This window comes from Poeciliopsis prolifica, unplaced genomic scaffold (assembly GCF_027474105.1).
Source record: "Poeciliopsis prolifica strain line A6 unplaced genomic scaffold, Auburn_PproV2 SCAFFOLD031, whole genome shotgun sequence".
Lineage (NCBI taxonomy): Eukaryota > Metazoa > Chordata > Actinopteri > Cyprinodontiformes > Poeciliidae > Poeciliopsis > Poeciliopsis prolifica.
The window spans coordinates 80,196-340,330 of NW_026562406.1; the positions used below are offsets into that span (position 1 = coordinate 80,196).

A 260,135-nucleotide genomic window follows, 5' to 3' on the forward strand; every position below is an offset into this window, starting at 1 on the left:
AATATCTTATACACACACACACACACACACACAATATTCTAATCTTAAATATGTTTTCATCAACTGTAAGTAAAAAATTATCATTTAAAGGGAGTAAATGCTTTCAAACATCCTTCTGCTAATGGATGTTCGAATTAATCTATTTAATGTCTTTAACTTGGTGACATTAAATACAATAGTTACAATCCTTTAGACGTGCTAAAGGACTGTTTATCCTTGGACTTCTTAATATTCTCATTTCTTTAAATGGGTCAGAACTTAGAATGTCTTTCCAAGAACAGAATCAGCTGCAGCAAAATGCATCTTCACTGCTTATTGAGCAACATGGTGAGTCTCAGCTGTTCCAGGAAATGACGAAAGCTTTGAAAAAGGAAGAGAATGATTGTGATGTATGTGTGAATAAGGTGGAGTTGTGTGTGTGTTGATATATTGAGCTTTTTAAAGGCTTTCATGGCTTTTTAATGGAGCACATGAATAGCACAACTAGAAAGATAATCAAGCACAAGTTCCTCCTGATGTGCAGCAGCACTGAGAAACAAAGGCATAACGCAGGAGGAAGCTCTACATCAAGTTGAAGGTCATCTGGCTCTAAAGATCTTTTGATCATTAAACAAAGCTAACTTCCTGTTTATCTATTCAGATTGGTTGGAGAGCCACTGTGAACATGAGCGTCCAAGTCTTGAAATTATCCAAGACTTTGATTAGGACACTGGAACTGTATGCTCCGGGTTTCAGAATGGGATGGAAAGTCTCACTGATTTCCTCCAGGATCTCCCATTATTCAGCTCCAGTCTTCCCATTACCATTTGTACCATCGTCACCAGCTGTGATAGGGAAGAAAGAAGCCCACAGCATGACGCTTCCTTTGCCAAGAGGACAGTGTTCAGAAGGAAGTGCCATATAAGTCACTTTTGCATCCAAGGCCAAACGGTTCTGTCGTGGTTTCATCTGACCAGTTTGTTTTTCCACTCGCTGGCTTCATGGTTCTCAGGCTTTTTTCTTAATATTTCTCCATAGACGGCTGGGTTTGTGGTGTGTACAGCTAACAGTGGTCATGTTAAAGCATCATCCCAGCTGAGCTGCTCCGTCACAATTTGCTTCAAGGTGACTAATAAAAGCTTCTCAAGCACTTTGACATGCTAGGAAACATTAGCAAAGCAGCACAATACAACCACTTGGATCAGATTATGGATACATGACTAATTATCAGGCAACATGATGATTTCAACCTAGTAAGATCACTTCATAATCAGTCTTTGATTATGAAGTGATCAAAGACTGATTTCTGATCAGAAATCTCTGCAACATCATTGAGTATACTAGTCAGTTTATGGTATACAGTCTGTGTTTTGTTCAGGAACAAAGAACATTTCCTGATAGTTTGACAAACTGCTGCTTGTAAAGGTTCACTGTAAAAAACAAAAAAGTAGCTGCAATATTTTTGGTTTATTTGGCCTTTTGTGCTGGTATTAATGTTTTCATCATGAATTAATCAAAATGATTAGATGATTTTGATTTTCTTTCAAATCAAAAGTTTGGAAGCACTATAACTATGAGGATGTCACAAAATTGTCATTTCCTGATTGCCTAATTTACAAAATCTCAGGTGACTGGAACCACACCTTAAACAGACACCGTCTCTGTGGTAAATCAGCCAGAATATCAGGAAGAGAATCTCGCTCAACAAACTGGGTTCATTCTGGGCTGGGGGTTCCTGGTTCTGTGGGTTTTAAAATCTCCTGGATCCATTGATCACAAAAGTTGCTAAACAACAGACAGTCAATCGAACATCGGGATATAGAACGACCACCAAAGTCCTCAGAGGCTGAGATGGGTTTCTATCGAAGCGGCTTTATGATCACAGATCAACATGGGCAAAACTTTTCTGTTTTTTTAATTCCTTAACGTTTTGAGTTTTATGGAATCCAATGTTGTTGTTTTTGATTCAACAATAAAATGCAGCTATATTATTGTGATGATTCTTCACAGGAAATATTGTTGGATCTTGACACGGTTTTCGACCGTTTTAACTAGATGTTTCAACATATTGATTTTTCTTAGCACGTCTAAAGGATCATTACTATTAATTTGACGAGCCTCATCTTAGACATAGGCTTCATAGTTATTCTATTGTATATTTAAAATGTACATATTGAGGGAAATTTATTGGCAAGACTCCAACAGCAATAAGATCAATATCCTAACTTATTTCCCAAGACTGATTCACATTTAAGGTTTTGTCTTTCTTAGACCTCCCTTCCCTCTTCCTCAATGTTTACAGTTGTAAATTGGTTTTCTATGTTAAGTCTAAAAACACATTCCTGCGAATCATTTGCACCTTTTCTCTTTTGGACTGAGCAGCCTCCACTACATGTTACTGATTGAGTTAATAAACTGAACTTGGAAATTGTTTTGAGACTTAAAACAACAATAGTTGTCATAAATTGCTGGGGCCTGTGGTTTCTACAGGTCCATTATTAAATATTTTCAGATTCACAACAGTATTTCAATATCAGAAAAAATGTATGATCCCTAAGAGGCGATCATACATTAAATTGAAAAACGCAGAGTTAAACAAAAATATTTCATGATGATACTTGACAGAATTTTAATAAGATTCTGTGTGAGCCAAGCAGATTCAGAGCAGAAGAATGTGAACGTGTTGATACCAAACCTTTACAGTTACTGCACCCAAAAGGACTGCTTTTCATTCCACATATTAAACATGTTGCACCAAAATGTAGTCTGGTTCCTTCATAAAGTCACGGCTTTTACTTTCTCTTCATCTCGAGTGATTTACTTTCCTGGATGGATTCTGTATGATTAATCAAGCTCCCAGCTCTGTTTGTGTTGGTGGGATTTATCCTGCATTACACTCTGACTAATGTTGATCAATGGATTCCTCTGGATTAAAGTCTGAAGAAGACAGTGCAGACATTCTCTAGATAGAGGACAAAATCTGGTAAAACAGACACAGCTCCGATACTGGAGTGACTTCAGAGGTGAGGAATCAGTCTTCACTACAGGGGAGGAAGGCTTTTAGAGGAAAACAACAGCACATACATCTCTGTTAGCCTCGGTTGGGTTATATACTAGATAAGCCAACATGCTCTTCTTATTTTGGAACCATGGATTCAGGTTTGATTGAAGCTTTTTCTTATAAAGACAAACAATGTCGTGGCAAAATTTTACACCAAATCTGTTCCCTTTAAAGCCTGTTGGAAAGTGTATTATGATCTGAGGAATAAACAGCTGGACTTTTTGGACTCCACAATGTATGTTTGGTACAAACATACAAAAGAGCACCAACTACAGAAATCATGGTGGTGGCAGCATCATGCTCTGGGTTGTTCCTCTTTGGACAGAACTGAAAAACCAGTATATAAAAAAAGGAACAATAAAGACAAAATCCTGAAAGAGGAATGACTTAAACTCAGTGTTTTGGCTGTTCTGCAGTTTCCTGGAACTTTGAGATCTGCGGTGCATAGAAGCTGAATGCTGCTTCTCCATGTTTAGTTCTGGTTCTGGGGATGCAGAGTAGAACCAGAACCAGAAGACCAGAGAGGTTCTGGAAGGTTGATCCAACAAACAGCAGATCTTTAATGTATCGTGCTGCTAAGCCGTTCAGTGATTTAACAGAAGCATTTTAAAGTGTTTGAATGATGTTGAGGGAACAGAATTCAACGCTTTCATCAGTGACTTGCTTAACTTGAGAGTCAACAATCTCGTTTCCTGAACGTTGCTAACATTTACACAGCTAACATTAGGTCACAGAGCTGAAACGAGGAGGAGGAAGTTTGCTTCATATGGCTCGATGAAGATCAAAAAGAAGACTGACACTCTTCTGCTGTAAAGACCTTACAGTGCCACACATAAAACATCCTGTTTACTGAAACGCCTCAGTCAGCCGCAGAGAGAGAGAGCGAGAGGCAGAGAGAGAAGACGCACATTAGCCGTATTGTCTTCAGACAATTTGTCTTTGCTGTGACTCTAGGCATGTGTTCAGTGGGTGAGGGTCCGTCCCAGAGAGAAGGAAGAAGTGTCTAACTGCAGCAGACTGAGCCCACTCCAAGTATCTGCTGCATACATCACAATGTGCTGATGACACTGAGAAAAATTATGTGTGGAAATTAGAGTATTAAGTACATAACACGGCTGAGTCACAGCGAGTCAGACTATAGAAAGAAACTGAGAAAAAGAAAAAAAAGCCAAAAAGGGATTTGTGATTAATGTTACCGACTAAACTCCAAAGAGCTTTAGTGTGAAAGACAGCTGACTGGAAGTTTGAATCCGACCACAACGCTCAAGCCGCTTCCTTCCTGAATCCTTGTCTGGAGTCAAGGGTGTATTCAGGCCAGTCGCTTGGGGGTGTGGAGGACGGGGGGTGGCGTTCTTGTCAGTAAGGAATCTGTGACAGGTCCAGAAGGTCCAGGAGGCGTGGCCTTGCCAGGGCAAGCAGCACAACATGCAGGTAGACCACATAAAGCCTGATCAGAGCAAAGATCAGCAGCAGTTTGGACTGCAACAATGACACAGACTCTTCTGTTGTTGGTCGTCTTCCTGAACGCCTCGCTCAGGCCCTCAGGTAAGTGACTGGATACTGTTACCTGTATTCAGCGGCGAGGCTAATTAATAACTAAAGCCTTGCCTTTCAGAATGCAGCTTTCTGATCCTAACAAGTTGTGCTGTAAAGGTTTTGAGGAGGCAGATGATCTGACAAGAATCAAAGGCAGTGATAACTATCCGAGTCAGTCTATACGTTTGTACTTTTAGACAAAACCCAAAGGAGTTTCAGGGCATGACATTAAGTAATAAATAACTCAAGCAGACAGAGAGAGTCAATATTCCCTGAGGTGAGATACTGCCTACCGCATGTCGAAACTTGTTGTTGGGTTTTAGCCTGTGTGTTGCTATCCGATAACTAAGCTGAAAGTAGTAAACGCACATCAATGAAATGCTGTCGGCAGCAGACTTTGTGTGACAACAAAGCCTCAGCCCTCCCAGGTGCTAGCAAATCCTCAGGTAACCGTGACACAGAGAAAGTTAGTGACTAATTTTAAAGCTACTCCGCTCTGGTAGGAAGTACAGAATCTGGAGTTTCCCTGGTTTCTCAAACTGCGTTTCTACCGCAGTCTGCCACAGACTGATATTAATTCTCTTGTGAATTAATATCATTGATACGTCAATTGACATGAGTTCATTGCCTCATGTCCTTTTAGATAGTCTAGACAGAAAAAAAAGAATAACTTCCTGCACACACTACACATTATCAAATATGGTAAGCTCTTACCAGAACAGGTTTAGAGGTAAACGATAAATTTGATCCAAATATTATGCCTATGTCTAAAACCAAAAGCATAAGATGTGGATTAAATTAGAAATGAAAAATTCAGTTAAATCTGAATTTTGGCTGTTTATAAAAGGAACAGCCAATACTCAAGTAGAGAAAATCAGACTTCTCGAAGGAGTCACTATGGGCAGCAGACAGTAGCGATCCCAGTAGACTCAACACATTGTTACAGTAATGGGAAGACAAACCAGTGGTTATAAGATGCTTACATGATATGCCCATAAAAGGAATCTCTCGAATCATTAAAGGGGAAGTATTATGTAATTTACAAGCCAATAGTGACATTTTATAGTGTAATCAAGTAAGTAGGTTACCGTCAATTATTGTAAAAAGTACTGCATATATCAAAGTTAAATCTCTTTAAAGAAATTTAACTTTGTAATTTAACACCTTGAAAGTCAACCACTGTCTCTTTAAAATCTCCTGCTCTTTCAGACACTGCCTTCGGGAAGTCATCACAACATGGTTTCTGTATGAACCCTTTAACAACATTTTTACCAGCATTGAACAGAGAAGTAGCTCGTTTAATGAGATCAGGTGATGAGCAGTTCCACTGGGTGTTTGCTAATTGCTGCTGGCTAGTGTGAAGGAGCTGAGTGGGGAAGCCGCAGAGGAGAGGGTAACTGAGGCGGCTTGGTAGCTTGGAAAGTGCACCTGTGTGGAGGAGCTGTTTGTGACTGTTTTCATGATAAATGTTTTGTTTGGATGAAAAAAAAACCAAAAATCATTTTATTTCTAAAAATATCTTCCTCCCTTATTATATGACATTTTTTCTGGTTTAATAAAAGAACAAAAACCAAGATTTATGTGTAATTTCATCCAATTTTTTATGTTTTTATGAGCTAGGTTGGCCTTCTGATCACTTAACCAAACATTGCTTTAACAGTTACTATGCACATAGTAAATTAGTAGTAATATGTCAATGATTGCCCAAAAGAGTCAATGGAGATCCCATAATTACAGGACAGGTAAGCGTTCGAGCGCCAGTCAGTAAACAGAAGCTTTTTGTGCTAATCTGTACAAACCCTCTATTTGATCAGTGGTTTTATTTCAGTGTTTTGGTTGTTCCAACTGTCGGCCTTAAGACAGGCGATAAGTGTCCGTCTTCTTCACATTGCTTAGTCCTGAATTTCCAACAGCTAATCGCAACATAATTACTGATTAAGGAAACGTCTACCTTTTTAACATGATAGGCACCGTGTAAGTCAGTGAGTGTCTTTTTTTAATCTAAAATAAGTATCTAATAAGACTCAATAATGCTCAATAAAATTAATCATTTTTGATGGAATTGGAAGGAAATTTGGAACCAATATCCAACAATAACAGAACTTTGAATTACTTCATGTACTAAATGTCAAGATGTAGATAGACAGCCTTAATCCTTAATCAAAGTAATAAGATTACTTTGATTAAGTAATCTTATTACTAATAATCAAAGTAACAATCAGGAAATGTAACATCCAAATTACACTGTCTCAGTTTTGCATACGAGTGTGTGGTTTAAAGTCACACAGGAAACTGTGTGACCTTTCAGTCACACAGTGTCTGTGTCTGTGTGACTGAAAGGTTTGGTAGATTATCAGCCCAGACAGAAGGGATAAAGAGATTCTTGCCAGTAGAGATTCCCTCTCAGGAAACTGACAGTATATCAGATTAGTAGACAGTATTTGTTTTAGCTGCACGTGAATCCTTTGTTACAAATGATCAAGCAGGTACAACAGGACCGCTTTTATCGCATTTTAGGCAATAACATTTTTATGTTTACTATTTAAAAACGTGAACTGATTATTTGCTTATTTGCGTCTCTTAACGTATTTCTAATATGTGAAAAAGGATTAAGGGGTTGAATGGAAAATATGCCAATTATTTTAGCCAGTTTATCATTAGAATAATCGATAAGTAAAATAATTTTTGGCTGCAGCCCTAATAATTATGAATGGTTCAATATAAGACGATCGTTACAAGGAACAGGCTAAATATTTAAGGCAGTCCTCTAAAATGTATTTGAGATTAACAGACAGATTAACAAACAATAATTCACTTTCTGTAGTTGTTAGTAGTTATGGGGTGAGGTAGGTACACTGTGGACAAAACGCCAGCTTAGGAAAACACAGACAGCTACAGGTATCGCAAAAATGTATTTAAGTCTTAAAGGTAGTTTATCTTTAACCCATCAAGTTTGTTTTTTGACTGTGGAAGGCGACCAAAGCTGCAAGGATACCATGATACTAATCTGTTGCTATGAAGACTGCAGCTAGCTGGCTAGTTTTTTGGGTTTTTTTCTCATATTCTGTTCCATCCTTGTACGTGATCCTGACAGTACAAAATGCTGTGTTTGCTTGAAAAATTAGGAAAATGGACAAGTGAAAGTAAAAAGAGGGAAGTGAATGCAAAAAGTCGTCTGGAGCAGATAAACAAAACGTATGATTTAAATATTTAAAATCAATCTAGCAAAGACCTGCCAGAAAACCAGGAAAAAATGCTCCTTCCTGCAGTTCATCTGTGTGCCAAGTTAAAGTTACAGCTCTTTGTGAATCACTGTCTGTGTTTGAAAACTGAAGTGTCAAACTAAAGTGGTTACAGCCAAACCCTGAACTAGAGTCTCTATGTCAGCGAGACCACAAACCCCACCACTTTCCTCTTCAAGCTGTGCAACTTTAACAAACAGTTCATGAGAAATCCAGGACAGAGTTTGTCCTCATTCAATACTGTCTTGTGGAAACATTTGGAACATAATACATTCAACCTGCTAGGACAGGGATTGATAGTACATTTAGCGATGTAAAGCATTCGGGTAAGAGACAAATATAATACAGCCACATACTTGCTTTCACCTGATTTGCAAACAGTATTGTCTGGTGTTTTAATAACTTTATATTTTCATACGTTATTTCAAAGTAATTCAACCTATATATCCATTCACCCCCAAATCAACATTCTGGGACCATGTTGGAATCCTAACAGGAAGTTGTGGTTGTTTTGACGCAAACTGATTTGACAGAGGTTTTTGTATATGGGAGTGTTTGTGAGGGTTCAGGTGGATGAAAACTTTTCTGAACCCAATCCCGTATGATATTTGAAACAGCACAGCGTTCGGCTAACACTTCAGATGCTCTTTTACGAGGCTTAGAGTTTTTGATTTACTTTTGATGGCTTGAGGAGAACCTTATCTGTGGTGGGAAGAGATTTGGATATCTATCCGCCGTCTCCTTTTGTGTTCACAGAAAGCCACAATCCAACCTTTGAAGTGGGGAAAGACTATGAGGTGGTTCGACCTGTCAGACTTCATGCAGTAAGGAAAAGAAGCACAGAGGTAGAGCTTCCTACTTGAATTTCATGCAGACTGATTCTTTGGTGTACTTTTACAAGTTCTGAGTGTGGATTTGAGAATGGCAAAAATAAACAGAACGCATCACTTTCCTTTCTCTACCCCCTTCAGTACCTCAGACCAGAGACGATTAAATATGCAATGACTGTTGGAGGAAGAGACATTCAATTACAACTTGAGAAAAATAAGTATGTTCTCACTTCCCTTGTGTGGGTGTGTATGTGTGTGCGTGTCTGTTTGTGGTAACAAAAAAAAAACACCCACACAGTTGTGCAAGTTTTCCTTCACATCTTTTTGTAATAAACATCACATCTCCTCAGAATCAAGGTTAAATTTAAGAAACTATCACATTTCATAAAAGGAACTATTTCAGTTCCTCAAATAGAACAAAGATGACACAGTTTCATTTTTCTCATCATCAGTGAGTTACTAACCCGAGACTACACAGAAACCTATTACCAAGACGATGGAACCCGGGTAACCAGAAACCCACGTGATGTCGTAAGTGGTTTTTTGTTTGTTTTTCTGTAAGTGTTTTTCTGTGTGCATAAGTTTAGATGTACAGGTATTTGGAAAATGAAATTAAAAAGAAATTGATGTTAATTATCTGTCTTGGTCAGGATCACTGTTACTACCATGGACAGATTGTGAATGACAGCGAGTCATCTGCTAGCATCAGTACGTGTGAGGGACTGAGGTAAGCGCCTCACATGTCTATTCGTCATGTTATGTGTGTGAAATGAAAGTGGACGCTTTCAGTTGAACAGGTGCACTAGTTCATGTTAAAATTTTATAGCTGTGTCCAAACCTGTGTCCTTTAAGGCTCAATTTAAATCAAACCTAAATGTATTGAAAAATGTCATGGCATGGGAGAATTTGAAATGGGAAAAAAAAAATGTTTTTCTATCCCAACCAGAAAATTCTGTCATATTGTACTGAATTAGAAAACAGTTGGGACACAAAACCAAAAGATGCTAACGCAGTTAGCCTGGTTAGCACCTGTAGCTTGTGTTTTACTGGTACCTGCTCTCAAAAGAGGACAACTCCTGGGTTCAGGGGTTACTTCCGGACGTCTGCCCAGCGGTACCTGATTGAGCCTCTCTCTGGTGGCGACGAGGGCGACCACGCCGTGACCGCCGTCAACGACGGGAACTTGGCGCCTGCGGTGTGTGGCGTCACAAACACTTCCTGGGAGAATGACGTGGAACCTCCAACAAGCCGGAGCCGCTCGAGAGCCGGGGTTGGTACACGGTCACGTCTCGGTCTCGCCGCCGGGGGGTAAAACGTGACGTTGGGAGGCGGGGATTCAGTCAGAAAAACGTCATAGAAACAACTGCGGTGACGTAAAGCTCCATGGGAAAACTCAAACGTGTTTGACTTTGTTTCAGGGAGTTCCTGTCCTACAGCAGGAGAAATACATTGAACTAGTTCTGGTAGCTGATAATCGAGCGGTAAGCATTTTAATTATTGAAAATGACTAAACCATTCACTCATGTAATATTTGTAAATATATATATATTTCTATGAAAGAGTACATGCAGTTGAAGATTATGACATACTTTCAGATAAAGTAGAGAAAATACATTAAATATAAATGCGTTGACACAACCAGATACAACAAGTCTGGTTGTATTTTTTTTTCATTAGCCAAAAAAACTAAAAAAAAAAAAAAAACTACACTATTAGTAATTTGTACCTCTCCTTTTGTTTATACAAGTTTGCCAGTTTGAATTCTCTCAAAACTAAAATGAGTTTCAAACTTTATCTGCTGACTGTGCAAAATGGCTCCACTAATTCTGTTCCTGGACCTTCATATCAGATTTTATTCATCTTGATTTTTTTAAAAGAGCTTTACAATCCTTCCTTCACTGTTTTAAATGGCAGCTCTGTTAATTAGCATCGTCATTCAATGTTTCCTGTCAGGCAGAGTGCAGCAACAGTTTTTAAAGTCACACACACACACACACACAGTCTTAACTTGGTGGTCAAAACTACAGCTGCCTCTCATGACATGTCTCATTGTGAATCAGCTGCTGGGAAACAGGACGTAACTTTTTTTCTTGTGCAATGCAACCAAATATTGTTTCAGTACATAAAGATGAACAAAGATCTGACCAAGCTGAGACAGAGGATATTTGAAATCGTCAACTTTGTCAACATGGTGAGTCAGTGCTGCTGCTGTCTTTCCTGGGCAAATTCCATAACAAATCATTTTATGGCTCAGCTGATTGATTAGATCATCCAGGCTACTGCTTTTAATCATTTGTCTTTTGTCATATTGGAAAACCTCTGTAGGGCTTGTTGAATGGGAAACTGAACAGTTCACTTTGTTGTTGTTGTTGTTGTTGTTGTGATGACCTGCAGGCATACAAACCCCTGAAGACGTTTATCGCTCTGGTGGGGCTGGAGGTCTGGTCTAACAACGACCAGATCTCTGTGACCAACCCTGCTGGCGCCAACCTGGATGCTTTCAAGGTCTGGAGAAACTCTGAGCTGGTGAAACGGATAAAGCACGACAATGCTCACCTCATCAGGTCTGACTAACCTCTATGAGTACAAGTCATTCTGTCCTTAGTCACCTCAAATGGAGTAACATCCCTTTCTAACTGTGCATGCGTTGTGCAACAGAAAGGACGTTGCATCAAGACAGGTGTATTGTCAAATCAAAATGACCAAAATGTTCAGCTATTTCAGTAACTCAAACAGCTTAACTCATGTATTTGTAGAGACATGAGCTGCAATTTTGCAACAATTTTGCTGGAAACTCACCTCATCCTAACGCAAAAGCTTTTTAACCAAAAAACATGAATTATTTCAAAAGTTGTGTGTTTAAATTAAGTGAATTTATATTCATAATTCCACTTTGCTCAGTGGTAAGCTCAATGGAAATGCAGCAGTAGTTTTTTTTAGCTTTTATTTACATTCTTTTTGATGGTTAAATCGTTATGATTATGGCCTCCCAGTCATAAACATTCAATTTCTGAAATATTGCCAAACCTTCACTCTGTGCCATTGTTTATTATGAAGCAGTTATGAGGCACTGAAACCTGAAACTGCTGCTGCGCAAGTTAAGAAACGGGTTGTTGCTAGCTAACCAAACAGCAAATCAGCTGATGCAACCAACCTTCCTTAACTGGCTAAAGCCTTTCCTCTGCCTACATCCCCCAGAATGCTGCTCGGCTCTGAATCAGAGTTCACTGAAATTATTAACAGTCTATTGAATGTATTTTCTATTGATATTGATTATGTGTATATTTAGCGTTATTATTACGTGACATATACTGTTATTGATTTATTGCCTAGCCCCAGGTTGAGCATTCATGCAGGAATTGATGCAAAAAAGCTATATGCATCTGAGACACTACTTTTTGGGTTTTCATTAGTGATCAATAATAATCATCAAAACTAACATAAATAAAAAATATATTGACTTAAAGCCATGCATTTTTTTATACTTATTACACCTGAGGCAGGGAACACGACTACTGAAATAAATGACCTTTTTAAAAGATATTCTGTTTTATTAAGATGCACTTGAAGGTTCACTTTTAGAAAACTGCAATCTGAACACATCTGAATGTGCTTGATGATGTTAGTTTCCACACGACTCTTGTGCAACGTGTTTCATCACTATGCTAAGGTCTGCTTCAAAACAGCAGCGGTTTCATAATCTGGGCTCCTAAGTTCACATCAGAGAATTTCTGAAAGAACATTGAAGGTATGTCCCAGAAAAAAACTGAATCCATCATAACATCTCTTTTTCAGTGCAGTTATGTTGAAGAGATACGGATAAACCATGCAATAATATGACAATTAGAAACTGTAAACCAGCTGGCAGCCAAACAATGAGCAAGAAATTTCATAACCAAATCATCCATTGGTGAAACTGATGTTTGTCTATATCAAAATGAGTGCAGGAAGTAAAAAAGCAGAATTATAATAATCATATTTCCTTCAGATCTGCATATATTTACTTTTATTCAAATAAAGAAGATGGAACGCAGCCGTGATAGAAAGCCTCATTGTGTCTTTCAGCGGGATCGACTTCGAAGGAGCCACTGTGGGTCTGGCTTACATCGGGACTCTGTGCTCTGACCACTCGGTCGGGGTCGTGCAGGTGAGCTGGAGCCAACTGTGCTAGCAGTCTGTTTTCCTTGAAAAACAGCTCCAAGTTTTCCCTACAGATCATTTGGATCTAATTTGTTTCCAGATTATTGAGACTGTGCTGCTGCGATGGCTGGAAAAAAATTTAATATCGTGACTGGAAAAAAAATGCTTGCCAACCCAGTTATATGAAATCCCAAATAGTTTTCTCCAGCACTTTAATTCTGACTGGATAATTCAGTTGATGATTTGATTTGAAACCAAGCTACTCTATTGCAGTTTGGTTAATATTTCAGCAAAATCTTTCACATGCGGATACAGGAACCTAACTTGTCACAGATGTTTCCTGTGGCTTGCTTTCTTTTTTTTTTCTAACATTAGTGACTGAAAATTTCAAGATGACCACCAGGGTGGTCATGGAAAATAATTTTTTCTCTAAAACTGTCACTTAGATAAATGTGTTTGGTGTCAAAGCACAGCCTACATGCTTTGAACCATAGCAAATATATATTTTCTTGAGCTCTTGTTTCCTTTTTCTTGGGGCCATTTCTTCAAAATAGCTGCCACAGATGTGATGGAGGACAAATGTTTGCATTAATCTGCAGTAGTTATTCCCAGATTACCAAAAATGTAGGTTCACTAATCACCAATATTCTAAACAAGAATAGTTATTGTTCTAATGCTATAACGCTACTCACATAAAAAATATGTATATATATTTAAAATAATAAGGGGAAGCTAATGCTAACCATTAAGGCGACTGTCACATCTTCATCTCCTTGCAAAGTCTTCAGTTTTGGCACATGTTTAAAGTTTTATGAAGATTGCATGTTACCATAGTCAAAAACATGTGAGGCATAAAGTTCACGCAAGTGGGTAAAATGGGTAACATTCTATGAGTAAAGTCTCAAAAATGGCAGCCATCATAAAAAAAATTATTTTTTTTTAAAAATGCCATTATTCTAAAAGTGGTTCAATGGGATTGTGAAAAACACGCGACCTGAGGATGAGCAAGCTAATATTTATACTTATGTTCACACTTGAAAGAATTTTACAGTAATGCGGACACTGCTAGTGGTTAGATTGCAGGTTCTGGGCTCATCTGCGCCTCTATTCGTCTTTAGGATCACACCGACCGAGCCATCGCAGTGGGAGCGACTCTGGCCCATGAGATGGGCCACAACCTGGGCATGAGTCATGACGACTCCAGCGCCTGCTCTTGTTCTGGGGACAGCTGCATCATGGCGGCAGCTCTCAGGTAAGGAGAGGTGGCCAGCTGCCTCAAAGGGTGTGCTTGTTAAAGTAGGTCAGACACCGATTCTGTCAAAGATCGCCTTGTTTACATCCAGTTCTGTCACTGCGCGTGTGTGTGTGTGTATGTGTGTGTGCTGTGAGAAAAAAACAGGGGATTTGCTGTAAACTATAATACAACTGGAGACTGGAACATTTCTTTCCTGATTTGGCAACAGGACTGTAAAGAAAAGATCAGAGTGCTGCAGCTTTAACAGGCTAATTCTGCAGCACCAATTTAAAGTAGATGTGACTTTATACACACCTACTAAAGTACAGTAGATGTGTCTTGGCCGTGGCACTCGGGGAGGCAAGTGTCAGACAAGAACTATACTGCTGTTTTAATATCTTGTGGTACATTATAATTACTAATGAAATAATCAGCAATGTAAAAGTAAACTAGTAGCAATGGAGTCACTCTTTGATAAGAGATGTTTGACATCATACTTCATCATGACGCTCTGGGATCAGAAGACCAGGAAACCAGCCCAACTTCCACTAGATCCTGAATGTGTTGACAGATGAAGCAGAAAGCTGTAAGGTCTGGTCTGCTGATCCACTCTGTAGCTCAGAACTGGGATCCCTCAGGGACGAGTGCTAAGACCATCGTTTTGTAAACTGTAAAGCCAAATTAAGTATTTTTATATTTTATCAAACGTTTTTTGGGTTTTTTTTAACCATATGTTCTATTTTTTTCCAGGCAATCTTGAGGTCTGTGGTGTCTTACTTTAGAAATAAAAAATACCCCCCAAAACTTTGTTTGTTCTCGGCAGCTATAATGTTCCACGGACGTTCAGTAGCTGCAGCTCCGCCAACTATGAGAGGTACCTGACAAATGGTAACCCCAGCTGCATGTTCGACAAGCCAGACTTCAACAGGATCCAGGCTCCAGGAGTCTGTGGGAATGGATTTTTGGAAAAGGGAGAGCAATGCGACTGTGGCTCTGTGCAGGTACAAGAGAACAGCCCTTGATTTAAAATAAGAAACGTTTTAAAAATGGCTTTACTTAAAACTGCTATGCTGCTATTCACAATAAACAGGACATTTCGGATTGTGGTTTAGTCATAGTTTTCTTGGAAAGTTGATTTCCAAATAAGTCAGGGATACTTTGGGATAGATTTCAATTTCATTTGGATGCAAATCCAAAACCTCTGCCAGCAGACACGTGCTTAAACCAAACTAAAAATGTTTTAATGCAAATTAAACTCAAATTTATTGAAAGACAGAAAACGAAGCCTTTGTTTAATACAGATATGATTCAGTCATTGTAAAAATATATCAGAGTTCATTATTGTTGCATTGCAAAAGGGAAGAACAACGTGGGTGTTCTGCAGGCATGTTGTGATGCATTAAGACACAACAGTCCAGGATATGAAGCTTAGAAATGATCTATAGTCTGAAGCTACAGAAAATTCCTGGAAGAAAACCTGGAAACCTCTGCTGGAAACCTCTGCTGCTACAGGGAGCAGCAGAGGTAGACACCTCAATTCAAATGAAAATATTCTGCATGACATGAACACTGACGTTTAGGTTTTATGATCTGGAATCTTCCTGACAAACAAAGACATGTTTCTGTTTTAAAGCCGTTAACAAGCTGGTGATTCTAGGAAACAGGCAGCAGCTGGGCATCTAACTCTCATACTACTTCTTTTTTCCCTCATTACTGTTTGGTCTTTATTTCTTCCAGTTATCACTGCTCACTACTAGACTCTTATTTACTGCTACATTTAAGTCCTCGGAACTGGGCTTCAGTCATTTCAAGGCTGCTGAAAGCCTTTGACACATCAGGTTAAGGTTTCCTATAACGCCACACAGTCGGTTTCACAAAGCAGAACATTCCTTTCAGAGTTCTGCTTGGACCTGTTATCAGCTCTGATGGTATTTACTGGCTACATGTGCAGCATACCTCACGATTACACATGGCTGCGTTCGGTGGCCTGTTGGAGCAGCACTGACGGAGCAGCATGCTGTCAGAAGCCGACACTGCTAACATGAAGACAGGTTTTAAGCGACTCTGACTGGACTGAGAGAGATTTCTGCGAGATTTGTTTCCAGCGTTCTGTACACGACCGGAGTGAAAAGTTCAACGTCGCCACGACTGAACGTTCCCCTAATCGCTCACCGTGATGCAACGCCGCAAAAAATAAGCTACAAACTTTGCAAAATACGACATTGATACAGAATGTGACGGGGTTTAATGCAACGTTTCATATGTGAGATTCTCTGATGCTTCAAGTTGAACACGTTGCTGTTTGCAGGAGTGCACCAACCCATGCTGCAACGCCACCAGCTGCACCCTGACCACAGGCTCGCAATGCGCTGAAGGCGAGTGCTGCCACAACTGCAAGGTGAGTTGACGTCATTCATCACCTGTCAGCCCCACAGCAACGCTCCCTCTGACATCAGCAACATAATTGTTCAGCTCACTACCGTCCTCTTGTGGACGTTTTGAGTTATAACAAATATTTTTTAGAAAATAGTACTTTTTTTTTTAGTAATTTTGCTTTGTGTCGCACTTAAATGTTTCAGATCACATGTCAAACTCGCCAGAACCACGTATGTGGCCTTATTTAAGAACCATTTATTGATATTTTAGCAGGTTATTGATGAGCTTCACCAATAAATTTTGCCACGACCGGCTTTTCAAAGACATTCATGATCTGGATATGGCTGAAAATAAGTTTGACATTCCTGTTTTAGATCATAAAGCAAATTCCAATATGAGACGAAGACAATCTGAGTAATGGTGTGATGAAAAACTGTAGCCGCAACTTTTTCAAATCTATATAGACAAAATATTTTCCTGATTAGAAATGACCCACACATTGGAGCCATCAGATCTGAAATTTAGAAGGCATTTCTAGATGCTTGCTGCACCATTGTTCTTCATTTTGATAAGGTTTACATCGCAAAACATACAGCTTTGCATCCAGCAAACGCCTGAATGCCTTAAATCCACCATCAGCACCAGAGTAGTTGGCGTCGTGTTTTGCGGTAACGGGGTTTGTCCACGCAGATCCAGCCTCGCTCCATCGAGTGCCGCAGGAAGCAGGACGACTGCGACCTGGCGGAGTACTGCGACGGGAAGAGCGCCACCTGTCCCGAGGACGTGTTCACGGTGAACGGGCTGCCGTGCGATACAGGCCTGGGCTACTGCTACAACGGTCAGTGTCCACAGAGGGCAGCGCAGTGCAAGAAGGTTTTCGGCAACAGTAAGCGACTCTGCTTTCGGGCGACGTTCAAAAGTGAGAAGAACAATGACAACGACGCGGTCGGCTGTGAGACGGTTTGATTCTTGTCTGTCCAGGCGCCAATGAGGCTGCTTCGTCTTGCTACAACCACAACACCAGAGGACTTTACTATGCTTTCTGCAGACGCCTCTCCAACACCAACTTTATTCCCTGCCAAAACCAGTGAGTCTCGGAACAATCCTTCTATCATTGTTATCATCCCCAACTCTAGTGATGCACCAAACAAATCTCCAGTAACTCATAGTAGACACAGTTGTTGGTTGAAATAAACTGCTGTTCAGTAAATGCAGTTCAACCGATAACTGGATCTTATCAGTTCTGTCCTACAATGCAGGTCAACCACAATGATGTGGACTCTTCCTGGAGTTCACATCATAAAACAAATATTGCAAAAACAGTTGCATAAATACACAGTTCTACCAGTTTTTCTAGAAAATTTCTGAAATTAAATTCAAAAGTTTCATTTTTTTTGGCAGATATCTACCCCAGTTTTTCCCCATCTACCATGGCCCTATTACAAAATTGAAATGAAACCTCATAGGAATCTGAAAACTGGAGTCGACTGCTAAGTCTGACTGGTGCATCTCTAATTCGTTGAGATATTTCCCATTCTGGGACATTCGTAAACACGAGCCTCTTCTTTCTGTGCAGAGATGTTTTGTGTGGGAAGCTGTTCTGCCAGGACGGCAATGCAAACCCAATCTACGGCCAAATGGTCACAATCGGAAACTGCAAGGCGGCGTTCTTTACCGACTACACCAAAGACTACGGGCAGGTGGATGAAGGCACCATGTGTGGAGAGGGAAAGGTACTCGTTTTTCATTCTGTTTCCGAGTTTTTAGATTTATCATCCTGTGAGCGCAGCAGCTTCAAAGTGTGTGTGTCTGTGTGTTTCCAGGTGTGCAGCCAGAACCAGTGCATGGATCTGGAGAGTGCGTACAGAAACACAAACTGCTCAGCAAAATGCCCCGGCAACGCGGTGAGTACGCGCCAGCGTGATGGCTTTCCCAAACTGTCTTTAGATTGGAGCCACAAACATTGTGCAACCTGCACCAAGCTGGTTGGACCTCTGAGACGGCTTTCTGTCGTCTCAGAGGTCCGATTTAGAGCAACTCCACTACATACTTCAATGACAGCAGCATTTTGCTTTTATTCCATCATTTCAGAAATCATTTAAAAAGAATACATCACCCTCGCCCCCCCCCCCCCCAAGTCTCCATCATCCACAATTTTGTGTTAGTCTTTCATATACAATTCTGATAAAGTTACAGAAATTACGGATTTTTCTGTGGCTCCAGAAAAATAAGAAACTGTTGACAAGTTCAGCTAAACTGGAATAATTTTTTAACTCAATAAGTTCATGATTTAGGGACTTTGGAGTGAAATAGTGTGGTGTGTGTTCATGGTCCAGTGTGTGTGTTCTCTTCAGGTGTGCAATCACAGAGATGAGTGTCAGTGCCTCCCCGGCTGGTTGCCTCCTAACTGCGGAGCAAAGGATGATGCTTTCAGTTCTCTGTCCACCGGTCAGAACCGTCTTCAGGTGTTTCGTCGGCACAATTCCTGGATTCAGATGAACTCATGTCTGATTCCTTCCTGCAGGAGCAGCCGTCGCCATCTCCCTGGCTGTCATTCTGGTGGTCCTCGGCCTGGTTTTCGGGGTTGTGGGGTTCATGTGTAGGAAGAAACACGGTCCAGCCCTGCCAGTGTAAGCGACATTCACACCACAGATGGTTTTATTGTTGCTGTTCGTCGTGATGATGACCAATTCCTTCCTGACAGTTCACACAGGCAGACAAAAGCCCCAGCAGGAAGCAGCTCTGCGCCTCATGTCAACCAGGAATACACCATCAGTCAGCCCAGGCCTCTCAGACAGGTATCACCACGGCATCGTGACGCAGGACTGTACATCAACTGCTCAATATACCACTAACTGTATGGCTCTAATTTTAGGCACCTAAGCCCAAAGGCGCTCCACCTCCTCCACCTCCAGCAGGGAACCAACCCAAACCACCGAGCCAGAACTACGTCGCTGCACGCCAGGTAAACACTTCCTCTGGGACAGCTGCCATGGGGAATTAAGGCCACTGTCGATAGAAAACAAAAGTAGTAAAAAAAAATGTTCAAAGAATCAGAAATTTTGTGAAATTTTCATTTCCTGAAAATTTCCAGAAAAAAAAGTCAAAAATTTCCAGAGCTCAAATTTTGAGATCAAAATCAAATTTGGAAAATGATTAAGTTTTGGTCCAGCTCTTGTTGGAGGACGTCACTTTTCTCTTTCTCTGCCTGGATTTGTGGCCTGAATGCTTCCTCACCAACAATATGAGCTCAAATTCCTTCTGCAGCAGCCTTTTCGTCTTGTGTTTTATGTCTCTGTGCTTCCTGGAAGTGATTGTAGCTCGTCTGAGAGACTCTGAATCAGAAAACTCTTCTCCTGTCAGTAGTTCTCTCTTCATCTCCTTGAGTCTTTTCTGTCCTTGTAACTCAGCTTTTGTTTTCTCCAGTCCTCTTTGCACGTTGAGCAGCTTTTGGTTCTCCTCAAACCATCTTGCTCTGTCCTTTTCCAAAAGAGAGCCAAGTCTCTGGATGTCTCTCTGTAACTCAATGGGAGGCGTTCTGTTCTCAATCCAGCCTTGCAGATTTTGTCCAGCTCTCCAGGCTCCATGCTGGGGTCTCATCTCACCGTTGGACGAATGTGTCCTTTGGTTCAACATGTTTGGACAAAACAATGTTTGTTAAAATCACTTTTGATCCACAAACAATCTCCATGTTCAACTTTGAAAGCGTTTTGTGAAGGTCTGAACTTGTCAGTAGTGCAGCAAGCAATGACCCGAATGTAGAAGTTTCTTACATACATACAGTGATGATGACATCACAAGCATGGCTCTAGTTGTGACATCACAGTTTTCCTTCATCTCTGGAATGATGATGTGAGTGTTTGAGGAATCTACCACACTGACCAACCAACCTCCTCTCCCCACATATTGAAATCAGGCAGGATGAGGGTTATTCAGTGTTATGGTGCCTTGGATTTATTCTTTCTGTCGACTTTTATTCATGGTTGATTTTTGTTGAGGGATTTCATCTTAGGTCAGTTGTCCCGTCTGTTTTTGCTCTTACTTTTTTAGTTTCAGGCAGTTGGTATGATGTGTATCCATGGCAAAGAGGTATTATTTTTACTACTGGGAGATGATAATGCTAGTCATCATCTCAAAAAGCTCAAATAGTGAAGCACTCATCTGTACTCCAACCGCAAACGTCATTAGACTTGAAAAGAAGGCTTTGTGTGTGCAGAGCAGAGACTCTATCCCAACCCGTCACAGTTGCGTCGCAGCTCAAAGCCCCAGTTTGTGAACAAAAATATTCTTGCCCATAATTTGACAGTAAGAGGCACAGATCTGTCTTAAATATTCTGTGAACTAAATTCTGTAGATAAAGCGTTTTGAAACTGCATATTCCCCACTGACAAACCCACTGGATTGGTTGGCAGGTGGCGTCATGTTAAAATGAAAAAAGAATTATGTAAAATGTCTATTATAGATGTAATAACCAGTGACAACACGAACACTGACAGCTTTGTTTAGAAATGAAAAAAAAACTTGTGAAAATCAAAAGTGACCACTAGAGGGCAGCACGAACAGACATAGACACAACACTGGTTCTCATTAACAGCCCAGCTCCACTTATTGCAGCAGGTGTTGTAAATCTCACATTTCTTGCTTTTTTTTTTTTTTTTTTTCCCCCAAACATTCTGTTCTGTCATTAGTCTGGCAACAAGTAACACGTTGCAAATAAATAAATAATCAGCTAAGGCCAAAGAAATGTTTGTAATGCTGAAAACCCAAAAAGAAAAAGAAATCCAGCTAAAGTGTAAATTGAGAGAACTGGTAGTTTGCTGAGGATGAAGCCTATTTGAAAATGACTATTTTAATCACTAACTGAGACAGAAGTCATCCCAACTAACCCAGCCCTGTGTGAGTAACGATTTGTACCCAAAGAATTTGTCAGCTTTGTTTTAGTTCATTGTCACCAAACCTCATTACTGTCAGACTTGGACAATCAATAAATCACTTAAATACCAGCTGCCAGACAACATGACCCAACATAAACATGCTCAGAGAGTTAAAACAGAAAAAGCCACAGGTAACGGAACAGTGACCCAGCAGGGCCGACCACAAGGGGGAGTTGTAGGCGTCTGCTGCCCAACCCCCAGGAAATCATGTTCAGTTCATACAGAGGCATAAATGGTTGTTTTCTTTAAAGCATAAATGTAAATATAATCCCTATATATATAAATGATATGAATTAATCTTTTTTTTAAATTTTTTATTTTTTATCTCAGGCTCTGAGACCCGTACTTCCCCCAAAGGCCTGATGTGGAGCTGCAGCCTGGAGACCTTCCCTCTGGTCTCCAACTGGAGGCAGCTGGCAGGCCACAGGGACAGAGTCCTGTTTTCATCAACTCCAACAGGAAGTACACCTGAACCCCAACAGGAAGTACACCTGAACCCCAACAGGAAGTACAAACTGAACTTGGCACCCTACTATGGATTTCACAGGGATTCACTTGTTTCCTTCTGGCACTTTTATGTACTGTAAAACTGTAACTGTAATTAATGTATATTATGTTGTAACACTGTTGAGACAGAGCTGCTTTTAGCTGCAGTTTTTGTTTCTCTTTGACTCCTGCAGAACCGGCCCGTTTGAAAGCGGCGCGTTGGGCTGCAGTTACTGCATGTTTGCATTTCATGTTCCATATCAAGCCATGACTTTGTGCATAAGAAACTGTGAAATGTTTTTATATTTATATTTTATTTACATTGTCAATGTAATGTGCAAGCAGCGTCGTCGCAAAATAGTTTCTTAGCCCCTGTTTATATCAGAGTCGCCAAATCACCACGTCTGTCGGTGATTTAACTTCATTTCCATGAGAATAAATCATAACATTGGCAGAATGAACCCAGAATACCTAATGCAAGTTGTACATTTGTAATTATTTGACTTTTGTTTCATAATCAAACTGTGTTAAAATAGCAACACTGATGAAACAGGCAGCATTTCATGTGATTGTAATTGTTAAAACTCAACAAATATAATGAATTTGTTGAGTTTTTTATGATTTGTTGAGTTTTTTATGACAACATAAAAAAGTCATGCTTTTTTATGTTGTGGTCTTGGGCTCCATAGGAGATCAAAACCCTGGTGGGGGAACTAAAGAGTAGAGCTGGAGTCGGTACCTATGACCTCAGAATATAGTTTTCAGCATTTAAATCTAAATAGACAGAAAAACTCCTTTCAAGACAAGCATTCAACATAGAGCAGATGTTTTTTCTTTTTTTCTTTTCAACTTTGCCTAAAGGAAAGGTTGAAAAACTATACAAGGACACTAAGGAAAATCAGAGCGTGAACACAAAAATTTGCGAGAGCGTGGAGAAGATATGAACGTTTTGAGTGCAGAGATTAATTCCTGCTTTTCAAATTAAAAACGTACAGCAAACCCCCCCTTATTAACTTCATATTCTAATTCGCAATTTAAAAGTAGTTTATATCTGAAACCAATCTTGTGTATAAAATATAATATTTTTAAATAAAGTGGTGGAAATGTTAGCGTAGCCTGCTATGATCTTTGCTCAGGAAACAGTGGCTGTGTGGCAGAGTTGTCGTCTTGCAATCGGAAGGTTGTAGGTTCGATTCCAGCTTCCTCCTGCCATATGTCGATGTGCCTCTGGGCAAGGCACTTAACCCTAAAATTGCCTACCGGTCTGCGTGTCGGTGTATGAATGTGTGTGTGAATGGGTGAATGTGACTCTAGTGTAAAGCGCTTTGAGTGGTCAAAATGACTGGAAAAGCGCTATATAAGTTCAGTCCATTTACTGATACAAAGGCGGGAAGGAAGAGTCAAAGACGTCAAGACTTTTTGTCGGGAGTGGCCAAAATGAGAGGCTGTAAATCAGAGAGACAGTTCAGGTTTGGACTTGTACTGATGAGAGGAAAACAGCTGTGATAACAACATTACCACAGTCAGTCAAATCAATGTTTAGAATTTATTTTATTTCCCCGCCCCAAAAAGTACATGTACCTAAACAAATTCATGGCCTTGCAGGACATATACAATACAGTTCTTGACCCTTTATTACAGCTAACATAAGATTAGATTTTTTTTTTTTTTCAAAACATTCTTAAAGATATGTTTAAGATCTGACAGGAGTCAGTACACTGTATGGCTCACCCTGGAAAGCCTTAAAAACAATTTCCAACATCACAGATATGAACGTAAACCAAAAAAAAAAAAGAAAAACACTTCATTTCCTGGGAGAAGTCCAGAAATCTAACGAGCCGCACTGCAAAAAATAACATGTTCAACAAATAACTCAAGTTCGAAGTCTTGTGTGACTACAAACTTCCTCGCATACACAGGAGTCCTACACACTTAATGTGTAGAAGAAGAAAAAATAAAAACTTTTCTACATCCATTTCAGTTTTCTAACTGAAATAAAAACATTCCCTGTGAATTTATGGCAAGTTTTTCAAATTATTTTATTTTTTTATGAAACCTGCAAATACCAGAGACTGACTGACAGGTAGGAAGGAAGAAAGGAAAAAAGGAAGGAAGGAAGGACACAAAGGAAGAATGAATAGAAATGACAAAAATGCAGGAGGGCAGGAAGAACTGAAGAAAGGAAGGAAAGACAAAGAGAAATAAAGCAAAAAAAAAAAAAACGAAAAAGGACGATGAAGAAAAGACACTGGCCCAGAATGGTGGAAGGTAACAAGGAGTAAAAAACAGAAAAAAATAGAGATAGAAGGGTGGAAGAAAAGAACGTGAGAAACAAGGAAACTGAAAAATGAGGTTAGGCATAGCAGGAACAGATGAATGACAAGACAGCAAGGAAGGAAGAGTTCAAGGACAAACAGAACAAGGGAGAGAAACAGGAAATAAAGGGAGGAAAGACCAGGAAGTGAAAAGGGAAGGACGTAAAAAAGAAAGGCCTAAAGAAGGGTGGAAGGTCGGAAATGACGCCAGGATGGATGGAGAAAAAGCTAGATAGGAAACAAAAAGGACAGACAAGAAAGAATGAAAGGAAACGAGGAACGAAGGACACCATAATGGACAGAAGGACGGACGTTTGGATAAGGTTTTCTTTTTCCATACTAGTTCTGACCAAATTCCAGAAACAGAAGACTACGTGGGAACCCTGCTGATGCTGCCCTTCGTTTTTGTACTTGCTTAAAAAACAGAAGTCGTCAATTTACAGGATAATAGCAAATCTTCAAGCTTATTTGCACCTATCTTGCTAAAAAAAAAAAAAAAAAAAGACAATGCAGTTACAGCCAGGTGTGTTGGAGCACCAGTTTCTTTAGCAAAAAACGGGTTTTAAAGGGCTGGGAGTGACTGTGACCAGAAGACAGAGTGCCTGAAGAGAGTTAGATCACTGAGGAAAAGGGAAAACACACACACACACACACACACACACACACACACACGCTCACACACACACACACGCGCTCACACACACACACCGGGTGTCTCAGCAGGTGTCGATGGCCCGGCCGAGCTAGAGGGGACGTCGAGTTACTACATCTCTGAATCAGCCGTGCTTGAGATGAGGAAAGTACGGCGGAGGCGCTCCCTCCCTTTTATAGCCGCGTCCCTGCTGAGCAGACTGACTCAGTCCATTGTGTCTGTGTGCGGCGGCGTCAAAGTCGTTTGGCGTTTCCAATCTTCTTCTCCTTCTTGTGCCGGGTTCACGGCTATGAGCTAAAAGGAATCGGCAACCTGTATAATCAACATGAGAACAGTGAAACAAAAGCGGAGCACGCCCCAGTTCTGTTTTTAGAGTCTTCAAATGGAACTTTGAGAGTCAAACTGCAGCGGCGCCGTGGAACACGTTTCCAAACGAAGGAGGCTCGCCAGCGTCCACAGCCTCCGGGAATACATAAATATGTCCTTTTGTACGAGAAAATACAGCTATTGTCCTTTTTTTTTCTTTTTTATGAACAGAAGATGCTTTAAAACAGCTTCTAAACAGCTTCTTTAACTGCCTCTTAATATTCAAGTCTTGGATCCAACAGTAGCTGCGTCTCCATTGACCATGTCATTGCGCAATTTGACATTTTGAAAATAAATTTGCTTAATGGAAGCACAGTAATTTTGAAAAAAAAGAAAAGTTTTTCTATCATAAGTTTTGGTGCAGGGATGACAGGTTTTTTTTGGGGGGGGCGGGGAGGCCAAATCGAAAATTGGTTTATTTTACAAAAAACTCAAACTAAAACGCAGTTTCTGCATCATGAGTCACATCAACACCCGGACGTCGCAAACCACAAAGAAGAAGACAGCAGGAAGTGGTTGGAAGATCGCGACATGGCGTGTTTCTGAATGACTTATTGCGATAATGCATTCATTAACTTAGTCATGTGGCATTTTAATTGCGTTTCTTATTTGATAAAAACGCCACAATTTCGAAATTGTGTTTGTTCCGACGTCAGCGGAACATCGACAAAGTTTTGCGCGCATCAGTAACGGAAACGCAGCTAGTGTGACCAGAGCGGGAAGCATGTTGCAGGAGAACCAATGATGCTTTCAGCTGCCATCAAGGCAACAGCGTATGTAACCGATGGCAACTGTGATCGCACGCAAAGTGTCGGTACTTTGTTTCATTTTACCGACACGTCCTTCACATAAACGTCATTCCTGAACAACAACACCGGAGCCATCTTTGGGAAAAAGACAAAGGAGGGTTTCAGTCTCAGAGTATTAAACGATCATTTACATTAAAATTACATTCAAATGACAGACTTTCAATACCGTATTCAAATTCTGTCGTCAGTTTCTGAAGCTTCAAGCCTTTTTTCCCCACCCGACCTCTTTATGGCAGTCTTTGATTAATTACATCAGGAGCAGGTGTGATGTTCAGAGTAATATTTCTAATATTTCAAAACGATGTGGAGTTGTAGGATTAAAGATTTAAAACATCTTTACCATCTAGCATTAGTTCAGTTCCTGCAGTGATCATGGATTCTATTTTGCAGAATGTAGCCCAAAATGTGTACCATTCAGCCTTCCTGTTATCTGCTCCAAGTGTTGCTCTCTCTCGTTCTCCAGCCTGAAGGAAGAACAGACGCCTCTCTAACTAAAACTGTCATCTTTAAAACAGCTTCTAAAAACCTTGAGTGTTTTCATACCTAATCAACCAAAGTCGCAACACTTGTTGCATTTTCATCGATTGGCGCTCACACTGCACCTTATCAAACCATCTAAACCGTTCAGAAAGCTTTTAACCTCCTTGTCTGCAGTGTTGCTGCACCAAGAGCCTCTGAAACGACACAAAAATCTCTAAAGAATACACCGATCGCGACTTCCTTCTTCACAAAATGTAAACAAAATAAAAGTGGTGTCAGATTGTAGTGGTTTTAGGATTTCTCTTTCAGCTTTGGCAAAAGACCACGAGCCTTTTCTCCGCCTCGCATATTTGCTTTTTTTTTTTTTTTTTTCCAGAATGCCCTGCATTTTACTTTCTACTTTTGGAGCAGTCTCCTATCTGCTTGACATTCAGATATGCATTCAAACCGAACCGAGATCGAGGTCAGCAGGATGACCAGAGTTTGTTTTTCTGGTCGACATCGAAGTTCGACTACGCGTCCACACCTCCCCAAATGAACCGAACTTTATGAAAGAAACGAGATGGAGTTTGATTAAAGAAGACTAAACTGGTGTGAACTTTGTAATGACTTCCACTTTAAATTATAACATTACAACAACCTGGTGAGCATGGTGCATTCACTGATCGGATTAAAGATCAGAATTTTTGAATTTCTGTCTGATCAATAACTAGACAGTGAGGTGAATCAGTGCTCTGTAAAGACCGGAACCAGAGTTCAAGACAGTATTTGTCCCTGTCCCTTATTAAAAACTCAAAACAATAATTTAAAAAAGCTACCATGAAGTGGCTGAAACGCCTACATGACAAGAGCTCTATTTGAATCCATTTGTGAAATTCTCCCTTTTTGTAGTTTCACATGAGTTCAGTCAGTTTACATTTACACAACTGTCTTCAACCATTACTCGCTATTAAATAAAACTAACATATATAAACTTCAATAAATAAGATCAGACTGCCCCGGCAGGCTCATCATTCAGTATGTCACGATTTTTTTTCCTTCATCTCCTTCTCTTTGTTGTTCGAAGTGTTTTCCCAGCACTATGGCCTCCGTCAGATTTTATCCATTGAAGCTGCCGACTCTGTGCTCCACGTGAGCAAAAGGTGGACAGACAGTTTCAGCAGAGGAGACTGACAGACGGACGGACGGACGGGTGGACAGAGACGCACACAGAGCTTGTTTTGGGAGCCGGGAGTGGGTCGGTATGGGTTCTGTGAGGATACAGGACGTCCTGCGCCTCCCTCTATCCGTCGGTGCCGTTCTTGCTGGGGGCGTTGGCGTTCACTGCCGTCCCGTCCGGCTGCTGGCCGTCTTTGCGAGGTGGCATCCTCTCGTTTATCCTGTCCAGGCCTCGGGCCTCTTCGAAGTTGCGGATCTTCCTCGTGGGAGAGAAACCTTGAATGGCTGGAGAACAGACAGGGGGAAAAAGAAATAAAAATGGAACGTGAAGAGAAGTCAGAAAGCCCTTAAGTGCGCTGTATCTTGTTCTGAGAAGCTCAACTAAAAGTGGATCTCAGGAAAACAAAGGACAAAACACGGCTTCTGCTTAGCACAGTACACTGGATCTGTGAACACAACACATGCACAAGTAAAAAAAAAAAAAGGACTACTAGAGTTCAAACACCAGTTGGGACAAACCACAACGACAAAACACTCCACATAACGTAAACTTACGGTCGTGTCCCAAGACGGCCGAGGAAACCAGAGAACATGTGCAAATGAAAAGCAAACCAGAGAGGAAATCTTCAGACAAACTTTCCACATGTGAAGTTTTAAACTTAAGGAAACAAAAGCTCAACTAAGTCCTTCAAAATAGTCTTGATAATATCTGTGATGGCGACATATTTGTTCTGACCTCATTCTTCAGACTAATATGATTCCACAGTCTTAGCCGTTTTCCTTCATTTGAGTTAACTAGCAAGACTGCTATGGGTCAATTCTGGCCTTTGGACCATACATGGTACTCCAGTTAACATTAATTCATATTAAATAAGTAATATGAATTAGTTATTCAAGAAATATGTTCCAATAGTTTTCAATAATAGTCAGATAACATACCAAAGACATATTTCTATTGAAAATGTGGTGAAAGGTGAAAACAAAGAATTGCTGGACAAAACGCTACACTTTTTTTTTATGTAAAAGGAATCCCAATAAAGTAACCAAGAGTTACAAAACAAATTAGGCAAAATAATAATAATAATAATTTGAGTACATGTCTGTGTTGATTTTAAGAGTGGGGTCAAAACCGAACCAAACACCATGGATAGGAACAGAAAGCTAAATCTACATGAAGGTTAACTCAAAGAGCACTTCCTGTTTCAAACTCCTGTGAGCACTTTGAAACAGGAAGCTGCATCTCAATGCTGAGGTATAGCTTTAGATTGTGACCCCGGTGTGTTCTGATGCTACACAGAGCCATCCTATCAATGTGTGCGGCTGACTTTGGTTTGTAACATGAAGCATCCTGAGCGGCAATTCCATTCTGAATGAATTTGATCAAAGTGTTTCTCATGCACTGGCCGTCACTACAGAGCTAATGAGGCGGTCAGCGTAGCAACAGCCAAATGGTGTAACGGGATTAGTTTCTGAAAATATCCCAGGCGGGGATGTCCCTGATCTTATATTAGCCCCGTCTAAGCAGGCTTTTCTCTGTGCAGGGAGCCAAACTTGACCAGAAAACAATATTCAAACAGTAAGAGACTCCTCAGCAACAAGGGGCCAGGCAGGTCTCAAAATTCAATCTACAAACACGGACTCTCTGTAACACAGACTGCTCTTTAGAAAACCAGAGATTTTAATTGGCTATCGTTCCACATGATTATATATGATCATCTGTGACTTTGTTTCCATTGACAAAAATGCATCAAAGCTGGAAAAGATTTAAACCTATCAGCATGTATTGCGATGCATTTTTGTTTGGATTAGAAAAATTTGATAAAGATTAGGTGAATACAGAATGCTTCGATGGGGCAGTAGGAATGTACTTTCTAGCCACATAGTGCCATTTTAAGGCAAAATCAAGTAACAATGTTCCTTTCAGTTGTTATAAGGAACAGTGTATATGTCAAACATGACTTAAAATAAAGTTAGCTTTCCAATTTGACGCCTTAAAATGGAAGCTCTGTCACTTTAAGAAGCTCCTGCTCTTTCAGAGACTCTGCCTTCAGGAAGTCATTATGACAACATTTCTGTTAAGCCGTTTACAAACATTTTTGAGAAACAGTCTCAACAAAATGTGACTTATTTAGTAGATATATAATTTGATGAAAATGTGATCAATTAATTACAGACTCAACTGAATCTTTTAATGAAGTCCCACTACTAGTTTTATCAGACCACATTGACACTGTTTTCAAATGCTGGAATATACTGGTCTATTCACACCAGGGTCTGGGTTACTTAACAATGGAGGGGCTATAATCAGTAAAGTATTTCTTACAGCAATATAATAACTAGCAATTATATTACAAAAAAAGACACAAACAAGGAAGAAAAGTCCACATTTGGGGGGTGCTTCTATCTTCATAGGGTGAAAACCACAAACACAAGACACAGACAAGGGATGCGAGTCACACTGCATACCTTTTGCTTTAGCTGCTTCAATGGTAGCTTTGATATTGGGAGTTTGGGAAGGAGGGGAAAAAAAAACTTGAGTCATCAAAGGTGGCTAAAAACAACACATTCGACAGCAAAATCAAGTATCAAGCCTTTCTGAGACAACGAGGAGGGACAAGAGAGCGGCAGGAGTCGTCTTCAAAACCTCTGAATAAAAAGGGTGTGAGGTCATAGTGAAGACAACTGGGACAATGTTGGTGTTAAAGGGTCACGAGGACTTATGTGAGGAGAGCTGAGGGGGGATTTACCTCAGCTCTAATAGTCGGACTGGGAGGAGATGAGCAGGGCGATGGAGCGGGGCGCTCCTACGTTAGCTCCTGTCTGACAAATCTAATCAGATTTTTTTTTCTTTTAAATCTTCATGTTTTACTGAAAAAAATGAAATAAAAATTGGAAAGAGACTGTGCAACCAGATGAAGTATGACTGAACAAAAAGCTGTACCCAAAACTACTGCAGGTGTCAGGTCACACCTCAAGTCTTGATGCTCAATTCAGATTTATTTTCTAAAATCTTTTCTTTTTTTTTTTGCATGGTCCTTCGTGAATCTAATTAAACTCTAATGAGACTTCTGTGTGACGGCATGTGCCTGCTGTCTGAACCTTATTTATTCCAGAATCTGCAGTAAAAATGGACGATAGTAAAGTTATTCAGCTGTATGGAACTGATGGTATCATCACAAGATCATAAGTTGAAGGAAACAAATAGAAAGAAAGTGAAACGAATAGCAATAACTCTCTGTTGATTGCAGATTCTGTAGTGAAGTTTGTCTGGATGTGCAGTCAGAGCTAGGAGTGGTGGGATAGCGGCGTGTTAATGGCTTTAGTGAATCAGACATCTTTCATAAGTTTATCATTATAATTTTCAATCATTCCATACATCTAACTTCTTCTGATGCAGAATTATGTCTTTTGGCAGTGACGTAAAAGCTGGATAAAATGCGACGTTCAGACTGCAGACACTCATAGCTGGTGGCGTTTACCTGCAGTCTGAACCTTATTTATTACAAAGTCTGCTTTTCTTTGGTGATTTTTTTTATTTAGATATGGCATTAACTGTGGTCTGCTGGATACAGGTTCCTTCGCTGAAGGAGAAAATCAAAGATGAGAAAAGAAATTCTCCCTAGTATTTCACCAGATTAGTGTAAACTAAACATTTGAAACACGAATCTGAGCTTTAAGAAAAAACTGACAATAAACCCTGACGTTGAAGTGCCCTGGCTGCTCTGAAAGCCGTGGTGAGCCGAGCTGACATGGACCGTGGCATTCTGTGAAAGGTCACAACATGTGGTTTCTCCTTCGATCGCTCGGCAGCTTCTGTAAGCTTCCAACATGGCCGATCGTGGCTCCCAGCGTGTCCTCTGGCGGCCCGCACGGAGCACTGGCCTTTAGATCAAAGGGTCACCAACCACTTCCAGGTGACAGGCTGACCCGCAAAAACACGGACAACTCCAAAAAACCCTCCACTGCATGGGGCTTGAAACAAAGTTTAGCCAGCGTTTCTTGTCATTGATCTGGAGTCGTTCAAAGAGGTGAGTGGGGGAAGGAAGCTGGCCTTCAACACACAGCATGTCAAAATAAAACCCTTCATTTTGCTTTTAGCTTCTTTTGCAAACGGGTTCATCTGGTAACTGAGAATCATACCTTTCCTGCCTTTAAGTCTAACTGCGACAAAAAACAAAGGTGTATCAAAACATTCTGAAGTCATTTAAGCAGGTCTAGAATTAATAACGTCAGGAAAGTTTACCAAGTATTTACGACTCTTAGGTTTTTCTGCCTTCAATCATTTTACAACCACAAACTGCTGTATAATAATTAAATGGCAGTTTGGTTCAAGTCTAGACTTTGACTGGACCATCCATGAGTCGTGTCATGTCAAAACGTGGCTATACTTTTTGAAATAGTGAACCTCCTGGTTGTTTAAATAATTTTCTCCTCTACAGGTTCAGCTGGTCGCCCATGTTTTCTCCCTCAGTCTCAATCGTTTCCCACCTCTAATTAGATCAGAAGTCTGCAACTCTAAAGAATCATTTTTACCTTAAAGTCTTCTAATGATGCGTTATTGGAAGACTTTAATAATACATAAGCACCAACTATAAAGTCTTAAAAAAGCCAAACATAAAAAACTCACATAATTAAACACACCATACTTAGCCTGATTGAGGTCAAAGTAAAGTCTGTTGGCTCACCAGCTATATGATACACTAGGGAAAAACTTGATCTATATCAATAAACATTACTTAGTTCTTAAAGGGACCCAAACCCAAATACACAACATTTAGAATCCAATTCTTAAACACGGAACCCAAATGTGTTTCCCTGTCATGTAAATGAGATTAAAAATACATGAAAGTTTGTGGTTGTACTGTGACAAAATGAGGAAAAGCAAAGTTCTTCTGCACTCAACAACATAATTAACACTGATCCTTTTGGTAGGAATACTATTCACATTTTGGTATTTACACTTATTTACTAAGTGACACTGTGAGTGGCTGCCAAGAAATATTCTCCCACATCTAGCAGCAAACACTTGCTATATTAGTACAGATTACATAAACAATATCACAGCTTGAGCCGGGCTGAAGTGGGCTTTGTTAAATAAGGACAAACGCAGGCTTTTCCATTTTCCTCTATCTTTATGCTCACAAGGTTTAAAAAGTATTCAGCCTCCTGGATGTTTAACTCTTTTTACTGATATCACAAATCAAACATGATCAACAAAATGTGTATTTGACAAAAAACAGTTAATGACCAAGTGTGAGACTTTTTGATATGACATTTACCAATCTACCTTGAAGGGTACGTTTCTGCAGCACAGCAGCTAGCTAGTCTGAGTTAGAGTGAACTTACCGCTCTGTAAAGTCTGCTTCCCCCCGGACAGCACTCCCACTGGAAGAGTTCCAGTAGGGGTGAGGCCTTTCAGCGTTAGCACACTCTCACTCTCCTCCCTAAAACCAAGCAAAGAGACACAAAAAGGTCACTTTGCAGTGAAGAAGGATGCAGAAAGACGCAGAGACAGCAGACAGTCCTGAGGTCAAAAAGTCAGTCATCAGGGGTTAATGACCCCTGCACCTCCTCGTAGAAAAGTCACATTGCACTGAAACCAAAAATGCTAACATGTGTCCAGGTTAACTTGTGAAGCTGAAGCAGTGTTTTCAAGGGCTGATTACCAGAGTTTCACAATGATTTTGATTCACATCTCTGCTCTTGCCTTCCCCATTTAAAAATGTTACACATAAAATCTAAGATTTGGATGAATTGTAAAAATCAACCAAAAGTAAAATTTGAACGATCTTCGAATTGGAGCACTCTTGCATGTGCTCTATATAAACGATTGTCGCTGTTGTACATTTTTGGTTCATTTCTGCTAATGTGTTAAAGGCAGAGCTAATTTCTTTTTGTGCTACAGCAATTTTGCTAAGTTTGAAAAAAGTAACTATCTGTTTCCCCTGAATTCATTTTTCCAGATAAATCCTAACACGCACATTTACTTGATTGTTTTGTACGCTTGTGGTGTTGATTATCGACTGCTAAGACTGCAGTTCTGTTTTCTCTGACCAAGCGCTCTGTTTTAACCAGAATAACTTTTTTTCAGACATAGACAATATCTGAACATAAAGACAAAGTAGATGGAAATTAGTTTTTTGTTCTAAATACTTGGAAGTAGAAATATATTTACAAAAAATAATAAAGAAGCATATTATACCAATATATTATAATATGTATATAAAAAAATCAACCTGGGACCAGGAGTTAAAGGCATGTTCCAATTGCACACTTCCTGGTGTGCAATGACAAATTTGATCTCGTTGAGGTTGATGTGTTTTTAACACATGTCCTGACACATAATGGGTTTCATCATGGTTGAAGTTAGCACATTAGCACTAGCTTATGCTATGTACCTCAGTGGTATGGCTCGTTAGCAATAGCGTGACAAATGTTTGTGATTAGTGCTTTAAGGTTAGGGAAACAAACCTTTTAATTAGCACTGCCCACCACTGTCAACAGTGTATTTTAAAGAAACCACAGGACTGATTATGATCCATATCTAGATGCAACAACGTAAAATTTCAAACAAACAAAAGTAAAGCACTGATCGGAGAATCAGACCTGAGAACTGAGAAAACTCGTGCCATTTTTCCCACGGCACGAATCTTGTTCCGGATCACCTCCTTGCGCATTGCCGATGTGCCACCTGGAAACAGTGCAGACAGTGCAACGATTATTTACTCCCCGCTCTAGAGATATTCTGCTTACACCAATTTGTGAGATGAAAACATAGATGAGCGGCCTAAGAGCTGCAGAAGAGCTCTAAAAGATGTCAGGTAAGTTTTGTTTTTAATTTAATCACAAGAAACACTGAACAGTTTCTGTGGTGTTTTTTTTCCTCCTCCAGATAAAACCATCAACTCAGTGCTGACACTTCAAACTCAGCTTTAAAAGGGTCAAAACTGATTTGGCACTAATGACAGAATGGCCATGTCAGCTTCACTAATGAACAACTAAAAGACTGACAGAACCCAAGTAAGGATCTAATAAGTTGTGATGTCACCTAAATCTCTTCTTTTGGGCCAATTTACTGAAGGCTAACAATTGAAATATTACCAGCTTGTTTCCATTCAGGCCAATAGGGAACAAAATGGCCAAATTCAGAGGAAATTGACAGTTTGTTCTGCTGAATGTCATTTTTGTCATTAGGTTACCTTCATACAGGTCATCTCCTTCTGACATGAGCTCATCATCAGAGCAAATGTTTAATACATTCACCAGCATCTCGGTCACTGCGAGAGAAAAGGCAAATTCAGATGTAAATGATTAAAGTTACATTTTTCAACTATAAAATGATGTTTTTTAATCAACAGTGAAATGGATTAAGCTGGAATATTTTGCAACAGCTTTCAGGCAAAACAGAAAATCAATGTCGATGTCCAAAAAGTAACAAAAGTAATCAAAACTAAAACAAATGTCTCAATATGAAAACTTTTAAAAATGTAGTTTTTCACGTTTAAATGCATTTCTTTGCCTCCTCATTTACAAACTCACCTTTCTCTCCAACAAAAGGCAAACTCCATGTGAAGACATCCATGAAGTTGGGCAACCAGTAGGGGTGGGGGGAGCAGTTGAACTGTCGGATGTTCATCACATTGTTCTCATATTTTAATACAGCAGCTGAGATGAACATAAAGTACAGCAGGAGTCAATGCAATGACTAGAATTGAAAAAATAAAGATAAAAAATAAACAACAGGAAAAAGACAAAACAAAAAGAAAAGGTTGAAACCTTTGTTGTTGTAGACGTCTAAATAATTTGGAGCTGAAAAGATTGTGATTAATGATGGGAAGCCCGTAGTCTGGCTTTTTCTGTACATCCTGTACCTGTTGGGGAAAAAACAAGAAAGTCAGATCATCAGTTCACCAAGCCGGAACATTTCACATACTGCTGTAATCTTTTCACATGAAACCGAAACAACTCAATGGGATTTAATGTGAGAAGATAAATAAAAAGCATTTTTTCTGTTTATTAAAAAATAAACAGCTTCTCTTTGCAAAAATGACAAAACGTCTTGAGATAATTAGCAAAAACGGTGAAGCTTTCTTTTTTAAAGGTCATGTAACATTTGTGGATTAAACATACATCTGGATCTGGAGCCTTTAAATGGATTGTAAAGGCTCCAGATCTCTCCTGTAGAGTCTAAAACTGGGCCGTTTATGTTGATTAAGTCTCCTATACACAAATCTCCTCCACCACAAGAGTAGAGCCCAGCATGTGATCAACAGCAGTGAAATCAGACCAAACAGGCATCAGTGTCAGACTGTTCCATACAGGTTATGATGTAAAAGCCACAGACTGGTATTTTAAACTGTTTGGAAATGTTTAGGTAGAATGGATTTTTCAGAAAGGCAAACGGGGTGGAGAGGCTCCTTCAATCCAGTTAAAACTCGCTATTTAGCACCGTCTGATCAGCACAACTATGGTAGCTATTGATGCAGCTTATCTGCTCCATTTAAACTTAAAACTTATGAAAAATCAAGAATGCATACAAATGTATTACTTCACTTGTCAACGTAATACATTTTGCTGGATGATACATTATCCCAGAGGCAGTTACTGTAATGAACAATAATGTTGTTTTGAGATTATCTTCAAGTTATGACAATTGTACAATAATACAGAAACACATTCTCAGATATAAACGTTAAATTTTGATGAACATTTGCCACTGGAATTGGACGACATTTTAAATATACAAAATAAATAAACAAAGTAATAGAAATAAATAAAACAAAACTAGAACATTTCTGCGGAAATTTAAAAGTGTTATGCTTTAACCTAACATTCTGAAGGTGAAAATTAGCAACAATGCTCAGGTGAACTAAAATGTAGTCAATAGCATGTGGAGTATCATTATTATGTTGACTAACATGGACTTACTCCATTTACAGTAGAATGCAGATATGAGTGTAAAATTAGCTCAAAATGGCAACAGATGCAGCGGCTCCCTTTTGGAGATCAACTCGCACATTTTGATATAATTATGCTATTGGTGGGCATGCAGCGGTTTGAGCCACACGAATGTGGTCCTTGCACAAAGTTTTTCACCCTTTTTGTCGCCATGGTAAGTCGAAACACCAAAAGTAAATGTGACAGGTGAATTTGGAAAACTTTTATCATCCAAAAAATGCTGAATCATGCAAATGGAAATTATTGATTATGTGATTATTTATTATGTGATTAATTGATTTATTGTTTATTGTGATAGGCCTGCCTACTACATAAATTAAGGAGTGAAAATATATTTTAAAAGTTTGATTACTTTCTCTCTCCATCTCCATGGAGATGATGAAAGCGGAAGTCTGCACCTCCTTTCAGCTAAATTTGTCCATCCGTTATCAGTGTGTGTTAAAGAAAAGCTGCAACAATTAGCTTGGTAATTGAATATTCTAATGAATTATTCTGATGATTGAGTAATTTGATGAAAAAAAAACTAAAGGAACTGGCTTATTCTAAAGATTTTTCTTTTAATTTTTAATTAAAATGAATTAATAAAATGCCTGATATTGTCACACTTTCAAATTTTTGACTTCCAGACAAGTTTGAAGACCTGCTAATTTTTCTTTCAACTTACAACCAATGCAACACTTTGCACGGCTCTACCACATGTAATCCCTTGTAACACTCTGAAGCTCGAGGTTAACTCGTGACAAAAGGTGAAACAGTGTGAGCGCGTTTCAAAGGCACAGCATAGAACTCACCCTGCATCCTGCGCTTCATGGGCTCTTATTACTGAGAGCAAGTTATTATTTACCAAAAAGTCACAAACTGCTGCGTAGCTGCAAAGGAAGAAAAGAACAAAAGAAAGAAAAGAGGACAACGATGTCATAACATTAAAAAAAAGGTCAAAGCTTTTCACAAATTTAAAAGCATTACATGAAACAACATAATACCGCTTGAAATCAATTACCTGACTGACTCTTTACAGCTGCTAGTTATAAAACATATCCGTATCTCTTGATTATCATATTATAAAAAGAACATAAACTGTTACTTCAGAGCTTTGGAAAAATGATAAGCATATTTTATTCAATATATTTTTTTCTTGTTCAAATTACTGATTTATATCTCTGAAAGTGACTGGTTATGTTTTTACCCAGAAAATGCCACATCTCCAGTCTGTGGCTGACTATTACTGACCCATTTTCACTAAATATACAGAACAAAGTGCATCTGTTGACCTATTTGTGAAGCCCTGCTGAATGTGCATACTTCGTCTGGAACCAACCTTCTTAATAGGTGTGTGCAAAAAATAAAAATAAAAAAATTATTCACATAAGAATTGTACGGAGCTCCTAGAGGGACTTGGAAGGAAAAATGGATTGCAGTGCGCATTGGACACCTTCTCTTTCTGAAGAATGTTTTTTGTTTTTCTGCAATGTTCCATAAAATCACAATTCTCACTTATTAATGTCCCCAAATAGATTTTAAAACATAAAGAAATGAAACAAATTTGCCGTTTGTTGGCCTCCATTTTGTAACTATGTGGGAGCTTCTGATGTTGCCACGCAGACGGTACTGGAACATATGCATTGTGCTGAAAGCACCACAATAAACAAGAAACTACAAAATAAAAAGGAAAAAAAGAGAGGGATTCATCTGGAATCGTCTTCGTTGAAGGCAAACATTTTGATTCATTTTGATTTTTACAGAACCTCCAGAAAGACCGAGCTAGATATGAGGTTTCTCTCGCAAAATGAACATTGGGCACTTCAAGAACACAGCAAATGCTACAGCTGAGCTGAGGTACCCCATATTGTCAGTGGTGGGATGTAACAAAGTAAGGACTTAGTTCCAGTATTTAAGTACATTTTTCATGCATCTAAATTTTTCTTAAGTAGATTTAATAGTGGGTACTTTCGACTTTTACTCCATTACATTTTACAGTGAGTATCTGTACTTTCTACTTCGCTACATTTCATAAAGCGTTGCGTTACACGTTACATCCAAGTCAAATCTCGCCATCTTTGATTTGTTCGTTACTTTGAAAGTCATGACTGTCCGCTGAACCACTGCAAAGCCCCAGAATTTGTCAGATATCCAGATCATTTTAGTCAGGCTCTCCCTGTCCTTCCCGGATTATCTGTCCCACTGTGTCTTTTTTAATGTCAAGGTAATATATGTGCTGTGAATGACGTCAAGTTTCATGTTGCACGGCAACAAACTCCAAACATGAAGAATAATATGGACAGCGCAATAAACGTGAAAACAGCCAAGAACAAACGTGCCCATAAAAGCGTACAACTAAATTTATTAACATATATATATTTATATATATATGTTAATAAATTTATCCAAACTTTTTATCATGCAGGTTTTAAGAAAAAGATTAATCTAATTATCATTTAATACTGTTCAACAGAGGGCTGGGTTGTTTCAGCTCTGATTTTTGTATCCACTGACAAAGTGAATGTGGAGCGTTTATCCAACGCGGTGACAAAAAAAAGTACATACTTTCAATTCTTCTCTGAGTAACGACATAGACTGTCAAAAGGCTAAAACCTATACTGTATCTTTGTGACACTTCGCTAAAGAAAACCTGAGAAAGCAGGGAGTCGTTTTACCAAAGCATTGATTAATATTTAAAACTTAATAGATTGAACAAGACATCTTGTCATTCTGCCTTGCAAAGCAGACGGGGGTAGATCATGAGGATACATCACACTGCCATAGATTAAACCAAAGATCTTTGTGATAATTGTTTTGAATCAAAAATCGATTTGGAAACAAATCGTGAGACAACAACAGATTTGTAGCTTCTTTTTAATGAGTAAACCCAAACTTCAGAAAGCACCTTTTGAAAGTTCATCATCAAAATATCTATCCATTACAGTTTATACCTGGTCTTTTACTAGGTTTTATTTCTTAGAAAAAATGGGTTGTTTATTTCACAAAAAAGCTGTTTAGTGTGCAGCGAAAGAACCAAAATACCTGAAAAAGTACGAGCAGCCTCGGACAGAGTTGTGATTGAAGTGTTCGGATGTCTTTTCGCTGCCGTAGTCCTCACCAGGGTCAGCCCAGATCAGGTCACACATCGGCCCAAACGCTGGTGGCTCTTTAAATCTATCTAACTATTGAACACACATAGATAGATTTGATATATTGGTGGGACTTGGACTGAACAACGATGGGATGGTAGACCACTGACTTTTCTTATGTCGTCTAAGCAGTTGATTTCTGGCGAGAGTCCCCCGTGAACACACAGGAACTGCTGGTTGAGCAGGGCAGCGAGTGGCAGGCAGTCGAAGGCTTCCATGCAGGCGTCATATACCCGCTCAGAGTATTTGATTTTACCTGCCAATAAATACATGACGACAAATCACAGATTACCGATTAGGTCAGGAGGAAGTCGGCCTTTTAGGGAGCAACAGAACCACAGCAATTTGATGTACATGATTAACACTGGAGGTGAAAAAAACTGAATTTGGAAATCTCATTTAGTAACTGACTGTATAACTTTAGGTGACTTTAGGACTGACCACTGCTTTAAATCTAGCTATTTTATAATTTAAATAAATTCTTAAATGTAAGTGAAGTACTTGCCTGCCCCTGTTGCCAGGCAAGTACCTTGTGAATAAATCAATCAAAAGGTTTGTGCCGGTCATGGAAAGTCTGGAAAGTCACTGGATTTCATTTTTCACTTTCAAGTCATGAAATGTAATTTCTCTGGCGTGCATACAGCAACACATCAGAGGTGTCCACATATTCATGTAAATTGTGCAAACTAGCTACTTTGTCCTGCGTGTCAGATGTTTACAGCGTTTCTCAGAGGAGCATCTCTTTAACCACTGGTGTCCAAATTAAAATATTTGCACTCAGTTTAATTTATCATGCAATTAATTGCTTATTGTGACAGACTTACACATCAGCTTTAAGTACATGAAGACAAAACACACACATTCACACACACACACACACACACAGCTGCTGCAGATTGAACTCAGTCGGTGTGCAGCTCTACTGAAAAACAGTGTCATGCTCCGCTGCTTTTCATTCTCCAGCAACATGAAAAGGAAAGTTGTCTCTTCCGTTGGGACGCTCATGCTGATAATCTGTCAAAACTTCAAAACTGTTTATTTATTTACTTAACCAGGTGTGTTGCTTCAGAACAAATTCTCAGCTTCAACAACGACCCAATCAGAAGAAAATGAAAATATCAGCAAACAGAATTCAAACATGCTAGTCCTAGTTAAAGCTTGTTAGCCGATAGGTCAGCAGGTGCCACAATTAACTAGCTACTATGAAGTGGTACGAAGTGTGTAAGAGCACACTAGTTTGCCTAGCCTTGACATGGAGGAAAGTGGTGCACTTACATTCCTGTTTGAAGGTGAAGTACTCGGTGAGGTGCCGGCACTCGTGGTTCCCACGCAAGAGGAAGAGCGTAGTGGGGTGGTTGATCTTAAGCGACCAGAGGTAGAGAACGCACTGCAGAGAGACATGTTGGGAAAGTGGAACAGGGGCATTTTGGGCATCAGGTTCATTGTTATGCTCTGAAGACTAAATATTCAAGACATAGTTATTTATTTGTCAGACACCAGTGGTGAACAAAAACAAATTGTACAATTTCTGCCACCAATAGCTTCAATTCCACTCACCAAGGAGTTGCGGAAATTGAAAATAAATTTGTTCAATAGAAACGATTTAGAGAAAGTTGACGTTTCTCGATAAAAAAAAAAAATAATTGCACTAGAATGAGGTGGTTTTTCAGTCATACCACAACAGATCTATTTCGTAAAACTGCATAGAAAACACTTATCGGATCACACGAGTCACGTGATCTACAGTCGGATGCTACTACTGGCAGAAACGACAAAAAAGGCGACAATGATGGTTTGTTCTGGTTTTCTTTGGACCAATGAGTCCGAAAAGCTGGATCCACCAGAACCCTCATGGCATCGCACAGTTCAGAAAAAGTAGTGTCATTCCAACATGTTGTAACTATGAAATCCCCAAAATGCCACATACGTAGTCGCTGCTACATAAAAGGAGTGAGTCGCTCCAATGCCTGAATAAGACTTTGACGTCTCCTCTGATTGGCTGATAGGATGATGAACGAATTGTGTAATTGTTTATGTCTGCCACTGCCATGATTTTTAATGACTTATCGTATGAGCAAGCTTATTCACGTGATTTTAATTTAATTTCTCATTTAATGGAAACACTGCAATCGCGAAATAGCGACAAAGATATGTGCACATTGTTTCTATTGCCCTTCATACTTTGCCACTAGGACAGTATTTTGTTCTCTACTATAACATTTCACAAGGATGAGTACAGAAATGTTTTTTTGGCCATTCAAGCTTGGCCAACCAGAGTCCTGGTTTCTCGCTTATCTTTGCTTCTCTTCAGCTCAGCCCACAGATTTTCTACAGGTATTAGGTGTGGGAACACAGCAGACAGTTTATTTTGAAAATCTCCCAGCACTTCAAACAGTTCCTGAAGCTTGTCATCAGATACACAAGCCTACAGTGGTTATTTTAACAAAAGTAAAATGTAAACAAATCTGTTCAATTTATTTTAAAAGGGTGACTGTTGCTGCCATAAACAGCCAAAATTGTATGTTGTTTATAGAAATACACTATTGATTAATTTGTAATCAAGTTAATTGCAGGAATGTAATTAATTCCTTAATCTCAAATAATTATATTTCAATCAAAAACTGCAATCAAAAGTAAGCGACATTTTCCATTCCAAAACCATTTTTGTTGATACATTATAGAACAAACATACATGAGCTCATCAACAAAGATATTTATTGTTTTTAATCTGTTTATTTTGATTATTCAACCATCAGATTGGTGCTTAGTGGTGTTATACAAACCCATCTTTTAGGTGTTACTGTGACTTTCTTGAAAACAAATCTATCTTTAGAAATGCCATTAGCATTGGGAACACCTCTGCTGCTGCTCCATGTTTAGCATTGAGATTCTATTTTAGTCTTTAATAACTTCTTTTAGTACAATTCCAACACAACAATAGTCTTTTCCAGTGTCCCCTCTGATGGTTTTGGAAAGAAAAATCGACCCAATGTACCCAGAGAAGCAGCTTTATTATCCATCGCAGAAATGTGCGACTAGAATGTTTTCGGCAGAAACATTTGTATTAATTCTGTTAAAAAATTTAAAAAAAGTTGTGAGTTTCTCAAAATTATCACGTTACAATTTCCATCCCTATCTTTATAAGAAAAGAAAATGAATTTCCCATGCAAGATTGAGTTTTTTCTTAATTTTTCAGAATGAGTGGCTTAAAAGGTGAATTTATCTTAAACCTTCTTCACCTAGAGTGTGAGAGCTGATTTTGTGATGTAAAACATAAAACCTATTTATCCCAGAAGAAACCAAAATATAAGAAAGTCCTGGAAGTCACTACTAAAATAACAAACTTTAATAAATAAATGACAAACAGTTCGAACTACCAACATGTGGAGGCAGGTCTGACCATACAAACAATAATTTGTTGATCTGCCACCAACTCAATTCATATTAGAACCAATAATATGTTTCCTCTCAACACACAAGAGGTCCCAATTAAAAATAAGAAAGAAGAAAATAAAGAAAGAGCAGAGCAACATTTACAATCCAAATGAGGCAGCTTTCTACTCCGAGCTCAGACAAGGCGCCGTTCAATAGCTGCCACTTGTCACTCTCAGCCCACTCCTTTAACATGCACACCAACCAGAGCCAGCTATTAAAGTCGCTGGAACAAGATGCCAAGGAAACAAGAGCCAGCAGGTGTGTACTCACGTAACTGACAATGTTCATAAAAAGGAGAGAGGGGCCTGAGGGGGGGCAGGGTACAACAAGGTTTTCTTTTCATGTCGGTCATAAGGAAGAGAATCGGGAGGGGACGTTTCTGGAAACGTGTTAAGGGGGCTGTGGGCGTGGAGGCATGTGCTTTAATGTGAGATTCTCTGTGTGTGATGCACATCAGCGTTATGTGCAGAGGCAGAGCTAAAAGCTAACAGCAACAGACAAATTCTCAGAGGTTAAAGGGGAATTTTCTCAGTTAAGATAAGAGGAAGAAGAAAAGAGAAAAAAACCAAAGCTCTAACATGCTCTGAATGTTAGACTTTTGGAAAACTGCTGGCCTTCAGCGACAATGCAATGCTCGACGAGACAAAACCGGCTCCTTGTTACCAAGGTAACTGTGTCCTGTAATGCTTCCCACTATATCCATCTTATTAGCGTTCATGTGATGGTGAAGAACACAGCCTTACAGTAAGGAGAAGCTGCCACCTTTCCTCCATGTGGCAACTCTCTAACTCTCTCCTCTCCCTCAGCAGATATCAATGTTACTGCAACGAGTCCCTAATTAGAAGTCAGCTGACCTCGTCTGATGGCAGCATTATGCTGCTAAATGCAGACCAGAGCAACCCTGATCATAATGCCATGGAAACAAACTTGCAGAGTGGGCAACTGGTGACCTTATCAGTGGTAAATGTGACCATTTCCACTTTCATTCCCATTTCTAAAAGGTTTCAGGCAGACCTCGTTGCTAGCCTTAGAAAGACAATGTTTTTTTTGAACAGCAAAAACTAAACCTACACTACAGAAAAATTAGAGACTACCTTATTTAAATTTCATTACCAATGTGTCCTTTAACATAATGCATAGAGCCTATTCATATAAAAAGCATGGCTTAAGCGATCATGATTAATTGATTATAGAAATAACCGTCAAATAATTTATTAATCCATTTATGATTAACTTGGAGTGTATAGACTCAAAAAAGCCCATTTGCTGAAGAGTTGTAATTTTGCCAAAATTGTACAAAAATATACAAATTTTGCATTTAGATACATATTTTTAAAAAAGCACCTTTGTGTATAAATTCTTCCTAGAGAAATCTCGACAAGTGGCAGTTTTAGATTCACCTGGTTCAGATTATGGAATCAAATCTCTTACTGAGCACATTTTGCATCAAATTATTGATCAGTTACTCAAATAATGAACAGATCAGCCCTACAATGAGCTGATGTAAAGTCAAGTAGAAACAGATGAGTTTTCCATATGACAGAAGTTTGTTTTAGTTTCAACAAATGATGAAGCGTTCACGAAAGGACTGCAGACAGAAGTTTCAACCATGGTACAGGAAGGAGGATTCTTGACTAAGAATCCATTTAAATTTGGCAGACAAAAACTGCTTTGAGTTGATTGATATATAATATTAAAGCACACAACTGCTACCTTGATTCACAAAAACTTATGGAACTTATTGATATGCATTGACCCCCTTATGAATTGTAATGTGATTCTAGCTTACCTCGATACTGAAATAACCTCGATCCACATAGTCGCCGAGGAACAGGTACCGCGTGTTACTGGGAGAGCCTCCGACTTCAAACAACTTCATAAGGTCAAAGAACTGTCCGTGGACATCGCCGCACACTGGAAAGACAGAGCAAGCCTTCAGAACTGAATTGTTGTCTTAGGGCCAAAGAGAAGCCCTAAGAGAAGCTTTTCAAAAGGCTTAAAATTTTTTTAAAAAAATAAATAAAAAAATTACTTTAAAAATATGCATTACATTGCTTTTTAAATATGCAATAATAATTTTTTTGTTAAACCTGCCTACTTTTTTAATAGATGTCAACACATTTATTCAACACAATTTGGTGTGAGATGTAGATTTTTAAATGTGCCATTATCAATAATTTACTTAAAAATGGTCTCAAAACAACAATATTATCAGTTATTGCAATAACTTCTGGAATAATTTACCGTCCAGTAAAAGTTGTTATCCTAACAGGCCTACTGCTAAACGAGCGTCACTAATAATTATATATTTCCTATGCACAATTTCAGAAACTATAAGGGAAACACGATAAATTAGCTTAGCCAATGCGTACCAACAATATTCTGCAAGATACTCGTCTTCTTTCACTGTATCATCTTTCTCCAATTGACTTGGATTTCTTCCAACTACCAGCAAGTAAACAACAGTCATTCTACTGCGGCCAGCTTGCTAGATCCAGTGACTTTTCACACACAAAAAACGCAAAACGGGCAAAATCGGAACTGGCTAGTCAGACTTTTTAAACATCGGTGGAGAAACTGCAATTGCTGTTCAAGTTCTTGATAAATTATGTCAACTACAATACAGTGCAGAATGAAACACATTGAAATCAATAAGTCGATAAATGACTGCATGTAAAACACTCTGAAAGTGCTGCTTTTAGAGGAACTGAACTTTGAATCTGTCAGAATCTCCAAAAGCTTTTCAGAGTTTGACACCATCAAACTTCATCAGATGAAAATACATCCCATTACCTCAGATTACACAGATATCTAAAAATCTATCAAATTAAAATTGTCATCCTGAAGTCAAAGTGCACAATACTGCAATCCAAAGCAACGCACTGGAAGCAACATCTGCTTGGATATCACAGTTCAAGAGCCTTCCATTAACTTCCATTAACTCTGCACTACAAGTTAGCTAACCTGGTATTAAATGACCTCTGTGTATCATTATAAGTATTTTATATTTGGTACAATTTTGTTTTGAGAATGAGGCTCCATCTCAGTGAGATTACCAATATAGAAGAAGAAATAAACAGAAATTAATTTGATGCAGATGAACTTTTTCTTTCAAACTTTTGCGCTTTCTTCAATTTCGTTGTAAATGAGACAACAAATATTCACCGACTTGATCTAAAAAGCAGAGCCAAGTCTGCATTTAACTTTTTTATTAAACTTATTTAAATAGCGTGAATAAAGACAGTGACCCAAATCATGTTGCTGTTGCTGAGAATCGTCAATAAAATAGAAATCAGTCGACTCCTCCCTCCGCATCAAAAGAAAGGGACACTTTCTTTTCATGTGGCAAACTTTTAAAAACCCTCTCTATGTTTTAAATGTGACAATTTAAATCCTTCCCCACAAAAATTGCAACTTTATTAGCTTCACTAAAATATTTCATTTGCAGTTTATTGTTCATTATGTAAGTAAAAATATCACTATATTTTGGGGAAAATTAAAAAAGACAAATGTTTTTATTTTGTTCCCCAAAAGCATTTGGGTCACATGGCCAAAAGGTTCAACTGCAGGTCAAAGTTCAGGACCAATTCTAGGTGAGGTTTGTGGCTGTGACATCTTAGACATAAAACTGACATAGACATACCTCTACAAGATCTGAAGCTGCACTTTTCAGATTTATATTGTGTATATTGTGCGTATTTCCATTTCGCACAGTTCTGTCTTTCCATATATAAAATTCAAGAGAAAAACTTCAGAAGGTGTGAATACTTTTACGGCTTTGTGTAAAGTTTGCATCAACCACGTACAGGCTCTGCTCACTGTGCTGCCTTACCTGTTATGGGCGCCTCGACCTCCAGCATGCACTTCTCCTGGCGCAGGATGTTGGCCCCGTCGTTGATAATCTTCAGGGCCACGTCCTCTTCCACGCGGCCCTCTTTCACCAGGTGGTTGCGGAGCAGCTCTGCATTGGGCTTTCCGTCTTCAAACAGTTCTTTTGTCGTTAGCTTATGCTGTGGAGGGTACGGCACAACTGGAGGACAAAGAAAACAGACGTTATTATAGTGAATATGTACAAGGAGACTGCTTTGAGCCCTGAAACAATCCGCAAATTTACAGAGAAATAACAAAGAGTGCATTCTGCTAAAAAAAAAATAAAAAATTACAGTGCCTGTTCATTACTGATGCAGCTTTTTCATGGAAACTCTTAAAACACCTATGCCATTTTTAAAACACTATTAGAAATGCATTAAAAGATGCACATAAACAACTTATTTTATTTCACACAGGAAAATAAACTTTTTATTGCCTAATATGCAAACAATGCATCTGCAGATAAAAGATCAACATGTGAAAAAGTTAAACATTTCTGCTGAAATGAATATCTATACACTGTAGAGCTGATCTCATGATTCATTTTGGATTAATTGATAAATAACTGATAATTGTTAAAATTGTTCTATGCTACATTTGGGCTCTATTAACTCTAGAGCTGCAACTAACAATTATTTTAGTAATAGATTATTCTACTAATCAGTGGGTGATTAAGAAAAAGGTTAAAAGCAAAAGGTTAAAAGCAAAACTAGTTAAATTAGTTGAAAATTATTTCAATAATCGGTATATCACGATTAATGCGATTAATTGTTAATTAACTCTACAAAATTGCAGTTAATCACAGATCGTAATCTGAACTTGATTAAGTTCGAAACTTGAACAAACAATCCAATCCATCAAACTTGTAAAAAAAAAAAAAAAAAAAATTGCACATTTCCATCATAACCGTCCAGAAGTGGAGAGGCAAACACTTCATGTTCCGTCCAGGTGAGGGATGTGAAAAGCATACACACACACAAACTGACCCCATACCCCTGTAAGGTAAGCTGCTCTGCACCACCTACACAATCCTTTTACTGCCATCACAAAGGTCAGCGCCTTCGAAGCTCAGGCCCGAGTGTTTCATGATCAAAAAGCTGTTAAGTGCACAAGTAAAACTGAACAGCCTGACGGAGAAAATTCCAGCGTTGGGATGGCGGTGCACTTACAGCTCCCGCAAAAACAGTAGCTCTCTGCCTCAGAGAGCCACTCAGTGCCTTCTGATAAGAGCTTGTTGACAATTAGAAGGACATTGATTACCTAATGCTCTCCCTCACATGGCAGCAAGATAGAGTCACAAATGCTAAGTGTGTCGTCGTTAGGAGAGTCCAACTCCTGGTTATAAAATAATAGCCACTCTGTGCTTCAACAATGACAGCCGCTTTGTCTGCAGGTTATTCTGGACTCGCCCAAACGAATCAAAGAGAGAGTGAGAGTGTCAGAGAGTGATCCAGGCTCTCTCACTTCTACCACCAGAAACAGTTAGAAGGGATTATAGTGAGAGGCTAATAACAAACCAGACAGCCAAAGCTTTATGCCACTGCTTCATGGCCTGACGTGTGGATGTGGCGATCAGAAATCCTAGAACTACAACAGCTTTCGAAAATCTTTCTCATTCCTGTTGAGCGCTCATTAAAACTTTATGTAACAAACAAGGGCGATGTCATACTGTGTGCATAACATATCTATTTAGAAACAAGCAAAAAAAAATCTAATAAATGACGTGTTCGATGTCCCAATGTGGAGGAGGGTTGGATTTTTCCTTCATTGACACATCGCAGCAGTTAAACTTATTTCAGTACGTATTTTAGCACTGGAAGCGAAAATCATTTTAAAAAGTTGTTCTATGCTACTTTTACTTCTATGCTTTATCTGTAGTATTCAAATTTTAACTACAAGCTCCCCAGTTAATTATAAGCTGTAATAATGCATTGGGACCGTTAAAGAATGCTAGAAAAAATGTGTTTGATTCTACAACAAATTTTGCTGGATAATTAATTGTCCTAGTAATTAATGTGATAAACATTAATATTATTGTTTTAAGACAATTTCTGAATTATATATTGATAATAGCATAATAAAGCAAGTTTTCCGTCTCACAGAACAATACACTTTAACTTTGTGCAGAAAACTTTGCACTGGAACTGGCAGAAATTTAAATATCCAAAACAAAACAACCAAAATCAGAAAATTAAAAAAAAAAGTTAAATGGATTGTGATGCCTTTGTAAACAAAATTGTTAATAAAAAAAAAGCATGAATGAGAAAAATTGAAATGATCAAGCTTATTATAAATTGTCATCTGATTAATTGATTGGTTGCTTAATTCTACAGGCTTATATATTCTCAATTTAATTGAAATAATACCGTTTAAACTATACCAAGAGTGTCATCCAGAACCTGTTCTAGTAGGTAAGTTTAAAAATCCAAAGTATGGAGCAGACATGAAGGGGGCATACTCATGTTTTAAATGATAAATATCTCATTTCCTACTACTTACAGAGTAGTAGGTGGTGGGCCCATCTAAGATCCCAAACCTGCTACAGTTTGTGTGTACCGGGCCACTTCCCCGAACTTAACTAAGATTCTGAAAAGTCTGACAACATTTCTAAATCCAACGAGTTCCATGACACAGATTTATAAAGTTCAAAGGGATAAAACAAAGCAGATGTCCTATGAAATTTTCATCCTTCTTGGGAATTGTTTAACTCAGATCCGGGTTAATTTGCCCCGATTCAACGGAACCTGAAACTTTCACCATGTTGTGACAGTACGAGACAGATAATCTGTGGACTGACCGATCTCCTCCACCTCCTGTGTGTGCTGCTATTGCCATCTGAAGAAATGCAGCATTCCCGACCAAAAGCAACCAATTAGAGCCAGAAGGAAGCTTTTGTGCTAAATTAGCACATTTAGCTAATATGTAGCTAAATATTAGTCAACTCACTATTTCAGGAAAACCATTTATCTGCTTTCATTGGTGGCTATGCTAACTAGCCTTAGCACTCACCATAGGCTTTGCTGAGGGAGTAGCAACACCCGGGTAAGGATGGCAGTGATTAGCTCTGATTAGCTGTTTCTAGTTGGAAGACAGAGGAGCTTGATTTTTGAGACATATTTTTTTGTCCCATACTGTCACAACATAGTGACAGATTTTTTTACATATTTCTATAAATATGTAAAAAAACATATAATTTTTTTCTCTTAATAAAAGTTACATATGCCAGCTTTAATGTGTAGATACTGTATATTAAGTTAGTGAGAAGACATTTTACTTTTAGCTAATCTAATCCTCCTCGTTATTTTACAGTATGACTTGGAATAGAAATCTATCAGATTTTTTTCCACCAGCTCCCACTGCACTGGCCTGCAAACAACCGACCACTGATCCAGGCCGAGCGAGCTGAAAACCAGGGACCGATTTCTGGGTGAGATCTCTGATTACAAGAAACGCAGCATGAATAACAAACTTTACTTCAGCCAGTTTATAGAGGCATTAAAAAAACAGACGGTATTTGCCATCACTGATGGTCAGACCCAACACTCCTGATAATCGAATCAATGTGAACGTCTGCGCAGAGGTCATCCTATGCTACCAAATGTGACACATATTCCAATATCAGCCAGTGCAGATGAGGACTGCTCCATGTGATAAAAGCTGTGCCAGAGAGGCGAGGAACAAGAACAGGAAGGAGAAAAAGAGACACTAAGAATGTTATCTTATCCTCACAGGGTAAATCAAAGTGCAACCTGAAAGCGGCAGTAAGGAGGTTTTAGTGTGGGTGTTTGTCCATAATCAAAGCTGTGTATAAGTGTATAGTTGGCTGGATTCAAGTTCTCTATTGTTGTCATAGTAAACACAGAACATGACACTTTGTCTTTACAGCTGATCTAATAGAGTCCAGGCACTAAACACAGGATTGAAGGCGGTGTTTGACTGAAAGTGAAGGATTACCAGTAACTGATGTTAGTTCGGCCACAGACAGCAGCAGCAGCACGGACCAGGCTTGACTCGCCCGGAGCTGAGGACAAGCTGTCATGTGTTGACCGGTGAGGTATAAATAAACAGTAAGTGCTCCCAGACCTACAAGGCACGGCCACGAAGAGAGCTGTAAGCTGAGGTACAAGCCTTAAGAACAGATTAGGTAAAGCCTCTCTTAGCGAGGGCTTCCAGATCCAAGGGCTGTTTACTTAAAAGCCTCGCCGCACATAATGGGAAAGGACCTGAGCGCACACAAAGCAGGACCTGGAAGGTCTTGAAGAAAGAATGGGGGAACACATCAGGATTGTAAAAAAAAAAACTCAGGCAGACGTTTTCAACAAAAATTTACAAGCGGTCGCAGGAAGTCATTACGCTTGCTGGACTGTAATAATGGGTCTCAATGGCAAAGGACTGAAAACTTAGTCCAACTTAAGTAGATGTGGCCTTCTTGCTGTCCAATAGAAACATCCATCCATTCATTTTCTAACACGCTTATCGCCAGTGGGGTCGCCAAGGGAGCTGGCGCCTATCTCCAGCGGCCGACGGGCGAGACGGGGTCACACTGGATGGATCACTGGTCCATCACAGGGCATCCAATAATAATAGTAATAATAATAACAATCAATTAATTCTGGGTTTATTTGCATGCAGGATCAAGACTTGAAGACATTCCTGCAAAAAATTTCAAAAGTTTACATGATGGCCAAATACACCTTTGTGTGATAGTTCACAACAAAGAAGTGAAGAGAAACGAGAAAAAAAAATCTCATTTCACAATATGATGAACGACTGAACATATGGTTCATCATTTATCGTGAAAAATTTCTAGTCGCAATAAAAATTTTGATTTATCGTGACAGTAAATTTCAGTTATTTAAGGTGAATTAAAACAAAACAAGAAGAAAAACTGTTGCTATTTGTATTTTCGTAATTGTCCTCGCAATAGCGGGACAAAATCCGCCTCGGCCGTAAACACAGACAAGCTTCAGCATCATTAACATGTTCAAATATCAATAAGATGAACCTGTGAGAGGGAGACCAGGTCTACTGACTGAGTTTAAAATCAATCACTGAATACAGTGATAAATCAGTGATGTATTCGTACACTAACCCAAACCCAAATATTACACCATATTGTAGCCATGGTAACACAACAATCAAATGATCAAGATGATTCTTTAAACTTTTACAAAGTAAACTTCCTAATTAATGTACTTTTTTTCTGAGCTGAGTGCATGAAAAAATGCAATGTATTAACACTGTAATTCTCTACAAATGAACGCAACAGGTTTTGAAATATAGTTTATGTTACAATTAAACCATTTCTAGGGTCCGCTGAATGGCTCCTACCACCAGCTACTGAGTTTTCTTTGCCTAGAAAGTTCAGTCTTGTAAAAATAGATCTCAGAGGTGCTAACATCAAAAAATTATATTGAGTTAACCCCTTTGAGCTTTTTTGGTCTATAAATCAGTCTGCAGCCAAGTTGTTGTAGAGGTCAAATATATATTATAGGGCTTAATTAGTAAAATAGCAGCAAATTTGCTTATTTCATAACTTCATAACCAGCGACCTTCTCTCCTCTGGTCTGTTTAACAGCTACTGTCTCAGATCAACTCAGCCCTCCAGGACTGTCAGCAGCAGAAACAGCAACTTTATACTTGTTGGGGAAAATATATTACATTTGCTTTGCATTGCCCCGCATGATGGCAATGATATAGTATGATCCAAATTAAATTATTGATTAATATGGGTTGCTTCTATGTTGTTGTTTGGTGTTTTCTTCTTCAATGTGCCTTTTCTTCACTTTGAGCCCCTGCCCCTCCAAAGATCTCTGCACGGCCCTGCACTCTGTGTTGGGCTGTCAAGTTCAAGGGGTGTGAATAGTTTTGTACGTGTCTGTGTGTGTGTGGGGGGGGGGGGGGGGGGGAGGGGTATGCAGACAGGGTGAACTAAACCACAATTTTCCTCCCCAACACATAACCCAGAAAAAGCTTAAGCTAGCTAAAAACTAATGATCTAACAATATAATAATCAACTATCACCACCCTGACAATGGCTTCTTATTAAAGCCCGTCTGGCCTAATTAGCATGAATGTTGGATGAACTCTTGAGAAGTGCAGACGCGCGCGCGCCACGTCACCACTAGCCCCCCTCCCCTCATCCCCCGGTCTGGCATGACAACAAACGACACGAGGCACAAAGAGGAGACCATCCGCCGCGCGCTGTCCGTCCAGGATAATGTTTTTGACAGCGACATGAGCCAGCCTCTAGAATATGGTGGCTATTGTTTCACAAATCGCCACAATAGGCCGGGCTTGAATTACAAAGATGCGGCTGGGTGGAGATGAATGGAGCGGTACCGCCGCCGGATGAATCATGAAGTCCACTTCAGATTACTCTCATTATCGGTGAATGTATTAGCCTTGAAAGCTAAATCAGCCAGCCTGGGGCGTACTTGCATAGCAGGCTGTGATCTCTAGTGGTTGCGTTTCACTTATTATTATTATTATTATTTTATTTCAGATGGAAATAAACTTATTTTAAATTCGCTTTAGGACGGTTGTGGTGTACAAAATCGAAAACAAGCTGCATGACCCGGGGTTTCCCAACAGCAGCTTACAGCGCTATCTCTCCTCTCCCTCTCCACACTGTGACTGGCCATGTTGGGAACATTGCTCGGGAGATTCTTTCCACAATTAACTCACTCTCTCCCCACTGGCTCACGCTGCAGCATTCCAGTCCTCTGGCAGGACATTCTCCCAGTGCCCCTGCAGACAGACCGGGATGTGGGCTGCGATGGTGTTAAGTAGTGGTACTGGTGAAGGAGGCAGCCTCTGCAGGGGCAGAGATGAATCCTTTCTCTCCTTCTGATCCAAAAACAACAAATGATGGCATGTCTGTTCAAAGTGCCACCACAAGCTGAGCGGGAAGGAACCAGATTTGTTTTGCTAACTGTGATAAGACAGCAAAGATTGCTAAGAAGTTGGTTTGTTTGCTGGACTTTTGTGTGTGTGTGTGTGTGTGTGTGTGTGTGTGTGTGTGTGTGTGTGTGTGTGTGTGTGTGTGTGTGTGTGTGTGTGTGTGTGTTGAGAGAAAAAAGTTCAACAAGGGGAGGGGTGTGGTCATATGATGGCGTATTGGGGCCATTGCAGATAGAAAAAAAGACAAACATGGACATTTCTGAGTTTGAAAAGTGAAAAAAAAATTGTTGGAAAAAACTCTGACATTTTTGCAGGAACTAATGTGAGAAAAAATGTTTGCTGAGTTTCAAAAGCAATTCATTTCAAACTCATTAAAGCTCAGCAATTTTTTTTCTGAGATTAATCTAAAAACTCCTGAGTTGTCTTCAGGCAACTTTTCAAACTCAGAAGTTTCTGAGTTTGTTCTAGAACATTTCTGAGATTAATCCAAAAATTTCAGTTTTTTGTGGAAATGTACTGTACTATTCCTTTTCTATCTACAACGGCTCCAACATCTCGTAGCATGGTCTTGCTAGTCCTCAGAGCCACTTCCACAGTGGCTCTTAATAACGTTGGCAAAAAAAAGTCATAAAGAACTAAGTAATGTTTTTAGGACAGGTTTGAGACTTTCACTAGCCCAGGGGCCCACGTCCTTGTAAATCCGGCCCTGCTCATTACCATGTTCAAACCCAAAGAAACACAACAGCCAGCAGCATAAATTTACTGGCCATCCAAGCCAGATATATGTATAATATCTGTCACTATTAAGGATCTATGAGGAATGCACATTTATCTTTGACTTATTCTTGGTTCTGCTCAGCCCCCTCCTGTCATCCCTCTCTAAATATCACAACAGCATCAGAAAACCCATGAGGTTCTCTTCTGGCCCTTGATTTGGGGGTTTTCTGCCACAAGAGTTTTAGTGGGGCCCCTGGTGAGTAAGTGAGTTTACAGCTGCTATTTGTGCACAGATATTTACCATTACACAATTTTGTTTCCAGGATTCCCGACAGTAATGTGAAATAACCAGAATGTGTTTCAGATTTTTTATTTTTTTTCCACTCCTGCTAAAACAGGAACGTTGTGATATTGCTAACATTTGAATATGACAAATTCCACTTTTGGTTTTCCTGAAGATTTGTTTTTGATTGACCAAATAGTTGGTTCATAATTTATCCCTTCATTTGACATGCATGCTTAAATAGGCGTGGGTTCCCTTACGCATGTTAAGTGATTCATATTCATTTCAAAATTTTACAATTCATTTTGGAGGAAAAAAGTAAGTATTTTTGTTTCATAGCAGAATGTCTCTCTCCCTGTTTCAAACATAAAAACATATTCAACAGATACAAATGTGACTCTTTGAATAAAAAGGTAACAAATAATTAACCATTTATTCTAATGACTGTCAGGCAAAAACATATCAAAGAATGTCAAACATTCCATTTGAAACTTTATAAAAAACATTTTTTAGCATTATTAATAATTTAAGAAGATTTTTATGTTTTGAGGTCGCAGTTTCTATGAAGCCGAAGTGAAAAGTGAAGGACATAAATTTCCTCAGAATGTAAAAGTCTTAGATCTACAACCACGATCACTTGAAAGTTGTCTTGATGCTCTCATGTGAAATTCATTTTAAAATCTTGCCGAACATATTCGAACAACAACCTGCCCCGATTTCACCGACTGACAGATGCAGACCTCTGCGCCTCAACTAAATATTTATACAATTGATCAAATTCATGCCACGGTGAAACATCATTCAGGGCCACAGAAAGAAGAAGAAAATGTGTATCCAAGCAACAGAAAGTAGGAATCACTTTTTTTCTTCTTTTTTCAAACAAGAACAAAAATTTCTCTCCTTCTCATTCGAACAAAGAGTGTAAAGTTTGTCCAGAAGCTACAGGTGGTCTCGCTGTCCATGCGGCAGTGACTCACCTTTGACAAGCCGGTCTGTGGTGGACTGTTTCTCCTTGTCTTTGTCTTTATCCTTCCCTGACATCTCTGCTTCGGCTGGCTGCTGCCTTCAGCGGGGGAGAGAGCTTCGGTTCTGGGTCCGGCTATCCGGCGGCAGAGGCTAGCGCGTCGGTCCGCCCGTCCAGACTTTCGGCTGGGTCAGCGGTACCACTTCAATGTTCGGCGGCTCCTCGCGCGCTCCCCGCCGCCGGCTCCCCTTCGTCTCCTGCTGTAAATTCGCCGACAACCAGACGAGCGTACAGTACTGACGCTGGCGAATGATTAAAGCTTAAAGTCGCGGCTCTGGACTCAATTCTGGGGATGGAACGAGCGAGAAGAAGCAACAATGAAAACGCACGAGGAGCATCGGAGCTGCGGGGAATTGACGAGCTCGCGCAACAAATGCGTTCCCCCAGAGGAAGCAGGTAATCCGATTTAGTTACTCTTTTCCAGCTAGTTAGCCAGCTAACATCTTAACGCCTTGGCAAGTCAGCGGACAAGCAGAAAGAGCAGCGAAAGGAGCGCCGGCTCATTTTGTACCCGCCCGTCGTGATTTGCAGGGGTCGGGGGGGGGGGGGGGGAGAAAAGTGACAGCAGGATCTAGAGACGCCTTTATTCAGTGCGCGCGCGCACACACACACACACGCATATATAAAAGAAGAAGAAGAAAAAACTGGCGCGGCACGACGCCCTCCAAGATGCAGGCAGCGTCTTGATAGCGCGTCCTTCTCCTCCTTCGCCTCCTCGGATTAGATTGTAATCTGACAGGGAGTGAGGAGCAGCCCAGGGGCGGATTTCCTCCAACATGGTGGAGGCCAGCCGATGTGACGGGGCCGTGGAAATGTAACACGTGGGGTTAGGGCTGCGTTCTACAAAACAAACTCTGCCTTTTTAGACAAGAAAAAAAAAAGGAATCTGCAGACATGAAGAAAAGACTCAAGAGGATAGCGAACGTTTAGCTTCTACTGCAACCGCGGTGTTTATGTTAGGGAATAAATGGTGAGAGTATTTCAGACATGTTGACGAATAGAATATAATGTATGTATGCCAAAACTGTCACTATTTGGTGACAGTATGAGTCAGATAATCTGCGAAAAAAAAAATTGTGCTCCTCTGCCTCCTCCTTGTGGTCCTACTGGCATCTGCAGAAATACCCTGAGACTACCAATCAGAGTCAGGAGGAGGCCAATTATGCCTCTGAACTCTGCTCTTACACTTCCCCTTCCTACACCTATAGGTTGCTACAACAGACCCTGTTGTGAATGCTAACACTAGTTAGCATGACCACTGATAATGACAAATAAAAAATTTTTGTAATGGTAAATTGTTTCTCCTCTACACTGAGCACCGTGTACAGAAGCTTGATTGACAGCACTTCTGGCTTCCAGTGAAATGGTCAATTTCACATATCGTCTTATTCTGCACTAAACAGAACAATTAGAACAAAGTAGGTTTTGCTTCTCCTAATTGGACGCAAAGATCCAGCGGCATTCATACTTTATTTTGTTTTTCACTACAATATTGCCTTGAATTAGTTTTTCATATTTTAATGTAGAATTTTTATTTATTTATTTTTTTTGTATTTTCAAATGTTTGCATCCTGAAAAAAAAAACTGAGGTAAAAAGCCAAGAGATCAAGAAGAGAAACCTGGCCCTCTGCAAGTTCTGGTTCATCCTGTGGTACATTTTCTAGGTGTTTTGAGATGAGCTGTTCATAAGCATACTATCAAAAGTGGCTTGAAAACAAAGCTAAGCTCTGATTTCAGTCCCAGATAAAAACTGTGTGCAGAGATGAAAAGGTGTGTGTGAGCAAGGTGACCTAAAAGCCTGCCGTTGGCCCAGAGGCGTAATATTTGGTCCAAGTCAGTTAAATTGCATTCCTACCAAAACTAGAAAAATGTACTTGTATTCCCGTTAATAGATTTTCTTGGAGCCTTCTAATGCAATATTACACAGACTCATATTCATTGCTGAAGGTAACAACAGATTATCACTAATATCAAAATATAGAATTTGTTGTCCATTTAGATTTTCTTGTGTTTTTAGTTATTCTTGTCTCATGATTCCATATTTTTTTAAGTTTTGTAAACATTTAAACTATTTTGCTTTTTTGTTGGTATGCAAAAAAAAAGTCTTTAATCTTTTTTCTTTTTAAGCCACCGACTTCTGAAGTATCAAACCTGCAGGGATTATTCAAAGTTGCTATAAAAATAACAGAAGGGCATATTCTATAGGTTTTTCAACTTCATTGAAAAGTGGCTTGTTTTTCAAATGAAATGTTGCTTAAAGGTCCCCTTTGTGCCCAAAGGTGAAATATTCTGAATGACAAAACCCCCAAGCTACAGGACTGTTTTAATATAGACCACTAGGGGGCTCCCGTTTCATTTTTAGAAACCGCCACCTTTTACAGAAAACTGATGGAGGAAAACGAGATTACAGTACGTTCTTTTTGTTTTGATATTTCCTGCTGCGTGATGGCCCCTAAAACTCTTAAACCTGCGTTTCTATACGGCGCACAGTTGTTAGTGGGGAGTGTCATTATGGAAGCTTATTCTGCTGCGGCTTCCCAGGTTGGGAAGTGTTGGACTGATGCTCCTGCCACTAAAAAACTCATCATTAAGTCACAAGTCATCCAGAACTGTTCAAATAAATAATAATAATTAAAAAAAACACTGAGGGAAAAACTGATAGAAAAAAAAATTGATTTATTGAACTCAAAAATAGCATTAAATCCCACTTAAACATTCATTAAAAGTAAATAACTACAACATTACACTGAAATTATCACCAAGCACATTTAAAACCACCCACTGATGCAAAGGATCTGTTCAAAAAAAAAAAAAAAAAAAAAAAAAAGCAGCAAGTATTTAAAAGGAGTCGTTCAAACAAATGTTCCATGCAGAAAAAAAATATATTGTTCAATCCTGGTGTTCTCAAATTTCTTAATTTTTACCTAATTCAAATTCTCTGACAAGAATCACTTTAACAGCCTGTTATTTTATCAATACAAGTTAAATAAACAAAACAAAAAATATATCACATGCAAATAAATGTGGCTTTACTTCACACAATGGAAGACAAGTACGAGCACCGCTGGGCACTTAGCCTGGGAAGCTGTCGCTTGTCTTTTTGGCATGTTTTAAAGGAATAGTTTGGAATTTTTGAAGTTTAGTTGTGGTAGCAGCCCGACTCTCGTGGCATCTTCACTTATGGTAAATCAAACAGAGGCTTATTAACATCTTAAAACTCCTCCAGTCTAAGAAACACTCCAGCTATAGGTCCCAACAGGGAAGAGGAGTCCCGATATCTGATATCTGTTCCATATCAGCCAAAAAGTATCAGATTATATCAGCCTGCATCTGAAATCTCTACTCCAGCACTGCGCTCCAGCATTTAGTCTGGCCCAGCATTTCTATCCAGCAGCGCTTGTACCCCTTATCCAGACGCATCGGTTAATGATAATTGTTCTCAAATATCATCACTTGATCACGCCTCTTCTAATATTTCACTCTACAAAATAAGTATTAAAAGTACATATGATTCATCCCAATATTGTACTGGGTAATTATCGTATTGGCTAATACTTAAATCCTCAATATCTGAATCGCATCAGGAGGTGAAAAAGTTGGATCTACCCAAAAGAAATGAGTGTAAAAATTAATAAGCAAGAATTCACTTAAGCCACTCCTATGTTTTCACTAACCAAAAGAGTTAACTACTGCCGGTAACATATTAGATGCTAATAACCTTTAAACCAAAACTCACCTCCAAAATCTCAAACCATTCCTTTAAGTATTGTTTTTCTGCTACTGGGGGAGTTTCTCAGACTTAAAGACTTTCCTTAATGTACTGGATGAGGGAGAAAAAAAAAATGAAGGTACAGTAGCAGGTGCCAATCTCAAGAGCGGGGAAGGAGGATGGTTCCAACGTTTACAGCTGAGCATAGATACGTAAAGTAATCAGCACAATGTCACTTTCAAGTGTAGGCACTCGTGGCTCGTCAACAGTGCACAGCGAACAGCAGTCGGGTTGGTGGGGAAAAATAATAATAATAGTTTCGGCAGAAATGGGAATTCCTCCCAAAGCCAGGTTGCTCTTCTTAAGGTCTTCTGGCTGTTGCATGATTACAAAGAGTGTTAAAGCCTCACAAACAGATATGCTGGGAACAATGGAAGATAACTACTTACAAAAAAAAAAAAAAAAAATCAAAAAGCAGGAAGTCTTTGGTGCTCAGTGTCCAAAGAACCGTTGGCATCGTTTCCCCATTGAGTTCCTACTGACGCCAATAAAACAAAAACAGACATCATAGTTGGAGTGTTGTAGTACAACAGGAGCCCGTAAGGTACAACACACTCCTGCAGCGTATTGTATGGCTGTTCAGAAGTCCTTCACTTTCAGTCGCTGGTCCCTGTTTGGCCCTCACCCGCCCGGAAACGGACCAGGCAGGGGGCCGGGCTCCCACTAGATGCATCCGCAAACTGGAGAAACCCGACCTAATCCCTCCTTTACATGTTAATCAGTATATTCTGACTATTATCATAACTCCATTAGTCTTAACTCTACTGATGATGCTCAAATTTAAATATTCCTATGTACCTTTTAATTTTTTATATATTTAAAAGAGAGAAAAAAAATCACAGCATAGATGATGTTTTTGCCTGAATATATTCTGGAAAATTGTATTTTCATGAAAACTGCACAGTAATCTGGGTCTCTCCTGGCTTGCATATACACGTAAATTAGCATGCTGTGATGGAGATGATGAGTTTTAAACAGTTTTCTGAAAAAAAAATAAAAGTTTAGTGTTCCATAAACGGAACATGTCTGTAGGAGGGGGTGGAGCACTGGAGACACAGAGCGCTGATCGTTAAGACTGGCTTATCGACTGCAAGGCTGATGTTGGTCGGCTCCCTTTTCTCTAGTGAGAGAGACCTGAGACGGTCCCCGCATTTCTTTTGTTTTGTGTGTCTTAACTTACGATGGGAGTGCTGCTGATACGAGCGAGTAGTAATCCACAGAGGTTATAGGAGATATGCCTTATATGTACGCACCCAGACCAACCCATGTGCATCTTCCTTTCTGGTGTTGAGATTGGGGCGTAATCCGAGAAGGCGGATGACATAAGAAACATTGTTCTCTGAAGGAGTTCCAGTTGTTAAATGTTTGTGATAAACACTAGAACTTCTAAAGGGATGTTGTTGTTTTTTTCCTTTTTAATTTGAGCTTATTGAATGATGAACCCAGGCTGCGGGGCCAAGCGAGGCGGGGGCCTCTGAGGCAGAGCAGGAGGATACTGAGAGATGTAGGGGCTGGGGTATCCGGTAGAGACGCTGGGGAAGGGCTGCCCTGTTCTGGGAGGGATGGGCGGGTACTGCGACGGCGGGCAGAAGAAAGGAGACTGGGGAGTAGCGGTTGGAGTTGGGCTTAGAACAGGGGGGGGCTGGGATGGAGGGGCCGGAGGTTTCCTTCTGGGCTGGGCAACCGGAGAGGAGTTGCTGCTGTTGCCGTCGGCGAGGAGGGACGACACAGCGGGCACGTCCTGAGGTCGGGAGGAGGGCACGGCAGCAGCCTGTGGCAGGAGGTGCTGGCCCTTCTGCACCATCTCCTGCAGCTTCTCAATCTTCACTCGTCTCAGGTGGGCCAGCTTCCTTTTGTTGTGGTAGGAATCGACAAAGGCGTCCAGGGTCATGTCGCCGTCCAGGAAAGAGTCAGCCATGTTCTGCAGACACAAATAGTAAATGAATTCACTGTTTTGCAGTGACAAATGCATCTACACACAAATAAATTGATAGGCGACTTATTTTTAAGAGATGACCTCAAACAACACTTCTCAACACACCCAATCTGCCAACAGTGACAACAAAAGGATAGATTTCATTGAATTATTTAAAACAAATAAAAGCAGGATGATAGTTTCAGTAAGTTATAAAAATGCTAATTTCATACATGGCAAAGGTGGAGCACTTTTAAAAAAAAAGGTAATAATACAGTTACATCCTGTTGAAATGACAACGGAGTTAATATACACTTACAGTTTTCTGCCACTAGGTGGCCATTTGTTTTTATGCCCCAATCTGCTTTAACTTTTAACCCAATTGTCTACCATACACCATACTCCCCAAAGGCTTTGGTCCATAGCAGATGGCATGCACACTGCAAAAACACAAAATCTTAAGTGTTTTTGGTCTTGCTCTGAGTACAACTATCTTAGTAAACTTGAAACGAGAAGAAAGAAAAAGTAATTTTTTAACATGAAATAGGAGCTGCTTTTAAGTCAACGATTCCTTAATATTTATAAAAAAAAGTACTAGTTCTGCTGGCACAATATTTTGCTTGTAACATGGGAAATGTCTTGCTATAAATGAAAATATCTGATGATGAAACTAGTACTTTTTCATCTTTACAAAGAAATTATTGACTTAAAACATGTTCTTCTATCTTGCTGAAAAGTTACTTGCAAGTTAGTTTTGTCTTATTTCAAGTGTGTTACGTTTCCATTAGGAACTAGGCCAGAATTACTCGGTACGATGTGTGTTTTTGCAGAGCAGAGGGTTGAAATTCTCAACTGTTAACAGAAGCACAATTTCAGAAGTCGTTTTTACAACAATGGGGGACTTTGAATAGAAACTGCAGAAGTGTCACTGCAGCAGACTGAAGTGTGATTCTTGAGTTAGATCAGGCTCACTGCTGCCCATCAAGACTTTTAGATTTGAACAATGAAAATGTTCAAGGCAAAGAAAATAGAAACTAGCAGAGAGGAATGCATGTGAATCACAGACTCGGGACAGATGAGGTCATCCGTGGAGGGAGCAGCAGAATGCTTACCTCTGTCTCTTCTTCTATTTTGGCTCCCTCTGCCTGCAGCAGGGCCAGCAGAATGTCCAGGGAGGTGGCTCCTGACTTGTGGTCTGTTAATAGAGAGAGAAAAAACAAAAACAGAAATATTAGGATTATGGGTAGGAGCAAAATGAGCAAAAGACTAAAAACAGTCACATTTAACTAAAGCTGCAGTCGGTATCTTTTATAAACCGTTTTTGATTGGTTGTTTCTGAACAAGTGGGGGCTTTCTGTAGATTGCAGTAGGACCATGAGCAGCTGGTTTTTCCACAGACTCATGTTTTATGTTATACTGTCAAACATAGTGATAAAAATGTATTATTAAAGTTACATACCACAGTCTTAATGAACGTTTTATTGTGTGTATAGAGCTTAAGTGAAAACAAGTCATGTTTTGTAGTTTTTTTTCCCCAACCAACCCTCAAGTGAAATCACAATGCATCAAAGTTCAAACTTGAGTCAAAAGTCAAGACATGCAAGCCCTGAGTCGAGTCCAAGTCCTAAACTTTTAATCTCCTATCTGAAACTAGTCTATTGACAAAATTTCACTTAATGACAAAAGTATTTGGAGATTTATGAATTATTTTTTAAAATGCGTTTGTTTGCCAGACCAACGACACAAGAGGAACGAAACTTGAGAAAAAAAAAAAATCAAACAGGGCTTTATACAAAACAAATGATCTCCATGTTAATCGGGTCATTGGGGGTGAATGACTTTATAAAGTCAAAGTTTTTTTTTTTTTACTTTAATCAAGTGTGAAAGTCATTAAATTTGTTCCTGGAGTCTGATTTGATTCCAGGCCCCACATCTCAACTTCACACCTTTAGTAAACACCCCATTTCAGTCACAGTGTTCTTATTTAGCCTTTGCACACGCCGTACAGCAATTCCACATAGTAGACCAACTGTGGTACAATTCCTCAAAACCAAGTTGTTTCCAAAACAATAAGTGTTTGCTGTGATTTAAAGTCGAGTCTGTTGGTGTCACATCTCTGTTCGTGTCACAATTGTGTCGTTTCTGAAAACAGGATTGCAAGTTCAATAGCGCACGCGCACACACACACACCCGCACACACACGCACACACACACCAATGAGACAGTAATAATTAGTGATCTCCACAGCAGAGCAGTGAACTTGCAGACATTCCAACAAGTCTTGACTGAGCCTCTACAATGGATGTCTAATTACACACTAGGCCATTGCTGGTCTCAGACAACTTTTAAATGCGTCTTTACTTCAACACACCTAAGTCAAATAATGAGGTCGTTAGCAGGACTCTGGAGAACCTGACCGTTCTTAGGAGGTGATTCAGCTATTGGATTCCAGTGTGTTGGACCAGGGAGACATCTTAGAGTTGCAGGACATCTGCCCTTGAGGACCAGGATTACACACTCTTGAACTAGGCTCTAGTCAAACCTGATGTGCTATTCTTGCTGTTCAGTCCTACAAATCAAGTCAACAAACATATAGGCTGATTCATTTGTGTACGAGAGCCAGACTAAGCTGGATTTTGTTAATAACATTAAATATTTTTAATAATAACTGCACCATATATTATGCCACAAATGTTTATGTGAACATCACTTTCATAAAACTCACTCAGACTTTTGAATGCAGAAGAGGACACACTGGTTCAGATAAGACTAAAAATCTGTCAAATTGTAATATATTCCTTTTGCTCTCAGCTAGAAAACAAAAAACAAGATACAAGAGAAGTCTTGATACTGCTAATGTTACAATGACAAAAGTAAAACAAATCCAAATTACAATTATAAACCCATTTTGTGTTGATCCATCCAATTAAATACTCTGTGGAGTTTGTGGTTGTAAGTAGGTCTGTCAATTGTTGGATTTGGAAAATGGAATTAAAGAATCATTAATAAGGCAAATATCTGGAGAATGTGTATCAAAAACTTGTCAGAATCTGAATTCCTTTTAATATCAATGTGCAAAGAAAATGTCACTGTTTAAAAAAAATAGAAATTCTCAAATGGAGTGCAAATAAATAAATAAATCCATTTCAATAAATATATAGTAAAAATTCTAATAAATGAAGTTCACGGTTTGGACAAATTTTCAGCATTCAGGTCAACAAATTGTTTTTTTAGTCCTCTCTCCTTTTATGCGTTTCTGCACTTTCAGGCAAACAATATAAATAAGAAATTAACCTCGGTGTTTTTCCTGGTGAAATAAAAGGTTCAACTAGCAAACCAATTAAACCCTTCATATTCAACCAGGAATTTTGTGCGTTACATAAGCTGTCAGCTGCATGCACAATTCAAGCCAACAGGTGTCACTACATCTTAGCAAATTTACTAATTTAAGAAAAAAGTACAAATCATAAAGTGCTCCAAAACAAAAATAAAAAGGTAGAATCCTCCTCAGACACAATGTACTTGAACAAGCCTGCTCTCTGAACTGTAATGACTCAATGGAGGACCAAGCATTTTCAATCTGGCTGAAGTGAGCTCTGTTCATTTCTAAATATAGAAATAACATGATGTTCCACCTGTAAAAGACAAACAATGAAGTAGCATAGCTGAATGTGAATGTGTCGGGTTAATGAGCCTGCAGAACTGGCTCGCACAGTGACTTAGCAAAATCACAAGATTGGCGGAAGAGAAGCCGAGCATTACTCATTAACTTCACGTTAAAGCAGGAGCACAGCCAGCCGTGTGTTGTGTTACCAGAAAACACAAACTGCTTACCGGTTGGCTTTCAACTATGAGGAAGGAAACCGTTTTTTCAAAAAGGAATCAAAAAGCAACCCAAACTTCCTTTGCGCTCTACTCATACTTTGAACTGTCACTGTCAAGACGTCCATGCTTTCTTCTTACAGGTTGAAGCTTTTAAGAGGCAGCCATCATTCTTTTACTGTCCAGAGAACAAACGTTTGTCTGAACAAAGACAAAAATAAAAAGAAAGTCTAGCTTGGAGATTGCAAAAAAGACATTTTTGACACAACTCCACATTAAACAGGGAGTTTTTGGTACAACTCAGAAGAAGTCTCCCACTCCCTTTTCTCCACTCTTTCAAATCTACAGCCTGGCAGCCCCCCCCCCAAACTTCCCCAAACCCCCCCAAAGCCTGCCTGGGAGGACAATGGTGCACTGAGGGGAACGCTACAGGACACTGAAGGGTGGAAAGGTCTTTGACAGCAGGACAGAAAGAGGCAAAGCCAATCGCCCGACTGTCTGCAAACAGCAACACAACTGGCTACTGTACTGTACGCTTTTCTGGGTCAGACAGCTACTTTCCTTCAGCTCTATCCACAGCTGCTCGACAGCAAATCCACAACTAGGACGGCTATTGCCCAGCAGGCGGTGGGTGACACAGAGGGAGGGGGAAGGGCAGAGGGACAGTGAGAAACCTACATTTTATGAAAGCCATCACTTGCTGTCAGACAGAAACAGTGCTGCATTAGTCTATTAAAAACATAGACCACCAGCTTTGAAAGGTTAAAAAATATGAAGAAATGCTCAGGACAGTTAAAATGGCTGTCACCTTTAGACGCGCAAACTAGAAATTATATTTCAGACTTCAGCAAGTTTTCAAAAGGTGGGATGGCTTAAAGTTGAAGAATCCAACTTTTATCAAAAATGTGGATGTTTTTTACATATTAGCTGAGACTGCCACCATGTCACGACAGTGTGGTATGAGACAGAATCTGCAAATAAAAACAACCAAATGTTTTGCCTTCTCCCAGTGCTAATTACAAACAATCAATCAGAGCCAGGAAGCGGATCTTATCGCTGTCAATCATGCCCATGTGTGCGCCACTAGCTCTCTGCAGCTCCTCCCGGAGCCTGTTGAGAACACTAAGGCTAATTAGCATCGCTACTGATTTTTGTAAGAGCTACATACTGCAGCTTTAGAGGAGACGAGATCCAGCCAAACAGTGAATAACAGGGATTGTATTTAAAGACAGCTGCCTAGCAACCACATGTAAACAAAGTCACAAGTATAGTCATCTTATCTTCTCCACCTCCCAGGAAGCACTAAGAGATTAAAGAAAAAAAAATCTGACTGAGTTGCTGGATCTTGTTTTGATGCTCCTGTGGATCTCAGAATCAGATCAGCAATTAGATAGACCAGAACTCACTCTGAGTTTTGTGGCTGCAGGAGGCTTCAATAGGAAATGAGGGAACTGGTTAAACAGGTTCCGAGTTATGAGTAATGCCAACAAAATAAATAAAAAGAGGTTAACAAAAAAAAAAAAACTGAAGTTTTTCTGGGTTCTCCTATCGTTTTGGAAATGTTCTCTTTTAAAGAACAACTCAGGATGATGAGGATAACGCCACGTCCTACTGAAGCGGAGAACACAAGCGTCGTCTTTAAATGAGTAATTAGAGAACATAGAGAAAGAATATCGATTTGAATTAACTAATTCTTTAATTATATGTTGCCCTAACTAGAAAAACCTGAAACTTTAATGATCAGGTTTTTTTTGACAACTGCTTTGATTCAGTGGTAACATTTTTAGCTTCATTCTTACTTCACTGACAATTCACTGCAGTTTTAAGGTATTAACTAAAGGAGTGAAGCCAGCAGACATGAGAGAAGTTTGCCATTCACTCTGCTGGCTTAGAGATCTTTATGTGTGCAAATTATACCTGAAACTGTATCTAATTCTGATGTCAGTGTCTTGTAATAAATGAATATTATAAATACAATACTGGTGAAACCAGTGAAAATGAATCAAAAAGTTGTTTTTGACCAGAAACATTTGGGTTCTTGGCTTCATCAGCCCGTTTTCTGTTTGGTTAATGGACTGTGGCAAAACATCATAATGTTGCCTGAAAACAGCACTCTAGTGTGGAAGTTGTTATTGTGGAAAGAATTTAAGGGTGCGTTTTCATTGTCCTTAAGATTGTGCAAATTAGAGGCATGGAAATGGAAACATGCTAATTAAAAAATAAATAAATAAATAAATGAAAGTAATTTTTTAATAAAATGTTTTTGCAGAAGGATGTGGTGGCTTTTCAGCTGCATCGAAATCAGTGTGTTTCAAATCTCTGCAATGGAAACCTTTCACACCACATGAGTCACATGAACAACTGGATGTTTCTACTGATGGAAATGACAAGCAAGATAACAGGAAGTGGTAGGAGAATTATAATGTAGCGTGTTTTTAATGACTTATTGCATGAAGAAACTTGCGTACGATTCTTAATTTTGTTTCTTATTTAATGGAAACAGCGATTGCAAAACTGGGATTTTTTGACATTAGCGGAATACTGGCGACGTTTTGCGCACATTTGTAATGGAAACACAGCTAATGTTAGCCATTTCTAGAATCACAAGGGATCGCAAGTCGGAATACAGAGGAAGCCCATCTAACATGAAACCATTTCTTCAACAACAAGTTGGGACATGTTTGTGATTAACTGTCCCACAACTGAGGCTGGGGTTGAGCACGAGGCATTAGAAAATAATACAACAAGAAAACTAAACGAAGTACAGCAGGGTTGTTTTATTTGATCTTTTGAGTTCGCAATATTTCTTTGAAGGGATCATGCTGGAGTTTGAAATGTTAGCCAGACTAACAGTTAAACATTTTAACAGTCAAATGAACTCACTTTTTATTGACATATTGCCACAATACTTCAATTATACATTATTATATTTTGATGTTTAGTAATGGTAGCTCCACTGACCAATAGCATAGACTGCCATAGTTAGTTACAGTTGCTATGGTTCCTTTTTAAAAATATCAGTAAAACTCAGTTTCACAGCAACTCCTCATCGTTCCTGCTCCAAACAGAAAGGACCACTCTGATCAGGAAAGCCAGACAAAATAAAAACAATGAAATACTGTTCTATGACCTCTCATAATATTGTAGTTCTTTAACAGAAAATATGTTGCAGCTATAATCAGTCATGAGAAGTCAATGTTTTATAAGGACCAGCAGAAATTGGAGACAACATTTTGACCAGTGTGTTTCTAAAAGCAGTCATAGCTAAACCTTTCTTCAAACGTCATCTATTTTTTCATTTTAAATGCTGAAAGAGAAGGTTGGCATGCTTCAAGATAAGCACTCTGGCTGTTTTTATTAACAGTTTTCAGGCTGAAGTGGGTCAAATAGTAGATTAACAACAAGCAGAAAACTTTTCACCACAGCACAAGCTTTGAGTTTTATGATTAAAAAAATCCAACTGACAGACATTTGTTGATTTAGCTCCTGATACCATAGATTATAATCTAAAATAACTGGTTAAGCACGTAGAAAACTTAGTGTAAATGTCTGAACTGCAGTTGAAGCTTCTGCTCGAAGGTAGGATAAGGTTTTTTTTTCTTCAAAAGAACATTGATCTAATAGTCCCGATAAAGCCTGAGGATTGGAACAGACTGCACTGTGTTTCTAAACCCAGACCATAACACTAAATGAATGAGGAAGGTGGGAATAAAAGCTAAAGCTATGCTGCTTTAATGCATCATTAAAGTATTCATTTCCTATGACTTCATTTGTGAGTGGGTTCAAATGTCTAAAGAAGCAAGTAGCATTAAAAATTCAAGTCCCCAGTATAAAACCAATCAATAAAGAATGGCTCTTAGTATTTTGTGCACACGCGGTCACAGTACCTAGCTTGGACTTGCGGAGCTGATAGGACTCAAAGCTCTCCTGAAGGCAACTGTAGCTCTTGGTGAGCTGCTCCTTCTTGTGCTCCAGCTGAGGTTGCAGGGTCAGGTTCTGTTCAGCCAGGGTTCGGTTATTGGCCAGGGTCCTCTCCTTGTTCTGCTGGACCTCCTGCACCTGCAACAGACACCAAACACGTCAGAGGATTACCTGGATACACAGGTGACCGATTCTGATTAGCATCGACTAATACTGGCCCCAAAACGAGAACGAATGAAGCAACCTGAATGATTTATTTTACTTTTTTTAATCTTCCTACCAAAGGGGAACAAGTAGGCCTGTCGCAGTAATAAATTTTGCTGAACAATAAGTTGTCCCAGAAATCATTGTGATAAATGAGGATATTGTCACTGTCACTAAATCACTGTCTTAATAGTCATTGGAATCCAAAATTGATGTTTGCATAACACGCACAAAAATATATAAAATACATTTTGCTCTTTTGAGTTTGGTTTACTCTTCCATTGATCTTTACTTCATTTACCTCTGTACAGTCAGTTTTGTGTTCTTTTTTTCTTTGACTTTGCTTCTAGATGAAACTAAAATAAATCTTTTGCAGTACATGTGATCACTGAAATATCTATTACAATGCATGAAATGTACAGTTGAATTCTTTGTTTCTTTTCCAATCCCTGTTCACACACATTTCTATTTATTTATTTATTTTTTTAATTCAACAAACCCTGACAACATGTTATTTGCCCTATAGAGAGCCAATATGCTTTCAGACAGTTCCACGCATCTTCCACAACTTCCCAGAAATCCATATCCAATCATTTCTCATGACAATCCTCAAATAGAAATCAAGTACAGTTTTTTTGTGTGTTAAAATCAATAATTTCTTAACATTAATGAAAATATACCAGTTCCACTCGCAGATCATCTCACCCACAACATGGGAAAAATGTCTGGTTATAAGCGAAATAATTTGCCAATGGAATAAGTGATTTTTGTTTTCACTTTTTTCTCTCCAATAAAAGTTTTTTCATATTTTTATTTGCACCCATTTGTAATGTTTATGACCCAGATATGAAATTCCCAACTCAATCACAATGCATCAGCTCCCTGCCTCCTGAATGGCACCAACACTCTGATGAAGGTTCTCCAGAAAGTCATATTTCGTCTCAATGTGGCGACAAACTGATCACACTGGTTTAATGTGAATTTAAACTGAAACTATCAAGACAAATTTGGCAAAGCAACAGTGATAACAGACTTTTTTTTAAAAAGACCCATTACGCTTCTTATCAAATGACTCATTTCACACATCCACTCAGCACGTCAGATGGATAAATATAACTGGGACTGAGCAGGAAATCTGTTACATAAAGCGACACCTCGGCCCTTGTGAAGCCTTCTGAGGCCTTCATGCAGGAAAAGCAGCTCAAAATGATTTTCTAACTTTGCCTCAGCACATCCTGAGGCAACTCCTTCTCTTTCTTGCTGTACAATGAGTGGTAATTAAAAAAAATAAAAACCTCAGATCTTTAAGCCATCTGGAGCATTGAGGTCGCTCTGTCTGTGATTGTTTACAGGGGGAAATTTTCTGTAAGGTTTCTTGCCGTCTATAAAGTAAAACTATTCGGAGCGCTTTCCTGTATCTACCACAGAGCTCCACTTGTGAGCGTTCGGGTAAGAGTGTGTTGCTGATGTTCAGCGCATGTTAGGGTGGCACTCCGGCAAGAATATGGCAGACAGGAGGGCAGGAACGTTTCCAAACCATCAGCGCCGCAAAACCACCACAACAGCAAAGTTCACATGCACGGCATTCCTTGATCATACTAAAAAAGAAAAAAGAAAACTTGGGAACAAAACTAATTCATCCGATTGTCGTGTTTACACGCAACAGGCTTCATACATTAGTGTCGAGCACAGTCCTGTCAGTTTACCACTTTCTGAATGGCATGAACACAACAAGCGTGTCCATGCCCGACGTTCGGACAACGGACAAGTTCATTCCGAAAAAACTGAATCCCATCGGAATGTTCTGATTGGAGCGCTGACATGATATGCTCTGGCAGAAGCTGAAGTCTCAGGGATTCAACTTCTGCCTATTGCCTGGTTAGCATTACAAAGCTTAGCTCTATTATTGTTTATTGTGTTTCACAGTAGTCAGTCCCAGAGATGTGTTATCCATTTTAAAAAAAAAAACGACCCACGCACCCGTTCCTAGAGCTTTCTGGAATAGTATTTAGTTTTTAGGATCCTTCTTTCCAAATGATACCCACATTTGGTTTCTGTGTTCCTTCCTTCTGTTCGACCACACACACTGCCAAATTAAAATGCTTCAGTACAAACTGAACTGAGAAACCAAAGTTATGAAATGTGAAGCCCAAACAAATCAAATTGTCTCGGAAATAAACTAGTTGTCCAAAAGTGGCGCCCCAACTTTACAAGAAGTGCAGCTGACCATCTGCAATGTCCCAGAGCTAAACAATCTGCTGTAAATAATCACTGCTGAGTTACATCAGCAGCTTACCTTTATAATTTAAATAAATAGAAGTAATTAGATGATGGAAAAAAAAGAGAGTATTACGTTAATATTTGGGGAATATATAGTAAAATTGTGGTGTTTAAGACAGCCTGGGAGATGTTGTAAAGGTTAATACACCCACTTTAACTGGAACTAGAGCAAATAAATGAGGCTTACATGACCAAGATTTATAGCTAGTCAAAGTTCACCTCCAGAAGAAGCTGTACCCTGTACCTGCAACTTCTGCAGTAACAACAAAGCAGAGTTGCGCAATACACATATTTACAAATAAAATAAAATACAGTAAAATAAAGCTACACTGAAGCTAAACAAATTCACAAGATGCCAATTTGCATTATTCAAAGGGGAGCAAATGCTGGAGTCCAAGGATGTTTGAGTTCAGTTTATGCCCGCTGCACTTTAGACTCTACTTCCCACTGATCTCAGGTTTCTGTGGTTGCCTTTTGACACCCGCCGTCTTTGTTCCGATCCGGAATACCGGCAAGATTCCATCCCGTTCCAGGACAGCTTCACCTTTGACTCAGGCTCCTTGCTAATCCTCTTCCATGATCGTATAAACTAACCTGAGTCAACAGGTGATGCGTCATTGCAAGGAACAGTCCACGCCCGCCCTCCCCTCCCTCACCTGCAACCTGTGGGATGAGGAAAACGAAACTATGGCGACAAACGTGTTGGGTGTGGATGTTAAGCAGCAGGAGCGAACAGGAAAATTTGTTTTATTAAAAACGGCGTTCACTGGTGTTTCTAAAAGAAGAGGCACCATGCTGTGATCCTATAAGCCCCATCAGATCTGCAAGCAGCTAAAGGAGAGGAAGCCATTAGCATGTTTTCTGACAGCAAGTCACCACCTCCACCACCTCCACCACCTCCCTCCCTGCAAAGTAAGATCAAATTAACAGTGCCAGGGAGAAACCCCGAGCACCATGACAACAGACGAGTCAGATTCCTGTGCCCTGACGATGTGCGTTTGGTGAAGTTTGAGGGGGAAGAGAGAGGGGAGAGGTTTGGAGGGGAGTGGGATACGTTTAGGCTTCACTGGTAAACCCAACAACAAGAGTTAGAGGCATTGTTGTAAGCTCAGGCTGATGGTAAAGCCCAAGACAGAATCAAACCATTCAGGAAACCAGACGGAACACTCAGATGCACAAATATGACAAAACTAAACTAAAAACTATATAAACTCCTTCTTTTCATTACAGTAAATATGTGCCTGAGGGTAAACCTTCCTGGTGACTCCAGCTGGTAACGGCTTTGTGAATGGAAAAAAAACAAGGCGAGGCTGTTGATACTAGGAAGCCAGGAAGACAATAAATGAGAGCATCTGATTTCGGAGTTCAGATATGAACTAAATAGCTGTGTGTATAAAGAGCCATAATCCGGAGGTGAATGTCGCCAAATAAACGCAGGTGCAGGCTCATTTAGAAACAATTAGAAACAAATACAAGGAGAGTACACAGACATTGAAAATATTAATCCATGCCAATATAAGAAATGCTTCATTAAATAAATACAGGTTGAACTAAATGCTAAAAATCTGCAGTCATAATATGCATAAGTAACATTTTTAAATATTTCAAACGTTCTTCCGTTTCTGTGCAACGGTCCATTAAAATATGGGAAATATACTCTTGTTCTTATGATTTTAACACTTTTTCTGCTCGTTTGGTTTAAAGTCCTTTATGTACGTACCTGACAATCTATCACAAGACTTAGCTTTTTCATTTTCAAAGCAGTTAGGTAATGTCAGCTACTTCTCACTTTCAATTTTTTTTTCATAAATACTGCAATTTTCTCAGTTATCACACTGCAAGAATCTCATAATGACTTAAGCCCACAGTCGACCAGGAGGTCATTTAAACCTGAATCGATTGGTTGGTCAGCACTGGTAACTTCAGACTAACAGAGCCTATAGGAGAGTTAACTACAGGCTCTGAAACCTTAACTTTACTCACTATTAGGTCTGAACAATACATTCCAAAGCATCTTGTTTTATATTGTTGTATTGATTTAAATGTTTAGATTTGCATCATTTAAAAAAAAATCTATACTTGTGTGGTAAGTGTGAAAGACCGCAGGACATAAGCTATACATAGAATATGTAAAAGACCTTAAACACAGAAATAAAACTTATTCATTGTTGCTATTCATTTCCTGATCAATTCCGGGTTGAATTACGCATTCCACATTTTTAAACAACCACATATTTCTCCAGTTACATTCAAATGATGGCTTGTTTGCGTCCGTTTAGTGGATTGTGGCCCTTTGTTTTGGTGTGAACAATAAGCCCTCAAAGGGAGTCGACCATGCTCCGATGTCTGCAGTAAAAGTACATTTTGACTTTTGAGTCTTCTTTAAGCGACACTTTGAAGTGCGGAGAGTCGGTCGTGTTGCGAGGCCGTGCAGTCCTGAGCCCGCAGATCCGGATTAAAGGCTCCTCTGGTCGTGTTTTCCCACAGTGTCGGTGAACCGACACACACAAGCAGCCTTTGATTGGCTCATCTGTGACCGAAGTTGATCACGACGACATGGAGCTGACACTACTGGGAAGCCATGCTATCCTTTCACCAGCTCCCTGGAGAAACACCAACTGTCCTGGCCATGACTAAGAGAAACATTGTTTCTCATAAACATTACATAGCTTCTTGGGAAGCTGTGCTCAGTGAGAGGAGGGCTGTTTCAGAAAAACAATGAGGCAAACTGTGAATTATCACTGTTGAAACTTAAACAATGCTTCCCCTAGTCAGCACCAAGGCTAACAATCTCACTACCCTTATATTTTTAACTCGGTAGACCTTTTCACAGCGGTTATATATTTATTCTTGGACTCAAACTGTAATTTCAAGCTATTTCCGTCACTGTACCGAGAGTGCGTTGGGAAAAGCACAACAAAGGCTCGACAGGAAGGAGGAGGGAAAAAAAACTGTGACCGAGAGAAAAAAGGAATGAAGAGCTAACATTTCGGACTGCAACAACGAGTGGTTTGAACCAACCTCATCCATCTCCTGGACCATTTTTAAGAGCTTCTCGTCGTCCTCGAGAAATTCATTAAGCTGAGTCATCGTGTAGCCGCCGAACTTGGTGGAGAAGCTGGACATTTTGGCTCTTGCTGTGTTTCTTCTCGCCTGTGCTCCCTCTTCTCGCCTCTCTCGGATTGTGACAGCTGACTGCGCGTCCTTAACAGGAAGTAGAGTACAGGCCCCGTGATGCCTTCACGTGCGCTCAGAAAAATGAGGAACGACCGGACTGAGAGCAAAGCTTGAAATTTCCCAAGCAGCGAAGAATGAATAAATGAATAGCATTCTGATTGTGCACTTTTAATAATACATTTGAATGTTTGTTTGTTTTTATGGTGGAAGGATTATGCAACAAACATCTTCAATTATTTTTGAAAACTCGAGAATTTGATAATTTTAAGAACATATTGCACACTAATCAAAATAAAAATGAGACAAAAAGCACCACTGAACTCTTTCAGAATAAATTCACAAGTCTGCCATTGTTTTTTGGCTGGATGTTTGACCACTCCTCTTCAAGCCAATCCGCTTATATTTTACAGATAATCCATAAATATCGTTTTTAAAGTCTGTTGGACCTGTAATTAAAGCACACGAGTGCTTCTAAGTTTGATGTTGATTTGAGATGAAGTTAACAGATTTGCATTTCTTGTCTAATATTCCAACCATTTCCACAAGCAGTAAAGCAATCCCCCAGCGTAATATTGTCGTTTCCCAGCCTCACCATCCAAACGATCCTCTTGTAATTGCGACCAAGTTTCTGAATTTTAACATTTTTTAAGAAGCCATGTGGCACGTGGACAGTAGTGGATTTTAGTCAAGTGTTGCAGGAATTGTCTTCACTCATATGTGATGGCAGACTCAGTGTAGTGTACATGATGTGCGCGCACTACAAGTGTTCCAACTGCAGTGGCGCAAAAAAGAGAGTATGTACCATATGCAAGGGACAGGGGCGCTGGGTTAGAGGGGGCGCCTGAAAAAATGGCGTAAGATCATTTCTAGTCAGCATTTTCTGTATTCAGCAGCTGTTTATTTATGATTTGTACCAGTGGCACGATTGTATTGTGTCTGCATACACCTCAGAAAGTACAAAGTTCCAATTCATTCCAATTCATGGCAAACACGAGCCTGGTGTTTCAAGTTGATCCTGAACACTTCAGTCAGTGTCATTGAATCTGAAGCTTAAAGTTTAATTGTTTTTGGTAACACATCCCAATAACTTCAGTTTACATGTTTGAACTGATTTTTGTCATCTGAATTTGTTTATTTTATCCCGTGTGGATTTGAGAGAATCCACCGTAAATCAAAATTTCAGCTTAAAAACCATTGCAGTTGTATACTTTAGAATAAACACACACACACACACACCCTAAACATGGCATTTACACCACAACTTTACAGAACTGGAAGCACTAAAGTAGTTGCCATTACAATATTTGCTGTAAATATCTATGGCTCTTTGTCTGTGTTTGACAATTAAGACTTTCTTCAAAAACAAGCAGATCATAAATTTTTTTATACATACTTAGCAATCACACCTTTTTATCATTTTCAGAATATCCAGCTTATGTAGTGCCAATAAAGGAATTCATTTTTATAATAAAACAGAAGTTAAAAAACAGCTTCAAAGTAAAAAAACTGTTACAGTGACATGTTGATGAGGTATTGCTAAAAAAAAAAGTGCATTGACAGCAGCATATCCCTTTTTTTTCGTGAAGATTGAATCAAGGCTTGTGATGCATTCAAGTATTGTATGAACAAATGCTCTCAAAATGTGCACAGCTGAATTAATGGATGAATTACCTTCTGATCATATTCTATCTGTTCTTGTAATAAACGATTTAGTTTTATTCTGACACTCTAAACCAGAGAATAATGTAAAACATGCAGCACACCAGCCCTTGAGGATAAAACTGGGTTATTGCACATTTTCAATTTTTTGTATTTTTGTCTTCCAAGTTTGTTTTTGAGTTGAATTGTGTAAAATAAAGCTTGTCTGGATACGATATTAATATCAGAAATCGGTATATCAGCTAAAAACTGAGCATCGGATTGTATCGGCCGGCCTGCATCTAAAATCTCCTGTTCAAGCACGCAAACAGAAGCACTCCACTCCAGCATTTAGTCCGCCCCAGCATTTCTATCCAGCAGTGCTTGTATCCCACACACAGACCATTGGTTAATGATAAATAGTTTAGTTGTTCTATTGTTGTTTACTATTGTTCACTGAGCAGCACAACAGAGGCTTTTCTAGCATTCAACACTACAGAAGAAGTAATAAAAGTAGTCATAATTTGTGCTGTTATACTCCATACTCAAATTTAAGTGAAAAAGTTGTGAAATTATTTTTCTTGCTTTTATTTAATGTTATTTGACATTGTATGCTGTTAAGAATACCTGCAGTACTTTAACAAAGCTGTTAAGTAAGTAGATGTAAAATTTTGTACAGAATCTTTGGATATCAGTGGAGTGCTTCAATTTTTAGAGGGCTTATTTCCCGTCTCGATGGCCCAGACCAGCCTGATTATCATTTGCCTGTCATGTTGAACACATTTTGCAGCTCGATCTCAGTAGCGCATATTGTGCTCCGACTCGCTTCCGCTGCTGCTGGTGCTTTGTCTCCTCCGCCCTCTGTCAGACTTCCACCGGACCGTCTCCGACGGATTGAGGACCTCCGCCCCGGTTTCGATGCCCAGGACCTGCCTCTGCACCAGCTTGCAGTAGAGGCCACCGGTGGCCATCAGCTGACTGTGGTTCCCCCGCTCGGCCACTTGGCCCCTGTCGATCACGAGGATGTTGTCGGCCTTTTCCACCGTGCTGAGCCGGTGGGCGATTACCAGCACTGTGTGTTCCTGCATGATGCTGTTCAAAGCCTGCTGAACCTGCAGTTGAAATTATTCACACACGCTTCTGTAAATACGTAAATTATAATGAAGATGCCTTGCATTTAACAGCACTTCACCTACAATATGTTCACTTTCTGCGTCCAGAGCACTTGTGGCTTCGTCCAGGATGAGGACGCGTGGCTCGCGGATAAGAGCTCTGGCTATAGCCACCCGTTGTTTTTGTCCCCCAGACAACTGCAAACCTTTCTCTCCAACACCTATAGAAAAAGACAAAAGTTAATTTTTTGCATAGTTTTAGAAAATGACACAAGAAAGTCTGTTGTTTTGATTCTGACAATGCTATACATATAAAAAAGTACATTTTTCAGTCTACACTTTGTTTTTATTGACAGAAATTCAAAGACTGTTTGTTTATGTGTTTTGTCTTTTACTTGTGTATGGAAAGGTTAAAAATGACTGAAATAAATAATAAAAAAGCCTCTTTGAACTGCATAGGTCAAAGGTCTTGTCTTGCAATAATGAAATCTATTATTCATGTTCCACTTGTGCTTCAAATAAGAAGGGGCAGTTTGCTTAGAAAAAAAATCAACATGTTTAGTAATTACTTGTATCATAGCCTTTGGGGAGGTTGGTGATGAAGTCATGAGCATTAGCCTTGGTGGCTGCCTGCACCACCGTCTCCATGGTGACGTCACTCAGGCCATAGGAGATGTTCTCCTTAATGGTCCGGGCAAATAGCACAGGCTCTTGGCCCACCAGAGCAATCTGCAGACACAAAAATAAGAAACAGAAAAATCAAACAGTGATATAATTATATGCTCTAAAACTTAGTTAACCTGAAAATGTATAATTATTTGCCATTTTTGGGTTTTATGCATGTGTACCAGAGCTGCCAATCCATGTGGCCAGCACAGTGTTTTTCCCACAGTGCTTTACATAGAGGAAAATAAAAAGTATATTTAGCCCTTAATAGAGTTATTCCAAACCTGGAAACTAAGTTATTCCTACTTTTATAACAAAAAGCATGTTACCTCCAAATAATTAAGTTGAAAATTCAAAAATGTACATTTTCAAATGTAAAAGGACAATAATAGACGAACAATAACCCTGGGCATATTCAACTGTTTTATTATTTACTTGAAAAGGACAAATAAAATCCAGTGAGTCCACCACATCTTTCAATTTCCTGTTTCTGATATTCCATGTTAGGGATCGGTGTTATGTTGCATGATTGAGTTTCATCCCACCTGCGGTAGTCAAACAGATGGCCTCATTTGACTCTGAAATAAGGCAATGGCTCAGTAGCCATGTTGAATTATTGCACTACAAAAGGTTGATAGAAACAGCAAAATTCAACATGTCGCACTTAATTTTTCAAAAAGTTAACGCTGGCAGTTTTTGGCTCTTCTGAAAGAAGAACCTCCCCTTTCAGGTGCTAAAGGGGAGATGGAAACACATTGACCAAATAGGTTCTGGCACAGTGAACCCACCCACTGGTGGCTCCGTGCCTTGCTAGAGACAAAAAACTGAAAATCTAAAAGTCCAAACCTCCAGGTGGAATTAGAGAGCTGGAGCAGAGAGTGGCTGACAAGAGGCACTCCAAGCTGGGGTGTATTAATGTATTGCTAGCAACTTCACAACTTATGTCAGTTTCAGTTTTGTTTTGTTTTTTGCAAAGGCTCACCTTGGAGTGCAGATAGTCATGCTGAAACTCATTAACAGGCTTCCCGTCCAGCAGCACTTGGCCTCTCTGAGGGAGGTAGAAATTTTCCAGCAGACTAACACAGGAGCTCTTTCCACTGCCTGAAGGCCCCACCAAAGCAGTCACCTCTCCGGGCCGCAGAGTGAACGACACTCCCTGCAAAAAGAAACGGATCCCAGAAATAGTCTTTCAATAATTAACAAGTCAGACTTATTGGATAATTTGCTATATGGCTATGATTTAGCTAAACACCCAGCACGGTTTAGCTAAATGTATGGACTGAAAATTGAAGTGAATTGAGTGAATGTGCATTGTAAAACTCCTTCAAACTTTTTTTCTTTTTTTTACATTTTGTAACACTACAAAAACAAACTTCACTGTAGTTTATTGACACAGAGAAGCTCATCATTGTGAAAAGAAGATAAAGTGACACATGGTAGCACTGGGTAATAAAAAAATTAAATTTTTCTTCATACTGGATCTTATTTCCAATTGTAGTAACACAAATTTCTCACTTTTAAAAAAAAAAATAGAAATTATAAATGAAAAAAAAAACTTTCAAAAACTTGCTTATATTTCCATCATCACTTCTGAGAGTTTTATGAAGGAGCTTTATGGCTAATCTATAAAAATGTATCTTTAATTAAGAAAATACCATCATAATAGCAGAATCAGGACATAATAGTACCAGAATAACATCTGGAAAAATCTGTTTCACTGAGTAAAAAATGCATTGAGATGTTTGGCGCCCAGTCCATGGTTCTCTCTTCTAAGTAGACTCAGTAGCTTCAGTGCTGTGACTGACAAAAATTTGAAAAACAATTCCAAAATATAACTTCAGAAGCTGCTCAGCATTTGTCATTTTAATTGTTTGTTAGTTTTCATTTTATATCCCTTTTAAAATTACAGCTCCAATCCACAAATATTCCGACTTTATTCTGGTAACATTGTGAGATGCTTTTGGCCTCATTTAGACTTTATTGTTGTATGACTGTAGTCTTGTAACATTTTGACTATTAATTAAATTAAATCTGATTAATTGATAAAATCGAGAGGATTCCTAAGACGAACCTTGAGGACATCGATCTCTGGCCGCGTTGGATAAGCGAAGGTGATGTCTTTAAACTCAACCAGACCAGTGCAGGAGTCTGGAGCCGCGGTGCCCTCCGCTGGATGTTTGGGTTTCCTGTCCAGATACTCAAACACCTTCTCAGCTGCTCCAACCCCCTGCATGAGGCCAGTGTAGACTGACGCAATGCTCTGAAAGGCAGGCAGGACAGGTTTTCACTGCAATCTGCTGCTCTGTTACGACATGATTGACACTTTAGGGCTGAAACGATTAATCAGGTTAATAGTGATTAATCAAAAAAATGTGTGATATCAAGATGAATTTCATAAATCGTGATTAATCCGATTAATTGGATAAATTGTGATTAATTTGATGAATCAAGATTAATTTAATTTATAGCAATTAGTTATAAATAATCCTGATTTAACTGATTATTAAAATAATCATCAACTAATTTAATAATTGATTAAAAACAAACTTTGGTCTGTACATACATTTTATCGAAAGCTCAACAAGTGGCATAGATTTGGCTTTACCTGGTTCAAATTCTCTAAAAAATAAATCCCTATTAAGCACATTATGCAACTATTTTAGTGCATTTCTAACATTGTATAAAAAGTTTTAAATGAAAAATCTGCAAAATGTGTAAACTTTTTTGATCCAATCAATTGACTAGTAGCCAGAATAACTGATGGAATAATTGATAGAATAACAGAATATCAAAATAATCGTTTGTTGCAGTCCAAGAGAACTGATGAAATAACCGAGGAAGTACCTCAAAACATTCTCCCAGCTCCAGCATGTAAATAAAAAAGGAAATCAAGCTGCCGCTGCTTAACTGGTTGGTGAGTACAAGATGGCCTCCGTAGTAGAGGACAGCCACCTCAAGAGCAAGCTCTGATATCTGGAAAACAGACATAAAGCTCGGCGGTGCTCACAATGTAAACCCCAACTCTGTGCATAAAGCTGCTGCAGCAGAACATACACAACTGGACCACATGTAGCAGGCGTAGGCCAGGGCTTGCTTTTTGTTGAGCTGGAACATGACCAAGAGTTTGGCGTAATAGGAGTCGGCCTCCCCACTTTCATTGGCGAAGCTCCTCACGGTCCTCATGGCTGAGATGGTCTCTTCAGCGACCTTGTTAGCTTCTGCTAGGACCGTTTGCACCTCTTTGGTCAGTTTCTGGAAGGAACAGATTTCAGTTTTTAACCACACTTCTACGGCTGCCGTACCACGTTAGACATCAGGTATGTTTCCAAACGAAAAGGCTGAACTGCTCTACCTTGTAGTATTCGCCGTAAAGCTTGGAGACGAGAGCAATGAAAGGGAATCCCATCATGGTGACCAGCGTGAGCTTCCAGGACATCCGAAACATGAAGATGATGAAGCCGGTGCCCTTGATGACGCTCCGCAAAAACACGTTGACGTTCTGGGAGATGAGGTCGCTCACCTGGGTGGTGTCTGCTGACAGACGTGAAAGGATGTCCCCTGTGGGCCAACAGGGACAGGTCATAACATCAGAGAAAAAATAAACACACCGAGGGAGAAATCAGGACTGACAGAGAAGTGTGATTCAGAGAGTTCTGCTGTTTTCATGGTTTTAGAGCTTCTAGGAGCCTTTCGTATGTAGACTGTAGTATTTTATTTTCCAGTGGCCGGTATCAAAGGTACAATTTTATCTTTACATGTTAACTTTGGGTTCTATTTTTCAAAAACATAGCATTCTCTTCAATCACTTTGCTGATTATATTAAAATTGATCTACCAATTAAGCAACACAGCATAAATGCTCTTCAAACATTCTTAAAAAATTGTCTGAAAATGAATTTCTTGAATTTAAATAAAAATAAAACCAATGTCATCAGCTTTGGGAAACGTATAACACTTGACCGTCTTGGACCCTTGACGTTCTTCATTACCAGTGTGGTTTTCATCAAAAAAGGCAATTTCCTGCGTCATCAGGGTTCTGAAGAGGCGGCTCCTCAGCCGAAGGTTTAATCTCGCAAATGTCAGAGTGAAGACTCCTCCTCGCACTCCAATGGCCACCGAGCTGAGGAGAAAGAAAAGATTAAAGATGCCGGCAGGAATCTTGGGCCCCATGACAAAAAGTTTAATTGGGCCCCTTGAAAAAACATGTCTCTCCAGGAACCAACTGTAACTAGTAGTTTGTGACGAGGTTGCTATAAAAAAGCCCACTTTGACTCACTATACTGAATATTTGCTCTTCAGGATACAGATAAACATCACAGTTCCAAACAAGACCAATCATGATTGATTCATCACATTTCAAAATCTTTATGCTAAGCTAATATGATCTACATAATATAATACGCTCCAAAATGATAATTATTACTCTTGTTTGTAAGCTTTCCTAAATCATGAGCTGCCATCACTTATTCTAAGTTGCTTATCAGTGTAAAATGATCTTTGGCCAAAAACAAAGCAGAAAATTCTCACCAGCTTTTATCACACACTTTTCTGAGTGTGTTTGGTTGGTCAGTGTGGTAGATTCCTCAAACACTCACATCATCATTCCAGAGATGAAGGAAAACTGTGATGTCACAACTAGAGCCATGCTTGTGATGTCATCATCACTGTATGTATGTAACAAACTTCTACATTCTGGTCATTGCTTGCTGCACTACTGACAAGTTCAGACCTTCACAAAACGCTTTCAAAGTTGAACATGGAGATTGTTTGTGGATCAAAACTGATTTTGACAAACATTGTTTTGTCCAAACATGTTGAACCAAAGGACACATTCGTCCAACGGTGAGATGAGACCCCAGCATGGAGCCTGGAGAGCTGGACAAAATCTGCAAGGCTGGATTGAGAACAGAACGCCTCCCATTGAGTTACAGAGAGACATCCAGAGACTTGGCTCTCTTTTTGGAAAAGGACAGAGCAAGATGGTTTGAGGAGAACCAAAAGCTGCCCAACGTGCAAAGAGGACTGGAGAAAACAAAAGCTGAGTTACAAGGACAGAAAAGACTCAAGGAGATGAAGAGAGAACTACTGACAGGAGAAGAGTTTTCTGATTCAGAGTCTCTGAGATCAGCTATAATCACTTCCAGGAAGCACAGACACATAAAACACAAGACGAAAAGGCTGCTGCAGAAGAAATTTTGAGTTCATATTGTTGGTGAGGAAGCATTCAGGACACAAATCCAGGCAGAAAAAGAGAAAAGTGACGCCATCCAACAAGAGCTGGACCAAATCAAGACTCACTACGAGGAGCTTCAATCAAAATATGAAGCTGCAGGTGAGGAGAACCTGCAGGTCAACATGCAGATGTTTTATGAAGAAAAATCAATGAGCAAAAACTCCTTGAAAACCTGAGAGCTGAGAAGGACGATCTCCAAGAAAAAATGTCCAAGGAGATTGACTGCCTGCAGCAAACAGTTGGACTATGATCTTATGACAAAACACACGCCAACGTCTGCCACCAGTTTTTCCGAGCTCTCTTTCTTTCAGTTCGAGAGAGTTGATATGGAGGAGGATTTTTATGATCTTTACAGAATGTTTAAAAGGGACTTTTTTCTTTTAAAATTAGTTTTTGACTTATATGAGAAGTTCCTGCAAAGCAAAAGATTCGCTCCAGCTTCCACTGTCGCCTCTGTCCCTCCGGCCCAGGCCACATCGTCTCCAGATCCAACTCTCACCAGCGTCGCCACAGCGGACCCAGCCTCTCTGCTGCAGCCTCTCTGCTGCAGCTGGAGCCTCTCTGCTGCAGCCTCTCTGCTGCAGCCTCTCTGCTTCATCCAGAGCCTCTCAGCTGCAGCCTCTCTGCTGCAGCCTCTCTGCTCCAGTCAAAGGATGATGGGGGAGGTTGGTTGGTCAGTGTGGTAAATTCCTCAAACACTCACATCATCATTCCAGAGATGAAGGAAAACTGTGATGTCACAACTAGAGCCATGCTTGTGATGTCATCATCACTGTATGTATGTAACAAACTTCTACATTCTGGTCATTGCTTGCTGCACTACTGACAAGTTCAGACCTTCACAAAACGCTTTCAAAGTTGAACATGGAGATTGTTTGTGGATCAAAACTGATTTTGACAAACATTGTTTTGTCCAAACATGTTGAACCAAAGGACACATTCGTCCAACGGTGAGATGAGACCCCAGCATGGAGCCTGGAGAGCTGGACAAAATCTGCAAGGCTGGATTGAGAACAGAACGCCCCCCATTGAGTCACAGAGAGACATCCAGAGACTTGGCTCTCTTTTGGAAAAGGACAGAGCAAGATGGTTTGAGGAGAACCAAAAGCTGCTCAACGTGCAAAGAGGACTGGAGAAACAAAAGCTGAGATACAAGGACAGAAAAGACTCAAGGAGATGAAGAGAGAACTACTGACAGGAGAAGAGTTTTCTGATTCAGAGTCTCTCAGACGAGCTATAATCACTTCCAGGAAGCACAGAGACATAAAACACAAACACAAAGACGAAAAGGCTGCTGCAGAAGGAATTTGAGCTCATATTGTTGGTGAGGAAACATTCAGGACACAAATCCAGGCAGAGAAAGAGAAAAGTGACGCCATCCAACAAGAACTGGACCAAATCAAGACTCACTACGAGGAGCTTCAATCAAAATATGAACCTGCAGGTGAGGAGAACCTGCAGGTCAACATGCAAATGTTTAATGAAGAAAAATCAATGAGCAAAAGCTCCTTGAAAATCTGAGAGCTGAGAAGGACGATCTCCAAGAAAAAATGTCCAAGGAGATTGACTGCCTGCAGGAAACAGAGAACCGTCTGCAGAGTGAGCTGGTGCTGTATAAGATTTGATACCAAGAATTAAACAGGAGTTATGAAGCAGACATTTATCAGTATGAGGTGAGTTGTGAGAAAGAAGCTCATTTAGAAAGAGCCAAGAATGACCATCATCTTATCAATGGACTTAGAGCTGAAAAGAACAGTCTGCATCAGAAAATGGCACTAGAGTTCTCTGTCCTGCAGCAGCAATCCACAGAGACCATGAAACATCTCCAAAGTGAACTGGAGCAGGATAAAGTTTCAAACCAGGAACTTAAAATGACATGTGAAGGAAATGTTTCTGCTTTAAGACAGCAAACAGAAATATTTAAGCAGGAGGTGCTGGTGCATATCTCCAGCTGCGTTCCGGGCGAGAGCCGGGGGTCACCCTGGACATGTTGCCAGTCTGTCGCAGGGCAACACAGAGACAAACAGGACAAACAACCATGCACACACACACTCACACCTAGGGAAAATTTGGAAAGACCAATTAACCTAGCAGTCAAGTTTTTGGACTGTGGGAGGAAGCCCGAGTACCCAGACAGGACCCACACATGCACAGGGAGAACATGCAAACTCCATGCAGAACCCAGGACCCTCTAGCTGCAAGGCGACAGTTCCACCAACTACGCTACTGTGCAGCCCAGATGAAAGCTCACTCACAGAAAATGTTGTGGGACCAAAAGATTATCAGTGATTATCAGAGAAGGACAGTGACACTGTGCACTCACCTGACCAAAGCCAGTGAAGCCAATGTTGCTACAGGTTTAGCAAAGTACTCCATGCTCTGGTGGACCACAATACTGTCTATTGCCTTCCCGTAGTATAATGGAATGAAAGCTTCACCTGAAAGAAACGAATGGGATGAATTGTGATATAAAAGCAGATCTGTTCAGCATGTACTTATTAAATCATTTGGAGAAGCAATAAGAATCAGGAGGACTATCAATATTTGGTCAAATAATCCTGAGCTGGAGCAGCGACTTCTCATTAATCTTCAGATTTGGGGTTTTCAATCTGCACACAGCAACACAAAGCAGAAACCTTTCAAAGGACTGCATATAGGATGATATTGACAGAACAAGAAGGGTTATGGGGATTTGACTAATCGAGTTGTTTGACTTATCCTGTTTCTGTGGAAATGCTTTGGATTTTCTACTTTCAGGACCAGCAAATGCCATCAACTAGTTGTCTGGAAGTAATGAAAGAAAAAAATTTCATTTTTGTCCTTCCATTGTCTAGAGTTTGTTAAGCTACACTGGAAGTTGAAACTTTTGTCATAAGGGCGAAAATGGAGATTTTCACAACCATACAACCTAAGAGAGTTTGACTCAAAACAAATAATGAACATGTAGAAAATCCCTTCCTACTAACAGTGGGGGATCTGTAAAAGTAGAGGCTCTGAGAATCAAATGCTTGAAAAAGCTGTTCACTGGTGACGCTGCACCAAGAACCACTGAAGGAAATGACATGAACACCTCAGAAGAAGACATGAGCGTAATTCCTTCTTCAGAAAATGTACACAAAAATGGAGTGGCATCAGATTTTCACGGTCGAAGTATTTTTCTTTTGTATTTGGAATACATTTCTCTTTTAAGTGTGGTTATTTTGGATGCCCTGTTTCCAGGGAAGAATGCCCTGTTTCCAGGGAAGAATGCCCTGCGCTGTTGTCCACTTCCTACTTCTGGAGCAGTCTCCAGTCCACTTGGAATTCACAAATGCATTCAAGCCACACCAGAACTCACGTCAACCGAGCACAGACTTCGGTTTACAGGCGGACCAGAGTTCGCTTTTTTGGACTTTCCAAGCAAAACAAACTGGAGTTTGATTGAAGTGGACTTAACTGGGCTGCAGTTACCACAAGATAATGATCAACTCAGTTCCCAGGCCTACATACCATAGAGAATCTGTGAGTTGACCTAAAGACAAGAAAGGACTCAGGATGAACCGTTGATTGTGTCAAAGCTCCTTCCTGTGTGGTGCAAAGGTGTAAAGTAAAAAGTGTTGCTTGCTGCCAAGATGGGGTCTCTGGGGAAGTGTGACATTATGCAACTGATATTATATTCATCAGTGGTGAAAACAAATTGAGTGTAAGGCGTTCTATTTAGTTTATGCAAACTAAACAAAGTTTTAAAATCTGACAAACCAAAATAAAACGCTCTTAACGTCTCTTCATGAACTACAAGGACTTTAAAAATGGCCCATAAATGCATAATATCTACTATAGCCATGAAGCTACGTATTGAATGGTAAGGAGAACGTCTTTCATGTTTTTATGACAGCTTTGGCAAGAGAGTGTGTAGTTACTCTCCGTAGAGGAAAAAGGCTATAAATGATTACAAACATCATTCTTGGAAATATAAGTTATTATTGTGTATTTGGAATACATTTCTGCCAAACAAAGCTATGGCAGCATTGTTTGTTGGATACTCACACACTGCAGAGATGAACAGGAAGAGGACGGCTAGGGAAAGCAGTCCGGCATCCTTTCTGCAGTAGCTGAGCAAGCGTCCCAACGTAGCCCTAGAGCTGACCTTCTCTTTCTCCTTCCTCCCTCCTGCCTCCTCCTCTTCACCAGCTGTATCCACCAGCTTCTCCGAGTCCTCGGAGACCCTTCCTCCTCCACCACGGCTGTCTCTGTCGTCCAGCTCGCTCACAGAGCTGGAAACCCTCCCGAGCTGCCTCCAGAGCAGCACGACTCCCAGGGAGGAGGCGCAGGTCCATCCCATCAGGCTCAGGAGCCACGGATGCCGGCTGAGGGGCTCCACCTCGGTCAGCATCAGCAGCTTGGCCAGGGTGTAGGTGATGACAACCATCCAGAAGAGGAGGATGACGGTGGTGACCCGGGCGACCCTGGCCGGGCCGTCGTCCCTGTTCCATAAAACCCCAATGGAGGCACCCAGCAGGAGGGATGTTCGGAGAAGTATAATGCCCCACAGGTCAAGGGCAGAGCTTAGGATGTTAAAGTCCAGGACATCACGTATGAAGAGGGACAGCTCTGTCCCCTTGATGTATAGGACAGTGGTGATGACACTGTCAAGGACAACGTACAGCAGAGTGCAGATGACAGGTCCCTGGATGACCATGCTGATTATTGGAGTCAGAGTTTAGAACTCCAGAAGCTTTGCTGACTGGAAAAATAGCAACTTTTTAAAAAAAAATTAGACTTATTATTAGGCTTCTTTCTAACTGTTGAAATGTATGTATGAATTTATTTCTTTTTCTGGTAACTTTCATTTACATTTTCACATTGTAAAAAAATATTCCGCGTTTTTCAGTATCTCAATTTCTAATTTAAACTCTTATTTTGAAATTATTTTTGCTTCCGGTTCCTTCAAGCGTTTCGTCTAAATATTATCAAGAGCTGAAGTAGTTCACTGCGCCATAAACTATTATGAGGGACGACGATAAGAGCAGGAAATTCCTAGTCATCCCACTATTCCTACCGCGTGGCTTGGAGTTTGGTATTAGCAGCTAGCAGGTGCTGAGCTAAAGTCGGGTAACAGACAGTACCATATTGGCTTTATACCTCACCGTCCAGCAGTCTGTGTGCTACTTCTGCTTACTAACTGCATCATGTCCCAGTTTTGGTTGAAGTACACAAGCAAACAGACGCGACACTCGCGCCTCACCGAAGCACGTTGGGTTTCAGTAAACGTTTGGCCGAAATGTCAAGTTTACACCGGCATCAAAGATCGTCTATGCTCCAGACCACTCACAAGAAGAGCCAATAAAGTGAACCCCTTTACACTCTGGCTTTATTTTTTATTATTGAAGTAAATTAGATCGTGCTGTTGTCTCATCTCCAGCATGGCGGCCACACATCTAAACATGTCGAAAGTTGAAGATGTGAGCTACTTATTGCTACCTCAGTTTGTATCTCTTTAAAACAATGACACACGTCACTGTCTTTATTTGTGAACAAACGAAGAAAAATAAGCATTGTTTTTGCCTTGCACTGTTAATAGAAATTAGGACTGCATTATGTCAATTGTAAATATATATATATTTACAATTGACAGTTTTTCTCCATTAGGCAATGAAAAAAATACTCAAACGTGATATATCACTCCAAGATGCGAGCTCACAAGAAACAAGTGTAGCCTTAATCAGCCTGTATTAATTTCCCAGAATGGGTGGCGCATCTCGTTCATATAGAATCTGTGAAATTCTACGGCTTGGAATGACCGCCATGTGGCTCCTCCCAGCAGATTATTCAACTGCATGCTGAAACGTTATAATCACTCATTTAAATAGTTCACACCTTTAACTTTAAAAAGCTATGAAAATTTAATAATTGTGTTGTTACAATACAATGTTGATTACATTCTAAATGTAATAAACATTTTATTTCTGAGAGTCATATAATTAGAAGTCCCCGCAGGTGTAATACATACCATATTCAGTTTGTGTCTGTTATTTAATGGCATTAAAGGTTTGTTGGGGAACATTTGATGTTCAAGATCGCTTTCTGTTAATTTCTATTAACAGCAACATAAAAACAGCATCATAAAAACAAAATAAGTTATCACACAAAACAGGTGATACACTAACAGGCTGGGATTTAAACTCACAACCTTATTGTTGTAAAGTAGCTGATTCAACATTTATATCCACAAACAGTAATGGAAAATACACACCAGTGTAACAAGGTGGAGGTAGCATCATGCTGTGGGCATGGGACAGGAAAGCGGACCAGAGTTGATTAGAAAAAGACGGACGGAGCCAAAACCAGGACAATCCTGGTAGAAAACGTGTTGGAGGTCACAAAGGTTCACCTCCTTAGGGGTCAGCGATCTTGAAGGTGTTTAAACCAAATTTATGTGTTAAAATGGCCCGATCAAAGTCTGGATCCAAATCCTCAAAAACCTGTGACAATAACTTGAAATTGGAAAATATTTCTCCTTCTAGTTGTGGAAGCTGTTTGAAACACCTGGATTTGCACCTGTTATTCATATATGAAGAAAAAAAAAGTAAAGCCAAGAGCAGGTTTTTTTCCACTCCACAGTTCTTCACTACTCTGTGTTGGTCTATCACATAAAATCCTAACATTAAAAACTGCAGTCTTTAGATGTGAAGAAGTGATGTTTTTTTATTTTTATTTTTTGCAAGGCACTGCAAGTGCATCTCAGCGTTCATCTTGGTCGCTTTCCACTGCTTGTTGACGTCGACTTTTGACCTTCTGCCCAAGATTCCAGGCAGCCCTGAGTTGCGTTGAGTCCCTGCTGATGCGTCGTATTTCTGCCGAGTCATCCTCCTCAGTGGACATCAGGCTCAGCCAAGTGGTACCTGAGCTCAGCCTTTACGTCCTCAGAGCTGTTCTGCTGGGTGGCCAGCACCGTATCCACGGGAAACGACAAATACAAGCTCTCTTTGACCTTTTTGGCCGGGGGCGAGTCCACCACGCCGAACAGGGGCTCCGTTTTAATGTAGGGGCTCATTTTTAATGTGGTGGGGGGCGTGTTCTGGGTTCTGCGCTTGGCGTTCTTCTTCTTCTCCTGCTTGTAGGCCACGTTCATGTTGGCTATTACCTGTAAATAGACCGCACACACACACACACACACACACACACACACACACACACACACAAAAACAGAAAAGGTTTCATTTCATTCAGTCATCATAAACGCTAGTTTTTAATGTATCTTTCTTTTTAATTGGATTGTATTTGTATGAACTAATTTGATAAATAAAAATGTAGTTGAATGTAAACTAGCAATTTGTCTTGTAAGGTGTAAATTTACTCAAGTGGCATTCTTCCAATACAACTGAATTGTATTGAATTCAATTCGTAGCTCTCTATTATTTGACCGCAGCAGACAGTTTTATTTGACAATGTTTAATCTGAGTGAATAACAGTTACATGCGGGGTTCCTCAAGGCTCCATTCTTGGGCCTCTATTGTTTGGAATGGACTCCGTGACCTGTCATCTTGCATTAGTAATTTGGCCAGAGCGTAAATAATCCTTCAAAACACCAGTCACTAAAATGATTATGAAGGACATAGTTTTTGTTGTTAATTGAATTTTTATGTCTTGAAATCTGTCGCCTTTAATTTTGGAAGATATTTTAGTGTATTTGACCTTGAAACACCTGACTGTAAAGCAGCAGATTCAGGGGTCCGTTTTAATATGCACAGGCTTATGGAGTTCAGAATAGGGTTTGTTACCGTAACAACGCCGGTAACAAACATTACACCAGCCGTTGTTCCAATCTTTATGAAAGAGACTTCAGAAGCCTGTTATTAATCTGTAAGGCAGGACCTGGTGACCGGGCCAGAGTTACCTGCCAGGTATCCCGATCCCTCGGGTTTCAATTACTACAGATCAACAGGGACGTGTTTACTCGGTGTTAACAGGACCAGATCCTAACATGAGTAGGTACCATTTACTGCGTTTCCTCCAAAACTCTGAAATAAACTCTCTGAGGACCCAAGACATGCAGAAACCGTTGACTGCCTTAACTCAGGTCTGAAAATATTATCGTTTACCGCATCTTTATCATACAGATAAATGATAATTCAATCGGTTCATTTGTTCACGTCTTGGCAATTGGGCTGCTTAAATCAACATTAAACCAATTTTTAATTTCTAAATTTTCAGTTAGCTGTTTTAATGCATTTCTTGTCTCTTGACGTCACTGTCTTTCACTCTGTGAAGCAGATTTGCCCTGCCTTGCCTAACTAAATTGCTAGTGAGGGCATCTCTGCTTCGAATAAAGAAAAGACAACCAAACTATTTATTTTTCAAATGAAGCAAGCTTTTTTTAGTTTGTTTACTTTAAACGATAAATGCCACTACTGGACTAATGAACAATGTTCACTAAAACAGATTATGAGGTAATAGTTTCTAACATATGTATCATATTAAACCAACAGACTGGAAACTATGTAATTTAATTTTCCTCAGGCATCAATAAAGTATTTTTTTAATTGAACTAAAACTGTAGAACAAGCTGATAAAGCAGTAAAGTTGTAGTGAAACAAAATTGGTGCACTTTTATGGTTCCTCTGCTTCCCCCAAGTGGCCAAACATAGTACTTAATTTTAGTTTTAGTTAAAAAAAAGAAACCAAACACATTTTTTTAAATGAGTATTTTTAGTCAAAAGGACAGTACAGAATCTTACCATCTGTTTGACAGCATTCTGTTGCGCCTGCATTATGTCCATATATGTAGAAGCTTTCTCTTTGCAAGCATCCTGCTCTTGGTCGTCATAACTCAGGAGGGTCTGTGTGGTCTACATGAAAGAAAAAAAATAGAACAAAAAATTAAGAACAAAAGAAACAAACTACCTGAAAACATGGTTCATCTTCTGCAGGCCCACCTCGTTGGGAAAATTGGCCTTGCGGTTATACATGAGTGAATACGGGGTGAACTTGGTGGTCGGGTTGGCCGAGGTCCGGAAGAAAAAGAGCACCGGGTCCAGAAAGTTGTCCCAGTCGCCCTGCTTCTCCGTCACCATCTGCACCACGGCCTCCTTCAGCAGCGGCGCCGTGCAGTCGTGCAGCGGGTTGAGCTGAGGTTGATCCAGAGGAGACACTCTCTGCACCAAGCTCCACTTCTCACACAGTAATTTTGACACCTAAAAAAAAATTGAAATCATTCCCTCAGACTAAACAGATCTGAACTGGAGTCTGGAGGCTATGGGATGTTTTTGGTGCTGACAGTCTCACCTCTTCACAGAACTCTGGAGTCTGAGCGCACACTATTGTTTTAGGGGCTCCGAACCTGATGAAAAAGACTTCAGGTTAAGAAAAGTTCATGTTTCTCTTACGCTACAGACGTTTGCTAAAATATCCACCATTTTCTCAGATTGTAACCACAAACTGTAGTGTATATTTCTAAGAATGAGACAAGACGACTGTGGTTACTGTGGAGAGTCTGCAGAGATCTACAGCTCTGACAACCTGAAACCTACAATATGGCTGAAAAACGCATGAAGACACAAGTGTTTCACATCAATCAATATCAGTAATTATTGATTAAGTATTTGTTTAAAATATCTGAAATGTAGAGTAGCCTTTCCTGTTTTAACCACAGTTTTCACTCCACACCAGCTTTCTTTTGTTTTATTTTTAACTTAAAACTGCTGCTGCGCAATTCACTCAACAGGTTGTTGCTAGGAAACCAAAGAGAGAGAGTGAGTTAGTTGATGCCATTCATTTACCTAGCAACACTGGCAAAGAGACTGATTGTGTGTTTATTCCAATACATACAGTTATTAATTTATCACCCAGCCCTACTGCAATCGCACCGCAGATTGAGTCAGATTCCTCTTACCTGTACACACACTTCGAGATACACCTGGCCACTGACGGCGGGTCTGCTGTTTGCGTGGGGAAAGCCTCTGGCCATTTACTAAAATAATCTATGAATAGTATCACACTTTTGTTGCCATGCTGGCTTTCAGTCAAGGGCCCTGTTGAGGAGAGAAGGACCTTCAGCATGCTGTCGATGTCATCTCTTTGAATTCTCAAAACAGACCTATGACATCTATCCCAACTATATCCCAGGGCGCGTCCACTTTAATGGGCCGAACGGTCCTGGCCAGGTTCTTGTTCCTCTCCGTTTGTTGGCAGGTCTCACACAGTTTGATCTGGAATTGAGGCAGCTGTGTGTTAGCGATGCGGGGTGTGAAATGTTAATGCAGCAGCAGGAAGAGGAAGAAAAGCAGGCTCACCCAGTCCACTACGTCCTTGATGATGCCCAGCCAGTAGTACTTGCTCTGGATCCTGTGGACGGTCTTCTTCTGGCCCTGGTGATGGCCGATGTCATTGAAGTGGCAGTCGAGGAAAATCTGCCTCTTCCTCTCAGCCTCGATCACCACTTCCCTTTTCTCATCCTTTTTGGGTCCCACATAATACAATTTTCCATCTTGGACACAGAGGAATTTTTAAAAAAGGGGGAAAAACCGAGGTGCGTTTAAAACTGTAGGCAATTCCAGTTTACCTGATTCATTGACTATGAATCAGTCAATGAATTGACTGATTCATAGTCAGTCGATTCACGGGTACAAAACGGGTACAAAGTTGCAACTTTGTACCCGTTCAACTGAGAATCTCTGAGACTGAATGTAGGTGAGTTTTACGAGAGGTCTTACCATCAAAGATGAACTTCTGGGCGTATCTTTTGAAATTCTTCTTCTGTAAAGGATTCATCGTCTGCGGGAGGCTGCCTTTGGCCACAAAAGTGTAGATGTCAGAGAGTTTGTTGGAGCTGGACTCCACCACCTCCTCCTCGGCCACCTGTAATGAGTCCACGCTCAGCATGTCACACAGCGACTGCGCACCCCAAAGAGAAGAAATGAGCCGATAGCCAGGCAGCCCCGGCCGGCATACTCAGCGGCAGAAAGCTCCTCTCGGCAGAAAGCTCCTCTCGGCAGAAAGCTCCTCTCGGCAGGGACAGACGCCACAATCACAACAGCGGCGAGATAGCAACACAGAGCCCATGGATGCCTGGGTGCGCTCCCTCACAGTTCGCCGGACGATGAGTATGGTAAACGGGGACGACGAAGCGGAGTTGGAGTATTCCAACGTTTGTTACAGGATTAAGTGCTGACAATTTAAACGAGCCATAATTACATATAAAGCAGAGACTCCTTCCAGGTAATAAGACAGACCAAAGTGAACCAGTTAGTAGATTCACAGACCTCATTCGTAAGTCTAGAGTGTATGTCTCAAAATGAGATGTTTATGTGTATTTCAGTCACATAGTTTAAGATAACGTATGTCGCTCTCACCGGTGATTCTGAACAAGGCCTTCGATTTGTGCGCCGTGTGACATCATAGTACAATCAACACATATCAGTCGCTACGTGCCTTGCCGGATTAAAAATGGTGCACACCTACTGTTTTTAGTTCTTCTTCGTGTACTCAAAACCTGTTTTTACGCGTTCGTTTTCTTGTTTGTACCCCCCTCTGGAGGAAGATGTAGTAAATTATTCCACGTCTTTCAAGGTAAATTATAGGTCTAGCAGGCAGGTAGTTTTTTATAGTTCACCAAATTTCACTTGAACAGCTTTGTACCCCTCTAATAAATGAAATCATAATTTTAAAAAAAAATTTAAATTTTAAAATCTTGTCTGCCTTTCACTTAATATCACCCTGTCTCCAGCACACGGACGTCTCTCTCATGTTTAAGTCATACTGTGTCTAAAAGTGTTTAATACATCAGTTAATAATTACCTTGGGAATACAAGCTTTGCTCAAGGAAAGTCTTTGTGTCTTGACCAGTATTTCCATTTCCCTCATGTGCTTTTAATTTGGAAGACGCACCGGATGTGGCGGGCAGGAAGAAATAACCTGCGCTGTCATATGTCAGCTGCGGTGGGATTCAGTTTTCCCAGTTGCTTTGGAAGGACATCCTTTTGAACATGACAAACGAACCAGACAAAAAGTCTCGGTTTTATTCCTGCAGCTGCTTCACAACCGATAACATCTTCCTGGACGAATACAAGCTGCATGTTCGCTTTGTGTCGGAACATCAGTTCAGACTGGAGTACCAGCCCGTGAGTCAGTAACAGTTGTCAGCGACATGTACAAACAAGACATTTAAAAGGGTCGCGCTCGCTGTTCATTTTGATATAAGTGGTATTTTGTCTCCACGTACAGCTGCTGACGAGGCTCGGCTGCGTCACGGAGCAGCAGTTCGTCGACGTGCTCGCCAAGGTAAAGAGGCGTGAAAGCGCGAGCGCGTGACGTAAAGTCAATTGAATTTGGCACATGGAATACTACGGAGGCCGTGTGGTGACATAGGAGGAATGTCACAAAGTATATGTAAAAAAAAAAAGTTTCTACCCCTGAAAGTCATATTTGAATTCAGACTCAAATGGCTCATTTCCCATTGGATGATAAACGTGTTATCTACCAATAAGGGCAGTACTGGCAGATTCAGTTCAGATTTACATTATAAAATGAGAGTTTCAAACAAATAGACTTCTTACTGGAGAAAACAAAAAAAAAAAAAAGTCAGATCCAGTAGTTCAGGTCGACTCATATTCAGTTCAACCCAGTTTATTCCAGCTTCCTATTCCAGGTTTCCCAGGAGGTGGACAGAAGGAGGCGCATAAGTGAGACATCTGCTGAAAGAACTGCTGCCATCAAAAACACATACGAGCCTCTGCATCCTCATGTCTACCACCTGCAGGTACCCGGTGCTCACTGGCTGCTTGTTGTTGTGCTTTGCCCAGACTCCACACCTTTACTCCTCCTCTCCTCAGGAGTCTTACCTGGCGCCGCAGCTCAAGCAGCTGGTTGCCTACTGCAGCAGCAGAGACGCATGTGAAGAAGGTCTCACCGAACTGCTGGAGGACGCAGGAGGTGATGACGCTTCCGCTTCGTTGAAGAAGCAACGGTGGAGGAATAAGATAAATTCTCCCACCTTATGTTTCCTGTAGTTTGTATTTGTTCAACAGTACATCTCTCTGTAAGGCCAGACTATATGAGCACGGTTTGTTGAGCTGCACAGAGAAATCTGACCATAAGGCTTGCAGGTTACACTGAAAACATTGTTTTTGTTTTTTTGTTTTGTCTGTCCTTTCAAGCTCCGAGAGTCTATCGTCTCCCAGTGTTTGAGAAAAGCTTCTGTGAGCAGCTGGTGGAGGAGCTGGAGCACTTTGAGCTGTCATCCGCCCCTAAAGGAAGACCCAACACCATGAACCACTACGGGGTGATGAACACGTGTTTCTGTTGGCCAGCCTTTTTTAGAACACATATGTCATAACCTACATGGCTTAGCTTGGCTCAGCTTCCCTGCCTGAAGAATCTCAACCTTCAAGACAGATTTATTTTTTTATTTGTTTGTTTTTCTTTTTGATCCTTTAAGACCAAACCTAATCATTTGAGTACAGGAAGAAAACAATTCTCAGTTCATTAAGACAGAAATGTTTATGGATATTGGTCAGTTTTAAGAATAAAAGGCATCAATAAATAAAGACAGCACTTCCACGAAACCTTCCTAAGAACCTGAGCATGCAGCGGTGGTTTGTTAAAGACGGCTGCAGCTTTTGGAAGTTGCTTTATTCTGGCTTTTCTCGTCGCCTTAGATTCTCCTCAACGAGTTGGGCTTTGACGAGGTCTTCATCACTCCTCTGAGGGAGCAGTACCTGCAGCCTCTCGCCTCCCTGCTGTACCCGGACTGTGGCGGCCGCCGTCTGGACAGCCACAAAGCTTTTGTTGTCAAATACGCCATGAACGAAGACCTGGATCTGAGCTATCACTACGACAATGCAGAGGTCACTCTTAACGTTTCCCTGGGCAAAGAGTTCAAAGACGGAAACCTTTTCTTTGGTGACATGAGACAGGTGATGCTCTCAGCTCCACATTTTTTCTGTTTTGTGATGAAATGAACTCTATTATTATCATGTAGTGATATGGAGACATGAGCTTTTTTTCCTAAACTTGATCTAAACCTTGTGGTCCTGTCGCGTCCTGCAGGTGTCCATAAGTGAGACGGAGTGCACAGAGGTTGAGCACAGGGTTGGCGAGGGCCTCCTGCACAGGGGCCAACACATGCACGGGGCCTTGCCCATCTCCTGCGGCCAGCGGTGGAACCTCATCATCTGGATGAGAGCCTCGGAGGAACGCAACAAGCTGTGCCCCATGTGCAACAGGAAGCCCTCGCTGATGGAGGCAGATGGCTTTGCTGATGGATTTACAAAACTTGAGTCTCAAAAGAACGGCTTCTGTGAATCAACGTGACAGTATCCAGCTGCTGCCTGTCTTCTGTCACACACAGGGGCTTTAGGAACACACACACACACACACACTGAAGTTTTCTATACCCTCGACCTGGCCACCACTGGTCAGTCTCTCTAGACTTTCTACCGATCTGCTGTAGTCGGTCACTGAGAAGCAGGGCACTTCAGGAAATCTTTTTAAAGAATTATTTGGTCTATTTCAAATGGATGATATTTTGTAATGTCTTTGGCTGTCAAATATCTATTAAAAATATCCAACGCTGTCAGAACTCCCACAAGCAACTCTGACATTATTATTATAATTTTCTTTCAATAAAGAAGGAAAATTCAAGTCAAAGTTCAGAATAATGGAAGTTTTAATTCAACAACTCGTGTTTGATGCCTTTTTTCAAACGCATATTGTGTGTCCCGTTCATCGTCGGCCATATTCTCACACATTTTAAAATGGAAAAACACAAATGTCAACTTGTCAGGTGCAGCTTTTACAGGAAGAGAGCCTATAAACACATAACATCAACGCCTTTTGGTTGTTTCTTTTTGTTAAGTGTGCCAATTTGGAGCTTTGCAGAAAAGGGAAACAGGGAAAAGGCTCTGTGGGATTAGATAGACTCAGCAGACACAGCTAGCACAGATATATACATTACATGCTAACATGCTAAATACAAGGCAGAGCTATATACAGAAAAATTTACAATTACTAACAAAAGCAGATTACACATTTCCTGCCACGTAGTTCATCTCTGTACATGCAGTTGGCATCATTTAGTATTTTTTGGTTAATTACAATTAGAACTCAATTATACAGAGCTGCTTGTAAAATGATTAAATTAAGTTACAGAATGTTGTAAAGAGATACATATTTTCTCTCTTCAGCGTTCTTTACATTATAAATGCAACTAAATAAATAAATCAGTTCTTAATGTACTATCCACAGGACCACATGTCATGATGACACTCATTTAAAACCCTCCCGTGGTCTTAAGAGACGGGGTCAATTGGACCCCACGAGCTTTTTACTCCATATGCGGCCCGGCCGGGTCAAAATGAACCACAAGGTTTGCTGTGTGGTTTTGCTCCGACAAGTCAACCCCTCAGGGGGAGGGTTAAAAGTGAAGACCTCTCCAACAAGCTATCATAGTGTTGTCTCGCTGCTGATATCCCGTCCCCTGTGGCGGTCCATGTCGGAGTCGTAGTCCGACTCCATCTCAATTTTGACCTGAGGCACAGGGCAGGTCATCCCTCGGCCCATAGGCATGGCCGGTGAAGAAGGGCAGGAGATCTTCAAGTGGAGGGTGATGCTGGGGAAGGGCAAGCTCTAGTTACCAGACACACCCACAGTCAAGAACACCAAGAGGTTTACTGGGAGGACACACGAAGCCCAGGCATGAGGCATCACCACTCCAACCAAAAAGAGCCCTGATGCCTCATATCCCAGACCAGGACAGGGTATGGACAGTTTGTGGTGTAGCTTTGCCAATAACTTCTCTTGTCGGGTCAGTAGAGAGTTCTTCCAGAACTAAATGAGTCTGAGTCTGATGTGATTTGTCTGGTAAGGTAACCCAGACAATGTACAGTGCTTTGTAAAAACAAACAAAAAACGACATAGTTGAGAAGTGGAATGAAAATGGATACCTTTCATATATTTTTACTGTTTTAATACATTGTAATTGTATCCCATCCCCTTAACACTGTCGCCCCTAATTACCTTCAGAGGTCACCTAATTGATTCTAGAGAGTTGATGGAAAAATGGATGAAGCTAAACATGGCTGTCCTGGATGAATGCCTGCTAAAAGGAACTAATTCCAAATGCATGCCACACAATTCAAGTTTACATTTGTCAAATGCAAACTTAGTAGTTTGTTTGTGTTGTGTCACTGCAAAGATTGTAGTTACATAATTAAAAAAAAGCTCAAGGTTACAAAGACTTACAAAGCACTTTACAGATGGACTTTACGGAAACGGCCATACTTTCTAAAACATAATCTGCAGTGATAAATAGAGTTTGTCTGAGGCGTAGTCCACACATAGCCGGATATCTGGGAAAACAAAGACATTTAATTCGTAACAGGACGTTGTTTTGATGCAATCTGATTGCAGATTACGCTGCCCCTATAGGTCTGGCATGTTTAAAGCAACACACAGGCAGATTTGTGTGGATGAAAACATTTCTGAAACTGATCCCACGTGTACAATTTTGTTTTTCAACAATGTGGCAGAGATATTCATTTTCATAAATACCCAAATATGTGTGTACAAGTTCTGAAATGTGATAACAATTCTGATTTATCTTGGTTAAAAACGTTTATCTCACTGACCTTCACTGATTTTTGTGACTGACTTAACTTTGTAGACTTAAGTCATTCATGAAAACTTAATATGGAATCTTATGATTGAATGAAAATTTTAATATCACTTTTGCTTGGAGCTTACATAAATCTATTACCAGGAAAATTATATTTATTGTGTATGTCCAACTCCAAAGTGGGAACGTAAATAAATTCAGATCAGCCAATAATCCCTGCTTTTGTTGATAGGTAACCATGCTTCTTTCAAAGCAATGCAGACATTATGGATATTTTTTTATTTTTCCAGAAATATCAAGCTTGTCACAAAGGACAAAACCAGATAGTTACACAAAATAGTTAAGTCAGGAGAATCTGTGGCTCCAGGTGAGGGCAGTTGGTTCACAGATTATCAAGCTGAGGTTAGGCTGAATTTGACATGCAGCTGTGACTGACACACTACAAAAAACCCCAGCACAGTGAGGAAAAAGAAACAACCAAAATGGAGCCTGATGCATATATGAATATAGGTAACTACAGACAATGGCCTGTATGTACAAGATAAACACCAAACTAAAAAGAAAAGACCACACATCATGAAATCCCAGGTTATGTTCAACTGCACAAAGAAAAGGGATCTGTGGTTTCAGGTACATGACATTTGGCTTGGTCACCCCCTCCCTCCTCATCAAAAGCGTCCAAAGTGGGAACAGACATTAGAGAAAAATACTGTCTGCTGAGCTGTGTGTGTACAGAGGGCAGTGCAGCACATGTACATGATCATCACTTTCCAATCATCTGCATTGCCTTAAAGTGCATGGAGAGGAAACTGAGAGGTGAACAGAGGAGAGGGTCAAACAGCAGCAACACATCATCTAAAGCTGCAGTATGTAACTTTTATTTTTTTTAAAATATGTATATGCTTTTTTACTTATTTGTTAAAACTATCAATGTGTCTTGACAGTATGATCTGAGATACATAATCTGAAAAAAAAAAAAGAAAAATCAATCTCCCCATACTGCTGTTGAAGAAATGCATCACTCCAGGCAAAAACAACCTATCAGAGTCAGGAGGATGGTCTTAGCGCTGTCAATCACCTCGTGTGGTGCTGCTAAATGTGCAAACAGAGAAACAACTCACCATTACAGGCAAACTGTTCGGTGGCCATGCTAGCTACCATTACCTTTCATGACTCTGCTATCAGGAAGACGGGTGACTGACAGCGCAAAGACCCGCCTCCTGGCTCTGATTGGTTGGTTCTAGTTAACCGACTGGAGAAGGCCAAAAAGCTTGATTTTTTACAAAGATTTTCTGTCTTACATTGTCATGACTAGTGACAGTTTTAACACATATGTAAAAAAATTTTATAAAAGTTATACAGTGCAGCTTTATGAGTCTGAACTAATAGCATGTTAATACAACAATATAACAGTACAATTTCCATTTCACAATCAGGAAGGGCAGGACTGAAAGTAAATTCTGAATTTTTAATGTATTTAGGCGAACAATAAAGTTAGAGAAATGTACTATTTAAATTATTAAAAATTTTAATTAATAGCTTTCTTGGACTGATGTTTTCAAGCATTTAATTCTGGCAATTGTGATGATTTTCTGCTTATAGCTAAAGAGAAGATGACTTTCATGATTAGGACATTACATTAGACATTAAAAAACATTGTGGCAGAAAATGTGCACTTCATGAAAAGTATGTTTTTCCACAGCAAGCCAGAACATTTATCCTGAAATGCTGTGGAAGCAGGAACAGGATGAGCTCAAATGAAGAGTAAAATCTTTCTGTTGTGTACCACAAAGAAATAAAGTCTACATTGTCATTTTTGTGAACTGACCCTTTATATTGTGCAGATTTCCTGTTTGGGACGACATGCGGGTGTGTGTTAAAATACACCGCGTGTTGCCGCGCGCTGGCAGTACGCTCCCCACTGAGACTGCGCTACGTCGGGGTAGACCAGGTCTCTGTAGGGAATGTGCAGCTTTAAAACACAGTACCTGCGATCCAGGTCCGACTCGGAGCTGGGCGAGTGGTTGGAGTAGCCGTGGTACTTCTCCTGTGAGCGCCACGCAGTACAGAAAGCAGTCGGTCATTAATGTCGTACCCTTGTCATCCCTGCAGGGAGCAGCAGAGGTTTGAGTTTCTCACCTCCTCCTCGCTGTCGTCTGTTTTCGGCTTCTTCTTTTCCTTCTCCTTCCTCTTCTTCTTATCCTCTTCCTTCTTCTTCTTCTCTTTCTCAGGCAACAGGTCGTCCAGCCAGGCCAAGTCGTGCTGGGAGAACATCATGTCCAGAACCTTCCGGACCACCATCAACCCCAGGATCTGGGGTTTGACACACGCAGAGAACATGTCTCTGTTTTAAAGCAGCTCACATACAGGTTATGCTTTAAGTATTTACTGTGTGATCCCAGCCTCATCACAAACATCTTTCATTTCTTATTCATTAATATGAACTACTGTCCAATAAAAGTTGGCTCATGGACTTTTCATTCAACTCCTGTCTCCACAAAATCAAGTATGTCTGCTGAAGGCATTATTTGTTAAGAGAAACATCCTATATGACAAACTGCTTTGAAAAAATATTTTTATTTCATTGACCTTTTCTTCTTTTTTTTTTTTTTTTTTTTTGCATTTTGTTGCGTTAAAGCATAAAGTTGATCAAATATCTTTCTAGCTGATTCTGTGCGGTAGTTCACTTTTCAGCAGTAACTCAACCTGAGCAAGCATGTGGGGACTGTGGAAAGGAATTCTGCAGAAACATAAAATCTTACTCAGTATTCTTGGTCTAGTTTCTAGTGTAAATGTCTTAATGTCCCTGACATAAGAGAAAGCTGGCTTATAACTAACTTTTCATCATAAAATAGGAGTTTGCTTTAAATCAATAATTTCTAAATATTAATTTTAAATATATTTAAAAAATGTTGCCATGTTATAAGTGAAACTTGTGGGGTTCAACAAGGCTCAGTTCTTATTCCCTGTTTATTTATATTATTTTATTTATATTATTCCACTTGCTGGCATTATCCAGTCCTTTTCTGATATTTTTTAAACCACAGTCCCAGTACCGGTATCATCCACTGGCAGATTATTTCAATTATAAAAATACATTTTTTTCTATTAGGGAAATAATCTGCCAATGGAACTGATACTTTTCCACCAATATTAAGAAATTATTGCCTTAGAACAAGCTGTATATATTTGTGAATAGTTACCTGCAAGTTATTTCAAGTGTACTATGATATTTGCACTAAAAACAAGACCAGAAACACTTGGTAAAATGTTGAGTTTGCACAGTGCAGTGCAATAGGAGATGACATGAACTTACCATGACAGGAAAGATGATGGCTAAGAACGTGGATTTGAGGACCCAAAGCACGGTCAGGCATATGATCTGGATGAGCGTGAAGAGATGAACCCTCCTCAGAGGAACGTGACGGAGATAGGTGAAGTCCGGCTGGTGTTTGGACGGCATCATGTACAACTTGATTCGGTCCCAGAACTGGGAAAAAGCAACGACATCAGAGTGTCCCAAAAGAATTAGCTGCAAATCAACAATAATAATAATAATAATAATAATAATAATAATAATAATAATAATAATAATAATAATAATAATAATAATAATAATAATAATAATAATAATAATAATAATAATAATAAAAGCTATTGATTTTCTGGCTGGTTTACTGAAGCTGAGAATTGAAACTATTTTCTCCATCCTGTAAAGTTTGAACATGTTGAGCTCGTCATCAATCCTCAGCGGATTTGTCCTCAGAATTTCTCCATCAGAGTTGATCGTATCAGTCCGCTTTTAATAAGTGACTTCCCTTCTGCTGTCAGCTCAACAATGAGCAAGATGCCCAAACAAAAAGAAGAAAGAAAAAAGCAATTTATGGAGATAAATGAGAGCAAACAGATGGCCTACCTGGATCCCACTGAGGGAAGCTACACCCATGTAGAGGAAGACGCCGTACAGCACAGGCATGGGGATGAACTACAGCAACAGCACACAGGAAGTGATACGTTATTCTGTTACAGAATCTCATTTATGCAACATACTAGCCTCATAAGCATAAATAAACTCATGGGAAAACAAATGTTCAGTCAGAAAAAGTGCATATAATGTTTAAGTACCATTTCACTCGCAACATGGCTTTAAGCTTGTAGATCTCATTACTTCATGAACGTAACAATGGGTGGAGAAGCTGAAGAGATTCTAAATTCCCACATTTAAAGCTGGAGTTATTGATTTAAAAAATGTTTTCCCTTCCTACTTTGCAAAAATAATTACTTTGAATGGAGAGCATCTGTGGAAAGCAATTTTAGATTACACATCTGAATACTTAGAGTACTTCCTACCTTCAGAACTGGGGCGAGAAAGATGGACACTCCGGTGAGAACAAACACCAAGATGCCTGTCACTCGCTGCTCTCTGGAGGTTTGAGAGAAGACATTTCTTTCAGAAAGGTTTCCTAAATAGCTGCATACAGTCATTGTAATTGTTTGACCAACCTGACTCCCAGGAACTGCGGCTGCTCTCCTGGAGCGCTGGATTCACTCTCCATCTTCAGCGAATCGATGTGGGCGATGGAGATGACCGTGGCAGCCACGTACCAGGGCAGCCCCAAGAATGAGCAAGCAGCCATGAGAACCCCCACCCAGAACAGGTCCAAGTGGTAGCCACAACCTTTCTGCCATGGAAACCAAACAGATTGCAGCGAAATTTGGATTTAAGTTGGAACCCATTAATGTAACAGGAGAGAATGAACGAGGGAGCGTACCTTAAGCTTGTTCTCCTTGCGGTTGACAATGACGGCGCTGATCTGCTGGTCCATGAAAATGAGGATCGTCACGAGTAGGGCTGGAACGAAGCTGGCCACGTAGATCCACCAGGGGTTCTTTCCAAAAGGCATCACCAGCCAGCCACGGTCCGGCCGGGTTGGCTGCCACACAGGACAGGAAGCTTGATTAGAACAAAAACGTCTGCATTCATCGTCATGGGAGAGGCAACTGTGTGAACAAGTACAACAGATTTGTTCAATTCCATTTATCCAGGTAGCGCCAATTCAAAACGCGCCATCTCAAGGCAAAAGGTCAGTTCAGTCCAAAAAAACCATATGCAGTCATGTTCAATGCAGTCATGTTCTGTCTGTAATCCAAGCTGGTTTAAAAAGTTTCCACCAAAGAAAACCCAGCAGATTGCTGGGTGGAGTTGCAGCATTCCCTCCACCTGGATGAGGATTATAGCATCAACTGACGATGACCTGCATTGTTACAGCAATGCCATCATACCAAGCATGGCGTAGGAGCCTGTTTTAAGTCAATAAGGCTGCAGCTTGAAGTGACCCAGTTCTGATTGTTTTGACGTAATCCGACCTGAATCTGATCTATTTATGACAGTCTGAACAGCACAGGTCGAATCTTTTCAGGTCACAGCACTCAATTCCTCAACATTGAACAAAAAAGTTTTAGTTCCACTGTTTTTATATTTGTACATTTGTAAATGCAAATGTATTTATCACTTCCATCTCTTCTTCTTTATGGAAATGAGGAGTTCATTGCACTGCTGGTGTGAAGTCAGCTTTGATGAAACTGACTTCACACCAGTCAGTTTCATTAAAGCTGACTGGCGATAGTGGTGTTGACACCAACACCATCCAACTAAAATACAACATAAACTTAAGTGGAAATTACCATAACAATTGCATCTTTTTGCTGGTGCCTTAGCTGGATTCCACTTCCGACTTTAACTTTTTCAAAATAAGAGTCATAAAAACAAAATAATGAATAATACAAAATAAAACGTAAACTAAAAGCTATGGCAGAAAAAGTATTCTTTCAGTAAAATTCTGCCAGTGGAACAAGTATTAGTACTGTGGTTTAAATATGAAATAGAGCTGAATGTCATTGACACAGAGGGCCTTAGCGCTGTCAGTCAACATCGTGTATGTCTAGTTAGCATGCTCGCCAATGATGAACTTTTTCCTGGAACTATGAGTTGTTTCTGCACCATTAGCACATTTAGCAGCATGAACATGAGGAAGATTGACAGCACTAAAACGCTCCTCTGGCTCTGATTGGTTGCTTTTGGTTGGAAGGGGTGTATGTCTTCAAACAGCAGTAGTAGCAAAGGGATGAGATCAATCTTTTCACAGATTATCTGTCTCATCTGTCAACATGGTGAGAGTTTTAATAATACATGTTCAAAGCGTATTTTTGTAAAAGTTACGCACTGCATCTTTAACTAAAAGAAACGTGTTTTACCTTAAATTCAGTTGGGACTATTAGCTTAGGAGTTTTGAGTCCCACCAACATGTCAAGCCCGACAAACGTCATAATGGACATGAAGATGGAGAAGTCACTGATGAGTTTCCTCAGCTGGTAGGACAATAAAAACAAATCCATTGTCATCCGTAGAACTGAAAGCAACTGAAAAAGCTCGCTTGCAAACTGTTTCCCGAACAACTGAGCTACCTTGGTGGGGAAGTAGCGGCTGAACTTGAACTTTTTCAGAGAGACCGTCATGGAGTAGGTGCCAAAGAAGAGAATGAAGGACATGAGGGCCAGATCAGGAACGTACTTGCACGACTTTCCGACCAAAGAGCCTCCGTACTTCAGACACTCCTTCTTGCTCAGTTGACTCCAGTCCAGAGCTGTCACATTCAACTGGGATGGCGGGCGGCAGTGTTGGGCAGACAGGAGAGGGCGAAAAGTGAAGCGTTTCGGCAAAGACACGGACAGAGTAAACATTGTCAGAACGGGTTTAGAAGTTAGAAACCGCGGAGAAGAGTTAGATGGTGGCAGGACCAATGGTAAGAAACAAACAAAGGTGAAAAAGAGGAAAGCAAAGCAACTTCTCTGTCACAAAGACATGATACTGGGGTTCGCTGTAAACAAGCACTTTAGCTCTTTTCCAACAGTTTCTGATTTATTTTGTGGCTAAAAAAAAAAGTTGCGGATTCTGGACACATCAAGCTTACCACACAAATAACCCAAATTTTGACAAAAAAAAAAGAAAAAGAAAAAAAAAGTGAAAACAAGCACTTACCCCAGAGACACTAGAGCTGTTATCTGGCATTGGAACTAAACCATTGAAGATGATTGCAGCCACTGTTAGTGAATGGTGGAGAGAGACACACACACAAACACAAACACACGGGGTAATGAGACAGAAAATAAGAGGGGGTGAGGAGGAAAACAAAAGGGAAGCAAAAAGAAATGCAAAACATGATGAGAATTCAACTGCTGGACATCGCTGTGAGCACTTGCAGACACATGCGGACGAACAAAACGGTACTCACTTGCAAAAGGCGACAGCCGAATTATTGGTGCGTGGTGGAAGCAAACAAGAGACAAATCAGTTACAGAAATCAATGTCCACTTAAACTACTGCTGATCTCGGCGATTTTCAAAAACAAATTAATGGACATGAACGTTGCAAGAGGCAGCTTTTTTGAAAAACAATAATTATCCCTCCGTCTGTCTGGTTTTGGGAAGCGGCACTGAACTTAAACTTAGTGATTCACCCAGAGAGAAGGTTGTAGAAACACAGCTGCACAGCTGATTGGTTGCCACAGGACATTAGAGGATTTCTCAAACATGCATGAAAGACTCAAAGCAACACTCCAAGTATGTTTTTGGTGAGGTATTACATTATATCACAATTTAAGGCTAAAAAAACTGTTTATTTTAGATGATATTTAGCATTACACCTTAATGACAAACTAAACTGACCAGACACTGTTTGGCACAACAGCTGCTGGTCTGCGGCGCTATCCCAGGTACCAACACAGTATGAAAACTAGAACTGCAAGCAGTTATCAACGAGTTTTGAGAGCCCCCTACTGCAGAGAAGAAACTGCCTAAACACACGTGAGATGAGCTGGTGGCATCAGATTGAAAAAGACTTGAGGCTGGAATTACTACCAAGGTTGAGTCAACAATGTAATAAGTAAATGTTGCAAATACTAATATGATTTCTTAGTTTCGTAGATTGAAAACATTTGGAATAATGCTGAAAAATGATTAAACATGGCAAAAGTGAATGACTACTTTTTAGATGGATCTATTGTGACATTCAACTGCTGAACGTTTCGAAATAACTTCCATTTTTATTTCACAAACCCCTGTCATCCCAAAAAATGTCCCAAATAACCCTCCCTGCTGATTTCCCTGGGCCAAGGGGTGAACTCACTCGGGTCTGGGGCCAAGCACTCGCACTTGTACGTGGTGACGTAGTCTGGCTTGAAGTCAGTGTTGATGGGGTAGTACTTGAAAGAGCCCACCATCTTCTTAATGGCGTCCGAGATGAAGATGAAGGAGATGAGGCTGGAGAAGCCCTCCTCGGTGAAGCGGGTCATATACTTGATGATGTAACTGGCGTCTGACGCCACCAGGATGAAACACTGGAGGCACGAGTGGATGCCGATCCACAGCCGCAGCTCCATGTAGTCTATGCCGTTGTTCCTTTGGACGGGAGAGGTCCAAGGAGGAAAAGAAGTCCAAATGAACAGAAAGGTACAAATTGGTGCACTTTTTTTATGCCATCATAAGTCCAGTTATTTATACTAATAAAGTAGATTAAAGCAATAGAAATGTGCGGTTTATTAGGGGGCTTTCAAAGCCACCAAGAGTACCGCTGCCACAACATTTAGTTTTCCTCATAGATCGAAATAGTCGATAAAAAAAGCAGCTCACTTGCTGAATTCAAACAGGAGCTTTTCAAAGATGAGAATGGGTCCTGTGGAACTGAGGATGATGAGGGGCTGACCGCCGAAGAGGCAGAAGACAGATCCAGCCAAGGCAGTGCCCAGGAAACTCTCCATCACACCCTGGTGGAGGAAATGGAGACAGGTTGAAAGAGGATGGAAGGAGGTAAATGAAAAGGGTCAAACCAAATGCTGAAAAGGAAAATGCAACAGTTTGCAGCTTAAACAAAATCTTGTCTGCCCCTGTCAGCCAAAACTGGCAAATGTACAGGCCAGCCACAAAAATGTATTAAATGTATGGAATGTATAAATACGCAAATATGAGCATATTTGTTAGCATTCAAGCTAAACTTTGCATTTTATTATATCTACAGGTATAATGTACTTTACAATAGGCATGAGCAATAGTAGGATCATACAAGCATGTAAGAGTGTTGTGATGTTGATAGTAATATGTTTTTAATGTCCTTTTATGAGGGACCAAAATAACTCTAAGACTGAAATTCACAGGAAGCTGAATAAGCCCTAAAGAGATGTTACAGATCGGATTGCTCTTTGCCAGCCACATGGAGATTAGTCATTTTGAATTGAATTGGAAACATTTGCATGCAAATGTTCCATAATGAAAGGTAAAATATGCATATAATACATTATGAAAAATTTCATTTCTATGTATGAAAGGTTTTCAGCTCATAAATGAATAATGAATAAATAAATGAAAAACTTGTTTCCACTGAGTGTGATTGTTTGTTACCTGGTAGTTGTCTGTGGCGTCTCCGAGGAGACCGCCAAAGGTGATGGCGTTGGTGATGCAGCCCAGATAGATGAAGAGCACAGCGGAGATGGACTGGATGTGGAATCCCTCGTAGAAATCGCTGGGCAGGAACGGAAGTTTCCGCTTTATGTCCAGGTACAGGCCACCGCAGAAACTAAAACAGCGATGCACTCAATGGTTAGGATACTACGCACTAAAGTGCAGAGGGAATGTTTTTCAGTGAATTCACCTGAAACCACAGAAATTTACACAGATAACATCTGTGTAAGCATAGATAACATAACATTGTAAGATATTGTGTCTCCTGATATCTATGTAAACATGAGCAAAACAACACAATGAACCATGTTTAAGATTGATGTGATTCAGCCTGCAGGCTACAGGACGATCACCAAAATGGCCACCATTTGCTGCAGTGCCACACTGCAGCTTGATAGCGGCAGCTAAAGCCAAAACCAACCCCTTTATCCGGGTTGAATTTGTACCAAAATCCTTTGTGCGACGACAATTACAGTTCTGATTTTTCTGCCATGTGCCAGATAGTGACTGTTTGTGTCCAACCACCTACCGACCGGTGAAGGCCAGCTCCTCTCCCAGCTCATGCTGGGCCGGCATCTCCTCATCCTCAGAGAGACCGGCCCCTTTTCCAGCCGTGCCATTCATCTGGCCCAGCTCGTTCAAGGAAAACACAGACTTTCTGCAGAAAAAAAACACACAAATTACATCTGAGAGTCTAAAGGATCTTGATAGTGATGGTAAACTTTGATTGCTGCAGACAGGAGGGTGTGATTACACCCATCATTAAGCTCTTATCTCCTGCTTTCATTCCAGGCACAATCTATTTTGCTGCTAAGTCTGTATCATGGACGACAAAGCGGCTTTGGTTGACATTGTGAGTGGTTGTAGACGCGTTTTAGCGCGGCTCCTAGAGCTTAGAAAAACACAAACCTTTTGTCAGCTGTGGGGACTTTCTTTGGAGGCTCAATGCGGATTTTGGGATCCCATTCTCCAGGTGGAAGAACAATCACTTCATCCAGAAACTCGTCTATGCCGGCTATCAGGTCCTCCCGATCTCTGGCTTTGTAGGCAACATCACTGAAAAGCTTGATGGGGAGGAGAGAGGAAAGGAGAAGGGTTTACTCATTCACTTTGTTTGTAAGATGTTCAAACCAAACCGAAAAAGTCACAGTAAACCTTTTATAAAACTTGTAGGCTGCTTGAACCCAGTTTATGTTAAAATTATGACGATAGCATATTAAACCTCAAATCTTACAGATGTAGATGCAAGTTATTAAAAAAAATACAATCTGATACGTTTTTGTCTGCAAAACCGATTAAACGGCAGAGATTCGTGTGAAAGTTGCAGAACACTGTAAGTTAAGAGCAGAAGCCAGGGACAAACTTCCTGTGATGTTTTACAGTAATCATATTATTATTCTCAGGTTTCAATGTTTTCGCATTAATAAGTGGTGTCTAAATACCAACACCCCAATTTCCTCCTCATAAAATTAGTTTTCTTACATAAAATATTATTTTTTTCAAACATGCTATCTATGTTCCCAAACCAGCCTGTTTTCATCGTGCAATCTGCTGTTAGAGTTTCAGTATGCCATTTTAATATGTTTTTCTTTACATATTTGCTAAATCTGTCACCATGTCGTGAATGTATAATAAGACAACCAATCTGTGAAAAAAAATAAAAAATAAAAAACTCCAACAACCAGTCGTAGCTGGGTGGATCTCCTCCACCTCCTCTCTGAACTGTTACTGCAATCTGAAGAAATGCACTGCTCCCAATCAAATACAACCAATCAGAGCCAGGAGGCGGGTCTTTGCGCTGTCAATCACCTTCCATGTGGCGCTGCTCATCCCCCTTGCTCTCTGTGATGATACAGTTAGCAGAGCCTGTTGTGAATGCTCAGTCTAGTTAGCATTGCCTCTGATGACAGCAGATAAAAAGTTGTCTTGTAACAAAAAGTTGTTTCTCTGCCATTGTCACATTTAGTAGCGAGTACATGAGGATGACTGGCAGCACTAAGCCCCGCCTCCTGGCCCTGATTGGTTTTTTTGGTAGGTAGCAGTGCTGATTTTCAGACAGCAGGTGAAGGACATCCGTCTTTTCACAGGTTATATGTCTCATATTATACTGACTCAACAAGTTCATGTAAAAACGTATATATTTTTCATAAAAGTTACATACAGTTTTAAAATATAAAATGGATTTAAGATTTATGGAAAGTAAAATCTCAAAGTAAAATCTCAATATTTAAAGACGACAACATTACCACTTTAACAAGCCTCATAGTGAGGCTTCTGGTCAAAATATCTAATTGATGCCAACCAATCAGGAAAAGGAACATACTGCACATACAGCTTTCAACAGCAGCACTCTGTCTTTTCTGAAAATAATAACAGATCTTCTCAGACAATGTCACTGTCAGCACTGCTCCAACTAACAAAGACGGGATGCCACAGAGGCATTTTTTCACACAGTGACAGACACTTACGTCATCCACCATTAGGGTCGCTATAGCCCTGCCGATCTCATTATAGGACTTGGCCTTTCCTTGGGGACCCAACAGAATGAACAGGAATCTGTAGACAGGAGAACGCATGTAAGGGACGTGCCGGCAGGTCAGACGTCCGCTGCAGAAGCTGGAGAGGAGGACGCGTGGCGCTGTCTCACCTGGTGGGAACCGGCACTTCTGTCAGCCCTCCGAGCGTCGTGGCCTGAGCCAGACGGACGAAGGCGACGAAGGGTTTGTTCAGGAAGTCCACTTCACCCACTAACACGTTGGATGCCTCGGCGTCTCTGGGGATTTTCTTCATGAATTTGTTTTTAGCTGTGGCAAAAAAGGAAGGAAAATGTGGGAGCATGTTGAGATATAACTGTCAGGTGGCAACAATGTGACATGTGTTTCTAAAGTTAACATATATGTGGTCATATATTTATGACGAAATCTACATTATAGCCTTTTTTGTTAACAGTGCCTTCCAAAAGTATTCACACACCAGGCCTGTCACAACAGCAACATTTTCTAGACGGTAAATTGCTCCAACAATTGTTGCGATAAACGGTCGTGTCGTTGTTTTGTTTGATAAGGGCATCATAATGCAAGTTCTCACTCTCAAAGATCAGTAAAACGTAACTGTGTAAAGAACACTTAAAATTGGAACTGGATGATATTTTAAATATCCTAAATAAAAGACAACAACCAAAAGCAATAAACAAAATGGGAGAAGAAAACCAAAAATATGAATCATCCAAATGTAAATCATTGAGCTCATTTCGATTCATTGTGTGATTAACTGATTAATTGCTTAGTGCGACAGGCTTACACACACCTTGGCATTCCTCTCAGTCGTTCCTCTCTTTTCATTGGGATTTTACAATATGAACCAGCAAGACAGTTATGAAATAAAAGAAAAGTGATGCATGTATATATTTAACGTTTATACTCTGACCCACTTAAATAAATAGATCGTTTGTTACTAGTATTACAAGCAGATTTGTCCAAAGTAACAGTGTATGCCACACTTTTCAATGTGTCATTACTAAAACCTTTTGAAAACAGTGTCGTTATTATTCCACTTCACAGTGGTTTACATGTTTTTTATGATCTAAATATGAACTAAACAAAAATAAATAAATACAAAGTTAATTTAAAATGTCATTAATTTTTGTTTTTAATGGCTGCTACAGTTACCATATCTCTAAATAACAACCCAAAAGTAGAAACTTTTTATCGGTCGCTTGTTTTCGTGGAAGTTCTCTACATTCAGCAGTGACAAACTGTAGCCCTGTGTGGCTTTCTGAGCCAAACGACCCCTGAGAACAAATGAATGAGGTCAAACAATGATGGCTGACACAGCCGTGCTTGTCCAGGCTGACCTGCCTGGCCGCGCGTCAAGGTGCGGCAGGAAATTGGGCAAAGCCTGAAAGACGCTCGATAACTGGGAAGCTTTGGCCAATAATCCACAGCCTCGATCTGTGACTACATGTGAGCACTAGGCACGCGGACCGGACAATGAGATCCATGGTCCTCCCCGCTCCGGCTTGATATTGATGCTGACACACAAACACACAGTGACGGAAAATAAATAAATAAAAAAAATCACTCGTCCATTGTTGCATGTGACCGACTGTACGACTGTAACTCCAATTTAAACACTGGTCGCAGAAATCCTTGCTCCTTTGGCTGGGCTGACAAAGACCGCTCATAACCCGTGTCGTACTCTCTGAAACAAATCCTCATTCAGTTTTTTGTTTTCTACTTCATCCCTCCCAGAGAGCGACACCTAATCATGACCTGTCTATTTCAAAGCTCAGCAGCCTGATCCCCACAACAACAGCACGCCCCCGCGACTGCCCCAGCATGTCTCTCTGGGTTTAAAGCGCATCATTGGATCGGTTCCGTGTGTGTTTGCACGCTTTCTATCCCGCTTTTTACAACAACTGGAATGAAAGAGGAATCGTCAATGAGGCAACTGAGACAAGAGGCGGGTGATTTCTCCCATAAGGCAGAGCAGCAAATTGAGTACAGCTTGTATGCTAACATAAAATTAGACCAATTCAGAAATATAAACTCGAAATGCTTTTGGTACATATCAGGATTTAGTGATTGGATTTCTACACAGTAAGCAGTTGGTTTGTGAAGTCACCTGGTCTGTGCTGGGAGTGTCGGCAATGTCATTCATACTTCTGCTCTGATCATGACCTGGAAGGGAAAAACACTCACTGAAAACACAAGTCTACATCAAGTTTCCCATTGTGTTGTGTAGCGCTTACGTTTATTGCTTGGTTTGCAGTGATACAGTCTATTAAGGAAACATTTTAACACGGACACACTAAGTGTTGTATAATTGTAAGCTAGATGTAACAAGATGCACACATTTCAAAATGTTACCCTTTTGTCCCATCAGTTAACAGGGGCTTACAAAAGTATTTGTGTTCCTTTATTGAGTTCCATTTTGCAAGAATCTTCTTGTAAATGTTGTATTTTTGGTGTATTTCACTCCGAGTCTAGGCACTGTAACTGAAATTACATTTTTTCAACGTTTTAGGACTTCGGAAAAAACGTCTAATGAAAACTGATCGTAGCAAAGCAGCACTCACGTAGGCGTCCGTAGTTAGCAGCTTGCTGCTTAACTCGTAGATCCTCTGTGGATCGGTTAAAGTTCGGCCCTTGACCCTGACCTGGAGCCGGACCCATTCCACCTCGGGGCGGTACGCTCCGACCTGACAGCGGCGGGGAAGCAGGCACAGAGGAAAACAGAAGCTAAATAGTTGAAGGTGATGTTGTCTGATTTACTGAGCAGCATGTGCTTTGCCCTGATGAGATGGGGAAATGTTACAGTGATAATTAACTCATCAAACATTAATGTGTCCCCTGTGGAGGATATGAGCCCTGCTGGCTGCTGGAGAGCAGGGACCCATTCAACAAGAACAATAAACATGCATAGTGAATGTCTGCACAAAACGTCTCGCAGGGTTTTAGCAGGTTTTATCAAATCAAGTTTAAGACATTTAAAGACCGTTTTCAGAACATTACAAACACAATTTAAGATGGACAAATAAAGGAGTTACAGTTACCAGTAACAAGCTGCTGATACTTGCTTTCTAGTTTTGTAACAAGCTAGAAAATTTTGGGCGCTGGCATGAAACTTTTAGCAGCTTGTTACCGGGAGCTTGAACTGCCTCGAGCCACAAAATATGACGCAAGATGAAGATGCCTGCACACCACTCAAACCTTTGCCTGATAGAAGGCAAAGCTGATTAAAGGTAAAGGTAATTTTATCTATGCAGCACATTTTTAGCAACAAGGCAATACAAAAATACTTACATATAATGTATGAGATTAGGTAGCTCTGACATGACAAAATGTGAGACCTGCGACTAGTGTATTTACATTTTTAAATTAATTTAAGACATTCATTTTAGGTAAATGAATTCAAGACCTTTTAAGGATAAGCAGGCACCGGCTCTAGTTGCTGTTGGTGACAGAGCTGAATAAACACATTACTTAGGGAGGAAAAAAAAATCACTATTAAATCCCGACTGAAGCTGGCATTACGGACAGAAGTTTTGTGTTGTTAATCATGATAATAAGAGCAAATTTCCTAAAATATATTTTTGTGTCTTTTAGTCATCTTGAGTAACTTATTTAGCTTATTTAGCTCATCTAAGCTTTAATAATAAACTTAACTTTGGTGAAGATAATCTAATGATTGTAGCATATATGGGGTAGAACATTATCCTGTGTAAAGCAAAAGGTTTAGTCAGGCCTTGCTGAGTCAGACTGCAGGTTTTTGGTACCAGTAGGAACACTCACTTGCAGAGGAGCCGGACTTGCCCATGTCGGCCAGTGAGCGGTGAATCGGCTTCTTGGTCTGATGTCGGTGTTTCCTCAAGAGCACAAAGCTGATCTTCTCCCTGAGCTCAGGCGATAACATGCCCTCTTCTATCTGTCTCTCAATTATGTCATCTGCACAGACACGAGTTCAGTTCCCATGAGATAAATAGCTTTTACTCAGACATACAAAGCCTTGATGGTGAAGGAATTAATCAGTGTTCCGAGCAGAAAAACATTGACTGATTTCTCTCCTTCAGATTGAATGCTGCTTCAGAAAAACAGAAGGCTTGTGAAACGTGACACTCCATCAAAGCTCGCCACCACAAAAAGGTTTTTCTCATAACAAAAGATTTCTAGCTCTCAGAAAAGAGAAGAACTCAATGAAGAAGTCATTACGAGTTTTGGTGGATTAAAAGAAAGGCTGGTCAACGACAAACTGATGTCATAGAAAGAAAAACTTTCAAGATAATATTAAAAACTTGATTACTAGGATTAGGTACTCTACTATCAACAAGTCTATAGTTGCCATTTATGCCCAAACCTCGTGGTTGGTTAATGAGGTACTGAGACTGGGCCACTCTCACGATAAGCTTCTCTTATTTGCTGCTGCCTGAAGCAGTTGCTATAATTGATTAGTTTAAGCTCCACTCCCTGTTACCACACTTAAAAAAATCTGTCCTGACAGCTGGAGGGCAGGCCCCAAATCCAGTTCTGCTTAAGCCCACAAATGACGTTGGACCGGCCCTGTTGGAAGAGCTGAAATAGATTTTATCCCACAACTTGGCAACATTCAGTTATTCTAACTTCAAATCCTCTTTTTGATTATATGTTTTGAGATTTTACAGCCATATTGTGCCATTTTATGGCACATAACTAAATAAAAAAATACTATTGAGCTACTAGCAAGTAACATGTTTACTGACAAGCTCCACTAGCGTTAGCTAGATTTGGTTAGGACAGAAAATACTTCCTATTAGGCAAGACTGAGAATCTTTTCAGACAAATAACACAAAGTACGCATGATAAATATTATATGCATACTTTAATACACATTTTGAATGTGTTTGGCTACGAAGCAACAAACAAACAACAACAAATTGATAAACATTGATAATTTATCAAACAATAACAGACCACAAGGGATTTATATATATATATATATATATATATATATATATATATATATATATATATATATATATATATATATATATATATATAGATATATATATATATATATATAGATATATATATAATTTTTTTGTGTGTGTGTGGGGAGGAATTTTGTCCCATCTTTCAGGAAGACGTCTCACCAATTATCTGAGGCAACGAGTAGCCATCCAGGTCCAGCAGCACCGTCCCTGTTTGGAGACAAGTCCTGAGCTCAAAAAGACTGTGCAGGGACAGCGTGGACACGTGGGGTTTACTCCATCTCTCGCCTCCCTCTTCCACCTTTTCCTCAAACTTCACCCACCTGCAGATATAAACGTACCAAAAGAAAAAGTGAATCAGCAAAGGACAAAATGTTAAAAGTCACTGAGGTTTTCAACATGTGCTGTTTGGGTTCCCTCTGCTCAGCAGGCAGTGGTCCACTGAAAGGGCAGCTTGGGTGACCTCAGTTCATTCTTCAAGCTTCTTGGATATTTTGCTCTTGCACAGGTGGCCATTTATTGTATCGTTTATCATTTATCAAGATAAGAATTTTTATTTATTAATGTCAAGACATATTCCAATTTACAATGTTCCCTTATTTCCCAGTGTTTGCATGAATAAATATTAATACATTTGAAAATATGATTAGATGCAGTTGCTGTGTGCAGATTAGTGATATAAATCATAAAGAGGTATTTGTAAAATTGGTATGTTTTTCAAGAGCAGCATTTTTGTTTGTGGGCTTTGATTGCTGTGTGATGCAGTCACAAATAAGCAGTTACCTAATAAAGGAACAATAAATAGTTCTTATTGATCATCAATATGTTGGTCACTGTTCCATTGTTCAAAAGAAATTCTGAGCAAATGGGTTTTCCTTTCATGCCACATCTTTGTGTGACAAGACATTAGCCAGGCTTGTTCAGTGGACATTTTTAAAGTTAACTTCAGGACTGTTCACTGTGTCTCATGAGTCTTTATCCTGAACTTACAGTTTTATTTATTTATTTGATGTTTCCTTTTCATTTTATTTGTTTTATTATGGTTTTCATCTCCTTGCATCGGTTCAGCACTTTGTTCCAAAGCATTTTGTGGGGTCCGAAGCCTGGTCCCCAGAAGGGGAAACACTGCTTTTGGGTCAGGGGTCAGATTGAGGACTAAGGTGTGAAATGAGTTTTGGTTAGGATTACCATAAGGGTAAGGTTTAAGCTGTAGAAATGAATGTAAGTCAATGGAACGTCCCCACAAAGATCGCCACGTAAACATGTGCGTGTGTGTGATGTGTGTTTTGGGCGTGGACGCACACCTGGCCGACTCCTTCCACTCCAGCTCGTCTCCTTCTCGCTGCAAAGTATCCATCTCTGTGAAGAGCGTTGGTGTGGGCATGTCGTCGTCTTCATTCAGGATGTAGCGTAGTCGCTCTGCTGCTGGAGACACTGCGTCACAGAAAATAACTTATGTAAGATGTTCAAAAACCAGTCAGAAAGCAATCATTTCTTCTACAGAGCTTAATATGCTTATAGAAAGCTTTAGTAGCTCATTAGGATTGGATTGTTTGCAATTGAATTTGTATCTGTGTACATGATTGGATTGTTCAATATTTTACGTAAATTGGACTTGCTTGCCTTGGGATGACTTTAGTTGTTAATTGGTGCTTTATAAATAAACTGAATTAAGTTGAATTAAAGGGTTCCAGGAGGACATCTGCAAGGCAGCCATGAACCAGCATGTCATAATGTTATACAAACATTCTGCTGGAAATAAACAATGTTATGGAACAATGTTATCGAGTGGTAAGTTACTCTATATTTATTTATTTTATGAAGAAAAATACTGTTTTTGTTTACCGAATTACTGAAATTAGATTAACAGTATCCCTGCTTGTTATTGTTTTTTTCTGCTATTGTAGGATTCTATTGTTTTTGTTTTTTTTGTGCACTTGCATCATCAAATAATTTTTAAGATCACAGATAATGTGAGTAAACACAACAGGAAGTTTTCAGATGATGATGATTTCAATCATGAAGTGAAATTATAAGAAATTTGCTCACAGGTATTTCTAGTCCAACGGACACAAACTGAACATTGTTTAGTTTGTTGAAATTACAGATTTCATCTATTCAGAGGAAGACACAAAGCTGGAAAAAAATCATAATAATTCACAATTTTTCAGTGGTTGTTTTGTAGATTTATGTCATTTTTGTACGACAGGCAGAACATTTTAAAAAGCTGCCGCTTGCATCGGGTTCGTCGGATCAGGTACCTCTGCTGTTTTACCACTTATTGCACCACATGCATTTTGAAAATTGCTAAATAAAACCGCAATTCACCAACACTCCAAGTATTTGAAAGCGATCCGCTGCCATGTCAGTGACAAAAGAAGAAGCAATCCCTCTCAGGCTGTGTCTCAGCCTCCTGCTGCTTACTGTAAAAGGCCCAGAAGGGAGTAAAATCATATCCAAAGCGTGACAAAAAGCCTTTCTTTATTTAAAATGAAAACTTGACCTGAACACCAGCTGAGCTCAGTAAACACACTGAGCTGCTGCTGCAGGTAAACAACAGGAAGAAATACTCAGTATGGTCAGAGTTATTATGACTAAGACATCTATAATTCACTAACTATCTCACTGAGACGAGCTCAACTGATCCATATTCGTTATTTGTAGAAACAGTATTAAGTTGTCTGAATAAAAACATAATGATATATATTTATGTAATTATGGCTGCTTGTTGGATCAGAAGTATCATAAGTGTATTTTAAGAAATATGGTCATATTTAATAAATCACAATATGTCCTGATGAGTCTTGTTTGTCAGTTTAAAAGTACCTTTTGAAAACAACAACCTCATATTTTTCATCATTAAGTCGACTCCCATCTAGAGCAAGAAACGGGCAACAGGAGGAAGGAACAACTGTACTTTAACAGGAAGAACCAGAGTTACTATGACTTCCATGATTGACTGGAACTGAACAGAAAGGTGTAACCCACATAAAGTGGGGATAGTCTTTTGGGAAATAGAGATTGGGTAGGCGGGGTAGTCTGCCTGGCCAATGGGAAGTTTGATTCCCATGAATGTTTAGACCAATCAGAGAGTGGAATGCCACAGAGGCTCCACCTTCTTTCCCGTGTTGGCAGCGTTGATTGTGAGCGGGAGATCCAACCCTGATCAGACAGCTGAGCCAGAGTGAGAGTCTTTTGGTTTCTTTCTAATATCATTTATTGACTTTGAAGGAATTTTTTTTGTAAATAGTTATTGTTTAAATCCAACTTATAAGTTAGAAAGAGTGATAAGTTTCAGAAAACTGAACTTCAGTTTTTCTGCTGTTAGAACCACTAAGATCAGTTGGAACTGTTGCACTTTCTGGCAGTTGATTGGCAGTTGTTTTCAGTTCAACTGAAGGTAAAGCCTATATAATAATGTATTTTTATTTTACTTAATTCATTTTCTTTAAGTTAAAACTTAAAAAATATGCATTTTACACTGTCTAGTGCCCTCCGTGTCTGGAATGAGAGTCCCTGTCTAGTTGTTTTGAACGTGCCGCACTGAGATCGGTGAGCATATTTTGTACCTTTCATTTGGTTTTTGTTCTTTTATCTTGTTGTCAAATAATGATCTTTATTTGACCTACTTAGTTATTAAAACGTGAACCTTTGCTGAGTTTGTGTAAAATGTAATGTTTTATTATTGTTCTTGGAAAAGGATTTTTCGAACAGTTATGAAACATAATAAGCTAGAATGGTTTAATAATAATTCTATGTTTCTGCTGGTCTTGTCTGTTGACAGATCAGGTTTTTTTTTTGTTGTGTTGTTTTTGTTTTTTTTGCTTTTTCTTCTCTTCTCCTGGATTGTTCCTGGAGTGGATTCCCCTACTGACTTTGATGGCGAGCCTTCCCACCTGGACTTAGAAAGATCTGGATTTCCTCCCATGTTGAGTGAGACCTGAACCAGGATTTAATTTGATTCATTTGTCATCTAAAAGAGATTAGAGCGCAAACTACCAGGGTGCACCCAATAGATTTAAATGTGATATTTAGCACTTGGCCAAGTATTGTTGTTTTTATTTCATGTATTTTATTGTGTGTAATTTTATTTTCTTAATTGTATGTCTTGTCCACTTGTGAGTTTATGATTCATGTTACTAAAGCTAATTGTTTTTTAAATTCACTCAACTGTGTATGTGTGTCATTTAAACACCCATCGTGCTCCGACAGCCGAACCTATTGGCCCATCTACCTAAAACATATTGTACCCTTCTCAACTGTGTTACAAAAGCATAGAAGAAGAAAGTTGCATTCAGTGTAACTCCTCAGAGGTTTCCATGTTGTATCCCTCAGTAGTTCCTGGTGCAGCATCTCCGCAGGTGAGCAGGTCTTTCAATTAGTGTGGGTTATTTGACACAGTGCAGTCGAGGCTGCTCTCTATAAAATATGGCCTTTGGTACGCATAAATCGCTTGAAGGGTCAGATGGAGGTATGAACAGACTTTACCCTGATTCTAGTTCTTGTGTCTGATTTGGGAACATATTACATGCACAATGTAGCTGGTTGTTGAAAGATCAATCAGTAAAAATCATTTCTACAGCTGCTTGAAAACAAAATTTAGACTGCCATCTTCCCTGAATGGAAGTTTACAGCAAGAGTAAGTCAGCTGTGAGTCTAGTGACATTTTAAGGTTTTTGGAGATGTATTTTGGCGTCCTGTGGCCTGCCTTCTAGAGGAACCGTCTTTGTTTGTTTGATCGCTCTTACTTGTGCGGTTGATGTCTTGGAGACTCTGCTCAGCTGAGTCCATAAGTCCTTCCTCAATGTCTATGTCTCTGTAGCGGTCATGGTCGTGTTGTCTGTTGTGGCCGTAGTGTCTGTCCCTCTCCATTTCCTGAGCCTCTCGACTCGAACGCCGTCGCCTCCGTTTGCGGCGTAACCCACGCGATACGGGGACGCCGATGTAGACGGATTGATGGTCTGTGGAGGAACACGGTTCGTTGATTAGAATTTAACATTGCGCCAGAAATATAAATATAATATAATATAATATAATATAATATAATATAATATAATATAATATGATATAATATAATATACAACTTAGCAATGTTTTCACTTGGCTAAATGTTTAAATGCAGTCATGTTTCACTATAACTGCAAAATTGCAAAATGTTTTATAAAGCACAACTGTTTTTTTAAAAAAAAGTTGAATAAAGGAAGTGATTTGATCACAGCTAAACATCATCAATTGATTTCTAGCTGATAAAAAAAAAAAGGTAGGACACACCAACACCTTTGTAAATAACATTATCACCACTGGGATGTTCAGTCCAGACATCCAGATCTGGGCTTTGACTAGGCTCAGGACCAGTTCTTGGTTGACACATTCGCTTTCCAGTTGCTATCATGTACTTTTCTTGTTTCTTATTTTGAGTTCATGCCTAACATGTTCCCCCTGTTCAATTCATAAGGACATTATTACATAAATCCGGGCAAACTTTAGTTGTTCTGTTGTTTCTTTTTTTCTTCTAGAAAGTTATGTTTTTTTTCCTCCTTTCTTTCGTCTAATGAATGTTAAACTTCTTCTCATCCTTTTGGTGGCACATTTAAAGTCAAACATAAGAGTCAGCTGGAGGCTTAGTGACAACAGTTTAAGCTTTACTGTAGCATCCTGCGGCCAGCCTGCGGGGTGAACAGCTGGAACTGGACATGGTGCTTGTTTTTAACATCCCCCTCTTGCAGAATGATTTCCATGCAGTGGAAAGGCTGATTTGAAATTAGACCTCACTTGATCTCTTGAGAGGCTCATAAAAGGCAACAATGTTCCTTCTGAAGGCTCTTTGAATCTCAACATGGTGTTCTCTCTGACCTCAGCAGTTGGGAGCATACCAAACTGCAGGTGTAATGTTTAAATACAGTAAGCCTCCTTCAAAATGATGAATAATCATGTTTTCGGTGCCTGATGTGATACAGCCGTGTGTGATTCCAGCTAAACTATTGTGCCCAGGCAGCATTTTTACTATTTTACAGAAGGTTTTGATTTATTTTAAATGTCCACATGTCCAAATATGTTAAAAAATAAAAATGCACAGACATTCGGATGTCGTAATTCTTTTGCATGTTATGTTTTGGATGATGTAACCTATATGAGGTTCAGTTGCTCACAGTCTAAAACTACATTGTCAAATAGCCAATTCAACACAATTTTAACAAACAAACTGGAGGTTTGGACTCCAGTTGGTGTGTTTGCAGGGAGCCACACATGCAGACAGACTCACCATCCTCTTCCTCATAGCGAAGGTCAGACACCCTCATCCCTCTGTCTCCATGGTCCATCCTGACAAGTTTAAAATTACTTTATTTAGACACTTGTAGATTCACCCTTAGCTATAGTAGCATGGTTAATACCTATGTACACACAGCTTCGTGGCTAACCAAAGACTAGCTGCGTTTCTGCTGACCACACAATTGCACGTTTTGATATTCCGAAAATGAATTTGCTTCATGGAAACCCGCCGATTCAGAGGAAGCGCTCAGCTGTCGACCAAACGTGTTGGTGCTAAAACGAGGTGGTATCCCAGCCGCATCGACATCGATTCATTTGGCAAAACTGTCATGCCACTGACGCAAACCACGAAGAAGAAGACGACCGGAAGACGATGTCAGAAGTTTTTCTTATTTAATGGAAACAACACTACATTGGTAGCATATCGGCAAAGTTTTGTGCACATTTGTAATGTAAATGCAGCTTGTGGTTTTCCAAGTCTCGCTTGAACAAAAGACTTAAAGAAGTCTACACCTGTTCAGCTTTTCGCTTGCACATCTGTAAGATTATTTGTTTCTTTAAAAAAAAAAAAAGATTAATTTTATTTTTACATTAGAGTACAAAATACTTAGTACATTACTTAGTAATGTACTAAGTACATTACTTAGTACTTTAAAATACAGTACATTAATAAAATAAAAAACAACACACAAATTAAAACAAAGAAAAAAAAACAGAAAATGTTGCATTTTGATGAATGAATATGATCTGTGTGTTAATAAGATTTTTCTTAAACTCTATTGGAGTTTCAGAATCTGGTCTGTACTGAACACTGGAAAACCTGTTCAGGCTCCAAAAACCATTTAAAAAAAGAAATTTGACTTGATAAGAAGACATGAGAGTATTTGGGCTGGTCACAGGTGATAGTAATATTAGAAAGATAATCACGTTTTAATCTAACCGTCCAGTTTCTGGAAGAGGTCAGTGGCCTGGCTCATCTAGGCCTCTATGATTCTTGCTTTCTGTAACAGCATCTGGTCATTTGGAACAGGACAGAGTCATCCACAAACTTTGACCTTTTTGGCACGTGTTTTTTCAATGATATGCGTGTGTGTTTTGACATTTCTCACATTGAATGACCCATTTTTCTAACAAATGCTGCAATGTAAGAACCCAGCACTCCTTGTTGGTTGTGGGTTAGGGGTTAGGTTTAAGAGTGAATTGAGTTTAGGTTAGATTTAAGGTAAGGGTTAAGGTTAGGCTATAGAAATGAATGAAAAGATGAATGGAAGTCCATGCAAAGTGTGTATATGTGTGCGAGAGCGCCATATCTGGGACATGACCTCCAGCTGCATTACCACCAGCAGCAGCTCTCGCTCACTGACCTGCTTGCTGCAGCACTGCCATGCAGATCAATGGGAAAATAATTAGGAGCGAGGGTATGTCAATAAAAATGCACATAATTAAAACAAATGCGATGGTAACGTATCGCACGTGCCACCAGTTCACCCACTGAGGGCCACCAGCGAGGAACAAGGCCACCATGTTCCTGCTGGTGGAGGTGTCGAGAAAATAAAATCTTTATTTTCATATTTACCTTCTCTGAACTGTTCTTTTCACTCACTGTACTGAATATAATCTCAAATTCCATGGCAGTGAATCTGAAGTCAATTCCTGAATTACTACAGATATGTACATTTCGAGTAAGTTCTAATTTTACCTCAGCTAAAATACCAGAATTTAATAAAAACTTTCTAGAATGATCAAATATAAAAAATTGAAAGTAAGTCAAGTCTGATTTCCACTCTGTGTATTCCATTAAAAACTTGCTGTGTGCAAAACGTTGTCAATTTCCCATTAATGCCAAAAAATAGAATTCCTCAATTGCTGTGTTTTTGTTTAATAAGAAAGGCAGTTAAAATCACACGTGAAGAAGTTGGTCAGTAAGAAAAAAACATGCAGTGCCATCATCCTCCAACTACTTCCTGTTGTCTTCTTCGTGGTTTGCGCCAGTGGCAACACTCGGTTGCTGATCGTGTAACTCGTGTTTCCACTGTTTCGCGAAAGAAAGAAAAAACAATTTCGAAAGGCCCAATAAAACCCACTTTTGTCTTGGCCAAACTTCTTTTAATCAAAAATATGTTTTGTTTTCTTTTAATTGGCTTGTTTCCTAGAAGCAAATTTACTTTCAAAATGTCAAATTGCACATTAATATAGTCAATGGAAGCGAAGTGAGTCAAAAAAAGGGTTTATTTCTGTTTCAGAAAAAAAGAATTGCCGCTCAATCAACACAGGAGGCAAAAGTATCCTCCGTTCAGTCCACTGACTGGCTCCCTGTGTGTGAACGCTGCCTCTGTGTGATCATCAGTGTTCAGGTAGCAAACACTCCAAAAGATGGACCTCTAGCACTCTGAGAGATAACAACAACCAGGGTCACTTCTGAGAAATCACCAGTCTCTCTCTCTCTCTCTTTCTCACCTTGGCTGGTCTTAATGGCTGAGAGTCAACCATCAAGGACACTGAATGTCAGGAAAACAAAAAGCAAGATGCTGCTCTTCAAAAACAGCAAAACCTCTCTGGGGATGAGAGGCTGTTGGAGGAAACATTTTGAAAAGTGAATGTTTCTTTTTTCAGATCAGAAGTGAAATGATGTTATCTAATGGGAAACTCAGGTGTGGTGCTATAATGATTTTACTGCAACTGAGTCAACATGGCTTTCTACTGATGCAACTAGCAAATATAGATGATAGTAAAACATTAAACAGATTTTTTTTGAGAAAATGATAATGTGCCTCATAACTTTGAACTGACTATTCACACAGAGTATAAAAATATAGTTACAGGCTCAAATTTATACCTTGACCAAACTTCTAATCAAATTCTGTTTGGATTTGACCGTTCTTCATCATCAGCAGCATCAAAGCCAACAATGTAAAAAGACCCAACAATCTGATAAAGAAAGCTAGTTCTGTTCTGGTTCTGCTCTGATTCTGCTCTGGTTCTCTTCTGGTTCTGTTCTGGTTCTGCTCTGATTCTGCTCTGGTTCTCTTCTGGTTCTGTTCTGGTTCTGCTCTGATTCTGCTCTGGTTCTCTTCTGGTTCTGTTCTGGTTCTGCTCTGGTTCTCTTGGTTCTGCTCTGATTCTGCTCTGGTTCTGTTCTGGTTCTGCTCTGATTCTGCTCTGGTTCTCTTCTGGTTTTGTTTTGGTTCTGCTCTGATTCTGCTCTGGTTCTCTTCTGGTTCTGCTCTGATTCTGCTCTGGTTCTGTTCTGGTTCTGCTCTGATTCTGCTCTGGTTCTGTTCTGGTTCTGCTCTGATTCTGCTCTGGTTCTCTTCTGGTTTTGTTTTGGTTCTGCTCTGATTCTGCTCTGGTTCTCTTCTGGTTCTGCTCTGATTCTGCTCTGGTTCTGTTCTGGGGATGACTGTGGATTCTCCAGAGATGATGATGCAAAGAAGAATTCTTCATAAAATCAAGAAAATAATGGCAATCCGGACCATCGTCTTCACTCTATCTTGAGAAAACAAAGTATCTTCAGTCAGAGGATTCTTCAGATTTGCTGTAATACAGACTGCTATAAGAGATTTTTTTCTACCAACAGGAAAGATCTGCAACACAAATGTCAAACTCCAGTCCTGGAGGGCCATTGCCCTGCAACTTCTAGATGTTCCTCTGCTGCACCACACCGGAATAGAATAATTATTAAAGCTGTGGAGAACTGACCGACACAAGGAGGAGGGAATTAAACCATTTCATTCCAGAGTTTTCTACCTGTGGCACATCTAAAAACTGCAGGACAGCGGAACCTTGAGGACTGGAGTTTAACACCCCTGATCTACAATAACTCTTGCTATTGTATGTCTAAACTGTTATTGTAATCTAAACTCATTTAGATTAATGAGTTAATTAATTTAAATTAACTAATTAATCGAAATTAATGAGTTACTCTATATTAACTCATTAATCTAAATTAATGAGTTAATCTAAATTAATGAGTTACAACAATGTTTGGAATTAATAAATAATTTTTGAATTTGAACTTTTCTGAATTCACGACAGAATTAGAAGAGTTCGTAATCTTGTTCAAGGTTCAGGACCAGCGTAATGCAGATATTTAAGGTTAGCCTGCTTCATTTGGAATTTCTACACTCTTAGTTAAAGTTCAAGAACTTGAAGGTGAAGTTCTCCCTGCAGCTTCTCATTCACAGCATGATGCTATCCTGACCGTGCTTCACATTTGATTCAGTGTTCCAAGGTTTGAAAGCGTCGCTTTGACTTCTCCCTAATTCTCTTTGTTGTAGCCAAGCAGATCAATCTTTCTCTGAGCTTGTTATTGTGTGTATCTCCATAATTCAGTTAGGGTTGAAATTTGACTTTAGCTTCACGGCTGACACTTTGAAATAAAACTGGGCTCAGTGTGAACAGAGGAAAGTTTCAACTCCATGGCAGAATTTGCCTTGAATGTTCCTGAAGAAATTGTTCTCTCCTCAAAGGATTCGGGTCTTCAAGACTTCTGACACATGCTTGTGTTACATAGACTTACTGAAACATTTGTAATCTACACTTGGTTAGAAATGACTCCGAAACACTTTCCCAACTTTTGTATACGTACAAACCGCAGGGAAAGCCCAAGGATCTCAACAAAGTTAAGAAAAAGGTTTTGATAACTTTCCCATTGTTTTGAGTAACGGCCGGTTCTGTGATGCTAAAAGATAATTTTTTTATTGGCAACAGGAATGAAAATAGATCTTAGCCTGACTTAGTTAAATCACATTCTAGGCTCTTGAGGTACAGGCATCTCTTATCATATTTTTTCCTGTATAGTTTTGAGCATTTGATGATTGCAGAAAACTCTCTATAAATGTAAACTTCTTCACACAACTGTCACATTTAAATCTGCAAAAAAACATCTTTACACATTTTAAAATGGTTTTCTTCTTATCTTTGATTTGACTCACCTTTTCTGACTTTTTTGGCCAGAACTTAACAGTTACAGTAAGAAGTTTACCGACACTCATGAACCGCATAAAGATAAATAGTTGTGTTACTTTAACGTCGGTGGGGGTAAATGTTGCACAATACACAACTTTAATTACGCTATAAAAAATTTAAACAAAACCATCAACTTTTAGTTTTTTTTTTAAAACAAAATAATTTATGGATCAAACCCACATTTGTTTCTTTTCTGCTGGTTTGAATGCCGTGAGTTAGCGCTGCGTGTCTCATTGTGTTTTGGCTGTGGGATGCTGGAAACGCCACCCTGGAGGGGTGAGAGGTGTGAAGCGGCTGGTGGAGGGAGGTTCTGACCCGGCGGAGCTCTGCCTGAGCTGCTGCCGTGGAGGATTGTAGCTCTGGCTTCCTGCCTCTGTAATTAGTGCTGTCACATCAGTGTCCTTCACACCCAGTGGGCAGCTGGAGTGAGCGCTGCAGGCCACCCCACCACCACCCCATCACAAGCGGATCGATGGGCTCGCCCTGGAAATAATCCCCACTGGTGCATGAATGAGAGCACGAGGCCTTGCTGTCATGTGGCCTGCCAGCACGGAGGTATTCCCAAACATCCGCACGAGGCACAGCGGGTTAATTTGTCGAGTAATTGAGGCTTTTACACCTTGGAGAAATGTGCTGGAAAGATCAGCGTGGTGTTTTACACTTTGAACCTCATCTAAAAGCAATCATGGAAACTGAAATGACAACAAAACTTGATCATTGTTGGAGAACGCTTTCAGTGATGTAACTTCACCTGAACCTTCACAAAGTTTAATGGCTTGTACAACAGTCTGTTTAAGATTATGAGTGAGGACGATGTGTTTTTACAAGAGTTAAATCATAAAGTTATACATGAAATTAGCTTAGTAAGTAAGAATTGCCCTCTAAAAGTGTTTGCTTAAAGATCTCACACTTAAGAAGGTCTTTGAGTTGAAACAATTATTTAACTTTACATTTCAACGTATCATTGAGACGTTCATAATAGATGTTAGACAGCAGTGAATTTGTTGAAAAGTGAAAAAAATTATCTCAGGTGAACAGCAAAACTCTCTATTTAAGCAAACTTAATAGATTTAAAGCAACTCAAAAATGAAACTTGTACCTCTGGGATACTGGGGCTTTAGTTAAAAAGTAATAAATGTTGAGATTTGTATGAAGAAAAATGTTCAGTTTGGATTCTCTCAACTCAACAATGCACGTGTGACAATGCTAAAGGAAGGCGATCTGATGTTGCTGGTGAAATTCGTTGGCTGATTTCAGATAAAACCAGGAAGCGCACCGGAAGGTATCATTTTTGATGCTGTTTGGCTTGTTGCAAAATCTAAATGTTTACTTCACTCCACAGACAGACGGAGAAGTTTCAGCCGGTCTAGCGGATTTATAAGGCGAGCGGCCTCAACCTGCTTAGCTTTAGTGCAGTAAAATCAAACAAAGCAACAAACTGAACAATGTTGTCTGGTGAAAATGTGGTTGTGAAATACCAGCTGACATCACTTTGCATCCTATGGATGTAAAAACTTTTAGTTTGAGTCGTTTCAAATTGCATAAAAAAGTTCAAACAGTGGGCGGGTCCCATGTTTAAAGGTAAGGGAATTGAGAAGTAACAAAAAACGCAAGAAAGAAAAAATGAACTTTTGTGTTCTATAAATTTGTTTCTGCGTTTAACTGAGTTTGTGAAAGTAGACATCAAGTGCAACTTTAAAGCATTTTAAATCTCATTTGAGTTTATAAAACATCTGATTAGTTACGTATGACCTGTTTCTTCTCTGAATTTTTAATTATAATATTGGGAATGAATGGCATTTGGTTGTCTGACATCTTGTTAAAACTTATTTATTTTTGGTTAAATGAGCCTCTTAGCAGTTAAAACCTTAACAGAAATCTCACCAAATAAAGAGTGATTAAGCTGATTCATCATTTCTATTGGCTGAAAGGTTATTTTCTTACCGTAAACTCACTCATTTTCATTCAAAAACATCAATATCATGTGTGTTCCTCTGATTGGCTGCTGTACGTCCACCACCTTAAAGATAATTTTCCTTATCTGTGTCAAACTTAGCAGTTTACCAAAAGAGATGCCAAAAGAATTCAGGTTTTCTTTAGTGTTATTCTCCAAAATGCCTAAATCCAAACTGGAAACCATTTCTGAAGAAACAAACTAAGAAAATGCAACACTCTCACAAAGGCAAACAGAACAAACAAATAGGATTAAACAGAAAATAATAAAGTTGTTTGGAATAAGTGCCAGCCTACCTTGTTTAGTTGTTAGCCTGAGTGACAGAGAGGAGAAACGACTTTTGATGTTCATGGAGTCGCAGTGAAAACACGCCAGTGGAGCTCCGGCAAACTATTGAGTGGAATAAAGTCAGCGCAGAGCAGCAGACCCTTTCTTTCTGTCATGGGGTCAATAATGGGCAAAGCCGGCGCAGAGCTGAGAGCTGTAGGCAGGACGCTGTTTCAGTCGACAGCCACACATAGCAAATCTCTCACCATGCTGCACTGGCAGGTCAATAAATACAGGGCTGTGCTGCCATGATCTTTTAGAGAATCACTGGGAGACACAGACCAGACCAGAAACAAACACACACAAAAAACAAAGGACAGTTCTAAAGTTTTATGCAGCATGAAACCCCAGAATGTGCTGCGTTTGATTTGTTGTGTGTGCGTCTTTTTTTTTTTTGTATGATTTTTTTTTTTACAGAACCCAGGGCAACATGTAAATGAATACATTTCTGCCAGGCTTTGAAATTCAACACTTGCTAGATGGCTTGTGTCAAGTAGAATTGTCTTTTCATTAGCTTTAAGTCATGCTAGAATGTTAGTCATTAGTCAAAAACATACGTGGAGTGCTGCCTTGATTTCTTCATCTTTGACAAATCCGTCAATCTCCCGCGGCAACCATTCAACTATGTAAAAACGCCTGGAAGAACCGACCGCCGCCTTTGAGGCGCAGCTCCTCCACGGTGCTGCTGGTTTCCGCAACTCCCCAACTCAGCTCCTTTAGACTAGCCAGCAGCAATTAGCAAGCACCTGGTGGAACTGTGCACCACCTGAGCTCATTATAAGAGCTACTTGTTAGGGCAAATCAGGTCAAAATATTATTAAAGAGTTAATAAAGGAGCCATGTTGTGGTGCCTTGCAGAAGCCGGAGTTTAAGAAACAGTAGGAGTTTCTTAAAGAGACAGAGGTCCAATTCCAAGTTGTTAAATCACAAAGTCAAATTTCTTTTCAGTCATATTTTATACAGCATTTTTATACAAACTGAAGTAAAAAAGTTTCTTGAATGTGCTACAAAATGTGCCTGGAAAACACTTCATACAGTCCATTATAGATCTACGTCTGCCTCCACACACCAGGCAAATCCATTATGTGACCCACGTCAGACTTTTTCATGGCAGTGTGAATGGCACAATTCTAATCTTCACTCAAAATAAAACTTATTTGCCACTGCATTGAGGTTCTCAGTTGGAAATGTATCCCATAGTTTTCTGCAGTCAGAACAGTCATGTTGCATTGTATCCCATTTTTACGTCAGCCTTCCTGTTACTCATTGCACTCAGAACCCCCTGCAGGATTTAGCTCCTAACCTACTCAAGCTGATAAAGCAGTACATCCCAGCAGGGCCGTGCAGAGACCTTTGGAGGGGCAGGGGCGCAAAGTTAAAAAAGTGCACACAGAGGCAGCAGACATGTCTGAAAATGTCAGAGCAACGTATTGCTCTGACGTAGCCTATTGATGAACCGAGCAGATAAAAACGTTGTACCAAATCACGTTGTGTCACTTAAAGTGTGGAATAGCTATATAATTTGCCGCTCTTCACAACCATCGACGCTCTGCATGAACGCCTGGTTGGGACCCGCAATGAATTGGGCCGTGAAGGACACGCCGGACCCGTCTCTTCAAATTTGGGGAAAAGAAGGACGAATTTGAAGGAGTCTTCACATTCGGACAGGCTATGACGCAATCGGCCTACAAATCCGTCCTTGGAAGAATGCAGACCCTGAATTCAGACTCACCTAATAACTGTGTGGTTGTAGGAGGACTGCTCTACTTCCTCCAGGGGGCGGAGCCGGCGTCATGTCAACTCTGTGTTTCAGTTCAGATAGAAAATAAAAAAGGCGACTTAAACACCAACTCTGACAGACCGTCAGCAGAGCGTTAGCTAATCTACCACGGCGATCACTTATCAATAATCACAAAATAAACATCAAGCCATGAAATCATAAAACTGTAATGGACTGGATATTCTGTTTTTGTGTGTGTGTGTGTGTGGCGATATCAATATTACTATTATTATTATTTAAAAAAAAACAATATTGAATTACAATGACTTTGTTGCTTCTATCATAATCAACAGTAATAATAATTATCAATATAAATATTACTAATTATTAATATTTATATTGATAATTATTTATTATTGTTGTTATTAACAATACTTGTTATGATTTATTAGAGTCATTTTAGTATAGTACTCTGCAATATGATAATTACTGTATTACTAAGAATTACATTAATTATATACTAAGAATATTGGGCTATTTGCACCTGAGCTTCCGCGTTCGGAAAAACGGCTCAAATGTTTCCGATCTGTTGAAAACGGTACTTTACACCGGGCATTTGCCGGGCTTTTCCAAGGTAACAATTAATAATGTACATCGATCCGAAACCCCAACAAGTAAGCCGGAGAAAGGTTTTAAGATGTTCGCCTCGTTATACATTCACAGTAGGTGAGTTTTACTTTCTTTAAACTTTGTGGCTAACATTAGCTTTAGCTTATGCTAGTAGGCAATATTCTCGGACATTTTTCTTGTAAAAATCTGCTATTTAAGTATCTAAACATTTCTCATCCATTCTATCGGACAATGTTTGTACCTTATTACAGTTCAGGCTTTTTGCTTGCAGCCCGACGAAGCACAAGGAGCCCAGGCTCATTAGGATGGTGTGTACAGCGGTGTGTACAGCGGTGTGTACAGGCGGATCAGTTGCTCGGCTGTCCGGCTCTGCTCTCTCGTTCCCAAACACTCGCTCTTTCAGGCTGAATACAGAAGCGATTTAATGTTAATAACACAGGACGGCTCCTTTACCTTCGTCTTTAGGCTGAAGAAGCTGATCCGGAGTGAAATGAAGGCTGCAAACTTTGTTGTGCGGCGTTAGCTTCAACTGGTAGCAACGAATATTTACAAGCCGTCGTAATTCAGGATCGCTTGGAAATTCATGAACACGTAAACAAAGTGCATAGTATTGTTTTATTTGTGTCTTAAGTACGACTTTGACTTTTATAGCAGTTATAGTAACTGAAAGCAAAAAAAAAGAGCCGCATTTGGGCATGCAGTTGTGACGTCAGCGCGGCAGGTGCAAAGAGCCCATTCATATAAACAAGTTTAAAAAAATGTTTCCATCATCCATCTATTATCTAATGTCCACAAAATCTCTTTGTACTGGAGACTGGAGCAGACTGGAGGAAGCTAAGCTCCTCCAACGTTTCCAACAAGATGCTGCAGCAACGATAACATGTTGTGCTGTATGTTGACTGTATGTCATACAGCACAACAACATGGGTCTTCTTCTTCAGGTTGTTGCCTGAGTCTCTTTTTTGCCTCCTCATAACAGATGTAGCAGCCAGGTCTTTGATATTTGTAAGGTACAGGCAGCTCAGCGAAATGCACCGATTTCTTCTTATCGCTTGATTTCAGATTCGACGTCGAATGGTCAGGGCACCGATGTTCATTTTCTTCCCCAGCCGGGGAAGTTTCTTCTTTGGGATCAGCGACATCTGATCCCTTTCCCGTCAAACCGGATGGTGAGTTTTCAGCCGGTTCAGGCTGAAAACTCACGCAATCCTCGTCAATTGTCTCTACAGCATTGTTGTCTTCTGAGGTTTCCCCGGCCAGGGAGGTTTGTTGTCCAGCTGGAGGAGGATTGAAGACAAAGGCATCAAATTCATCGTAATTGTTGCAGTCGTCTTGATGGTTTGTTTCAAACTTGATGTGAGGAAGGAGTTTGTTGCACACCTTCCTCACACCAGTTGTAATCAGGTATCCTGCGCCAAAAGAGAGGGGGAAAAACAGGGTCACTAAAACGTTTTCCATTGTAAAAATTGTTGAAAGAAACAAAGTGTCAAAGAGTTGCTGGTCTCCTACCTGATATTTTGAGACTGAAGCATTTATAACCCTAGAAGCTCTTTGATCTATGTAACTATGACCTCATAGACAGTGAGGTCATAGCTGCGATGAGATCACTGTGGTTCTGGGGGAATGTCTTGCTTCTGATCGTTGCTATGAAAACGGTCAGATCAGTTCTGCATTGTTAACTATTAACCCTTTAATAGGGTTAATAGTTAACAATGCAGAACTGCCTCAAATGATAACTAAATCATTTGAGGCAAAGGATTAATCATGACGGATGTTGGAGGTGTACATTTCAGGAGGCTACGGATTAAAACTGGGATTTTAATAGTTAAATATTGAGTTCAGATTGAGAATGGTATAATTAAACCATTCATTTACTGTAAATATAGTTTTTTAATCATTCTATAAGGTTTATAATTTGAACAGGTTTAAAAATGAACAAAATATTCACACATTGGTATGAATATTTTGTAGTTAGAGTCACAGATCTGACCCCCTCCTCACCATGGACTCTCAGCGTCATTAGACTGAGGGCAGCCAGACTAGCTTATTTTGATCAATTATTATATTTAGTTAATATTATTGCTGAGGGGCACAAGCAGGCCTTCTGACATACAGATAAAATATTTCAATATTAAAATATTGAAAAAGAAAAAATAAAAACATCAAAAAGGACACCAGGGGCATCAAGGATAAAAGGGGCAGGGGCTCCGGCCCCTTGTGCCCCCTCCTCTGCACGTGCCTGCATCCCAGCATTTATCACAGGCAAAAACCCATTTAGGATGGAGTCCCAACATGCATAAAAACCCATTTTGTACACCAAATAATACATCGAAGCAATGTTGGGCCTTTCTACGACTACATAGCAGTAAATGAATTGAATTTTGTGTAAGTGGTCACCCTCCCCATCTCCACTGAGGCTGGAGTATAAAGAACCTGTTCAGTCTGACTGCCATGGGACTGGAGATCTGAAGATGTGCTGCTATTAAAAGCTCTGAATCTGTGAGAGGTTTATCAGGGTGATGAGGCATGGAGGCTGGATGTGACCAGAAGCTGCTGTGCAACCATCCAGCACAAGAAATTTGTATCATTAATGTCCCCAGGGAGAAGCTTATCAAATCTTTCTTTCTTTTTTTCTTTTTACCCTCCAGCACACGGAGCATTTAGTGTGAAATTGACTGCAGACTGGTTGGTCCCTCTCTTGTCCCCCCTCCACACACACGCACACACACACACACACACACACACACACACACACACACACACACACACACACACACACACACGCACACACCTACACACACACTCTCTCTCTCTAACTAGAGCCAGATATGTGGGGAATTGCTGCAGGAAGCACACAGGTGTGGATGGCAGTCTGTTGGGTTTTTTTTTTGCCGTTATCATATTGAAGTTCAAGTTTAGTGATAGTTAGATGAACCAGCAAGATTTATATTCAGGCTGTGAAACAAATTGTCCGTGTTACGTTTTGAAGTGATGACTCTAGTTACAGATCTGTGGATCCAGTTCTGTAGAGATCAGTTAAATTTTCCTAACTGGATACCTTTTATCTGTAAAAAAAAAAAAAAAAAAGTAAAGGAAAAAATAAAGTGCAATGCATCTGAATTTAGGCAGCAGATAACAGGTGAGCAACACCTTCCTTTTACTACACCATGTGATGGAAGTTCAAGAAGAAACAGGTGCTGAACGTAAGATGAGCTGGCCCTTTAAAGACGACGCAATGACATCTGGAATAATGATATTTATTTAGAACATTTTTCTAAGAAGTTGTGCACTCTGCATGTTATATTCTGCTATGCAAGATAAAATAAAAAGATAAATAAATATTTTATAAAATATTTATAAGGAGTTATTGAGAGTTTTAATATATTCAGAATGTATTGTATTTTAATGTAAGTTCAAAGTGAAACCATTACAAATACACTTTAAATGTCATTGAAATGTGTCACTCAGGCATAAAATAAGCACAGAAGTTCAAATATATTTAAAGTAAAATAAGTGCATATGGATTATTTCCACTTCTGCACACAATGTACACTTTAAACTGAAATTTAATTGTATTTCAATTGGCAGAAGCTGTTTCAAAATAGCTCTCTTAAAATAAATGTTCTGATCTGAATATATTTACTAAATCACATTTTAGTACATTTATGTCTATATGTTTTTCAGCTGCGGTGTCAGAGACTCAGCCCCAGATTTGGCTCTAAGATTTGCAGACATACAGAACAAGGTGGCCGATTTCTTCATTCCCTCTCAAGAATTTATTTTCACTGTCATTTTGTCTACAAACCAAACACAACCCCAAGAAAAACAGCATGTTTTGATTTTTCACAATGTGGAAGGAATGTTTGTGAAATACGACATAATGACACAAACCAAATGACAGATAATCTGCAGTTCATCTGCTCTGAAGGTTGTTGACAACATGTGAGGACAGGGGAGGCAGTTTGGTGTCATTACGGCCATTTCCAGGGAGTACGGTGGAATTGTGCTCTATTATCTGAGCTCAACACTTGTGCATCATGGATATAAATAGTGAGCCTGCTCCGTGACAGACAAAAGAATAAAAAGTCTTTGTTGCTCCTCTCACGACTTGTAACAGTGAAACACATGCACGCATTATCGTAATCGCAGGTTATTTTGACGTTCACATGCCCCCGCTCTTGAGGATTTTGTTTCAGGCAACAGAAATCATCTGTGTAATTATTCCATCTGCGCTCCGTTGATTATCTGAGAGTGAGGGGGGCTGGAGGGAGGAAGATCAGAGCAGATGACCTGCAGCTGGAAAAAGAAGCGCATGGGTGTGTTTGTGTGTTGCTTGTCAATTTCATTAAAAATGCAACATTTAAAACATAGGAAAGAGGAAACAAGCTGGAGATTTGGCTCCTGAGATGAAATGGACCAGCCGATCCCGGCATGTCAGCCGATCCATGCCAGGATCGGCATGACCTTTCCGTGTAAGGTCAGAACATTATACACTCATTATGAAATATCACATTCACTGGGGGCTTATTTGAAGTTTCTTAGTGCAGTAAGAAGTAATTGCACAACAAACAATTCAATCAGGTGTAGAAGTTTGGATTTATTGTGAATCCAGTTTATCAAACAGTTTATGAAAATGAAACATCCATAACCCTGATCCAACCATGTGTCCTTGTGAACCCGCTTAACCTCGCAGTTTCTTGGGGGCGGGGCTGCAGCCTATCTCAGCGTTCATTGGATGAGAAGCAGGCCGCCGGTCCATCGCAGAGCGACATTGGCTGCGTTTCCAAAAACGTTGCAGATATTCCGCTTTGTTGACATTCGAAAAAACTCAATTTCGCCGTCGCTGCGTTTTCATTGAACAAGAAACGCAATTCAAATCACACGATTAAGTTTGTTCGCGCGTTAAGCCATTAAAATCATCCTCCTCTTACCACTTCCTGTCGTCGACTTCGTCTTTTCCGCCTGTAGCAACCTGCTGGTTGTTTAACACATCAAGTGAAAAAAAAGTTTTTTTGTTTGTTTTTTTTTTTTTTTTTTGCAAAACACACTAATTTCCATACGGTTGAAAAACAACCTCATCTTAAAACTTAAAGAAAAAAACATGAGTTTTTTTCAAAATTGCCATGGCATTAAGCAAATTTATTGTTGGAATTCCTTTTCGTATAATTATGTGATCAATGAAAACACAGCTATAATTATTTATGCTTCTCTGTTCTGTCTTTCACACACTGATGTCTTGGATTATCCTTTGACTTTTAACCTTTTCCCCCACCATTTTCTTTTCACTCTTTCCTTTCCTCCTTTGTTTTTAATCTGTGTCTACTAAATTCAAAATTACACAATTTCTAATATATTTTAGTGTACACATCCGGTGGAGCATTATACACAAAGCTGCAATGCAGAGAGAATCAAAATCACGCTCATCGTTTGCTTGTACAAATTTAGCAGATTCTGACGCATCTTGACTTGAATTTCCTGGCTTTCTATCTCCACTGAAAAATTCTTTGCCATGTAGAAAAAAAAATCTATCAACAACAGTAAACTAGACAGTGATGCTGTCAATGTGAAGACAATGATATGAATTAGAAAAGAAAAAAAAGTCACTAAATTCAGATTTGTGAAGTCGCCTTATTTGAACAAATTACAACACGTCTGTGGTTACGCAGGGCTAGAATGGTTTGAATAAGAGATATTCATGTCCTCGAATAGTGAACGTTCAATTCTCAGTAACAAAATAAAATGGAGTGAAATCAGTAGACAAATTCAGATTTATTGACAAGAACATTAGTGTTTATACAAGGCAGGAGCTGGGAGGAAGCTCAAAATAATGCAACTCATACAAAAAAAACCTTTTTTTTTTTTTTTTTTTGTTTGTTTTTCCGGTCCGGTGGATAATGCCTTTAGGAATTCCTGTAAAGATGGAATGAATAAAAACATTTTTATTAAAATGGAAAAGCCTCAACTATGGAGCTTTGTTCTTCTTTAAAATGACTTCATATACAGTACAAAACATGCATCCCATGTTATTTCACAAATTGCAGTCTTACAATGTACAGTGATTGCACAAAATTAAATTAAAAATCATTAAAAAAAGTAAAAAAAAAAACATTACAGTATAAATCCGTCACAGATGCTACAAGCAAGACACACCTGGCTAGTCCTATTCTCATACGACAAAAAGCAACCATTAATTTATTTATACAACCAAAACTGCTTCGTCCTCTGACTACTGGGCTATTTTCAAAATAGCCTGAGGTAAGCTTTAGCACACGAGCCGTGGCTCAGTCAAGGCTTAAAAAAATATGAAGACTGATAAAACAAAAGAAATCTCTCTTTTAAAAGGAAATTTGTTTGAAATTTGCTGTAAACAAAGTGCAAAAAGTACTTCTGATCCCGTTAGCGACCCACTTCCTTCTGATCCAATGGTTCGCGTTCAAACTTTGAGTAGTGCAACACAACCGAAATGAATGTCATCAATTACACAGACAAGAAAATTAAAAAAGAAAGGCATAAAAACCCCAAAAGGCAAAAATAGAAATAAAACTAAAAGGAGGCTGGACGGGAGATGAACTCAGTGGTCCCGTTTCTGCCGCCGGCCCACGTCGACCTCGTCCAGGCCGCTGGCTGACCGGGACTGCTGCAGCTCTCTGAGCTGGGCGTGGGTCCGGGGCGGCTGCTTCTTCAGCTTCTCCAGGTGAATGTCAATGGGGTCGAGCTCGGGCTCGGAGGCCGGCACGGGCAGGTAGCCGCCGTCCCTGGGCAGGCACAGGCACCAGCCGGCACCCGCCAGGTCCAGCTCGCTGTACTCGAACTCGGACTTTTTCAGCTTGAAGTCCACCATGTCGGCCGACTCGCTCATGTCCACCAGCAGGTTCCAGAAGACGCAGCTCAGGATGATGCCCAGCAGCTGCAGGTAGTGGGAGGAGGGGAGGACCCAAACACAAACACTCATCAGCTGTGTTTCCATTACAAATGTGAGCAAATCTTTGTCTATATTGTGCAAATGTTGAAAAAACACACTTCTAAATTGTGATTCCTGTCAGTGAACGATCTGTTCAGGAAGCACGATCCGTACCATCGCTGGAGGGCCAAAAAGCTATTAATTTACATGTGATCCAGAGCCGCTCTGCTGCAGCGGAACAATTCTGTTAGTTAAATGAAACCTGGAGATGTGGGTATCGTCAACTTAATGTAGTCCGCCACAGCAAAGGGAGAAATAACGCAGCTAAAGTGTTGAAGAACAGCTGAACCGTTATTGAAGAGTAACGGTGGAGAATAACGCTTCCACATATCAAACCAACATCAACGTCTGCCTCGTTCGGCTCGGCGCCTCTCTTCACAGGGGAGGGCAGCCGACGACAGCGCAGGCAAATGTCCGGTAAACTTCATAGCGTTCGGTGTGTGACGCAAACATTAACAACGGAGTAAAATTTTAAACCTCAACAGGAGATTTCTTCAGTGAATTTAGCAGAATCCAATCTCAAACGAGTCCACTTTCTATTCTGAAATCATTTGTAAGTACACTCTCGTCGAAATGTCTCGTCAGGTGAGGACCTGCAGCACTCTGGTAATTAACCAGAGGAGACGCGTCAAAATGAGTGGGTGAACTATGAGAGTGGTCACCCAGGGAGGCTGGTGGACCCGTCAAACTAAATCACATTTCAAAGACAAACGATCCGAGAGACATACATCCATTAGAAACTTCCTGAGAAAAAAAAATAGGCAGCTTGGTTTCCAGATGCCTCCAAGCCGTTTAGTTTCGGGGAGTTTGTGGCTCTGAGTTTTCAATTACCTGTGGCAGCCCGATGGCGCAGCAGAGGGCGACGGTTATTCCAATGTTGTCACTCATCCAGAGGTTAACTGCATGGATGCAGCCGCGCACATGAATCACCTCCTGCAGGGTTTCACGCTGATGGCCAGAGTGCAGAGCGGGAGAAAGTCAGAAGAAAGTAGAATTTCTAAAGTGAAACTGGAGCCCCTCGTCCCCCAGTTAGAAAAAAAAGCAGAAGTTCTGAATAACCCAAAGCAGAAATGACACAGAGCTTTGGTCTAGCTGCATTTGGGGTGATCAATTTGGTGTCTAGTGGCTTTTATTTGACAGTTAATTGACAGGAAAATGGGTCATGAGAAAAGGAAAAAAACATGCGGCAAAGGTCACCAGGCCGGGAAGTGAACCTGCGACAGCCGGCATGTGAGGGATGTGTTAACCCCTGCACCACCACAACACACCCAGAAATATGAGGTCTTTTTTTTTTGTTGTTGTTGTTTTTAGCAGATAAAAATAGAAAAGGAATGGTTCCATGAAATATTTACACCAGTGTTCTTTTCCTAAATGCACACCAATGTCCTGAAATAAACTTCAGCTCATTTGGAGTGTGACTCAACCAGCTTGGAAATTCTAGAAGCTAAATTACTTTGCAAAGTAGCTCACGCTCAGGGAAATTGGATGGAGACTCAGACTGTCGGGTGGATTTAGTTCTGAACTTTGACCTGATGCCACAGTTTTCTCCAGGTTTGGTGAACCTTCAGGAGAATCAGAGGCTCTGTGTCTGATTCAGTAATTCATGCAAAAGGAACAGCAAATAATGACTGACCTCATAGGAATTCTTGTACATGTTTTCAGTTTTTCTTTTTAAAATATATTTTAATTACTCTTACATAATATTCTAATTTTCTGACACATTGCATTTTGTTTTTTCGTTATCTGTAAGCCTTAAAGGTATGACATGCTGTGGTTTCCAGGCATATAGTTCTATTTTATAGCGCAAACAAACAACTGTTATCTTCAGTTGTTATAAAAATGCTGTATAAAAAAAATATGACAACAAAAATTTAACTTTGTAATTTAACGGTGTGAAATTGGGCCTCTGTTTCTTTAAAACCTCCTGCTCATTTTGAAACTCTGCCTTCAGGAAGTCATCACGACATGGCTCCTCTATTGACCCTTTAACAATGTTTCTCCTATAATGAGCTCAGCTGATGCGGAGTTCCACCAGATGTTTGCTAATTGCTGCTGGTTAGTCTGAAGGAGTTGAGTGGGGGAGGAGAGCAGAGTGGATCTCAGAGAGATGGAATCTTGGAAACTGCAGCTCCAAGAAGGAGCTGTGTCTTGAAGGCGGGGCTAGGTCCCCCCAGGCATTTTGCACAGATGAATGGTTGCTTGGGGGAGATGAAAGTATTTGTCAAACATGCATGAACGAATGAAGGGAACACCACGGGAATGTTTTTGATGACGGAATAACATAACATGAAGTAAACCTGAAAACCTTTTGCTTTTTACATGAGACTGCCCCTTTAATCACAAAAAGTAGAAGAAATAAAAGCTTGGTGTTTCTCGCTCTATGTAAGTTTCATCTTCTGTATTGAGAAACAAGAAATGCTTTATTTTTCCCACAATATTCTATTGTTTTTAGCTGTAACTATACTGTAACTGGGGGGTCGATTCCCCCCCAGAAATCTTCACTTCCTTCTTTCTGCATTTCAAAATTCATCAGTTTTTCAGACTGAAAAGGTTCCAATATCTCATCTGATTTTCAGGAGCCTTTTGAAATCAAAGAACAAGCATTTAAATTAACTTCATTTTATTATTATATTTGTTTTAGCAGTGCTTAGAATTTAACATCTGTTTGTTTCAAACACCAAGACATTTTCATCATCTATGGTGCAGCCACCGTATGAAGCTGCATGAGCACAAAAATGTGTGTGTGTGTCAATAAGTGTTTTTCAGTTAATAACCTGAAAGCAAAGATAATGAAAGCTATGATTGTTTAATTGCAGACTGAGCTAAAAGGTGATGCCATGGTAATCGTGTCGATCTTTAATTATAAGTCGGAAATCTTTTTTGAGCATTTTGTTCTGGGAGATAGAACAAACAGAGCGTGGAGAGGAAAAGTTATTTTTACACAGTATTATTTTCTGTGGCTCTCTGGACTAGTAAAGTACTAACTGTGGATTCTACAGTTGTCAGTAGTGAGGGGCAGGAGCGGCGAAACATTGTGAAGAATCTGTGCAAAACCAACAAGATAAACAAAAGAAAAGCAGATCAAATATGTTCTCATACACATACCTGTTCACTCAGAGTGTTGTAGCCACAAAGGGTGTTGATAACTTCTCCCAGCTGTGAAGACACAGAATATGCAGCAGTCAGAAGACATTAAAGTTTGACCTGAGATGAGACAGTGTTTTGGGAGACCAGAAATGATCATTTTTTAAAGCGGGTTCCAGAGTGGATTCATGTCAAAACTCCAGTTCCATATTGCGGCCATCATGGCCAGTCTTTCTTTTAAAACAATGACATCCATAGCTCCATCTCTCTCTCACAAGGACAAAAAAGGCGACGTTCTGCGTTTTGTGTCATTCTCTGTCAGCGTCACAGCGCCACCGACTGGCCTGGCAGACCAACTACAGTGTTTTCACCGCAGCCTGTTGTGGAGATGCAGGCTTTTTCTTTTTCTTACTCGTTTATGAAAGTTGTCCTCTTGGCAAAAGAAGATTGTACACAGTGCAAACATTTATTTTTGTACATTTCTGCTGCAGCAATGTGATTTATTTTTAGACTAAGCACAGATGTGGTCAGCACTGTATGTGACGTGTTTCCGTCTTTTAAAAAGCCTCTAACACGCCGACCAGTTGGAGCGTAAACCTGACAGCCGCCATGATGGGTAACAACTGATAACGTCAGACGTGTCTTTTTAATCGGTGTAGTCTGTGTATGTGTGTGCAGAAAGAGAGAACTGAAGGACTCTATCATAATTAATTTCTCCACAGCTTCCAGGCACATTATCAGTCCTTCAAGCTCAAGGACTAGGGTGGCTGTGGACCTGTGGGGGCCCCAGAGGGGGGCCAACATTTGCTTTAACTGAAAAATCTCCCAAAGGCCACAGAGCTTTAAATAGCAGCATGTCTCCTGCTGGCCGGGCAATACGTTTTCATTGTGGAGTCAATTACAGTTCTATTGTGCAGATAACAAGAGCCTCTCCTTCATTTGATACAAGCACCAGACATTTCTGTCCCGGCCTGGATGGTCTCTGGATGTGTGTCTATCAGCAGGAAATGAGATAAGCAAACAAGATGGCTGTGAGCGAGCTGCAGCTTCACGTCAATCTGATACTAGTTGATGAGCATGTGGAATCAGTGTTTGGCTATAATATGGCAGAAACAGGCTCAGCGGTGGTTCTGGTTTCAGCCACGCAGTGATACAACAGAGATGATCACAGCTGATGACGACAGAAGATTAACAAACGACAGCTGCAGAGTTCAATAAAATGATGAAAAGAGCTGGTGATGTGTTCCAGTTGCATCTGGACTTGGGATTTTCCGACTTCCCAGCCCAAAAATATCAACTAGAACTAGGACTGAACGGATCCACGTCTTTCACTTCTGATACAGATGTCTGAGGTTTAGTATTGGTTGATACCGATCTGAAAAACACAGCTGAATCGATTCATGTACAGATATAAATGGACTGAATTACTAATGTATTCGATAACTCTGCACCAGCACAGAACACTGAAATACACCAACAGCTTCATAAGGTGGACAAACATGAAAAAACTGTTTTAATTTGTTCAGTCATGGCAATTAGAAGAACAGCCGATGTAAAAGAAATAATCAAAAAAAAAAAAAAACTAATAAAACAACAAATATTCTTTCAAATGGTTCAGAAAGTGGAATTAAGAAGTCTAAATTTAAGGTAAAACGTAATCAGAATTAAACCCTGATGTTTCAGGCACTGAAACTGAAACATTAAGTTTTTTCAATATCATAACCAATACAGATATTATCAGATCACTGCATCTGTAACTGGAACGACCTCCCAAGTTGGATTTCTCGCTGGGAAATAGAAGCAACTCCAAGTTCATGCAGTCAGCGAGGTTCTGTTTAAGTGACTTTTTTTGATTCTATATATTAAGTTAGTCATTATACAGTAAGGGACACTTAATCGAAAACTTTTAAATCTAAAATCTAACAGTGATTTTAGATCACTTTGTGGTTAATATTCTGGAACATAAATCCAGGTTGCTTTTTCCATTTCACAAATGCAATTATTTGAAAACAGATTTTTGTATTTGCAATTCATCTTTGTCCAATATTTGAATGAATTTTATTCATTTGAATATTTAGGAGTCCCAAAAAAAAACAAAAAAACTTGGGAGTCATCAAAATGGGAGCAAACATTTTTCTCAGATGCTGTTTCCTGCATCCGTGTGCAGCAAACAGCATCCAGCTGAGTTCTGAGATCTAACAATGCAAACAAAAGAGCCTGGGCAATGCTTGGAGCCGCTGATCAGAGGCGTTGGAGCACTCACTTTGCGAACACAGCAGGTGTACGGAACCCCGCAGGCCAGTGGACCGGTACCGTTGCAGAAATGATACTGATTGACTCCCCAGTCCTTATATTCATCCCCTCCACAACAGGAAAACTGGAAAATGAAAGAGATGAGGAACCAGAACAGAAATTCAAGGATTATTGTGAAATTCTTTGAAAAAAATCTACAAACATCTCAACACACCTGAGATACACGACTGAATAAGACATCATTAGTCCTTCAACCCCTTTTCTCCTCTGAGCCAACCATGGTTTATAATAAAATGTCCGTCCTTTAATTAATCGTTAGTCAGTCCATGAGATCAATCCACTTTGCATTAACTTTTTAATCAAGAACTTTCACCCTCCATAAATTGTTCCTGCTTTCCGCATAAAAAGATGACATGGCCAGTTAAGATTAGCACTGGTAATGGCTGTGTAATAAATAATTGTGATATCAACATGAAGAAGAGTTGATGTCACCAAATACAGATAAACGCAGAAGCTTACACACTGAAGAAAGAAGAAAGAAAACACATGCAGCCTTTTCACTGTCACTGTTAGAAGTTAAATCAGACCAAATTTCTCTTGTTTTACATCAGTTAGAAATACTTTAATTATTTCAATTCCCTAAAGGCCACAATAAAGAGAGAAAGAATATGTCGGATGTTTTATTTTTTATTATTATTGTAAATAGCAAACAACTATCTGCTATTTGCGCATGCTCAATTTGGTAAATGGCTAAATTTTAAGTGACAAGCACGCAAACAAACCATTAAAATGCGACTGCCCTTCATGGTCAGATGTATATCTGGGCATTATCTTGAGAGAATTCACTGAGGAATCTTTCATTATTATGAGTGAAAGTAACATTCAATTCCTCTTTGAGAGCAATGACGTGTTTTTGAATTTTAATCATATTGAATTTGAATGAAGACTACAAACACTATAAAAAAAGAATAAAAAGAGAAAAATGGTGACCATTAAAATGTTTTTTATAAAAAAATTGCAATCTTTTCAATACTCAACAAACATATTACAACTGAATCTGGTTAGAAAAATATAAAAAACCCTTAAAGACACATAAAACACTACAACACATTTAGTGTGATGTTTTTCAAAAAACAGTTTGCTAAAAATTGCCCGGCCGTCTTCAACAGAAACAGAAAAAAAAGCCCTTTCAGTTGCAGAACCACAGCCGTAGAAGTGTTTTTAACATGAGTCCAGACGGCCGTCCTGTTTGGCTTTCTCTGCTCGTAGAGCCCCGTCCACCAGCTGCTCCAGACTCTGCCTACCTCTGGGCTGCAGGAGATGATTAGACACTTGTCCCCATCCTCTCTGCCTGAGACAGTCTCCCCACTCTTCCGATGAGAAATTGCCATTCAAAGTGACAACAGGTTCTGTGCAGCTGTCTCTACTCCCAGTTAAACATGATGAAGTGCCACACGTCTGCTGTGAGCCTCTACCTTTCAGTGACAAATCCACACTGGGCTCTGTCCAACCCTGCAGACAGAGCAGCACTGGGGGATGAAATGGCCTCAGCGGCGAGGCAGGGAGGAATAATGGCACTCCCACAGAGTCGCTCTGTTTGTTCTAGTCCATAGCACTATGCCATTACAACAGGATGATGTCACAATCACAGGACCGGTGGGCTGTGTGCACATGCAACAAGCTCCCACACCTTTAAAGCCTCTGGGTGATATTCTGATCAATAGTTTGCCCTGTTGGTGAAAAAATGTTTCCTTCATGCAGTCCCACGCACTGATGTCAGCTCACCTCAAATTAGCCGTCTGCTGTGAAAAGTTTCTCAGAAATTCTCTTGGAATTGTGACTTAAAAGCAAACACTCCTGATGTGATGAACTGAAACTAAAACCAAACATGTTTGGCTTTAAAAATAAAATTACAAATGATTTTCTGCACCACAAATGCTTTTAAAGGAGCAGCATTATGTATTTTCCAGGCACAGAGTGCCATTTTATAGCACCATCAAGTAACTGTTACTTTCAATTGTTATAAAACTGCCATAAGTCTCAAGAAATTTGACACCTTAAAATTGGGCCTCTGTCTCTTTAAAACGCCTGCTCTTTCTGAAACTCCGCCTTCAGGAAGTCATCACAACATGGCTCCTCTGTTGAGCCTTTAATTGCGTTTTTTTTTTTTTTTTTACCAGCACTGAACAGAGTAGTAGCTCGTATAATGAGCTCAGCTAATTGCTGCTGGCTAGTCTGAAGGAGCAGAAGGATGGAGTGGCTCCTCCAAGAAGGACCTTCGTCCTCGAAGGTGGAGCTATGTCCACCCAGGCGCTTTGATAATTAAGATTAAAGGAGAGCAGCAGCTAAGAACCCAGTTTCTCTTTCCAAGTGAATATCATAATAAAGGGTCAGAAAGAGCTGTTACATTTGGTTGTTACAAAAAAACAAAAATGATTAAATTAATGAAAAGCTTCTGTGATTTTCAAAAATTTCTGGAGCAAAATTATATGCGCAACTACCTTAAAATCACAAACAAATATGTTTCATGTAACTAGTAAAGACAAACGTATGTCCCAACTCTTGACAGAAGTGAAGCCACATGGTTGCCTACCTTTTGCTGGACGTAGTCCAAGATATTTTTGAAGTCCAGATCGTCGTAGTAGTGTTTAATCCCTTCCCGTATGGTGCTCTGAAACAACGCAACTGTCTGCACAAACACAAGCAGAAACACCCAGATGGTGGTGAGGAGGAAAGCAGCCCTGACTGGCCTGCCTGCAAGCGATCAAATTGCTGTATAAAACATACACAATACGAAACAACTTTTACCTTCTTTTCAAAGATGAGAGCCATGGCGAGTGTCATTGCCTGGAGGAGCAGCAGCACACACAGAACACAGAGGAACTATGGAGAGAAAAGGGACATTTAGCAGGTTAAAAATGTTTTTTTTTCCTACTTAGCTTGTGAAAAGTTTAGACTGCTGAAAGTAGAGTGATTTACAGTCTTCTTAAAATAGTGATCTGTTACAAAAAGAGATGGATTAGAGAGTTTTGAGCTGGGACTGAATTCCGGGCTCCTTTGACGTCTCTCCTCCTGTGTCTGGTTTCCGTTTTGGGGTTTAAAACTAATCCAAATTGTTTGGCGCGGGATCTGGTTCAATTTAAGAATTCATTGTTGTCGACTCCATAATCACACTAGTGTTGTTAGCGTCCACACTTTAATGGCCACCGTTAACATAGCTAACAACATGTGCGCCTCTCACAGCAGAATGCTATTAAGGTGGAACTTATCCAACACATGTGCAGTATGCTATTTACAACTTTACAATTGTATCTGTAAAAACCATAAAAGTAAAATAAATGCTGCAGATTGCTTGATAGAGGTAATAGTTTTCCCACAAAGAATGAGAAAATAATTATTTGTTGGAGATCATAATTTATGCATCAAAGCATCTGTTCCTTGTCTTTATCTGATTGAAACTGCACCAGAATACATGATGATGCATTCGTTTAAAAAAAAAAAAGATATTTTCTCATTCTGTATTAATAATTCTAACCAGTAACAGAGGCTTGAGAACTCCAAAACAGAAATAAGAAAGGAAGGAAAAAGAAGCCCTCCTAAGATAAAAATTATTTATGAACTATTGTTTGATTCAAACACAATAATCAACATTCTTTTTTTTTTTTTATTGTTTCCATGTCATTGGTTTATTGACTTTCTAATCTTCTCCTCAAAAACACACAGACATCACTGACTTCTCTGTTTCTAACTTCATTTTGCACTTTCATAATAATTATTTAGCTATAGCTAATTACACGGGTGCCTAGCAACCACTATAATGCAGCCCTACTCCTTTTGAGCTTTTCCTCTGTTACTGACAAAACCAACAGCTGCGTCTTCGCATGCTGGGAAGAAAAAGGGCCATCAAACTGTTTGGTGGTATTAATGTTTTAAGAACCAAACTCTTGTGCACTCTGCAAATGATATTTCTTAGATGCAATGTTTGTGTCAATTTATGTAATTAGACACAAATATGCTAAAATGAACACGTGTGTTTGGTTTGAATTTGCAGGCGAACGAATAATCTAACCAGAATCAGTGGAAAGTTTCAGTCACAGAACACGAATCAAAAAGATTCAAGCAGTTTAATCAGAGACGCATCAGGTACCGTTTGATTTCACTATCCAGATTTTAAAGAAAAACAACAACAACAAAAAATCAAGGTGTTGTTAAAAGCAGCTAACTCTGCAGACGTTCGTCCAGCGTCCCTACCATGTGCAGCAGGGTCTTGTTGTCCCTGAGGGATCCGACCATTCCCACCACGGACACGGTGAACATCACCAGGCCCAGCAGGATGAGCACCACGGCGGGAGCCAGGAAGAGACCCTCCAGGGTCCGATTCTTCTGCCTCTCCACTTCCGCATACACTCCCACACACAACACACACAGGCCCATGAGCTGTGGAGAGAAGCGCGGCAGTTTGTGACACTGAGACCTGAGGTCGAGTTTGGAACAGCAGCCAAGCCACATATTTACATACACTGAACTTCACTGTCTTCAGTTTATGTAAACTATGTAAACTTCAGTTTACATAGATTTGGTCAGAATCAGGGATAACTGTCTTTGACAATGTTTGACTTGGGCCAAGTCTTTTGGGATTCCTTCCACAAGTTACTTAATATAGTTTATTTATTTACTATTTGATGCTGTCTTGAACCCTTCAGCTTGTAGCTATACTTAAAATCAAATAGCAAATGACTGCTGTTTCTTTAAGTGTGCTTCTCCAGTCTTAAAGTGTGAACCAGTTAAATCAGTTAATACTGATAAAGCAGAGGAGTAGCAGTCTCTCTCCGGTTACAGATGTTCTTTTAGGAGAGCTTTAAGCTCCTAATAGTAGTTTTTTTTTTAGAGAGAAATGAACAGGGACCTTAAACTGACCCAGGCAATACTCCAGAAAAAAGCTGGGAATTCATCCACATTTCAATCAGAGTGGTAGCTTCTAAACCAGCCTGAAACAAAAGTTCTCAAAGCAGCATCACTGATATTAAGTGGGTATGTGATTTCCATCAACAATAAGTTTATACCTGAAGAAGATTTTGATGCTTTCCCAGATAATTTTTGCACTTAAACATGAATGAAATTTCTGAAACCTTTATTACTACTTGCAACAGCACAAATACAAGCACTTAAAATAAAATGTTAGCCATACATAACTAAACATATATAACAATAGAAAATTGTTTTAACCTTAAATGAATGATTATTCTGTCGTATATGAACAACTGCCAGCTGAGTTGCTGCATGGTGTGAGAGACCAACTTAGGTCGTGTTTAAATTGAATCACTAGCACTACTTTCATTTGGTTAATGGGAAGTGCTACAACACATGAAGTATGAAGTAGCCGTCTTTGCTTTCTGTTGCTTTTGATTTTCATTTGGACACAGAGGGAATCTTCTCCAACTCCATTAACAGCTGAGAACCCCGTATGAAACCTTATTAAGTAATCCAGGCTGGCTTCCCACATCCCAGTGTCAGCACTAATCTTCCTTTTAGCTACATCTTTATATCTCCCCTCAATCAGTCTGCTGATGGGAGAAAAGTGACACAGCACAGATGTGATCAATGTAAACTTTTGAAACCACGGTTTAATTCTCTGAATGTACAATCTTCAGTCAGAGAAAACAAACACAGGGTGAGTGTGGGTCAATCTCAGCGGACACCTGCCGCTTTCCTTCTGTCATTAGAATCAGACTTTACAGACATTAACTAAACCCAACACTCCCACAGCGACGATAGCTCTAATTAAGTCTACATGGCTAGCTTGGGGCCAAAGGAGCCTTTGTCGGCAGAGGAAGTCCACAGCGGCCTAAATCACAGCGGCAGAAAGGAGAGCCAGAGAAAGAGGCAAATCACATTAGAGGCATTGTGGAGCGCTAACAGGATCCAGCTACAAATGGTTTACAACCACATTCAACACAAAGTTCCAGGACAGATGTTTCTGTAGAAAACAGAGGAGGATAAAAGTGGATCTGATCTGATATCAAAAATAATTCTGGATCTGCTATTGGTGACAATGTGCCAGATTAGGCCAGATTTATTCAGTCTAACTCTACGCTTTGTTTTCTGCATGAATGGCACTCCTGGATTGGCTGCTTTGCAAACACCAGCCAATGTCAATAGAATGAGCTACATTTTCATTTGAATAGTTTACTTATTTTCTACAAAATAAATAAATAAATAAAATCAAGGTTTGAGAGAGTTCCTGATTTCAAATTGCTCAAATTCTACTTTATGGGCTCCCTAGGGTTTGAGGTTCTTTTAACAGGATATCACAGATTATTCTGCCATAAGAGAAGTTTCTATTCTATTTCTCTCTCACTTGTGTCTGCACACAGCCAGTTTGCAGTTGAATCTTCTTCAAGCTAAGACAAATGTTTTCATCTCACAACATTTCTGACCACAAAGTAGGCAAATGTGGGCTTGTTGCCCTTCTTTCCCCCTCAGTAGACAACGGCAAAAATAGTCACCAGTTTAAAAACTACAAACTTTTTAAATGCAGCATATTTAGCAACTTTTTTGTTGCTAAATGTGCAACAAAAAGTTGTTTGTTTTTTTTGTTGCACAAAAACATTTTTTCTACATTTTTATGTATTCCCAAAAATTCAAGGCTATAAATAATGAAGCTGTAATAACTGTCACATTATATTTGTTACAGAAATCAAACTTTGCTGAAACATATTTTTGCTGACATTAAGCTAAATATATGAAAAGCTCCTAACGCCGTAATGACAGGAACAACAACAATCTGTTGCTGCATTTTTCCTTCTGTACTTCACGCTCGCTCGTGTTTTGTGTCGGCAGAATCAATTCCATTATCATTCCGTTCCTTTAAGAGCATCCAACGCCCTGCACCACCGTGGTGTTTGTTGGCCACTGACTGATGGCTTTGTGTTCTCTAAGAGACAGATGGAACCGTGAATATGACGGCAAAATGATGTTGAAACACTGTAACAATGTAAACGTAATACACCACAAAATGTCACTGTGTTTTGAATATTTTCCACCGGTATGAATCATTCATCTGTTAGCTTGCATCCACAGAGCTCTAAGCTATCACAATAACAAACAGCGGTGACTATTTACCAAACTGCATTTATTGCAAAAGCGGTTTTTATGCGATTCAACAAAGGGACAATGATTTTAGTGAAAAATATCAGAAAAGCCCAGCTGTATGTAATGCTTTAAAGATAAAAATGCTCTGTGGTTAAGGGCGAGTTACCATTTCGATTGAAATTACCATCAGAAAGGCCAGAAATGTATTTGTAATATATGCCGGATTGTTGGGAGGATAGCCTACATTTATAATCTATATGAGTTTATATTTTCTTAAACATCTATGGGCCTGGAGCAAGCGGTGCGTTTAAAAATAAGTGTTATGTAAATGAAGACTGGAAAGATGCTTCGAAAGTTGATCTGTAGGTCGACATTTAGACTCCAATAAACTCCAAGCAGATACAGATATAATGAAATGCATCTCGCACTTACCGAGAAAAGCATTGAGTAGACATTTAGTGTGAACTTGATGAAGTAGTAGAAGTGGTTGCTTTTTCTCACTTCTGAGTAGGACGGCATGGCTGCTTGCTTTTATCAGGCTAGCTAGCAGGCTGGCTAGTGTTCCTTCGTGTAGCTCGTTAAAAGTAAATGTATGTGTGATATATTAATAAAATATAAAATACTCCCTTTGACACATGAGAAACAGCGAATAGAGGTGACTGGATATTAAATATGCAGGAGCTATCATTTCTCAAACAGGTGCTGTTGTAAAGCCGCCGAGACGAAACCACTTCCGTGCGGCTAGCCGCCCCACGCTTTGTTTTGACTCCATTCTTAAAGGAGCAGTCACACCAATTCACCAGCTTCACGGGGAGAGTAAACGTCACATTTGTGTTTCATTTAAACTTTTGTTTTTACATGCTGAATCCCAGACGATAACTTCATAGCAAGTTGATGTTGAAGGCAGTGCGCCAAAAATAATCTCTGTTAGCGATGCATACTTGCAAAGCGTTTTGGTAAGAATATAAATAGAGAGCAGTGTAATTAGCAAACATTTTGTCCCTGTGTCATGAGATTATTCAGACTGGCTTACTCTTATGATATGGTCAGTACACGCCTTATCCCAGCTCTTGCTTCAAATTGCATCATTTGTTGCCATCCTGATGGCATTACTGATGTGTTCAGAAATGGGATTAAACAGATGCAACGTTGCATAGAACAGATCACCCTGGTGATCATCTGATAACTTCCTTCTTAAAGGATGGCCACCTACAGAAGAGGGTTTGCTTGCTGAGTCATTTTATGCTCTAGACCAAGATTGTCTGTGTCATTTTATGCTCTAGACCAAGATCCACCATCACTGGTGGATCTATGTCCACCAGTGATGGTGGACATAGATCACAGTCACCAGTTTATATTTAATCTTCTTGTATTTCCACTGATGGAAAGCATATTATTAAATGTAAAGAGTCATGAGGGTGATTTTCTCAGAACAAGCTCTTCCAGCTTTTCAATATTTAAGTTAAGTTTTTGGTTGACTCTTAAAAGAGAAATTTATGCAAAGCTCCTTATAAAGACAATCAGTTGAAAATGTCAGAAGTAACACTGAAAGTCCAGAAATGCTTTCCTGTCTGCAATTGCCTTGGGATTATTGGTCTGTCTGAGAGCCAGTGTCCAGGGTCAGAATTAAGATTCAGTTCAGAACTTTTTACCCATTTGGATCCAGTTAAGTCATCTGAATCCAGGTGATTCTCTGGCAGCCTGCAGATTCCCCCGGACTGTGGCGTGTGCCACACACACACACACACACACACACACACACACACACACACACACACACACACACACACACACACACACATGCACACACACACGCACACACACACACACACACACACACACACACACACACACAAACACACAACCACACACAGAACTGCAGCTTTCTGTAGAGACCACAACCTGTGAAGGACATGCATTTTTCAATGATCAGATTTTTATTTCACAACTATATTTGGAATAAACATCAGAGGAGTAGCTGGATGATGTTTATTGAATTTACATGCACCGAAAGTATTAATGCCCCTCTTATGTTTTTTACATTTTGTTACATTACTACCAAAAATGTTTATGTATTTCATGGCCATTCATCATGAGAGTGTCTGTGAATATCAAGTTTGCAGTCTTTCTCAGGTTCTGAATTGAATTTATAACATAATACACCTAGAAATATTGAAATAAATCAAAAACAATATTACAATAAATGCTTCTTGGGGAAATGTCTTACCCCCTGACAACCCGAGAGTACGTTGCAAAATTCCAGTTTGAAGATAAACGGTTCTAAAAGATAACCTACCATATTATGAAAACTCATATTTCACATCACGACCCAAAATAACCATAATTTTTTAAAGCACTTTGGAAATCAAAAGCAGCAATCTTACATTAGTAATTTGTCCGTTTGAAATTGCCTTGCTTGTTATGTTAGAGAAACCAATCATTCTGTTGACAAACTTTAGACTCCCCCTTTTCATGTATTTATGGATATAATTATGCAACATTATGTTCCCACACAATAGGGTGTACTTTTTCATAGTATGATTGAGGTCATACAAAAAGGTCACGTTGGCTAATGGAGGTTTTTGGAGGGCTGAACCAGCTGCTGTTTTGGGAGTAGGCGGCCTTCTTCTGCAGCATCAGACTGTCTGCTTATCCAGGCAATAAAAGCATTTATCAGAAGGAACAGGAACCATTTTAATACTAATCCTGTGATGTAAGGTAGTTCTATTTATGTTGCTTTGTACAAGACTGCTGACTGAGAAGTACATGTCCTGGCATGTTCTGTACTGATCATAGAGGTACCATGCAAACATACATGCAGTGCAACAGAGGGTTGGTTGCCAGTTCCATCTTATGATGAATGTCCAGAGTTGATGGGCCTGTCTGTCAATCTAAGAACTTTTCTTGCTTGATAATTACAGCCCATCACAAAAGCGTTTATACGTCTAAAACCTTTTCACATGTGTCAAACTCAAGCTCCATCCGGCCTGCTATTGATATTTATGTGGCCCTCAAGACTCTAGAGGGCTACTTAAGTAGAACTTCAAGATCTTATTATGTTATCAGTCAGATCAAATCAGCTTTCATCTGCATAGCGACAAATTGACATGACACATGAGACGAGTTTACAGATTCAGGAGACACCTTGAAGATTCTATGACAAAGTGAGGCTTTTTCACAAAGTATCAAGTACAGGTGGTGTTTTGATGCTTTCAGTGCTTACTCCCTTTGCCATTCCATATTTTCCCTCATGGATAGATTTGCTTTTATTTATTTGTGTGTGTTTAATATCTGAGTTGTGAATTCTGTATTCAATACAGGTTTTGTATGGGGGTTTGAAATCCTTGAAAAGTGCTTGATTTCTCTATAACCTTCCTGATATTAAACTGCACAGTTAAATCTCACAGAGTAGCCCTCGACGCTCCGGCTTTGCTTCTTAAGACTAGCCAGCTGCAATTAGCAAACACCTGATTTAACTCTGCCTCTGCTGAGTTCATCGTAGGAGCAACTTCTCAGTGAAATGCTGGTGAAAACGTTGTTAAAGGTGAATAGAGGAGTGACGTTGTGCTGAGTGTTGGAAAAAGCAGAACTTTCTTAAAGAGATACAAGACCAGTTCAGTATGTTAAATTGCAAAGTCAAATTTTATAACAACTGAGGGTGACACAGTTACTTGATTTTGCTATAAAGTGATTCCGCTTGGCTAGAAAACATAATATTGCCCCTTTAACATCCCTGTTAATGAATGGCAGGCATTTAAGGAGGAAAAGTAACTGTGGGCAATCATAAAAATAAAATAAAAAAATGTAGCATTTGTTCCATGTTCCACTGCTCCTCTACGTTATTCTGAGATTCTGCTGCCGATTTTAACTGAGTCAGTCTCAACATCCTCCTCTGTCACAGCTGCTGGGTGGAAGGCGATGCCAGCCTTTGTCACACTGCTGTGGCAGCTTTGGGTAACAAAAGTTTTTGGGTTTTTTTTTGGGTACTGTTTAATAAGGATGTGTGGATTTGAAAAAAAGAAAAAAGCTTCTATTTCCAGAAAGCTGAGCACATGCTGATTAAACTGGATCATGTCGCTGGGAGGGGTAAACAACTTATTTCCAAAATCATTTGCATTTGCGTCACCTCAGACTATTATTATTATTATTATTCTGTCTGTGGTTTAAACCGACCCTGAAGATTTCAATGAATGACTGGCTTTTAATCAGCAGAAATAAAGGGATTTATCCTTCTGCTTCTTTTAGATTCAACCATTAATCAGACTTTGTGACGGTGAATCACCTGAAATCATAGACTGGATCATTTCAGTCTGTAACTATTCCAGTCTTTACTGAGTCTTTACTATTTATTCCTAAATGTGTAGGCAAATCTGCCTTTAAATGATATCTTTATTTATTTTTTTGCTAATGACTTAAATTTTCACATGTATCACGACACATTGGGACTTACCTATTTTTACACTGTCACTGTGAGAAGTCATCATGAGGAATAAAAGGGATTATGTTTAGGATACAGAGTGGAATGGAAATATATTTTATCATCCCAAAGATGGGAAAGTTCAACAGCAGAAACATGGGGCAGGGAATCAAAGCATGCAGGTTAATACAAAGAAGAAAGTATTAAAATATACATAAAAAAACTAAATGCAACATTTTATGCAATAAGGGCAAAATTATGACAGACAATGGTGCGCTGTCAGCAAACGCAACATTCGCTGATACAAAGAATGTGCAACTGAGTCGGACTCAGAGACAGATTTGAGCTTATTTGAGTATCCCAGGGCGGAATGTCAATTCAACAACCAACTTTAATGGATTTAAGAATCAGACAACGTTTGATTTATGAACTTGTTGATATATAATCAAAGGCTCAAACACGCAGATAAAGACCCTGTATAGCTAATTAGTTTTTAGGTGAATATGCCTTTATTGTAAAGCACTTTGAGAGGTAAATATGCTACTCCATGTCTTGCAGATCACTTTTTACTATGTTGCATGATTAGCTTTTCAAGGCTTTGTGGTTCTCTCTCATCTCGTTAATTTCTTTGTCAGAAGGAAAATTTGTAAAATCAGCATATCAAATAATCATTTTCTGCAATTGGAACCTTTGCGTTCATCACACTCTCCTCTCATAGAATGAAGAAGGCCAGAAAAAAAGTAAATAATCTACAGAGAAGTTATGGTCCACAGGTTTAGATTATTAGCTAAGTTAAGATCAAGTCAGCAATTTGACCAGAAAAAAAAGAGCTAATTTTCATAACATCATGCATAAGCTTACCGTCTGTTGACATTTATAATATATTGACATGCACAGACTTGCTCTTTAGACCTTGCCTAGAATTATTTAATCACCAAGGAGAGTTATGAATCTGAAGATCAAATCTTATTAATGACCTGATGCTATCACAAAAGCCTTGATCAGGTCGCCCTCAGGGAATAAAAACACTCCAGAAATGTCAGGAAAAATTGGCATAGACCATGGAGTCTGCCAAGGAGGACATTCGAACTAAATACCTAGAAAAGGTTAAATAAATGTCTTCGTTATCTGGCGACTGGTAACAGCTGATATCTGTGTTGGGCAAACAGAGATGGGGCAGAGTGATAGATCACAACAGGAGACAGGAGTTTAGAGCTGCCATCTTCCCCTCAATTTGAGGCTCAGTAGGGACAGCGGACCACACAGCGGTCAGCAGGTGTAAATGGAGCCGGGTTGTTGTTGGCTTTGCCGCACAAACCGAGCCTGGATGAAAGCAGGAGGACGCAGAGCAGTCAATGAGAGCCGCAAACAGAAAGACAGCAATCAGAAGAGTGCCAGAGATGTGAAATGGAGGATTTTCTGCTTTCTGTGAGCTTGACAAAGTAAATTATGGCCTTAGTGAGCAACACAAAACAACTCCTGTGTTTCCGACTGCAGTGTCATCTCAAAAGATTCATCCGTTGCGTGGGATTCTGTAATTGTGTACCATGATTATGTCGTGGCTTTATTCATTCGCATGAAGGGTTTATTGTTCTATTAAAAATAAAAATATATTTTTTCAAATCTTTGACATAGAAAGTGTCTGAATATCCAGTCACTCTGTGTGATGTGATTTTCTATTTGTAACTCTTCCAACTCCTGACCGTCTAAATCACTAAACTGAGATGAAAAGACTGAGTTTTTTTATTTTTATTTTTTTAAAGGTGACCATCTCTCATCACAGCCCTTTTCAAGTCAGGCCATGCATTTGTATATTGGATTGAAGTCTGGGCTTTGACTAAGCCACTCCACCTTGTTGTCTTCAAGCTGGTTCAGCTCCAGCTGGATGCGTCGGGTCGTCGTCATGGTGGATAGCAAATGTTCTCTGAAGCCCAGTTCTCCTGCTGATGGAAACAAATTGTTCTTTGTGCTCTTTATGCAGTCACTCACTGTATGTTCAATACTTTTACTGATTTGTCATAATTTTGTAAAAAGAAGTTTTCACTTTGACGTTAAATTATTTCTTTGGTTCTTTTTGTGTTGGTCAGAAAAGCTAGCGTGCATGTAACAAAATGTACATGACTTAATTTTTAATTTAAAAGGTAAAATGACTAGGAGTCAACAAATACTTTTTGAACCATAATATATGAATGGGTTAAAACACAAAACCTTGTGTCAGAACAGGCAACAAAAGTCTGCAGCTCTGGTTACAGACTGAAAACGGCACGGTGCAAATGCACACCACACTTTTCAGATTTACATTTGCACTCTACACGCATCCTTTTCACTAAGTTTGATCATTACGCTCTGCTCTAGTCGGCCTATCACCTACAATCGCTATGAACCCTCTGCAGGTTATGTTTGTATCAACATGTGTCAAAGTCATGGAAACTGAATGAAGGAGAATCCGTGTTGTCCTCGCGCATATGGACAGAGCCGTTGGCTGTTAGAGAGACGCGTCTCCGTGAAACGTGTCCCGGTCCTCAGACATCATCTCGCTCGCTTCCTCCGCAGGCTCGTTGATTTCCAAACACCGGTTCAAGCTGCGAGGCCACAAGAGGGGGGCAGTGAGCGGGAACACCGGGCGGTTCGGTGCTTCTCCTCCTCCTCATCCCATCCTGCAGTTCGAATTAAACTCAAACTGCAACATCACTGCTGCCGACATCTTTTTTTTCTTTCTCAGTTTTTTATTATTAATAATATTATTAATATTCTCATTTAATTTATTTTTTCCGCCTTTGCTCTGCTTGTGGAGGTATTTAGGCATGCTGATCCCTCTGGGCTCTTCGTTGCGCACCTTGACTCAGATGAGACGAATAACTCAGCTGAGCTCATCCATAATCATGGCCGCAGAGCCAGCCCCTCGGCGCGACGCGCGTCAGCTCGCTCCATAAGTGGCTCGCCGCGTCTCAGTTGGAGCAGAGGAGCAGGAGGACAGCAGAGGAAGACGGAGCAGACCTTTCTCTGACAAAGCTGCGCGACCGAGTCGAGAGAGCGCGCGCTCCTTCTGCTCCTGGCACTGCGCGTAAAAGTCGTGTCTTTGTTTTTACGCACGGCGCAGAGTGGAGAGATTTCTCCTCAGAAACTCCTATCTCCTGCAGATGTAGTCAGTCCATTATAGTGGGATTTTATGTGGACTGGCTGTGTAATTTTGTGTTTAATTGGAAAAGCGCACGTGGAGGGAAACTCTCCACTACTGTTTGGTGTGTGCGCGCGCGTGTGTGTGTGTGTTCTGGAAGTAGACTTCATTCTGTTGTAGCCTGTTGTGGTGACGCGATTCTTGCGCTCTGAACATCAAGCATGGATCCTTTATTCAACACCACCGAGGCGCCAAACGGGACGGTCGGCTGCAACTGCACCAACAACGGAACCGGGTACTGGAACCAGTTCGTGCAGCCGGTGTGGAGGATCGTCCTGTGGGCGACCGCGTACAGCTGCATAGTCGTGGTGTCGGTGGTGGGCAATGTGACCGTGATCTGGATCATCATGGCGCACAAACGCATGAGGACCGTCACCAACTATTTCCTCCTCAACCTGGCGTTCGCCGAAGCTTCCATGTCCGCTTTCAACACGGTGGTCAACTTCGCCTACGCCGTGCACAACGAGTGGTACTTCGGACTGATCTACTGCCGCTTCCACAACTTCTTCCCCATCGCGGCTGTGTTCGCCAGCATCTACTCGATGACCGCCATCGCACTGGACAGGTAACGCTGCGGGTAATGGCGCACAGCTGCTGTGGTGACAAAGCCCATAAAGCAGGTCACTTTACAGTAGGCTTTAAGGCTCCCAGAAGTATCAGTGTGTATTAAAAAAAAAAAAAAAAAAACAGCAGAGGAATGTTGTAAAAATGGAGCCGTTCAACCTGCGGAACAGCTTCATCAACTCAAAGGGGTGAAAATGAGAGAAAAACTCGAGTCGAGCAGTTAGAGACGTTTTGGATGGCCTGATTGTCTCCAACATGTAAATAAAATGAAACATAAGTAACACACGGGATGAAGGTATCACAGTTATATGTCAAATTTAGAAGTTTGGCAAGAAGTGAGGCGAAGTGTACACTTATTTAATCAATTAATACTTATAAAAGCCTCAAAGTTATCATCTATATACACAAATTTCACATATAAAACAATACACAGCCAAGACAACAAACAGCATCAATACAGTATTTCAGTGTGCAGGTGTGCGATGGAAATACTTCATTTGAAAATTTTCTGGGGTTTTCGTGCGTATGTGTTTTAAAAAAACCAGTCCTTGGCTGGACTGGGTTTGCAAATTAGGCTTGAAAAAACTTTGTACAAAACAGCTGAACTGAATAAGTTTTTTTATATTAAGACTTGTGTTTTAATTTCATTTTTAAGCTGTTCCACAGGCTTACATCGCTATTATATATGTACATAGTTTACTCCTTCTGACCATATGCATGAAAGTTGTGTGTCTTTCGGTTAAGTGCATCAAATCATTGCCTTCTTCTCTGTCACAGAATTTTTTATTTCCGTGGCTTACGGGCAACATTTTTTGTCCTTACATCAAACAGTGCTGTTTTGAGTTCAGTTTCATGTAAAGTTTTTGACTATAAACATCATGAGTGTTTTCACAAAATCTGGCAGCCTGCAGCTAAGATGTAACAAAAGGTCACGCAGGTCAAAACAAAGACATGAGACACTGGGAAGCCATCACTTCCAGTTGTCTCCCCCACTGCTTTTGAGCTTCAAATTCATATTTTAACAACTTCTTGACTTGCGTGAGCTTAAGCTTTCCCACCATCCCCATTTTTCAGCCGAACTGGTGAGACACAGTTTTGTCATCTCTGCTGCTGCTGCAATCGCGCCTGCGGTGCTTCATGCTCGGCACAATTCAGCACAGCTCGGCAGTGGAGCCGAGCGCTGACGTCGATGTGCTGGTTGTAACAAAATAACCCACCTGAGATCCATTCAGGCTCATGATGGGTGGTGGCTGCGGTGAGGGAGGGGACTGGTGAGGCATAGAGAGCTTCAGCGGGAAAAAAAAAAAAAAAATCAGTGTGACTCTATTTAAAAAGAGAATAGACAATGGCAAGGTTTCAGCGAGATGGATTACTGAATGAAATGAGTATGTTCTGGAAATTACTTTGATAATTTACACAAGGAAGTGACTTCTATAAAATATTTTTTTTAAAAGCTGACAGAACAAGTAAATCATCATGACATTTGATTCTCATCTCCCCTCAGTGTTTGGTCTGGGATTCCTCCCAGTCAGACGGATTCCTCCGATAGAATTCCAACCTTTGAAAGCATCGAACAGAAGAAGTTTTGGAGGAAGATGTTGATTTTCTACACTGTTTTAGGATTGTAGTCTTCCTGTAGTTTTAACAATGGCAGCAGAGGAGGTGAACAAAGGCACTCAGTCCGTGTTGGTCACTCTTTCAAATACTGAGCAATTAAAAATGGGATGTTTGAGGCGGGGAAAATGGTGTGAGAAATCTTGTTCGGCTCAGGACAATAAACAGTGGTGGACTGTCTTACTGTAATTCATGTAGTTTAGCAGTTTGCAGTTTGTTTGCTGGGGATGGTAGAACCTTAGAGAAACATCAGCCATTGGCGCTGGACTGGTCCGATCAAATGGGCCAACAGACGATGTTCATCTGCCACCCTGCAGAGAACGTACCAGAAAGTGGCAGGATGACTCGCCGTCTGGGTGTGAGAAAGCTAAATTTGCAAACTTGTGAAACAAACACTTGAATATTTTACTACAGCATCTGTGGAGAAAAGCAGTGACTGACCTTTGTGCCAGTGCTATGCCGTCTTTTCGAACACCATCAAGCTGTGGGAATCTATTTATGGAAGGGAGTCATTGGCTCAAAGTCCCAGAGTCATGCAGCGACTCAGCCAGACTCTGGACTTGAACCGAGTGGAGGCATGAAAATAGTTGCGCATGTGTCCAGCTTGACCTTAGGCGAGTTTCCAGCAACAATAAGAGAAGGAAAATAATGCTGGACCGCACATGTTGAGTCCAGAGAGAGGCTTGGTAACTGACATTACAGCCCAATGTGCAAACTGGATGGATTTATTTTTAACCTTTTTATTGTATAATTTTGACTTCTTTATGGGAAAAGGAAGCACTTCATTTTAAAGGGGCAGTATTATGTAAAATTGACTTTTGTGAGCCATACATCATGTTATGATGTTATTTCCTCCTAAAAAAACAAACCTGTGGTGTTGCCTTGATTTTTTTTTTCATGTTCGAGAAATACTTGAATCTCCCGTGGCAACCATTCAGCTGTGCAAAATGCCTGGGTGGACTTTTCCACTGCTAAGCTTGTTAGCTTGACGGGATTGACAGTTTTACGGTGCCTCGCAAAAGTACTCATACCCCATTAATTTTTCTCTTTTCCCAACAAACTCATTACTTCAGTTGCAATTTATTTGAACAAAAATGACCAATCAGGTAACATTTCCAAAGTTACTTGATTTAGTAGCAAAAAGAAAATTAGGGGAAAGCTTCAAAACAGAAGTAAAAGAGAAGTTTATATATATATTATATATATATATATATATATATATATAATATATATATATATATATATATATATATATATATATATATATATATATATGAAGTGCTATATACATATATATATATATATATATATATATATATATATATATATATATATATATATATATATATATATATATATATATATATATAATAAAAACATTTTAAATAAGACAATTATCAAACCTTTGTCAAGGTTTAGACAAAACAAAGCAAGTTACTATTTGTTAGGTCCCATTTTGTTTGTTAGGTCCAAATCCAGAGTATATAAATTTATCCCTCATGATGAGCTCCAGAACTGCAGCGTGGAACAACATACTGCTGCTGGAGAATAGCAGAAGAGGTGTGTATGTGTGGTGTGTGTGGGGGGAGTAATAACCCCGACTGATCCTGTGTCTGCTTCATCATGGCATTAAAGGTGACCAATTATGCTTCTTTGTACAGGTTGGGATGACTGTGGGCTTAACAAAATATGTTCATTACAATTTATGCACAAAATCCTTCTTAACATTTACACCCTCTTGTGAAAATAGCTGCAAATAGACCCCCAATTATATAACCATTCATCTTTGAAAAGCAGAAGTAGAGCCACCTGCGCAACGAGCAAGAATGCAGCAAGTGGTTTCTAGATGATAAGTCAACGACAAAACATTTGCATTTTCCAGCAGCCATTGTGCAGCACACACAGCGGAAAAAGCAGCTGACCAAACATGCTGGAGTTCTGCTTGGGCTGCTAGGAGACGGACGGCGAGCTGCTTGAGTCGCTAGGTGAGAGGCAAGGCCTGCTGCTTTGTGCCGTTCCAATCTGGAACTTTTTGAAACGACTCATTTTCCACACACCAAAAAAGAAGAACTTTCTGTCAAAAAAACAGCTGGGTGTCATTTGTTTTAGTACTTGGACTGTTTTTAGAAGAAGCAGAAACCCAAATGGAATAATAACAACATGAAAAATATGAATTTTGCATAAAACCTCCCTTTTAAATAAGAGATTTGTTGATCACTTAAGAGGTTTTTCTCTTCTTAATACTCACAGAAGGACCTTGTATGAAGGGGGCAGGGTCAGTCAAATCATCAGTTCGGCTTGATGTGAGACTGTCTCTCTCTGTACATGTTTCATGGAACAGGCTCCAGTGAGCGGCAGTGAAAGAATGCAGACAGACTGATGGATTCTGGTCGAGAGTTTGGATCTGTCAATGTGCTCGGCGCCGTGTGGAGGCTGTTCTTCTTCTTCTGTGGTTAATTTCAGTCCTGCGGACAGTCGTCTCTGATTGCTGCTCTTGAAGCGTTTCTTTGAATTGCTGATGAATCTCTCCTGTGCGTACTTTAAATATCAAACTAATCAGTTCATACTTCACCCAAGAAGCAATAATCATCTGGATGAGTCATTTGGGAGCAATAAGGAGGGATTGTTCAAGCGCCTTTTGTTTAAGGAAAGCTCTTGATTCGACAGATTAGTTAGAGTAGGAATATATCCTAAATACATCAATGTTGCGGTATGTATGTGTAAATTAAACATATTTACTCAAACTGTTAGCAGCTACTGAAGACGCTATGTCGTCTTTGGCATAAAAGCTGCTCAGCTTAGCCAAGACTGCAGTTTATACAATGTGCTGACAGTCTGCAGCTCTGCTGCCGCCAGGATGGGGAGCTCCAGATCTGTTTCCCGCAGTTCAGTCGGTCCTTTAGTAAAACACTGTGTAAGGATTTCATCATTTGGTCAGCAGCATTCCTGGGCACCATGCGGGCTACATACAAGCCAAATATATTCAGCCCCTCTAACACAAGGTTCTGTGGTCCAGACAAACCAGAAGCTTTGTTTCCAGCTACAGCATCGGTCCTGGACAAGCTGGATATATGAACAAACAGACATGTACTCAATTAAAGAACAAACCCATTAGCACACTATTTTTAAGCATTTGAGTCATTCCAAAACCAGCTTTGACGTGTTTTTTTGGGATCATTTTCTGATCTAAAACCTCCAATGGGAGGACACTGTTTAGATGTGTAGGAAGCGCCGAGACTCAAATCTATCATAAGCTGGAAAATCAAAGAGATGTCAAAAGCAAGAGAAGTTTTAATGTCAACAGAGACTGAGAGGGCGGTGAACTCTTCTAAAATTTGACACCTTCAGTCCTGGCTGTAATTTGCAGCTGTTCATATGGACAAGCAAGTTCCTCAGATAAATGATCGTCCATCTTTTTGCTTCTTTTTGAGGAAGAAGTGGCCACTTTGCTTGATACATTATGTCACAAAAATGGAGGAAATTTACTATTTCCATCTTATAATGTTTTTCTGTCACTTTTGATGTGTTTCACTGTATTGTATGAGGCTAAAGGGCATCCTAGCACAAATGGTCAGAACAAAAACTAGCCTTTGCTAACATAAAGGCTGTTTGAACAAACTCAGACGAACTTGTCTTGTCACATTTTCTGCACTTCTGAATTCATTTAGTTCAGTGCTGGTTGAGTTAAATAACACTGAGTAGAGTGATATATCAGCTTCTTTCAGTGAGTTTTGGTGCTTTGTAGTTTGTCATTGTTGCTGCCGGACATTTTCACAGCATGTCAAAAGTCATGAAACGTTGATTTTTTGTACATGCAGAGGTGAGTGTAAGATATCGTGCCGCAGGTCTCTGTGGGTACACACACTACCTACTCAGATCCGATTAGAATTATGTATACTGTGTGTCCGTCTGTGTGTAAATATTTCATGGGTTATGATATAAAATTGATCTTGTGCATGTGAAGTTTATTTGTGGGATCTGACAGCGAGTTTGAAATGTTGTTTTTATTCAATTTCTTTATATGAATTTTTTTTATTGTTTTTTTTCTTTGTCTTCTCTGTTTTTTTGTTTTGTTTTATTTCTTACTTTATCAAACAATGGAGATCAGCCTCGGCTCAAAATGTTCTTTAATGTACACTGTCCCTCTTTGGCAAATAAATAAATACAAATACAAAGTGCATGAGATCCGTTGACTGTTGCTCCATGCTCTGTTGCAACGGCAGTCAGTTAGATAGTAACAGACACTCGTCGGGAAACCTCCCCGACCTCCCGATGGCCGGCCCACCACCGATCAGTTTGCTGATTGTATTGATAGAGTGATCTGTGCTTTTAATCACTACCTGCATGTGGTTGTTTTTGTTGTCCTGTGTTATGCTGACAAGCTGTCCAGGATGTGCCATTCCACCTGTCGGAGGCATGGATGGGGTTCAACCACTGTCACCCAGACCGCAGGCCGGGAATAGAAAATAGATGGATTTTATTTTAATCTCTTCTACTTTCAGCATTTCGGAATCAGGGCCAGTGTGTCTCAGGTGTCTCATACGCCAGTCTGACCCAGATGGGTCGACTGTCATCACCTTCAGCTTCCTTGTTTTCTGTGATGTTAACATCTCCAGTAAACTGACAGCAGTTCAAGCCTCCTGAGCGTTTTTAAAGAAGTTTATCACAGTAAATAACTAATATGGCTTTGATTTGAGGCAGATGGGTAACTGATCAATAAGCAGATATTTGCAGAAGTGAAGATCACTTATCATTGTACGGTGGTTGATTGTAAATAAAGGTCACAATCTAGTAGTGAATCTTTTTTTAATTGTATCTGTACAAATGTGTTATTTAGTGCTAAATGATTTTGTAGAAACCATTTTTCTTGAAGTTACCGCATTAAGAAAATTGCTTGCAACTATATATTTTTTAAATTGTCACACATCCACTGAATTAAATAGTTTCAGTAGTTCGTTCTGTTATGGATAGTTTTGAAACCATAGCATTTTCTTGAGTAGTTGAAAGATAGAGCTGCGCAATACTTATTTTATTATTTAGTTTATTGCTGTGACTGAGTCATTTGTGCATTTTGTTAGATGACGAATATTTATTTTCTACAAAACCATTACCAAAGGATCAGGGGTCACTCATTAAGATAATGAATATGTCTGACTCTGCTGGCCACAATAAATATGTATAAGCCATTAGAAGCTTCTGCACTTTCATCTAAAATTGATTGGGGTCAAAGGCTTTGGGATTTTCTTTCAGAAGATCAGGACTTAAACAGCTGTGTCAGTATTTAAAGAGCCCTGAAACTTTTTCAGTGAGCTCAACTCTTTGTCATATAAAATGACTCATACCCATATATCTTGGTGATGAAAGACATGTTGTTTAGCAAAAGCAAGCCATCTGCGACATCTTTATTTGTTTGAGTTTCAGGGTTAATATAATATTTAAGTATTTGGTCCAAAGGAGCTCCTGTATCTGTTTTTATCTGGATAGGATTGAGCCCTGGCAAAAACAACAACAAAACAGAAACTCAGTAAAACACCCACAAAAAAATCCCAAATAGAAATGTAAACATTTATGCAATTTGCATTAAATTATTTTCTGTACATTTTGTTAGTTAGTTTTAACGATGCGTAAGGATACGGCTAGTTGCAGTGAAGAAACACAAAGAAGAAGCGGCTAGAAACTCACGCCTGCTAAGTCTTGAATATTTCATTAAATCAGCAGAAGCAAGGCAAGAGTTTATTGAAGGTTTGTTGCTATGTGTGCAAAATCAGATAATCATTTAGGAAGAATAAAAAACATTTTCATTTTGGTTAAGCGTCACCGAAACGTGAGAGCTAAAGACAAACAGACAGCCACGCTCTTCAGCAGAGACGTTTGTGACAGATGGAAGCAACAGAAATGAACAAAGATCCTGATCGTTATGAAAGTGTGTGCGCAGGCTTTTATTGTTTGCTTCTTTATAAGACATTTGACTGTCGATTAAAAAAAGATTCTTTGTTTTGGACATAATGTTTTAGTTGTTTGAAAAAAAAACCTCTATATGGTTTGAAATACTTTGTAAAAACATTCATTTTATTGAAAGTTAAATGTGAAACTCTTAATTTATTGGCTTATTTTCATTCTATTATAACTCTTGTAGGGTTAATAAATATGGATAGAACAGAAAAGTTAGAATTTACGAAAATAAAAACGGAAAAAGGAGACGTTGCTATGTGCACCAGAGCTCAGACAGGTTGGAACAAACTGTTCAAATCAGGATATGAAAAATTGCTTCGGCATGGGGCTGCACAAATAGATTCTTGGCACTTATTGGGCAATGGAACAATGATTGGTTCACAATCGATAAAGACATACTGTAATTATTCGTTTGAGCCAATGAGAGCCAGCAGCGTCTACATGACCTTTTCTGTTGACTAAACGATAAAACAACTTATATTTTCCAGAACAAAAAAACATCTCATCTCACCTTAAATGCTAATTCTGATCAAAGTCTTCTTTTAAGTGATCAAATCAATGACTCCAGACCACTCTGGTTTAGAAAGAAAAAATAGATACATCAATTTCAGTGAGCAAAACTTTTAAAGGTTCATTTCATTCTTTTTTTTTTTTTAATAAGGAGCAAGTTCACAACATTCGGATTTCTTCAAACATTTGTAAATCCCTCCTGGGGAGAACTGTGAGCCTTGGGACATCCAGCCGGGTCACATGACAGATGGTCTGGCTATTAAGTTAATCTGAATTGGCCCGCAGATTAGAAGAATACTTTAGATTAGATTTATTGGATTAGATCATATTAATTAGATTTAGGTTATCAGATTAATTCGATTACGTTCCGTTAAATCAAACAAATAACAGTCATGGTCTGACAAAAAGCTTGCAAGTTGTGCAAATTTGAAAATAGGCTTGTTTTCTAAAAATCCTCCAGGAATACGATGGAGGAACGGCTCAATGGAGGCGAGTCGGACACAAAATCACAGATAAAAGAGGTTTTGGGAGTTGAGCTTCGTCGGTGACTCTGAGCAGCTGTTAAAATATCAGTTCTCTGTGTTCATTTATTGTTTGCGGTCAGCCTCTACCTGCAACATTCAATTTCAATTTGACATAGCCACACTGAAAATAAACCTATCTTTAATAGCAACAGCATACTTCTGTTGACAGATGGGGCAGCAGACAAAGCCTCCATGTTTTCACCTTGACCTCAGCTCCATTTGAAACATAAGCGAGGACTGCAGAAGAGGCTGTCCGGGGGTAAGATGTGTGTTCGTCAGGCGCTGTTCCTTTGTCTGCTCTCTCCAGTCCCTGCATCGTGCTGCATGTCACAGCTTCATAAGGCTGCTCATACAATAATCCATTCACCACAGGGATTAAAACCTGACAGGTCTGTGCGCGCTTGCAAAGCTCTCTGACCTCTGACCCACTACTTGGGAGAGAACTCTCCAGCAGATGAAACATTGATAGCTTCACTTTAGAAATCAGGCAGCCTATCCAGTCTGATGAAGACACTGCGCAGCGCAGAAGGGGATGGTTAATGGAAAGCTGTTTTTATTCTCGCTTCCACTTCTTCATCTCCTCCCTGCTGCTCCCAGAGGGGCGATCAGAGGACGCTATTCTGGTCCCGTCCTTCAGCTTCTCCGTGATCTATACCCACAGAATGAAAAGGAAGAAGGAAGTTTTTCCCCTCCTTCTCTCCCGATCACAATGAAATTATTCGATGACTGTAAAGGAGGCATGACGACGGCAAAAATGAGAACAGGATCATAAATTCACCTCCTGCCAAGTTCTCTTTGATTTGGAAAGTGGGGCAGGTTAACGTCTTCACTCTTTCAAGTTTTTTCTTTTTTTCCCCTACCAAGTGCTGAATAAAGCTTTTCCTTTGCTTTTCAGTCATACAGTTACGATTTGACATATTTATGCGTATCGAGTTTGACATTCAATTAAGCTCAGACATAAAAGTCAGCATACACGTCATGATCAGCTCTCAAAGCTTCTCGAATGAAAGCGAACTGGCTCATCGCTTCAGCCGGCATCAATAACAAGAAATATCAGAGCTAATGTGCATGCAGTGTGCTGCTGAAGAAGATGCCTTGAGTCATTAGTGGTCATGAAAAAGCCCTCCCACCAATGCGCACTTTCTAACATTTTTAATGGAGAGTTTAGGATTTTCTCCATCATTGCATTTTGTTGAAATGTGTTTTCTTAACATAAACACGTCAATTTTGAAAAAAACTCAAGGTTTTAATAGAAAGTTTATATGCTAGGATGAGGTGATTCTTCGGTCGTATTGAAACAGGTGTATTATGTAAAACTGAATGGATCGTGTGACCAACAGCTGGATGTTACTACTGGCGAAAACCACAAAGAAGACGACAGGAAGTGGTGGGAGGCTGATTTTATTTTTCAGAGCTCTCACAGAATCACACAGTTCATAAAAGTTGTGTTATTCAATTTCATCCCTCTTCTGTAAAATCACCGACTATGATTTCCCCAAAACACAACACACAGCCACTCCCAACTAGTGGTTTATTTTGCAAAAACTGCTATGGGCGCTGCGATGTCTTTTCAGCGCCTGAATAAAACACAGATATCTCCTCTGATTGACTGAATCATCAACATATTTTATGTAGATGTTTGTTGTTTCCATGATTTTTAAGAACTTATAATATTTACATGCTTATTCTCGTGTGATTCTAACTTAATTTCTTGCTTGATGGAAACACTGCATTTGTGAAATTGCATTTTTTTTTTACATTTGCAGAATATAGACACAAATTTGCAGCACAATGAAAACATAGCTACTGTGTTTTCATTGAAAAGCAGATGACAATTACAACAAACTTCTCCTGGTTGCGATCATTAATCACCGTGCTCAGCTCTTTTCTCGGCTTCAGCTCATTTTTAGCTGTAAGTCAGCAAATTCTGCTCTCCGCTCCCTCAGGAAACACGTTTCACTGGAAGTGTGCAGCCGTCTTCTGCAGATACATGAGAAAAAACAACAAATACACAAAAAAATGTACATCTTAGAATAATTAAACCGGTTGAATAATAGTTTGAAGCAGGTTTTTCCCCGATAGGTTTTATCCACAGTGGAGGTTTGGATCATTTCTGATGCAACACTAAACCTGGACATTGTGCTATGTAGAATTACAGATCTATGAAAGACAATATCATTTAGTTCAATAAGATGTTACCTAAGCAGATACTCAAAAGTAAGAAAGGAGAATTACATAAAAAAATGAGTCAGGAAATTGAAACATTAAGAAAATTCTTCAATCTAACAGAGCTGTTCTGTCTTCAGCAGTTTCTGCGTTTACCCTTTAAATGTAATTGTCTTTGGGGTGACCGCCGATCAGGTCAACACTTGCACTAAAGGTGTTCAGCATTCTGCTTTGAACTTTCTCGCTGGAACGAGAAGCACATCCTGAAATGACACAGCTTTGTCTTTATAATGAAGCTCCTTCACATCACAGCGCATCTCTCTTAATGTGCGGCGGAGCGTGGAGAGACTAAATTAGTTGTGACTGGATCTGGTGTAACAAGCAATGGCAGACGGGCACAACCACGGAGAAGAGGAGCTGATGGCTGCAACCGGTTTACCTGCAAAATGCTGGTAATGAAAATCTGTTAGTGCACTAACAGAACCGCAGCAGTGCTGCTTCACTCTGACTTTTTTCTCAGTGAGGTGAACGTTAAAATAAGTTTGTTCACGTGGTGAGTCACTGAAAAATATCATCCTCCAACTACTTCCCTGTTTTCTTCTTCGTGGTTTGTATCAGTAGCTACATTTGGTTGCTCATTGTGTGATGTAGCAAATGTTTCCATCGCAGTTTTGCAAAATAAAGCAATTTCTTGACTCTCCCCTTCCCATAGAAAATTCAACTCGACTTTAAATCAAAAAGTTAGTTTTTTCAAAATCTCTTGTGTATCCATGAAGCAAATTTATCTCCGAAATATCAAATTGCGCAGTTATGCAGTCTACAGAAACGCAGGTAGTGTGAGTCACATTGCATATAGTGTGGATTTTTTGATAATATCACAATTATTTTTATTTTTCTTGCCATGAGTATAGGTGCACCTCTGGCTTAATCTGAGCTGAGATGCGTGTGTGAGGTGGGCATATCTGTCACACAAACACACGTATAGAATGTATTTTTATCTGCACAGGGACTTTGGATCCACTTCCACTATTTTTTTCACTTGCAATATGAAAACAAAACGTTTTGCACAGGAGGCTTTACGGGTTATTAAGGCGACTTAAAAGCAGAACCCAGCTCAAACACCTCACACACACAAACACGCAGATCATGTGCATTTTCACATGGCCTACCTCCTTCCAAATGTTGATGATAATTTCACCTAACCTTCTGCAAAACAACAACAGCAAACCCTTGTGAGAACAATAAACCAGAGGAAACAAATTCCTGATTAAATTACCTCAGCTTAGCATCAAATGCAATTTGAAAGAAGAACGAAAAAAATAGCTGGCAACCTCGAAGGCAAGCAGTCCTCGCTGTCACTTCTGCTTCTTCATTCTTAATCGTTGACATCTAGGGAAAAGCAGTGAAGCAGCCTCACGGTGTTTATATATCGAACCGCTGTGTTGCCGCGGCAGTTTGGATGCGATTTGGGGGTAATTGGAGGTGCATGTCACCCACAAACCCTGGCAGCAACCCCCCCATGCTGCTTACATCTGGTAAGGAGCAATCCCCCCTGAGCGGAATCAGTTATTGAACATCTGAAGCAGGAGGTTCATTGGAGACTTTTCTAACACGAGGAATCAAAAGATCAACACAATAGGCTGCTACCAGCAGATCTATAAAAAATGAAGTGTCTCTTTGCTGCAGCAGACTACTTCACTTTATTAGATGACCTGTTCATGTCGAATTACGCTGCGGGAGCATAGATCAGCCTTTGGTTGGGGACGATGAGAAAATCCAACATCAGATTTAGACATCAGACACAGCTGCCCTGAAATTCATATGCCAGCATTTTAGAACTAAAACTTTGAGTACCCGTTGTCATTACAAGGGATTCTGACAATAATACTTTTAAAGTGACAGAGCTACATAAGATCCACTCTTTTTTTTTTTTTTAAGCTCTACATCATGTTATAATGTCTTTCCCTCATCAAAACCATAGCTGGAGTGCTGCTTTGATTCTTTCATGCATGTTTGTGAAATCCTTTAATCTCCTGTGGCAACCAGTCGGAGGTGCTTGGTCTCACCGGGCGCTGCCTTTTCATCATACCAGCCACTTCTCAGTGAAACGCTGCTAAAAACGTTAAAGGCAGAATGGAAAAATGTTGTTGCGATGATGTGCTGAAGGCAAAGTGTTGCAAAAAGGAGCAGGAGCTTCTTAAAGAGACAGAAGCCCATTTCAAGGAATTAAATTGTAAAGTCAAATTTCTCTGAAGTCATGTTGGATATAAAGTAATCATTCCTAAACATGAAAGTAACATTGCAGCACATTGATTGTGCTACAAAATGGCACTATCTGTGTGGAGAATAAAGAATCTTTATCCTCTAATGCTTTCGGACATAATGATGCAGTGACTGAGCTAACACCAGGCAAAGCTTTGTATCAAAAGATCAATAATGGCACATGTTTTAACAGTACACATGCCAAGTGTAACGTGAGAAAATGTGAAATGTTGAAGGGGTGTTAGTGTGGTAGTAAAGTATTGCATGTTCCAATATGAGTATATAACTGATGTCTAAATACATATTGAAACAAATTTTTATAAAAACAGATTCATTTCAATGCAAACTTGGCATGTGTTAGCAAGTCCTCGCAGTTCTGCAACGTTACTTTCCCCACGTTTGATGATGTCAATGACAAAATTCAAACTAATTTGAGAAGAATTTGGCTGAATGAATGAGCAGAACATCAGTTTTATCAGTGAAGGTGAGTTCCAAAAAATATAAATATTTTATATTTGTATGTATATGGATGCAGCACAATCTGACTTGCATGATACTTGCTATGTGATCTGTGTATTGGGGTGTGAATGCGTGAGTGTTTGTGAGCGTGAACAGATGACTCTAATGCAAAGAGCTTGGAGTGGTCAAGCTATATAAGTTCAGTCCATTTACCATGTGTTTTTATTCTTGCCTTTCACAAGATCAAATTTCTCCAGTGTATTGTGTGAACGCAGCAGTTTTAAGTCTGCAACTACCTGTTTGCTTTATTCCAAACTCCTCTCTCTGTGAGGAAGGAGTGGAGAGGACCCAAATGTAGACTCCTGGGCAGGAAGCAGATGGATGAGGAATTAGAAACTTTATTACCTAAAACACTTGGGGTGGAAACAGAGCTGAAAACAAAAACAAACAAAACAAATAAAAAAAATCCTTGATTTGGCAAGCACAAATACCAAGAGATGCAATGACTAATGTAGCAAAGATGTGTGCCAACTGGCAAACAAAACTTTGCATAGGCCGTACCAAACAAAGTGTCAACTCAGGAGCTTGGATTTGAGCTTTGGGAAACCATAAAAAGAGAATAAGAACCAAAAAGAAAATGATAAATTCTACTTTTTAAAGAACCGCAGTTCCTACAGTGAGAATAAATTTTTCACAAGCACCACCATACACACGTTGTTTCCATCTGTATATTTTGCATACAATACTGGGGGACAAAATAACTATTATTTCACAGGCCATTCAGAACCGCAGAAGAACAATTCCATGAACTAAGCGTAAGCTGGAGATGTAGGTATTATTCATTGCGCTACAGCAAAGAGAAAATAACACAGAAAAACTGTTGAAGAACAACTCAAAACCACTCCTATTCTATCTTCTCTCTCTGTCAATTACACTACAGGCAGACTTATTGCTATGGCAACTAACAACAACACTGCTAATGTATCCGGACCAACACCAAAAAGAAAGCAAATATGTCCCACACAAAAAACAGAACACTCAGGTCACTAAAGTGCTATATTTGTAGCCTTAATGTTTATTTTGTGATTATTGTTAATTGATAGCTTAGCTACCCCTGCTATTAGCTAAGCTCCCACAGTGATGGATGATTAGCAAATTTAAACCCCTGCTCTACTGAGGATCTGTCAGACTTGGTGCTTACTTTACCTTTTCTCAAATTTTCTATCTGAACCGAGAGATACCAAATTCTGCAGCACATTCATGTTACATTTTCCAAAGTCAAGCTAGCATAACTAACCCACATTCCATGACTTTTTTCTACAATTAAAATTTTTCCTGACCTTGTTATGCAGTTGAAAAGCACCGCGACCCTTTATGTCTTACATAGCAGGCGTACATTTAAGATTTAGCGAGTTATGTTGACATCTTGACAGCTAAAGCCAATGCTAGTCATTGTCAGCGAACAGCTTTTTGCCCTCCATCCGGTACCTGTGGGGGCACGATTTGCACATGTGAAGTCACGATGCAACGTTTCTGTGTAGTAAAATCTATAATAAAAAAAAAATGCTGATCATTTTACCAAATTACTTTAATGCACAACCCATTTATGTTCAAAGCGGCAGAAACAGAGTCACGTTATCATAGTAACTCATCAAGCTGTGCTCAGCAGAGCATCAAAACAGCCTCCCATTAAACTTTGTCTGTTTGCTGTCAGTGTCCTCTCATTATGTGACAAAATCAGAATATAAACAGTGGCATGAAATCATGCCAGAGGTTAGCAGTGTAAATTTCATCCCTGTGAGCGATGGCAGCATTTTTTACACCCAACTTAACATTTGAATAGCCTCCTCTAATTTTGCTCCAGTTTACAGAGTGGCAGAGCAATTATGTTGCTATTCTTTTCATTGTTTGATAATGATTTTATGGGCTTTATTTTTAATTTAACATGAGAGAAATTTGTGGTATAATATCTTAGCTACTGTGCTACGTTCAGATGAGCACTTTGAATTTTTATTGATTGAGAAAAATGATTCCTTTTTGGATTCAGGCTCTGCTTGACAATGAATTAAACAAACTGGTTCAGACTTTAGAGGAATAAGCCTATTTTTAAATTGTTAAATATTACAATTTACTTTAATTTATCTTTTATGTGTATTGAGCAGTTTTTTAATAACTAAAGGTAACATAGATATTTGACTGTGCCATAAAATGGCCCAACATTCCTAGAAAACACACAACCAGTGAAACGCAGTGCGTTGTGAAACTGAATGTTTACTTCTGTTGCTGCGGCATCTTTGATTTGGTAAATCCAAAAACAAAGTGATTGCATAGCAGCAGGAGTGTCAATGATCTGAGCTGTCCACTGCAGGCGTGCGTTTGATTCAAACAACACCAGCTTGCTTACATGACTCACCTGTGCAACGGCAAAGCAACATGGCTGCCCGCTCTGTTTGAAGTCAAAGCAGAGTAAAGCCAGCGATGCGCTCGCCAAAGTTCAGGCGACTGCGGGGAGCTTTTGATTCCGAGCAGCTCCACGTGTGACGGGTGTAATCAGAAAGTCCGCATAGTTGATTCATTCTTGCTTTTGGTGGGCTCTGGACTTTAATTAGGCCTGTTTGGCTCACAGCGGTGTTTGACTGACAAACCTGGGTTAAAATGCATCCAAAAATATTATATCTCTGATAAACGACACTCCATTCCAAGAAGATAATATGCTGCACTTAGCCTTTTGATTTGTGCAATTATGGTGCCTACTTTTAATACTTGTTAATCGAAATGCATTAGTGGTTAAAAATAAAAAAAGAAATTTAAAAAACATCAAGCAGCATTTTTTAAGTGTTTTGATGAACAAATTTCTCTCCATTTAATAAATTTCATAATTTCCTTCTGTTCTCCTGGAGAAAGTGCAGCAGCAATCAGCTTCCTGAAAGTAACAGGTTTCTATTCACATTTTTCAGTGAGGTTCACAGATAATGATGTAGCAGGTCAGTCACAAGTTATTCATGCTCCCCATTGTCTGTCTGATTAGAAGCATAGTTATGAAAATGTGAAATGATTGCTCTCACCCATCTGGGACTGATTTGAATTCTTACAGTCTGTTATTTACCAGATACATTTTTTTTTTAAATCTGTGGTGTTGGTTTCTCTCCAGGGAAGACGCCGTTTGATCCTTTACAGAGAGGGAAAAAAAGTTACTTTCTTCATCGTGAAAATGAAATTTCATATTTGTAAAACAGTTGTTATTTTTCACTGAAACAGCAGTCTGTCCACGAGCCAGACAGTGAAAATGCTATCACCCTGCAAGTATTTGTCCAGCATGTTAAGTCTGGATCACAGATTTCCAATTTTTAGTAACCCAAAAATTCTCACAAAATATGTTGTGAAATGTGAAAAGTTCAGTGGGTATGGATGCTTTTCGCAGCTGTCTGAATTAGTCGTCTACAGAACAGATGAGAGCTTTGAATGTTTATTGATTGAGGCAAATTATTCCGTTTTGCATTTAGGCTCCGCTTGACAATCAATTAAACTAACTGGTTCAGACTTTAGAAGAATAAGCCTATTTTTAAATTGTCATCGACCAGTCTTCTTCATCAGGCGGTCGAACCTTTTACATCCCTCACTCTGACGCTGCTGCCCCAGCAGATTACGGCAGAAGAAACGACGCTCTCAACAAGACAATTATAGAAAATGCAGAACATCTTGCTGCAAACCTCGAAGGCTGTTGTCTTCCTCATTCTACATTCTGGTATTTAGTTTCCAGGTCTGAATTTGATGACTATCTCTCTATTAATCTTGTTATGTCTCTCTGATGTGGAGGCTCAGGCTTCCATCGAATCACATTCTTTTTGCAGCCCAGGTAGCAGGTAGATTAAGGGTTTTCAACTATTTAATCAGCAGACATTCTGGGTTTCCCTTAACTGCTTCATTTTGCTGCCCGCACATCTTTCTCGCAGTTTCTGCGGTGCAAATCATCAATTGTTCAATTACTCTACATGTTCAATTACTCCCCCTCTTCATCTCCGATCCTCATCTTGCACTTCTTCAGCCTCTGATTGGCAGTCTCCCACTGCCACTCCACATCCTATCAACCCAAACCCCAGACATCAACCCTCTTGTAAACTCACCAACTCTCTGAAGGTGCCGACAAATGAAGCTGCGGACTCCTATGATAGGAGGACAGGATGATCAGCTTGGAACTGCTGCATGCCTGCTAGTTTGTGGTGGGGTCTATGCCGGGACATTCTGACCCCTCAACCCTACTTCCCCTGTAAATGTACTAAAACGATATCTTTACTCTAAATCAAGTGAATACTCTCATTCCTGCCCTTAAACATCATCCTGATGGAGAGTTTACGTTCTCATTGACACACTCATTCATGGTTTTCACTCACTTCTCTATTTTGCTTCGTCAGATCTCGATACAATTGATTCATTTCTAGCCAAAGAAATCAAAGAAGGGTTATGCATTTGTATATGTATGTATTTATATATTTTTTTTTTACATTAGTACAGACTGCACTCTAATTCCAAAGATGGGGGATTAGAGTGCAGTCTGTAATAAGTCGGTTTTTGAGTCGGTCTTCTATGAGCCAGGTGTTTGTGCAGATAACATTGTCTCACGTTGAGTAAAGGTTGTGTCCCAGGTGAGCGAGCCTGACGGATGCTCCGTGCCTCTGGAAGACATTGTTTGGCTTTCAAGCAGACGGTGACGTTCAGGCCTTTGAACATTTTTCAAGACAACTTAGAGAGCATGTTGCTCTCTAAGTTGTCGTCCACAGTGGGTGGGAGGTGGTGGCTTGGATTGCACAAATAAAAATCGGGTCATTCTGTGTCCACCTAAAAGCGCTTCATATTTTAATACAGCATAACAACAGACTAATGTTTTTTATTAGAATTCAATGTGGAGCAACACAAACTAGGGCATAATTCTAAAGCAGAAAAATAGACTTCTAAAACAATCTGATAAATGTGGTGTGTATTTCTGTTGCATAACGCAACATATTAGACTTGTACTTTTTAATCAGTGTACAAAATACATGTTGTGTTGATGTCGCAGAGGTTCTTTAGAGAATATTGTGGGGGGGAAAAAAACACCTTTTAACCACATTTGGACATCAGCGGATTTCTTTATGATGTTGTCTTTTCAGATTGCTCTGAAAACAGTTTTATGTTGCTTAGCCAGAAGGCAACTCGCTCATTTATTACATTACATTGCTGAAACTATTTGCTGCCTTCACACACACAAAGGAACTGAGTGGCATCCCATTCTTAATCAGTGGAGTTTGATTTGAGGATCCACTCTCAGTAGTAGTAGCTTCAGCTGTCCTGGTGATGGCTCACATGCTTATGGGTATATTTGGTTATTCATCCAGAAGAGCATTTGTGAGGTCAGACACTGGTATTGGATAAGATGGACTGGTAGGGCTTAGGTGAAAACTTTGTGTTGACTAATCAAGGACTTCCCCATCAAACACACTTTGCGTGTTTTTACAGATCTGGCTTTGTGACGTACAGGACTGGGCTCCCCCTGAACTGTTTCCACAAAGTTGAGATTTGTTAGTTTCTCTAAGCAGCAAGAAAATTTCTCAACAAGACTTATTGCACAGGTCTCTCTCCGTCACAGGACCAGAAGTAAACCCACCAAATTCCTAAGAATGATCCATTATTTCACAGATGTTTGCAGAAATGGCCTTTATGGCTATAGGGGATGAATTTTGTTCAGCTGCAGCCATGATGGTGGAGACTGGAACTCACATTTTTTTGGTGTGACTTCAAATCGGCAAAACATAAAATGAACCCGCAAAAGATTGCCAAACACTCACACCTGTAAATGGGCAAATGTTACAATGCCAACAGCCATTGTAATTTGTCTTTGGCAGGTACATGGCCATCATCCACCCTCTGCAGCAGCGCATGTCGTCCACAGAGACCAAGGTGGTGGTCGGCGTGATCTGGGTTCTGGCTCTGCTCCTGGCCTTTCCCCAGTACTACTACTCCACCACGGACCAGCTGCCTGGACGTGTGGTGTGCTACATCGAGTGGCCTGATTATACCACGTTCGACTTCAAAAAGATGTAAGTTCCTCCGCGTGGGAGTTTTTCTGATACTCAAGAGAGCATTGATAACTTTTCAGCTGACAGCCAGCGCTGGTGCGGCTTGTTTGTGTTCAGGGGGAACCGACGGAGAGCGTGAGGGGATGGAAGTGTGTTGCACTTTGCGCTTGATAAAAGGAGGTGTCTCGCAGCTGTTTTACGTTTTTCCCCCACAGTGAAAAAGGAAAAAGCAATCAGTTTGCACCCGACAAAGACGTAGAAACTGACTGAAGACACAGCATTTATTTTAATTGCAATTCTCCTTCTGCAGCTCTTCTGCAGGTGCTGAATGTTTCCTTAAAGAAGTTATTGTACAGGAGCAAAAACTCAGGAACTCAGAAGACAGAAACAAACAAATTTTCAGATTAAATGATGAGCCCTCCTTGCTCTGCTTTTGATTCTTATTTTAGCTCAATAATATGTTTTCTAGGAACCCCTTTCTGAGTTAGCTATCTGAAATATTAATAATTCTGACAGCTTCTCATTTAAACATGACTGTCTGAGGAGCTTAGTGTAAACAGAAATTTGTACGGCTCCCTTCAGCTGTTTATCACAGCGCGGCAGATTGACGCAGTTTGTTTTTGAAGGAATAGCAATGTGTTTTATCGGTGCTTTTGATTCCAAGCTCTCAAAAACCCAGCTGTCCGCCTTTGCAATTCTGCTTTAATTGTATGAATGAGAAAGAGCCCTATCAATCATCCCTTTAAGGAGCCATAAGCAGGCCTAATTTTTATATTCGCCGCTCTAAATAACGAGGGATTTCGACGGAGCTGCCGAGGGGCAAGCTGCTCAGAATGGTAACGCGTAAACTCCAACCAGAGGTCAGCGTACTCCTCAGGCAGGCTTTGTGTTTTTCTTATGAAAGCCATGCAGGGTCATGACTTTCATCGTGCCGACTCTCCTGCACTCCAGCTCATTTCCTCTTTGGTTCGTAGCAAAACGCTTGTTGATTTAGTTGGAAATGTTTATTTTTCTTATTCTGTGCAGCCTTTCATTGGATAAATCCTGGTGTGCTTAAACATAAGCAACAAGACCATGGTGGTTTTCTTAGTGCCATTTCAATAATGTATGTATGAAAACAAGAGGTGATAATCATGTCAAAATAATACATGAGATGCATCAAAACACATTTAGAGAGAGTCTAACAAATATAGTTTCTCAAAAAATTTCTTTTGAACATAATTTATTGATGTATATCAGCTGTTGTTGGGGCTTAAGAGTTGATTTGTGAGATGTTTTAGACTACTTTATGTTATCAAACATGTTATATTTCATTGATTTATTTATTTATTCTGCATGTCCAGCAATAATATGGTATGGAAGTTCATTCTAAAATTAAACCCAGCTTTCAAAAGAAAAAAGAAATAAATTAAAAAAGGGGAGTCACAGTAATTCATAATTTACCACAGAAGCAATGACTTTTTCCACGTAGGGCCGGGTTGTGGTATTGATATATTTGTCCCTGAACAAATATAATAAAATAGTTTTTTTTTTAAACTAAAATGTTTTGAACTGAGAAAAAAAAAAGAAGAAGGAGAAGAAGGAATGGTCAGAGAAATCTGTGCCAGTTTTTGTCTTAAAGGAAACAGTTTCTCTCTCGGGTTTCAATTTTATTTTCCAGATTTAATTTGAAATATTTGGCAGTAGGGTTGAGCTCTCTGTGATCTTGGTCATACTGCAGAGTTGGAGGCGACGAGTCATCCCTCCTCCAGGTGTAACGTTTCTCTCGGATGCTAAAATAAACCCGAAGAATCATAGCAGCCGTTTAACAATAACAGAGATCATCCGGGCAGTTTGTTCATGCAATTCTTCAATAGGATAAAGTGCAGGATGATTTTGTCTCCTCAGAGTAGATGATAAAAAATTTCACAGACGCCACGCCGTGGCAGACAGACTCTAGAAGCTTCCATAGAAAAAAAAAACAGTTTGTCTCAGTTGAAATATTGAGCTCGCTCTTTACTCTGGCTCGGTAAACACCAGTGTCTTCTGTTTGTCTTTTTGAAATCCCAGCATGGCGCACACTTGAAAGCAGATGCACAGGTGCGCCTCCACCAAAAGCAGGAAGAGTAGCATTAGAAAAACGCCGCTATGCTGACGCACGTGCAGGCCCACAGACACAGTGACGACACGCTCCCCCGCCCACCTCTGAAGTCTTCATCATCTTCTGCGTCTGTCGCGTTCCTTCGTGGATCACACGACTTGTTAGAAAAGCAGCTGCTCTTATTTCTCATTTTAATGAAAGAGTAATTACAGCCACTTCAGAGGTGAGTGAAAACGCAACGCGGACGTTCAAACTCAGCTGCCGGAGCTGTAAATGGCACGTCTGATATGAGCTGACCCCGGGGTCAGGTCCCACCTGTTGCCCCATCGCAGGAGTTGTTTTGCTGCTGCCACCGCCGGCGACGTCTCCAGCCGTCCTGGGGGTCTGAGTGCAGGCGGTGAGAGCTGGAAAGCCGGCAGGGTCTCAGAGGAGAGGTATTAATAGAAGTTGGTGTTTGTGAATGCATGCTGGCGCGGACAACTGCTCAACCCTGACCCACCTCCGAAATGTTTTCACATAAAGACACATGAGCCTGAAAGCGACTCTCTGTATTGTTTCTACATGCGTGCCTGTTTCCCTTTTAGGCAAAGACAATGTGACAATATCATTTTTTTTTTTTTACACGTTATTTTATTATTTAGAAAAACTATGTAATTGCAAGCAGGTTTATAAACTGTTAAATTTTAACTAGTTCCAGTGCTTTGATCCCAAAATAACTTAAAGGGGCGGTGTTATATTTTCCAGCCACAGAGAGTCATTTCATAGCACAATATGTTACTTATCTTACCATTAATTGTTATAAAAATGCTCCATACATAAAATATAACTTAAAAGAAATTTTACTTTGTAACATAATCCCTTGAAATTAGGCCTCTCTCTCTTTAAAAACTCCTTCTCTTTTTGACTTTCCGCCTTCGGGAAGTCATCACATGTCAAAGCTAACACGGAAAATTCTTAACCTCTTTAACATACATTTTGGTAAATATGCAAACCCTTTATTTGCGGGAGGAAAAAGTGGACATTCTTAGTTTTCCTACAATTTTGTCGCGTCCTCCTCAACCCAAGACTGTGCAAGTGTGATACTCCGCAACGGCCCGGATGAGTCCTCCCCACTGCTGCGCCTCACAGGTCTGAAAAAGGTGGAATGTCTTTTGATCTTTCCTTTCAGTAATAAAAAAAGGTCTGTAAAGGGTCATATAGGAACAAATTAGCTGTCGCCCTTAAAGCCAGAAGAGCGACAAACCCCAGGAAGCTTATAGACTCGTTCCGTGCCAGAGTCTTTAAGGAGCCAATTCTCTATATTTACAGCAGAGGCTGCCATGTTTCTGCTGCAGGGTTTTGTTCCCTGGTTATCTGTAGAGGGAGATGTGGGTCAAGTGTTCAGGAAACGGTGTCAGGTGAGACTTTACGACACAGCTGTGACTTTGCTGTAACAAGCCTGTTTGTCTTCGTCAGCTGCTGTGTGTCCAGGCATCGGGACACGCCGCACACACGATGATGGAGGAGCTGATGTCCGGTTTACACAAGCAAGGGCTAAACACAATGACTCACTTCACTGCTGATCTCCTGTGAGAGCATCTGATGACAGAACCCTAGAAGTAGTGGAGCCTACTTCTGCCACCTGGTAACCCAGTGACCCCGTAACCCCCTGGAGATTACAGCAGTGGGAATGACTAAATCAGATCACGTTTAAAACTGTGCTTCATGAGAAAAAGTACAAACACAGATAATGAAGATATACATGGGAGGAAATGGACCCAAAAGGTGTTCTGACCAGAAACACGTATAAAACACTAACTCAGTGTAAATAACGCTCTGAGCCGCCCTGTTCGTATCAGAAAACAAGAGATTCAAGGTTTCTTGTTATGTCAGGTATTATTTTGGGTGTCATTTGTAGTGACGGGCTCGTACCAGATTCATATCACCACGGTAACCTCAGGTAAAAATACTATGCCGTAACAGATTGTTTGTAAAGCTGTACTATATAAGTTTTCCCCAAGACACAAGTTTTCATGAGATGGAAATAAGTTTTAAAAATTCTTTATTGTTGTGTTTTGGTACAGCTCTATACACTACCAGACAAATTTTATATGTATAAAAAAATAATAATAATAATGATAATTACCATTTGTGAGATTACTTTACATGTAATATGTACAGTAAATAATGCTTATTCACGCTTGAAGTAAGATGTTATGAAATGTCAAAATACAGCTGTTTGGTTGTTTTTTTTCTCACTTTCACATGACATTTAGCCTACAGTATGCATGTGTGTCTGTCGCCATGGGGCGACAAAAGCTGCCGGCTTTGTACCGACTCTGCTTACACGCTTAAATTCACATTTTCCAGCTACTGCTTTTTTAAGCATGACTAAGGAAGAAAAACATTAGCGGTGTCCAAAATTACAGAACCTGATCAATCAAAGTTACGGTGCAAACTGCGTCAACATGTCTGTGACCTCTGTTGTCACATGAGCAGAATCAATATCATTTTACTCAGCAAAGTGAAAAAGTACAGCGTCTTCTCCCCAAAGCGTCGTTTGTCATTGGCTGCTGAGTGTCTGCTTGGGCCCTCTGGGGAACCTGGTTCTGCCTGCAGGTCTCTGTGCTTTCACAGAGTCATACTTCACCTCCAGATGGCTCATTGTGAATGATGAAACTTGTGTCACCATTCCATTTAAATGCATTCTGTGATTTGATTTGATTTTAAGGCAGTTGAACGTTTGAAAAAGTATGCCGTTAAGTGTCGGGGGACACTTTCCATAGGGACATACATTCACCAAGATGTCTCAAAGGTAGAAGAACACCACACAGGCAGCCAACAACACACTGGCATATAAAAAAAAACGCACACAGGTTTTAACACTGGGATTTAACATTCAAAATAATATGATTAAAAACAACAATTTATTGTTTTTGCTGTAGATATTACTAGTTTTTTTCTTTCTAAAAAGAGCATGAGAAACTATTAATGTTGTTTCCAAAAAGCAATTTTTTTTTTCAAATTCAAAAATACTCAAAATCTATATTAATGCAGCACTTGAACCTCAGTAAAATTGAATTACTGATGTCCACAAATATATAAATGATGAATATATCATCATTTATATATTTGATGATATATTCATCAAATAAGAAATTTTGCTTTCTGTTTGTACAGAAAGCAAGATTTAGGAAGAGCTGACGGTGGTTGTAAGAGGTCGCTAAAGGGTTTGTTTTTTTCGGGGGACTTGTGTTCCAAAACCACTGCATTAGAGCCTTCATTTACTCACAGTGAGGGAGATATATGCAGCTATTTGTTGACAGCTGCATATATTTATCTGACTTGTGAACACAACCTTTGAAATAAGTCCAGTTAACTAGCAGTATATGATACTGGTCCTGTTTTTTATTTTTCAAAGAAAATCTGAACTCATGTCAGAATCTGTTAACTCACTTATCCAAACTAATTATTTAAGAAGCCAAAGAAATCCCTAAAATTCAACACTTTGGATGAGTCATATCATTTACCATTATTCTTTCATCAACATCCCAGATTAACCTTATGCATAACATTTAGGATTTTTTATTGCTCTTTTCAACAACATTTTTAGATCTATTCTTTCATACTAATTATTTAAATTGTACTGCGTTTCTAGACATAGTTGTCTTTTTTTTATTATTTATTCTACTGCAGTAATTTTTACATAAAGGAAATAGCAGGCTAAAAGGAAAAAACACATGCTATTAAGCTGTACAATAAATGTATGAGAAGAGAATCTGTGTGTTTTAGCCTCCTTTGTCGGAACACTTTTGAAAAATGGAGCTCTTGTTTATTTAAAGCATTAACTGGATCTGCAAAGCTTTTATAAGGTCTTATAGTTTTAAATCTGACTTTGGAATCTTAAAAGCTGGTGCATTGTTGGAGCTTTATGTGTGGGGACCAGTGGCTCCACGCAGATGGCTACTGGATAGAAACTACTTTCAAACATCCCTGTACCATCTGCTTCATGGATTGTAACACACAATATCTTTCACACTTTTACATTTCCACGTGACAGAAAACTCCTTCATACACATTTCTCTCTGTAACTCAGCCAACAAAGTCAACATTAAAATCAAAAGATGTTTTCCTTAACATAGAAAGTACTCCTATAGCAGTTCTTCTGTTTCTCTTTTTCTTCTCTGTTCTTATGAGTCACAAGTCGGGTTTTAATGATTGCATTGGTTCTGATATTGAAACACACTCTAGATTAGGTGTCATGACAGGGGCAGATCTGTACAGTTTAATTCTATGCTTTGTGCTCTGAGTGACTTTATTATGTATTTTACGTTCTATTTATAATTCCTAAGTCTTTTTTCCTGTGAAATAATGTTCATTTGTACATGTTTGACCAAAGTAATCGACTTATTGTTTTAGACTGTTTCAGTTTATTTATTTACATTGGCTTTTCTTTTCACACTGACTGAACAAATCAAAGTCGTTTTTTGCTTGATGGTCCAAGCTTGTGAAGTTGTTGGTGTATTTCAGTGAGCTGTACTGGTGCAGGCTTATCAAATAAATTTGTAATTCAGTACCTGTATGTCTGCGTTCTAAAAACAGAGACATTGTATGTCAGTTCAACTGTTTTTCCGTATCATAGCAAATCAGCCGATATTGAACCTCGGATTACTATCGAAAGTGAAAAAAGTGAGTTGGTGCATTCCTCGTTTTTCATGCTCAGTACAATATTTAACTAGAATTAATTGGAAATTAGGTGGGAATTAAACGACTGTTTTTGTAATGTGACTAAAGACTGAATTGATTTGAATCAGTGGCAGCTTACTCACTTTTAAGAATGGCAAATAATAGAATTATAGCTACTGACTGTGTATTGAAGTCTATTTATTCTGTTTGGAAGATAAATAGCTGCAATGATTTTAACATGGACTTTTCAGCTGCGGCGGTTTTTGCTCGGTTTAGAGCCGGGATTTTCATTTCCACAATCATCACTGGGAAAAGAACAAAGATGTTCTGAAACCTGAAGAGTCACTCAGGTCTGTCCTTTTTTAGTATGAAATGAGTCATGGAAGTATCAAAGTATGAAATTATATTAAAAGATTTAGACGAAGAAGTCATTCAGAAAAACTAACTAAAATGTCTACTAAATCTTCTTTTCCTCTTTTCACCAATTCCATTCTGGCGTCTTTTTATCTGCGCATTTGCAAGCTAGAGTTTAAAGTATCTTGTGCACTTCAGTGACTGTGTATATGTGTGTGTCAGATGACGGATGTGAAACCAGCCCTCAAACCGTCCCCAAAGTCACTTCAATCATGCAAATCAGTGTTATCTGAAAATGAATGCACCAACTATCTGCTTGATCTACGCCTCTGCTCTTGATTCACTTTGTGAAGGAGTTAGCAGCCACAGTATGAGCTCTCCTGAACGACAGCGTGTGCAGCTTCATCAGGGATGATCTGCATGTCCTTGGCAACACGCCTTTGGTACCAAGAAAGCATATTTCAAATTAGGAAGATCTAGCATCTAAACTGGCAAGACTACTAACATGTCTGCTTTGTAACCATGTTTACTGGTAAATAAACACATTTTAATTTGTGGTCCTTTACTTAATATTGAAATAGAGTACCAACAATCCAGAGAAACATTTCTAAAAGCATTTGTTTACATTCCATTAAATGTGTATGAGATTAATCCCTTGTAATCCATTAATAATTTAGATTGAATGAATGAACCTACCATCAAAACAATTAGTTAAAAGTATATAATGTGTATATTATGTTTTATATGTTGATTTCCCTCATTTCTGCCTATACTGAAGAATATGTGCAACCAAAAGTCTGCTAGTTTGCTTTCGGGATCCAAAAAGTCCAACAGTGAAATCATAAAAGTATCTAAAACCCAATTAAATCTCTCATATTTCTCCTTTTCAACTTTTCTTTATCCTGCAATTGGCAAACAACAGATTAGTTCATTAGTTCACCATTGCCCCCTAGGACTGCTCTTGTTTATACCCTTTGAATTTTCACCCTCATGAGAGTTTTTGCAACACTTCAATGCATTCAGTCTTTAGTTAGAAATGGGGTCATTTAGACCCCACTAGTGTTTTACTCTGTGCGCGGTACAGTGGGGTCGCACTGACCCCATGTACACTTTTATGAGTTTTTTTTTTTTTGTGCGTGTAGCTACAGGAACTGACTGTCTGACTGGACAACCCCCACGCTTCCGACCTTGACACCTGCCACGCTCCTTCCTGAGCATCTTGCTAAGACAGAGGGAGGGTTAAGAAAACATAAGGATCAAGATTCATCATCAGGCTCATCTGTTCAGTGTGGGATCCTCAGACTTTCCGCTGTCATTCAAAAATACTCCACAACGGAGTGAAAGGAGTGTAGAGTGTTCCCTATTTTAACCAACTTTTACTTTGAAGTAGTTTAGTGTCCACAAAGATGATTACTTACTAAAAGTCAGCTCAGGCTTCTCAGTCTGCATGTATCCACTAAAGAAAACTAGTTTTTTATTGCATTCGGTGGACAAGAGATGCAGTCTGATCTGAGGCAGCAGATTAAAAACGCTCATCAGCGACATTAATAAATTATGAATAAAGCTGTCACTTCTGATAGGGCATCTTAATTAATTAATGCAGAGCAGGTGTTGTCTGTTAGTGAGACATAAGAGTTTCAGCATTGATATTTTGAGCTCCTATCTCAATGCTGTCAGATGCTCTTTAGTCTAATTAGGAATGATTCACTTTTAATGTCTCACATGTTTTTGTGGCGTTCTGCTGCTGTAGCTCAACTACTACTTTGTGCATTATGAGATTCATTCTACACTTTCTTTTTTCAACCACTGGTTGTTTAAGGCAATCTGGATATAGTTCTCTGAAAGCGACAAGATATTTCATTCTCACAACTCCTTTGAGTGTCCTGACTAGTTAGAGTCCTAGCTATGCTAACAAGCAATCAAACAAGTGCATTTAACAAAGTGGTTGGTGAGTGTAAGTATCTTTCTGCATTTCCATTGACCAGAATTGTGCATTTTGGAAGTACAAAAGTAAGTTTGCTTCATGAAAACTTGTCAACACACGGGTCATAAAAAACGTTGCCATTCAAATGCGATGAATCCATAACTCTTCTGTAAAACCACAGACTACAATTTCTCCAAAACGCTGCATATATTGCTGCTCCCATGTATAAGGGGCTAGTTGCCCCAATGCCTGAATAAGACGCCGACGTCTCCTTGGCTGATAGCTGATGAGTGCTGAATTATGAATTTGTCTCATTTAGTGTTTACATCTGTCATTGCCATGATTCTTGATGACTCATCCATAACTCAGACATGGATGAGTTTTACTGAAGAAGTCAGAAGGCTGAGATTGTTTTTGCTCTTCATCTTCTTTTCTCATTTCCTCTAATCAGCCTCCATCAGTTGTGTCTGTATGGCTCCTATCCGCCTTAGGCAAATGTGACAAAAGTAGAAACTTTGAACAATTGCTGCAGAATTTAGACAATGTTGTGTTGCTTTCAAGTGAGCAAATACATATGAGACTCAGACTGAATGATGTGTGTATTTCACACACACACACACAAAAAAAATCAACTCATGAAGACAAATGTGTTGAAGTCTTCTCCACTTTGCTCATTTGTCTCTTGCATGCATACAAATCACACTGGAGCAGCTAAGTGGGTTTTCAGCAGCTTCTGCTTTCTCTGAAATTGATTTTTGTCAGCCTTGTGGAGAACGATAGTAGAACCTTTAATCACAGTGGCCTGGCAGGATGATTGGCTGTTTGCTTCACAATTACAGAAAGATTAGATTTTGCTGCTCTGTTCCTGAACCACTTTGAGCATGTCAGTGGCCAGCCCCAAAAATCACAATAAACCCAGCACAACTGTATTTAGTGAAAGGTAAGTTTGTCAGAGGAACAGAGATCTGAATAGATTTTTAGTTAAAGCTGCAAGCGGCATTGAAATGACTTTTGATTGGGCGGTGCTCTGGCCTTGACATTTGGAGTTGCTCCATCTTCCTGGTCGATACTGAGAGATTGGACAACTTCTTATAAAATGTGAATTATTTGACTTCAGCTTGATCAGTTGTATCTGACTCACTTTGAAACCATATAAATTTAAAAAATATTCAAAGCTTGGAAACTGCAGCTCTGAGGAGGAGCTTTGTCCTCAAAGGCGGAGCCAGGCCCACTCAGGTGTTGTACACAACCACATGGTTGCCACGGAGATAAAAGGATTTCTCAGACATACATGAAATAATCAAGACAACACTCCAGGTATGCGTTTAATGAGGGAACGACATAACATGATATAAGGCAAAACATCTTTTACATTTTGCATGATACTGCCCCTTTAACAACATAAAATATAAGTCTGGAAAAATTGGTTAATCACCTGACAGAAGTACTTTTTTCTATTTTACATCCATGTCAAATTTAAGCAACAAAATAAAAAAAATCCTAAATTTACAAAAACAAATTTCAAAATGTAAAAAAATGTATACAAACATGCATGTGAAGAACAATTTGGTAAGTTTTCTTCATAGCAAATATCCGTCACTATCCTTTAGTCATTGTCTGAGTTTGCTGTAGGGAACTGTTGTTGAAAACCGGACAGGTCAGTTGCACCTGTGAGGCAAAATCACGGATGTTTCCACCTTACGAGCTCACAGACAGACCGAGAAACCTCTGGCTGAAGAGCGGACACAATTTTTGTTGTATTTCCGATGGGCAGAGCACATTTTTTGTCATCTGCGTGTTTGCACACCTCAGCATGTTGTAATGTGTGCTTTGATTTCTCTTCAGCTCCCGCGTATTTAGCAGGAATTAACATAATTGTGGTTAATTACCACAAAAATGGACTCATGGGTTCATCTTTACATTGAGGACAGCGGGGAGAAATGAACTGATTCCCTGTGGATCGCTGCGTCCGCCACTCGTCTCCTGAACACAGTTAATCCCAACATACTTACTTGTTTGAAGCCCAGAAAGATATAATACAATTGCGTGCATTTCAACAGACATGTTAGTGGAAATTTCGACGGGCACATGCTCAGCAGAGAGCAAATACTTTCCACTTAGTGAGCAGGATCAAGCAGTGTGTCCATGACAGATAAGCAAGTCATTAGCTCCATGCTTAAACTGTCATATTTAATTATCCCATAAAGGATTTTAATTCACTGGACAATCCTTGTTGAGAAGCTGTGCCTGACGCCACACACTGAATTACTAAATAGAATAAAAAAGACCAACTGTGTTTTTAACACGTCAATAAGAACTGATTCTAATGAAGAGCTTTGTCTCTGGAGTTTTGGCTCAAGAAAAATTATTTCAGGAGTTTTACATATTTGTTGAATCTGTTGTGACATTATGGTATGAAACAATCTGTGAATCTCCCAATGCTAACTAAAACCAACCAATCGGAGGCAGGAGGCGGGTCTTAGTGCTGTCAATCACCCTCCTATCTTCTCCCCATCAGCAGAACCTGTTATGTTAGTCAGCATGGCCGCCGATGACTGAGGATTATTTGTTTTCCTATTATGGTGGTTTGTTTCTCCATTGTTAGCGCATTGGGACGTGTGAACATGAGGACTGATGGACATCATCAAGTCCCTCCGCCTGGCTCTGATTGGTTGTTTTTGGTCGGGAGTGGTGCATTTCAGGAGCTGGAGGAGCTCAAGCGTTTCACAGATTATCTGTCTCCTAACATAATGTCAGGACATGGCGACAGTTTCAACAATTGTGTAAAGAACTCATCATTTGCACACAGCTCTCAGAAACACAAACAGAAAACAGCTTTTTTTTTTCCTCCTATTTTCTAAGAAATAAGAGGACAATAGATTTAAAAACTTTTATCAAAACATCTTCTGAATCTAGTGATCATCTCCAGGGTGTCATTCTCTTTTCAGAACAGAGCATGAATAGTGATGTCAAGGTCTGAAGTCTACATTGTTTCACACTGATGTGAATCTACATTTGCTTTTACACAATTTTTCTGTTTCTTTTAAAGGCATTTTTGCTCTGCTTGTTAAGATTTTCCATTGTTCACCTGAACTTGAACTTGTTTGTCTTGAATGGATGTTTCGTCAAACATTTGCACGTTGTCGCTGCTGCTGTACTTCTACAGTGTGAGGATACAGAGAGAAGCAGATGATGAGATACTTTCAGACAAAGACAGAAAGATTAGGAATCAAACAGTGACTTAAACAAGAACGACAGGCATCTGTATTACCAGGGAAGGCTGGGTAATAATCACACATCATACACAGAAGTAGAGGCGAGCAGATCGATCCAAAATATTGATACTGATAACAGTGTGCGTGTGTGTTGCAGGTACCATGTCTGTGTGACCATCCTCATCTACTTCCTGCCGCTGCTGGTGATGGGCTGGGCTTACCTTTTGGTGGGCCTGAACCTCTGGGCCAGCGAGATCCCAGGAGATTCCTCTGACCGCTACAAGGAGCAGCTCACTGCCAAGCGCAAGGTACCCTCAGTCCCCGCATGTCTGACTCCTAGCTACGTTTTTTTAAATTTTTATTCATGTCTGTACTTTCCATCCTTCAGTGGCTGAAAGTCTTGCTGCGTTTGTTTTGTTTTGAGATAAAATAATGATGCTTGTAACCACAAAACTGAAGCCGGCGCTCGATGCTTTCATGTTGTGCTGCTGGTGCTTTTCAAGCCCACCTGTTGTCCGTTCCTTTCAACTAACCACTGCCACTTTACCTGCTGCTTTGTTTCAGCCCATTTTCACCAACATACCTGGTACTTTCTTTGCAGTCATTTTCACAGCCCTTTCTTTTACCAGTGTCTTTAAAATTATGGATGATGGCCTTGCATAGACATGGAGAAATTAATAGACTTTTAGATTCTTGAAGCGCTACCCTGGTTATACTTTTCAAATGGTTATTTGTTTTTAGTAAAGTTTAGTCGTCTTTGACTGCACATACTTTTCCGGTCAGTAAAGCACTGATCCACCCTCTGCTCCAATGAACCAGCCTCTCACATCTGTTTCACCTCTCAGTATTATTTTCAGGACATTGACAGTCAACAGAGTCAGCTGTTGTCTGTTCTTACTAATGAAGCCCCTACGGATGTAACATTTTCATTTTGCCAGTGGAGAGTTCAAACCAACAGAGATTTTCTCCCTCTTATTTATTTATTTATTTTTTGTCTTGATGGCAAGTTTTGCTGCAACCTGTTAGGCAAACCCAGAGGTTTGTCTTTGGAAACAGAGTGAGAGCTGAGTCCTGAGTGGAGAGAAATCAATGAACCACAGCTTTTCTTGTACAGAGCCAATTACAGCATTAACAAAAAACTAACAACACCAGCAGTAAAGTTGTTGACAGTAATGTCTCTCTTCTTTATACTCTTTATATAATATGTAGTATTATATAAAGATATAATACAGTAGAAAGCAAAGGTTTGGGTTCCTGTTGTCAGCAGACTAAAGTCTCGTTTACGTGAAGCAGCTCTTCATTTAACCTGCAGGGTTTTTTGTTGCGATCCATCCTTTAGTTTACATACCGGATACAGGAGTCACTCACACTCAGCTTTTGAAACCAGGTCAGAGTGGAAACACAAATGCACAGAACAGGATTTATTCACAATCAGAAGACAACAAGTAGAATAGCGGCTAGGCTTTTGCTACTTAACCTGGTTTGATGAGCACAAAATCTGACAAGGAACATGTTAATTGAACACTTTGTTCATGGGAGACGGGTTACTGTGTTAAATGAGGTAGAAGCTAAGAGTCAGGAGTGCAAGAGCATTCAGTGACATGCTAAAATGCATAATCTAACAATCTAATGGCCTGGCATGACGACAGCTGACCCCATCTAAATATGGAGCCTTTTCCGAATCAGCATCCGAAAATACCATCAGATTCCAGGCAACGGTCTCGTGTAAACGTAGACTAACTCTCTGAAGGAAAGGTAAACAGTGACGTTGGGACGGTTCTCTATTGTTTGTTCCCTAGATGTTCTCAATCTTTCCAGCACTTCTGGACGTAAAGTCCTTTGCAACGTCAAGGACCGTAGTGGAATCCTCAGTCTTAGTGTGAATGCTTGCAGATCGGCTTTTTTCCAGCCCAACAGGATCTAAAGTTTTGGGTGATGATTTGGTTGCACAAAATAATTTTACATCAACACAGGATGTAATGGGTGCATATAATTTGAGGCTTAACTGTACATGCAAACTGCTCCTAAAAAGGCATCTGAAAGTTATCAGTAAAAGCAACCAGACTGTTCAAATCAAGGGTTCCAGCATTTCAGGCTGTGTCCTGCTGCAGAAAAAAGTTTCCTGATGGCCCTCTCGTGCCGTCTTTTGTTCAACAGGTGGTGAAGATGATGATTGTGGTGGTGTGCACATTTGCCATCTGCTGGCTGCCCTTCCATGTCTACTTCCTGCTGCACCAGTTCTTCCCTGAGCTGTTTGAAGAAACGTACATCCAGCAGTTTTATCTGGCCATCATGTGGCTGGCCATGAGCTCCACCATGTACAACCCCATCATTTACTGCTGCCTCAACGACAGGTTAGTCAGCACCTCCGCACATGCAAATCTGTTATTCATACCTCATTATCATTGAGCCTCATATGTTTACCATGCAGTCTCAGTGAACACTGATTTGAAAACAGCTTGAAGGCGAACAGATTCCCTCACATAGCTTTGTATGTTTGTGGTGGTTATGATTTGGTCTGTGCGCTTCTATAAAGAACTCTGAAGGATGCTCTTCAACTTATTCATAATGAGTTTTTCAATACAGAAAAGTGGAATCTCATCTCAAGCAAAAACGACAATGTTTGCATTCATTTCTTTTGACAGGAAAATATCAGAGCAGCTCTTTCAAAGCAACCAGCTGATCTGAAATGTTGAAGCAAAATCCTGATTTCCAAACGTTGAACTCTTGATGTTTCAGCTACAAATCAGAAACAAGTGAGAGTTGCTAAATGACCCGAGTGGCCAAGCTTATTCAGCAAATGTGGCTCCATCTCCCTCTTAGTCCATTAACTCTCCTTGGTAAAAGCCAAAAACTACATCAAGCGAGCGTTAAAACTTTTTTTGGAAAATTGAAAACGTTATTTCAAACATTGCCATTTCCACCAATCTTTATTAATGAGATCCATCAAAAATGCATATAAAACATTGATGGAAACACAGTTTATATTGTCCTGTGAACAGAGCAAGTAAATAGAAGTCACTATTTATATTTGCCTTTGATTGCAGTTGATAAATTACACATATGCCACTATTGAATATGTCTTTTATTTTAATGTCATAAGGAGATACCTCAGGTAATTAGGATTACGCTTCTCCATGACTGGTGCTGTAGCATGCACAGTTTGATCACCAGGTTTTTAATTATTATCAAATGCCGTGGCTCTGTACTGATGAACAATGGCTTCATTTAAGCCGGATTAGAACACTGAATTCATCCCAATGCACACTCACTGTACACAGACGGGTCTATATTCACTTCAAAAACTCAAAACTTGCTCTACGGATGACGATTGCTCACATTTAGACTCATGTCATCCACAGCACACACATTTTTTGATATACCAACATACACTCCACGACATGAAAGACTTCAGCTTCAGCGACAAGTTGCTGTCAATTCAGCACGACAGACAGAGAGAGAGAAAGACAGACAGAGAGAGAGACTGCTCATGCTCACTTTGGAATCACTTGTTCAGGAATCTGTCAGCACCCAGAAAGCTTCCAAAAACAGAAAGGGGATAGGATAAACACCAACTTTCTAAATGATCTCAGGAGCTGGTTAAACGTGAGGCGTGGGCGTTGGGAATGTGGCATCCAACTTCTGAAATGTCCGTCCAAAGTCTTGATTCTCTAGCAAAACACAGACAGATGGTCATCTCTGTTGTCTGTAATTGTCGCCCGTTGTTCTCTCTTCCAGTCACTTGTCTTTGTGCAACTGGTGAAATGAGATTTCACACTTAGTTGTGTTCTCCAAGGAAATTCATTCAGTCCTAATAAGGCCGACATGTGGGTTGGATCAGCCGAGGCTGAGTCACTGTTTCCGTCCAGGTTATCAGCAGGTTTTGGCTCATTTCAAATAAAACCCACGATCCATCAGAATCCCCCCCACCCCCCTCCCTCTCACCACTCTCTGTCAGAGGTGGGGTTTTTTTTATCTTGCCATCCTTTTTTACAAAAAACCCCTCCCTTCACATCTTCTCTGACTCTGAAAACCTTTGAAATGAAAATCATTTCTGAATATTGTCTGATTAAGTGGAATGTCAGTTATTTTTGTCTCTTTTCTAACAGCTTCACAGGTGTTTGCAGACACAGGGACGCTTTGGTCAGACCGCTTGTGCTGACAGACAGTTGGAGAACTGCTACTGCCATTTATTACCATTTTTTTTACTCATCTAGTGAACTCTGTACAGTAGTGATTCATCAAGATGTTGCTAATGTAAACACCGTGTCCAAGTCGTCTGCCTGTGCAAGTTAACATTTTAAAGCTTCCTTTCTAAGCCTCTGGATTATTCCAGAGGAGGAATAATCGTCCTCTGGGTCCAACCCAACAAACCACACAGAGGTAGTGGATTCAGAATGAACAAATTACTGTTTCATTCATTTAAATAAAACTATGGGAACCAAACTGACCACTTAAGTTTGACAAAAACAACAAAGAGGTCTGAAAGGACCCAAATGTGTTTTAACATAACGCAAAAGTTTGATGGACCGAGCTTGTTACGTATTTTGAATGTTTGAATGCATTATTAACTATAATGTTGAGCTCAGTCTTTGTAATGAGCAAGTCTAATATTAATTTATTAATCTGGGATTAACGAAGTGAAACCAAATCTGATGGTGTTACTTACTTGGGTGTTATTTTCAGTTATGAAAATGTCGGTGTTTTAAAGCTTCCTCACAAACTCTTTGAGTAATCACTCACTGATTGGCCACATCAGGCCACCCATGCTTCCATTTTATGGTGTTATTGTGATTATTATCTTACCAAACAAGTGTCCCTGTCCACAGCCAGAAAAGCGCAGCCCAGTAGCAATTTAGAGCCATTGTCCAGTGAGGACATTTCATTTCATCCATTAAATTAAATATCTGGATTTTTAGCCGCTAGTTGGTCCATTATGCTCCCTTACTGCAGTAGAAGCATTTAAATTAGGCCATACATGTTGAAAGAAGCAGAATCAGACGGTAATCTCATTTGTGTTTTTCCACTGTAGGTTATGTGTTTCCCTCCTATACACACTTATAATTGGTTATTTGTCTATGAGATTACAAAAAACTTGGACAAAGGCTACAATGAAATGTCGTTTTAGATCACATGTGACGCCGTTGCATATGATCAACATTTGATAGCATCATTCAACTCAAAGTGCATCACTCACTCAAAGTGAGTTACAGACAACTCAAGTGATTATCTCCTCAGGAGATAATCACTTGACAGCAGTACTTCAAAAGGACTGCAGTGGCAGCTTACCGTATTTTCCGGACTATAGAGTGCGCCTCACTAAGTTTTCTTAAAAAACTGGAAACGTACATATTTAAGCCGCTGGCATCTCCGCCGCTCTCGCCTTTCCACAAGAACCCAGCAGAGGGTGTCCTTAAAAAACCTGCAGCCCTGCATGTCCAAAGCTGAAGCATGGACTCGTTGACGGTGAGTTTACGTGCAGCGTCTGTCGACAGCCTTCAACTTAAAAGCGGCATCATGTGAACTTCTTTGTGTGGTTTCCATGATGAGTTTAAAAAGATTTCTCTGCCATGCTGGTTGCTCGCATGTGCTTGTTCTAAATGAATTTCCTTTGATTTCCAATTTTGACCTCCAAGGAGCTCTTCCTGCTAACTGGTGGTTGAAGAAAAATACACATTAAAGCCGCACCAGGCTACAAGCTGCCTGGTTCATTGAGAAAAAAGTACATTTAAATACATTTATGACGTTTGTATAATATGTCTAAAAAATACAGATTATAAATTATATGAGAAAAAAGTAGTGGCTTATCGTCCAAAGAATACGGTAATTCACTAATTGTATTCTCTGTTTTTCTGCATCAGGTTCCGTGCTGGTTTCAAACAAGCCTTCCGCTGCTGCCCCTGTGTCCCTCCAGGCTCTTATGAAGGCCTGGAACTGAAGTCTACTCGATACCTGCAGACTCAGACCAGCGTTTACAAGGGAAGCCGGATGGAGACGAGCGTCTCCACCGTCCTTCATGCCGGGGAGGACTCGGAGCATCCCAAGGTCAAAGTTAGAGGAGGTCTCGGATCAGGAGGGGCCGTCGTTGGCATGCAGCCGCACAGTTCCTCCCTGGAACTGACTTCGAACGGCTCGTCATCAAGGAGTGTCTCCAAAACCGTATCTGAGACGTCCAGTTTCTTCTCCAGTAACAACCTGCAGGAATAGTCCCGGTTTTCACCAGACCGTCGTCAGAGTGCGTGAGTTGACTGTTCACACGGTTGCTTTTGTCCTTCGAGGGATTCGGGCGCCTGTCAGTTTCTGAGTGTGTTTTAAAGGATCGTCATCCTACAGACCTGGGCCCTTATTCTCTGAGCACTGCCATCAGCCACAGCCCTACTGAAGAAAAAAACTAATTCAGAAGGATTCATGTTTATCGTACACCAGAGCCAAACGGCAGCAAATCAAGATAAGCACATTCCAGCTTGAAGGCCAAGCAGAAGCTGAAGCTGTCATCTCCCATCTTCACAGCTTCTGATCGTCAGCACCGCTTCCTCTCAGTGCAGAAAAGAGGGGGCGGGGCTCACACTTTCTCGATCACACAAGCCATGTGACTTCACACTGTCTTTTTTGGACCGGAGCTGCTGTATAGTGTGAGACCAGCGTGATGCAGGCAGGGCCTGGCTTTAACAGAGGGGCTTCTCTGAAAGATGAGAAATTCTTCACACGTCTAGCTGAGTGAAGCCGCTGACGACAGGAGAGCTCCAACGTTTCCACCGTGAGGAACAAAGTATCAATTCTGAACTTTAGCAGAGAATTTTGGCGGTTGTTGTTCGTGCGCGTGTGTGTGCATATGTGTGCCACTTGAACCGAATACTAATTCTTATCAGCCTGAGCAGGACCGCATTGGGAATCCACCATGCAGGATGTGTGTGTATCTCCCCAAAAGAGCGCTCCAAAGATCCCCTATGGGCTTTTCTGAGAAGTTCTGGCAATCAGTGCAAAACACCAGCAGCGACTGGCTCATCTTTCATCTGTCAAAACATTGACTTCAACAGCTAGCAGCACCGTTTTATGAAAACACAACTTTTTTTTGTGTGTGTGAGTCTGGAAAAGTAACAGCAGGATGGATTTAACCTGAATCCAAACTGCAGATCAAAGAAAACCATATCTCAGAATCCAACAGATCTAAACAAGGCGTAGAGCCCAGGCGAGTAACTCACCGGTTCAGAGTTCTTGGCACCCTGCTCAGTGTTTATCGAACACTTAATTACGGGATTAGAGTAGAGCGATCTTACAGACTGTGAAGGATTTACGGTGAGTAGCTGCTGTGTCTTTATGTACTTTGGCAGGATTATGTTTACACCAGACACTCTGTGTCTGGAGCCAACGTCTCCTTGCTTCTGACCTCCTGTGTTTGAGGTGTAGATGATGATGATATCTGCCATGTAGTCGTGTTTATAAAGTGTAATCTACCCACCCTGAAAGGAATATCAGGGCTGAAAGTCTTTGAGAATCTTTTGGCCTGGAATGTCAAGGATCTGTAGTGTGTAGCTCTTTAACATGCAGCCGTGTGCCTTGCTGCTTAGCTTAACGTCTGTGAGAGGCTGACAGCATCACTGCAGCAGCTCAGGCTGCTGTTGTCCAGAGAAACGAGGCTGTGAGGCGAGGAGCTGCAGCCTCTCAGACCGGGACAGTCTGTTACACCCTACAGCATTAACACCCACATTCATTTATATACATATAGTAATGTGACCGATGGGTTTAGAGTTTATGCTTTGTTGCACTGTTCTTACTCAAACTCTTAAAAAAGGACTTTAAGATCTAATGTAGTATAGTATTAATTGTTTAAATGTGATATCGATGGAAAAGGTTACTACGTTGTGTTCTTTGATTGTTTCATGTCTCATAAAGGATCGGTTTCATTAATTGATGCCTGAATGTTGTACAAATTTCCTGCAGTGTGTTTACTGGCTAAGTCCACAAGATTTACATGTTTGCTTTGTAAAAAAAAAAAAAAGGGGGAGGCAGACATTAGCTAGGCATTAGCTCACAAAATGCAGTGCCTCCAAGAAGTCTCAGTGAAGTGTTGATGTCTCAGATCTAGTTTTTGTTCACGTAAGGGAGATGGCTTGATGTTTGCATCTTTTTAGAAATTCTATTTAACAGATATAGTTGGCTTACTTCCTGTTTTTAAAGTGGGTACTGATGGCAAAATCTGAAACTGTCACGTAAACATCCACACATAAACACCAGAAACAACAAACTATACCGTTGGTTATTTTAAACAAGAATGTCCTGATTGGAATTTTTCCTTAAAGTTACTAGAATCCAATTCATGTATGTACCAAAACAAATTACACTCCACATTTAGTCGGTGTAAGAATATCCCAATTATAAGCACCATAACATGCTCTTTCATTAATCAAAGAGATGCGTCCTCTTCAGCAGTCTACAATGAACTCTTGTCTTAAACCTGCTAGTTTTATGCTACATAGCTTGCTAACTTTGTGAGTTAACTTTAGCATGCTAACTCACGGTTTTCACTGTCACTCTCGTTAAATGTGTGTGCACAAAATGTACAGAAAAGCAAAGTTCTTCAACCTCATAAAACTCAACAGTAAGAAGACAGAGAAGGTGACGTGACACAGAAAGTAGAAAAAAAAACTTTAGAATCTTAGTGTGCCTGGAACTCCCAGTGAAAATGATTCAATCTGCTGTGCACCAGCACCACCAGGGCTCTGACCTCCATCAGATATTGCAGATATTGCAGGACATCCACAGCTGTCTTGTAAATCTGGAAAAGGTTTATTACTTTGACCCCTGTGATATTGTTAAAGGTTTTGAATGTTTTTAGGTCTGTCTAGTCCTTGGATTACTGAAGCGAGTGCAGTGTCTGATCCTCACACAGAGTCAACCTCGTTCCTTGTGTGGGTTGGACTTAGCCAGGGTAGTTCCTTGTCACAAACGCTGTTTGATGCTGTTGATGGCACAGTCATTCAGACAAGGTGTCTGATTTGTTAACTTCAGGGTCTTGGAGTTTTGCAGATAAGATGTGATTCTGTTGGTGTCTTCCAGGACTGTCCTTCAGCCTGTATTTTAGAGGTTCACAGCCGAGTGCAACAGTCTTTGGTGCAGATAAAGTTTTTGATGGCGAAACACACAAACAAGTCAACATTGGAAGTGTTTCCTCTGAGAAAAATCAAAAGAAGTTCCTGCTGATTTTTTTTGACAAGATGTGATTCGCACATTATTAGACTCTATTTTCATCCACTTTTTCACCAAAAGGTTTAATAAAAGTATGACTTGTGCAATTATGTTCCCAAGATATGCCACTTCTCTGCTTTGAATGGAGTCTCTAGCAGACTGGAGACTGCAAGGGAAGGATATGTAGTTTTGTTTGTAAACTAAAATGAAAAAGGATTCCTCATCTCCTATAGATTTTTGATGAATGGTCTTGATGATCCATTCTGTCATCTGTATGATGCAGAGAAGGCAATTGTGTTTGCAGAAGCTGTGCCAAGAACCCTACTTGTTTCCACTGATTGAAGCTCTTGAAAATATCTTTACCATTCGTCTGAGGAGTGGGTTTGACATCATTACGTGTTAAAGTACACTGCAGCTCATCCAGAAAAGCTGCTACAGTCAAATATAACCCTCTTCAGCTCACTTTGTTCATAAAAAAAGCATTTGAAAACCTGTCTCTATCCTTGACTTGAATAAGAAAAACACTTCATGTTTTCTAACTGTTTATACAATTGAAGTGAAAGAAAATATTGTGCAATTTTAAATCTGACCTTAGAGATAGTACATCACTTGTTAGACCATCTGCTAGACTTGTTAGAGGTTCAGAATTATTCAAATTTAACCACAGAGGCTCAACAGTCTGTGCCAGGGAATAGAACTGGCTTTCTGAGGTGTTTGTTTTCCAAACCAGACCGGCAGTCCTGATGCCGCCGGCGTTGTCATGCTGCTCTAAGAATCAGAGAACTGAAGAGGGAAATATGTCATCTTTCAGTGTAATTATTTCAGTGGGTTAGCTTCAGAGTGCAGCTTATCAGCATAAATTGTGGCAAAAAAAAAACAAACATTATAAATAAAAATGAAACTGATCAAAAAGTATAACAAGTGGTTTGTTTTAAATATGTATTTTACAAAGTATGTAATTTTGGTGGTTATTAGCAGTTGCAAATAAAATATATTTCTAAGTCATTAATAATCATATTTAGGTTAAATTATGAAGTAAAAAATAGCATTTAATACCTAGTAAAGTACAACTAACAAATCCCAGAGATGCTGACTCAAGTTTCATACATTGACTTAAAGCTACAGTAACCACCCCTAACCATACAGTATGGATTTTTACATAATCCAGTTTTTACATATTTGTTAAAATAGATATGTGAAATAAGCTCCCCAGTCTTCTCCCAGTGCTCCCAGTATGAACTGCAGAAATACACCATTCAGTCAGAAGAAAGAACTAGTCCGTGCCAGGAGGAGGGTCTTGACACCGTCAATCACTCTTATGCTCACACACTCCCTCGTGCTTGTTGGTTCACCACAACATAGCCTGCCACCAATGCTAAGGCTGGTTAGCATGGCCAATGATGATGGCAGATAAATGGTTTTCCTGCAACAGTAAGTTGTTTCTCTGCCATTAGCACAATGAGCAGTGCCTTATGTGAAGATGATTGACAGCGCTAAGACCCTCCTCCTGACGCTGATTGGGTGATTTTGATCAGAAGTAGTTCTCTACTCTTTACACTGATTATCCGTCATAATAGATTTAATGAATATGTAAAAAGCATGTTCTTTGTAACAATTACATCCCGCAGCTTTAGCCTTCTTATCGCTTCCTCACCTTCCTGGAATACTTTGTTTTTTTGCTTCATGTAAGACCTCAAAGCTTCACTGGATTCTCAGCTTAACACCTGATCTGACTGTTGTCTGTTTATTCCGATCCATGGATTCACTATAAGTGACCTTTATCCCACAGATAAACTTCCGGAAAAGAAACCCTCCACTCTCCAAGCCGAGAGAGACTTAACCACACAGTCATTTATCTTAGATTGTCTTTGTTTGTCAAAGAAGTGACGCTATACAGAAAGGAGCCATAGAATTTGATATTCACCGATAGCCTACCATGATGTAACACACTCCTAGTATCAGCAGAGTGCAGCTGTCTGAGCCAGAGAGGAGTGTAGGAGTTTAATGAACACTGTAAACATTCCCTGCAGAAAACAAACCCATCACCTAATTCTAACCTTATCATGACCAGAGAGCCTGCACTGGCCCTGAGTCTGAATCTTGACTGACTGACTGGCTGCACACTGCGCTGCGGACGGGTCGAGTGGAGTGAATGATCGAAGGACTGAGGGCTTTAATGAACGTGTAATCAACTTTGTTCCAACGAGTGCTTTTTAAACGAGCGTCCTTTTCAGCCTCTGGAGCTCACAAACACGCGCTCTCGCCTGGTCACGGAGACGGAGCTTGTTGCTGAGGAGCGGCGCCAGGCGGCCTCCACAGCAGGGTGAATGGCCTCATCAGCACCATCTCTTCCTGGGTTGCTACCCATCCCTCGGTCTCCAATCACGCTAATTACAGCTGAGGAGGGGAGAAGGCAACTAGCCAGGCAGCCGCAGGAACGCACACACACACGCGCACACACACCGGCACACACCCAGATACCGGATGATGCATGTGCCAGCAGATCCTATTGTTAAGGCGTATATATGACACAGGAGAACACTGAAATGTGTGTTAAGATCTACCAGCTGTATAAGTAGAGTGTCACACAAGTTCACCTTAATTACCTCATCTGTCATGGTGCAAGGAGGAAATTGCTGTTTATAAAAACAGAGATTTTTTTCTTCCCAGCAGAGGAAAATCATGCTGCCAGATCCCCAAACAGACAGTTTTCAGGGCTTTGAGCCACAACTCACAAGTCAGGTCACTCTAACAGTTCTTAACGTAGAAGTTGTTGCTGTTGAGAGGAAACTCTCGGCCAGTCATTATCTGGATCAGCAAGGAGAGAAAAAGTCAATTCTGGTAAAAGGACAGCGTATTTTCTGAAGTTGAAGCTTTATTCATTAAATAACCAGGGCAGCAAACAATAGTCTGAATGTATTAAAGGAGCATTATTATGTAAAACTGACTGTTTGGATAATTATATTCTCTTTTATTGTTATTTTCTCATTAAAAACATACCTGAAGTGTTGCATTGATTCTTTCATGCTTGTCTAAGAAATCCTTCCTCAACCATTCCGATGTGTAAAAGGCCTGGCGTGGACTGAGCCCCGCAGCTCCTCCTTCCTCTCCTCCATCAGCTCCTTCAAACTAGCCAGCAGTAATTAGCAAACACCTCGTGGAACTGCACATCTGCTGAGCTTATGATGAAAGCTGCATCTCAGTCAAAGCTGGTAAAAATGTTGTTGACGTATTAATAGAGGAACCATGTTGTGATGACTTACTGAAGGAGTAGATTCAACAAGTTTTTAAAGAGACAAAAGGCCCAATTTCAAGGCATTAAAATTCAAAGTCTAATTTCTTTTAATTCATATTTGATAATATAGCATTTTCATAACAAATGAAGTTAGTATAGTTACTCGACTCTGTGTGTCAGGGACACATAATACTTTAAAGCAAACTTGCTTTGTTTTATTCTTTAAGCATTCAACCTTTAGCAGTTTTCGCACATGCTGGATTTGGAGATGATGGCAATCTTTTGAAATTATCGCAGCTAAAAGTATACATTCTCAAGGCTACACGTAAACAGTCCTCTATATGTTTTGTCATCTTTAAGAAAACTTCAAAAGGAGACATTTGAGAAAATATATTTGGAAGCAAAGCACCAGTGGAATACCAAACCGTTTTTTAAGTAATATTTCTAATTGCTTAAATAAGTAATTATTTTACTTCCAAATTCTGCCCTCCAAAATGAGTGCATGCATTTCAATCATTAGACCTCCCTAACACATGATAAATATGAATTATTTCATTGTATGTTGCTTATGTTAATGAAAATGTAATTTTTACCCAAATTTTAATTGTAAATTTAAATGTAACGTTTATTCAATAGTAAGTCATCTTCTTATAAAAATCTAATTAAAATGTAATATAATCTCATCCTATTGATTTTAATATAACTCATGTTATATTATAATCAACAAGTAAAATTTTTATTTTGCCCCAACTGATTCTAATGCACTCTCTTCAAAATAAAATAAAACAATTTCAAATTGAACTTCATCCTCTTTGTTCCTAAATAAACCCAAGTTATAAACAACCAAGCAACATCTGATTTCATCCCCTTTGGTCAAAATTAAACATATGAAAAAACAAGTAATTTCTGATGTTGATTTTCTCTTTTAGTGTATATTTAAGGATAAAAAGAAATGAGAGGGATATATTTTGTGAAACATAGGCATTTTTGTTTTAAGTAAAGCCTGGCAAAAGAAAAGTCATCCTTGTAATTATAAAACAATGCATAAATTCATAAGGCATTCATTGGTCATTTAATTTTTTTCAAGTTGGTAGTTCAGCATTAAAGTTAGAAAATTGAGTTTTAATCTTTATGGGGTTGACTAAGGGTTTATAATGTTTGAATTCAACTCTAATGTACAAGACCCCATTTTAAGTTTTAAGCTATGTGCACACATACAGAAGAGATCTCAATATAATTGAGGATTACAGCAACCAATTGATCATGTTTCTGCTGAAGCACTTCATTAAATTAAAACATATATATACATTGTAATAGTTCCAGGACAACAAAAGGTCTTTTTACCTCTATAAATTCAAATTTATCACAGTTGTATTTTATAAAAAAATTTCTTTTTAATTTAAATGCAACCAAATATTATATGGTATACCAAAATGTAGCCTGCACTGCAGTATGAATGATCTCTAATTCTTAACACTAAAAAAATTATTTTGTTTATTTCATTTCATTTATGTAATGCAGCATAGATTCTCCTCTGTAATTTATCAACAAGAGGAGAAACAATCTTTAGAAACATTTAGAGTCAAGGGACACTGGTATTTTATGTGGAACCACTTAATCACTCCCATTGATAACATTGTATTTACTGTCTGTGTCCACAACGGTTCAGCTTTTTAATTATTTATTTATTTTAAAACTTTTATTTCAAAGCAATATTTTTCCTTAGAATGTTCTCCACCTGTTTTACTTGTTGTATTTCAATGGCATAATTTTGTTAGTTCATTGCAGAATTAAAGTGATTGCAGCTTTCCTTCACAGTTTCTCAATCTATGGCTCATGGATCCCAAGAGGATCTTTAATGTTGGTTCTTCTGTTCAGGACTCAGAGTTAACAGGGGCTCAAAACTCTGTTGAAGTCATTATTTTCTCGCTAAAGAATTTCTAAATGTGAACAGAGTCAGTGGCAAGCAGTCTTCATTTCAGTGGCAGTGTGTGTATGTTGTGTGTTTATAACTTATCTTAAATGTCTCTTTTTGCTCCTCTCCCCCTCCTGTTGCCGGCGTCACTGCAGCAAAATCCTCCCCCGTCTCTCTCCTCCATCTCCCTGTCAGTCCAACTGCTTCTGGCGTTGGATCTTTGGCTTGTCCAGATCGTCCACATTGTCCACAGATGAAACAAGCGTCAGAACAATTCAGTGTAGTGTCATCTTGTCTCACAGCTCTGAAGCACGGTTAGCTTTTGTTTCTCTACGCTGATACTGGACAGCAGATCAGTTTTAAAGCTCAGTCGCACTCGGTTTTCAGTTTGAATGTCCAACAGGAGACCTGACAGTTGTCCCCTGAATGGAAATGTTCCATCAGTTCTCCAGTTAAAAAAGTCAGGATCAGCAGACACATCGGTGCCTGGAGGTGAAAAGGTGTTCTTTGTTTAATTGATTCTCTGGATCCTCTTGCTCACTTTCATCAGCTGGTTTTGTGGGAGGAACATCATCATGGGAGGACAGGTTTGAGGAGTTGAGGTCAGAGGTCAGATGTAGTGAGGCTCAGACAGAGGCAAAGAGAAAAAGCAAGTAGAAATCGATTAGGCTTGTTTTGTTGTTTTCCTTGTTTTTTCTGTACATACACATGCATTTATGAATCTTATTTTAACCTTTTTTGTGATTATATAGTTTTAGTCATTTAATATCCATCCAGTAATTTGACTCCTGTTTCTGGAACAGTTTGTCAGAGAAACCTGAGGGCTAATCGTTTGAGCTGCTTTTAGTAAGAAAGGGTTTCTTATAAATAAAATTGATTGTTTGATCCTTTTGAGAAATAAAATCATTTGTTTATTCAAATACAAAAAAAAAATAAAAAATTAAACCATATTAAGGCCTGTAATTTATCAACAAAAGATTTATGTTCAGCATTTTTATTCTTTATTCGTTTTCCTTCTAATTCACTCCACAGGAAGAAATTTTATTCATTCACACCATGCACACTCCTTTTCTTTTTACCACCTTAATGCCACATGCAGTCATTTAGATATAACCATAACAAGTTAATTGTTTCAAATATGTCGCTTATATGCCCTTCATGTCATAAATAAATTGGTGCTCTTGCCAGCAAGTAAGCTCAGCACCGGAAAGACGCAAACTAATCTGAGAAATTTCCACTCATACAGCAAAAAATAAAGACTGAGACAGAATAAATAGTCATAGCAAGATGTTGAACTATTGACGTTAACAGGGTGAAGTCAGTTCATGGCAAAAATTCATAAATTTGGAGTGGAAGATGACTTTTCAGGCTAAATATAGGGAGATAGGGGACCTTTCTTCAATTGTTTATGTAAAACAATTTAATTATTTCAATTACTTAAGTTCAATATATATATATATATATATAATATATATATATATATATATATATATATATATATAATATATATATATATATATATATATATATATATATTATATATATATATATATTTATATATATATATATATATATATATTCCATGCTTGGAAATGTACGATTCAGCCATTAGTCCAGCCCACAAAAACAGAAACATCTGCTTTGGTTTTACTTCACTGACATTTTACATGAATACACAAAACATTAATCAAATGTACAGTTGCTAATTGCTCCTTGTGGAAAATTAACTGCACAACCCCAGTTTCAAAATGTCAACTCTAATTATTTTGTCTTTGCTTTAAATGACTAAAATGCATGAAGAAATTACACTGACATTATGCCCTAACATAAACAGTGAAGCTGTTTGACTTAAGCAAGGCTAAAAAAGTATTTTTAATGCTGCTAGTTATAGTTCTTTAAGAGAAAATTATGTCGGCTAAAAGTGGGATGGGTAGGTCAGAGCTTTAGAAAATGTGTAGATTGGAAATCGACTAGAAATATGCTAAAAGTTAAAAGTGCACGCTGGCAAAAAGGTCATTCTTCAGGATACCAAAACAAATCTTTTTATTAGGAATGTCAAAAGATCCCAGCAGCCTAGCCTGTATGTATGCAGTATGTAATTAATCAGTGTTGCCTCCAGATTTTTGCTTCTGTAAAGAGACTTTAATGACCTGCAGCCATTTTCCTCTTCTTTTTTTTTCTTCATAGAAGCTAACCTCTCCCATGAATTCCTTCCTAAAGATGCTGCTGAATGCAAAGTTTTTTATTCCTGGCTGAGAACTCGACCAGACCTGTGACTCAGACATGCGTGTTGTGTTGCACAACCTATTCAGAATCAGATTTATAACGCAAGCTTGACAGCAGCTGGGGTTTGGACTGTGTCATTCAAGTAAAAGTGTTTATATTGCAGAGTCAGGTGTTGACTCTGCGTCATGCAGCGACATCTTCTCGGTGCATTAGTGCCTCTTTCTACTCTGTGGGTCATGTACCTCTCTCACAGGATGCTGTGTCTGAAAAGTAAAGATCACTGCTTTTGAGCATTTAGCATTTAGTCACTTCTGAGTTCTCCTGCATCCGTGTGCTCTATCATTACTTCAGCTTAGTTGCGCTCGTCGCGTCTTTCTTTGCAGATTGCTATCTTAGTTAAGCAGGGTCAACATTATTTATCCAGGCTCTGAATGTGCAAAAACACAGTACTTATGGTCTGGTTTCGAACGCGCATTTATTAGTACACTTTAAATAAGATAAAACTAACTCAAGAGTAACATTCCAGTAGAAAATAGGAGCTTGTTTTAAGTCTTTAATTCCTTTAATTTGATGAAAAGTGTTAGCTCACTGGCAGATTATTGCACTTAAAACATTTTTCATGTTTTAAAATAACTTATCTCCACCTTTTCATCAAGATGAAGGAATTGTTGACTTGTGGAAAATTACACAAGTAAAAGTCACTTGCAAGTAAATTAGTTGCAAAAGTTACTTGCAACTTAGTTTTGTCATATTTCCAGCTCTAAAACTTTGACCTGTAAGATATTTGCACTAGAAATCATTTAAAACGTCGACAGAGTTCACATCTCCAGCAAGCGATCTCTCAATAGCCATGGGTCCACACCTTCTGTCCAAGCATAGAATAAGATGCATTTTTAATTACTATCAATCATTTGCCTTTTGTTGCTGGAAAAACATTTACAAAAAACTATTTTTATATCCAGTTGTAAAGCATCCCCTTAAAAACATTAATAGATTTATGAGAAAGGAGTACCCAAAAAATGTGCTTCTTCTTTATAGTGAGCCACAAACATTGTTCTCCTTTTCTGGTAAACTGCAGCAGTGATTGCCTTTTTTTTAATTCACTCCCTTAATTTGTTTGATCAGCTGGAACAAATAGGGTGAACGATTACGAGAGCTTTCAACACGGGCTATTTGGGAGCCTAGAACTGTGACAAAGAAGATTAAAGTATTTTATTATGTTCTTTTTATTGCTGACAAATAAACACTGCCATTGTATATTCCTTAAAAAAAATCATTCCAGCCCTAAAACTGAGGATTATTGCAGCCACATTCTTGTCGATCTTGGTGCTCCTCATTGAGTTCAACACACACACTCCAACTAACATCATCTGCTGCTGCTGGATTGTCAGATTCCAATTTTTCAGTTGCATGTAAAGCTAAACATATTTACTTTGACACTTTGCATTGAAAGGTAAATAAGCCACAATCCTGGAAAAACAGTTACTCTGTAGTGAGTGAGCAGATCCTCTCGTGAAATATTTTAAAAACCTGAAATCAATTTTAAGATTTTTCACAGTAGTGATATAAAACTGTTCAGACACATCAATACTAGCCTGATCGTAGTTTTGTGCAACTCTGCTATTTCTGTCTTGCTCAGAATTTCCATATCTTTCCTCCCAGTGTGTCATCAGTGTTTTCATTTGAAGAGGAAAGCTACTGTTTATCGGCTGTGTATGTTTTCCAGTGCCAGTATTGCTCTGAAGTGACTGTACTGTGAATGACTTCCTGCTGTTACTGCTTTTCGTAGATTTTCTGCTGAATTTCTGTTTCAACTGTTCTTTCCTGGAAAATTGTACAGTGTACATCTGTGTATTAAAGAAAAAAAGTTTTGTCCAAGAACTGGCTAACAACAACTCGTGTGTGGCTCATGTTTGGTTCATGGAACAACAAAAAGAAATGTATTGAGTGTGAGGGTTCCTGCTTTCTGTAGATCAAACAATAGCAGCTGACATGGAAATGGAAACCAACATCTGATGAAGAAAGGACTGGGCTCAAAGTTCAGTGACGCACACACATATGTATGAACATACAGAATTTACTCTATTTTAAGTGTGCCACCACTGAAAATCTGTTGTTGTACCTCCTGACCTCCACTACATTTGCTCAGAGATGAGAGACAGAAGGAGAAAAAAGGTGCAACCTCTACTAGTAGTGTGTGTGTGTGTGTGTGTGTGTGTGTGTGTGTGTTCCTGTGTGTGTGTGGGGGGGGGGGGGGTGTACTTGTTTAACTATGGATAATTTCAGGCATATTTACTGATCTTCTGAAAGACCTATGGGCCTTTTGGGGACCAATGCCCGGTTCTAATATGGTGGACCCATTTGTTTGGGGTTAGGATTAAATGTAAGGTGTGACTTAATTTTTAGTTGAGGTTAAGATTAGGATTGGACTAGTACTGGGTAGGGTTAGGGAAAATCTCTGGTTTAGGCATAAATGTAGTTACTAAAATAAATGGAAGTTCTCAGTTTGTGTAGCAGTACGAGGATGTGTGTGTGTGTGTATTCTTGCACATTCAGCTAAACGGCAACAAACAGCACAGGTGTGTGGTGAGTGTCAGCAGAAAACATATCATTCTCAGCAAAGGACCCTTGCAAGGCCTTACTGCACATATAATGAAGCCAGGCTTCAAACACCTCCCTGTGATTCACTGTAGAGATGAAAGATTTTATCCACTCTTCTGCAATGCATTAAAGAAGACTGTTATGATGAAGAACTAGTACATCTTTATTACTCTCCTCTTGGTCATAGATCAGTGTTTTATGTTTCTTTAACAGTGTCATGCATCATTCTTTTTGAAATGAAAATGTTATATTTATCAGACCATGTTATATATTTTAGAATTCAACTCTACCAAACTCTACTCAGATTTTAAAATTAGATTTTGAAATGAGTGTGTTAAACCACAATCTAAAACCAATGTTTGCTGGGTAATTTTCAGTATTTCTTTTATTCATTATTGCTTTTATTTTCAGGTTATTTAAGTGATTACTGTGGTCATCAACAGATGAGTCCTAATGACTTTCTTCATGTGTATGAAGAAAGGAGATGGCAATAAAATGTGGAATATAATGGTTATGTTGCATCCTTATGCCTCTACTTTGTAGCAAGAGTTTCACTTTTTTTTATGCCATGGCCCCCAAAGAGCATTGACCTCTGACCAGGAACCCCCTTCACAAACCCACAAACAATGCTATGAAACATATAAAAAAATTCAACTTCTATGAATATTTTTTATTCATGATTCAATAATTATTGCATTCATTTAGCATAAAAGCTGCCTCATACCATCTGATTTTAGATGGCCATGGAGTTTCGTGGAGGAAAATGTTTCTGGATAATACAATTCTTTCTTTTGATTATAAAAAATATGTAATATTTTGTATTAATCACATTTTATGGGTTTTTGCAGCAGTGTGCAGTGGAACGTTTTCCATTTCTTGCTTGTGAAGCTAGTTTGAGGAGTAAAGCGGCTTGACAAATCTGACTGGAAGATGATCAGAAAATCGGCATCAGAAATAACATTTAGATCAATTATTTTAACTTTTATTTTATTTTTTTAAAGAAAATTAAATAGCACAAAACTAAATGAATTAGGAAATATTTTTTTTATTATTCTTGCTTTTTTTCCCTCATCTTCCTTTCAGGATAATTACCACATGTCAGCTGATTCCTGGAAGATGCATTAAATTCAAGTTTCCTCAGACAACACTCATTGGCTCCTCACTGTTTTCAGGTGAGTCTGTCATGGCTTGACAAAGACAAAAGAAAAAGGTAATAAGTCCCCAACAATAACAAATTTTCTAGGTTCCAGAAGTTACACAGACAGAATGTTTGGGAACATTTCTGACTGTTCTGATGCAAAACAAATATGGTGACGCATAAACACAACACTACAAAATCACAACATCTTATCAAGTATTTTTGGTCTAGCTTCTAGAGCAAATATCTTGGTATGCTTGAAACAAAAAAAAAGACTTACAAGTAACTTTTCAGAAGGAAATAGGACCTTGTTTTATGCGTAAAATTCCCTTAAATTAATGAAAAAGTACTAATTACACTGGCAGATTAGTCCCATGTTATAAGTGAAATAAGATCCTAATGGAACAAATACATTTTCATCAACGTTAAAGTTACATGTGAGTTAGTATCATCTTATTTCCAATGTACTAAGATATTTGTACTAGAACCTACATCTATACAACACAACTGCAACTACCTTATTAATAAAATCAATTTTGTCAGGCACTTATCTAGCAATTTACAAAGGCTATAAATGATTTATAAGGGAGTGTAATATCATTTTGTGAATTTTGTTGCAGGGTGGTTCCACATTGTTATCAGGTGGGAAGGTTCTGTAAAAGAACTCAGAAAACAACACAGCAAAGTACCAATATTGAATATTATTTGGACTTTTGAGTAATTGAGTGTTTTCAAAAGTAAACACTTCAGTACTTTAACTTCCGTGAGCTTTGACCTTTACATGTAGTTGAGCGAGACTTGACCATGAGTGTCAATACTTTTATTCCAGTACTAGAATTGAGAGTTCATTTAGAAAAGTAAAGTTGTTTGCTGTTATAAAAATTCTATTGCAAGTAAAAACAAAAAAATTGAGAATAATTGGAACATAATATATCCTGTCCTTAGATATTCTTTCCCTGGGAGATTTGCTGGTGGATATGGGAACCAAACATCCCAATGAAACACAATGCTGTGAAAACTGTGCTGAATGGAATAAAAAAAAATCAGGAAAAACAATATGATGCAGGAGGTTTCTTGTTTCATTACTTTTACACATTTCTCCATGGGTTAGTTAGTGACTGTGCTTTCTGTCTGGCCCTCAGTGTATTAATGCAGAGTGTGTGTGTTAGAGCTGAGACAGGTAGATTTGAGGGCTGATTAGAGACTGCTATCAGGGGAACCTTCTCTCCACAGAAACGTGATGGAGTATCATTTCTCTCCACTGTCAGCAGCGCTGACTCACACACTGCGGGTATAATTACATACCGGCCAGAAAACACACACACACACTTACATTTTCTCATGTGTCTGGTGGGATGAAACAATATGTCTTGAGATTTTCTCATTTCTCAGGCCAAAGCTGACATGTTGATTATATGTCAGCCATCAGCCATTGAGTTCTGTCCACCTCCGATGTGACGGAAGCTCTAGCCAGATTACAGAACAGATTCCCCAGTCGTGGAGTGGTGGGTTGACAAAATGGAGCTTACTGTATAATCTGCTACATTTTTAATATTGTTTAAGCATCCAAAACCATTTTACTGCACTTAGACAAAGAGCTGAAACCAGTTACTGTGATGGCAAACAGTTTGAGCTGTCGGGTATTTGAGATAATCAACAGTACTACATCATGTTAGACACCCAATGTGCTTCATTTTGATTCATTTTGAGGTATATTTCTTAATGATCGTTAATTTCAATGAAAACAATGATGTTGTAATCTGCGGTTCATCATGTCCTGAGCAGAGTGGGTTAGTAACTAGTTACATTTACTCAGTTACATTTACTTTTTTGAAAATATCTACTTTTAGGATTAGATTTTTGCCTTTCTACTTTTTACTTTTACTTGAGTCATTTTCTTATGATGCATCGCTACTCATACTACAGTAAAATGTCTGGATTCTCTACCCACTGAATGAAAAACAAACATGTTTTCACCAAAAATTCACCAAATACACAGACCTACAGTTTTTGTTCGAGTTTCATAAGTTTTTATATTGAGAAACTTATTTGGAAAAATGATGGTCATTTTGGACCTTTGTCTGATTATGTCATTTTTATATATTAAATTATTGATCATTTGATCTGTTATTCAGTACTTAAGTATAATATTTACAAAATAATTTTTTACTCATAAATTAGTAAATTCTTGGACTGCTACTTTTTGTTTTTCCTTGAGTAAAAATGTGCTGAAGTAGTGCTACTCTTATGCAGTAAAAGTTTGGGGTTCTCTACCTCCTCTGTACTCTACCCCCTGAAGAGATTCAGGTGGATTTATTTACACTGATTTTTACTTGTTTAATCTAAAAACATGGAACCAGCCACATCAGTCCGAGCTGAGAATTCTGCATGAATAAAATTTATCTCTGCTGCTGCTTGTGCATATGATCATTTCACACAAGATTTATCTTTTTTGGTTCCTTAGAGAACCAAATCCAAGCAGAGACACAAAAACATGTGACCAACAAATAGCCGTCAGACACAGAATGCAAACTGAATTCAGTGTCAGGAGTAATGAAGATTGCCTCCTCTATACACAAAGTAAAACATTAGTCCAAAAACCCAATGCGAGTGGTATATGTGCTTGTTGATTCTGAAAGAAAGAAAAGATGCTTCTTACATTTTAAAATCAAATTTTTTGACACAAGATTACACAAAAACTAATTATACCATTCTATGTAAAGTCTCTTTAATTTTTTCAATTGTTTTGTTGATGTTCAGCCATGGTAACGAGACACAGCAAGAAGGAAATTTCTTCTTGAAATCAAAGATGTTTTGTGAGAATGGGTAAAACTTGGTGTGTTTTTGTTCCTGAAGGTGCCTCTGGAACAGCTGCCCGGGGACCTGCATGTGCTGTGTTGCACAGGTTTTAACGCAAATGTAATTTTCTACCAAATAGAGGACGAAATTGCACTGTGTCTCCCTCTGCCACCTCAGCATTTGGTGTTAGAAATTGTTCTGTTTTCTCTGTTTGGCCTCCAGCAAGTCAAAAGCAGAACATTCCAATAAGATGTCGTCAAAACAGGCTTTAGCAAATTTTAGGTTTGCCTCTGTATGAATCTGTTCAATGCATCATCAGCATCCAAAATACAAGCAGTGGTCCAGATCCAGAGTATGTGTGGAAAAAATAGCAGGTTCATTCTTTTTTTTTTTTGCTTGTTTTACACAAATCAATCTAGAGTGTTAATATTAGAAGTGGTAATGTCAGCTGCTTGGTGTTTTTCTTGTTTGCTCACTGAAACACCTTTCTCTGCCCCAGCTGACAGGTAGAAAATTCTCAGTGTATCCAGGATTCATGAAAACATTTGCAGATTTAATTCATTTCGGATTTTTTGTCTGTCCTCTGTGTCTAAAATATTTTTAAAAACTCAGTATTTATGTTTTTTATGAAAACATAAACAATTGAGGTCTGTTTTAACATAAAAATATTTAAAGCCAGGTTTTTACACATTATTGTAAACTGAGCACTGTAACCAGCTGTATTTTTTCCAAAGTCCTACTCACAACCAGCTTTCATTAGAAAACATTTCATACAAACTTCATGTAGCAACAGTGGTGGCCTGAGAATCCTTTTTTTTTTTTTTTTTTTTTTTTGTTCTGTCTGTACTTTACATGAGAACATTTAACCTCCACATTTAAATGTATGCCTATGAAATCTGTAAAGCCGGACACCCTTTGCTTAGCAGCACAATTTGATATGCTAATCTCCTTCAGTGTGGGCTTTGTGAATTGGAAAGTTATGAATACTTTAGTTTGATAATGTTTTAATCATGCAAAAACTGTGTAATCCTTTTGCAAAGAGATGAGTTAAGCAGAATTGTTCCAGGCGTTGAGCATTATACGGTAGTTAAATAGAGACATAAATATGATTTAACACATCTTAGCTCTACAGTCCATTTCCCCCATGCAATATGAGATTTATAAATAACTGCACATAACTACTACAGTTGACTGTGTACCTTAAAGTTTAGTTTTATTCCCTAGGAGAGAAGCAAAGTGTAGCAAGGTGTAACTTTGCGTTGTAAGTTGGTGGGGATGAAAAGGAGCAGGGGGCGGGGGAGTGCTGATGCACCCACAGTTCCTGGAAGACCTTTTCTTTTTTCTTTTTTTAATGCTAAGAATAATGCCAAAACTTACATACGAATGCCAGACAGTCTTATTCAATAAATATAAGATATATGTCCTGATCAGGCTTGTCAGATTAATAGTACCTTTCAAAAATAACCTTTTAGCAGGTATTAAACATACTACAAAATATAAATATGTTAAAACACCTAATCTAATTAATCTATATAATGTGTTTCACTTGATAATGGAATTACTAACAAAGGAAATTTTCAGTCATATTCTAATTTAGTCTGTATTTGCTGAATATATTTGCTCTAATATAGCAAAGAATAAAGAGGCTATAAAATGTATTTGGGTCTTGTTGGGGCAGTTGGTGAGTAGAGTGACCATCAATATTACTGGATTCTATAAAATGTGGCTTAAAGCTGAGATGATGATGTTTGGATATGTAAAAATACACATTCTCTCTGCATCGAAATCTATAAATAGTTTGGTTTCTGTCAGTTCTGTAAAGATACAAGAGAACAAAGCAAAATGTCTATTTTTTTTATTTTTTTTTTATTGGAAACTAACCCTCTAAACCATGGTGCAGTCGAAACGACCACAAGTTCTCCCTGGAGGAAGTCATGCTGATCAAGAGAGCTTCAATAAGTAGAAGACAGACTTAGAGAACCACTGACGTATCTTTAATTAACACTGTCACATTACTAAAGGTGCTAACTTCAAATGAGTTTGCTGCTCATGTCATTTCAGCAGTACCTTGACACACAGAATGTTCACACCCTGAAGATAAAATAGAAAGCTTAGAGAAGAGATTAGAGATTCTTCACATTTTCAAAGAAGAAGAAGAAAAAAGTTTCTGGATAAACAAACTTGGAGACACATCTATGTCCTAAAACCTGAAACTGCAGCATCACATACAAAGTACTGACCAGATGGGGCAAAGATTTGTTCAAGTTCTTCAGTTTTGTTGTTGTTTTTGTTTAAATTTGATTTTTTTTTTAATTACAATTATGCAATTCTTTGCAGTGCTCTGGGTCATAAACCACAGTGAGGTTTGTAGTTTAACATGACAAACTGGAATTGTTTAAGAAGAATGAAGGCAGATCGCAGGGCAGATCTGTTTAGCCACACAGTTTCGATGATTGGGGTGGATCACTCAATCAGCCGTCATGATCATCAGGACATTGATGACATTATCACATATGCTCATGTCCTGCTCAGTGTTTGTAACCAGGGAAATGAGGCTGACCCTGATCTGTTGCTGTTGAGGATGATCCGTATCTTCCTGAGGAGAGACAGAAACTACTGGAGTGTGGAGACACAATCTTGGCATCTCAAACACACATCACTTATTTATTGCATCCAGGACAACATTAGACTCTTTTCTGTGCTTATTCCTGTACCATTATGTCAGCATTTCATTTTCACCAAAGGAAAATCATAACTTCAGAGGGTAATTTTTGTAGTTACACTTAAATGAGAAATGTACTGTCCAAATATTGTGAAATATAAACACTCTACTGCTCTTCACCACAGACTTTAATGATTTATTTCATCTTATTTTTGTGTGTATGTATGTGAACAAATTTACAAGGGGACAATCACTTTTTGTCCAGCGTCTGTTGTGTTTTTAAGATGAACTCAGACACGTTTGTCAGAAGAGCGGCAACATCTGATTTCCCCTCCGACCGGTTGGTGAAGGAATGGGACAAACAGCTGCTTCCCTACGATACAATAAAGCATTAATAAAAGTGCAGTGTCTGGAGCGGGGCAAATTAGGTTAATCAAAAGCTTTCAGGGGATTTATGAAAATGCATCAAGCCCACTGACAATTTCCACCGTGGCTAATGCAGCGCAGCACTTAGCTGGCTGAAAGGAGGCCGTCTCTGGCTGCCGTCACACCGACAGGTCGCATCCTGGAGTCATTCCTTTGTTCATTTGCATTGTGATCTTTCAAGAATTACACAGCGCCTAATGGAGAACAGAGAACCGGAACGTACACAGCCCTGCTCTGACGAAACTAATTGCAGATATTAAGTGCTCAGCGGAAGCTCCTCTTAAAGAAGCGGGGTTTGTGGTCTTATTGCTTTCTGGAAATCAAAGTGTTTGGGTAAATTTTTTAAATGATGGGAAACTTGTGAGCAGCCTCAGCAGGATGGTAAGCATCACATCTGCGATGCTAAGTTTGTGGAAATAAATGCAAATGGTTTCCAGCAGTAGAAATAAAGCAAATTATTCACAGATGTTAAAGGGGCAGCATAAGGTAAAAAAGACATTTTTGAGATTTCCATCATGTTGTAATGTTTTCCCTCGTCAAAACACACCTGGAGTGTTGCTTTGATTCATTCCCTGCATGTTAGAGAAATCCTGTAGTCTCCCATACCAACCATTCATCTATGAAAAATGCCCAGTTGGACCTAGCACCACCTTTAGGCTCAACTCCTCCTCATAGCTGCAGCTTCCAAGCGACTGAGCATCTGCATAAAGCAGCAGCTGCCCCACTCAGCTCCTGCAGACTAGTCAGAAGCAATTAGCTGCTACCTAGCATCTGCTGAACTGATTATACAAGTTATTTCTCAGGGAAACACTGGTAAAAACAACGTTAAAAAAGGGTCAATAGAGGAGGCATGTTGTAACGACTATCTGAAGGTTGAGTTTCAGAAAGAGCAGGAGTTAAAAGCTATTAAATTACTAAGTCAAATTTCTATTAAGTTATATAGCATTTTTATGACTGAAGATAACAGTTACTTGATTGTGATATAAAAAGCCTCCATGTACCTGAAAAGTACACAGTACTGTCCCTTTAAAGATTACCGGAAATTTCATTGGTCTCTATTTTTTAAGTCATTGAATTTATAAGGTCTTTTGGAAGTAATCAGCAGCTTCACATCTGATGCAAACATTTTATGTAGTTCACTTTCCAGCAACAATGTGACTCCAGTTAGTAAATTCCATGTTCTCAGTCTCCAAGACTGAGTGCATAATGGATAAAAATGAAACAAAACACCCAGAGCCATGTGTTTAAACATAACTCACAGCAGTCTCAGTGTCAGGTTCTGTGTTTTTCTGTGTTTAATTCTGAGTTTCTGTGTCCTGAGTTCTCCTAGTTGTCCTGTCTTCCCCTTGATTGTTCCCAGGTGTGTCACTGATTACCCTCAGTGTATTTAGTCCCTCCTGTGTCCTTTGTTCCTCGTCGGGTCCTTGTCATCGTTTGTCGTTGTCAGATTGTCGCTCGTTTGTTTTGTGCCGCCCTTAAGACCAGTTGCTACCGGTGTGAGCCCTGGCTTCTGCTCAGCCGTGCTGCCTGGCCGCGGACTATTGTTTATTGACTGTGTTTTTTGTGGACTATTTTGTTATTAAATTACGTCATCATTCACCATATCTGGGTCTCCAGCGTGCTGCCTCACCACCTCCACCACCAATCCATGACAGAAGGACCCGACCAGAAAATACGGTGAGGCACGCTTTAAAATCATGGACCCAGAGGGTTTAGAGGAGCTACTCCGAACCATCCGTGAGTACGAGGAGTCAAAAACCACGTCCACGTTCGCCCTGAGACGGCCTGGGTTCGCCATACGCCTGGGACTGCTGCTGGACTACTGGGTTCCTCGTCTCCCGCACCCCGCGCTGGTGGAGCTGCAGCGGGAGGCAGAGGAGATACGCCGGACAGCCTTTGCTGCTTGGGATGCTAAACCTCTGCCTCCCAGGCCAGACATCCGCTCCGCCAGCCCAGCCCCAGCTCCAGCCTCTGCTCCTCGTCCTGCTCCGCCGGACCCCGCTCCGGTTGCCGTTCCTGCTCCGCCGGACCCCGCTCCGGCTGCCGTTCCTGCTCCGCCGGATTCCGCTCCGGCTGCCGTTCCTGCTCAGCCGGATTCCGCTCCGGCTGCCGTTCCTGCTCCGCCGGATTCCGCTCCGGCCTCCGTGGACTCTGCTCCGCCGGATTCCGCTCCGGCCTCCGTGGACTCTGCTCCGCCGGATTCCGCTCCGGCCTCCGTGGACTCTGCTCCGCCGGATTCCGCTCCGGCCTCCGTGGACTCTGCTCCGCCGGATTCCGCTCCGGCTCCTGCTCCTGCTCCGCCGGATTCCGCTCCGGCTCCTGCTCCGCCGGATTCCGCTCCGGCTCCTGCTCCTGCTCCGCCGGATTCCGCTCCGGCTCCTGCTCCTGCTCCGCCGGATTCCGCTCCGGCTCCTGCTCCTGCTCCGCCGGATTCCGCTCCGGCTCCTGCTCCTGCTCCGCCGGATTCCGCTCCGGCTCCTGCTCCTGCTCCGCCGGATTCCGCTCCGGCTCCTGCTCCTGCTCCGCCGGATTCCGCTCCGGCTCCTGCTCCTGCTCCGCCGGATTCCGCTCCGGCCTCCGTGGACTCTGCTCCTTCCGAGATCCCTAGTGCTCCTCCCGAGATCCCTAGTGCTCCTCCCGAGATCCTAGTGCTCCTCCCGAGATCCCTAGTGCTCCTCCCGAGATCCCTAGTGCTCCTCCCGAGATCCCTAGTGCTCCTCCCGTGTCCCCTAGTGCTCCTCCCGTGTCCCCTAGTGCTCCTCCAGTGTCCCCTAGTGCTCCTCCAGTGTCCCCTAGTGCTCCTCCAGTGTCCCCTAGTGCTCCTCCAGTGTCCCCTAGTGCTCCTCCAGTGTCCCCTAGTGCTCCTCCAGTGTCCCTAGTGCTCCTCCAGTGTCCCCTAGTGCTCCTCCAGTGTCCCCTAGTGTTCCTCCAGTGTCCCCTAGTGTTCCTCCAGTGCCCCCTAGTGTTCCTCCAGTGCCCCCTAGTGTTCCTCCAGTGCCCCCTAGTGTTCCTCCAGTGTCCCCTAGTGTTCCTCCAGTGCCCCCTAGTGTTCCTCCAGTGCCCCCTAGTGTTCCTCGGCACCATGGACGCCCTCCGGACCTCGCCCGTGGGGTCTGCCGCGGGCGCCGAGGACGCCCTCCGGACCCCCCTCGACGCCTCTGCCCTCTTTCTGTTTAGTTTTGGACTCTTGGCCCCTCCTTGTGTTTCCGCCCACCTTTTTGTGGGTAGTTTTTTGTTTTCTGGACTCTGGCCCTCCTGCCGTCGCTCCTCCGCCCACCCTGGTTTTTGGGTTTTGGATTTTGTTTTTGGGCGTCTGGTAGCCGCCCTTTAAGGGGGGGGTACTGTCAGGTTCTGTGTTTTTCTGTGTTTAATTCTGAGTTTCTGTGTCCTGAGTTCTCCTAGTTGTCCTGTCTTCCCCTTGATTGTTCCCAGGTGTGTCACTGATTACCCTCAGTGTATTTAGTCCCTCCTGTGTCCTTTGTTCCTCGTCGGGTCCTTGTCATCGTTTGTCGTTGTCAGATTGTCGCTCGTTTGTTTTGTGCCGCCCTTAAGACCAGTTGCTACCGGTGTGAGCCCTGGCTTCTGCTCAGCCGTGCTGCCTGGCCGCGGACTATTGTTTATTGACTGTGTTTTTTGTGGACTTTTGTTATTAAATTACGTCATCATTCACCATATCTGGGTTCCAGCGTGCTGCCTCACCACCTCCACCACCAATCCATGACACTCAGACATCAAGCTATTTCACTCTGTATGAGTTTGTGATGCACTCCAAGGATGAACTGTAGACTCCAGAAAAAAAACACACATTTTTACCTGCAGCTGACTGACAAAGTGCTCAAATCCACCGAGAAACATGAATACCTGTTACAGCAAAAAGCTACCTGGAGCTACACTGAATTAGTCTGTGCATGTGTGCATGAGCGTTCTTGTGTCTACTTGTGAACTATTCTATTTAGGTACATTTCGTGACCTTGTGCCTTATGTTTCAGCTCTGTTTCATAATTAACCTCACAGCTACAGTACCAATGTTGGAGGACAGTGACTTGCTTTTGGAGACTGTCCTTCTCAGGTCCAAGTTCTCTGATAATCTTTCGGTCCCTCAACATTTTCTGTGAGTGAGCTTTTATCTCTTTATCTGCCTCCTGATTAAATATTTCTGCTTGCTGTCTTAAAGTAGAAACATCTCCTTCACATGTCATTTTAAGTTGCTGGTTAGAAACTTTATCCAGTTCACTTTGGAGATGTTTCATGGTCTCTGTGGATTGCTGCTGCAGGACAGAGAACTCTAGTGCCATTTTCTGATGCAGACTGTTCTTTTGAGCAATAAGTGCATTGATAAGATGATGGTCATTCTTGGCTCTTTCTAAATGAGCTTCTTTCTCACAACTCACCTCATACTGATAAATGCCTGCTTCATGCCTCCTGTTTAATTCTTGGCATCAAATCTTATCCAGCACCAGTTCACTCTGCAGACGGTTCTCTGTTTCCTGCAGGCAGTCAATCTCCTTGGACATTTTTTTTTTGGAGATCGTCCTTCTCAGCTCTCAGGTTTTCAAGGAGCTTTTGCTCATTGATTTTTCTTCATAAAACATTTGCATGTCGACCTGCAGGTTCTCCTCACCTGCAGCTTCATATTTCGATTGAATCTCCTCGTAGTGAGTCTTGATTTGGTCCAGTTCTTGTTGGATGGCGTCACTTTTCTCTTTCTCTGCCTGGATTTCTGTCCTGAATGCTTCCTCACCAACAATATGAGCTCAAATTCCTTCTGCAGCAGCCTTTTCGTCTTGTGTTTATGTCTCTGTGCTTCCTGGAAGTGATTATAGCTCGTCTGAGAGACTCTGAATCAGAAAACTCTTCTCCTGTCAGTAGTTCTCTCTTCATCTCCTTGAGTCTTTTCTGTCCTTGTAACTCAGCTTTTGTTTTCTCCAGTCCTCTTTGCACGTTGACCAGCTTTTGGTTCTCCTCAAACCATCTTGCTCTGTCCTTTTCCAAAAGAGAGCCAAGTCTCTGGATGTCTCTCTGTAACTCAATGGGAGGCGTTCTGCTCTCAATCCAGCCTTGCAGATTTTGTCCATCTCTCCAGGCTCCATGCTGGGGTCTCATCTCATCGTTGGACGAATGTGTCCTTTGGTTCAACATGTTTGGACAAAACAATGTTTGTTAAAATCACTTTTGATCCACAAACAATCTCCATGTTCAACTTTGAAAGCGTTTTCCAAAACGTCTGAACTTGTCAGTAGTGCAGCAAGCAATGACCAGAATGTAGAAGTTTGTTTCATACATACAGTGATGATGATATCACAAGCATGGCTCTAGTTGTGACATCACTGTTTTCCTTCATCTCTGGAATGATGATGTGAGTGTTTGAGGAATCTACCACACTGACCAACCAACCTCCCCCATCATCCTTTGACTGGAGCAGAGAGGCTGCAGCAGAGAGGCTGCAGCAGAGAGGCTGCAGCAGAGAGGCTGCAGCAGAGATGCTGCAGCAGAGAGGCTCCGGATGGAGCAGAGAGGCTGCAGCACAGAGGCTGCAGCAGAGAGGCTGCAGCAGAGAGGCTGCAGCAGAGAGGCTCCGGATGGAGCAGAGAGGCTGCAGCACAGAGGCTCCAGATGCAGCAGAGAGGCTGCAGCAGAGAGGCTGGGTCCACTGTGGCGACGCTGGTGAGAGGATCTGGATCTGGAGACGATGTGGCCTGAACCAGAGGGACGGAGGCGACAGTGGAAGCTGGAGCGGATCTTTTCCTTTGCAGGAACTTGTCATGTAAGTCAAAAGCTAATTCCAAAAGAAAAAAGTCCCTGTTAAACATTTTGAAAAGATCATGAAAATCCTCCTCCATATCAACTCTCTTGGACTGAAAGAAAGAGAGCTCGGAAAAACTGGTGGCAGATGTTGGCGTGTGTTTTGTCATAAGATCATAGTCCAACTGTTTCCTGCAGGCAGTCAATGTCCTTGAGCATTTTTTCTTGGAGATCGTCCTTCTCAGCTCTCAGGTTTTCAAGGAGCTTTTGCTCATTGATTTTTCTTCATAAAACATTTGCATGTCGACCTGCAGGTTCTCCTCACCTGCAGCTTCATATTTCGATTGAAGCTCCTCGTAGTGAGTCTTGATTTGGTCCAGCTCTTGTTGGATGGTGTCACTTTTCTCTTTCTCTGCCTGGATTTGTGTCCTGAATGCTTCCTCACCAACAATATGAGCTCAAATTCCTTCTGCAGCAGCCTTTTCGTCTTGTGTTTTATGTCTCTGTGCTTCCTGGAAGTGATTATAGCTGATCTGAGAGACTCTGAATCAGAAAACTCTTCTCCTGTCAGTAGTTCTCTCTTCATCTCCTTGAGTCTTTTCTGTCCTTGTAACTCAGCTTTTGTTTTCTCCAGTCCTCTTTGCACGTTGAGCAGCTTTTGGTTCTCCTCAAACCATCTTGCTCTGTCCTTTTCCAAAAGAGAGCCAAGTCTCTGGATGTCTCTCTGTAACTCAATGGGAGGCGTTCTGTTCTCAATCCAGCCTTGCAGATTTTGTCCAGCTCTCCAGGCTCCATGCTGGGGTCTCATCTCACCGTTGGACGAATGTGTCCTTTGGTTCAACATGTTTGGACAAAACAATGTTTGTTAAATCACTTTTGATCCACAAACAATCTCCATGTTCAACTTTGAAAGCGTTTTGTGAAGGTCTGAACTTGTCAGTAGTGCAGCAAGCAATGACCAGAATGTAGAAGTTTGTTACATACATACAGTGATGATGACATCACAAGCATGGCTCTAGTTGTGACATCACTGTTTTCCTTCATCTCTGGAATGATGATGTGAGTGTTTGAGGAATCTACCACACTGACCAACCAACCTCCCCATCATCCTCTGGCTGCAGCAGAGAGGCTGCAGCATAGATGCTGCAGCAGAGAGGCTCCGGATAGAGCAGAGGCTGCAGCACAGAGGCTGCAGCAGAGAGGCTGCAGCACGGAGGCTGCAGCAGAGAGGCTGCAGCAGAGAGGCTGCAGCACAGAGGCTGCTGCACAGAGGCTCCGGATAGAGCAGAGGGCTGCAGCACAGAGGCTGCAGCACAGAGGCTGCAGCAGAGAGGCTCCGGATGGAGCAGAGAGGCTGCAGCACAGAGGCTCCAGATGCAGCAGAGAGGCTGCAGCAGAGAGGCTGGGTCCACTGTGGCAACGCTGGTGAGAGGATCTGGATCTGGAGACGATGTGGCCTGGGCCGGAGGACGGAGGCGACAGTGGAAGTTGGAGCGGATCTTTTCCTTCGCAGGAACTTGTCATGTAAGTCAAAAACTAATTCCAAAAGAAAAGTCCCTTTTAAACATTTTGAAAAGATCATGAAAATCCTCCTCCAAATCAACTCTCTTGGACTGAAAGAAAGAGACTCGGAAAAACTGGTGGCAGACGTTGGCGTGTGTTTTGTCATAAGATCATAGTCCAACTGTTTCCTGCAGGCAGTCAATGTCCTCGGGCATTTTTTCTTGGAGATCGTCCTTCTCAGCTCTCAGGTTTTCAAGGAGCTTCTGCTCATTGATTTTTCTTCATAAACATTTGCATGTGGACCTACAGGTTCTCCTCACCTGCAGCTTCATATTTCGATTGAAGCTCCTCGTAGTGAGTCTTGATTTGGTCCAGCTCTTGTTGGATGGCGTCACTTTTCTCTTTCTCTGCCCGGATTTGTGTCCTGAATGCTTCCTCACCAACAATATGAACTCAATTCATCCTGCAGCAGCCTTTTTGTCTTGTGTTTTATGTCTCTGTGCTTCCTGGAAGTGATTATAGCTCGTCTGAGAGACTCTGAATCAGAAAACTCTTCTCCTGTCAGTAGTTCTCTCTTCATCTCCTTGAGTCTTTTCTGTCCTTGTAACTCAGCTTTTGTTTTCTCCAGTCCTCTTTGCACGTTGAGCAGCTTTTGGTTCTCCTCAAACCATCTTGCTCTGTCCTTTTCCAAAAGAGAGCCAAGTCTCTGGATGTCTCTGTAACTCAATGGGAGGCGTTCTGTTCTCAATCCAGCCTTGCAGATTTTGTCCAGCTCTCCAGGCTCCATGCTGGGGTCTCATCTCACCGTTGGACGAATGTGTCCTTTGGTTCAACATGTTTGGACAAAACAATGTTTGTTAAATCACTTTTGATCCACAAACAATCTCCATGTTCAACTTTGAAAGCGTTTTGTGAAGGTCTGAACTTGTCAGTAGTGCAGCAAGCAATGACCAGAATGTAGAAGTTTGTTACATACATACAGTGATGATGACATCACAAGCATGGCTCTAGTTGTGACATCACTGTTTTCCTTCATCTCTGGAATGATGATGTGAGTGTTTGAGGAATCTACCACACTGACCAACCAACCCCCCCCATCATCCTCTGGCTGCAGCAGAGAGGCTGCAGCAGAGATGCTGCAGCAGAGAGGCTCCGGATGGAGCAGAGAGGCTGCAGCACAGAGGCTGCAGCAGAGAGGCTGCAGCACAGAGGCTGCAGCAGAGAGGCTGCAGCAGAGAGGCTGCAGCACAGAGGCTGCTGCACAGAGGCTCCGGATAGAGCAGAGAGGCTGCAGCACAGAGGCTGCAGCACAGAGGCTGCAGCAGAGAGGCTCCGGATGCACCAGAGAGGCTGCAGCAGAGAGGCTCCAGCTGCAGCAGAGAGGCTGCAGCAGAGAGGCTGGGTCCACTGTGGCGACGCTGGTGAGAGGATCTGGATCTGGAGACGATGTGGCCTGGGCCGGAGGGACGGACGCGACAGTGGAAGTTGGAGCGGATCTTTTCCTTCGCAGGAACTTGTCATGTAAGTCAAAAACTAATTCCAAAAGAAAAAGTCCCTTTTAAACATTTTGAAAAGATCATGAAAATCCTCCTCCATATCAACTCTCTCGGACTGAAAGAAAGAGAGCTTGGAAAAACTGGTGGCAGACGTTGGCGTGTGTTTTGTCATAAGATCATAGTCCAACTGTTTCCTGCAGGCAGTCAATGTCCTTGGGCATTTTTTCTTGGAGATCGTCCTTCTCAGCTCTCAGGTTTTCAAGGAGCTTCTGCTCATTGATTTTTCTTCATAAAACATTTGCATGTGGACCTACAGGTTCTCCTCACCTGCAGCTTCATATTTCGATTGAAGCTCCTCGTAGTGAGTCTTGATTTGGTCCAGCTCTTGTTGGATGGTGTCACTTTTCTCTTTCTCTGCCCGGATTTGTGTCCTGAATGCTTCCTCACCAACAATATGAACTCAAATTCATCCTGCAGCAGCCTTTTTGTCTTGTTTTTATGTCTCTGTGCTTCCTGGAAGTGATTATAGCTCGTCTGAGAGACTCTGAATCAGAAAACTCTTCTCCTGTCAGTAGTTTCTCTCTTCATCTCCTTGAGTCTTTTCTGTCCTTGTAACTCAGCTTTTGTTTTCTCCAGTCCTCTTTGCACGTTGAGCAGCTTTTTGTCCTTTTCCAAAAGAGAGCCAAGTCTCTGGGTGTCTCTCTGTAACTCAAGATCCACAAACAATCTCCATGTTCAACTTTGAAAGCGTTTTCCAAACGTCTGAACTTGTCAGTAGTGCAGCAAGCAATGACCAGAATGTTGAAGTTTGTTACATACATACAGTGATGATGACATCACAAGCATGGCTCTAGTTGTGACATCACAGTTTTCCTTCATCTCTGGAATGATGATGTGAGTGTTTGAGGAATCTACCACACTGACCAACCAACCTCCCCCATCATCCTTCTCCTCACCTTCCTGCCCCCCATATTGGAGTTGGGATGGTTATATATTGTGATTGTTCATGCACTGAACAAACTGAATGAGGATTTTTCTGATTAATATACAGTTTGGTTCAGTCTAAAGAGCACCTTTGACTTAATCCATTCTTCAAACTTTAAGATAAGCATCCAATTCTATTTTCCTGTCCACTTGGAACAGATAAGTGACCTGGACTATAGTGAGTACTTATCTTTTTGTTCTGCAAGTTTTTCTTCTTATCTTGCTGAGTACAGCAGAAATAATGCCTTGAAAAAGAAAGACTTTCTGAAAGCCTAATGAGGCAGGAAAAATGGAGAGCGTCTACTTCTTTTATTCTCACATGGCTGTCATGGTATTGTGCTCAATATGTGAAGCAGGTATAATTTTCTGGCTGAGATGGACTATAATTAATCTCCATTTGTCAGTCAAGTGGACATAAAGACGGTAAATCATTGCAGCCTGTCCCATCTGGCAGCGAGAATGTGACGGATCGAATCCATATTTTTGAGTTGTGGAAGAATTTTGCTCATCGAAGACGAGACTGATAAGATGAACTGACGAGGTCATCATTATTCCAACAGAGTATTCGCATCTGATCTAAAATAGGATGTTGCCAAATTACAATCTCTTGTTCACTTAACTCTGGAAACATGACAAGTTACACAACTCACTGTTGTAATTTTATCTCTCATAAAGTCAGAGTGAAAAAGTTCAAAATCTGAAACTTGCAAGATTTCTTTGTTCATAAAAAGTACAATTCAATGTGGCTTGGATCCATCTGTAGAAGCAGCTGTATCTGTAGACCTGCAGAGATCCTTTAACTGCCTCTGTTCCTCTGGCCTTGATCCACTGTATCAAGTAGCAGAAAATATGTAATCTCACAAAAAATGACTTCCTTCCTCTATAAGAGCGACGCTCATGTGAAGCGCTTTTTGAGCGATGAGGGCACAGGACAGACGGAGATAATGTAACCAAGACTTTGATTAAGCTAAGAGAACTAAAAGCCATTCAAGTAGCAGATCTAAACAAAACCGAACATCTAAATGTGTTTGTTTGGTGTGATAAATGAGGGAGTCACCACAGCAGAAATAAAGTACCATTCAGGTTGAGTGAAACTGAGACGGGATAAACAGGCAGCATAAACAGATAGTACTCAGCAGGACGGGCTGAAAAGCAGAACCTTATACAGTAGAGATTATGACTCCAGTCCCACATCTACCAGTTTAATGGGTTGATACGGAGAGAAAATAGTCTCAAAATTCCTGTCTGTAATCAGTGTAAGCATCTTTGTGAGTAACTTCACAAAGTTGTATTTCTGAAACATGATTTGTAAACAATAACAAAGAATCTGCATAACTCTGTGTACTTGTGAATATGTGGTCATATGCATACGCTAATATTAAGAAATTACAAATACAAAATAAAAGTTCACACACAGTTACAATTTCTACAGACATAAAATTTGACCTACAGATTGTTTTTAACTTCAACGACACAAATCGGACAAGTCCCAATTCAAAGCTTTGTTGAAAAAGTACGCATGAGTTGCCTGATACACACACACAAAGCAGATCCGGTCACGAATGTATGAGGATTTTGGATTTAACCCTCAGCTGAGGGTTAAATAGCACTTTAAGAGTTAGAGTTAAAATAGCACGACTTCAGTATATTTTTCCTGAAGTAGAAGCAAAACGTAGTCGCACAAAAACCACTTTAGAATGAATAATACAGGTTCTTAAGTGATTATTGTACAAAATGATGTATTCTGACAGAAAACATTCAATTCTATGCAAATTCTGGTGCTTTCAAGATTCACACAAAGAATGAGTGCTAAGAAAATAACAAAAAGAAAAGAAATTCAGCCAATAGAAACACAATTCAAAGTATAATTTCCATTACAGCACAGACATTTTAAAATACTTACCAAAGGTTGTGTTTTTATGTTAGTTGAAAATATTGTTTAATAATTTAGTCTCCAAATCTCACAGTAAATTATAGCAGCAGCAATAATGACTGTTTACATAAAAGAAGTCCTTTCATTTTCATCATAACTAAATGTGACTGAACAAACCACAAGGCGGGCAAGATGCATAATAATAACACTAATAACAGTTCAGACAGATGGATGTGGCAGCTTCACACTCATGAAGACGGCTGCATGTTGCCAAACCCTTGTGAGTGTTTAGTGACAGCTTCACGTCTAATGTTCGTCCAGAGTAAACAGCAGGCATCTCTGCAGAGGAGAATCCCCTGTAAATATTATGGTTATATAATCAGAGCCGAAAGTTCAATATTTGGAGAGCGCACCAGCACAGTGTGCAGGACTGCACATCCTTCCATTCATAAGCAGCTCTTTAGCTGTGAGACAGCAGAGCTCAGTGGAAGGAAAAGTCAGTTTCTCCTCCGTCAGCGGCTAAAACGTGTCGCTGCTGGAGACGAACCGGACGGAGCCACACTGGCTGTACCGTCAGCGTCCACTGGACTACACAGCTGCTGCATTTAACCATCGACATCTTTTTAAGATTTTATCAAAGCTTATTCTGAAATATGACGGAGTGTCAGGGCCACACTGAGAAAATAATAAAATAAATAAAAGCATGACAATAAAGCCGTGCAAGAAAAAAGTTTTTAAAAAAATTATATATAGAGAGACAGATAAAGTCAAAATATTCAAACATTCTGGCAATATCATGACTTTATGCTGGTAATATTATGACTTTGTCCTCATTATTTCAACTTGTCTCAAAATATTACTGTTATTCTTATAACTTTATTCTCATTTTATTTCAACTTTATATATGTAATGTGACTTTATTGTCATGTCAATTTAACTTCATTTTTATGATTTATTTGTTCTTACTTGTTACTAACATGGCCCTGATTCTCCATCATCCTAAAACACATTGCGTCAACATTCATTCAGCAACTAAATTTCTCCTCATCTGCAAATAACTACCAAGATTTTTGTGGTTAGAAAAGCAAGACGCGTCCCTTTTGTGTTCTGAAAATCAGATTTTGCAGCTGAAACGTGACGCTCTTCTTCTGTTGAGAGGAAATCAGCTCAGTTTTGTAACTGTCCTTCAGTTGCAGCGTCTCCTACCTTAACTCCATTATGCAGTCGTCAAGCAGGGGGATGAAGACAGAGACGTGGGAGTGATTAGGAGACAGCATAAGCTTGAGGAGGCTTCATCATTCGCTTTGCAGAGCGCTGCTTTTAAACACTTGTTGCTCGGTGCTCATAAATTATACTGCCAGACCAGACAATTTGTCTGACAACCTTAGAAAGTCAAACAAACTGAACTCCACTAATGTCCTCTTATAAATATTTGTATGCTGACTTCAGTACGCGCATCTGGCCATGAGACCCAGAACGCTCGACTGAGAGCAGGAAATAAGACCGAATTAAACATTCAGTATTACGAGGATCCAGAACTTTGATGGAGGCTGATCTTACCTTCAACTACAGCTAAAATAACAATCCATGTTTCTCATGTGTTCAAATGCGACCAGCTCACAGGAGTTACAGCCATAATAAAAGTGACCTTGAAAGTTTACAGGTTTTTATGTTAATCAAAGTAATCAATGTAACCCTGTGCGTTAAATAAAAGATGACAGATGGCCGTGTCATAAAGCGGGGTTCAAGTCGGGTTGGCGTTTGGTGTTTTGTTCACAAGGAAAAATTAGAAGAAAAGAAACAGCAGACAGTGGCAACAAAACCGGAGCAAAGTGGCAACGTGACCTGGTGACCTGGAGAAAAGTTTTGAAAAAGTTTAATAACCTTTACTTTAAAGCCACTGGGTCTGGCTTTAAAAGGGCAGTGTTGCATAAAATGGACCTTTTTTAGCTTATCATCATGTTATAATTTTAGACACTCATCCAAAACAAACCTGGAGTGTTGCCTTGAGTCTTTCATGCATGTTTGAGAAATCCTCTATTCTCCCAAGGCAGCCATCCAGCTGTGCAAAACACCTGGGTGGATCTAGCTCCGCCCTCAAGGATTCAGCTCCTCCCCAGAGCTGCAGTTTCCAAGCAAACGAGCTTCCGCCTAACAGAGCACAACTCTCTCCCTGAATCCCCCGCAGCTCCTTCAGACTAGCCAGAGCAATTAGCAAAGACACATCAGCTAAGCTCATTATGCTTCTCAGAGCAGCGCTGGTAAAAAAACATGCAGGGGTTAATAGAGGAGCGATACTGTGACAACTTCCTGAAGGCAGAGTTTCAGAAAGAGCAATTTTCTTAAAAAGGCAAAGTTAAATTTCTTTTAAGTCATATTTGATGTATGCAGCATTTTCATAACAACTGAAGATGCCACAGTTACTTGACAGAGTTATAAAATGCCACTAAGTAACTTTAAAATACACATTGCCCCTTTAAGCTAGCTGAGGATTGATAATAGCAGATGAAGACTAAACTCTGGGTCTTCTCTTCCAGGTTCTTTAGTTTGCTTTAAATGGAAGATATTTCAAATTTTTTACTCAGTCTGGCAGATATTTAACAGGCGCACAGCCAAGCAGTCAGCCTGCACATCAGAAGGAAATGACAGAAGGAAGAAAAGAGAGAGAGAGGAACCCGACTTTTACGCATCAAATATTCACTCATCTTGTATTCCTCTGTTTTCCCAGTCTTTTTCTTGCCTTCCCTCGTTAGTTTTCTTCCCTTCTGTCTTACTTTCTTTCATCAACAGCCTGTTGGAATAAGTGGCTGCTCTGGTATTCTTCCTGCTTTCCTTTGATTCTAAGAGTCTCCATCTTTTCAGACTTCAGAGAGCATCTGTTGCCATGGAACAAGTCAAAGCTCCCTTAGAAGCTTTGTCAAAACACAAGCCTCACATTGTTTCTTGTCACAGTTACTTGGCTTTATTTCAATTTCCACTGATTTCTGTCGCCAGATGAACACACACAACTGGAAACGAAATGTACGCTTTACGAAACGGTTTGAAGAAGTCTTGATGAACAAACGCTGCTGATCGAAAGGATTTTTTAATGCTTTTTTAAACATTAAAAGGACTGATTAGAGGCGCTGAAAAATGTTTCATGGTTAAACTTTTTCTTTTGTCACTTTGTTCAGTTGTCGACATGTCAGGTGTGAATGTCAAGATCTAAAATAGCCTGTGGGGAAAACATAAAGCCCCCTTGTTAAATCGTCATTAAATCAAGTATTGGCTATAATGTATCACATTTTGTACGTTTATTTTTTTTTAAAAACTAACATTTTCACTAACATGTTTTGCCGCTACATGAGGTGTTTTTTGTTGTTGTTTTTCCTGAATCAAAACTGGTCTATTTCACAAAATGTTCTACTGATTTTACCAAAATTATGGTAAACATCTTCTTTTTTTCTTAAAAAGAAGAAAAAAAAGACAAAACATGTTTTATTCCTCAAGTTCTCACTGTTAGTTTTATGTGATGCTCCTTATTTCGGTACTTTATTAGTATCTCAATATTTTCTCTATTTATCACAAAGCATTCTGTAAAAGTTTTTCTTAATTTCAGTCTGTTGTCATTTCTCTTCTTGCCTTTAACAGAAGAGTCTGATTTCATCCCCTTCAATCGGAACTCGTCATAAAAAAGCTTCTGAATAAAAAGACATGTTTGTTCATTTTCACTGTAAAATAATCATGATATTGCATTTTCTTTGTACTTAATCAAGGATTGTAAACAACAAGGTGTAGCGTTATGTAACTGAGTTTGCCTACAGCAGCTACCCAGCTAGCTCATACATCATAAAATGGTAGCTTTGTAAAACCTCAGTAGCTGACCTCTGGGCATTTTATGTCCATTTAATTTCCATTATTGATTTTCTCAAATAATAACTAAAGATAAATGTTTCAATGCAATGTCATGCTTCATGTTACTAAATTCAGTTAATTCAAAAGTACTTCCTGTATTAAATAAATAAGTTCCTCTATCTACTATTTCAAGAAATGTCTTGGCATCAGTTAAAGTCTTTGTGTTCAGGTTCTGTATTTATTCCTGTCTTCTGGTCTTTCTGCTTATTGGATTTGTCCTTTCTGATCAGTCCGTCCCTCTGAGTCTCTTGAATGCTGATTCATTTCCCCTCAGTCTGCCTCCTCCAACCAGCTTGACCTGGTCGTAATCGAACACCAGCCCCTTGTCTGCAGTCTCACTCCTTTCATTTTCAGTGCACTTTGCTTGTTTCTATAGTTATGCCTACAACTCTTCTGTTCTTGGATGCCTGTTCTTTGGCATCCAAGAACAGGCGAGTGGTAAGTTTTTTTTTTTTTTTTTTTTTTTTATTGTTAAAATCTTTTAGTCTAACTCTGTCTGTCTCTGATTTGGCTCTTTTCTAAGACCCACAACACTTGTTTTATCTTCATCTTGTTTGCTCCTAGTAAATACTTACTATGACAGTATTATGTGTCTTCCAGACACATCGTGTCATTTTACAGTACAATAAGAAATTATGTCACCTTCAGTTCTTATCAAAATGCTGTATATATATATATATATATATATATATATATATATATATATATATATATATATATCAAATCTGACCGAAAAGAGATTTGACTTTATAATTTAACGCCTTGAAGTTGGACCTCTGTCTCTTTAAGAAGCTCTTGCTCTTTCTGAAACTCTGCCTTCAAGAAGTTGTCACGACAAGGCTCCTCTATTGACCCTTTAATGATTTAGTGGATTCGCAGAAGTAGTAATGAGATTTTTAGATTTCTGATTTTTTTTTTTTTTTTTTTGTCTTCAAGGCAAATTTACATCTGTTTGTACGTCCAGTTAGAGAGACGGACACCCAGTATCTGTATCTGATCAACTCCATCAGTGCAAAGTTTGCACCTGAGCTTTCAGTGTTTCTGTATATTAGCTCTTTTGTTCTTTCATCAGGATAAGTAGTCAGAATTGGATGTTTTAAAGGACAGTCATGTATCAGATGAGGGTCTTTGTAGCGCCACATGGAGACCAAATGGAAGCTGCCGCAGGCAGATAAAAGTGACATCTGCAATCAGAGTCCTGTAATCAGAGCGAGGCCTTGTCTGCTGGATATTTGTTTATAGTCTTGGAGGGCCACTCAGGGACAGCACTCATTTCTTTCTCATTCTCATTTCTGTCATATTGGCAGGCAGCCAGACAGCGTTCCATTTTATTGTGGTGTTTCAGTATTGACCGCTATGTTTTTCTGTAATTTACTTCAAAATGAATCGTGATTGAGTTAAACAAGAGGCTGCCAGGCTGTAATCTTCTGAAACAACTTCACCTTTCAACTTCTTTTAAACACTGTTCTCAAACACAGTTTAAGAACAGTGGGGGAAATGGATCAGCATATCTTTTAGCTATATATATTGATAGGAATAAGCTACAGTAATGCACTGTATATTATGAACTGCATTATCCAGTGCATTATGCAGTGGATGATGCACTGGATTATCCAGTGCACTATGCACTGCAAATACCCAGTGCATAATGCACTGAACACTGCCCTGGGTATTATGCAGTGCATAAGCCAATGCACTGCATATTAACCACTGGACAATTGTCCAGTGGATAAATTGATAATATACTGGACAAATGTCCAGTATATTAACAGGATAATATACAGTGTATTGTATATTATATTGTATTTTATGCATTGATGATGCACTGGATTATCCAGTGCATGATGCACTGCAAAAATCCTGTGCATAATACAGTGCATTCTGCATTACCCAGGGCACTAAGTGACTTCAAAATATATTTAATTGTGTTACAGTCATGAGGGCTGATGTGCACTTTATGCATTTTCAGTGCCATAACATGGTAACAGTTAGTTTTCCTGCTGTTTATTGGAAATTGATTCAGTGATAAGAAATTTCAAGGTTTTTATCTTTTATAGAAATGTTGATTTGTTATTTGATTTATTTTGATATTTTGCAGTTTAAGATGGCACCACGTATCAGTCCAATGAAAGATGCAATGCCTCATGTTGTTTTGAGAAAGGGCAAAATATCAAAACTTGAGGTGAAATACATTAATGCAGTGAAAGGTAAGATGGCATAATATTGAGCAAATTCAATCAAAGATGAGTGACAAAGTCAAACTGTCCAGCAACCAAACGTATCTGAACATTTTAGCAATTAATCGATAAGAAGACACTGTGCTGTGTTTTATAGGACGTAGGGTCTTTGCAAAACGTTCAATTTACATAGGAGAGTTTGTATTATATAATATTCCTGTTTGTTTCTGTGTTTCATGCCCCACCACACATCCTCTGTTTTCCTCATATCTTTTGGTTTTTATAGTTTTTGAATATCCAGGGAGGTCCATCATCCCCAAAGCGACTTTCACACCTCAGATATAACTCACTCTGATTCCAGCTGCCAGAGGCTCATCCATTTCATCACCAACAAATATTTCATCTGCATCTAATTTATTGGTGCCATTCCTGCTCACGAACAGAGCCCCACAGCCTCTGGCTCTTCTTAAAGCCCGACTTACAAAGGAAGCAGCCATTAGCGCCGCCATGAAACGAGCAAACTGGTTGCAAGGGCCAATTCTGAGGCCATTAAAACACTGACGCCTGACTGTGATGCCATAATATCAAGACAACCGTTACAATCATAAAATATATGAGCTATCACCTCAGCAACAAGACATCAAACTAAATTAGTTAAATTGTGTGGAGTTTTAGGAGCAGGGTTTTTTTTTTAACTAGCAACACAAACTGCTCAGAAAGTTGAATTGATTTGACAGTTTAATTAATAAACAATCAACTAAAACATGAATTAAAGTGTAAATATTTTCATTAAAGGGGCATTATCATGTAAAATCAGCTTTTTTGGAGCTTTTCATCATGTAATGATGACCTGGTGACTTTGGCACTGAGGGCAAAAACATTTGGACACAGCAAAAGTGCTGTGTCCAAACTCTTGTACTTATAGCAATATTACCTGATGCTGTAAAAAAAACTGAGCCTTAATCCCTGATCACCTCGACCTAAATTGCATAAATTTATTTTTAAGTCCAACTTTGCACATGTTAGAGGAACATAGAGTCTTTAAAGCAGGAAGAAAAAGAGGGAGGAGAGACAATCAGTCGCCTTTCGAATGTTTAGCTCTTATAACTTTCATAAATGACTCTGGAACGAAATGAGAGTCGTTTGAAGTGAACAGTTAGCATAACAAAGCTGTCTGTGATTCAGTTCTTCTGCCAGCGTCTCGTCTCCGAAGCCAATTACTGTCCAACCAACAAGCTGACATTATGTGGGCGGGATGGGAAAACCGGCCGCTAAATTGGTATTGGCATTTCTGTGAAGGGACTAATGCACTCAATTTAAAGTTTAAACTTTACAACTCCGAGTTTGTCTTAAATCAGTAAGTAAGGGAAGCTTTAGTAAACACACTGTACATCTCATTCAGTGTTCTGTAGCTAAACTAAACCACATATTTATCATTTTTGAATGAGAATTAGATTCTCAAACTTGATTTAGATCCACACGACCTTCTGATTGGATAATAGAAATGCATTTGCTTCCTTTTCATTAATATTATTGTCGTTATTGGTCCGATTATTATGATTCTAGTAATCGGGCAGAGTTTTTTCTCTACCACTATCTTGTTGAACGAGGAAAGTGGCAATATTATGTATTTTCCAGACACGTAGTGCCATTTTATAGCACAATCAAGTAACTATGTTAACTTTAGTATTTATACAATACATGTAAAAAAAACTTCAAAGAAATTAGATTTTGTAGTTTAGCCTTTAAATTGGGCCGTTGTCTCTTTAAAAATTCCTGCTCCTTCTAAGCTCCACCTTCAGGAAGTCATCACAGCACGGCTCCTTTATTTACCAACATTTTTACAACTGAAACATGGCTCCTATCAAGAGCTCAGCACATGTCCAATTCTACCAGGTGTTTGCTAATTGCTGCTGGCTAGTCTAAAGGAGCCGAGTCAGGGAGTCATTCAAAGCGGATCTAAGTCCAACTGAGCATTTTGCACGGTGATGAATTGTTGTCATGGAGATTTAAAAGGTTTCTCAATCATGTATGAAAGAATGAAGGCAACATTAAAGATGCGCTTTGATGAGTGAATGACATAACATTTTGTAAAACTCAAAAGAGTCAACTTGACATATGCAGTAAAATGTGAGTTGATTTTGAAATTTCACTGCATTTCAAGCACATATTTTAATGGACGTTACTGCTATTTTATGTGATGGATCAGCACAGCGTATTGAGAAATGGAGGGAAGCTTTGCGTAAAGTGATATGCTGCAGTTCGAAAGGTTTTCTGCTCTCTCTAATGGGTCTGACACACTTTCACCTGCTGGACACTGACCTCATAAAGGGCCTGAAGAGGAGAAATGGAAACTGAATATTAATCCAGATACACCATACCACTGCAGGACAGGTCACGTTTTATTACACTCAGCCTGAAAGTCACCCTGAGGACAGCGCGGCCTCCTGCTCCTTTTATTTTATTTGTCGTCAGTCCTGGTGATGGAAACAAAACGTCCCCCAGGTCGCAGCGCGCCGCATCCCTCTCACCAGCCGCAGCCCCATCGCAGCGGTGTTTGCTGTCTGATGCCACCAGTGATTATCACCACAAGGCGCATCTGATTTATGTATTATAAAACATAAAGCAGGAAAAACACAAGCACACACACACACACACACATCACGCTCTGGCTCTTGATGTCACCAAACGTTGGCAGTCATTAATAGTAAGCGTGCTGAACTTAATTGCCACAGCTCGGCATGTCTTTCTCTAATGAGAGGAGGCTCTGCAGGCCCTCATGGTGAGCCAGGTCAGCTGATCAGGTGGAGCCGAAGTTTATTTTAAACTATAAACCGGATGTAAGTGAGAAGGTTGTGTATTTTAAGATGAGTCTGAACATTTGCATTTTAGTGAGTGAGATGTTAGAGATAATGCAGATCATGTCTGCTGAACCCAGATTGTTCTTAAAAATGGCTGAAGTGAAAGGCGTGTCCAGGCAGATAAAGCAGCTTTGAATAAACTATTTGAATATTGTTTCTTGTTGTGCTTTACAGAATTTAGTCCTTCAAACTGCTCGGTGCAAACACTGTTTATGCCTGTTATAAAAATAGAGTTTTATAAAGTTATAGCTGATAGAGAGTCATTTTAATCATGCTATGTGAATTTACTCAGTTTTACATGCACTTTTCTTTCCTTGCTTCTAACTAATCTCCATAAAACAGCCTTTAAATGTGTCAGATTGTCCCCCGACATTAGCTAAAGGCATAAGCTAAATGCTATGCTACCCTAAAGGTGCACAACAAATCCAGCAGACCCAAAAGGCCTCTGTCAGTGTCTATTTGTATCCACACCAGAAAGTGTTCATTTAACTCTTCTTGGAGAGTCGGTATGCGTCCATGTTGAGTTCATTGGTATTTTAACAGCAATGAGTGTGTGTGTGTTTAGCGTTTCAAGGTGTGTATTCATTTCATTTTCTAGTAAAATCCCTTCAAAATCTACCAATTTTAGAAAATCCTTCTTTTTAACACTTAAATGTTACCAATAGAGTGAATGCTGAGTGTGATGTTTGTTCTCTTTGTTCTTATGTGGGTTTTATCTGGGCACTCCAGTTTCCCCACAAAAAAAATATACTAAATTGAATCTTGAATTTTTTTTAAATAAATTATTAACTTTTTGGGTCTTTGTTGTTAATCCGACAGGGGGAAGAAACGCAGCCAAAGAACAGAGGTGGACAGAAGTCCACCTCGGGACGGCTGCGTTGAGGTCTGAGGCTTCTCTCTGCATGTGGGCGCCACTCAAATCATGGCGCCACACAATGCCCATCAATTACAAATTTTGAGAAATTTGCTAAAAGAAAGTTACCTACTTAGTGAATGATGTTGGTTTTCCTCCATGTACTCTGGGTTTTTCCCAAAAATAGAAATAAGTTCAATAGACTCAGTATTCATTATGGGTTCATTGGTGTTTCTATAGCCACTGAGTTTATGTACATACAGTATGTGTGTGTATTTATCTCACTACTGTTAAAATCACTTCCCTTTGAGAAGACTGTGCTGCAGACCTCCTTCAGAACCAAAATAGTTCTGGTTAGGGTCGGGTGTTGCAATAGAAAAGCCTGAAAATTTTGGAAGAAATTTAAAAGAGCCCTGCCACAGCGGCTCTCAATGCACCACACATAAACATAAGTAATAAATCAAAAATGATGTAAAATGCTTATTTTAAGCCACTCATGGTACACGCACTATCAGCTTCAAAGGACGTGTCCCTTCAGAATGCTTAGCCTGACCTGCCTGCTTTTTTTTCTGTCTGCATTCACTTTTTCCTTCAACAAAAATTACTTTTTGGGGGGAGAAATTGCTTTAAATTGATTTTTTTTTCTTCCTCCGCCTGCATTTCTGTCTTTGTTCAACACAAATTTGATGCCTTTTAAGAGAACTTCAGAACTTCAAAAGTCTGCAGTTTGCAGTTGCAAAGGGTCAGCAGATTGAGGGGAAGAAGAATGAAGTTAACTCAATATATGTGAAAAGTGAGTGGCAGAGGGTTTGAGGCGGCAGCGGCAAGAACTCATCTTCCCTTCAGGTCAGGATCCATTTGAAGGTCAGACACACGGAAAATGTAGTGTGAGTCTGACTGATGACAAGATTTCATACACAGAAAACCAATGCAGCTAATCCACCAGCCTGTCAGAAAATGACCTGTGGTCTGAGAAACAGGACAGATGGACAGAGAACTAAGTCGAGAACTTCACCACGGGAAAGATCCAGCATCAGGCGCTGCAGCACGAAATGCTTACATTTTTTTGTGTGAAAGGAATTCAGCAGAGTCTGTGGGCTGAAATCTGCCACTGATTCAGTGCAGCTCAAAGGAGAACATGGTAATGAAGGCAGTAAATCAGTCCGTGCTCAGGGAGTTTGGTTTGTTTATCTCAGAGCACGAGCAACTTGCTACTGCAAGACTAGCATGGTCAAATAAAAGATGGCAAGCTGCTGTAAACACCTCCTCTATATTGGGAATAAATGGAATTATCTCACTCTGCAGCACACATCCTACAGAGTTTATGGCGCATATAAAGATTGATTTGGATTTGCTCCCACTCCTCTCAGTGAAAAGATCAGACTGGTTGCTGGTGAATTGCAGGGTGTTAAATAAAAACACACATAGGAAACTTACACAGAAATTACTTTTACTTGCTTATTTGCTAATGAAAAAGGTAATTACACATTCACATTTTTTTATGCATCCATCCAGTCGTGAATAAGTTAACGTAGTTTATTAAAATAGTGTTTAGGTGGAAATTAAAAAGTGAAAAAAAATAATCTGTTTGGGTTTAGTTTCGTAAATTTTGTTTCACTCTACGATCTTCTATTTCTCATCATATTCCTGTTTTTTGGTTACCAAAGTGACTCCTTTACCTTGGAGCTTGAGTCTCCAGGTTGTTGAGAGCTGCTTCCCATCTTTTCATTCATTGGCCTGTGTGGAAATTAATGATAAAACTCTTTAGTCTAGATATTCTTTGTTTGCAGTTTACTTATGACCTACCAAGAGTCATCCTGAGTGTATTTACAGAAGGAATCCTTATCAACATGTTTCACGTCTTCGTTTGGTTCACTTTCACACTCAATATGTTTATTTCCACCTGAACCAGTGTTGTGTTTCAAGCAGGAAACATGAGAACATAAAAAAAGCCTTGACCATCTTTGATACAGAGACGTCCACAAAGGGAACCATCCCAGAGTTGTCAAGACGACTGTTCTCAACAGCAGCGGTCCAAAGCCCTTGTCCTGCAGGGCCAAACGCGTTGAATGTTTTGATGCCACCAAAATTACATTTATTACATTTTCAGATGGTGTGGTTCGCTTTCACACTGCACTGTGCCAAATGAACCAAACCTTTTTCTTTCACCTGTGGTGGCACTGCGGGACGAAATGACATGAAAACCTCTGAAGACACATCTTCCCAAAATCTAAGCAGAAATGGAGTGGCATCAGATTTTAGCGGTTGTAGGATTTCTCTTTTGTCTTTGGTAAAAAACCACCAGCCATTTCTCCCGCTAGCTACGGACTCGCATGTTTGTTTTGATTGTATTCACCCAGAATCCCCTGCACCATAGTTCACTTCCTGATTTTGGACCAGTCTCCCGTACGCTTGCCGTTCACATATGCATTCAAACTGCGCGAAAGTTCACTTCGACCGAACCAAGCACGAGGTCTGACTTCACTTCTTTATTCCGCTTTAGAGTTTGATTACGCATGCAGTCCACCCCAAACCAACTGGACATGAACAAACTGGAGTTCAATTAAAGAGGGCCAAACAGGGCTGCTGTGACTGAAGCTTCCTGCATTCTGCAGTGACATTATGGAACAGTCTTCATTGCATCAGGAGGTGTTCAAGTCTTCAAACAGAGTCTAAACCTTTCACTTGTCAGCAGAGGACTGCAGATCCCAAATGCAAGTCAAAATATTCCCGCTTTTAAAATTGTCTAATGGGATTTTCTTTGCAAGTTCACACTCTGTATCTGCCATAGAGATAAAAACAAAACAAAAAACATTTCCACCAAGCTTGTGACTGCTTATTTTCACATGACAAATACAACAACAACAACCTGCAGGATCCAGAGTAGAATTAAGTAGGTAAACTATAATTTACATGGCATGACAGAGGTAAAAAAAAAAAAAAAAAAGAAGAAAAACAAGATAACAAAACATCTTCCTAGTTTGTTCCTAGCAGCTACATATATTGTGGGAGCTCATTATCCAATTTAAGGCTGGTGTAGTGAGGCCAAAGCTTCTCAAAAAGGAGATAAGGCAGGAAGCACTGCAGGACCTTCCTTTATCATTGACTGAGACAACTTAAGCTTTGAGACGGTTGCCACGGTAACTGTCTCTGTGAGCCCAAGCACTCGGAGGTTTTCCTCCATAGACTGGGTTGCTCTCGGACTCCTCCTCTCCTGCTTAGCTAACGTAGCTGACAGACCATCACACTGCCTTATTCATGCAGGCATCATGAAGCAAACACCAAAATACACAGAAGAGAGCAACATATCTAATCCAGTAACATAAGAACTAGAAGTGAATGATTTCGGATAGGAGCAGTGGATAAAGAGTAGACGTCTTTCATGGTGATCATCTCACAAACCAAGGAAGACTGGTGGAAATTTCCTACATTTACCGGACCATAAAAGTATTTGGACAATTTGAACTTTTCCACGTTTTGAATTTTGTCGCATAACAACAACAAGCTATTGCTCTGCGGCGACATGCGGCAGCCTTTCACCTGCTGCTGTTGAAGGCATTGCATCAGGAGGAGCTCCAGCCTTCAAACAGATAGTAATAAGCACCGCCTCAGCATGGGGCTGCAATCCCATTAAACTAGGAACACTTCGACATTTAAAAATCATCTGTCTTGACTGCATTTTGTCTGAGCAGATGCGGATCAGCGTGAGGGACTTTTATGAATGCAGGTTCTGGATCTGCCAGATTTATCAAAGAGACAATTTCTGCTGCAGTTAACACTGCGAAACCCTGGGCGGTATGTCTCTGCCTGCTTTGCACCCCTGGAGATGTTTTGCCTTTTTATATTTCCAAAATCACTCCAGACCAGTCAGAATGGATAGAGTGTGTTTGGTGAACAGCAGCTTTCAAGTTTTACTGCAGTTGGATTTAGGTCTGGATTTAACACATAAAAATTATCAAGTCAGTTTCATTGTCTATGCTGGAAAAAAAAAAAACATTACAATGCATGTCCGCAAAAAAAAAGTTACATTTTTGCTCCAGGCACATCGAGCCAACAGACCGTCTTCCTCCATATATTTAGCCCATATTTGGATGACCTGTGTCAAACCTTAAAGGGCCAGTGTTATGTATTCACCAGGCACATAGTCCCATTTTATAGCACAATTAAGTAACTATGTCACCTGCAAGTGTTCTGAAAATGTTTCATGTATCAAGTATGTCAAATAACAAATAATATCAAAAATGTTTGCAAATGTAGAATTGAGCAAATCAAATTAATCTTCACAATAAGGGGGTTAAATCACTGTTTTCCACAAATATCAACATCATTGAAGAAAACATGTCCATCCTCTTTTTGCAAAAATTGTGTTTTTCTGGGTCTTAACACCAAAAAAAGAAAGATTAAATGCTGGTTCTTGAAAAATTACCACAAATTTTTTCTGCAGCAGACATCTATTAAAATGCATAAGCCATCTTTTGTAGCATAAATAAATAAATACAAATGTTGAAAATGTACATTAAACACACATTCATCAGGAGAAATAAGCTACAATAAAAATTACATTGTAAATTTGAATTGTGTCACTATACATACAGGAAGGTGATCACATTTTTTTGAAAGACATTCTAACTGATGTAACATTAGCATCCCTAAGTCATTTTTATTTAGCTGGATTGAGGACATAAATGTCTCTTCAGGTCACATGTGTCAAACTCAAGGCCAAATCTGGCCCATCATACCTTTTCATGTGGCCCTCTAACTCCACATTACATCAATAAGTCCTTCCAGTTTTTCACAAATCTACAAAATTCACACAAAATCAATAAATCTCCAAATTTGTTTTTTATTTTCTGCAGATTTCTCTCAAAATTGGTCAGAAACATTGAGTTCAAGTGGCTGCTTTCTTCAGCCTTACTTGATTTCAAGCTGGAGTCTGAAACTGAAACGAGTAATAAAAAGTCAAATTTAACATCATACATCAGCGCACATATGGTAAAAATTCACTGCAAACATCTCTAAATTGGCACCGCAGCATCTGAAAATTTGATTGTAAACAACCACTAAGACAATCACAACATTCTGGAGAAACCGATGTTTATTGATATTTTTAACAGATTAAACGGTTTTATCGATATATTCTGACACAACCAGCCCAGAATGACAAGAAGTTTGACAGCCCTGCCTGCTTTTTAAAAGGGTTTAACATTACCTCAAGCGTGAACATGGTCTATTATGTCAGGATTAAAACCAAAACACAACATTTTTGAAAAAAAATAAAGAAATACACAGACACACATTTAAAGTTTCCTTTCAATCATCCTTCGTCTGACGTCTCCGCAAACGTTTCTCGGTCAGCAAAGCGACACCGAGCTCCGCGTCGTAGTGACACTGAAACATGAAGCGGCTGAACCTCTTGTCCACTCAGTCAGTAGGCCTGTAATCACCGCACTTCTCTCGATGCCAGCGCCGCTCTCTGTGTGCCACGGTGACCCAGGAGCTCTTCTGTGAGGGAGCTGATTGGTCGGGGCTGCGTGATTAAAACGTTCAGATCGTTCAAATCATCCCTGCACTCCACAAATGTATGAATGTGGCTTGTTAGTGACCTTTGATGGTTGCATTTAATAAGACAGTGGAAAGAAGGGAGAGCAAGAAAACGTCCATGAAACCATGACAGGAAAGGCGGGCGAATGCACCTGTAGGTGAAGGATACTGAACATTTTGATCTACAAATGTTCTTTTATTATTATTAATATTATCATTCGCAGCATATCACAAGCAGCTTTTTTTTGCATGTGATTGTTTGAAACACAATCAGACATTACTTTCACATATTACCTCATACTTTCATAACATTATGACAACAAAAATGGAAAAAATAAAAACTTGTAAATGTTACATACCACAGCTTTAATAGCTAATAAATTTTTTTCAGTAAGTTTTTTTTTGTTTTTATGTCTCCACAAAAACAACGTATTTTTACATAAAAATAAAAAACAAATAATCACCTCAGTGATGTTTTTGCACAGAAGCGTTTTCATTTTCTGATCCCTTTGCCAAGAGGCATTTCTGTAATGGCGTACCATATGGCGAGTAAGGATGTGAATGCAGATTTTACGGGGGTGGAGGACACACCTGTATCTCTCCCATGTTGAGGCCTAAATCAGCATAATGATACTTGCTGAAACATCTCCAGCATTACAAAAGCAGAGCACACGTGAAAGCACCACGGGTGCCGTTTATTTCTATTTTACTCTCCTGGCTTTCCGTCAAACTGTTTGCAAATTTTTTTATTTTTCTCCCTTCCCTGTTCCACTGTCATCCTTACCTGCCTTCAGTTACCATGGCTGACTCCCTGAACAGGACAGAGTAGCATTATTAGCATAATGCATTCCTGAATATTTTTCTTTTGTTGTGCTTATAATGCAGTAACGTTAAAACCTTGTTTCTTTCGTCCAGAACAAATACATGGGAGACAAATTGGGCAATTTTATTGTCTTTTCTTTAAAAAAAAAAAAGCTCTCTTCTGTTGTGTTTCAATTGTTTTTTATTTTTTTACATTCTCATTATTACGTCCATGTCAGCGCTCATAGGTTTCCTCTTCATCTCGCTGCCTCCCCTTCCGGTTAGAAATTGTGGATTCCTTATCACCAGCCTGTCCTGAAAACTGGATGGCTTTTATTCAAGATATCCTGTTGCCAATATATTCCAGGTCAGCTGGAATTTGATTTCAAAAGTTCACATACACTTACAGAAAACTTTTGAAACTTGCGGAAGAAAAACCAAAACGTTTGTTCCAAGTCATGCAGTTTAAAGGACAGATCTCCCCACTAATGACCAAATGTATGCCAACTTTTTGAGTTAGAGGAAAGTTACAAAAATAAGTCAGGGAACTATAATACTGCCCTGACTTTGATGCTGATTATGAAGAGGGACTAGCTGACAGTGAGGAAGGATCCAAGGAACACAAGGAGGGCTGTGAATCGTCCGGCCCCAGCAAAGGAAGGTAGGACGGATGTCATCGGCCCACACTGTGGGAATATTTGTGACCATGATTATTTACCAGGAGTTCTGTTTGTCTTTTTGAAGTTTTGGGTTCTGGTGGGACTCGGAAACCACAACAAAACAAGCAACATTTTCTAATCCAAAATCATTTACTTATTGTTTTTAATCTATTATTTATGTTATTCAACCATCAAGTTGGTTCAAAGTGCTGTTTTACTCACCCAGCTTTCATGTAGATTCTACTACTTCAGAAATTTGGACGCTTATATTAACTTTAGGGACGTCTGTCCTGCTACATGTTTCTTTTTATTTGGTGTGTGCAAATATCTGGTTTCAACTGTGTCCACAGATGCATACTTTAGACGACTATTACTTTGCAGGGACTGTGTTTGTGCAATCTTGTTCCTTTCAGACAACAAATTCCAGTCATATTTTCTTTGTGTGTAGGTCCTGCTATAGTAGAAGTTGCATTTCTGTTGAAACCTTCAAAGGAAAAGCAATTTATTTTTGTCAATAGGCCCCAAGCAGCGTCGGAAGTAATCTGGAGGAAAACTGCACGGATTTTACTCGCATCACCGATTCCTAATTCTTAGCTGTCATAAAAGTGTCCGGCACCAAAAGTTCCAATTTTCCATGTCTTCAAGCGATGGCTCGCATTGGACGCTGGTTAACTACCTGTCAATCTTTGTATTGACACTTTATTTTTAAGATTTAGAAATAAGATCAATATTTGGACTGGCCATCACTATTCATGGATCAGCCCAGCGCTCTGCAGTGAAAGGTGATGGAACTCCGTGGAATCATTGCAGAGCTGATTTGATCTAGGTCTGAATCTGGATACTTGATTTGTCTTGTTGGCTTCATATTATCTGGTTCTTTACAGATTTTTTATTTTTGAAAGACTTTGTGGCTTTTGTGGTCTCTGGACAGAGGCTACACAGGAATGTGGCAGAGAAGAGAGAAAAAATGCAAATTGTCTGGGCTGACAGTCAAACCAAGGTCACCCAATGTTCCAACTAGCCGGTCCACTGAGTCCACATACACAGCCATTCTAAACTGAACAGCACAAAAATAACTCGATTTTGACCAATTCCCAACAGGCTGATACAATACCTGTTTACAACTGTTGTGTCTTATGCCAGATCGACCTTTTTTAAGCTTTTCATCATGTTATTGTGTTATTCTTTAATCAAAAGCACAACTGGAGAGTTGCCTTGATGTTTTCATACAAGTTTGAGAAATCCTCTAATCTCCTGTGGCAACTATTCAGATGTGCGAAACACCTGGAGCACCTGGTGCTCTCTCGGAGCACCAGGAGAAAACCCCCACTAACACGAGAAGAACATACACAGAAAGAGGCGCTTGGTTAAGATCTGAGATCTGTTTTCTGTGAAGATGCAACGTTAACCACCGCATCACCATGCTGACCTTTTTTTGTTGAGCTGAGATATGAGATGTATTTTGAGGTTTTGGAAATGGTTCAGGACTGACAGTCTTTCCTTCATTCTCCTTTTCTCTTGTCCACTGATCATAGCTTCAGATAGTTGGCCCAAAAGACTTCAACTCAGTCATCTTTAATACAGCTACATGTAGTTTTCAGTGACATGCAGTGAGGTTCACAGCTGGTGAGGCACTGACTTAATCATAATCAGATTTACAAATATAGACCCCCTGCATGTTATTGTTCACATAAGAATATTTTGCACATGCGGACAACGCTGGAAGGCAAAAAGACTTTTCTTCTACATGTCATGAATAGCCGCGCTGCCGCCGTAGAATAATTCCGTTAACTCAATGAAGCTTGAACATGTAGATATTGATTTACATGTGCTCCACAGCAACTGGAAAAACAAAGTACATCTCAAAACCTCTTCCATTTCTTTTTTTATTGCATCAGAATGTCAGTACAATGTATATAACAGGGGAAAAAATGACTGGTTACAAGGGATAAAAACAATAGAAAGTATAAAACAAGGAGCACATAAAAAGATACGTCACTGTTTCAGGAAATACAGTTCAAGAATTTTAGGGCTTCAACAATCTTTACAGCTTTGGGATTAGTAGGTCTGTATAGTTACTGCATAGTGTAATTCAGATAAAAAACAAATAAGATAGAGGCTTTTTGCCAGGAAATGTGCATTTATGAATATGAAACTTAACTAGAATTAACAATAGATTAAGTACATAAAATTGATTCTTATTAGCAGGACGGACATTGTAGAAATCAAAAAGTATGTCTGTGTATGTCTACAGCTCTGTCCTCCCTAGAATGATGATGGCCCTTAAAGAGCAGGAGAAAATCTTTAGCAATAGCGTCCGTAACAATAGTAAATTCCCCGAGGGAACTGGGATACAGTAGGTGGATAAAAATTCAGAATAAGACTTTAGCAATTGTTTCACAGAAATAATATTATTAAACCAGTTAGGGGAGAAAAAGAGATTGATTTTTGTAAATATTCTGGTTAATCCAGATGAGGAATGTGCGAGGGGAGAAAGAGTGTTTATAAATTAGAGACTAAGTAAGGAGCATCTGTTTGTGATAATCGGCTACTTTTAGGGGAAGTTTATACATTACAGTTAAACTTAAAGAAAAATGAAAGGCCAACAAGTATAGAGAAAATATAATTAAGGATGTTTTTTTTATCAACAGTTTTACAGGTAGCAGTATTGACATTTAATGGTAGTGCAGCATAAGTTAACCTGGATATTTCTTCAGCTGAACTGGAAACCAGCAGGTGGAGCACTGTGTGGTGGAGGGAGGGAATATCTCACTGCTGTAATATGCCGTTTTTCTTCCTGTACTGATGGCCAGAGGAGGCGCTGTTTCTCCCGGTCCTCCTCTGTCAGGGCCTCTGCGAAGCGCATGTTGTTGTCCGACACGAACTTGGACTTCTTGGCGGCTTTCCAGAGGGCGTCTCTCACCGTACGAGACAGAAGCTGGACAATAATGCTGCGCGGCGTCTTCTTGCTGTGATACCTTCCCCCAGACCTGTTTTGGTCTGGGGGTTGGTTTTCTGGCAAATCAAAATCACTTTGTTTCTGATGCTCTCTTGGTGGTTCTCAGGGACCCCAACCAGAGGAGCGTTCACGCTCCATCATGGTTCTCAGCCGCTCCTCCCATTTTCTCTTTACAATCCACCTCCATTACTTTCTTTTTAATATCCATCAGTTACCATGCACCTGGAGTGAGTCGGCCCGGGCAATGATGATGGCGAAAAGTCTGATAACAATGTCATCCGGGTCATCGGTGCAGGCGGAGAGCTTTCCCTTCTTTATAAGAGGCGATTTTACAGGGATGTCAGGCAGCGGTGAGAGTGAAAAGTCCCCGACGTCCATAGATGCTTCGGCAGTAGAAATGTAATGCACAAGTTTACACTGTTGATGTTGTTGGTCGACTTACTTTCTTTTCTCTTGCTATCCGACCTGTGCATGATCGTGATAAGGACCGAGATGTCAAACTAGACAGATATGTTTAAATAGTGGCTTAAAGTACAGTTTTTAGCGGAGTTTGAGAATAGAAGCCTTCCCGAGACGCCATCTTGCCCTCTCCTCCCCTCGATCTGATACAAAGTGTCTTTAACGGCTGATTCCTTCCGGAATTCCCCGGCTGTCAGTTACGTTGAACTTTTGTAACTTTTGTAACAATTTCCACGTCCGCCACTGCTGAAGACAGAGCTTAGTCTCCTCCTACTGAGCTAACCTAGTTTTCAGCTCCGTTAACGGCTTGTTTTGAGCGCAGATAAGTTGTCTTTAAAGCCGCTTGCCCTCACGTGCAGCTAAGCAAGGTTGGTGGCGTCAACTGAAGAAACCTTCTTGAGTTCGCTAACGATTCTACTGCTACTGCCCAGTGACCTACTTTACTGTCCTTCCTTTTCCAATAGCAGCACTTCGCTTTTCCCTAATTAATGGCGTAGTAAGTTCCGTTGAGCTGCTTTTGATCTAAAAAGGTTAGGGTTAACTCTCGCTCTCTGCATCAGCACAGATAGGCGCAGTCTTGTTGCCATAGCAACTGACAACAACGTCACAAAAGAAAAAAAAACACTAATGTTTCCCACACAAAGAGCAGAACATTCAGTCTGTTGCAATAGTATGGTTTTAGGCTTAATATTTATTGTGTGGTTATTAATAAGTGATTGCTGTGGTAAGAGGAGAAAACTATAAATATATCACTGCACTTGACTTTTCCTGTATGGTTAGCTTCATGGCTAGCTCGCTGTTACTGTCTCTTACTCTGCAGTTGTGGAGTCACAATGTCTGGGATCATGAGCGCCCCCTGCCATGAGGCAAGAGAACTGCCTGCCTCACCTCGAATCTGTTCTCTGCTGCTTCTGAGCGCTCCTCAGCACACGAAACACTTTCACACACAGCTGGTGACAAAACACTGCACATTATATACATAAGCTAAATTATCGAAAATTAGTTAATATATTAAATGTTTTTTAACCATTTCATTGGTGACTACAGACAGGAGGAGCATGGTCTCATAGAAGGCAGCCAGTGCAGTTAGAGAGGTTGGTCAATCCCAGGTGAGGCTCAGCTCACTGCTGAATCACCAGCTGCACTTCCCTGCATTTCAATAGGAAAATGTAAAAATCCAGCAATTTTGAAGAAAAAATAGTCACAGTTGGTTAAGCTAAATGAAAAATAAATACTTCATGGTACAAAACACAGGGTGAAAATGGCAATATAAATTATTTTATCTTTATGTATTACTTTTTCATGATGACAGGTGAGGCACTGGCTCACCTGCCTCCCCTGACCGCACGTCACTGGTAGCTTACAGTTCTTCTAAAACCGGGACCGGTCCTCTAAAATCAGTATCTTGCTTTTCTCACTACAAATTACTTTTTTTTGTTTGATGGTTTGTTTCTCCAATCTGAACTGGTCGCAAATTAAATTTTCTAGAAATTAATACTACCTTTCTTGAGAAAAATTTGCATTGGTCAATCACCATAATTCACATGGTTTTGGAAATTTGGAGGGAACTGGAGCACCCGGAGAAAACCCCCACTAACACTGGCAGAACATACAAACTCCCACAGAAAGAGCCACTTGGATAAGAACTAAAATCTCATTTCTATGAAGATGCCGCCCATATTTATTTGGTCTAAAATATGAGATGTGTTTTGAGGACTTGGAAATGGTTCAGAACTTACCTGGACACGAGCTCACTCTGCAGACGGTTCTCTGTTTCCTGCAGGCAGTCAATCTCCTTGGACATTTTTTCTTGGAGATCGTCCTTCTCAGCTCTCAGGTTTTCAAGGAGCTTTTGCTCATTGATTTTTCTTCATAAAACATCTGCATCTTGACCTGCAGGTTCTCCTCACCTGCAGCTTCATATTTCGATTGAAGCTCCTCGTAGTGAGTCTTGATTTGGTCCAGCTCTTGTTGGATGGCGTCACTTTTCTCTTTCTCTGCCTGGATTTGTGTCCTGAATGTTTCCTCACCAACAATATGAGCTCAAATTCCTTCTGCAGCAGCCTTTTCATCTTGTGTTTTATGTCTCTGTGTTTCCTGGAAGTGATTATAGCTGATCTGAGAGACTCTGAATCAGAAAACTCTTCTCCTGTCAGTAGTTTCTCTCTCTCCTTGAGTCTTTTCTGTCCTTGTAACTCAGCTTTTGTTTTCTCCAGTCCTCTTTGCACGTTGAGCAGCTTTTGGTTCTCCTCAAACCATCTTGCTCTGTCCTTTTCCAAAAAGAGAGCCAAGTCTCTGGATGTCTCTCTGTAACTCAATGGGAGGCGTTCTGTTCTCAATCCAGCCTTGCAGATTTTGTCCAGCTCTCCAGGCTCCATGCTGGGGTCTCATCTCACCGTTGGACGAATGTGTCCTTTGGTTCAACATGTTTGGACAAAACAATGTTTGTTAAAATCACTTTTGATCCACAAACAATCTCCATGTTCAACTTTGAAAGCGTTTTGTGAAGGTCTGAACTTGTCAGTAGTGCAGCAAGCAATGACCAGAATGTAGAAGTTTGTTACATACATACAGTGATGATGACATCACAAGCATGGCTCTAGTTGTGACATCACTGTTTTCCTTCATCTCTGGAATGATGATGTGAGTGTTTGAGGAATCTACCACACTGACCAACCAACCTCCCCAATCATCCTTTGACTGGAGCAGAGAGGCTGCAGCATAGAGGCTGCAGCAGAGAGGCTGCAGCGGAGAGGCTGCAGCAGAGAAGCTCCAGATGGAGCAGAGAGGCTGCAGCAGAGAGGCTCCAAATGGAGCAGAGAGGCTGCAGCAGAGAGGCTGCAGCAGAGAGGCTGCAGCAGAGAGACTGGGTCCACTGTGGCGACGCTGGTGAGAGGAGTTGGATCTGGAGACGATGTGGCCTGGGCCGGAGGGACGGAGGCGACAGTGGGAACTGGAGCGGATCTTTTCCTTTGCAAGAACTTGTCATATAAGTCAAAAACTAATTTTAAAAGAAAAAAGTCCCTTTTAAACATTCTGTAAAGATCATGAAAATCCTCCTCTAAATCAACTCTCTCGGACTGAAAGAAAGAGAGCTCGGAAAAACTGGTGGCAGACGTTGGCGTGTGTTTTGTCATAAGATCATAGTCCAACTGTTTCCTGCAGGCAGTCAATGTCCTTGGGCATTTTTTCTTGGAGATCGTCCTTCTCAGCTCTCAGGTTTTCAAGGAGTTTTTGCTCATTGATTTTTCTTCATAAAACATCTGCATGTCGACCTGCAGGTTCATATTTCGATTGAAGCTCCTCGTAGTGAGTCTTGATTTGGTCCAGCTCTGGTTGGATGGCGTCACTTTTCTCTTTCTCTGCCTGGATTTGTGTCCTGAATGTTTCCTCACCAACAATATGAACTCAAATTCCTTCTGCAGCAGCCTTTTCGTCTTGTGTTTTATGTCTCTGTGCTTCCTGGAAGTGATTATAGCTCGTCTGAGAGACTCTGAATCAGAAAACTCTTCTCCTGTCAGTAGTTCTCTCTTCATCTCCTTGAGTCTTTTCTGTCCTTGTAACTCAGCTTTTGTTTCTCCAGTCCTCTTTGCACGTTGAGCAGCTTTTGGTTCTCCTCAAACCATCTTGCTCTGTCCTTTTCCAAAAGAGAGCCAAGTCTCTGGATGTCTCTCTGTAACTCAATGGGAGGCGTTCTGTTCTCAATCCAGCCTTGCAGATTTTGTCCAGCTCTCCAGGCTCCATGCTGGGGTCTCATCTCACCGTTGGACGAATGTGTCCTTTGGTTCAACATGTTTGGACAAAACAATGTTTGTTGAAATCACTTTTGATCCACAAACAATCTCCATGTTCAACTTTGAAAGCGTTTTGTGAAGGTCTGAACTTGTCAGTAGTGTAGCAAGCAATGACCAGAATGTAGAAGTTTGTTACATACATACAGTGATGATGACATCACAAGCATGGCTCGAGTTGTGACATCACTGTTTTCCTTCATCTTTGGAATGATGATGTGAGTGTTTGAGGAATTTACCACACTGACCAACCAAACACACTCAGAAAGTGTGTGATAAAAGCTGGTGAGAATTCTCTGCTTTGGTTTTGGCCAAAGATCATTTTACACTGATAAGCAACTTAGAATAAGTGATGGCAGCTCATGATTTAGGAAAAACTTACAAACAAGAATAATAATTATCATTTTTGGAGTGTATTATATTCCACAGATCATGTTAGTTTAGCATAAAGATTTTGAAATGTAATGAATCAATCATGATTGGTCTTGTTTGGAACTGTGATGTTTATCTGTTCATTGAATCCTGAAGAGCAAATATTCAGTTTAGTGAATTCAAAGTGGGCTTGTTTCTAGCAACCTCGTCACAAACTACTAGTTACCGTTGGTTACGCTGAGTCTGTTGGTTTATGTAGAGACATTTTTTTTAAAGGTGCTCAATTAAATTTTTGTCATGGGACCCAAGATTCCTGACTGTGCCCTGGTACTTGACTGTGCTATAAAATGTCAATAGAAGGAAAACATTTTTACTGCCCCTTTAAAGAAAGAAAGGAATATCGGTGCATGTTCTTCCTAGTAGAACTGAAACTCTCTGGAGGGGTTTTACTGCAGAATCAACACTGTTAGACTGAACTGTATCCCGTCAGATGGCACTTCCTAGGAAAAAGAAGGCTGAAATAATTACAATCCAGGGACATTTCTGGGAGTCTTGGAGGATATCGTGTGGAGATGTTCTGTCTCTCCCGATTGGCTCAGTTTTCTGGTTCTGAGTCTTCCGCCTACTGCAAGTTTCATCTTGCTTGGCTCTCCACCGTCCCTGGGCTGTACTGCAGCTGTTTTCTGGATTCGGTTGCACCTGTAGTTCAGCTTATCAAGAAAAACAAACATGAAAACTAAAACAAACCCAAAAAATTGATCAGAAACGCTGATAAGTTTGAGGTTCTGTGATATGTAACCAGACCATGTTGTTTCCTTTACACTTTCTATAGTTTTCCTCCAAACCTGTTTAGCCTGTAGTAGATGCTGCTGTTGTACCTGCTAGTTATCACCTCTGCTTCTTCTTCTTCTGTTCCTGTAGTTCTCCTGGTTGTTAGGCGGGCTGGCTATCTGTGTTCTGACATTAGTTTTTTATTAAACTTGCTTTTCTTAAGCTCTCTCACACTACTAGCCCAGGCTTTCTTTTTGCTTTTGTTGCTCATAACATAGTGGAGACAGCTGATGAGTTTTGAATCAAAGATTGAGAAAAAAAATTAATCAAAAAAGGTTCATTGCAGCAAATCCAGAAACCAGTCTCTGGACAGCCATGGACTTGTTTCTGCATTCGGGTAAGAAGAAGAAGAAGAAAAAAATTTTACATTTTACACTTCTGTGATTGTAGGAAAAATGTAGAGGAACCTGGCAGTTTTAAGGCTACATATGCTACCATGTGATTTGACTCCTGGGATCGGCTCCAGGTCCCGGATGGGATTAAGGAGGCAGCGAAAACGAATGAATGGATGGTTGGACATGTTCAGTCTCTTATCTTTTCCAGTCACATCAGTGCATGTACATAAACAAGGAAACACAAAACTGCATTTTGCACATGTCATAATTAGTGTTAATGCTGGAACTGAACATCCTCAACCGAAGAAAATGGATAAGGAAGAACAAGGGATGACCTCACAAAAATATCTGAACCGTTTCTGTTATTTTTGTTCAAACCTAAAATTAAAAGTATATGTGTATCACATTATCTTACCACATTTGTGGTAAAATAATATCTTTCTTTGGGATGTCAGATTCTACTTTTAAGAATATGCAAGAAATGGTTGCTGATGTTTTTCACGTCTCCAGTGGTGTATGTCTTTCTACAACACATTTTAGTGATGACATCAAAAACTTGTGTTATGAAAAGCCATCTCTGATGTGCAGGCAATGATTGCCTCCCACCAGCAAAAGCTATGATTTTCATTTAACAGTTATATTCATTCCTCCACATGTTTCATCATTTCTTGGCACTGGCTCACTCATAAGGATTGGACCCTGTTACTTTTCACAAAGTTCCTACTTGATGTTAGATACTCAACGTTAACTAAGCTTTGAGAACTGTTTCCCATTTATCCCCTCCCTTATCCAAATTGATTTAAGCTCTGCAGATTGTTGTTTTTGTTTCCTGATTGGCTAGACGTTCAGAGAACCTCAATATTTTTCATTTCGCAGTTTTGTGCACTGCAGCTTCCTGGACGTTTCCTGAGCATCCTGATTTTCTGTTGTTGTTTTTTTCTTGTCGCATCGTATACGTGCAACATTTGTAGTCACAATTAAGACTAAGTGTGTTTTATTCAGACAGGAAGTTTGCTTCTGTCTGAATAAAACACCTTGTTTGACCTTGTTAGGTTGGTTTAGGTTTTTGTGAGATTTCCAGGAAGCACCCGTTACACGGCACTGATAAAAACCTTTACAAAGCCCCAAAAACTTTACAATAATTGATCACTTTAAGTCTAAATAATATTGTTGGCTGTGGTGAGCCCTAAAGCTGCAATAAGTAACTTTTATTTATTTTTTTTAAGTATTTTTGTATATATTTGAAACTGTCACTGTGTCATCACAGTATCGTAGACAACAGATAACATGAAAAATAAAAAATAAAAAATGCTTGACTTCTCCCAGTGCTTCCAGTACTGCTTAGAAACAACCAGTCAGAGCCAGGAGGCAGGTCTTACTGCTGTCAATCAAGCTCATGTGCTTGCCATCCTGCTTTCCCTTGCTCTCTTGCCTTGATTCACAGCGCCTCCTCCTGGATAGCTGTCTTCAGTTATGAATTATTATATGAGCCACATTCAGAGCTCAGAGAGGTCTTCAAAGTTACAGGGGAAAAGGTGGTTCAGAAAATATATTAAAAATATTTTTTTGTTGTTTTTTTGCCTTTTCTTCCAAATACTTTAGTGTGTGTAGGGTTGAGGAGGGTGGTCAGTATTACTCCGCCGTTGCTAGTGACGACGGTGGTGGAACGGACGTCGTGTGTCTCTTTTTCTAACGGTTGTGTTGCGATACCGCTAACTGAGTTACTTTGTAACAATTATTAAATTACAATGTTGCGGACTCAATCTCAAAATCTAGTTTGATTGTTTGCCACCGCTTCATTTTCTTCATTCTTGTGCTCCACATGTACAACATGACAGGGTTCCCCCCCCCCCCAAGTGATTTCCCTTTATAATCCAGATTAAGGGCCCTCTTGAATGTGAAAGTGCCATGGTATTTGTGATGTGGCTCAGTGAGAGGTGGGTGTCGGTAATTTTTCGTGCTGTAAGTGATATTATGTTCTGCACTCTGCTTGTTAGATAGCCACACATGCAGCCTGATTGTATTGGTGAAGTCAGGGTCTCCCAATCAGGCATGTTGATTAAGCATTCTGAATTATTAACCCAGCATCATCTGTGATAATAATGGAGACATCTTTGATTTATGAAAGACTACACGTAATGATTCTGCTACTTTGAAGCTCAAACACTGACAGAGTTTGTATATTCATTTTCAAGTAATGAATTCTAGGGTTATTTTTTCTCGTTGGATGTCTGGGCATCATCCCTCAGAAGACTGCGGGGGGCCGAGTGGAGGGCGTTTTGATTCTGCTTACAAACATCATCAACCACTTCAGAACAATACTTTTCAAAACATCTTTAAATTATGTTTATTCTTAAACAGGAAGATGAAAGTCACCGTCTTACATTTATATTTCTGATTGCCTGCTTTCACATTTGATGATTTATTTTAAAGTGCGCCGACGTCCGGTGATTGTGTTTTCTTGTGCCGTCTTCTCAGACAGGCTTAAAATAGCTCACCTGCCGTCCACCTTCAACCAAGTGTCATGATTTGGGGAAGCGTTGCTGCAGTGAGACCTGGTCAGCTCACCATCACTGCTTCCATGCATCAGCGGGAGACTGATGCATGGAAGACTGAGAAACGAAAACACCAGAACTTCTACATTTAAAAGCTGCTTCACAGAACGTTCTACCGGGTGCCTCTCCGACTGTTCTCACTTCGACGTGACTCCACAATATTGACAACATGTCACAGGTTGAAGCAGGAGGCATATGCTGAACAGGGAAGCCGACAAACGGACTAAATTAGATAACTTTAATAACAGAAGGTTGCTGAAAGGCAGGGAAGTTGAGAAACAAATGCAAATAAAACAAACATAGAGAATCATTCAGAATCGGAAAAGGTGCAGCCTATAGAGTAATCCATAGAATCAAACCTAACTGAGTGAAAATGATTGGACAAAAATGCCTGAAAATGCTGAGTTAATATGTGTAGCATATTAACTCAGGTATACTAAGGATAGATTTTTTTTTTTTCTTTTTTCTTCATCTCCATCAGTAACAATCTTATATATCTTATCTGTCTATATGTATTTTTAGTCACTCATTGTTTTATTTCATTTCTCTTTTTTTAAACTCTGGCAGCCAAGCAAAGACATCTTTTGGCCAAATTCACAGTTTACAATGACATTAAAGTAAGTCTAATAAGCTCTATGAAATAAATTATGAAACAATAGACCCAAGTGAAAAATAAATCACAAATCAAGAGACAAACCTTCTGGCCCATAGTAGACTATTTTGACTCTCAATTCATACATGTACATTAAGTAATTTTATAATAGAGTATGGGGAAAAAAATAAATAAATAGTAGTTCTGGGTGGAGTCATGAAGGAGGGGAGGTGTTTGCATTTTATCTTGGGATAGATTTGCTGGGTCATCCACTCCTGTGATGAAAGTCAAACATCTTCAGCGTTTTCTCTTCGTGAGACTTTATGGCCACTCATAAACAGGAGCAATGTCTTCTCTGAGGTTGTTGCTGATTGATTTTGCTCCTTGACATTGACCCAAAGTCCTGCTTGTAAAGCGCTGGGACGATTTATGAATTATTATTACCCGACTGCTAGTTTCTTTTCTAACCCCTTATGAGGCTCCCAGGGTGTAGTTAGTTTTTTATGTGACTTTTCCATAAAAAGCTGCAGTTTGTATTATTCATAAAAAATGGGTTTTACATGTTTTTGAAAGCTCTCTCTCCCTCACATGATGGCACATGTAACAAATAATCTGTAAAAAGCTTAATCTCCTCTGTCTCCTCCCTGAGCTCCTACGTCCATCTAAAGAAATGCACCAAAAACAACCACCCAGAGCCAGGGGGCAGGTCTTAATGCTGTCAATCAACCTCGTGAATGTGATGCTTAATGTGGTGAAGAAACAACTCACCGGTACAGGAGAAATGTTTGTCTGCCATTATCGGCGGCCATGCTAACTGCCTTAGCATTCGTGACATGCTCTGCTGATTTGGAGAAGCTGTATGTAGAATTCAGCAATTGCAATGAGCTTGATTGACAGCGCTAAGAACCGCCTTCTTGACTCTGATTGATTGTTTCTGGTCAGCACTGGGAAAAGGCAGAGGAGGTTTTTCATTCACAGATCTGTCTCATATACTGCCATGACAATTTCAATTAATATGTCAAAAAAAAAACAACAACAACAAATATGAACGCTTTAAAGCTTTATTTTAAAAATGAAAATACAATTAAAAAATGGAATTTGGCTTGCGTTTTTATACACTTGACTTTAGGTGCAATTAATTTTACAACCTTTGACCGGATTATTTTTTTTTTTTCTTGTGATGCACGAAAGCCTGGGAAAGAGAGAGAGTGTGATTAACATATTTAGTTTCTCTTGGTTTTCTTCACTGCTT

The 260,135-nt window shown here is 39.9% G+C and overlaps 10 protein-coding genes and 1 long non-coding RNA gene across 17 annotated transcripts; 4 read left to right on the top strand and 7 right to left on the bottom strand.

Moving 5' to 3' along the window:
* The first annotated feature begins 4,477 nt into the window (after positions 1-4,477).
* Positions 4,478-22,414, top strand: adam28 (ADAM metallopeptidase domain 28). The gene is made up of 22 exons (XM_055050768.1): positions 4,478-4,585; positions 8,575-8,663; positions 8,790-8,866; positions 9,101-9,179; positions 9,299-9,375; positions 9,735-9,918; positions 10,067-10,129; positions 10,768-10,839; positions 11,043-11,212; positions 12,714-12,795; positions 13,907-14,040; positions 14,846-15,023; positions 16,331-16,420; positions 17,089-17,284; positions 17,380-17,485; positions 17,975-18,131; positions 18,222-18,302; positions 18,753-18,846; positions 18,923-19,028; positions 19,103-19,196; positions 19,274-19,363; positions 21,663-22,414. The coding sequence occupies exons 1-22, from the start codon at positions 4,528-4,530 to the stop codon at positions 21,693-21,695; spliced, it is 2,310 nt and encodes a 769-aa protein (XP_054906743.1). The 5' UTR covers positions 4,478-4,527; the 3' UTR covers positions 21,696-22,414.
* A 936-nt stretch (positions 22,415-23,350) lies between these two features.
* ppp3cca (protein phosphatase 3, catalytic subunit, gamma isozyme, a) lies at positions 23,351-56,424 on the bottom strand. Of its 4 annotated transcripts, none has more exons than XM_055050697.1 (14): positions 55,870-56,424; positions 46,952-47,149; positions 44,909-45,033; positions 40,960-41,071; positions 39,795-39,940; positions 39,578-39,717; positions 37,348-37,425; positions 35,375-35,469; positions 35,138-35,263; positions 34,798-34,875; positions 34,205-34,289; positions 32,945-33,042; positions 30,065-30,091; positions 23,351-27,874 (listed from the first exon to the last, which is right to left on the bottom strand). In XM_055050697.1, exons 1-14 carry the CDS (start codon positions 55,931-55,933, stop codon positions 27,723-27,725), a joined length of 1,524 nt encoding a protein of 507 aa, XP_054906672.1. In that variant the 5' UTR covers positions 55,934-56,424; the 3' UTR covers positions 23,351-27,722. The 4 variants fall into 4 exon arrangements, with proteins under 4 accessions (XP_054906672.1, XP_054906671.1, XP_054906673.1 ...); XM_055050696.1 differs by having other exon boundaries at positions 23,351-27,883; XM_055050699.1 differs by lacking the exon at positions 23,351-27,874 and adding an exon at positions 27,893-28,148.
* Positions 56,425-61,080: 4,656 nt separating this feature from the next.
* Positions 61,081-75,054, bottom strand: vps37ba (VPS37B subunit of ESCRT-I a). Of its 2 annotated transcripts, none has more exons than XM_055050814.1 (4): positions 74,849-75,054; positions 69,310-69,481; positions 62,713-62,795; positions 61,081-61,606 (listed from the first exon to the last, which is right to left on the bottom strand). In XM_055050814.1, exons 1-4 carry the CDS (start codon positions 74,951-74,953, stop codon positions 61,112-61,114), a joined length of 855 nt encoding a protein of 284 aa, XP_054906789.1. In that variant the 5' UTR covers positions 74,954-75,054; the 3' UTR covers positions 61,081-61,111. The 2 variants fall into 2 exon arrangements, with proteins under 2 accessions (XP_054906789.1, XP_054906790.1); XM_055050815.1 differs by lacking the exon at positions 74,849-75,054 and adding an exon at positions 73,548-73,825.
* Positions 75,055-76,017: 963 nt separating this feature from the next.
* abcb9 (ATP-binding cassette, sub-family B (MDR/TAP), member 9) lies at positions 76,018-88,899 on the bottom strand. Its single transcript, XM_055050704.1, has 11 exons — positions 87,679-88,899; positions 85,976-86,090; positions 82,409-82,539; positions 81,773-81,978; positions 81,475-81,672; positions 81,265-81,393; positions 80,492-80,680; positions 79,403-79,576; positions 78,324-78,483; positions 77,839-77,975; positions 76,018-77,754 (listed from the first exon to the last, which is right to left on the bottom strand). Exons 1-11 carry the CDS (start codon positions 88,328-88,330, stop codon positions 77,440-77,442), a joined length of 2,406 nt encoding a protein of 801 aa, XP_054906679.1. The 5' UTR covers positions 88,331-88,899; the 3' UTR covers positions 76,018-77,439.
* A 1,419-nt stretch (positions 88,900-90,318) lies between these two features.
* zgc:113436 (uncharacterized protein LOC503528 homolog) lies at positions 90,319-94,977 on the bottom strand. Of its 2 annotated transcripts, XM_055050709.1 has the most exons (9): positions 94,582-94,622; positions 94,344-94,488; positions 93,924-94,117; positions 93,728-93,839; positions 93,524-93,662; positions 92,917-92,971; positions 92,568-92,825; positions 92,370-92,480; positions 90,319-90,775 (listed from the first exon to the last, which is right to left on the bottom strand). In XM_055050709.1, exons 2-9 carry the CDS (start codon positions 94,399-94,401, stop codon positions 90,503-90,505), a joined length of 1,200 nt encoding a protein of 399 aa, XP_054906684.1. In that variant the 5' UTR covers positions 94,402-94,488; positions 94,582-94,622; the 3' UTR covers positions 90,319-90,502. The 2 variants fall into 2 exon arrangements, with proteins under 2 accessions (XP_054906684.1, XP_054906683.1); XM_055050708.1 differs by having other exon boundaries at positions 94,344-94,977.
* A 564-nt stretch (positions 94,978-95,541) lies between these two features.
* ogfod2 (2-oxoglutarate and iron-dependent oxygenase domain containing 2) lies at positions 95,542-98,232 on the top strand. Its single transcript, XM_055050713.1, has 7 exons — positions 95,542-95,750; positions 95,854-95,910; positions 96,278-96,388; positions 96,462-96,561; positions 96,786-96,910; positions 97,287-97,544; positions 97,678-98,232. The coding sequence occupies exons 1-7, from the start codon at positions 95,616-95,618 to the stop codon at positions 97,939-97,941; spliced, it is 1,050 nt and encodes a 349-aa protein (XP_054906688.1). The 5' UTR covers positions 95,542-95,615; the 3' UTR covers positions 97,942-98,232.
* Positions 98,233-98,274: 42 nt separating this feature from the next.
* On the bottom strand, positions 98,275-112,546 carry slc4a5a (solute carrier family 4 member 5a). The gene is made up of 17 exons (XM_055050703.1): positions 112,404-112,546; positions 112,225-112,312; positions 110,666-110,820; positions 110,286-110,414; positions 109,697-109,871; positions 108,932-109,065; positions 108,429-108,700; positions 106,709-106,887; positions 106,499-106,612; positions 105,016-105,177; positions 104,747-104,925; positions 104,594-104,666; positions 104,160-104,228; positions 103,560-103,733; positions 102,383-102,556; positions 102,232-102,290; positions 98,275-99,238 (listed from the first exon to the last, which is right to left on the bottom strand). Exons 1-17 carry the CDS (start codon positions 112,544-112,546, stop codon positions 99,073-99,075), a joined length of 2,445 nt encoding a protein of 814 aa, XP_054906678.1. The 3' UTR covers positions 98,275-99,072.
* Positions 112,547-114,164: 1,618 nt separating this feature from the next.
* Positions 114,165-133,418, bottom strand: LOC129372922 (electrogenic sodium bicarbonate cotransporter 4-like). The gene is made up of 10 exons (XM_055050523.1): positions 133,332-133,418; positions 132,473-132,542; positions 123,484-123,542; positions 121,970-122,182; positions 118,526-118,655; positions 117,384-117,544; positions 116,050-116,202; positions 114,834-114,956; positions 114,380-114,435; positions 114,165-114,173 (listed from the first exon to the last, which is right to left on the bottom strand). Exons 3-10 carry the CDS (start codon positions 123,539-123,541, stop codon positions 114,165-114,167), a joined length of 903 nt encoding a protein of 300 aa, XP_054906498.1. The 5' UTR covers position 123,542; positions 132,473-132,542; positions 133,332-133,418.
* Positions 120,323-121,386, top strand: LOC129373029 (uncharacterized). 2 transcript variants are annotated; one of them, XR_008607307.1, is made up of 4 exons: positions 120,323-120,405; positions 120,550-120,621; positions 120,711-120,773; positions 121,006-121,386. It is a non-coding gene; the product is annotated as an uncharacterized LOC129373029 (long non-coding RNA). The 2 variants fall into 2 exon arrangements; XR_008607306.1 differs by having other exon boundaries at positions 120,711-121,386.
* A 5,422-nt stretch (positions 133,419-138,840) lies between the features above and the next one.
* On the bottom strand, positions 138,841-153,224 carry zgc:110329 (uncharacterized protein LOC550500 homolog). The gene is made up of 8 exons (XM_055050712.1): positions 152,913-153,224; positions 149,640-149,825; positions 148,197-148,271; positions 147,982-148,077; positions 145,399-145,512; positions 143,157-143,207; positions 140,883-140,999; positions 138,841-139,997 (listed from the first exon to the last, which is right to left on the bottom strand). The coding sequence occupies exons 1-8, from the start codon at positions 152,997-152,999 to the stop codon at positions 139,662-139,664; spliced, it is 1,062 nt and encodes a 353-aa protein (XP_054906687.1). The 5' UTR covers positions 153,000-153,224; the 3' UTR covers positions 138,841-139,661.
* Positions 153,225-159,904: 6,680 nt separating this feature from the next.
* On the top strand, positions 159,905-199,436 carry tacr1a (tachykinin receptor 1a). The gene is made up of 5 exons (XM_055050711.1): positions 159,905-160,640; positions 180,006-180,200; positions 192,575-192,725; positions 194,575-194,771; positions 198,279-199,436. The coding sequence occupies exons 1-5, from the start codon at positions 160,237-160,239 to the stop codon at positions 198,622-198,624; spliced, it is 1,293 nt and encodes a 430-aa protein (XP_054906686.1). The 5' UTR covers positions 159,905-160,236; the 3' UTR covers positions 198,625-199,436.
* The last annotated feature ends 60,699 nt before the right edge of the window (positions 199,437-260,135 follow it).

Excerpts from the sequence above, each read along its gene's own strand:
- zgc:110329 (XM_055050712.1), bottom strand. The coding sequence starts at position 152,999 with ATGCCGTCCTACTCAGAAGTGAGAAAAAGCAACCACTTCTACTACTTC. Across the intron at positions 149,826-152,912 it reads TCTACTCAATGCTTTTCTCG|CTCATGGGCCTGTGTGTGTT; the intron begins GTAAGTGCGAGA and ends TTCTCTCCACAG. Across the intron at positions 141,000-143,156 it reads ACAACACTCTGAGTGAACAG|CGTGAAACCCTGCAGGAGGT; the intron begins GTATGTGTATGA and ends TCTGGCCATCAG.
- vps37ba (XM_055050814.1), bottom strand. The coding sequence starts at position 74,953 with ATGTCCAGCTTCTCCACCAAGTTCGGCGGCTACACGATGACTCAGCTT. Across the intron at positions 62,796-69,309 it reads GCTCCGCAAGTCCAAGCTAG|ACCACAAGTCAGGAGCCACC; the intron begins GTACTGTGACCG and ends CTCTATTAACAG. Across the intron at positions 61,607-62,712 it reads AAATAGAAGAAGAGACAGAG|AACATGGCTGACTCTTTCCT; the intron begins GTAAGCATTCTG and ends TTGTGTCTGCAG.
- ogfod2 (XM_055050713.1), top strand. The coding sequence starts at position 95,616 with ATGACAAACGAACCAGACAAAAAGTCTCGGTTTTATTCCTGCAGCTGC. Across the intron at positions 96,562-96,785 it reads ACTGCTGGAGGACGCAGGAG|CTCCGAGAGTCTATCGTCTC; the intron begins GTGATGACGCTT and ends TGTCCTTTCAAG. Across the intron at positions 97,545-97,677 it reads TCTTTGGTGACATGAGACAG|GTGTCCATAAGTGAGACGGA; the intron begins GTGATGCTCTCA and ends CGCGTCCTGCAG.
- ppp3cca (XM_055050696.1), bottom strand. The coding sequence starts at position 55,933 with ATGTCAGGGAAGGATAAAGACAAAGACAAGGAGAAACAGTCCACCACA. Across the intron at positions 35,264-35,374 it reads AGACGTCTACAACAACAAAG|CTGCTGTATTAAAATATGAG; the intron begins GTTTCAACCTTT and ends TGTTCATCTCAG. Across the intron at positions 34,290-34,797 it reads AGGAGATGACCTGTATGAAG|GTGGCACATCGGCAATGCGC; the intron begins GTAACCTAATGA and ends CACTGTTTCCAG.
- slc4a5a (XM_055050703.1), bottom strand. The coding sequence starts at position 112,546 with ATGAAGAAAATCCCCAGAGACGCCGAGGCATCCAACGTGTTAGTGGGT. Across the intron at positions 109,066-109,696 it reads ACGCCACAGACAACTACCAG|GGTGTGATGGAGAGTTTCCT; the intron begins GTAACAAACAAT and ends TTCCTCCACCAG. Across the intron at positions 104,926-105,015 it reads GCAAGGAGAACAAGCTTAAG|AAAGGTTGTGGCTACCACTT; the intron begins GTACGCTCCCTC and ends TTTCCATGGCAG.
- adam28 (XM_055050768.1), top strand. The coding sequence starts at position 4,528 with ATGACACAGACTCTTCTGTTGTTGGTCGTCTTCCTGAACGCCTCGCTC. Across the intron at positions 4,586-8,574 it reads CGCCTCGCTCAGGCCCTCAG|AAAGCCACAATCCAACCTTT; the intron begins GTAAGTGACTGG and ends TTGTGTTCACAG. Across the intron at positions 11,213-12,713 it reads GACAATGCTCACCTCATCAG|CGGGATCGACTTCGAAGGAG; the intron begins GTCTGACTAACC and ends TGTGTCTTTCAG.
- tacr1a (XM_055050711.1), top strand. The coding sequence starts at position 160,237 with ATGGATCCTTTATTCAACACCACCGAGGCGCCAAACGGGACGGTCGGC. Across the intron at positions 180,201-192,574 it reads ACGTTCGACTTCAAAAAGAT|GTACCATGTCTGTGTGACCA; the intron begins GTAAGTTCCTCC and ends TGTGTGTTGCAG. Across the intron at positions 192,726-194,574 it reads AGCTCACTGCCAAGCGCAAG|GTGGTGAAGATGATGATTGT; the intron begins GTACCCTCAGTC and ends TTTGTTCAACAG.
- zgc:113436 (XM_055050708.1), bottom strand. The coding sequence starts at position 94,512 with ATGCTGAGCGTGGACTCATTACAGGTGGCCGAGGAGGAGGTGGTGGAG. Across the intron at positions 93,840-93,923 it reads TCAAGGACGTAGTGGACTGG|ATCAAACTGTGTGAGACCTG; the intron begins GTGAGCCTGCTT and ends CCTCAATTCCAG. Across the intron at positions 93,663-93,727 it reads AGTTGGGATAGATGTCATAG|GGCCCTTGACTGAAAGCCAG; the intron begins GTCTGTTTTGAG and ends TCTCCTCAACAG.
- abcb9 (XM_055050704.1), bottom strand. The coding sequence starts at position 88,330 with ATGGTCATCCAGGGACCTGTCATCTGCACTCTGCTGTACGTTGTCCTT. Across the intron at positions 81,673-81,772 it reads TTTACGGCGAATACTACAAG|AAACTGACCAAAGAGGTGCA; the intron begins GTAGAGCAGTTC and ends TGTTCCTTCCAG. Across the intron at positions 77,755-77,838 it reads ACGCAGAAAGTGAACATATT|GTTCAGCAGGCTTTGAACAG; the intron begins GTAGGTGAAGTG and ends TTTCAACTGCAG.
- LOC129372922 (XM_055050523.1), bottom strand. The coding sequence starts at position 123,541 with ATGGACCATGGAGACAGAGGGATGAGGGTGTCTGACCTTCGCTATGAG. Across the intron at positions 114,957-116,049 it reads CAAGTCCGGCTCCTCTGCAA|GTCGGAGCGTACCGCCCCGA; the intron begins GTGAGTGTTCCT and ends CGCCGCTGTCAG. Across the intron at positions 114,436-114,833 it reads TGCTAACTACGGACGCCTAC|GTCATGATCAGAGCAGAAGT; the intron begins GTGAGTGCTGCT and ends TTTCCCTTCCAG.